The 218,805-nt window shown below is 32.7% G+C and overlaps 4 protein-coding genes and 1 long non-coding RNA gene across 7 annotated transcripts; 1 reads left to right on the top strand and 4 right to left on the bottom strand.

The window, feature by feature from the left end:
- Positions 1-28,087: 28,087 nt before the first annotated feature.
- Positions 28,088-35,744, bottom strand: LOC127704453 (transmembrane protein 91-like). 3 transcript variants are annotated; one of them, XR_007983278.1, is made up of 4 exons: positions 35,618-35,744; positions 31,047-31,423; positions 28,994-29,129; positions 28,088-28,292 (listed from the first exon to the last, which is right to left on the bottom strand). XR_007983278.1 is itself a non-coding variant. In XM_052208540.1 (4 exons), exons 1-4 carry the CDS (start codon positions 35,619-35,621, stop codon positions 28,164-28,166), a joined length of 627 nt encoding a protein of 208 aa, XP_052064500.1. In that variant the 5' UTR covers positions 35,622-35,744; the 3' UTR covers positions 28,088-28,163. The 3 variants fall into 3 exon arrangements, 2 of the variants coding, with proteins under 2 accessions (XP_052064500.1, XP_052064501.1); XM_052208540.1 differs by having other exon boundaries at positions 28,994-29,110; XM_052208541.1 differs by lacking the exon at positions 28,994-29,129.
- Positions 35,745-43,203: 7,459 nt separating this feature from the next.
- LOC127705314 (uncharacterized) lies at positions 43,204-48,817 on the top strand. Its single transcript, XM_052209631.1, has 2 exons — positions 43,204-43,246; positions 46,611-48,817. The coding sequence occupies exons 1-2, from the start codon at positions 43,238-43,240 to the stop codon at positions 48,492-48,494; spliced, it is 1,893 nt and encodes a 630-aa protein (XP_052065591.1). The 5' UTR covers positions 43,204-43,237; the 3' UTR covers positions 48,495-48,817.
- A 2,718-nt stretch (positions 48,818-51,535) lies between these two features.
- On the bottom strand, positions 51,536-164,215 carry LOC127704195 (uncharacterized). The gene is made up of 55 exons (XM_052208131.1): positions 164,051-164,215; positions 148,054-148,143; positions 145,888-145,949; positions 144,393-144,475; positions 124,424-124,508; positions 122,859-123,002; positions 121,551-121,673; positions 118,257-118,511; positions 117,467-117,590; positions 116,619-116,853; positions 114,945-115,103; positions 112,556-112,919; positions 110,508-110,802; positions 109,647-109,770; positions 108,620-108,844; positions 106,757-106,966; positions 105,648-105,925; positions 105,024-105,174; positions 103,427-103,645; positions 102,805-102,958; positions 101,662-101,921; positions 99,857-99,889; positions 95,498-95,695; positions 94,786-94,921; positions 93,601-93,626; positions 93,225-93,366; positions 92,605-92,834; positions 91,584-91,742; positions 90,027-90,216; positions 88,818-89,057; positions 87,371-87,588; positions 86,597-86,702; positions 86,316-86,432; positions 85,799-85,934; positions 85,065-85,242; positions 84,140-84,416; positions 76,369-76,555; positions 74,912-75,123; positions 74,220-74,446; positions 71,910-72,063; positions 70,859-71,037; positions 68,282-68,419; positions 67,242-67,413; positions 66,534-66,666; positions 65,749-65,870; positions 64,874-65,013; positions 64,292-64,439; positions 63,751-63,954; positions 63,133-63,336; positions 61,710-62,492; positions 60,530-60,742; positions 57,932-58,027; positions 56,846-57,171; positions 56,022-56,223; positions 51,536-54,128 (listed from the first exon to the last, which is right to left on the bottom strand). The coding sequence occupies exons 1-55, from the start codon at positions 164,113-164,115 to the stop codon at positions 53,845-53,847; spliced, it is 10,215 nt and encodes a 3,404-aa protein (XP_052064091.1). The 5' UTR covers positions 164,116-164,215; the 3' UTR covers positions 51,536-53,844.
- LOC127704213 (uncharacterized) lies at positions 136,809-138,732 on the bottom strand. The gene is made up of 2 exons (XR_007983185.1): positions 138,468-138,732; positions 136,809-137,898 (listed from the first exon to the last, which is right to left on the bottom strand). It is a non-coding gene; the product is annotated as an uncharacterized LOC127704213 (long non-coding RNA).
- A 10,810-nt stretch (positions 164,216-175,025) lies between the features above and the next one.
- LOC127704202 (SH3 domain-containing YSC84-like protein 1) lies at positions 175,026-186,219 on the bottom strand. Its single transcript, XM_052208145.1, has 9 exons — positions 186,072-186,219; positions 181,356-181,496; positions 180,377-180,502; positions 180,065-180,129; positions 179,112-179,353; positions 178,650-178,842; positions 177,811-177,973; positions 177,346-177,456; positions 175,026-176,992 (listed from the first exon to the last, which is right to left on the bottom strand). The coding sequence occupies exons 2-9, from the start codon at positions 181,468-181,470 to the stop codon at positions 176,883-176,885; spliced, it is 1,125 nt and encodes a 374-aa protein (XP_052064105.1). The 5' UTR covers positions 181,471-181,496; positions 186,072-186,219; the 3' UTR covers positions 175,026-176,882.
- Between the last annotated feature and the right edge of the window lie 32,586 nt (positions 186,220-218,805).

Genomic DNA, 218,805 nt, shown 5'->3' with positions numbered 1-218,805 from the left:
CATTTTATTTAAAATATTAAAAATTCAATGATCACAATACGACAAATAACGAAGACCGACTGTTATAAATCAGTAGTTTCGGGTATATTTTGACAAGATCGTTGTTCATTTATTGGGAATTTTGATCAAATTTTGCAAACTGTATTTTGAAACAAATGTCTTTTTTAATGATGACCTCTTTCGAGTTGTTGTAAATTGTTCATGTTAAAATGCTTTTTTTTCAAATAGATTCATTAGTTAATTCGACTTTTTTTGTTCACTTGGTCCAGTGTAAGCTCTTGTCATTACTTGGCGTCCATCGTCTGTCGTCGTCTGTCGTCGTCGTTGTCCGTCGTCTGTAACTTTTACAAAGAACATCTCCTCTGAAACTACTCGGCCAAATTTCACCAAACTTAGGCACAGTCATCAATGAAGTATCTAGTTTAAATAATTTGATTGATTATCTCGCTTGCTAAAAAAATGGCCGACATGCTAAAAAAAGAACATATGGGTAAAATGAAATATTCAAAATTGAGAATGGAAATGGGGAATGTGTCAAAGAGACAACAACCCGACCAAAAAACAGAAAACAGCCAAAGGCCACCAATTGGTCTTCAACACAGCGAAAAAGATATTTGCCTATTATCTTGAAAACCGCTATAGATAGAGAAAATCTGACATGGACAAAAATGTTAAGAATGATGAGATCTACCATATGCATAAATATATATCAATACTGTTACACGACTTTAATAAGAGTTATAGCCCTAAACGACGAATTTTACCATTATTTGTTTTTTTCATTTTTGCCTTTCATCTTGTAACTCGAATAATTTCAGCGCCCTCTATCACCGAAAGTTTCTCGAGAATGGAATGGTCGTAGTAAACGCATTTTATCGAATGGACTATTCGGTTCAATTATCTTGGAAATTATAATAGACAGAGACACACTTTTAATACTAAAATTAAATTAGGAAGACAAGATCTACAAATAAATCAACATTGTTAAAATCGTAAGTCAACACCTTATTGAAGTTATTACCTTTTAATGGCGAGCTTGACCTATTTTTTTTTTTTTTAAATTTGCCTATTATCTTGAAAACTACAAAATGTATAATAGACAGATATAAACTTGAAGTAGCAAAAATCATCAGCAAGACTAGAATTACATGCACAAATAAGTCAGTATGGCCTTAATCGTTAATCGACTCCTTATTGAAGTCATTGCTCCTTAATGACGATTTTTTCCCAATTTTGCTTTTTTTGGTATTTTCTTGAAAATATGATAGATAGATAGAAACTTTAAATTGCAAAAAAATATAAGGAAGACACGATCTACACATTAGGCATCATTGCTGAAATCTTCAGTCGACCCTTTATTAGTGTTATTGACCTTTGATAATAATTTTTAACATTTTTTTGCGTTGGTTCCCTTTTATCTGGATCACTTTAAAAAGGAAAAGTGATAAGCAGGATAAGATCTACAAATACGCCAAAATGACTGAAATGATCAGTTAATTCTTAATATATTCATTCTACATAGGAAAATGCTTGTACATGTACCAAGTCAGGAATGTGACAGTTGTTTTCCATTCGTTTGATGTGTTTAAGCTTTTGGTTTTGCCAATTGTTAATGGACTTTCCGTTTTGAATTTTCCTTGGAGTTCGGTATTTTTGTTGTTTTACTGTTTTCTCCTTTAATGATGATTTCTACCAAAAAGTGACCATTGTTTAAGATGCAGGTGCGCGATACAGGCTCTTTAAAACCTATACCATTCATTCATTTTGGTTTTTAAGTACTTTTAAAAGTGTTTATCCTACATTTGCAAAGTTATTTTTAAAATTAAATTGACACTTATTCCATAGCTAAGCATGTAGCATTCTTGAGATTGGTCGCGATCACACACCTGCTGATAAGACACCTGTTGATAAGGCACCTGTTTTTACAGCATTGTTAACCTGCCAATATTGCCCCTATGTAGATGAACTTAAGTTGCTTCCCTTTGGACATCAACAGATATGTTGTTGAAAAATGAATAAAAGCTCGAAACTATAAGACTAATTATTTAAGACCACAAGAAATTAAAGGTATTATTTTAAGGCTTAATTAAATCTTGAATTCACTGTTAAAAGTTTTGTCTTTTTTATAGTTCGAAATAAGAATACATAAATTAATTGGGAAAATAATGATGTATTAGTCATGAAATGTGAAATAAAACATTTAGAACTTATAGAAAAAAATTAACTTATATTTTGTGTTGAAATACAATTGCTAGATTATTTTGTTGAAAGATTTTTATTTGAAGACCAATCATGCTGGATAGTTGTCTCATTAGCAATCATATCACATCTTATTATTATAATTCAGTACCGTGCATATCATGAATATAAAAAAAAACACTTATTCTTTATGGCCAATTGAAAACGATGAAAAAGCAGATTCTGGACACATTTCAACAATTACAATTTTCGAAAATCTCAGGTTTATCACGACAACGACAAAAAAGTGCAATATAATTGAGCCATTCCATTAATGTTTTGAGAATAAAAAGTCTCTCCCACTGTCACTTTCGTTTAAGTTCCACCTGCAGATTATGACAAATGCCTTTTTTTTTATTGTTTTGAACTGTTTGTTCTGTTGATTGTATATATAGAAAGGTAACACTAGGCCACCTAAAGATGAATTTTTAGTTCAGTCTAGGTGGCCGAGATGTCTAGAGCGATGGACACAGTGCAGGCGGTGTTGTCTCGATATTCCAATAGCATGAGTTCGAATCCCGGCAAGGGAAGAACAAAAGTTTGCTTCCGCAAATTTGCAGATTAAACATTGTTGTGCTGATATTTAGAGTAGTTATGAATATAAAATGTGTTTTTAGCCGTGTATTACATTCACTGGTGATCCAACGGAGTTCTCACTTGTTTAGACGTACTTATCAAAATAATTATTTTTGTGACTGTATCATACGATTCTATACGATAGATATTTTACTAATCTGCAATCAATTCCATCTTCATGTTACAACTCTAGATTCTACTGACGAGGAAGGTAACACTGGGCCACCGAAAGCTGAATTTTTAGTTCAGTCTACGTGGCCGAGTGGTCTAGAGCAATGGACACAGTGTAATCGGTGTTGTCTCGATATCCCAATAGCATGAGTTCGAATCCCAGCGAGGGAAGAACAAAAATTTGCTTCCGCAAATTTATATTTAACATTGTTGTGCTGATATTTAGAGTAGTTATGAATATAAAATGTGTTTTCAGCCGTGTATCACCTTGAATGGTGATCAAATGGATGGATCTGTCGTAGAGTTGTCACTTGTTTAGACGTACTTTACAAAATATTTATTTTTGTGACTGTATCATACGATCCTTTACGATAGATATTTAGCTAATCTGTAATCAATTCCATCTTCATGCCTAATATATCATGTACTGTGTTACAACTCTAGATTCTACTGACGAGGAAAGGTAACACTAGGCCACCGAAAGCTGAATTTGTAGTTCAGTCTAGGTGGCCGAGTGGTCTAGAGTGATGGACACAGTGCAGGCGGTGTTGTCTCTATATCCCAATAGCATGAGTTCGAATCCCGGCGAGGGAAGAACAAAAATTTGCTTCCGCAAACTTGCAGATTTAACATTGTTGTGCTGATTTTTATAGTAGTTATATATATATATATAGGGTTTAAGAACATCCGTTGTTCGAACTGCTTGTCAAATGCGTTTTGTTAAAATATACTTTTTCTCTTTTTTGGTCGTTTGGAAAATATTGTTTTTGCTGTTTTTAGACCCCTCTACCAAGAAATTTGTTTTGCATGCAGACGTATAAAAATCGCGGTTTTTATCCAACGCAATCATAGTTTTGAACGTTGTTTTCAATCTAGACTTGTTTATATTTTTTCGTTTGGGCTTGTTTTATATTTGCCTTCGGGTTTATATAATCCGTTCATCCTATTTCGACTCTTCAAAAAACAAGAGTCAATCCTAAATTGAGGTAAATTGTATTGCCTTTCAAATATCGTTTCGATTCCTAGCATCACTGAAGAGACATTAATTGTCGAAATCCGGATATGGTGTACACATTTTTGCACCTCATGTTTGCGGTATACCATCTTTTCCGCAAGTTTATTGTTTTCTGTTTGGTATTAAATTAATAATTAAGATCCCATTTGTTACAACTAGTGATTCGTTTATTTGTCAATCGCCATGGCAGTCGGCAGGGTCTAAGAACACCCGTTATTCGACCTGCTAGTCAAATCCGTTTTGTTAAAATATACTTTTTCACATTTTTGGTCTTATGGAAAATGTTATTTGTACTGTATTTACACCCCTCTACCAAGAAATTTGTTTTGCATGCACACGTAAAAAAATTGCGGTTTTTATCCAAGGCAATCATAGGTTTGAACGTTGTTTTCAATTTAGACTTGTTTATATTTTTTTGTTAGGGCTTGTATTATATTTGCCTTCGTGTTTATATGATCCGTTCATCCTATTTTGACTCTTCAAAATTCAAGAGTCAATCCCAAATTGAGGTAAATTATATGGCCTTCCAAATACCGTTTCGATTTCTAACATCACTGAAGAGACATTTATTGTCGAAATCTGGATATGGTGTACAAATTTTTGCACCTTATGTTTGCGGTATACCATCTTTTCCGCAAGTTTATTGTTTTCTGTTTGGTATATTATTAATAAATTAAGATCCATTTTTACATCTGTTGATCTGTTTATTTGGCAATCGCCATGGCAGTCAGCAGGGTTTAAAACATCCGTTGTTCGACCTGCTAGTCAAATGCTTTTTCACTTTTTTGGTCTTTTGGAAAATGTTGTTTGTGCTGTATTTAGACCACTCTACCAAGAAATTTGTTTTGCATGCACACGTATAAAAATTGCGGTTTTTATCCAACGCAATCATAGGTTTGAACGTTGTTTTCAATTTAGACTTGTATATATATATGTATATATATATATATATACAACTCTGATGTTTAGACGAGTTGTATATACAGAATGTACACAGCCATGTATCACCATCACTGCTGGTGATCCGATGGATAAATCTGTTGTAGAGTTGTCACTGGTTCAGACGTACTTATCAATATAATCATTTCTGTGACTGTATCTTGCATTAATTTGTAGGATCCTTTACAATAGATATTTCAGCTGATCTGTAACAATTCCATCTTCATGCCTTATATATCATGTACTGTATTACGACGCTAGATTAAAACTGACGAGGAAAGGTAACACCCGGCCACTAAAAGCTTCATTATTGTGAAGCCTAGGTGGTCGTGTGGTCTAGCGCGTCGGATACAGTGCAGGCGATTTGGTGTCACGATATCTCAGTAACATAAGTTCGAATCCCGGCGAGGGAAGAACAAAAAATTTGCGAAAGCAAATTTTACAGATCTAACATTGTTGGGCTGATGTTTAGACGGGTTTTATATACAGAATGTACACAGCCATGTATCACCATCACTGCTGTCGATCCGATGGATAAATCTGTTGTAGAGTTGTCACTTGTTCAGACGTACTTATAAATATAATTATTTCTGTGACTGTATCTTGCATTAATTTGTAGGATCCTTTACAATAGATATTTCAGCTGATCTGTAACAATTCCATCTTCATGCCTTATATATCATGTACTGTATTACGACGCTAGATTAAAACTGACGAGGAAAGGTAACACCCGGCCACCGAAAGCTTTATTGTTGTGAAGCCTAGGTGGTCGTGTGGTCTAGCGCGTCGGATACACAGGCGATTTGGTGTCACGATATCTCAGTAGCATGAGTTCGAATCCCGGCGAGAAAAGAACAAAAAATTTGCGATAGCAAATTTACAGATCTAACATTGTTCGGCTGATGTTTAGACGAGTTGTATATATATATATATATATATATATATAAGTGCCTATAAATAGCAGCACATGACATACAAATCTATGGGAGTGTGGATTAATCAGTACAGAGATTAATTCAATTACACAAATAAAATTATAGATTGCCTAACAATGTAATTTTAACACACTATTTAGTATGTAAATATAAGAATGTTTAAAATATTTACAAAATGATGAAAATAAACGCAATATTTCGCTAGACTAACTAGCTTTATCAAGCGTGCATCTATCCAGGTGAAATCGGATGTAGATGATAAGAAACTTTTGCAGCTCAATGTATATGTTGCACTTGAATTTAGCTGCCTTGAAAATAATACATAATTTGGATGAAGTTCAAGATTTTTACAAAATTGGTAGTTGAAGTTAGCAACGTCCATTGGCCAATATTACAGGATAAAAAGGACGATGCTGTGTACTAAATTATTCTTTATCTTTCCTGTATCTTTTCTCATCTTTTTCGTTAAGACCATCAGGTTCTAAAGTGTGGAGTTGGTGGATCCAAAAATTTTCTCTTCTCCTTCTCGAGTGGGACACCACGGCGAGAAGGAGAAGAGAAAATTTTTGGATCCACCAACTCCACACTTTAGAACCTGATGGTCTTAACGAAAAAGATGAGAAAAGATACAGGAAAGATAAAGAAAAATTTAGTACACAGCATCGTCCTTTTTATCCTGTAATATTGGCCAATGGACGTTGCTAACTTCAACTACCAATTTTGTAAAAATCTTGAACTTCATCCAAATTATGTATTATTTTCAAGGCAGCTAAATTCAAGTGCAACATATACATTGAGCTGCAAAAGTTTCTTATCATCTACATCCGATTTCACCTGGATAGATGCACGCTTGATAAAGCTAGTTAGTCTAGCGAAATATTACGTTTATTTTCATCATTTTGTAAATATTTTAAACATTCTTATATTTACATACTAAATAGTGTGTTAAAATTACATTGTTAGGCAATCTATGTATATATATATATATATATAATTTTAACAAAACCAAAATTGTTAAAATTATTGACACTGACGAAGGCTATTTGTTAAGCCGAAATATTTGTCAACACGATTTTATAACATCATCTTCGTATATTACCATCTTATATTAGTATCAGTGTGCAAATCTTTAGACTTATATAATTTTTTCCTTGGCTGCACAGTTATTCTAGACGATCCGGTACATATTAAATTTGCTGGTTAGTCCTTTTATAGACTTCTATATATATATATATATATATATTTATATATATATATATATATATATATATATAAGTACGTCTGAACCAGTGACAACTCTACAACTGATTTATCCATCGGATAACCAGTAGTGATGGTGATACATGGCTGTGTACATTCTGTATATACAACTCGTCTAAACATCAGCCCAACAATGTTAGATCTGTAAATTTGCTTTCGCAAATTTTTTGTTCTTCCCTCGCCGGGATTCGAACTCATGCTACTGAGATATCGTGACACCAAATCTCCTGCACTGTATCCGACGCGCTAGACCACACGACCACCTAGGCTTCACAATAATAAAGCTTTCGGTGGCCGGGTGTTACCTTTCCTCGTCAGTTTTAATCTAGCGTCGTAATACAGTACATGATATATAAGGCATGGAGATGGAATTGTTACAGATCAGCTGAAATATCTATTGTAAAGTATCCTACAAATTAATGCAAGATACAGTCACAGAAATAATTATATTTATAAGTACGTCTGAACCAGTGACAACTCTTCAACAGATTTATCCATCGGACCACCAGCAGTGATGGTGATACATGGCTGTGTACATTCTGTATATATACAACTCGTCTAAACATCAGCCCAACAATGTTAGATCTGTAAATGTGGTTTCGCAAATATTTTGTTCTTCCCTCGCCGGGATTCGAACTCATGCTACTGAGATATCGTGATCTGTAAATTTGCTTACAGATCTAACCTTGTTGGGCTGATGTTTAGACGAATTATATATATATATATATATATATAAAAACAACTTTAAATTGAAAACAACGTTAAACGTATGATTGCGTTGGATAAAAACCGCAATTTTTATACGTGCGCATGCAAAACAAATTTCTTTGTTAGAAGGGTCTAAATACAGCACAAACAACATTTTATATAAATAAGTCTAAATTGAAAACAACGTTCAAACCTATGATTGCGTTGGATAAAAACCGCAATTTTTATACGTGTGCATGCAAAACAAATATCTTGGTAGAGGGGTCTAAATACAGCACACACATCATTTTCCAAAAGACCAAAAAAGTGAAAAAGTATATTTTAACAAAACACATTTGACTAGCAGGTCGAACAACGGATGTTCTTAAACCCTGCTGACTGCCATGGCGATTGACAAATAAACGGATCACCAGATGTAACAAAATGGATCTTTGTTATTGATTGAATACCAAACAAAAAACAATAAACTTGTGGAAAAGATGGTAAACCGCAAACATGAGGTGCAAAAATTTGTACACCATATCCGGATTTCGTCAATTAATGTCTCTTCAGTGATGTTAGGAATCGAAACGGTATTTGGAAGGCCATATAATTTACCTCAATTTAGGATATACTCTTGAGTTTTGAAGAGACGAAATAGAATGAACGGATCATATATATATATACATAACTACTACTCTAAATATCAGCACAACAATGTTAAATATGCAAATTTGCGGAAGCAAATTTTTGTTCTTCCCTCGCCGGGATTCGAACTCATGCTATTGGGATATCGAGACAACACCGCCTGCACTGTGTCCATCGCTCTTGACCTCTCGGTCACCTAGACTAAACTAAACATTCAGCTTTCGGTTGCCTAGTGTTACCTTTCCTCGTCAGTAGAATCTAGAGTTGTAACACAGTACATGATATATTAGGCATGAAGATGGAATTAATTGCAGATTAGCTAAATTATCTATCGTAAAGGATCGTAAGATGCAGTCACAAAAATAATTATTTGATACGTCTAAACAAGCGACAACTCTACGACAGATCCGTCCATTGGATCACCATTCAAGGTGATACACGGCTGAAAACACAAATTATACTCATAATTACTCTATATCAGCACACCATGTTAAATCTGCAAATTTGCAAAAGCAAATTTTTGTTCTTCCCTCGCCGGGATTCGAAAAATCTGCAGATTTAACATTGTTGTGCTGATATTTAGTAACTCATGTTACCCTTTTAATTTTTATATTTGAAATTGTTAAATATACCTTCCTTTTAAATGGCTTTTGTGATTTGTGAGCTTATTAGTGTTTCAAAAATGTGAAAGGAGTAATAATATATATGCGTCCACATGATTTATGTTGGTATTTTATCAAAATGTAGGAAAACAGTTTTATTTAACAATAGACGGCTTCATTTTTATTAACCTTGTTGACCCTTTATAAAAATAAGGAGATGAGGTATGATTGCCAATGAGACAACTATCCACAAAGTTTAAATAAAGTGGATGCAAGCAAGTATAGGCAACCGTATGGCCTTCAACAATGAGCAAACCCATACAGTATAGTCGCCTATAAAAGGCCCCGACATAAAAAGTATGAAACAATTAAATTGAGAAAACTAACGGCCTAATTTAAAACAAAACAACACACAATAAATAGTTAATGTCAATAAGTTTGAAAACAAATCACCAACTAGATATTTCAACTTTTTTTCTCAAAACATTAAGTTTTGTAAAATATTAGAGTTACCGCCCGTATGTCACATATTGATCATCATTTTATAAAGAAAGTCCAGTTTTTCTCTCCTATTCTCTTCCTTCTAAAACGAAAGTAATAGGCAGATTCCAATGTATTGACTATTGGCAAATGCAATTGATAATAAAATAACCACACGATACAAAATTGAATACATTGTTAAATCATTGTACACATCATGGACAGCTATGTTAGTTTTAAATCTGACAAACTAAATTGACTATACCAGGATGTTTATATGATACCCATACATGATCAAGACCTTTTTTACTTCACGTGTTTAAAAGACTTTGTCCGAGATTGATCTGATAGTTCGTTTATTGCTTTTTTTTTTTTTTTTTTTTTTTTTTTGTATGACGAACCCGAATCTGATTTGTAATGGTTTAAAATTAGCCGGTTATATAAATAAATGTAAATGATTATGTAGAAAGTACAAATATATGCAGTTATTTAGATAGTCAACGGTTCAATGTTTCACTTTCTGAATAGTCCCTCAATTTTTATTGTGCCTTATAGGATGTCCTATTATCTATTTTAATGCCTGATGTCATGACGTCAGACAATACAAGACGTCAGACAATTCATATGTATCAAATGAGTAAAATCGATATACATTTCGTGTAAAAGTTTTGGAATGTATAGTTGCAATTCAAATTGCCGGCTGTGAAGACAAAACGTAAATGCAGAATATAATGTTACATTTTAATTTTAAACGGGTACATACATAATAAAGTTAACATAATAATATTCTTTAGTGACAACAATGCATGTTACCGATTTAAATATTATAAAAGTGCTAATGTGATAGTAACACCTATTACAAACACAACTGAGACAAATATCAGACTAATGCCAAACGATTTTTATGTCGAATTTCTTCGTAATTTCCCCGAGCTCTCCCTTCATCTGACTGTAAGTTACAATTCAGTATAGCAATACCGTTCAAAATACTTTTTTCTTGTAGAATATAATGTAATACTTATCTTTACTATGTAAATAGAACATTTTAAAGTTAACATATGCATGATTTATTGACACCAATCAATATTATCGCATGGCTGTAAATATAAAATAAATATTACTACAACTATGGTGACAGCTATTCCGAATACAGCTGAGGCAATCATGATGACTAGGACCAGACTATACTTCTTTCTAGCTTTTTCGAAATGTCCCTGTGCTCTATCAACATTTGCCTATAAGATAAAATGTAGCATAATAATTCTGATGAAGGGCTTAATTGTATATATGCATTATGCGAAGAAAGCGTGGATTGCACAAATCTAAAAAAAAATGATGCATGAAAAGAGAAAAAAAGAAGAATGTTTTCTCTGTTTTATTAAATTCAAATTCTAAATCATGATTTTTTTAAATATACTACATATAATTAATTTATCCACACTGCCTGGTCTGACGCATTAGAACTATTTTGATGTCATAATGACGCCATAGTTGTGCACTCTAAGGCAGAAAATAATAATTTTGACTTGTTGTTGCCTAAATTCTAATACTGTTTGCTTCCAACAAAACTGGCCACATATTAGGTCCACATTGTGTTAGGGGGTGTATCTGAACCATATACATCTTTTGAAAACAATTTTATTTTGGTCGAACGACGGGGCCAATGTTTTTCAGAATGAACTATACCTTACAAATGCATAAAAACAGGCAATTTGGCTAAAATCATGGAACATATCATCCTTTTGAAACTGTCAATTTCGTTAAATCGTACAGCAGGCAACAACAGTGTTTAGGTTATCTAAATTTGCATATTTAAGATCGTGTCTATAGGTTTTTACATTATGGTATAACAGAGTATGATTTTTATGACAAATTTGAGGCTTTCGTGGCCATACTCCTTTCATTACTCACTGAAGGTCCAAACTTTTTGTTTATGACAAGATGAGACAATTTAAAGTATTGATATAGGTTATGACACAGGTTCTGTTGTTGGCATACTGTTCCATGGCTAAGTGAAGTATATGATTTTGAACAACAAATCAAAGTTCTTCGTCAAAATTGTCCACCTTTTAGCTAGATACGCCCTAAAAGTGAAGGTTTTGACATTCCTTTAAGATCATTTTTGGAAACTATCACCAGCGAAAATGTCTTTCAAAGCTAACTTGTAGTCACTGTTCGTCAAACTTACTACAATGATCTCTTAGTAGTAAGGAAAAGTAAAAATGTATCCTTAAGCCTATATTTTTTGGATGAACACTCTGCTCAAAACTTTTCATCCTACATGTAGAAAATTAAGTCAGTTCTGGTAGGAACCAGAATTTTCCATTTTATGAATTCCAGCTTATAATATTTCTTTAGGTAGTTAAGAAATGAATTTAACGCCTAATAATTGACATTTTAAAGGGTTATTGTATTGTCCTAAAATGAAATTTACAATACGAAATAAAAAGAAATAATACTAGCAGTCCGATATTAACTGTCATACGTACACGTCAGTGTGGCTTATCGAAAGAGGCGAAAGATGCTAAAGAGATAATTAAATGCATACAAAAGTCGGAATACACACTGCCATTGCCATTGTAAAATAGAAATTATTGAAAAAATGAATACAATTTTGTGTTAATCCCCTATTTTAGATGTTGATATTCTTGCATACATATAATGGTAAATCAAAATTTTTAAACATTTATAGGAAATCATTAAATGCTTCATAAAAAGAGCATGAGCATATACAAATATATTTAAACAACGATATAGTATCTCATAATAAAACTGTTGAGTGAATGTTTAATATTTGTAAAACATGATCAAATATAATCTGTCTACGAATAAAATGAGAAGTGGCTCGAATACACCAGGAACCAAGTAATCGGATATGATTCATTTATTATTAATACGTCCATTTTATGATTGATTGATTGCTGTTTTGTATACCGAATCTCAGTGGGCAATGGTTGTTTTATTTTTGAGAAAACGAAAATAACCTATACTAATAACAGAAAATTCAGAAAAATAGGCTCGCAAATAATAAGGTAATTATTTTTTTGTAATTTGTCAAGTTTCGAAAATAGCTTTTCTGCAATGATATAACTATGGAAACCTAGCCTCTAATTTTAAATCATAAAAAAAAAGTAAGTAGGTAAATTAAATACTAATAAACAAACTATTAAGGAAAATGACAGTGAGCGGTTGATTTTGTCAGGTTATGTACTTCCCCCTCTATCTGAATAATACATTTTTCATGATGTTGTGTATACGTAAGTGAGACTGCAACCAAACAGCATATTATCACGAAAAATAGACATTGGTTTGAGACTACATCTTTTTGTACTTTTTACAAGGAAAACAGACATTACACTGTCTAAGTTTTGCAATATTTTATACGATACAATACGTGGTCTATATTTGAAGATTTATGAAAAAAACAACACATACCATGTTTGTGGCAATGATAGCACATAATCCTAACGGCAAGCAACAAAGGCAGATCAGCATTGAAAGACACATATATTCGTCAGGTTCTTATTCATATTCACCTTCAATCTGAAAAAAAATGAGTGTTTCGATTTGAAGTGAGTTATATTGAATTGTATTTTTCATTTTAATTTATGTAACTGTTATTTTTTTTTCAAGTTCTAAACTGGTCATTTTTTCAAATGTAAATTAAAAAGAATGTTAATAAAATTACCTTCCTTTTTACTTGAATTTGGGTTCTATTATACTGACTCTCTGGTGAAATATAATGGTTCGTATGCTGCAGTTCATTTCCATCTACTATAATCTGCTTGTCTGTGGACATTTGAGATGTGAAAAGATAAATGTAGTGTATATTACAACATGATAATGCACAAGGTCTTCATAAAGTTATTAAACTTTGCGCAATCAAGCAAACAAACAAAAATTAAATCTAAATTTAGTCTTATTGGAGAAATTGGAGACAAAATGATTTAGGGTAAAAAAAGAATTATGCGCGTAAGAAGTGTAAGTAAATCACAATTCCTCATTCTTTCAAACAACGTAAGTATTTTGACGGTTCATCTTATGATCAAAAGTAACCGGCCAGTAGAAGATACGTCACTAGCCATATCCTGACAAATATTCTACATCCGCCCCTTTTATTTTGTTTCGTGTAACCATGTTAAAATTTGGTAAACATAACGTCTTAACTAACCCCCTCGTTATAAATGTAATCTTTGCTTCAGAAAGTTATAAACAAATAAAAAAACAATTATAGCTTTGTTATAATTTCAAAGTAAACAGAATGATACCATATAAAAGTAGTGATTCATTTATTGATTTACTGAAATTTCAAAGGAAAACTTATTTGGCATTTAAGGTAAAATAAAATGATTTAAACGGCCATGAATCTTTCATCCTTATAACTGCAAAATAATTTGATTGTATGCATAAAATGTGGGATAAACAAAATAACTATCTTACAATTTAGGTTTATACAGATAATGAATGTAAAGTCAGAATAACTTAAAGAAAATAACATTTAAAAAATTTAGTTTCGGATAAACAAAACGAGTGTGTTTTCCCAAAATATGTAATTATGAAAGGAGTTTCCTTCTGTTATCCAGGACATGACTACCAAGATAAGTAAAAATAGCATATCGGATAGTTGAAAGGACGCCTGCAACCCTTCGTGCCCATTTTTATTTGAGGAATATATTTTACTAAATTCCATGTTAATAATCTGTCGTTATTTAATGTCATCATAATACGTGTAATGTCATAATGTTTTATTTAAAACCAACTCTGCATTTCTCACTGATAAAGGATTTTCACTGAAATACATTTAATAACAAATAAAGTAGAATTATGCTAAAGGACAAGTTTTTAAAATTTGCACTTCATTGCGCTTTTAATTATATGATAACATGATGTTCACAGAAGTTTAGAGTGGTTTCTAAGGTTGAAAATACCATATTTTCAGAGGTAACAATTTTAAAGTATTTTTTAGGGTTTCTGAAAAAAATCTACATTTTTGCATTATTTCTCAGTTAAAATGCACTTTAAGACATCAGATTTTTTTTTTAATGCTTTACCAGGGTCTGTATATTGTAAATTGAAGGTTATCATCAGATGTTTCATCCATATTGTGACCTATGAAGGTATACTGTAAGAAATCAATTATACTTACACATTGTATTAAGTAAAGGGATATTATGTTCAATGTCTTATTTTCTTCCAGAAATGGATTAAAACACAGATTTCATTAGAAAGTCATACCGAAGAAGATCACACAAGAATATTTTAAAAAATCAAAACTATGGATTTCAATATAGGTAAATATCCCTAATACGCCTCAAAATGTTTCAATTTAAACAAGTGACGGAGCGGAACAATTTGTAAGAGTCTCACTCATTAAGAGGATTATAAAGGGTACAACAAAAACCAAGTAAGATTAAGCTACAAAGTAGAAAAGTGATTTTGAATGACACAGAAATATTTTAGAAGCACAATAAAGATATTTTACATACATTTTAGTTTGGATTATGACCACTCAGTGTATATTGATTGATTGAGTGATTATTTCTGATTAGCTTTTTTTTTCAGCAAAATTTGACTATTTTATGGTGGTTAGTTTGTATTGGTGGAGTATACGTACCTGGAGAGAACCACCGACTTTTGGTTATAAAACTTGCAATCCTATACAATTAATATCTGAGTCGAACAAACAATCCAAGAGTGGGGTTGATATCATCACCTCAGTGTTGACATGCTAGTGTTTACTGTAGATGAACTACTTAGACCACTTGACCGCCAAGCTTCTCCCCATATTCAGGCTTTTTGATTTAATCATGGTACATTGTCCAGATATGTATGATAAAGGCACATAATGTGGTGGGGTTAAATAGGCTTAAATGGCGCCCAAACCTCACCAATTGCCTATCTTGACTGTCAACTTTGGCCTATGACGACTACTGAAGTAACCTGTTTAAAGTGCCCAAGTATTTTGTTTTTTTCTATTTTCAATTTCGAGAAATTGGTCGCAAGTCTGTTTTTGGAACTTTTCCAATGTATACTACATATTTTATAGGTTCAAGCAGATGGCGTTACGATAAATATCCAACTGATCTAAAGGATTGTATTCCTGGATACACTAGCGTTATATATGAAAAAAATCTCTAACAATTAAAAACCAATTGTTCAGAGAACAATTGAAGGTCTTTTCACCAAAAAAACATGTATTTATATATAAAAATATCAAAATCGAGTTTAAAATGATATTTCCAGTGTCAGCTGATAGCTAACTATGCGCTGATTCCAAAAATATATGGTTTTTATACACTAATGTTTGAAATAAGGGAGATAATTTGTTATTTCCGGTTTGTTAAATGTCACTTCTGATATTATATGATAGTTTACTTGACACTGATTCCAAAAATATATGGTTCTATATACTTTTAAGTTAAATAAGTACAAAAAAATAGCTAATTCCGGTTCACACTTTTCCAAGGTCATATGGCTTGCAAACAACGCAAGAAGTCCCATGGCTCTATCATATATAGATATAAAGTTAAAGCAAAGGTCAAAATCTAGAACGTCAAATTTACCTATGACTTCGACTTAAATTTCAAGGTCATAAAGTAAGGACCTCAAATCGAAAGACCCTAGGTCTCTACTATATATGGTTAATGGATTACATCACCATATAGCTAGTTTTTGCCGAGCCTGCGAGCTTTATATTTTAGATGCTAGAAGACCTGGATGCTTCATACTTTGTATATAGATGCCTTATGTTACGAAGTTTCCGTCTGTTATATGTCCATTGTCCTTGACCTCATTTTCATGGTTCAGTGACTACTTGAAAGAAAAGTCAACATTTTTTGTAATGTTAATTTCTTTCTTATTAGGAGTAATAGGATAACTATATTTAGAATGTGCGTACCTTGCAAGATCATCATGCCCGTCAGACAATTTTCGTTTGACCTCAACATCATTTCATGGATCAGAGAACAAGGTTAAGTTTTCATGGTCAAGTCCATTTATCAGATACTATAAGCCGTAGGTCTACTATATTTGGTATATGGAATGATTGTAAGGTGTACATGTCCAACTGGTAGGTGTCATCTGACCTTGGCCTCATTTTCATGGTTCAGTGGTCAAAGTTAAGCTTTTGAGTTCTGGTCTTTTTTTCTAATACTATATGCAATAGGTCAACTATATTTGGTGTATGGAAATATTTTATGATGTACATGTCAGTCTCGCAGGTTTTATTTGACCTTGACCTCAGTTTCACGGTTCATTTCTCAGTGTTAAGTTTTTGTGTTTTGGTCTGTTTTTTCTTCAACTATAAACAAAAGATCAACTATATTTGTTGTTTGGAAGGATTGTAAGGTGTATATATCTGTCTGGCAGGTATCATCTGACCTTGACCTCATTTTCATTGTTCATTGGTCAATGGTAAGTTTTCATGGTTAAGTTTGTTTCTTAGATACTATAAGCAATAGGTCAACTATATTTAATGCATACATTGATTGTACGGTGTACATGTCTGTCTGGCATGGTTCATCTGACCTTGACCTCACTTTCATGGTTCATTTGTCAATGTTAAGTTTTCTTGGTTTAGACTGTTTCTTAGAAACTATAAGCAATAGGTCAACTATGTTTGATTTATTGAATGATTGTAAGGTGTACATGTATTTTTTGTTTGGTTTATATGACCTTGACCTCATTTTCTTGGATCATGTTAAGTTTATTATGTATTACTTGTAGTAAAGCTTTATATTTAGGACTATCAACATAAAATCAATGGTTAGTAAAGAAGGCGAGACATTTCAGTGTGTGCACTCTTTTTAATATGAGAGGGGAGAAATCTCCCATTTAATGTCAACGTACCCATACAACCAAAATGTATGTGTTACGACATGTTGTATATAGCAATTTAGTAAAAATATTTTGTCGATATCTTATACGGCTTCTGATAATTAGTAATAACAAGCCAAAATCTAAATTTAGAACATGGCCTTGACCTTTGACCTTGACCTCATTTTTCTTTTAGTGGACCAAGGACCTCAAATCAAAACACCTTAGGTCTCTATCACTTATGGTTTACCAGTTATAAATAAATATCACTTATTTCAAATACATAAGGGGGAATAACTCTCATACGGGGTCTTCGTAACGCTTCGGTCAAAATTAAACATAACATTCTGAGGATATAATGAGCAATTTGGAAAACAAATTTGTCGTTATTTTTTTATTGTTGCGAAGGAGTAGTCATAACAAGAAAAACAGTGTTCGGGGAGATAACTCTTACAAAAAAAGGAGTTCGGTTGAACAGGGTCAGTTTCAAAAGCGTATAAACTGTACGATATGATATACAAAAATTTCTAATCGACATCTTTTGAAACAATAATACAGCGCAGAAAAAAATTAGACGGAAGAAACTAAATCAAAAACCAATTTTTCAGAGAACAATTGAAGGTCTTTCCACCACAAATAGACATATCTAGACAAGAAAATATACAAATTGGTGTAAAAATGTGTCAGATAATAGCTTAATTTATGTTGATTCCGGAAATATATGTTTTTTTTTATACTTATGCTTAAAATAAATTGGAGATAAGTAGGTACTTTCGGTTTACAAAATGCTACTTCCGGTTATATTTTAACCTTACTTCACAATCATTCCAAAAATATAAAGTTTTAGTAAATTGTACATGAAAATAATGCAAAAATTGCTACTTCCGGTTAACAAAAGGTCACTTCCGATTGACCTTCTTCAAGGTCATATTCCAGTAACCCAATATAAAAGACCCTTTGACTTTTTCTTGAAACAATCGGGAGTAAGAGGAAAGGTCAAAATCTAGAACGTCAAATCAAACTTTAACCTTGACACCAATTTCAAGGTCATAAAACAAGAACCTTAAATCAAAAGACCCTAGGTCTGTACTATATATGGTTAATGATTTATATCACCATACGGCTAATTTAAAATATAAGAGGGGAGAAAACTCCCATTATATGTTAACGTACCATTTGAACCAAAATGTATGTGTTACGACATGTCGCAACCAATAATTCTGTAAAAATATTTTGTCAATATCTTATACGAATTCTAAAAATTAGTGATAACAAGCAAAAATTAAAAATTTAGAACACAACCTTGACCTTTGACCTTGACCTCATCTTCTTTTTTATGGACAAAAGACCTCAAATCAAAAGACCCTAAGTGTCTATCACTCATGGTTTGCCAGTTAAAAATACATTTCACTTATTTCAAATACATAATGGGAAATACCTCTCATATGGAATCTCTATACCGCTTTAGTCAAAATTTATCAAAACATCCTGAGGATATAACGAGTAATTTGGAAAAATATTTGTCGGTTTCTTATACGGTTGCAAAGTATTAGAAATAACAAGAAAAACGGTGTTCGGGGAGATAACTCTTACACGGAAAAATAATCGGTTAAGCGATGTCAGTTTCAAAAGCGTATAAACTGTTCGATAACATATACCAAATATCAAAGCGACATCTTGCGAAACAACCAAACAGCGAAGGAAAAATATTAGGCGGAAGAAAAAAATCATATACATATGGTCAGTTGATTGAAAATATATCATTACAATTTTTAAGTGATTTTTTGTTTGGAGTTTACACTAATGGTCCGAGTACACAGTTATTTCGTATAACATTTCTTTTAGACAATAAATGAAAATTAAAAAAATCCCACCTGCGCTTTCTCAATAATATTTTTACAGTGTGTTGTACTACTTTTGGGACAAATTATATCAACATTATATAAAACTTCATCGGCTCTAACTCAAATATGGACAATTTTATGTTAAGGGGGTCTTGAAATCTTTTGACAGCTTCCGAAGTTCTTATTTCTAACCTTTTTCAGCTGGACCAAATCACTACTTTACTTTAAAATTCATGACCTAAATTTTTTTACAGTGTAATTTCATCCCCCTACTTGCTATTTGAGGCATAAAACATGGAGAAATAAATTTGGAAGGGGTATAAAAAAAATGGCAAGTAACACACTGTCCACACTAGGGACTATATTTGTGGACAACGAAAATCAAAGGACGATAACTGTGTACTCGGACCTAATGTAAGTGTTTGAATCAGGTAAATGTATGTACATTAAAAGAGCTATAAATAGGTCTTTCCACATTTTCACATTCACTTGTAGATTATTACATATGCCATTTTTATTGTTTTGAACTGTTTGTTTGGTTGATTATATCGATTCCTAACATCACTGAAGAGACATTAATTGCCGAAATTCGGATATGGTGTACCAATTTTTGCACCTCATGTTTGCTGTATACCATCTTTCCCGCAAGTTTATTGTTTTCGGTTTGGTATTAAATTAATGATTAAGATCCATTTTGTTACATCTGGCGATCCGTTTATTTGGCAATCGCCATGGCAGTCAGCAGGGTCTAAGAACATCCGTTGTTCGACCTGCTAGTCAAATGCATTTTGTTAAAATATGCTTTTTCACTTTTTTGGTCTTTTGGAAAATGTTGTTTGTGCTGTATTTAGACCCCTCTACCAAGAAATTTGTTTTGCATGCACACGTATAAAAATTGCGGTTTTTATCCAACGCAATCATGGGTTTGAACGTTGGTTTCAATTTAGACTTGTTTATATTTTTTCGTTTGGGCTTGTATCATATCTGCCTTCGGGTTTATATAATCCGTTCATCCTATTTCGACTCTTCAAAATTCAAGAGCCTATCCTAAATTGAGGTAAATTATATGGCCTTCCAAAAGCGGTTTTTATCCAACGCAAACATAGGTTTGAATGTTGTTTTCCATTTAGACTTGTTTCTATAAGTCTAAAGATTTGCACAACGGTACTAATATATGATGGTAATATACGAAAATGATGTTATACAATCGTGTTGACAAATATTTCGGCTTAACAAATAGCCTTCGTCAGTGTCAATAATTTTAACAATACTGATAGTATGTGTAAAACAGCTCAGTAATACAGGTAAGTTTTGGTCTATTGATTTAATCCAAAATCACGAATATCATAATATAAAACAAAACTCGATACTCAAATATACGTGACTGTGTATATTTACATCCCAAAATGAGTGAAAAAATAAATCTGCTAGTATTTCTTATTCATGCCGTTTGGATGATGTACATTTAGTTCCTTTATCCAAAAGCTTTCCCGAACCTGTCGCTAGGCATCACTCCAGTGAATATTCTGTTCAATCAGTAGGATTTTCATGCGGTTAAAGTCATAAAGTTTGTGACCCAATTGTCTGAAATGCTGAGAAACTGGGGGAAGTGGCTTCTTAGTGATATCAATCATATGGCCATTGAGGCGTTTGTAGAAAGGCTGCTTTGACTCACCAACATATTGGAGGCCACAAACCGAACATTCTAGAATGCAAATAACATTCATACTTTTGCAGGTAACATTGCAAAATATCCTATAGTTATTTTCGGTTGCCTTACTGTGAAAAGTTGATGAGTGATTCATCTGTAGGCAGCATTTGCAGCGTTTTTCATCATACGAACGATATTCTCCAGAAGTTCTTCTATTATCAGACACTTCAGCCCGCACCAGCAGGTTCCGCAGACGATTGGGTTGCCTAAAAGCTATCAAAGGAGGCTCGGGAAAAATCTTGGATAGTTAGGTATTCTTTTCAACTGTTTTCCAATGCTCACGAATGACACCGAAACTGTTTTTGAGAGATAGGTGGTAAGTAAGAACACATGGAGTCCTTTTATTTTATTTTTTTTATCTTTGTATTCTAACAGTTCACTCCTTGGAATAGTTTCCGTTTTCTGAAAAAATTTTTGGATAGTTCTGTGTTTGTAGCCCTTCTCTTTAAGCGGGTTTCTAGTTGACTTAGTCGTTTTTTAGTTGTTTCTGTGTTGGAACAAATTCGCTGGACTCTGAGTGCCTGACTGTACGGGATGCTCTTAATACAATGAGCAGGATGGCAACTTTTAGGGGACCGATATTGGTGAGTGTCAGTAGGCTTAGAATATAGATCTGTGGATATGATGCCATCTGTGAGCGAGCTGGAAGTATCGAGGAAGGTGATTTTGGATCTAGATTTCTCATGAGTAAATTTGATGTATGTTGTTGGCATGAGTGATGAATGTATCTAAATCCTCGTCACTTTTATTCCATTTCATATCCTAATCATCTATAAGTCTAAACCAGGAAAGCGGTTTGGAAGATTCAAGGAGTTGTTTTTCTAATTTGCCCATAAATATGTTGGCATATGATGGAGCCATTTTGGTGCCCATAGCAGTTCTATTACCTTGCAGATAATGATCGCCATCAAAGGTGAAGTTGTTGATCTTTAGTACCAGCGTGAATATTTTGACCAGGCATTCAGTAGGTGGATATTTTACTGGTCGGGAATTCCAAACTTCTTTACATGCATCAATGCCATATGCATGTGGAATATTTGTGTAGAGGGATGTGTCGGGGGAAGTGGATTTAACGCCTGCATTTTTCTAAGATAATCGGTTGTATATATATATATATGATCATTCCTGTACACTTCAAAATACTTTGTGTATTGCGTTCAGATGTCCTTGTTTAATTCCTACAAGAAGGTAACACCCTCCGAAACGAAAGCTGATTTTTATCAGCTATAGTTAGACGAAGGGATAAGGCGTCTGCGCAATGCAAGGCGGTGTTGTCGTAGAAGTATGAAGTGAAATGTTCTGGTTCCAGTCCCGGTCGGGGAGGAAGTGAAGAATCAGAACATCTCTATCATAGTAAGGTTAATTTTCTAGGCATTTTATGTATATATATATATATCTATAGAGAGAGAGAGAGAGAGAGAGAGAGAGAGAGAGAGAGAGAGAGAGAGAGAGAGAGAGAGGTGTCATGGTATATGAATTCAAATATCCAGATCCCATTCACCATCAAAAACGATTAATTTAGAAAAAAAATGGCCAAAATTAACCAAGGGCTAAACTGTTGAAACGCAAACAAACTATGATTGGCGAAAAAACAGCTTCTCTTTTACAAAATCAGTTTGAAAGTATAATGGATTGAGGGCTTAGCATTATTTTCAAGGGAAAAAAATGTTTTTCAAAATAAATTTAGAAATATGATGGGAGAAGGGCCTAGAAATACGGATTATTCCTCAAGCGTCATTTTGTGGTTGATGTAAACATTAGTCTTATTTTTAAGAGAAAAAAATATCAAAGACTCAAATGATCTGGTTGCGATATCATTTTTTTTTTAATTTGAACGGTCTAGTATTTGATATGTGTTGGAAATCAATAGTGAGAAAGGTGATTTTTTATTTTTTATTTTTTTTTTCATGAATTTACAGGTATCAACATATCTTGGTGGCCCTAGTAGAGCAGAAACTAATTTGAGCTACTGATCATAAGAGTAGAGCCAGGAATCCCAATAAACGGCCCTATAAAGGTTCATTTTTCAAAACTTCAATTGTTCTAGTAAATTAACTGTGAATGTATTACTTAATGTATTTTTTTTTAAAGTATAATAATAAAAAATGTATATCTGCTTCAAATTTTATAAATATATTAACTTGAAATAGTTATAGATTTCATTTTAGTCCATTTTTCTAGAAATTCGTCATCTTTTTCGACCTTATTTCATGATTTTATATTTGGCGCCACCCCTCGCCCATTGAAATTTTGATTATATATAGAATATGGTATATATAAAATATTTCAGCAAACATATTTGTGGACGAGGGGTGGCGCCACTGTTAATTTTTTCAGAAAACTGACTTAATTATCCAAATTATTCCAAAATCCAGGCGTTCTCAAATTCCCCTACATGTATGACGTCACAAATACATCACTTATGACGTAATATGTGAAAAATGTTTTATAATTGAATTTATTGGACATTTTAACATATGCTTTCGTATAATTTTCACACATCATCGTAGTCGAAAAATTTCAGGTTTTTAGGGCCTAAATTATGAGTTAGTGAACCAACTCCTTGTAGAAATTTTTTTATATCTCCTTCTAAAAGCATAGAACAAAGCATAGAACAAACGAGATAGTATAGTAATATTTATTTTCTGATTCAATTTATAGCATTCTTTTCAAAATCGTGCCATTTCCATACAAATCTTCCGTTTAATTTATATTACAAAAAGAATTACTTTTTTAAAAAGCTAAACATTTGGGTTAATTTGAATAAAACGATAAGATAAAACATGAATGAACAGTAATTTGCAGCTGAAAGAAATAATATCAAATAAACATTCACTTTTTTCAGATTGATAGAGGATATCAATCGGAACCTATAGAATATATATTTCCTGTTTTTTTGGCTTGCCTTTGTTGTTACTGGCAATTAGGATTATTTGCTATGTTTGCGGAAAGTTCAAACAGTGCTTTGTTATCAGAAAATATCTTAACAAATTAGACCACGGGTTATATACTATAATACATGTATCATACAAATCTTTCACAGTCCAATTTCTATTTCAATGAAAAAGCACAAAAATGTAAATGTATTAAGCTATGAGAAAATGAATGAAGACATGAGTCCATTTATAGAACGAAGGGTCAAAACATGAGGAATTTGTCTAGTGTCAGGGCAATATATGGTTTGCCATGTGGTACGTCTATAAATAATTGTGTGTATCCATTAATGACAGTAAGTCGACCCATAGAATGTCTATTTGTTTGATGACTGGTTGCCGTCTAATTTAGGTGTACGCAACATCATGAGAGATTTATCCATCTGAAAAAATTTAGTTTGTCACATCGTGACAAGTTATCGTAACAATATATGAATAAATGCACAAACGTTATTACCGTTTGCGAGTATCTTTTATTATGATATGGACTATTTTGTATAGTATTTTATGTTTGACATATTTACGCGTTTTGCAATGATTAAGTCATTATATGCTAAGGTATGTATAAATCAATCATTGCAAAAAAAAATCTCACAACGGACGAATTGCATGCATCAAACATGTATGTTTCACTGTATTTTTAAAGTAATGGCGTATTTATTCTTGAGATAACTTCTCTTATGTGTGCCACATCATACTCTCAGTTGTAGGCCAGTTTGTCCATCTATTCTTGGCCCCCATTCCTATACATCCACGTTTAATTTTTCATTTTCCAAACATATATGGGGAGCGGGATCAATATACCGTTATTTACATATCAGACCGTACTGGTTACCGGAACTTTCGATACACCAAACCAGGTACTTCATATCTGAGAATCAGGCAATATATGCCCTAAATTTTCGAATTCATTTATACACTTTTGTATTATTTAAAATTATCAGGCAATATGTGTTCTACAAGGATCACCAGTCCTTCACCTATCATCTGATACCTTAATTACTAAAATATATTCTACATAGTTTGATATTTACACATATACGTAAGAACTATTTTGTTTTAAAAAATTTCCTACTTTCCGGTATGTTCTTTTTTGACTGGGCCCGATTTGGAGGTGTAACATCTTACATAGTCTATCCGAATCATTTTGCAAAGAAATCTGCTCAAACCGTTGCTAGAGGCCGAAGTGACTAGGAGATGAAGAACAGCAACAAAGACACTGTTCCTTTGCTTTTTGAGTGTTTTGTGATTTTGTGTCATGGATGAATAAACCATAACCTTATGTTTTTCCAAATGGCATCCAAGTGAATGTTATGCTGCAGATGATTTGCTGCAAATAAATGTGAAAAGGGTTTGAAAGGAATAGTTAAAACTTTTCCTTTTAATGCTTATCTAGCTTAATGGTGAAACGAGTCATTTCTATCATGTATCTCACTATAGAAAGGATATCATGTGGCAGGTGCATTCGACTCCAATCAAAATTGACTAGGAGTATCAGTTTTCCTATCGAAGGTTGGTTGTTCTCTCCGGGAACTCAGGTTTCCTCCACCAATAAAAACTGACTGCCATGAAATAACACAATAATGCTGAAAGTGGTGTTATGAATCATCTCTCTTCCTATTCTGTTTAATAATGATTAGTGCAATCCCCTTTTTGTTCACATAATCCATACCTACCATCATAATAACTATGCTACGTTTTATCTCGCAGGCAAATGACAAAAGAGTACAGGGACATTTCGAAGAAGCCAGAAAGAAAAATCGTCTAGATTTATGCATGATTATTTCCACAGTTGTTTTCGTAATAGATGGTGCTATCGACGTAACACTTTTATATTCACGGCAATAACTTATATCGTTGTAACTAAATCATCCGTATGTTAACTTTGACATGTTTCTTTAGATACTAGAAAAAGTATAAAAAGATATTCTACAAGACAATGTTTTATTAGAATTGCTATACTGAATTTAATCTAACAGTCAGACGAAGGAAATAGATACATTTGGATCTTTTTGTTACTTCGTTTTGCAGTAAAACCATTGAGAAAAGGAGAGCAAAATATACTTGCGTCAAAAGATGATAAAAAATATGTGACGTACGGATGAAAACTCAAAACATTTACAAAAAATTACGTTCTCAGAACAGAAAAGAAATATATGAATATTTTAAGTGGTGATTTTCAAACTTCTTTAGTTCCATAGTCATTTTATTAATATTCTGGTTAAAACAGTAAATAAAAGATCGATAATTTACACCACATACATTTCCAATTCACACAAAATTTCATGGGAATAAGACTTTGATTACAGCACTTTGAAAATATTACGGATGAGAGCACTTATATATTTTTCAACTACGTACAATATCACGTAGATGATAGATTTATAAAGGAACGTAATTCGTTGATACTGAGGTGATCCTGACTACTGTGCTCCTATCAGAGTTTAAAAAAAGAATATTTTATGTCCCTTTTGTAATAAACATCATAATGTTGTTACATCCATTACTCTCATAATGTTCGCTGTGAGCGTTCTTGATGGTAATTCCAGAAAAAAACTTCGGACACACGAATTTTTTTTTTTTATTTTTTCATCTTTGAGTATTTATTTGTAATACTTACATCAACATTCAATTTTGCTTGAACCAGTTGATTTGAAATAATAAATTAAACATGTTAAAGACGGGTCAGCTGGTATTTTCAAATACTTCGGCCTTCGGTAGTGCTGAAGAGACATTAATTATCAAAATGTCATCTGAACCCGTAAATTTGGTACTGTTAAATAGTAACATTTCTGTTTCAGAAATAATATGGTGGTGTAGTACATGGAATGGAAAAATCATAATTGTGGTTAAAGACAATGTATATCAAAGGCACATGGGTTATCTATGTCTTCTAGAAAGCTTTACAGTAATTTGCTTATCAGTGTTTCTCTTCTTCTATTGAAGTTCATTCACATTTCTGACAGAATTGCAATTAGTTTCATTAAATCAAACTATTTTGGAAAGAATTCCGCTCAAATCGGTGCTAAGGGCCTTCTTAAACTTGCAGTAAGGTGACAGGTTTTTTTTTGCTCCGTGTTTAATGCCTCAATGTGACTTTAAGATGAATAACAGCAATAAAAGCGCTGTTCCTTTGATTTTTGTGTTTTGTTTTATTTCCATTTTTTTCTATTATTCAATTCTTCAGATATTTTATCAATCAGCTGTAAAAGAAATAGTCAAGTCATTAAGTAATTATCGGAAAGTGGAAAGGAAAGCATACTTACAATCATATTTGATCAGTACGTTCCAGATATAATAAATTGCGTTATAAACATATTTAATATTAAGATTTGTATAAAAATTATAGAACGTGTTTTGTAGTTTTTCATTGATGAAGACCGTACGGTAACCTATAATTGTTTACATCCAAGTCATTTGGACTCTGATGGATAGTTTTTCATTGACAAACACACTACATAGTCTTTTTTGCCTGCGTCGCCGAAGGCAGAAGCAGGTCTAGTAACCGCTTGACTCCGTCCTTATGAATAAAAATATGGTCTGCAGCTTGATATTGTTGAGATCAAGCGAATAAGCATGTTTTACATCTGCCGTGTGTTCACTTCCTGTTTGACAATAGTTTGAGATTTTACGACACTCATTGTACAAGGAAACTTTACGTCAAAGTTTTCTCGGATCCTATTCAGTGAAGGGAATGGTTTAATATTTTGTTTCCAGCTTAATAATATTGAGTTGTAGCTAGTAAGCAATTTTTAACATCTGTGCCAAGTAAGCACTTCCTTTTTGTCGATAATGTGAAATTGAACAACACTCATCGTACAAGGAACATTTTTGTGAAGTTTTTTTCGTGAAAGGGAAAAAATATGCTATGCTCCAGTTTACATATTACCTCAATCAACTGCATGCAGCGACGCATGTCCGGATCCGGTATTGGTCTTGTTTGACAGATAGGTGAAAAACAATATGTGTTGTTGAACATATATACGATGCAGACATAAAAGGAAATATAAAAGGTTTCATAAATTTTACAATTCATCAATTTAAGAACCAAATACATACTGAATGTTGTCAACTACGAGCTTTACCTCGGTGCAAAAAGTAGAAAAATTAATATGAAGTAAAACAGACGTAGAGTATACGACAATGAGACAGCAACTCTATAAAAAAGCATACAAAAGACATCTAGATGGCAACATACAACGTATACGTAAGGTAGTGATACTGACAAAAATCTAATTGAGCTTGGTTTTATTACAGAAAGAGGTATCTGCATTATAAGAGCAGCTATCTCAGGATATTTTATGTGTTTTTACTTTTTGGATAGATAAAAGATGACTGAAATTATTCCACAAATACACGATGAAACTATCCAAGTCAAGGTCCAACGATTATATGTTCTTGCTGTATCATAATCACCTCGTGCTCTTGCTTTGGATGCCTACAAAAACAAAAAAGATTAATGCAGTTTGTAGTTAGTGAGAAAACGTGTAAAAGCAACAATGACGAGCAAGACAAGATCTATCAATAATTGAATTACCATAAATAATCAATTGACTCCTGACAGGAGTTAGTGCTCTTATATGACATTCTTTTTAACCATTTATCTATTGTCTAGAACACAACAAAATATAGAGAGAAACCTTAAGATAAAGAAAATCAGATAGAAAGGAGGAACAAACATGTCAATAGACGGAAATCTTTGGTGATCTTCTAAGTGTAGTTAGTGCCCTGCAATAATAATATTTACCCCTTTTTTGTGTTTTGGTTGATAATATAGTCAATATAGAGAAATTGAAAACAGCTAAAACGATTACAAGGTTCTTTTTCGTTTTAATCGTAACATGTTACCTTGTCTGCACTCTAAATTTCAAATTTTAAATATTTAGTTTATGAATAGAACGCAATCAGGAGGAAATCGTAAGAAAGGAACTGATTAAAATAACTTTTGGTCATCTTTTCTCAGTTTTCATTGAATTTACATTATTCAATGAACACAAATCATAAAACGAATTAATGGTTGAAAGCTATATGTGAGTAAAATGGATAATCTATTGTTTAACAACCATACAATAAAATACTTTTTTTTCATCCTAGATTCTTTAATTCTAAATGATCATACGTCAATCATTCAACACTTACTTTTCTGGCATAAGAGATGGCAAGCAAACCTGATGGCAAGAAGCAACAAAGACATACAAAAATGGCTAGACAAAGATAATTGAAATCTTCTGGTGGAGATTCATCCTTCCTCTGTGTCTAAAAAAATCAAAATCTGCTGTAGAAGATATAAGATAAACAAAATAAAACTTAAGAAATCGCATAAATTCCAAAAAGGACTTTGTATCTACGATTGCAATATTTGTCAAACATGCTCTGTTTAATAAGACAATGTAATATACTTTTCAATTGAAAGGGGAATAGTAGTAAAACGCGTAGAAAAATCGAAAGTTTTTATATTACTGCAAAATCGTAAAGATTGTGAATAGGATTTTGTATTAGATCTTTAGAATTTTGAAGAATCCATATCGTATTGACAATACTGGCTGAATATACCTCATTACAACATTTCTAAAGGCCATGTTTTAATTCAAAAAGAATGTTGGTAAAAACGATGTTAAGTCGAAAATCCTGACCGTCCAGCTATATATCGTTCTTTTGATTTATGTGATGTTTAGGTATATTTATAAAGAAGGCAGATTTTCATCGTCCTCTTTATGTTATTACAAAGCAGATAAAAGACATCAAAAGTGCCGAATTTAAGAAGACAGACAAGTTAAAGTCATTGTTTCAAACGTTTCCAGACACCAAAATAAGGGGAATATCTGTGTCACAGATGTCCACGGTTATATTCCAAAAGTCGTACCCACATTGCAGTCCTTTTTTCCTGGATTTTGACATCACCGAATGAGACTTATCACGAATTTTGTGCTACTACTGAGCAACACGACGGGTGTTACATGTGGAACAGGGCCAACACCGGCAATCAGTCTAAGATTTGTAGGTGTTTGTGTTTTTAGTATAAAATAAGGATATGTGGTATGATTGCAAACGAGACTATTATCTACAAAAAGTAAAATTACAAAAATACTGAACTCCGAGGAAAATTTAAAAAGGAAAGTCCAAAAAACATGACAGACGGCGACCAACCACAACCACTAAATAACAGGCTCCTGACTTAGGACAGACACATGTAGAATGTGGTGGGATTACAAATTCTTGTAAGCTCTCAACCCTGCTCCTAACCTGGGACATTTGTGTAGCAGCCCAAAATACGAAAAAACTGTCTTTAGTTTTTCTATGTCATGTTTTGTAGGTTTTTAGTGATCCTTCCGTCGTATTCCGTTTTTTGCCATGGTGTTGTCTGATTTTTTTCCGACGTAAATTTTGATTGTACGATTGGTATCATCCGCCTCTTTTAAGTCCTCCTTTTTTAGTTTTATTGAAAAAGACAAGTGCGAGTTCTTACATGATAAGCGGCACAGAAACCAACGTGTACATGTGTATGGATATCAATTGACTATGCAAATTGAAATTAAACTCATTAAGCAGACAGAACAGAAACAAGGACGGACAATATCATAATTAATTATCAGTGCTGAACATGATTAAGTAAACTTATAAATTATTAACTTAGGATTTGAAACCATTTCAGATGTGCATAAATTTTTCTAGTTCTTTAAAATTACACTTCTTTTGAGATGTAGTTTGAAAACCCTTTATGCTTTACCATGAATTTATAAGTAAAAAATCATACAATACCATTGAAGATATATTAAAAAATAACTTACCAGTAAACACCAGAAAAAAACTTTATATCGAACAAAACAAACGTCGTTTAAAACCTGAGATGACTTTTTATACTATACAATATTTGCTTTAGTGGATTCGTGACATTATACTCATCTATATCTATTTTATATGAGGGGGACAGGGGTCACTGATTTTCACCCTAAGTCACGCTTTCTTCCTCCTACTACCATTTCCTTCCCTCTACTTCCACTTCCCTCACCCTTATTCCCAGACAAAAATCGGTCAAAAAGATTTTCCAGCATATCCCTTTTTCACTCAACCCCCCTCTTCTTCGGCCGGTTCCTATCGTCTGAATCGCACTTCCCCCCTGACTCCCGCTTCAAGTCCCCTGATTCCAATGTACACTTACCCCTATCAACCCTCTTATGTACAATTCACTAACCTTGGTAGCAGAAATCCTTTGATACTCAGGTTCATATGGAACGAAAGAAGCTGATGACGTTGGTTTATCTACCAAAACTGGAACGCTTTTGTTTGTTGGCAAAACATCTGTTGCAACACATATATGCTCAACTGAAGTATATGGAGGTGGTGTATCTACTTCAGGATTTACCATTGATGTAACTATGTTGTTGGCAGAAGAAGATTCAGGTCTGGCAAACTGTTGATTTTCCAGTAAAGTATGTGACGGTTGTTTATCGCCATCTTCTTCGTGATATATTGATGATTTATCAGGTTCATCTGGCTGGACTTCGGCTGGTGGATATGGCTGGGACCGATGTTCTTTCAGTGGAATTTGACTGTAGGTTGAACACTCCGCTGCAAAAATTAAAACTATAATTACATACAAGGATCTTACTCATCAAAAGGATTATAAAGGGTATAAAAAGGGACAAGTAAAATTAAGCTACAAAATCGTAAAGTAATTTTACAGAAATATTTTAGAATCATAATAAACATATTTTACATACATTTTAGTTTTCATTAACACCACTCATGATTGACTGGTTGATTGATTATTGGTAATTACTTCCCCTTTCAGCAACCTTGACTTTATTATGGCGGCCAGTTTGTATTAGTGGAGAGAACTACCAGCTAATGCTAATAAAACTTGCAATCCTAGTCAATTAATATCGGAGTCGAACAAACCTTCCACGAGCGGAGTTCGACCTCATTACCTCAGTGTTGACATGCTAGTGTTAATTGTAGATGAACTACTTAGATCACTTGGCCACCGAGTTTCTCCCCACTCTTTTAAGTCTTTTTGAATTATTCATGGCACTTGGTTACAGATATATACGAGAAAGGCACATAATGTGGTGGTGTTAGTTAGGTTAAACGTGCGCACAAATCTCACCATTCCCTTATCTAGGCTATAAACTTTGGCCTTCGAATTCTGAAATGACCTATTAAAAGAGTCCTGAGTATTTTATCATGCAAACAATATTTTGGCTAAAAGCATTTTTTATCTGTTATCTTATATATATTAAATCCTTAGAAGATATCTTAACAGCAAAAACTTTCAGGAACAAGATTTGCAAGAATGCTTAATGGAACAATATATTGACTTCTTATAGGAGTTACGGTCATCAAATGAGGATTTTACGGGTTTTTGTGTTTTGTTTTTTTTGTATTGTATCATAAAACTATTATTGATAGCTGTAAAGTGTAAAAATTATCAGAAAAAATAGATTTTAATCAATTGTAATGATTCAAAACTATAAATTGTCCCATTTTAGTAGTTATTTGCCGTAAATGAAAATTTTTACCAATATAAGCACTATTTATTAAACCACAATAGATGGCCAAAAATACAAAGATATGCAAATAGATTATATGACTGAGATCATCAAATGTCTCCTAATAAGGTTGCTGACCTGAAATAAAGATATCTGACCTATTTCCGCGTTTTATAATATTACCTTCACAACGTTATTTGTTAGATAAAACAATAACAGCAAAATTATCCACAATACAGATCTCCAAAAAGGCCAAAATATGACTGAAAAATATCAGCTGTTTCCTTAAAGCAGTTATTTCCCATAAATGACGATTGTTTGACAATTTCATCATCATCATGAAGGTAAAGATAGCCAAACAAATAACAGTTTTCGGTAGACGTCAAACTGACACTAACCTAGCAACAAAGAGTCAACTTTTGTCACGTTCTATAAATGTAGCACATCCGATTCCAAAAAAATTAAGGCAAGCAAAAAAAGTGAAAAGTGGTCCCACATAGGGTTAACCGTATAAATTAAAAGCCATCCAAGATGTACACAAATGTCTTTTTGATTTAATGATTGACTGGTTCCTTATAAAAGTTCTTTCCTTAGACTACTTTTTTGTATCAACCGTTTGATGCATGCATAGCATTAATGACTTACGCTTTCGACGTACCAGGTCTCGCCCCTGATGGAGTTTAAGCGATTTCCTCCGTTTTACCTTGATTTAAAATAAAATTGAGAATGAAAATGGGGAATGTGTCAAAGAGACAACAACCCGACCATAGAACAGACAACAGCAGAAGGTCACCAACAGGTCTTCAATGCAGCGAGAAATTCCCGCACCCGGAGGCGTCCTTCAGCTGGCCCCTAAACAAATATATATACTAGTTCAGTGATAATGAACGCCATACTAAACTCCAAATTGTACACAAGAAACTAAAATTAAAAATAATACAAGACTACCAAAGGCTAGAGGCTCCTGACTTGGAACAGGCGCAAAAATGCGGCGGGGTTAAACATGTTTATGAGATCTCAACCCTCCCCCTATACCTCTAGCCAATGTAGAAAAGTAAACGCATAACAATACGCACATTAAAATTGTCTTCTTTGTCGCTTTGTGAGATTAGAACATAGATAAACTACTTCTTTTACTTGTCAATTATAGTGTAACGTATTTCCGATAGAGAAAAACTGTAAACAGAACAAATAATAAACTGACAAGATATACAATGAAGATACAAAAACAAAATTAATAGTTGACTGGTTTGGCCATTATTCGTTTAAAAGATCTTAGATAATGACTAACACAAGACATATCTATAGAGACTTGGTGGAAATTTTTTGTATGATTGAAAAAAAAATCTTGTCAATTTGTAAACGTTCGATTTACTTTAAAAAGAAAAATCTGGTATAAAATCACCAGTCACCAATAAATGTTAGATTTTTCATAGTCCTTCATTGAATAGATTTATGCAAATATGTCGTAGTCCGTCCGTCCGTCAGTATGTCAACAGATCGAACGATAACTCAAATGTACCATACCCAATTGAAATTCAATTACTACACATCATTTCAATTGGCGAAGGAAAGCTTCTTTTCAATTCTGGAATTGTTTTTGTTAACCGCTTTATGGTTACGAGACTTTAATCGTGAATTAAATGATTTTATTCACATATCACACTCTAATTCGAGTTTGATTTGATTTATTTACCTAAAACTGTATGTTGTTGTTTGGATTGATCAAAGAAAGCTCGATTTTCATATATTTTTGGTTCAGAGTTAGAAGACATTAACCGTCAGGTTAAATGCGATTTTCCACGTATTGTACACTTACAAGAGTATGCTTAAAATCATTTGCTCAAAACTTTATGCTGTAATTCGCATTGATTAGAATTGGTTTAGATTTACTTAAAACTTTAAACAGTCATTGGTATTAGTACAATTAAGGTACATTTTTATGTTGAATTTTTTTTTGCTTGTTTTTACAGAGTTATTGGACTCTAACCTCCATATTTATACTCTAGTATGCTTGGATCAAAAACAACAAACTTTACACTGGTGCTTGTATTGGTGAATGTGGACTCGCTTTCGATATCGAAAATTTTATGATCCGATATTCCAGAGTTGTTGGACTTTTTACAGTGATATTTTATGCAATATTTATATGCCAGGGATATCGTCTTGCAACTTTTTTTGCGAGGGTTAGTTTACTGATTATAAGATAAAACACATTCTACAATCTATTAGTATGCAAGCTGGAGCGATTACTTCACAAACTGAATAAAAGTCATTCGGACTTTTATGTGAAGTTTGTGTGTCATCGACCCAGTGAACACATCAACTGCACAATTGACATTTAACTACAGATTGAGCCACTATATTGACTGGCTGGAATTCATAAATGTTCGAATAATGCAATGAAATCGATAATGAAACAACATCTACCTCAGAAACTCAATTTTAATGAGTTATTATTCGAATTTCATTCGTACCAATAACGGAATAACCTCCAGCTTGAAAGTTTAACTTGTATGTCGACATGACATAAAAGCACCATGATCATTCATGGGGAATTTCTCGGAATTTTATTTTATTATAAATTTATACATTTTTCTAAGCTTTAATGTGTTATTTCTTTTTGCGGGCATTTAAACAGGAATAACAGTTATGTAGTGTTTTTTTTATCAATATTTCAATTTTCTTAGAACCCTAGTATCCTATGCATGTGTATCGGGCATGAATAAGTTCCAAAAGAAGTTTCGGCAACATCGACCGAAGTGTAAAGCTATGGGGAAAGTTCTAACGGACCAGTCCCATTTAAGTATTTGAAGATATGCAAATCACTTAAAGTAAAAATTTTATCGGATTTAAAGCTTTCTAAATGTAAACGGTATATGCTTTAGTTTAGAAATTTTGGTTTAGAATTGCTGGATCAATTCACCTTTTAATATTATTTCAACAACGAACTCAGATTTAAACAATTAGGGAAAGGTGATTAGCTTACTCGTTTTAGACATCTACATATTGTAGAATATCCCAACAATTTGGGTTTGTTCATAGACGAATTAGACAAGATTAGTAATTTTGAAGAAAAAAATTATCTATTCGGCAATATGAATAAATAAAATGGTGAAATCTCATATAAACATGCTTAAGTCGGCCTATTACCTGTTTTCTCTCGTTTGCATCAAGATCTATCGTAAAAAGAAAGAGAGCAGCTGATGAAGTATAAAAATTGTCACACTTACCACATATATCACTGTTGACAAATCATTAGAAAAATACTTACCCATTATACCAACATTTGTACGTCAAGCCAGTCAAAAAGTTGAGGGGGTAAACAGATATATCCTTCTCTGGCGGTAAAATATAAAATTACATATTATTCTTTTTTTCACCCTCCTGACCCGAATTTGTGATATTTTCTGTTAATGGTTTGTTTTCAATAGGCTTTAATACTAACCTATCCCTCTAAATTCTAAGGCTTTTTTCGTAACTTCCGTGTTTTAACTTCAGAGAATGAAATTATATAACACACCTAAGATATTTTACCTTGAGCACTTGATAATTTTATTAGAAAATTAAAACATCAATGATTACAATACGGGAACAAAGAAGACCGATTGTCCTGTAATAAATCGGTATATTCTGACAAGATCGTTGTGAACATATTCCTTTTTGTGAATTTTGATCAAATTTGACAAACTGTATTTTGAACCAAATATTTATTTTTATGATGCACCCTTTCGAATTGTTGTAAATTGTTCATGTTAAAATGATATTTTTTCAAAATAGATCCAATAGTTAATTCGAAATTTTTAACTCACCTGGCTTAAAGACTAAACGTCCGTCGTCTGTCTTCTGTTACCTTTTACAAAGATCATCTCCTCTGAAACTACCGGGCCAAATTTAACCAAACTTGGCCACAGTCATTACTTGGGTATCTAGTTTAAACAAATTGATCTGATTACCTCGCTGGCCGTAAAACATGGCCGTCATACGGGTAAAATGCAATATTGACTATTATCTTGAAAACTGCTATAGGTAGAGAAAATCTGACATGGTCAGAAATGTTCAAAATGGTGAGATCTACCTCATGATATTTCTATATGTATATACCACAACTATCTGACGACTTTTTATAGGAGTTATTTCCCTTAAATTATCTTGAAAATTATAAAAGATAGACAGAAACTTTTAATATTAAAACTGATCAACAAGACCAGATTTACAAATAAATCAACATGATCGGAATCGTCAGTCAGCACCTTATTGAAGTTAATTTCCTTGAATGACAAGTTTTACCATTTTTTTTAAATTTTGCCTATTATTTTGAAAACTATAATAGATAGATAGAAACTTTAAATAGCAAAAACATTATCAGCAATATAATATCTATAAATAATGCATCAAAGCCGACATCTTCAGTTGACCAGTTATAATGTGAACTGATTGACAGTTTGGTCTTAGATACATGTTTTTTTTTATTAGTTGTTATTGGCTTTGAACTAGCTGTCAGTAACTATGAGTACTCTCAGATCTATACTCAATGTCCTTTTTGTTGTTAGGGATGAGGGATGGATAAATACTCTGCATAAATATATAAAATATATAAAGAATAGAGATAAATCATTGCTTAAAAAGTTAACGAATGTAGAATTGAGGGTCCCCCATCCAGACCCTCTTATATCAAAGGATGCAAAAACATCATAGGTAGACCATAACATCATACTTATGACTACAGTTCTAACTTTTTAATTGTAATTCGATCTTCATCAAAACACATTTGAATCTATCAAAGTAAGCCGTATACATTTATAATCAATTAATACAGTTTTGAAAATAAAAGCAGATTTTGTTTCAAAGCTTATGTATTACACGTATGACAGTGATCTACAAATATCTTGATTTTTATGATGAAAGGTGTTATTATTTCTTTTAATATTAACATCCATCAGACTTCTATACACGAATACAACCACGAACGCATTCGAATCAACAAGCAACATACGGGTTCTTTTTCAAAGCTTATATGATATGACAGTGATCAACAAATGTCTTGATTGTTATGGTGACAGATATTATTTCGTTTAATACTAGCGATCATTAGACTTCTATACACGAATACAACCATGAACGCATCCGAATCAACAAGTACTTAACGTCAAATTGAATTCCATATATCACTATTTAATGTGGCTTTATCTATTTCGGTATTAAACATTTGTTGTCTGGTTATACTGTACAAGGATAAGAAAATTAAAGAGAAGCGAATCAATATGCTGACAATATGTTTGAGTGTTAGCGATTCAGCAACAGGATTGGTGTGTGCAGCATTGAGTATTAAAATTATTTATATGAGATTGACATTAAAAAATTCGCCACCATTCTGTTACATCGGAATATCAATGGTTGATTCGACATTTCTCTTTTCAATAATTCAAAATCTTTGGATTTGCATTGAACGTTTAATAGCCACATTTCCAACTGTACAAAATCCTTTTCGTAAGATATCAGTCGTTGCTATGACAATTGGAATTTACGTTGTCTCCTTTGTCGTTTGTTTTATTTTCTGTTCATGCTGTTATGTTTTTGGAAATGTTTGGTCAGAGTCGGCATGTTTTCTGCATTCATTCTTAGGACAGGACAGAACAGATTACTCGCGCTAAGTCTATTTCAGTCAACATATTTAACATTGGTTTCTGCAATCATTATTATATATATATATAGGAGTTGTAGTTCGCATATACAGATCTTGGCTGCGTACAAGTCCAACCATCGAGACTAATAGAGTACGAATGGAACAAGTCAATCGAAGAGGTAACCATTCCACACATGTTACACCTATACAATCGGACAGTCCTCCAGTCGAACCTCAATTTAACTTCGTTGGTTTGTCGGTGCAAACAGTATCTAGCAGGCAACAAGCCATTCGAAGAACTAACCATGCTTCCGGGATAACACCTATTCAATTGGACACACATTCGGTCAGTACTGAACCAAACACCACTGGTCAGTCTTCTTCAATGCCGAAATCATTCTCAAATATTGGACTTTTAAAAACAGTGATTACAGTAGGGATACTCATATTAAATTTGCGTATGTCAATGATGCCTAAATTATACTTGGTTTTGCAATTATCTGAAATCTCTTGAATGAAAAACTTATCGGAGCTTTGGCAATTTCTGATTTGTGACTTTTCCTGAATTCACTGTTAGATCCAGTGGTATATGTTCTGAGAATTTGATCATTTCGTCAACGTATAAAATGTTCTAGTCACTAAAATTATATATGTATTACCCTCTCACAGGAGATGGTATTAAGAGTTGAGCGATACACAGTTTTCGAAGTGAATGCTGTCTGCTATCTAATTCGAAGATATTACGGAATCAAGTACGTATTCAAATAATTTGTATAACGCACTGTCTGTGTTTTTTTTTATGTTTTTGTTTGTATCGATCTGATGAGTCAAGCCTTTTTCAACTGGTTTTTATAGTGTGTTCTTATGTTGTGCTGTAACCCCAATGTCCCAGATTAGGGAGGGTTGAGTGCTCATAAAAATGTTAACCATGTCACATTCTTTATGTGCCTGCCCCAAGGCAGGAGCCTGTAGTTCAGTGGTTGTCAGTGGTTCACGTCTGTCATATTTGATTTTCATAATTTTTTTGGTTATAAAATAGGCCGTTAATTGAACTGACTGAAAATACAGGAAAATAGTTTGTGGCTATCTCAGTATTGACAGTTTAGTGATAAGTGTAGATAAATTTGACCACACTGCAACCATTCAACTCCGGGGAAAGGACATATTGACAAACCATCAGAAAGTTTACTACGTAAAGTATAACTAGATTAATAGCAAGACATCGATACTTATCTTATTTAAATCGGACGGCTCAACTTAAACTGCAGAAAAAAAATAACCATTTGTCACATCAGTAATATTTTATTCTTGATAGCCAGGGATAAAATATAAGATTTGAACGATTAATTCTATTTACAGATAATGAAAATATTCATGCTATTTCATTGAACGGTCACCTTAAATTAAGTATTTTTATGATTTCATCATCAAAGCAGCATGGACATGCAAATTATTCTCAATTTGCAATCGATGATGAGAACAGCAAATATATGCTAAGAATATCAGGATATGGTGGTTCACCTGGTAGGTTTATGCTTTATAATTATATTTTCATAAACGCTTTCTGTTTTGTATTCTAGTGCTTTTATAAAACTGTCAAAATTCCACTGCAATAATAGAATAATGACCCCTTTTAACTTATTTAACAAAATTTCAAGATTGAATGTATTTTGCTCAATTTGATCAGTTTCTATATATATAAATGTTTTGCTTGTAGGCCATGATTTAGCTAGCTATAAAACCTGATTAAACCCATCATTTTCTGTACTAAGGAATACAGTTTTTTTCCATTCGTTCCGTTGGTTGGTGTAGTAGAGTGTATGATTTTTTTTTAGGTCTTATGGACTTCCCCCTTTTTGAATTTACCTTGCAGTTCGGTATTTTGTTTAAACGTTTTCCATTAAAACATTTAAAAAAAACGAAATCATATTTTCTGTCAGATACAAATTTAAGTTTTGTATTGCAGATGATCTTCGATGCAAAACTTTATAACAACGTTAAAGTAGCAATATTGTAGAACAATACTTTATAGTATTGAATATCAGTTCGGACAAATCGTACACAAGAAAATGACCACACAGAAACTAAAAACTTATAAGAATAAAGACCTAGCACATGTTCGGTAAACTAAGGCAACTTGATACAAAAATATTTCGATTTTTAATGAAACAACAAGTAAGTAACAATTAATAAATAACTTAAAGGTAAACACATTATCCTGAAATATATACATGTATATCGTTTAATAATATGCATGCATTTAAAGTTCAATTTGACAACGGTGCCGATGTACACATAGTCCGTGGACTCATTTTCCACACCTCAAGCAAACAGTTTTGGATCGTTTACGGCCTTTAACAGTCGAACAGACGACACAGTTTTTTTTCGCGTTTACCAGGTAACCTAGATGTAAGGTAACATTGGGCATTGCATTTTCAATTCTCTCTAAGCCACCACGATCACGGTGTTGTCTATGTTCATTTGCAAGCGATTCAATGATACACAATGAATTCATATATCGTGATATTTGCTGGTTTTCGTCAGTATAATATTTATACACTATATAGGCATTGAGAAGCATCCTGTGAAACATATTAATAGCGACTCTTTTTCACATGGTTTTTGTTTTCCTTTTATCTTCATATATACCACACATCATATATCGTTAAAATCAATTTCCCCCATTTTTTGATTATAGCTAATAGCAAGGCTTGGTTTTTCATTTTGGTTGTGTATACCGTTATGAAGTGTAGACACAAAACGTACAACTTTTCTATTTGGTCTCTCTCGAAATGCACAACATAATAGCGGACTTCGTCTGGCGAACACAGTCAGACTGATTAGCTTTAGGGTTTGCCTCTTTGATTAATCTGGGTAAATGTCTATTTTTACGGATGGTACCAGTTAGATAGGTGTTTGTAGTATACAAACGACTAGCAAGTGATATCGAAGTAAAAAAATTATCACAAAAGACATGATACCATTTACCTAAGAGACCGGCGGATCTCAATAATTTGAACTTGCGTCTCATTATTTGGGATAGGATCATACCGTTTTTCCCTATACGGTAGAAAATGGATAATATATCCTGTGGCAGCCTCTACCAACATCCAAAGCTTAATACCAAACTTGCTACTCTTCGATGGTATGTATTGAGTCATGACAGTTCTTGCTTTAGTACCTATTAAAGATTCATCAATTGAAAGTTCTCGTTTTGGGGTAAGATGCCGCTTAAAAACCATATTAGCATGTTCGACTATCGGCTTGAACCATGCGGACGGGTCGGAAAACTCGCTGTTTCTTTGCGGGGTGGTTTTATTGTTAACTAAATGAAGACGGTTATGAGTATGGCATGTGTTAAACACATAAAATAAAAGAGCTGACGTTCTATGTTCAGCAGTGTTCAAAACGTTCACCTGGGGTTTTGCTATTGGTTTGTAAATAACTGTTTGTACAGCGATTTTTTACGCGAAGCTTTGAAAATAAATATAAAAAGACATTAAGTTATGAAATATTTACAGAGAAACAAAATATGTAGTCCAAACTGTTGCAAGTTACCTGTTTGTTTCTCTTGTTATTCTTTTTAGAACGTTTATGGAGAACATTAGATAAAAATAGGCAATAGGTAGTGAATTTCTTGGTGGCATATTTTTTACTCCTGGAACATCACCATGAACATTGTGTGGTTGTACTGGTTCTGGACAACTTCCAAGCGAGGACCGAAGCTCATAAACTCGGCAATCAGAAGGAATCGTTAAAAGCCGATAGATCGGCTTTCGGCTTTTGGCATATATTGAAGGGTTAATAATATGGAATTTTGCGCGATATGTTAATCTGCCCTGAATATACCACGCTCGTTCTAGACCAACACGATGAGAAGGATTCTAAAGGTAAAAGGTCCATGATATATAAAGTCACAGTACCCAAATTGCAACTATTTAGCAAATATAGCAGCGGAAACCTTACGAGTTTTTTTTAGAGACTAAACAATTTTTTTTTATGATTTTACATTATGCACCTCTTTCAACATAGGTAAATATATTTAAATATACACAAAACGTTGACAGTATTTATCAACAGATGACGTATTGTTAACTGGAAAAAGTAAAATCTACGGAAACGTCGCCATGCGACGTCAACAAAAAGTCATCTTTTAAAAATGAGCAAAAAAATTATGTTAAAAGCTTCCATTTCTTAAAAAATGAATAATAAGCATGGACTAATGTCAACATGTTCTAAATATTTGAAGAAATAAAACAAAACATCTGTTATTCGATTTTTAAGGATGTGAATTTAATCATGGATGCAATTTGGGTACTCCTCATTACAGAATCATGGATCGTTTGGAGCTAAATATTACTCAATGAAACAAAATTAAAGAGTAAGTTTTCCATAATAATAACGTTTTACCCAAAGAAAATGAAAAAAGAAAATTTGCTCTCTCCAATCATGTAAAACCTAGAATCAAGTACAACTAGTATGTGTTTTCCCATGTAGACATGTTACCCATACATTACGGTTACAAAATTGTGCGAATTTCAAAGCATTTTATCTACCTTGTCTTATGAAATTTTCTCATTTCATGGTCGATTCACCAGCTCCCGAAAGAGCTACAGTAAATAAAATACAAACTACTTTTCAGTCAATTTTCCTTGACCCTAAAATTTTATACGAAACTGTTCATTGCACACAAAGGCTTTGAGAAATGAAATAATTTATAAGGGTGTCAGTATATCAAATTTGATAAAACTTTTGACTCAATATTCACAAAAAAGTTCGACTTGCTCAAAAGCAGATATTAAATCATTTCTAGGACTTATTTTTGAGCCTGGATTTAAAGTTTTAAAAGCATGACAGTTCTTATAGCATATAATAGATCATAATAGCTCTACACAATAGAAAGTTAGATCTAACATAACGATAAATGACTGACCCGTGTTAAGAGAGATCCATATATCTCTTGCACGTAAAAGACACCCTTGTAGATTTCGAAAAAGAGTAGGCTAATGCCGCTACAAGGCAGCACTTGCACCCGCAAAGTGGAAAGGGATTAAAATTTAATTTAATATAAGTTGCAAAAACTTGTTTCCCAATCCACTATAAATAAATATGTTTAAAATAAAAAAAATAAAAAATAAACATAAGGTACGAAATGTAACTCTGTAAAAGGTACGAAACTGCTCAAAAATGAATGAAGGTACGAAACTACCTGCAGTAATAATTTGAAAGTGAATTAGATCTATATAGCTTCTTTTCAAACCTCGAGAAATGCACCAGGTAAATACTGCATGCGTACAGTAAGCATAGCATGCCTTGCAAACTCAGGTCAATTGTAATTATTTCGTCCTGTCAAAGTATATGTGCTGTTAACTGTAATCTGGGAACAGTATATCTAATATATATGTTCCTGCTGTAATTGACTTATTAACTTATCTGTTATCTTTTTTCTTAAAATTGACCTGTTATTGTGAAAAAAATTGGTATCGGGTCCGTTCTCTCCCATTAAACGTTCGCACCCTACACGTTCGCCCCCTGGGTCCGTTCGCACCATATTTTTATGGAAATAATACCGTTTGAATTATTAGATGTTTTTTTTTGTATGTATATAATTTAATTTTGGATGTAACGCGTCTTCTGATTGGCTGACGTTGTTTTATTTATCAGCTCATAGACATAATTGTGTCATGTGACCATGACGTCATCAACGTTTTTTCATGGTTTACTCCAGTTTAAAATGGAATTTAGAATTAAATTATAAGAGATGACTGTAATATTTTTTTTCTGTCTATTCGAAATAACATAAAAAATGTGGTGCACACTTTAAAATAACCCGCTACGCTGGTTATTCAGTGTGCACCACATTTTTGATGTTATTTCTTCATAGACAGTCATTCCTTAAATAAAATATTCATGTTTTCATGAATAAAAATTCCGGAATTTTTAAATGTATAATAAAAATTGTTTTTTTAATGATTATTGATGATTAAATATTTAGTTATTTTGAATAATTGTTGGAATGTATGATATCATAATGAATGAAAATAAAAATCAAATATATGATTTACAGCCGATTTCAATGAGTGTGTAGCTAAAGGTAATATCTTTGGTTAGTTTGCTTGCTAGCTGAACTGTGAAGTCATTGTTAGGTAAGGTATATTACCCTCCGTTCGAAGTAGCCTAGTCCTACAGACAGATAGATTGGTCATCTGTCGGACTAGTCTACTATTAAAGGAGGATAGTTTACCTAACCTAACAATGACTTCACGGTTCAGCTAGCAAGCAAGCTAACCAAAGATATTACCTTTGCCTATACACTCATTGAAATCGGCTGTAAGTTGATCATTTTTTCAACTGAAATGCAATACACAGAGAAACCTATTTTAGAAAAATGAAGCATTAACATTGGCAAAGTTAAAATCAATTTTTTTTTATAAATATAAATATAAGATGTGGTATGATTGCCAATGAGACAACTCTCCACATTAGAGACCAAATGACACAGAAATTAACAACTACAGGTCACAGTATGGCCTTCAACAATGAGCAAAACTCATACAGTATAGTCAGCTATAAAAGACCCATAAATGACAAATGTAAAACAATTCAAACAAGAAAACTAATGTATGTACAAAATAATGGACAAAAAACAAAAAGATACAAAGCAACAAATGACATCCACTGAATTACAGGCTCCTGATTTGGGACAGGCACATACAGAATGTGGCCTTAAAACATGACCATTATTTTAGAGTTTCAGAAAAAGTTTGGAACACATGTTAATTTTGTAAATGTAAATGTATTTTGAAATATGTTATAAGAATCTCTACCTATAAAAATGGATTTTGCTGTAAACCTTTTTTAAGTTACAAGTAACAAGCCAAATTTCAAGTCTGTCAGGAGATTCACATTGCTTTGATTGCTATTATTCGATCTTTACCATCCAGATGTATTAATGCCTTGATATTTAAAACAAATGTGAACTTTTAGGTTTAAAGATAATAAAAAAAAATACCATTACAATACAAAAAAATCATCAATAATACCAGGCTTATAATTTTGTATGCCAGATGCTCGTTTAGTCTACAAAAGACTCAGTGACACTTGAATTTAAAAAGTTCAAAGGCCAAATAAAGTACGAAGTTGAAGAGCATTCAGGACTCAAAATTCTAAAAGGTATTGCCAAATACAGGTAATCTATTCCTGGGGGTAGAAAATCCTTAGTATTTCAAATTCAAAATTTTGTAAACTGTAAATTTATAGATATGAATAGACTTCTAAAAGTTGAAAAGAAATTAGATTTTTTGAGAAATTGACTTTTGATGCTCTGAAGTTATGGACTTTGATCTTCAAAAAAACATTAAAATAAGGGATTTTGATTTACATGAAATGTATGACCAGATAGTTATTTTGATATTTTAATGCCATAAATTAAGTTTGTTTTTGGTCTATTTGCATGGATATTTACTATTTTTACCAACCCAACACTTCAGATCACCAAAGTGACTTTTTGTCGAGCCTGCAAAATTTATTTCGTGAAAGCAAGGCATAGCGATCCTAGATTCCGTCGTCATCAGTGGCGGTGGCATCAACATTTAGGTTCAGTCTGTGGTTAAAGATTTTTGAGACATCAATAACTTTGTCAAACCTTCTTGGAATTTTATGAAATTTGGACAGAAGCTTGTTTATGACCAAAATACAGTTTTAAGAGCAAAATTTTGAAAATATTTATTTTCATTTTTCCATATTTTACTGATAAATGGACTTAGTTTTACAGTTAACATTCAGATTCAGTCTGAGGTCAAAGTTTTTCAGTCATCAATAACTTTGTCAAACCTTTGTGGAATTTTATGAAATTTGGACAGAAGCTTGTTTATGACCAAAATACAGCACCCAGAGCAAAATTTTGAAAATATTAATTTTCATTTTTCCGTATTTTACTGATAAATGGACTAAGTTTTTTTTACAGTTATCATTCAGATTCAGTCTGAGGTTAAAGTTTTTCCGTCATCAATAACTTTGTCAAACCTTCATTGAATTTTATGAATTTTGGACAGAAGCTTGAAGATGTCCAAAATACAGTATCCTGAGCAAAATTTTGAAAAAAAATTTATTTTCATTTTTCCATATTTTAATGATAAAGGAACTTAGTTTATTTCACAGTTAACAAGTAGATACAGTCTGAGGTTAAAGTTTGTTACACATCAGATACTTTGGCAAACCTTCATAGAATGTTATGAAACTTTAGCAGAAGCTTTTATATGATTAAGAGATAATGTCTGATGAAAAGTATTGAAAATATATTTTCATTTTCAGAATTTTTCAGATAGATTGACTAAATATTTTTTTTTGGACAGAAGTTAATCTCCAGGACCAAGAAATAGCATCTAAAGAAAAAGTTTTATTTTTTTTTTAAATTCTGTATTTTATTGATAAATGGACTCACTTTTTAAGTCAACATTACACTTTTACACTGATAGCAGCAATCGTAGGCGAGACACAGGGTTCCGCGGAACCACTTATGAATTTTTAAGTCTATTATATGTTGTCACCAACTCAGCTAAAATGGCCATAATACTAAGTTTAAGGGAGATATACTTTTCTATGTGAGAATATATATAAAATGTCTTCATTTTTATTGTAGACAATGGACTTAAATGATGTATTTGAAGAGGAAATTCTGCAGATAACAGATAAAGACGAAGACCTCCTTTGTGGCAAAGTATTTGCCAAGAATTTTAGAAATAAATGTTTTATCAAAACTAAATTTCATGATCGCTTTGTAGAAAAAATGACAATAGCAAGGATGACAAGCAGTCAGAAGCAGACATTAGTTGGCATTGAAGGACTTGGAAAGTCTTCATCTGCAATATATTATGTCCTTAGTTGTAGAAAAAAGGGGGACAATGGCATTCACTATATTGACTTAAACGTAATTGAAGCAATCGATAAAAACCTGGAAAAATTTAAGCTATTTGCAGACAGTGTGACTTGTAGTGATTGTTTAGTTGTAGATCATGTAACATTATTTAATATGCCATTAGTGAAGAAAATTGAAGAAGTAACTCAGTATACGCAAATCATTTTGATTGAGTCTGGTTTTACAGCTTGTGCACATACATCAACTGGTGTTGACTTCGGTAAAAATCTTCAGATAGATTTGAATGAGTTTAAGAAGATATGGACTGGATCCCTTTCAGTACAAACTAAGGGTTTATCACTGTTTCTTGAAGGTCATAAAGGTTCATCATTGTTTCTTGAAGGTCACAAGGTTTATCATGAATTGAAAAACCAATTAATTGTAACACCAAAACTATTGCACAGTACTTTAGATGATATGATGTTGCACAATTTAAAAACTGAAGCAGTCCTTTACTCAGCAAAATGTAGATTACGGGAAGAGATAGCTATTTTTAACCTTGATGTTAAAAATACTCAGGAAGAAAGATTCATATTAGATACAAAAACCCTCCTGGAGTTAATTAAGAATTGTGATGAAGGGTTTACCACCACAATTTTTACTTTACAAGAATTTAAGATACCAATAAATATTTTTGATGTCCAAATTAATGTGGTAACCAAGCAAGCTCTGAAGGAAAATTATAGATTATTTGAGCTTGAGCTTGAAGAAGGTGATGTTTATGTAGTTATAAGTGAATTACAACCCTCTCTTCATTCATTTTGGATTGAAAAGGTCCCTTTGAATTATAAAGAAGTGATGAGTCATACTGATAACTTTTCAAAAGATGTATTTCGTAGGATAATTTTTTATGGAGGTATGCAAATAGAGTTTGAGACAGCGCTTGTTAAATTTCAAACAGAAAATAACATTGTTTTTGTCCCTGATAGAAATGTCTTCATGGATACAAACAGTTTTGAAACATCTGGTGAATGTGCGATTAAGCAGTGTATTGGGATTATAAAGCAGAGACATGGTTTACAATGTTTGAAACCTGATCAAGATAAACTGATAGAATATTCTGATGAAAGTACCGATAGGTATGATAAACCTCTAAGGAATGTGCACAGAACAGCTCTTTTCCTGAAAGAAGAAATAAAAAAAAATAGAGATCAAACATTGCTTGTTTATCCATCTGTTCAGAATCTGGTTGGCTTCAGTTATTTCCTGTATACTGCATATACTCATTCACAATGTGGCATTAACAAAGAAACATGTAGCAGTGTTCCAGTTAAAAGAAAAAGGAATGAGGGAACTTTGTTTCTAGTACGAGTTGCAACAGGATTCTCTCACACAGGACTTACAATGCACAAAGCTTTAGAAGTGTTCCAAAATACATTAAAAGAAGTATCTCTTCATGCAGTTGTCTTGATTGCTACACACAGAAGTACCCTTTATACTTTAACGGGGAACTGTGGTTTTAAGCATCTATCAGTTGTCAACATAGGTCACCAACATTATTTGAAATATTTAAATTATTGTCTTGAGGAAGAGCATTATTTAGTTATAGATGCAATATTATCAAGCTCCGATGAAGTGAGGAATGAAAGAATCTTTTCACTTATTTAAAAGACTACCAGGAACAGTTATTGGGTCTGGCTTACTATGTTGTGCTGCAGACATAGTCACTGAGCTTTCAACAGTATCCCAAAGTACAGTATTCGTACTTGGCTTATTCAACAGAACTCTTAAGGACTTTAACTGAACACCATATCTGAAAATTTTGCATATATCATTAAAAGTGAAGAGCAGAGAAGATTTATTTATTAGATATGAGAAAGTGAATAAAATATCTATACTACTAATTAGTGTATGTATTTTGTACATAAAACTAAGGGTTTCTGAAAGATTTAGAACAAAAGAAATAGAAGAAAAAAGAAATAAAAAGTAACACATGCTATTTTTACGTTTGTACATGTTGTAAGGTGTACATGTCTGTCTGGCAGGGTTCATATGAAATAATTGTAAGTGTACATATCTAGCTGGCATGTTTCCTCTGACATTTACCTCAATTTTCATGGTTCATTGGTCAATGTTAAGTTTTTATGGTTACATGTAGGTGTTTTTCTCAGATACTATAAGCAATAAGTCAACTATGGTCATTGTGTATGGAATGATTGCATGGTGTACATGTTGTCTTGCAGGGATCATCTGACCTTGACCTACTGTTATGGTTCATTGGTCAGTGTTCAATTTTTGGTAATTAGTTCTTGTATCACAGATACTATAAGCAATAGGCTCTGTGAATTAGTCCCAGCTATGTTCATTGTATAGTATGATTGTTAGGTGTACATGTCTAACTGGCAGAGTTCATCTGTCCTTGGCCTCAATTACATTGGTCATTGATAATGTTAAGATTATGTGATACTTGTAGTAAAACCTTCATATAACAGACCTTCACATCAATCATGAAGCAGGCAAGACATTGCATCTGACCATGACCTTTTGCACATTTATTGATCAATGTAAAATTTTGTGATAAGTTAGTTTCTCAATTACAATAATAGGTCAACCCTAGAGAGGCAAAAGATACCAAAGGGACATTCAAACTCATAAGTCCAAAAAATAAACTGACAACGCCATGGCTAAAAAAGGAAAAGACCAACAAACAAACAAAAGTACACAAAACACAACATAGAAAACTAAAGACTGAGCAACATGAACCCCACCAAAAACTGGGGGTGATCTCAGGTGCCCTGGAAGGGTAAGCAGATCCTGCTCCACATGTGGCACCCGTCTTCTTGTTCATGTTTGTACAAACCTGGTAATAAGTCTATTCGGTAGGTCATGGTTCATTGATCAATGATGGTTACAGGAATAATAAAATAAGGAGATGTGGTATAACTGCCAATGTGACAACTATCTACCAAAGATCAAATGACAAGGATGTAAACTACTACAGATCACAGCAGGCATTCAACAATGAGCAAAACCCATACCTTCTAGTAAGCTTTAAAAGCCCCTTAGATTAAAAAAAAATGTTTAAAAAATCAAGAGAAACAAACGTTTACATTATAAGAAGAATCTTAATGACAGACAGCAACCAACAACCACCATTGAATTACAGGTTCCTTGCTTCGAATAGGCACTTAAAGAATATGGCATGGATTTAACCGGTTTGCAAATGCTCATCCCTCTCCCTAACCTGGGACAGTGGTAAAACAGCACAACAGTAGAACAAACTGTTCAGTTGAAAAGGGGCTTATCATCAGATTGGTACTTTTAATATAATAATAGCACAAAAACAACAAACACAATGACTAACAGTCAGGGGACCTATTGAAATAAGTGATTCTTAAATCACTTATTTAAGTAGCAAATTCGAAGTTTTGTCACAAATTGTGATTTTGTAGTTTTACCAAAATTTTAAACACATAGCTTTAGATAATATCTTTTCATTAGTAAAATTGAAAAAAATGAACTTTTTGCCTCTTTTAAGCATCAAGGTTTATGCCTTTGATGCAGTCATTTAGCTGCAAATTCTATTTTACTTGAAAAAATGCTATAAAAATGGCTTTACATAATGAACTGATACTTTCTCAACAGATTTTTCCCAGCAGTGGGAGTATTTTTCCTGTAAAATTCAAGGTTTCATCTTATAGATTATGTAATAAATTTCTACTGTTCGCAATCAAAATTTCACTGTTTGGGGGTGTTGAAATTAGTGGGGGTTATTAAAATAATGATACTTAAAGAAGTGATTTTTTGGAAGGAAATTGAGGTATGATACTTGAACAAGTGATTTTTATGTCATTATCCTAGATTTAGTACAAGGTCATCACCTGACATGACCCGGTCATCCTATCAACACAGATGTTGGTTCTGATAATTTTAGCAACATAATTAGTTCCTGGATCATTAGTATTCTGTATTTAAAGCTACAATAAAATTAAATCACTTAGTCTAGTGATTAATTTGTACTACTTCAATAGGTGATTATTAAAGAAAGACAACTCTTACTTCCAACCTTTATGTACATAATGTTACTTGAATCAGTGATTTAGAAAATCACTCATTTAAGTAAGTCCCCTGACTAATGACACAAGATACAATGTAACAATCTATGTCAGTTACCATTTTCTCCCAATTTTTTTAAGGGATTCATATTTTTTTTCAAAATTTTCAAAATTTCGAATTTTTGAAAAGTTTCAAGAAGAAATCTTCAATTGCACAGTATTGCGCAATGGATTTATAAGATCTTTGACCACATTTATTTTGTGTCAGAAACCTATATTATGTCAAAAATTTGATCACAATCCAAATTCAGACAATATCAAGCTTGAATATTGTGTCCAAATTTGCCCCAACTGTTCAGGGTTCGACCTCTGCAGTCATACCAGGCTGCGCTCAGCGAAGCATTTTATTCCATATGTAAAGGGGCATAACTCTTAAAGCCTTCAAAGGTAAAAGTGACGCCACCCAAATTCAAACTTGATCTGTGCTTTGTGGTATTATGCATTGTGTATAAGATTCATAACATTTGCTAGATGCAAACTAAAGTTAGAGAAGGGAAACCAATTTTGGGATGTATGGACGGACGTACAGACATACAAGGGTAAAACTTAATGCCCCCTCTGCTACGGCAGGAGCATAAAAACTAAGCAAAGTAAAACTGTTGATCATTTTTATTCACTAAAATGAAATGTTAAACAAATGTTTTTCTAAGTAACCAAAGTATACATGTTTAGCAAAGTAGTTAACAACTGAAGGGTATTTGCACCCTTCCTGGTATCATTATTTTCAATGAAAAAAAAGCAAAATATAGGATTCCAATAATATCCCATTGTTTTGTCAGTGGCATATTTTTTTTGGACACTAAACATATATCATCACAGAAAATTGAAAGTATGACCCCCCCCCTTTTTTTTGTTTGACAACTAATGCTTTTGTATGGGGACATATGGTTGGAACCCTGTGTTTTCATGTATTATGGTATATTGTAATGATATGGTAATTAATGCTCTTCATGAAACATAAAACAGATCATTACAATATACCATAAATTTCCAGTGCATAATTTGACATTTATATATATACAAACAGTTCATGAATATATCGAACTTTTAAAACAAGTCCAGGGAAAAATGTTATATTATAAGTTATATAGTTTGCTACTGACCCCCTACAGATTCATAGAGGGTCAGTAGCGAACCATACAACGAATTTATCACACATGAGATTTTCCCGCTAAATTTTGTATAAAAATAAACAATGAAATACAATAACAATATTGGTAGACGTGACGTCATGATACCCCTGTGAAATCTACTGACCACCTATGGATTCATAGGCGGTCACCACATGAAGGTGTAAAATCAATCACATTGTCACTAATTTACCCGAGGTGCTAAAAATTAAATTATCAATCTTTCATGTTATTTAGCTTTGCCTTGTAAATAAAAGAACAGAGTTCCAATGTCCCCTGTGTTGCACATATTTATCTATCTAAGGGCAATAACTAAAAAAAGTATTTTTTTTGTTCTTTAAAACAATTTATAAATATCTTCAGAGAAATGAAGGCTTCAGAGCAAATGCAATGCGATTTCGTTATAACTCGTTAAAAATATTTGATCAGCATTTATTTTCAAACATGTCAAAGACATTGCTGATATAAACCTATGATATAAAGTTTCATAAAATTCTGGCAAGAATTGTACCTGTAAGAGCGCTAATGAGGCCTGATTATCTTGTTAAAGAAAATAAATTAAATATCAAACAGACCTTCAAGGACATTACTTATAGTATATTATAAGTTTTATTAAAAACTGGCAAGAATTGTACCTGTGAGAGCGCTAACAAGGCCATTTTTTTCATAAATTTAATATTTCCAAGGGGCATAACTCTTTAAAAAAAAGTCTATCGTCCACCATTATAGAACTTGTCCGAGATATTGCTAATATTAACCTATAGTATAAGTTTTATAAAAATCTGACAAGAATTGTACCCGTGAGAGTGCTAATGAGGCCATTTTCCATAAATTTAATATTTCCATGTGGGCATAACTCTTTTAAAAAGTCGATCAGCCACCACTATAGAACTTGTCCAAGATATTGCTGATATTAACCTATAGTATAAGTTTTATAAAAATCTGGCAAGAATTGTACCTATGACAGTGCTAACAAGACCAGACGGACAGATGGACACGCAGACGGACGGAACCCCGGTATTTCTCTGTCCCCAACAAAAGCATGCGCTGGGTACAATAAACTGATTTTTTAATACACTGAGATCTCTCTTGAATAAATTATCACGATTATATGAATGAATATGTCAACAACAAAAATATATAAATTAATATAAATTAAGATAAAATATTTACTGTACAATAAACTTCCTAAGTACAATGAGTAATGAACACAATCAAAACAACACATAAGGAATGATCGTAAAACTTTTAAGGACACGTAAAAAATGACAGTAAATAGTTGTAAACCTCATCTAAATTAAATATGAAAAATACACCTTAAAACCAAATTTTTTTTGTGTACCATAATATTGTTGTCTTTTGTCTAGTTTTAATCACAGTAATGAATCCACTCTATTGCATCGCAAAATGAGTTTGGTTATTTCTTATTCAATAAAATATTAAGAGTTTAAAATACTGCATGACTCTTTTTAATAACTATTAAAAATAAGCTTTTGGGATGAAATTTGTTTGATTACAATAAGCTTTTTTTAAAGTGACATGCTTGTGACATAATTTCTCTTATATGACATGTACAACCTTTTAAAGAAATTATCAAATTCAAAAAAAATTATTTAAATGTAAAATAGTTTTTTGACAGATGTTAATGTCGGAATTACCTATATCTGATCTTGATTAATGTCAACTTTGCATAGATACTATCAACTTAACTAGTAGTTTATGACTATGCTTTAATGAAAGACAAATGTATCTTTTATTTATCGGACAATATATTTATGTTGGTAATTGTATATTAGCATCAGCGTCTGAATATAAGCCACTAGCAGAAACTGCTCGTACCAGTACAAACACATAAATTCCAGCAGGCTCTGTAATGGATGAAGGCATTCCAAATTCTATATGCTGATTGGTTGTTTCCAGCCACTGTTTTATATTAGATCCTCCCCTGAATGTACCTGCTGATATTTCATACCATAAAGTTTCTGCTGATGAGAAAACATTCTCCCATGATACATCAAATTTGTTGTCAAGCCACTCTATGTTTACTTGTTTGGAATCTGAAATTTGATTTCAGATATTACTTTACATATTTTTTCATACTCGCTTAGTGGTATGTTTTATGTAAAAATATTCAATAAAACACAAGTTCCGTATTAAATTGAGTTTTGCACAAAAAAAATCATTATAATTTCATTTGCAATTCATATAAATTTTTTGGTATTTTTCTATAAGACATAGTTTTTTTTATTGTATTCCATGGTCCACTCATTAATGTTGCTGTGTTTTTATATATATAACTCTGGTATGTTCATAAATTTAACCCCTAGCTTTTTAGCTTTTTACATTCCACTCAGGGTAATTTTCAAATAATGTATACCCATGGTGAAGTCTCAAATTATAAACGAGGATGAGAATTAAATAATTATTTTATTTGATAGAGGAATGATAGGTATTTCCTTCCAATACAAATATCAAACTCAATATTTAGACAGCTGTATGTCAGAAATTTATCAATCTATTAGTTATGAAACTTTTTAAAGTTTTATTTCATGTTTGCACATTTCTGCATTTAACTTTATACTGATGAAAAAATAGTCTTTGGAATTATCTTCTGACAATATTTTAGTCAGATATAGATTATGGTCTGAATGGGGTTTACAGAAAAGAGAATAATGGACTAATACTGCTGAAAAATGGGTAAAAAAAATATAGAAAAGAGAATAATGGGGTCAAAATATAAAGAATAGAGAATAATGGACAACAAAAATAAACTTTTATCACAGAGATATGTCTTGCCTTTTAGTAATTTTGATTATGCAAATGTTGAAATTAAAATAGCAATACTTTAACATGTTACATAAGTTATGCAAATATTCAAAGTCAATGAACCATGACTGAGGTACATGGCTAAACAATCTTCATGTAAATGAGATGTGCCAATGCTAAAACAACTGCATACCAAATATCATTGACTTATTATAAGTCGTTCCCTTTAAACAAACCGAAAACACAAACATTAACTTGTAACCTATGTAAACATTTCATAGTCAATGAACCATGAAAAGGGGGTGGGGCTATATAATCTCCACGGAAATAATACTTGCAAATGCCAATAAATTTGCATCCCAAATATCATCGACTTAACATTAGCAGTTCATCTTAAACTGATCTAATGACAAACTAATACATGTAAACTAAGCAAAAGTTTCAAGGTCAATAGACTATGACTGAGGGGGGTGGGGCCAAATATTCTCCATGGAAATGAGATGTGCAGATGCTTAAACAACTGCATACCAAATATCATTGACCCACCACAAGTGGTTCCCCATAAACTGACCTAATCACAAACTAATATATGTAAAATAAGCAAAAGTTTCAAAGTCAATAGACCATGACTGAGGGGGCAGGGCCAAATAATCTCCATGGAAATAAGATGTGCCAATGCTAATACAACTGCATACCAAATATGATAGAGCTACCACTTGTGGTTCACCATAAATTAGACCTAATCACGAACTTATACATTGTTGACGCCACCGCCGCCGTCAGAAACGGCATACCTATGTCTTGCTTTTTGACTCCGTCAAGGCGAGACAATAAAAATAATACAGAAAATTGACCTAAAATATTAAAGAATACAGAAATGAAATACCCTCATAGATAAACTAACAAGAATGTGTCCATAGTACATGGATGCCCCACTCACACTATCATTTTCTATGTTCAGTGGACCGTGAAATTGGGGTCAAAACTCTAATTTGGCATTAAAATTAGAAAGATCATATCATAGGGAACATGTGTACTAAGTTTCAAGTTGATTGGACTTCAATTTCATCAAACACTTCCTTGACCAAAAAATTAACCTGAAGCAGGACAGACGGATGAACGAACGGACACACAGACTGAAAAATATAATGCCCCTCTATGTGGGGCATAAAAATAATACATACTATCCCTAACTGGTGGTGTTAATAACACAGTCATATTTCTGGAAACTTTATCACTCTTTTTATACAAGACATTAATGGCCTGTACATGTACATTCTGATGGGATTCTGTCAGTTGCAGATTATAGAAATAGGTGAAGAATATATCCTGATTTATAGGAAAACTGACTTTCTCCTTCTTTGTCTGACTTCCTTCGAAAGTAATCTACAAATATATATTCACATAATGATATTTTTTTATTTACAAGTTTCATAATTTATATTTAATATATAATCGATATCTTGTGAAAGCATTTAAGAATAATGTGTGTTTTTTTGGTTTTTTTTTTAAATACAGATTTTTCTTTTTTATATGAAATATATACTGTTAGTTTGGAAATTTCTGTGTGCATTTATTATTGGGATTGTTTGACAATGTACAAGATTAATTATTACGATATCAGAAAAATGCAGCATACTCATAACGCTTTTAAAAATGAAAATGCAAATTTTGATTTTTGCCAAAACATGTCCCATTATAAACCATAAAAACATTGCAAAATTTTTTGAATTTGCTTTAAAAAAGTGTCAAATACTTTATCATGTTGCAGTTTTAATTCATTTTTTCAAAAGATTATGCCTATTTCAGATAAATGTTGTTTTACATAGAAACAATCTTTTGGTTTAATTGAAGTAAGTATATCATCTATGCATGTATATGCTTTTTAGATGTGATCAACATATGGCTGGATAACTAATACTTGATATAGTTCCTACCATAACATTTGGGAGGACCAATAATAAGCCAATTTTATTTTCAATTTTTTTTTATTATTGTTAATACATACCAAGTAATTATCAATACCAATAGAATCAGTGAAACCTTGCCACTTTAATCTGACTACATCTGTTACACTCTGGAAGCCATCTTTAGAAATGTATTCACTGGATGACAAATAAAATGGTGACACAACTGCACTAGTGATGGAGGGAGATTTGTTTGATATTCTGACTCCATCTGAGGATGTAGTATTTGCTAGTCCCATCATATTTTGACATTTGACTGATGTATACACTGTTAACCCTTCAAGGTCACTGTAATCAAACTCCATGGAAACACTTTTAGCTGTTGTAGTTGTCCAAGGGTGAATGTCACTTCCACCTGGTTGATATCCTGCAAGTATAATAATGAATTATATACTGAGAATGATTCCACTCTCATTTTTATGCTGCATTCACACGTAATTCGAACTCGATTCGCATTAACTAATTCGAATTAGTTTAATTCGCATTCGAAACGTTTTACGTCCAAACGTAAATTCTAATTCGAATTGCAATGCGAGTCAAATTCGCTTTACTGTCCGAACGACGTTAACTTTTAATTCGTATTAACAAAAACGCATTTCTAATGCGATTTAGTTAATTCGAATTAAAAACGAAGAGTGTGTGAACGCGATTAGCGAATTCGATTCGCATTCGATTCGAATTCAATTCGAATTAAATGTACGTATGAACGAGGCATAAAATTTCATAACAAATTATCAGTTATAAATAGACTTCTAGTAAACAGGTTATTATTACATTTTATTTATTTTTTCTCCAATTTTTCAAACCCAGGGCTTGCCTGTTAAATCTTATTTTACATAATCAGTCTAGTGTGGGAAATCCAATGTCCCATTATATCAATGACTTATAAATATAAAGATGTTCTTATATCAATTGTTTTCCCAAGTCAAAATAGGTTCAGACAAGTCTATTCATAAGACTTAAGCTTCATTTTTATCAATAAAAATAATAATTTTCCACCAGATTATGAATCTGCAGGATCTTACAATTTTTTCGAAGAGAACAAGAAGGTTTGCAAACTCTACAGCAGTACTGAAAAACAATTTTGTTTCTCAAATTTCTGTACATTTTGCCATCTATTTCCTTACCAAAGGCATACTGACAGAAGTCAATACCCGACTCTGCATCTGCTACTTCCCAGTTAGCTGAAACAATATTGATTTCCCAGGCATCTTGATCAGGACCTGAAACAAAATGTATACAAGATACATATAATAGTGTCATGGGTTACCAATATGATGTATATGTAATCATACAATTTTGCTGAAAATGACAACTTGAAATTTCTTTGTATGTAGATTTCTAAACCTCTTAATCATAACTTATTTAAATATGAAATGCTACAGTCAATCTGAAAATAAGAAGGCACTTGATTCAGTCAATTTCATTGATACCAATTTGGAGTGTATGGGCAAAAGTTGATGTTTTTTTTTTTTGTTACCCATTACTTGGTTTGCTGACTGTTCCTTTAAGGTAGATGGGGTGTCTAAATTATAATCCATAGAATTTTTTAATAATTTGCCTAAATGTAGTTTATTTCATGCTTTTTTAAAAATAATAATAAAAAGAATGGGTCACAGGGCTTATTTTCACGCTACAGGTTGTGCAAAATTGACAGATTTTTGTATAGATTATGCATGCAAAACCCAATTTTCTGCCATAAAACGAAAACAACACCATAGAATTTTGAGATAAAAAATGAGAAGATAGCTCTAATATTATGTTTTCAGATAAGAAAAAGAAAAAATGGGGTCACAGGACCCGTTTTCTTGCTACATAATAAAATAGGTAAATTCCTAACACATTCTATTTTAAAAGTAACTTTATCTGAATTATCTGCCCTTACATTTGAGTTGCCTCCCCTTATGTGACAAAGTTGGAAAAAATTGAATCAAACAAAAGTATTCTGTATTTTGTAAATCACAACCATTAAATATGATAAAACATGTCATTTTCTATATTGAAATGAAAGTTCTTACACATGAATTACCGACTACTCTCAAAATTTGCACATTTTATTAAAGATCTAGACCGATTGTTTTCTGGTATTTCAAAATCCAAGATGGAGGAAGACACCCTATCTACCTTTAGGACAATGTAACATAATTATTTCATTGAGATAGCTTGATATTTTTTCACTAAGCAACCAACTGTCTTATTTGTATTGGGAAGCCATCTTTGTCATCACTTGCTTATTTAATATGCTAGCAAAAAGAAATCTAAAATCATTAACTGTAATTTGACCAAAGAGTTAGTCTGTGTTGAAATGGCTCAAATCCTGGTCAGGGTTAGATAATTCACTGGAAATTACTGCAAATCATGGCAAATTTTCATTGTTTTTTTTAAATATAATATAAAAAAAAAATAGTCAATATACACCAAAACAATTGCTTGCAAGAAGAAACTGATAAGCTAAAATCTTTATCTGGAATTTGACCAAAGTGTTAGCCTGTGTTGAAATGGCTCAAATCCTGGTCAGGGGGAGATAATTGGCTGGAAATTACTGCAAATCATGGCAAATTTTCATTGTTTTTTTTAAAATATAATATAAAAAATATAGTCAATATACACCAAAACTTTACCACATTCACAAATTGGCTTGAGGAATACTTACATGGTAATAAAAAACAATTTTGGAAGTAAAAAATGTAGATAACTTAATATTTGAGAAAAGAAGTTGGATATAACATTAATTTTTATGAAGGTGGTCTTAAATGTAAGTTAAGGGAACTGACTTTTCATATGGGTGCTGTTATAGTCTTTACTCTTATGTAAGTGTTTATTGTTCAATGTTAGTAACTTTAATCAGGCTTTTTGTGTTCTGTTTTGAATTCTTTCACATTTTGTTATTCAAGAGCCTTTTCTAGGTGTTTTGCTCTTGGTTGCAAGTCATACAGTGAACTGTTGTTCTATACATCCATGTCCAAGGATCCGGAAATTTTTCCACACGATTTCGGTCATTTTGAAATGATTGAAAAGTTGGTGCCCCTTTCCAAATTGTCGATGTCAACTTAACTAGATTCATAGCATCAACGAACTTGTATTGCTGTTTCATCGCATTAACTTAGTAAATGTCTTACCATTACCATGAAGAACAGTTAAGGGAAGGCAATAGTTTAAAATTGAAATGATTTTAATGACTCAAAATGGTAAATCTTTCAGACATTGCTTACGTTTCTTTCGATTTGACAAAAGTTAAAACCGGAAGTTTGCGATAAAGTTAAAGTAGGAATAATTCCGGATTCATTTCGGGGATTTGTTTTGTTTATCAAATTGACAGGAAATCAAAGGCTTTTTTATTTTATTACTGCCAGGAAAGGGATTATAAACAAAAACAAGTGATCACAACTTACACAAGACAGTGCAAAATGGCGATTAAGAAATCCGATTTCAAACATTGAGTCAATGAAATGACCGAAATTATTTCTTTAAAAAAATAAAATGTCCTAAATCCCAATTTCTCGTTTAGGACAAATAGTTTCATCTTAGGACATGACTGGCATATATGACCGTTTCCGGACCTTGTCCATGTCATTTGGTCATTGTTGGATAGCTGTCTCATTGGCAATCATACCATATCTATTATACTCCTCTAGATGCATCCTTACACCAAGTTATAAGAATAACGATCACTTGGTACAGTATTTGAAATTTCAACTCTTTCAAATTTCATACACAATTCTTACCTGTACCATCATAAACATAGTCGAATATAGGAGGAGTGAGATCAACTAAGACTGGGTCTGAGTAAGCTATGGTCTGCAGTCCTGCAGCATTGGTTGCTATGACAGTTATGTAAACAAATGTTTTGTCGACCAGGTTGACTTTGTTATTCAAACCAAATTGTCTCCGTCCTTCACATTTGAATGTCTGAATCTGTGTACCACCTCGAGTATAACCTGGAAAACAAAATGAATATGATACAACTTATTCAATCTGTTTTTATCTCTGAATCATTTATCATATTATAAATATTCCTACACATTTCTTCAATCTTCACCATGGATGCATATTGCTCCACGTTTAATAGGCTAAAAATCAATATTTGACCTCTGATTTCTTGTGATCTTTCTTCCAATACTGATCAGTCACCCGAGTAGCCCAAATGACAAAAAAAAATTGGAAAAAATACATTTTGAAAAAAAATTTCTATATTCATTTCCATAAACAGCAAGGAGTATTATAATGACATAACTGACTGTCACATATTCTTAACAAAAAGTATGTTTCAATACACTTATAAGTTTTCCTGTTTGATAATGGGGTAAAAGTATAGTGAAATAATTATTTTTTAAATTCACACGAGATTTTACACTACCTGTTTCTATCATCTCTCTTTCTTTGCCTCCCATTGCCTCAAAGACAAGTCTTGCAGTACAGCATCAATTTAAACAATTTGTTGTAGTTCTTTTGTCAAAAAAATTGTCAAGGTAAAAATGCACCAAAAAAACTCTTGTAGATACAGAATTACTATTAAAGTTACCCTTTTTGAGTTTTATTTGAATACAGGACAGCTTTTTCCAAACCATTTTGGAAGAATTTGCAACTGAACAGCTTTAATTTTTAATTCATCACACACAATTCTTTAACAAAAATAGGTTTACTAGAATGAAATACTGTGGATTCATTTATTTTCGTGGATACCAATTTTCGTGGACTGAGGAAAACTTGCATTTTCGTGGATATTTGATTTTGTGGTTTTCCAAAAGTGCATATAATCATACAGCAAATTTGTAATTCATTGAACATTTAAATTTGTGGTTTCCCTGTACCCACGAAAGCCACAAAAATTGGTATCCAACAAATAAAAATGAATTCACAATACTAACTTAGTGGCAAGTGTATATTAAAAATAAAAAAACGTACCTATAGCCCATTTATAATCCACAATGGGTGATTCTGGATCAATAAAACTCCACGACCCATGAATGGAACTCCATTGGTGGATGTAATCAATGTGACCATTCACATGACCAGACGAAGCAGAGTCTACCTGAACCTCGTGTACCTGTATATTATCATAGAACAAGCCTGTCTTCATGTCAAGGCTGCCTATTGTTAGTAATGCACTATTTGTTGAAGCTGTGAAATAAAATGTATGTCTGTGCCAAGATGTTAATTCTCTTGTACTTGCCCCATGATCATCTATTCTGTAACTTTTTGTGTATATAAGAAAGACATGATATTCATCACCTAACTTCACAAAACCTTCTTTATTAGCCACAAATGCCTCCCATATTGGTAAGTGACTGGTATAAAACATTACACGATACAATTTTCCTGCTTCAACACTCGTTAATGTTTGCTGCAGCTCCCCACGTAAATACAAGAAGAAATTGCCATCATGTGCTAAGTTACTGGTTGAAGAGACTGCTGTCAGACAAGTTCCAGTTCCCCCTGTCCAGCTAGCGGGGTGGTGAAATGTTTGTTTGTACGTACAGATGTCTGTTGTTGTACTAAGTGTTTCCCAGGATATTATACTTCCTTTAGTCACTTCAAAAGATGGATTCTCCACGATATTAGCATCCAAATGGATTAACGATTCAGGTACTGGTCCAGTTACATCAATTACTACACCATCAGAGACAACTTTATCAGATATCAATCCAACAGCATCAATGGCATAAACCTTATGGTACATCTTTGATCCTGAAATATAGTTTTTATTTTTTCTTCTTATTCATTTGTACATAGAGGCATAAGATTTAGTACTGTAAATTCAGAAATTATTGCGTGGATTTATTATTGCGATTTTGTTATTTTAAACTAAAATGCGATTTTAATTTTTGCGATATTGAGAAAAATCGTGTTTAATTCATATAAAAAATTTCAAAATGCGAGTTTAAATTATTGCGATTATTACCCTGTCGCATTTTTCGCAATAATAAAAACATCGCAATAATTTCTGAATTTACAGTATCTAGATATTAAATCAGTTTATTTTTTTCTACAATTTTTTAAAAGTTATTTACTAATTGCAGCCATGCTCTGTTTGAAAGTTGTCTCATTGGCAATCATACTACATCTTTTTACTTTTATATTGATCTTTTTTAAATTTTATTTTACTAAATGTTAAGTAATCATCAAATATCTGTCTAAGCCAATATTATGTCTGTGCTGAGAGGAAACTAGAACATTTAAACTGTGATAAATAAGTATATGTTGGAGAAACAAATCTAAATCATTCATTGATACTGTCATTTCAATAAGAATTTCGATAAAAAGAGCATCCACTAAATGGATATTAAACCTGTTTAGTATTTTCATCAGAAACATTCACAGCTTATACCTTGTGTTGCATTAGTATCCAGATATCTAGAGGCAGAGACATGGAGACCAACATTTTCCCATGGTTTGAGGTCACATTCTGTACTAGTAGTAGTTGTACCAACACACCAGTAGTACTCTTTTATACCAGCCTCAGTATCAGAAAATCCATGCCAGTGTGCTCCAGCAAATGATGAAGAATTCTGATACTCCATATCCTCTAAACCTGTCAACAATATTATAAGAATAAAGTTGACTCAGATATATAAAAATTAACTAACTTTGTCTCGTTTGCCCATTTTCAATCAAAATAGGTTTATTTTAAAATAAAAAATATGGAGAATAAGTGTTTTTCTCAACAATAACATGTCTGTATTCACCATTCCCTTATTTTTCGTTAAAAGTTAAATGAGCATCACTAACTGGACTATATAATTGAAATTTTATGAGACAAGACTATTCTATAATAGTTTTCTATCCTGCATGTATACTAAAAAGCTAGAAATATAATTGGCCAAAAATTGGATTCAATATTGATTCCAGACAAAAGGAAATTCCATTTTCAAAAAGCTCAGTATGTGCCCTTGGCATGTATTAAATCATGTATGAATACATAATTATTTGAAAACTTCAAATTTACCTATCCCATCATACACCATTCCTGCTGTTGGCTTGATGTGATCTATAGTAAACCCATCAGATGTTGCTGTCATGTGGACACCAGAGTAACTGTATGCCACAACATTGACATAATATGTCACTCCGACTTCATAATTCAATCTTGTCATGTTGTAATGGGTTGTCTTTCCTGATAATGTATCTGATAAAATCAGGAAATCATGTCCTGCAAAATATGAATCATATTTCAATTAATGAATCATATTCACTACTTAAGGTTATTTGGGGAATTCAGTTCTGCTACCAATTCATTTTTAAATGAAATTAATGTAATGCTTAACAAACAAGACATATGAAGAATAAAATACAAGCTTTACACTGATTTAAAATTAAAAATTAAAAGTTAAAATCATTAGCAATAACCTTCAAATGGACTTACCTGCTCAGAATATAGCTCTAATATTACTTTATGGACAAATGCATCCTACGATTAATAGCTGACATAATACCTGATGCCTTATCTTTAGAATTACCCTTGGGAATTTTCATTAATCAAATCTTACCTCCGGGAAATGTACTTATGTAGATTCTGAATTCTTTGATCAAAGTGGCAGCATTAACAAACTTTTCATCCCAGTCAAAGGTCATAGGTCGTCCTTGTCTGACAAAATCAGCATCTTTTATATTGGTACCTGTCACCTTCTCTGTAACCTATGATATATACAAAGGCACATGTCATGCATGACAAGGCAACAAGGTAACAACATTTACAACAAAACCTTACATATGTTGACCAATTTCTAGCAACTGGTTAATTAAGTTTAAGTTTTTAAAATTTTGTCAGTATTTAAACAATGATTATTAAGTTTTGAATTCAATATTGTTCTGGTGAAACTGCTTGCTTCAGGAGATATCACTTTTAAAAGATGAAATTAAGTTCCGTTTGAAATGTATTTGTATCAACACCCAATATTTTTTTCAAAACAGATTTTGATAAAATAAAATAGAACCAACCAACATTTGTAGTAAACATTCCTAAATGGTTCTGTAGAACCCTGTGATACTTATGATTCCTGCTATTTGAACCTTTTATTATTTTATCAGACCATCTAGAAGTTTTGCTCTAAAATGGCATTTCTACTCACAGCTTTGCCTCCAGCTGTAGCCAGAGCTAGATTTCCTGTAGATATCATTATACCATTGGTTTTAAAGTCAGCAAATGTTGTACCATCATACCATAAACGGACGAAGAAGGAATAATCCTGACCATTGGTTAGGTAAAACTCTGCCAAATATATATTATACACAACTTTATTTATGCACCTTTTACTTATTTATTCTATATCAAACCAGCAAGACCTCATGTTTTTGATCATCCTAAACATGCATGAAATATTTGCCACTGGATGTTCAGCATTCATCAATCAATCAATCATGTTTTTAAAAACTGCTGTCGTGCAAGGTTTCAGTTTGGTTTCATTTGAATTACTCATATTTGATGCAATTTTTCTTTTCTTCAGGTAGCTTGCTGTTGTAAAATAAGACTCGAAGCTTGCATTTTCTATGCAGCTTTATATATTACTATGAAATCACTGTTATCTAATGAAAAAGCAGCACTGTTGCATGACCAGCTACGTTGTTTCCGAAGTGAATATTTTCTTAAAGGGGAATAGTTTAGACTGTTAGATTCAAATACCTGTAACACGTGTCCCATATGTTGTGGAGGAAAAGTCTCTTTTACTGAAATTTTTTGTGCAGACATGAAATAGTACAAATTTACTGCACGAAATGCACATTTTGACTATTCATGCCTCTTCAGTGATGCTCGAGGTCAAAATATTTCAAAATCAAAACTTAATAGAAACATTGGGAGAGCAGAAATAACATAAAAGGATCCAAAGTATTGCCAAACTGAATCAGATCTATTGCATGATGGAGATACATTCCTTAATTTCAAACTTTGTCTTTGTTTTACATTTATTATTTTCATATGATTTTAAAACTCATAAAAAAGTTATACCATATTCAGAAGAGTATGTAGCTGATGTAAGTTGTGCTGCATCGTGCCATACTCTATCCTCTGCAGAAGTATATATTCCATCTGGTGAATTCCCACTAGAGTATCCTACACTCCATTCAAACCTTAAATACAAGTACAATACAACTTTAATGGATCAAAAAATAAAGCCGAAGAAAATGTCTGACTTATATAATAGCTTAATTTGCTAAATTGTATTGCTATGCCATCATTGTCTATATCAAATGTTTGTATGTAATTCTTCTCTTAACTCTAAATATCATAAAGTTCTATAATGACTTAGTCCTAATAAAAGAGCTTCTGTATCTGAGGATGAACTCACCATTGATGATCTATTCCCAGGTGTCTCATTATAAACAGCCAGTATCCCTGAGTACTGTATCTGATTATATACTCACCATTGAGGAGCTTTTCCCTGTCTCATTATAAACGTCAGTATCCCCTGAGTACTGTATCTGATTATATACCTACCACTGTGGAGCTATTCCTTGTCTCATTATAAACTGCTTGTATCCCCTTAGTACTGTATCTGATTATATACTCACCATTGAGGAGCTATTCCTTGTCTCATTATAAACTGCCAGTATCCCCTGAGTACTGTATCTGATTATATACTCACCATTGAGGAGCTATTCCTTGTCTCATTATAAACTGCCAGTATCCCCTGAGTACTGTATCTGATTATATACTCACCATTGTGGAGCTATTCCTTGTCTCATTATAAACTGCCAGTATCCCCTGAGTACTGTATCTGATTATATACTCACCATTGAGGAGCTATTCCTTGTCTCATTATAAACTGCCAGTATCCCCTGAGTACTGTATCTGAGGATGTGATTTCTTGGTCAACCAAACTATAACCATTAACATCATACACTACTATCAGATCATTAGGGTTTGCTGAAAATGAATACCTTTAAGCTATATTTAAAACCAATAAAATTGATCTTTTGACTAACAAATAACCTACAATGAATAATTTCTTTAATGTAGCATATTCAATAGTTAAGAAATTATTGTAAGCCACTATTTATACTACTGATACAACTTTAAAATAAAATCAAGATTGAATGACAATAGCCTGAATTAAATAAAAGAACATCTTTGTTCCTCTTCTAGCTTTTAGAATGTTGCTGAAAGTGGCTTCAAACACCAACAAACAAACAAACAAACATGCAGTCATTTCTAGTTTATTCTATAGATTACAGTTCAATGTCAAAATACCTTGGATTCATTTATATGTGGATACCAATTTTTGTAAATTGAGGAAAAGTTATTTCATGGATATATATGATTTTTGGTTTTGCTAACATACTGACTTTATCAATCAAGAACTCAAATACTACGAAAATATAAGTTTTCCTTAATTCACGAAAATTGGTATCTAAAGTAATGAATCAACAGTAGAAGGTTAGAAGAAATGATATACTACCACTGTCACATGACTAAAGCTTCTTCACCACATTAATACTTACAATATGTTACACTGTTACATGTTAGACTTGGATTATATGAACATTTCTGGTCCTGTGGAGCACACACACAATGTCCTATACAGGAGAATGTCACACAACGTCTGACTAGTTCCAGTGAACCACCAGGGATCTTGTTAAAGGCTGAGTGAATCATGGCACTTCTTAGTCCAACCTAGAATAAAGACATAAAGACTAAATATTTAAAACCTAGAATAGAATTTTAAAATGACAAGCAGATCATAGCATTTCCAAGTTCAACCAAAATTCAGATATGAATATAAATGGATCACAGCTGTTCTGAGTCCACCCAGATTAGAAGTTCAATACAGATGTGGTTCTCAGCACTTCTTAAACAAACATGAAGGCATAAAGGCAGCATTCATTGTAGCTTAGTATAACAGTATAACAAAAATTACCTATTTCACAATTCAAACTGTGATACACATTATATCAAACAAAAAACAGAGGCTAAATAAATGACCAAATTCAGACCAACTGACTATCTGTCCTCACAGAGGCAAGCTTGTCTCATGTTCAAGAAAGAGATTGTTGGGTCAAACAAGAAGATAAAACTAATATTTGCCACTTTTTTACTAAGCACACGGCATCTAATAGTAACAGCAAATACTAGTTGGCTCCTTTTATAGCGGACTATAGGATATGGGTTTTGCTCATTGTTGAACTCTGTACAGTGACCAATAGTTGCTTATATAAATGTCATTTGGACTCTGCTGGAGTTGTATTATTGGCAATAATGCCATACATCCTTATTTTTATATCAAAGTAAGGATGTCTCTTACCCCATTTACTGCCCATACAGTGACATACACTGTATCATATAATATAAGATTGAGTGTAGGTACAATATAACTTTTCTTACCCCATTTACTGCCCAGACAGTAACATACACTGTATCATATAATATAAGATTGAGTGTAGGTACAATATAACCTTTCTTACCCCATTTACTGCCCATACAGTGACATACACTGTATCATATAATATAAGATTGAGTGTAGGTACAATATAACTTTTCTTACCCCATTTACTGCCCATACAGTGACATACACTGTATCATACAATATTAGATTGAGTGTAGGTACAGTGTTTAGTTGTATATATCCTTCATCACTGTGATCCGTTCCTGAGGTTGTGTATCCATACTTTGTCAATGTGTCCTTCAAAAGAAACATCACAGGACTATAACATTAAATTAACAGTTTAAGCACTGAAGGTAGAGTAAAAAATAACAAGAGGCTGTCAGAGTGACAGCAAACCGGATTTTCCTGCAGAGGTCAAACCCTGAACAGTTGAGCAAGTATGGACACAACATTTAAGCTTAAAACAGCTCTGAATTTGGATTGTGATTGAATATTTAATACAGCATGGGTTTGTGACACAAAATAAATATGGTCAAAGAACTGAAAAATTTGAAATTGAACATTTACCTATTATGGTCCAATATCCAAATGCTAAGTACATTGCTAGAATCAGCATATCAGAGAACCCCAAGAATTCAATTTTTGATGAAATACTTCTTAGTTAAACCATTTCTGTTTAAATGGAAATAACTTAAACTTTATTTCCATGAACTAATCATGTTAATCTAAAATTAAATATGATTTAACCATAGACTCTAAAATTAGATATGATGTAAAGAGATATGATGTTATATTTATTTCTAAATTATAATCAAATATAAATAATAGTTTTCTAATAAATCTGTCACTCCAATTATAATTGGGTGATTGCATTGAAAATTACCAGATGTGTGATATCTTATCACTTAGTGTATAAATCAAAATCAAACTTTATATATATAGTTGATAGTTCCCAATATTTTTTCTTTCATCTGTAACATACTAATATATATAGATCTGCAACTTATCTTATCTTAATTTTAACTTTTTAACTTATAAATAATAGATTATTATCTAATGAATCATGCTTGCAAATTGAAAGGTTATTTCCCCTTGAACAGAACTATGGTTTAACCTTTTAACAAAGTACTCTAACATTAGGTATATAATTATTAGTAATGTAATTAACTTCAAAATGTCTATCTCTTAAAAACCTATAAAACTTATCTATAATTATCTTCAAAGTGTCTAATAATGAATAGTAAATTTCAACCTTCATTTATACAGTCCTACTAGTAAATTTCAAACTTTATATATACAGTCCTACAGATCTTATCAGGAAACAGAAAATTTTCAAATAAATCTGTCACTCCAATTATAATTGTGAGATAAGACTTTTACCATATGCTTTACCTTAGACATAATATTATAACAAGAGAGAAAAATATTTAAAAATACCAATTTTGGATATTAAAAATGGCGATAACTCAAAAAGGAGAAATACTAAAATCTTGAAAATTAAACTATACCTTCAAAAGGTCCCAGGAAACAACATATTTAAATTTGAAAAACAGTTGTTAAAGCGTTTTCATGTTATTGTGGAGACACTGTTTGGCAGCCGCCCGTCCGTCCGCCCGCCTGCCCGCCCGCCATACATCCCCAATTTAATAACCGATATTTCCTTCGAAAATCCAGTTAAAAATAAATAAAGGATGTTTGTTTATAATATTAGCTCTATCAAGGAATAACTCAGGAATACTTATTCAAAAAGATATTGAATTATTTGTTTCTTTTCTGATTCTTTTTCAGTCAATGTCTTCAAATGGTTTCATATTACTAAGAAACTTAAGGACCAACTTTTCAGGCAAAGCTGACTTAACATAAAGGAGTAGGTCTAGTAAGACCCCTTAATGGCCCCAAAATATAGCAGTTTTACAAAACTGTTAAAATGTAAACTGTTAGTTATTTATTGGAAAGTAGAATACTTCTGCTACATAAATATGGGCTGTTTTTCACAATGCAATGCACATATATCGGGTACAAGCATCACTGAGTCATGCTAAATTATTAAAATCTTCACAATTTTAGCTTTTGAGTTAAATTTTAGACGGTTTCCGTCTTAAATGGAAGTGGCCGCATTTGTGTTCATTCTTAATATTTAAATGTAAGTTGTATTAGATGATAATACATAACATATATAAAGGTTGAGGATGAACACGGATGCGGCCACTTTCATTTTTGGCAAAAACCATCTGAAAAGTGACATGTTATGGCATATTTGATAGATTTTTCATAATTAAGCTTGAATTTGAGCATCTTTAATGACTAAATCAGTTAAAATCTTTCACATAAACTAATTGAATCGACTGAAATAGACACTTAAATGTTTTAAAAGTGTCCAAAATCTTTCGTCAGATGAACCTGAAATTTGAGGCCAAAATCGGCCTTTACCGGACCTACTCCTTTGGCTATGCTTTTAGGACTCTTTTGGTCATTCAGCTCCTAATTTTTCTTCTTATTTATACATCCCTGCATTTAAAATATTTGGGTTTATATAATAAAGCATTCTTGATAGATGTATAGCCAGAGTAGCACTTCAAATGCACAGATTCATAAAGTATTATTTCCATTTGTTAATCAGGTCATCTACACTCTTCATTCAAACTGATTCTTGTTGTATAAAACAAAAACCAACAAAATCCAGTAATATATATTGAAAAACTGAATATATAACCGAACATAAAAATATTTACTTACATCTGTCAAATCATCTTTCAAATAACCGCTCCCTACAGTGACATGATAATAATCTATCCCTGAATGTATGTCTGAGAATCCTAGCCAAGCTAAATACAAGGCACGACTGGACCAAGTCATGTGACCATCTTCATGTCGTGTTAAATTAGCTGCATGTTCTGTTTTCACAGCAAACATTCCTATCAAATAAATAAGTATAATTGATTGTTGTTTGTTTAACAGCCAGTAATAGCAAATATGTAAGAACAAAAAAATAATATCTGTTAGTTTTGAAGGCTGTCAAAGTTGATTTTTACTGCTGCTTTTTTGAATGTCATTTGAAATGTACATTCACATCTTGTAAATAAATTGAATAAAATGTCAAAATTTTTGTATTATAAATCAAGAACTTCTGGCACTGCAATTGATGAACTACCATGGGCCTTGAAACTTTCCTAAACCTAGATGACACAAATTTCACATTTACAAATTTTGCTTAAAAATAGATTTGCACAATTCAATTTTACAAGAAAATTCTTGGAGACAAGTTCAGACCACCATGAAAATCTTCTGTCAGAGGGCTATTCCAGGAAAAAATGTTTAGGACGGGGTTGGACGATAATTTTTCAATACCACACAACCCATATTATTATTATTTTCATTTGTTACAGAATTGTATTTGCTTCCACCTCTATTACCCATAGAAAAAATACTATGGTGTCTAACCCTCAAATTCATGTTTTTCTTGAATAGCTCTCTGTCTGAAAGTAATAAAATATCAGTTCAACCTATTAACGGAAACATGCCTTAATAACCTTTCCTCACTACAGATAACTGATGAAAATATGTATACATAAAACTTGAAAGTGTCATATAATAGCCTTAAATTCTACTAGCTTGTGTTATTTTGAAATATGTTGTGTAAAACCCCCAACTTAATGACATTTTGAATGGCCTGAATTCTAAAATTAGCATTATTTACAAGTAAATAAATTGAACAAGAAACTTCTGTAAAAGTGAAAGAAAGATGAATTGCCATCTGTTTTACCACTAAGTCTTATTCCTAAGTTACCTCTAGATGGTGGAGTTGTATCTACAAACATTCCATTTGAGACACTTGTGCTACAAAGTTGTGCTCCATTACAGGCAATCAATGTCACATAGTATGTAACACCATCATGTAGTCTCAGATTAGTAAATATATAGTTCCTTACTATCCCATTCACCTGCAAATATATAATATACATAATACGTAACACCATCATGTAGTCTCAGATTAGTAAATATATAGTTCCTTACTATCCCATTCACCTGCAAATATATAATATACATAATACGTAACACCATCATGTAGTCTCAGATTAGTAAATATATAGTTCCTTACTATCCCATTCACCTGCAAATATATAATATACATAATACGTAACACCATCATGTAGTCTCAGATTAGTAAATATATAGTTCCTTACTATCCCATTCACCTGCAAATATATAATATACATAATACGTAACACCATCATGTAGTCTCAGATTAGTAAATATATAGTTCCTTACTGTCCCATTCACCTACAAACATATAATATACATAATATATAAAAGATGTTATTATGAATCAATATGATGAAAATGGCAAAAGCCTTACTATGCAGGGGCCATACTATTGTGGCCTCTAATCAAATCTGTATTTAAAGCTCAAATTACTGTCAATACATTTAGAGGTAAACCGTTTGATATGAAACTCATAAAATATGCTTTGAGGACGACTGCTTCAGGCACAGGTTTATTTAAAGCCAAAAATTGGGGAAAATCTGAAAAGTCTGTTTGAGTGAAATGGACTCATGTGGACTGCTATATCCAAAACAATTTCACTCTGACCTAAAAAAAATAAATAAACTGTTAACACAGAGATATGTCTCGCCTTTTTGTAATTTTGATAATGCAAATGTTGAAATTAAAATAGCAATACTTTTAACATGAAAGTTATGCAAATTTTCAAAGTCAATGAACCATGACTGAAGGTACAGGCCTAAACAATCTCCATAGAAATGAGATGTGCCAATGCTAATACATCTGCATACCAAATATCATTGACTTATCATAAGTCATTCCCTTTAAACAAACCTAAACACAAACATTTACTTGTAAACTATGTAAAAGTTTCAAAGTCAACGAACCATGATGAGGGGGTGGGGCTAAATAATCTCAATGGAAACAAGACTTGCAAATGCCAATAAATTTGCATATCAAATATCATTGACTTAACATTAGCAGTTCACCTGAAACTGATCTAATCACAAACTAATATATGTAAACTAAGCAAAAGTTTCAAAGTCAATAGACCATGACTGAGGGGGCGGGGCCAAATGTTCTCCATGGAAATGAGATGTGTTAATGCTTATACAACTGCATACCAATTAATATTGGCCTACCACTAATGGTTCTCCTTGAACTGACCTAATCACAAACTAATACATGTAAACTAAGCAAAAGTTTCAAAATCAATAGACCATGATTGAGGGGGCCTAGCCAAATAATCTCCAAGGAAATGAGATATGCCAATGCTTATACAACTGCATACCAAATATCATTGACCTACCACTAGTAGTTCCGTATAAACTGACCTAATCACAAACTGATACATGAAAACTATGCAAAAGTTTCAAAGTCAATAGACCATGACTGAGGGGACAGGGCCAAATAAACTCCATGGAAATGAGATATGCCAATGCCTATACAACTGCATACCAAATATCATTAACTCACCACTAATGGTTCCCCATAAACTGACCTAATCACAAACTAATAGATGGAAACTAAGCAAAGTTTCAAAGTCAATAGATCATCACTAAGGGGGCGGGGCCAAATAATCTCCATGTAATGAGATGTGGCAATGCTAATACAACAGCATACCAAATATCATTGACCTACCACTAGTGGTTCACTATAAACTAGACCTAATCACAAACTAATACATTAATGACGCCACCGCTGGAAACAGCATACCTAAGTTTCGCTTTTTGACTCCGTCAAGGCGAGACAAAAAGGTGGTTAATGTGTTCACTAGAATCTACTCTCTACGTAGACTATATCAATCAAAGTGTATTCTTGCTTCAAATTTCAGCTATGACCCCTGAAAATTGTGTTTGATCAGAGAAAAATTATTTCATTAACAGAGTAATCATCAATTTGTAATATAGCCACATAAAGACTTTGACATTCTACAATAAAGCACAGGTATATGATAAATAATTCATCACAAAATGACAGTAATCAATGTCCATAAAATAAATTTTAATTACATCAAGTTTGGTAAACATTATAAATATTATCCTCAAATTGCAACATAAACATAATGGGAAAGTCTTCACTCATATTAACTCACATGAACAGAGGACAATTGAAACTGTCCACCAATATGAGACTTGACTGACAGATACTGTCTTTCTATATGTGATACGGTATCTTCAGCAGTCCATTCCACTTTCATGGTCGTCCTATATATCTGGGTCAGTCCATTTACACCAAAGTTCTCAGGAAATGTAGGACCAGTAATTACAGGAGCTGTATCATCTACCTTGAAACCGTTGGAACTAGCTTCAGACCACAAACCTGGAAGTATTGGCAGATAGGTATACACATGATACAAATGAAGAGGGTTGCACTTCCAAAATCCCGACTTTTTTTTTTGTATTTCTGCACAATTCCCAATTCTATTACTTCTTTTTTCCAGATGCCAATTTTTACCCCAATTCATCCCACATACCCACTTTTTTTACCCCCTATATCTCACATCTTCACTTTTTCACCCCTATATCATACATCCCAAAAGCATGTCAGCCCCTTAATTAATATTTCGTATTGTGACATTTATATATATTACACACATCATACATACTGTGCAGATTCAACACTTTAAAATAATCATGTGTATGAATAATAAGAACAAAATTTTCATAAAAAAACAGCTTTTGTTGACAACTGTGTTGAATAATTCTAAAACTTTGTTGGGCTTAACAGTTATTTTAATGGAAATATCTTGTGTAAGAAGTGTCAAATTCTTCTTATAATTCTTACCTGCTCTGTTGTAAGCTCTAACTGTAATATAAATAGTCTTCCCAACTGGTAATAATGGGGACAAATTTGGAACAGCAGCAACCTGTGTTATATGGAGCTCCACTGGTGCCATTACATCATCTCCACTGTTTGTTGTACCTGCCCTCCATACATACTTTTCTATACCAGATTGTGGGTCTTGGAATCCATACCATTTGGCTGATATGTAAGACCTGAATCATAAGATAAATATTTCATAATTTCGTAAAGAAACACTAAATGCAATGAAAATAGGTACTTTCCAGTTAGTGGAGACTTTAGTTTCAAAAAGTACTGCTGAGTGATGTGGTCATTTTGTTTGACACCTCTGGGAGGGGTAAGACAATAATGATTCTGATTTACTTAACAGTCTAATATCAAAGCTGATAAACTTATGTCTTCATGCAAAGTCAATTGATTAAAAAAGGATCTAAAGATCCTCAAATAAGTCAAGTAAATTAACTACTACACCATAACACTCTTACGGATTAGGGAGAGGACGTCACTAATGGAATTAATTACTACACCATAACACTCTTAAGGATTAGGGAGAGGACTTCACTAATGGAATTAACTACTACACCATAACACTCTTACGGATTAGGGAGAGGACGTCACTAATGTTGTTTTAACTTGTGTCCAATCCCTTTTGCTCATTTTTGCAAATATAATATGTTTAAACAAACAGTCTTACACGAAGATGTTTATTTTGTATAGCATGATGTACTATTCTTTTCTGTCTTAAAAGATAAGTTCTATAATATATATTGTAAGCCTTGGAACAACAACAGGTACAAAATTTAACGCAGCAAATCAGTTGATACAGGTGTGTTTATGTCATGATATCTGGTATGAATTTTACAGCCTGAAAAAAAAAATGATTCTGACTTTCAAGTCCTAAGCAAATGACCAAAATCATGTGAAAAAGTTTCTGGACCCTGTGTACAAAACCAGCTTTAGATTGTATATCATGGTATCCTGTTCTGTCCAGTTCAGATCCAGTTGTATTTACTTTATAGAATGAGATTCTATAATTCATGGTATTCTTTTCCGTCCTGTACAGATCAAGCTTTAGGTTGACAGTTGTTACTCACCTTAAAGACTGATATTGTATATCATGGTATCCTGTTCCTTCCTGTACAGATCCAGTTGTTACTCACCTTAAAGACTGATATTGTATATCATGGTATCCTGTTCCTTCCTGTACAGATCCAGTTGTTACTCACCTTAAAGACTGATATTGTATATCATGGTATCCTGTTCCTTCCTGTACAGATCCAGTTGTTACTCACCTTAAAGACTGATATTGTATATCATGGTATCCTGTTTCCTTCCTGTACAGATCCAGTTGTTACTCACCTTAAAGACTGATATTGTATATCATGGTATCCTGTTCCGTCCTGTACAGATCAAGCTTTAGGTTGACAGTTGTTACTCACCTTAAAGACTGATATTGTATATCAAGGTATCCTGTTCCGTCCTGCACAGATCCAGCTTTTGGTGGACTATTATCTATAATCACACCATCAGATGACATAGACGTACACAGTTCTGCAGTATTACAGGCTGTAATACTGACATAGTATTTTATACCAATACCAAGGTGTACATTAGTAAGCTCAAAATCTGTAAAATAAATGTAATGCTGTTATAGATAAGATGCTGTTGTGGATGCCTGGAATAAACTATGGGTTGGAGACATGATGATTTTAAACCCTGAAATATAGCCTGTTTAGCTGAAGTTTTCTTTTTGTGTATGATGTCATTGTAATCATATAGAAATCTAACTTATGTCAAAAGAAACAGCAAATGAGAGGAGGAAGATACAAAAGGGATATACAAACTAATAAAACTATGACAAACTGATGCCATGACAAAATACAAAAAAGGACCAGAGGACAAACATACCAAAGGGATATACAAACTAATAAAACTATGACAAACTGATGCCATGGCAAAATACCAAAAAGGACCAGAGTATGACAAACTGATGCCATGACAAAATACAAAAAAGGACCAGAGGACAAACATACCAAAGGAATATACAAACTAATAAAACTATGACAAACTGATGCCATGGCAAAATACGAAAAAGGACCAGAGGACAAACATACCAAAGGGATATACAAACTAATAAAACTATGACAAACTGATGCCATGGCAAAATACGAAAAAGGACCAGAGGACAAACATACCAAAGGGATATACAAACTAATAAAACTATGACAAACTGATGCCATGGCAAAATACCAAAAAGGACCAGAGGACAAACACACCAAAGGGATATACAAACTAATAAAACTATAACAAACTGATGCCATAGCAAAATACCAAAAAGGACCAGAGGACAAACATACCAAAGGGATATACAAACTACTAAAACTATGACAAATTGATGCCATGGCAAAATACCAAAAAGGACCAGAGGACAAACATACCAAAGGGACATACAAACTAATAAAACTATGACAAACTGATGCCATGGCAAAATACCAAAAAGGACCAGAGGACAAACATACCAAAGGGATATACAAACCAATAAAACTTTGACAAACTGATGCCATGGCAAAATACCAAAAAGGACCAGAGGACAAACATACCAAAGGGATATACAAACTAATAAAACTATGACAAACTGATGCCATGGCAAAATACGAAAAAGGACCAGAGGACAAGCATACCAAAGGGATATACAAACTAATAAAACTATGACAAACTGATGCCATGGCAAAATACAAAAAAGGACCAGAGGACAAGCATACCAAAGGGATATACAAACTAATAAAACTATGACAAACTGATGCCATGGCAAAATACAAAAAAGGACCAGAGGACAAACATACCAAAGGGTTATACAAACTAATAAAACTATGACAAACTGATGCCATGGAAAAATACGAAAAAGGACCAGAGGACAAACATACCAAAGGGATATACAAACTAATAAAACTATGACAAACTGATGCCATGGAAAAATATGAAAAAGGACCAGAGGACAAGCATACCAAAGGGATATACAAACTAATGAAACAATGACAAACTGATGCCATGGCAAAATACGAAAAAGGACCAGAGGACAAGCATACCAAAGGGATATACAAACTAATAAAACTATGACAAACTGATGCCATGGCAAAATACGAAAAAGGACCAGAGGACAAGCATACCAAAGGGATATACAAACTAATAAAACAATGACAAACTGATGCCATGGCAAAATACGAAAAAGGACCAGAGGACAAGCATACCAAAGGGATATACAAACTAATAAAACAATGACAAACTGATGCCATGGCAAAATACGAAAAAGGACCAGAGGACAAGCATACCAAAGGGATATACAAACTAATAAAACTATGACAAACTGATGCCATGGCAAAATACAAAAAAGGACCAGAGGACAAGCATACCAAAGGGATATACAAACTAATATAACTATGACAAACTGATGCCATGGCAAAATACGAAAAAGGACCAGAGGACAAACATACCAAAGGGTTATACAAACTAATAAAACTATGACAAACTGATGCCATGGCAAAATACGAAAAAGGACCAGAGGACAAACATACCAAAGGGATATACAAACTAATAAAACTATGACAAACTGATGCCATGGCAAAATACGAAAAAGGACCAGAGGACAAACATACCAAAGGGATATACAAACTAATAAAACTATGACAAACTGATGCCATGGCAAAATGCCAAAAAGGACCAGAGGACAAACACACCAAAGGGATATACAAACTAATAAAACTATAACAAACTGATGCCATGGTAAAATACCAAAAAGGACCAGAGGACAAACATACCAAAGGGATATACAAACTACTAAAACTATGACAAATTGATGCCATGGCAAAATACCAAAAAGGACCAGAGGACAAACATACCAAAGGGATATACAAACTACTAAAACTATGACAAACTGATGCCATGGCAAAATACAAAAAAGGACCAGAGGACAAACATACCAAAGGGATATACAAACTAATAAAACTTTGACAAACTGATGCCATGGCAAAATACAAAAAAAGACCAGAGGACAAACATACCAAAGGGATATGCAAACCAATAAAACTATGACAAACTGATGCCATGGCAAAATACAAAAAAGGACCAGAGGACAAACATACCAAAGGGATATACAAACTAATAAAACAATGACAAACTGATGCCATGGCAAAATACGAAAAAGGACCAGAGGACAAGCATACCAAAGGGATATACAAACTAATAAAACTATGACAAACTGATGCCATGGCAAAATACGAAAAAGGACCAGAGGACAAGCATACCAAAGGGATATACAAACTAATAAAACAATGACAAACTGATGCCATGGCAAAATACGAAAAAGGACCAGAGGACAAGCATACCAAAGGGATATACAAACTAATAAAACAATGACAAACTGATGCCATGGCAAAATACAAAAAAGGACCAGAGGACAAGCATACCAAAGGGATATACAAACTTATAAAACTATGACAAACTGATGCCATGGCAAAATACGAAAAAGGACCAGAGGACAAGCTTACCAAAGGGATATACAAACTAATAAAACTATGACAAACTGATGCCATGGCAAAATACAAAAAAGGACCAGAGGACAAACATACCAAAGGGTTAAACAAACTAATAAAACTATGACAAACTGATGCCATGGCAAAATACGAAAAAGGACCAGAGGACAAACATACCAAAGGGATATACAAACTAATAAAACTATGACAAACTGATGCCATGGCAAAATACCAAAAAGGACCAGAGGACAAACATACCAAAGGGATATACAAACTAATAAAACTATGACAAACTGATGCCATGGCAAAATGCCAAAAAGGACCAGAGGACAAACACACCAAAGGGATATACAAACTAATAAAACTATAACAAACTGATGCCATGGTAAAATACCAAAAAGGACCAGAGGACAAACACACCAAAGGGATATACAAACTACTAAAACTATGACAAATTGATGCCATGGCAAAATACCAAAAAGGACCAGAGGACAAACATACCAAAGGAATATACAAACTACTAAAACTATGACAAACTGATGCCATGGCAAAATACGAAAAAGGACCAGAGGACAAACATACCAAAGGGATATACAAACTACTAAAACTTTGACAAACTGATACCATGGCAAAATACAAAAAAGGACCAGAGGACAAACATACCAAAGGGATATGCAAACTAATAAAACTATGACAAACTGATGCCATGGCAAAATACCAAAAAGGACCAGAGGACAAACATACCAAAGGGATATACAAACTAATAAAACAATGACAAACTGATGCCATGGCAAAATACGAAAAAGGACCAGAGGACAAGCATACCAAAGGGATATACAAACTAATAAAACTATGACAAACTGATGCCATGGCAAAATACGAAAAAGGACCAGAGGACAAGCATACCAAAGGGATATACAAACTAATAAAACAATGACAAACTGATGCCATGGCAAAATACGAAAAAGGACCAGAGGACAAGCATACCAAAGGGATATACAAACTAATAAAACTATGACAAACTGATGCCATGGCAAAATACGAAAAAGGACCAGAGGACAAGCTTACCAAAGGGATATACAAACTAATAAAACTATGACAAACTGATGCCATGGCAAAATACAAAAAAGGACCAGAGGACAAACATACCAAAGGGTTAAACAAACTAATAAAACTAAGACAAACTGATGCCATGGCAAAATACGAAAAAGGACCAGAGGACAAACATACCAAAGGGATATACAAACTAATAAAACTATGACAAACTGATGCCATGGCAAAATACCAAAAAGGACCAGAGGACAAACATACCAAAGGGATATACAAACTAATAAAACTATGACAAACTGATGCCATGGCAAAATATGAAAAAGGACCAGAGGACAAACATACCAAAGGGATATACAAACTAATAAAACTATGACAAACTGATGCCATGGCAAAATACGAAAAAGGACCAGAGGACAAACATACCAAAGGGATATACAAACTAATAAAACAATGACAAACTGATGCCATGGCAAAATACGAAAAAGGATCAGAGGACAAGCCAAAGGGATATACAAACTAATAAAACAATGACAAACTGATGCCATGGCAAAATACGAAAAAGGATCAGAGGACAAGCATACCAAAGGGATATACAAACTAATAAAACTATGACAAACTGATGCCATGGCAAAATACGAAAAAGGACCAGAGGACAAGCATACCAAAGGGATATACAAACTAATAAAACTATGACAAACTGATGCCATGGCAAAATACGAAAAAGGACCAGAGGACAAGCATACCAAAGGGTTATACAAACTAATAAAACTATGACAAACTGATGCCATGGCAAAATACCAAAAAGGACCAGAGGACAAACATACCAAAGGGATATACAAACTAATAAAACTATGACAAACTGATGCCATGGCAAAATACGAAAAAGGACCAGAGGACAAACATACCAAAGGGATATACAAACTAATAAAACTATGACAAACTGATGCCATGGCAAAATATGAAAAAGGACCAGAGGACAAACATACCAAAGGGATATACAAACTAATAAAACTATGACAAACTGATGCCATGGCAAAATATGAAAAAGGACCAGAGGACAAACATACCAAAGGGATATACAAACTAATAAAACTATGACAAACTGATGCCATGGCAAAATACCAAAAAGGACCAGAGGACAAACATACCAAAGGGATATACAAACTAATAAAACTATGACAAACTGATGCCATGGCAAAATACGAAAAAGGACCAGAGGACAAACATACCAAAGGGATATACAAACTAATAAGACTATGAAAAACTGATGCCATGGCAAAATACGAAAAAGGACCAGAGGACAAACATACCAAAGGGATATACAAACTAATAAAACTATGACAAACTGATGCCATGGCAAAATATGAAAAAGGACCAGAGGACAAACAATAGTTTACAAAACACACTTGGATAACCATCATCATAATGGGGATTACAACATCATTTTCTGCTGCAGCATATATTTAAACAAGAATATGTGTCCATAGGACACCATGACCATTACACTATCATTTTCCCTGTTCAGTGCATCATGAAATCGAAACAGTAATTTGGCATAAAATCTTTAAAGTTTACATCATAATGAACGTGCGCTGGGCATAAATACAAAGAATTTTAACAAAACTTACAATTGAAATGAAAAAAATATCTACTACATGTATTTACATTATACTCTACATCATAATATATTCAGGCTGTTGGTTTTTTGTTTGTATTGTTTTGCCTTTCATCATTTCATGGCCTTTTATAGCTTACTATACAGTATTCATTTTGCTTATTGTTGAAAGCTGAACGGTCACTTATAGTTGCTTTAATCTACGTCATTTGACCTTAGGTGGAGAGTTGTCTCATTGGCAACCATACCATCTTCTTACTGTTATATATCTATTCAGGACTGGGTTTCTCAAATTGTTCATATTTTAAATCTAGAAAATTTTAATTTTGGAAACTCAAATATGAAGCACCAGGATTATATAACTTAGCTATACAGTCGACTCTCATTATCTCGAAGTCAGCTGGACCAGAAAAATATTCTGAGATACCCGTATTTCAACTCAACCGAAAACCGAAAGTTTGACAAACCAAGGGACATAACTCTTGCTTAGCTTGGTAAGGCCAAGATAAATCTGGATGAATATGGGTAGGGGATAGATATTCTGGTCTTAGATCAATTTATTTGTATGTTATGGTCTTTTATTATTATAATAACATTTTACGTTTTCGTCTTATTTCTTTGTACAGTTACAATTTTTTACTGTGCTTTTTAGCCGAGAGAGTAATTTCCAATCAATCATTGCATTATTTAAGTTGAAAAAATTGTTTATTTTGTTTACAAGAGAAAATACAAAAAGATTAAAGACGCCGATTGAGTAGTTGTAGTTTCAGTATAATAAATTAAATAACACATATCTGAGAGGGTGATAGAGTAGATTGTCACCTCTCGAAAACACATTGTCAACCTTGGCTTCGCCTCAGCTGACAATGTTTTCTCAGGGTATATAAAAATGTATGTGAAATTACAATACATTGTTAATAAGTTTTCATGGGAGATAACCTAAAACATTATTCTTTTGAATATGGAAGACTTTTTGAAAGAATAGTTGATTATCTCCCATGGAAACTTCCTAACAACGTATTGTAATTTCACACATATTTTACTGATTATAAGATGTTGAAATTCAAATAATGTCTGATTCTTATGAATATAGAAGACATTTCAAAAGTAAAATTGTATGAAAGCTTAGTTTGGACATTTTTATAGCAATTCAAAACAAGTGAAACTGCGAGCTACTGCTAACTGATGATACCCCTGCCGCAACTGGATAATTTTAATAGTGTAAAATTATGTAAGTGTTCGGTAAACAGGAAGTTGTTGAGTGATGAATCTGAAAACGCATCACACGGTATAGCTGACTTTTATAAACCATGAAACCAAATTTCAGAAATCCTTATGATGTAGTTCCTCAGAAAAAATGCAATGAAAAATATTCATTGGACGGACAGACAGAGGTAAAACAGTATACCCCACTTTTTTAAAGCGGGGGTAAAATTACTACCTATCACCTTTCGCATGACAATAACAATAAAATTTCTATACAAACTGTTAGACTGATTTTTCATAATAACATGGAAGTGGAATTAAAGTCTTATAGTATTGTAAGTATGCTTTATTTTTTATCACCTTGCACTTTCATGACTTAGACTGTGGTTTTCTACAGCAGTTTGTTCAAATTTTTGACCAGTTGAACAGTTTAGTTTTATAAAACAAATTGCAATTTGGTCAGATTTTTGAATAAGTTGCAATAGATGGAGAGCAACACTTACAGTCAAGTCACAGTAAATTCTTTTACACATTTTGCAATACTTGTGAACATCTAGTATTACAAAGAAATTTCTTTGCATAAGTTATATACTATGAAGTTATTATTATTCGTTGGATATCAATTTTCGTGGATTTAGTAATTAAAGGTAAAAATCCAATTTAAATGTTCAACAAAGTAAAAATTTTCTATAGACTCATATGCAGACTTGGCAAAACCACCAAATCAAATATCCACAAAAATACTATTTTCCTTACCCCACGAAAATTGATAGCCATGAAATTAAATGAATCCACAATAAGCAACATTACCTTGTACAATACCCAGTGCTTGTCGACTGAGTACATCGTCACACAGTTCACAAGTCCCAACACTGACATAATATTCCTGTATATAGGAATGAGAATCATGGAAACCTTGCCAATAGGCATACAGCATTTTTGTCTCTGTTTGATAGTCTATATCCTTTAGATCACCAGTCATTTGACTTCTCTGTCCATCATAAACATGTCCACCGATAGGGGGTGTTGTGTCAACAACAAATGCCCAGGATGTAGCAACAGATGATAATCCAGCATTGTTGAAAGCCTGCAAATGATTAGAATTTTAAATAATACTATCTTAAGAACATACATCTGAGAAACTGCTAACACAGTTCACAAAATGATACCCCTGCCCCTTGTATTCATCATAAAATATGAAGAATGACCGTGACCATGCAGATATTCAGTCTAACATTATTCGCAACCCATAGTCAAAATTTATGGCTAGCCACAATAATATCAATCATCATTTATATCCTTCAAATTATTCAAAAGTACTGAGTCGGACTGTGATTATTTGAAAACAATGTTATTAACCTTGACCACGCAGACATTCTTCAAACCTCATTTGTGAATGAAGTTCCCAATGAGGCAACTTTTAAAATGCCATACCATTATTCTTAATCCAATGATGGGAAACTAAATAAGGTATAAAATCGAATTTAAATAAATTCAAGAAATCTTGCTCATGGTTTTGGTTCATAGCAAAACATGACCTTTTAAAAAAAATAAATACTTTCTCCATTTATCTTAATTTGCTTCATGTACTCTTCGACATTGAAAAATATGTCTTTTAAAAAAATAATTTTCAAGATACCATTGTTTTTATTTTTTTTCATTCTAACACTATAAAACATGCATTTAGAATTATTCATTACTATTGTTCTGAGAAACCAAATGATCATGTAAATACCTCTACAGTAATATAATATGAATGACCATCCAGTAATTCTAATGGTGTATTTGACTGTCCACATTCTTCTCCTGTGACAGTAGCTCTGGACATGATGTCATAATACCCAGGCTGAGATCCAATGTACCATTCATAGTGATTTATACCACTCTCTATATCTTCAAATACTGACGTCCAACTGTAATGTTAATAAATGTATAGATTATAAATAAACCTACAAGGAAATGAGAATAAATCTATTGTCAAGAATGACACTTACGTTTTTGATCCCTATCCATTTTAGGAAAACAAAATTAAAAGGAAAAATGGGAGAAAAAAACATATTTTGAATTTTCATTTTTTTTCTTTCTATTGATATGCTAACTGAAGATATTGTTTCAGAGATAACATAGCTTTTTGTACATGTTCAATACATAGAAGGCATTTGTCTACTTATAACTGTGCATATTTAAACAGAAGCTATTTGTATGTTGTAGACATGAACATGACTTATTTGTACCAGAGAAGTACTAATTTGTTTTAAAATTTCATATATTGTGGATTCAAGATTTTTCCTCGGAAACCATTTTTTGTGGATTTCATGGGTATAGGTTAACCCAAGGTTTACATGTTCAAAGGAGTGCAAATTTTCTAAAGGCTTGTATGCAGGCTTTGGCAAAATCATGAAATTAAATAACCATGGAAATACAAATTTTTTTTTTGGAAAATTAAGAATCCACAGTACTTAAGCTTACCATGGGTGCACTTCTTGTGTTGATGTTATGTGACGACCAGCTAAATATATAGGTTCATCAGACTTAGTGGGTTGGGTATAGTCTACTATAACTGGATTAGATGTCTTAGTTGTGCTTCTTCCAGCAAAATCAGTGGCTGAAAAGAAATATAATATGTAATATTTGAAGCAGGTATCCTCTCGGGTAACTTTTAAAATAAATAATAGTCTTCTTGATATTTAGCAAAGAAATGTGGATTTCAGAAAAAAAAACAAAATCTTTGAAACATTTTTTTCCTACAAAATTACAAGTTTTGACACATTTTCTACCAAAAAACTTATATGCAATTTTTTCTGTATATCACCATCTCTGTCCTTTTCATTTCGAATAAAATAAAGCATATTTTGATGTCAAAAGTGGCATTTATAAATTTATAAACAAATCAGACAAAATTTTTTACATCAGAACATCTGTGCGAAGCCTTTACAGTGCAAAATTAATTCTTTAAACTATTTCCGAGTATCATCATATACAATACCTGTTACAGTGGCATAATAGACAAATCCATTCTGTAAACGAAGACCGTGGAAGGCTTTGTGATTGACTACTCCTACACTCTGCCATGCTACAACATCATTGGCTCCCTCAGATGTACCTAAAATACATACAAATTTATTACTCAACATTATCAATCTGCAGACCAAATATCAAATCATTTCCTTTCATTCAACCGAAGAAAACTTTGAAGAATATTTTCCTTTAACAATGAGTGTTGATAAATTTAAAACTATGAGCAGGCAGTAAGTGGTATTAACTTACCAATCCCTACAGTGTAGTCCATTATACCAGTAGGATTTGGTCCAGTCCCAAATTCATCAACATCTATAAAGGACTCCCAGTTAACATACATCTCTGTGATCGAACTCTGGAAGATAATTTTTGATATGATAAATGTCTCAGTGTGTAAGGGGCATAACACATAATAATAAAAACCATCAGGAAATGTTTAAGAACATAACATTATTGCAGCAACTCATTTAAAACAAAATCTTACAAGAAGAAATACTTGTCAGTCATGAACATTTCATTTTTAATGCAATTAAGAAACAAATTTTTTTGCTTTTGTAAGTTTCTAATCCCCTTTAAGTTGTTTTAAATAAAAATTGCCTGCATCAATCGCAAGCTGGAACCGTATTCATAACATTCAGAATCAAATCAATGAAATGATATGATATGTACCAATCATCAGGTTGTCTGCATATTGATATGGTAAAATATCAGCTGCAAGTCACAATATGAAGGTTTTTGTTGAGGAAGCCCAGTGAATGAGTTCAAATAAATGGAGAGTGTGTCCATGAGACACAGATGGTGCCCCCGCTTGCATATAACGTTATAAAGGGCATAACTCCAGTTCAACAGTAAAAGTGTAGCCACCCAAATTCGAACTTGATCTGAGTTTTGTGGTAATAAGCATTGTATATAAGTTTCATAACATTTGGATGAGGCAAACTAAAGTTAGAGAACGGAAACCAATTTTGCAATTTTATGAAGAGCTGAGCAGAGTAATACAGACGGTAGGAACACCGATAATACCTGGTATCTAACACTAGGACTATGAGAGATCCAAACTGCCCCTGCTGATGGTGATGTCAAATCCACCACAACTCCATCACTACATGTACTGACCGCTGCTAACACTTCTGTCCATGTATCACGGTCAATCTCTTTATAACCAGCATGGACACATACAATGTAACGAGTACCATGTACTAAATCTCCAGCAGAAAACACTTCATTCATAAATTCATTTTCTACAATACCAGAAAAGAAGAGTAGGATGAAATTCATGGGAATTACAGAACTATTTCTAAATGATTTTTTTTTCATCTGATAAATTCCTTCAAATAAGTGTAATTAAAAAAAATTCTATTTTACTTGTTTTTCAGCCAGATAAATGATTAAGAAGATGTGAGTATATGTCTATGAGGTAGCTACCAGACAAGAAAATAAACTTAGACATCCAGGGGTAATTATGTATATTGTATATGTGCATGCAGTGGTTATAATTTTACAATAGACTTATCAAATCTCTGTAATGTTTTGGCAAACCTCTTCCATAAGCACTAGCATGACTTATTGAAAGAACAATTTTCAACTTTCTGTTAAAGGAGATTTTTTTTATTTTCATACATACTTTATTACATGCAGAACGAACCCATCTCATTTTCAGATAAAATGTTTATCTTGAAATATATCAATTAACAATTACTTATAGCATTAGAGTGGGTGGCGCATATTCGCCTTGGACACATTTTTCGCCGTTTTGCTATTTTTTCTGTAAAATTTGTGTATCTTTACCCAATACTTGCCTAAATAGATGGCAAAGGCTTTTGTAATGTAACAACTGTTGATATTCCTCTTTACCCCATTTCCAAGGTTATTTGCACATATTGAGAAATACGCAGGTGTTTTTGGCAATTATGTAAGATTTATATGGCAATCATGCGCAGTCTTAAAGTAAATATTTGTGAGAAAAATCGTATAGGAATGATCCCTCAAGCTAATTCATGTAATAGCAAACATTCGTTTTTATAATATACCAGGATAATGAGGATGGTCATATCATACACTGCAACGAAAATGTGTCCCCCATGGTACACGAACAACTTGATTTCCTCTTGAGTTTGCGTTTGTTTTTAGAACAATTAACCAATGTTTTGAAGATAGTTTCTTTATCAAACATTTTTTTCATATAGTTAAATTTCTGAAACCTTCATAAAAAGTTCCAAATATTCGAATGTAGGTCGGATGTAAGTGGAAATGAACGAATTATGCGGCGAATATGGGTCTCTCACTCTATGTATTTTATAAAAAAAAATGTCTTTACTTTTATGGAGATCATTGAACACACACAAAACAGTGAATAACCCCTGTATGTTTTTTAAAGGATCACTAGAATTCACTAAATAAGTATTTTTCCAATGCAGATATGAAGCTGCTTATCTTTTTATTTATTGTTATATAAGTTAATTACACAAACCTGTTGTACCACATCTTATCTTATGAGCATGTGAACAGGGTTCATCTAATGAAAGGGTATCAGTTTGCTTATAATATGTTGCCACATCAACACTTTGACCATCCAATATGGCATATTTATAATCTCTGTGACGAAGAGTTGGCCAGACTGCTGATATAATGTTCTTATATGGGGTATAATCAACATCAGGTATGGTCCACAGTGCATTCTTCACAAGGACTATTTCATTACCAACACCATCTAAAACAAATTATAATTGTTACTTAAGTATTGTAAAAGCAGTAATTTTTTATGTTTTCATCGAACCATAGTATAACAAGAATGTGTCCATAGTACACGGATGCCCCATTCGCACTATCATTTTCTATGTTCAGTGGACCGTGAAATTGGGGTCAAAACTCTAATTTGGAATTAAAATTAGAAAGATCATATCATAGGGAACATATGTACTAAGTTTCAAGTTGATTGGACTCTTCAACTTCATCAAAAACTTCCTTGACCAAAAACTTAAACCTGAAGCGGGACAGACGGACGAACAAATGGACGGACGAACGAACGGACGGACGCTCAGACCGAAAAACATAATGCCCCTCTACTATCCTAGGTGGGGCATAAAAATATGAAAAATAGCTACCTTAAAAAAAACCTTAATTAAGAAAAGATATCAAAATATTTCAAAATGATAACATTCTACAGAAGCAGATAATTTAATTTCATTTTGTATCCCTAAAATTTAACCAGATATGTGAAAACCTCTCAGCTTCACAGTAGACATCCTACATATCCAAGTTCGTCATATGGGTGGAGAAATTGAAAAAAAAATATGCTACCATTACCGCCTACCTGAAATGAATTGTGAATATTGACCAATCAAACGCTTGCCGAGTTTGTACAAAACAACCATATTATGGTTAAGAGTGTACTCATTGTTCAATGAGCAAATTTATCTCACTATGAAAAGTTCATGCATTGAAATCTGGAAAATAAATACCTGAGAAAATATCCATTTTAAAAGCATTAAATCTCAGGGTCAATTATGTTTTGATTGATTGATTGTTGGTTGCTTAATGTCCAGTTGCACATTATGTTTTGAATACCTTCATGTAAACTAACAAAGTTATATATTCAATGGCTGTAAAAACTTATATTGTCAATGACAGCAAATTGTAATGAGTTATAAAGTTAATATTACTCAAATAGTAAACCTACCTTCTGAATCAGGTGCACCTTTAGCATCAATAACAATATTAGGAATAATTAACTTTGGATTGAAGGCATCACATTGTTTTATTTCTGTTGATACTAAAGAGTACATCTGTACTCTGTTAAATCCCCTAACAGAAAATCTTTTGCATTTCGAAAAGTCCATTTCTCCAGTCAAGGTCACATCAAAGGTTACCTGAAAGAAGACAAGTAAACTTAAACTTCATATTCAGTTTGCTTTCAAGTGTTTGTTACTGTACTTTCATTCAGTTTTTAACAGATGAATATTGGAAATGGTTAGGATGATTTAGTTATAAGGAGTTGAAATCAAATACATTTTGGTCTGATTTTCATTAATAATAGATATCTTTTTAATCAATGTTTAACTTTTTCTTGAAGAGAAGCCACCTATATAATTCCTTTTAATAATATGAATTTTATATCCTGACTTATTAGTATTCAATACTACAAAAAAATTAAAGAACAAAGTTCCAATGTCCCCCACGTTGCACATATCTTATCTATCCAAGGGCAATAACTAGAAAAAAATTTTGGTTAGTTCTTTATAACTTTTTATAAATATCTTAGAGAAATTAAGGCTTGAGAGCAAATACAATGCAATTTCCAATATAAGTAATATTTCCAAGGGGCATAACTCTATGGTATAAGTTTCATAAAAATCTGGCAAGAATTGTACACATGAGAGCGCTTACAATGCAATTTTTCAAAGGGGCATAACTCTTTAAAAGTTATTGATCAGCACTATTTTTCTAACTTGTCCGAGATATTGCTGATATAAACCTACAATATGAGTTTCAGAAAATCTGGCAAGAACTGTACATGAGATAGCTAACAAGGCAATTTTCCATATAATTAATATTCCAAAGGGGCATAACTCTTTTAAAAATAATAAACTGGCACTGATTTTTGAATTCGTCTGACATACTGCTGATATAAACCTATATGAGTTTCATAAATATCTGGCAAGAATTGTACACATGAGAGTGCTAACTAGGCAATTTTCCATATAATTAACATTCTAAAGGCACATAACTCTTTTAAAAATAATTGATCGGCACTTGTTTTCAAATTTGTTAGAGATATTGCTGATATAAACCTATGATATGAGTTTCATAAAAATCTCTGGCAAGAATTGTACACATGAGAGCGCTAACAAGGCAATTTTCCATATAATTAATATTTCAAAGGGCATAACTCTTTTCACTGCTTTTCAAACTTGTCAAAGATATTGCTGTTATAAACCAATGATATAAGTTTTATAAAAATCTGGCAGGAATTGTACACTTGAGAGCGCTAACAAGACCGGAAGGATGGAGAGACGCCTGGAATCCTATGTCCCCTGCAATGTGTTGTGTGAGGGACAATAATATTTACATATTGAGTCAATTTTTACATGAAAACATTGAATACAATACCTCTATTAGGAATTCTAATTTAAGTAGCTATATTTTTTTTTCTCTCCAATATCTCTAACTGAAAAATATATCTGATGACATGCAAGATTTTCTGTTAAAAATAATGAAATATTGATATCTGACTTACGGTATCTCCTGTAGGAACAGTTAATGCTGTCCAGTTAGTGTAAATATTTCCCATCCAAGAATTATCAGTTATAGCATATTCATATTTGTTCACAGCATCATACTTTTCTGTAGTATCTGGGATGTCAGGATCATAAAAATTATCCAAGGTAACACTCAACTATGGAAAAAAATAGACAACAAAAGTAATATTTTTTTTTAATTGTAGAGAATATGAATTTGGTGGCAGGTCAATTTTTCTAGATTCAGATTGCTTTAGAGCATATCTATTGCTTAAAAACATATGCAGACTTCAACTTCTAAACGTCTTATGATTTTATGTATTTTGAGTTCTTTCGCTGCAAACTATATCCAATAACTTTTATTCATGCATATTACCGCACAGGAAATCATCAATATGTCTGTAAAGGTTTGTTAACCAAAAAACTTAGGATTACTTTGGATATGTATTGAAATGAAATTGTTGTGCATAAAAACATGGGAAATATATTCCTAGAAACTGTGAAGAACAGCAATAAGATGCTTTTCCTTTCATATATTTGATTATTTCCTATCAGTATAGTAGATTTTTGTCTAATTAATAGCAAACCTATAAATATAAAAAATTAAAAGTTTAACATTTCTGTTTTTTGCATATGATAATTAATGTTGGTAAGTGTGTATCAGTTTAAAATATTAATTTTACATAGAACATATTGCAAAATATTATACTAGTGTAAGTATATACTGTGGATTCATTAATATTCGTTGGATACCAATTTTCGTGGATTTCGTGGGTACAGTGGAACCACGAATTTAAATGTTCAACGAATTACAAGTTTTCTAAAGGAATGTATGCAGACTTTGCCAAAACAACGAAATTAAATGTCCACAAAAATGCTAGTTTTCCTCAATCCACGAAAATTGGTACCCACGAAATTAAATAAATCCACAGTATATTAAATATATTAAGCATCAAAATTCACAAACTTAAACCAATACAAATTGAGGTAGATTATTTGACCTATTGGTCTTGTTCTAACCTTTTCAGGACTTCCATCTTGGTGTTCTACACTAAAATTTCCTGTTATTGGTGGGTTGGATATAATCATAACACCATCTGTTGATATAGGTCGGAAACATGTCTGTTGAGCACACAACTTAAGAGTGGTACGGTACTTGAACCCTGGGTTCATAGTGAGTTCATTGGTACTGACACTAAAACTTGTAGAATTTATGTACTCATAGTTTCTGAACACAGTCCAGGTGGTAGCTGGAAATAAATGTAACTTGTCAGTATAACAAAATTACCTTAAAAAGCAAAAATTAATACAACCCTTAATCTAAAAATATATCATTCAAACTGTGAAAAGTCAAATTATCTTGTGAAAAAGCATTTCATCTTTACATTAAGGTCAAATTAAGCTGTAACTGAATAAAAAAAATATTTGCTTTTATCCAAACCTTAAAGAGTGCAAAAAATAGTCTAACTACACAGAGAGGTAATGAAAACACAAAGGGACAGTATTAAACATTTTTTGCTATTAAGAAATAACTCAAAACAAAAATTATTCATTTCACAATAATGTCAATCAAAGCTTAAAATCCCCCCATTGCATTCTTAATTTTCAGAATAATTATCATATTTCAAAACCTATCTCACCAGAAACTTGTGACCTCTGTTCAACCTTGAAATAAGCATCAGGTGTATACAATTGTGCTGATGAAGGAATAGTCCAGTAAGCACTCAGGGTATTAGTAGAGGATTGTACATCTATGTCATCTTCACATGGTACCCTATGATCCTACAAAACATAAGCAAGGCCTTGTTACATGGCATTAGCAACTACATATATATCAAACACTTATTTACAATTGTATTACATTTTTTGTACCAAGGTGTATTCATATCAATATTCAGGTCTTGTCTGACAGTAAATCATTGCAATACAAAGACAGAGAAAATTTAGTCAGAAAGATCAAAGGCAAACTAGTTACTAGTTAAATACAGGTAATAAAATGATAATTATAATACTTACATGTTCATGATGTGAGAATGTTTCACCTGAAAAATAAAAAACTTATAATGCAGAATCTTAAATAAATTTCAGTGAAAAAAAGTAAAAACTTACTGATCTAACATTATTTTCAGTCATAAAAATATCTTTAAATAAATAAATCATTACCATAGAAAATACTTTTAAAAAAACATACTGTTGATTGATTGATTGGTTTATTTTTTTAAATTGTTATTTTTCATTGTGGTCTGAGGAAAAATGTATTATCATAAATATTTGATTTTGTGGTTTCCCAAAAATTTGCAATAGACCATAGAGAAAATGTGTACTTTGTTGAATATGCAACTTCTTTGTACACCTTCACCCATGAAATCCATAATAAACTGTTATCACAGAAATATGTCTTGCCTTTTTGTAATTTTGATAATGCAAATGTTGAAATTAAAATAGCAATACTTTAACATGTAGTTTATGCAAATATTCAAAGTCAATGAACCATGACTGAAGGTACAGTTTGGCTAAACAATCTCCATGGAAATTTGATGTGCCAATGCAAATACAACTACATACCAAATATCATTGACTTTAATATCATAAGTCGTTCTCTTTAAACAAACCTAAACACAAACATTAACTTGTAAACTATGACAAGTTTCAAAGTTAATGAACCATGATGAGGGGGTGGGGCTATATAATCTCCATGGAAACGAGACTTGCAAATGGCAATAAATTTGCATACCAAATATCATTGACTTAACATTAGCGGTTCATCTTAAACTGATCTAATCACAAGCTAATACATGTAAACTAAGCAAAAGTTTCAAAGTCAATAGACCATGACTAAGGGGGCTGGGCCAAATAATCTCCATGGAAATGAGATATGCCAATGCTAATACAACTGCATACCAAATATCATTGACATAACACTAGTGGTTTACCATCAACTAGACCTAATCACAAACTAATACATTGTTGACGCCGCCGGCAATGCCGGAAACAGCATACCTATGTCTCGACTCTGTCATGGCGAGACAAAAATGTGTGCCCATGAATAATCATGAATCAACAGGTAGATTTGACAATAAAATGTCACAATTCTCTTGTTTTTTTCTCTAAAAGTCTTCAGCTGACTGGAAATATATCTTCTAAATATATACCAATTAAGTTTTGATATAAAACATGTAGTATTTTTTCATTTAGACTTACTAGATAGATTACAAGGAATACCATCATAGATTGCAATACCAAGTAATGTCTCATATTCTTGTACTATGGTAACACCATCAGATGATACTGAAGTACTGCCAACTGATGTTGCAGCTGTCACCGTAAAATAATATTTCTGAGAGAGAAAAACAAACACTATAAATATTCTTTATATATTAAACTACTGTTCAGTGACATAGGAAGTTTTCAAAATCATAAAAATTGGAATTTCATTAAAAAAAATTTGATCACTGCATTGGGCAGTATAATTATATTTACAGGTACATAAGATCAAGCTATTTTCATTTGTTCTTCAACATGATCAAATCAGGTCTGAAACCATTGGGAGTTTGGCAGATGACCTTGTGAATGGACATCTCATTTAAAAGGACCTGTGAACTTTAAAAATGTATAAAAACTGTTTATTTAAATGTTTTATTAGCTAAAAAGTGATCTGATGATTCTATTTTTAAACATGATCTTGTGACCTAAGGAGGTACCCTAATGGCATCCCTTATTTAAAGGATAGCAGAAAATTACAAACATGTTGTAGCTTTATTGGCCATGAGCTTTTAAATTATTTGCAAGAAATCTTTGCACTTAAAATAAATTTTCTTCATCCAATAAACCCCTAAATCAAGCAACACTTAATATATCAGATTCAACATACATTAATGAGAATAAAACCATTGAAGTATTTCAAAATACAAACCTGAAATGTACTAAGCGAAAGTCCAGATTGTTTATGATATGTACTGGTTCCCACATTTTCACTATTTATCACATCATTCCCTCCTTTTGTAGTTCCTATACTTATTGTATAGGTAACAGTTAGATGTGGATGATCAAATCCTGACCAGCGGGCCACAAGTGTTGAGAGATCAGTGTGGAAATCAACATCCTGTATATCCTATAAATGTAATTTTAGACCATGGTAAAAAAAATATATTGTACAATACATGTACTTGCATGGAATAAACAAAAAGAACACATCAATTTAGTAATCAGGTAATTTCATATATTTTACCTACTATGGCTGTGCTTGTAATTATCAATGAATGAAATTTAACTTTAGACCTGTTAAAAATACCTTCCATTTAAAAAAAGAGCTAAGGTATAATATTTCTGTGGAATAACATTTAGTTTGTGTTTTTAAGCTAGATTTTATCTAACATCAATCAATGCCAATATATTGTACAGTCAACTCCAATTAATCACATATCGCTTTATTCAATAATTCGGTTAATTGCATAACTTTTTCCTGCACAAAACCATTTCCCATTCATCTAATGTTAAATTATACGGTTATATGCATAGCCTAACAAGTGGCCTTTCGGTTAATTGCATAGAAAAAAATCGGCAGCTAAATTATTAAAACTGACGAGATTTTTGACAGGAAACGGCAATTTGGTAAGTATATTTTTCTTGAATGCATTCTTATTTTTGTTACTATTTCATATTCACTATTGTGATATTTAAATTAAAGAACCTTAGTGAGCGCGCTCACATACCCCACGTCCCCACATTGTCACTGGAGAAATAAAATAATTGTAAGAAAAAAAAATTGTATAAGAAAAAAAAATTGAATCATAATTTCCTGTCGATATGCACATCTACATAGTATGTCCTTATTATCTACAAAGTTTCATGAAATTCTGTTGTGTGGTTTCAGAGGAGTTGCGATGAAAAACTGTTGCAGAGGTATATTGAAGCAAATAAGTTCAAAGGGGCATAACTCCTAGAAAAAAAATTGAATCATAATTTCCTGTCGTTATGCACATCTACCTAGTATGTCCCTATTATCTACAAAGTTTCATGAAATTCTGTTGTGTGGTTTCAGAGGAGTTGCGATGACAAACTGTTGCAGAGGTATATTGAAGCAAATAAGTTCAAAGGGACGTAACTCCTAGAAAAAATATTGAATCATAATTTCCTGTCGATATGCACATCTACCTAGTATGTCCTTATTATCTGAAAAGATTTCATGAGATTCTGTTGTGTGGTTTGAGAGGAGTTGCGATGACAAAAGGTTGCAGTAGTATATTGGGCAAATAAGTTCAAAGGGGCGTAACTCCTGGAAAAAAAATTGAATCGTAATTTCCTGTCGATAAGCACATCTACGTAGTATGTCCTTATTATCTACAAAGTTTCATGAAATTTTGTTGTGTGGTTTCAGAGGAGTTGAGATGACAAACTGTTGCATAGTACATTAAAGTAAATAAGTTCAAAGGGCATAACTACTAGAAAAAAAATTGAATCGTAATTTCCTGTCGATATGCACAACTACATAGTATGTCCTTATTATTTAAAAAGGTTTCATGAAATTGTGTTGTGTGGTTTGAGAGGAGTTGCGATGACAAGAAACAGGACTGACGGACTGACGGACGGACAGACAGACGGACGGGTCAAAAACATTATACCCTCCGCAACTTGTGCGTGGGGTATAATAAAGTTTTATAACAGTTTCTTTCGTGTTTATTTGATGGGATATTGATTAATAACCCTGGATGTGTACACAGATGAAGTTTCCCTTGTTCTATTTTAACCCTCGAGGACATAAAATGTTAAACAGGTAATTGTTGTAAAAACACGACCATTTTCTACCAAAAAGTGTTAATTATTGATTAGATTTGAAACATGTCCATAGATTACATTTGGGTGAATTTTAAAAACAATGACTCCTGCAATTCACTTTGAAAGACCATCCGATGAGTACACTCGTAATTCATCTTGGGCTGAATTGCATTCAGGTTAAACATTACAGGGCATTTATATATGGTTTATGATTTTCATACATCAAACATTTTTCTTTTAATTGTTGAAAAGTGCATTTACTTCTAATTATCATATTTTCTCATGTTCAACACGCGTCAAGCAAATAACTCGTTAAGGGCCCCTTTACTGCTTTGCATATACGAAAACTATCTAGTGTTACATCACTGTGCCAGCGATACATATTTTTTTTGCACACCAAAGGCACTACATTACACATTTATTATTAACAAAGACAATAAACTGTGTAGAATTGTTGAACAGTTTTTTAATCAAAACATGATAATGTTTCATTGAACATACGGGTCATACAAACAAATCTATTCTTAGAACAATTGGTTTTATTTTTATATCTAAGGTAAAGGAAACATCAGTACACAAAAAAACTAAAACAAAATGTGTTTATAAACTTTATTGAAAGAATTGAAAAACAATAACACATATGACATCAGTTACATAACTTTTATTAGAATAAATCATCATTCAACACATTCCAAGTGGATCACGGCTCTTTTTCAGGGATTTCCTTGACTGATCTTTACTTTCAATGATAATTAACTCCGTAATTTTGCATTTCGGATATAAGCATACACCGCTTAATTGCATAATTTTGTCTGACAAATAGGCTATGCAAATACACCGGAATCAACTGTATTATTTTATGAAAGGTAGAATGTCTGAAACTGCTGATTAACAGCAATAATTTGCAGTCATACTCATAAAGCAAGCTATTAATTGAGTTTGATATCTAATACACAGGCATCTAAAGGAAAGATTTATCAAATCTTTAAGAGAAACAATTTGCACACATAACCAAGAATCAAGTCATCAGCTGGATTCAATATTTAATACAATAAATATCCATATAATTTGCAATTGTTAAGTTACAAGTCTTACCAATGAGATATTAGCCTCACATACCTTTTTCAATGAATACAAACTTAGTCATAACAGTATAGGAATGCTTTATCAACAGTACAGATACACTAACATAGATAGAACATTATCTAGAAAAAAAGACCTGTGAGGCAAAAAGAATCTATAAAAATGTTTCTATCTTTAAATGTTTTTATCATTATTCTTATAGGAGTATTTGTAACAGCACTAACTTTTTATACAAAAAGTTATGTGAATGATTTGTAACCATTATTCTTTTAGTTCATTTATTTAAACATATGTTCCCAGTTGTGAAATCTGTCAGTCAGACATGTACCACTTACAATCATTCCATATACCAAATTTAGTTGACTCATTGCTTATAGTATCTGAGAAATAGACCAAACTACAAAAAACTTAACATTGTTCAATGAACCATGAAATCGAAGACAAGGTCAGATGAAATCTGTCAGTCTGACATGCACATACTTGCCAACCTTGTAAAAACTAATCACAAACTACTTACCTTAAGGGCTTTTGCTGTTCGTCCATATAGAAAAATAAACAATGGCGACAATACAATCACTTCGAAATTTTCGGTATTTTTTGTCTAATAATGAAAAAACCCGAGAATCTCGATATCACTAACGACCAAAAAATCAAAACAACGAAAAAGCGTGTAATTGCGTGTAAAGTGGCGAAATGCGTGTACACGCCATGTGACAAAATCCTTGCGTGTAAACCGTTGAAAAAGCGTGTAATACACGTAAATATCATGTCAGTTGGCAACAATGGACATGCACCCCTTACAATCATTCCATACACCAAATATAGTTGACTTATTGCTTATAGTATCTGAGAAATAGACCAAACCACAAAAAACTAAATATTGTTCAATGAACCATGAAATTGAGGTCAAGGTCAGATCAAATCTGTCAGTCGAACATGTACCCATTACAATCATTCCATACACCAAATATAGTTGACTTATTGCTTATAGTATCTGAGAAATAGACCAAACCACAAAAACTAAACATTGTTCAATGAACTATGAAATTGAGGTCACGGTCAGAAGAAACCTGTCAGTCAGACATGTACTTCTTACACCAAATATAGTTGACCTAATGCTTATAGTATCTGAGAAATAGACAAAACCACAAAAACTTAACATTGTTCAATGAACCATTAAAATTGAGGACAAGGTCAGATGAAATCTGTCAGTCGGACGTGTACTCCATACATTATCATTCAATACACCAAATATAGTTGACCTATTGTATACAGTATCCGAGATACGGACTTGACCATGTAACTTTAACCTTGGTCACTGATCCATTGAATAAGGTTGCCACTGGATTGTAATACCTATGTTTCGCATACCGAAAGTCGCAGGCAACACAAAAATGAAAGACAATATATTCACCTGTAAAGGCAATGGATCACTCACAACATAATCCTGCAAAGATAAAAGCATTTATTCATATTTAGTATATAAATTACAGGTACACATATTTATGATTTTATAAATACAAAATATTAGCATACCTAAACTCAGGTAGAAAAGTTTTTCTGAAGCTAAAAGCAAAACACTTCATCACTGTCTCAGACTATTTCTTTTTAATGTTTAAAATTTAAATCTGTTGTGTGTTAGAGACTTGAAATTTTATCTGAAATGCATTATAACTTTAATCAAATGCTCTGCTGGGCGCAGCTTCATACGACCGCAGAGGTTGAACCCTGAACAGTTAGGGCAAGTATGGACACAACATTCAAGCTTGATATAACTCTGAATTTGGATTACGATTAAATATTTGACACAGCATAGGTTTCTGACACAGAATGGATGTGGTCTAAGAACTTAAAATTTTTTAATTTACCTATTCAAACCATATCATTATTATTTGCTTTTATATATAAATCAGAAATAACCAATTTAAGGAAAAAAAGGAAAAAAAATCCCCCCCCCCCAATTTTTTCAATCCCCTTATGATTCATCACCCCCAAACTCAATCCCAGCCTTCCCTTTGTGGTATGGTACCTTGCAGTACAATTTCAGAGAGATCCATATACTTGAACACAAGTTATTGTCTGGAAACTAGAAAAATGCTTGCTTTTTTGCCCCTTTTTGGCCCCAAATTCCTAAACGTTTAGGGCAATTACCCCCAAACTCAAACCCAGCTTTTCCTTTGTGATATGGAACCTTGTAGTACAATTTCATAAAGATCCATACACTTACACACAAGTTATTGTCCTGAAACTAGAAAAATGCTTGTTTTTTGCCCCTTTTTGGCCCCTAATTCCTAAAATTTTGAGGCAATTACCCCCAAAATCAATCCCAGCCTTCCCTTTGTGATATGGAACCTTGTGGTACAATGTCAGAGAGATCCATACACTTGAACACAAGTTATTGTCTGGAAACTAGAAAAATGCTTATTTTTGGCCCATTTTTGGCCCCTTATTCCTAAAAATTTTGAGCAATTACCCCCAAACTCAATTCCAGCTTTCCCTTTGTGATATGGAACCTTGTGGTACAATGTCAGAGAGATCTAACACTTGAACACAAGTTTTTGTTTGGAAACTAGAAAAATGCTTATTTTTGGCCCATTATTCCTAAACATTTTGGGCAATTACCCCCAAACTCAATTCCAGCTTTCCCTTTGTGATATGGAACCTTGTAGTACAATTTTGGAAAGATCCATACACTTACACACAAATTATTGTCATGAAACTAGAAATGCTTGTTTTTTGCCCCTTTTTTGGCCCTTAACTCCTACAATTTTGAGGCAATTACCCCCAAAATCAATCCCAGCATTCCCTTTGTGATATGGAACCTTGTGGTACAATGTCAGAGAGATCCATACACTTACACAAGCTATTGTCCAGAAACTACAAACATGCTTGTTTTTGGCCCCTAATTCCTAAACTGTTGGTACCATAACCCCCAAAATCAATCCCAACCTTCCTTTTGTGGTATTGAACCTTATGGTAAAATTTCATAGAGATCCATTCACTTAAACTAAAGTTAGAGTGCGAAAACCAATGTGTCTTCGGACGACGACAACGAAGACGCCAACGTCATACCAATATACGACTGCAAAATTTTTTTGCTGTCGTATAAAAATCATACTAAATTGCACTTAGATTATTTCTAAAATCTTTGTCCCTACTGAGTTTCCTTGAAATATTGGTCACTGTCCATTTTATCAGATAAATAAGAAAACAACTTACACGATCAGGCTCTATATCAAACACTACACCTTCAGCAGGAAGTTGTACATTATGGATGTAAGGTCCAGATGACATAATCTTAACCAGGCCTGCAGTGTTGGTCACTTTGATGGACACATAATACTTATGATTACCATGGAGAGACCAGTCCAAGGTTGTTACCATTACAGCAGTACAGGTTGGTGTTACAATGTCTGTACATGTACCTCCTCCTGATAGAGGCATGTATTGTTGTATCTGTGTACCTAATGTTGCGTCACCTGAAAATATTATATATATATAAAGATATGAAAAAATGTGAGAAAATACATATCTAATCGCACAATAAACTTCAATAAAATCTTCAATTTATTTTTTAAATTCCTTTGAGACAGGACAACTATTTATTACTTAAGCACTTAGCAGTTTTGAGAAAAATGAAACTAAAATGAGAACGAACTTTGTTTAGTCTTAGATGCATGATTTTTTTTTATTAGTTGTTATTGGCTTTGAACTAGCTGTCAGTAACTGCAAGTACTCTCAGATCTGTGCTAAGTGTCTTTTTGTTGTTGGGATGTACAAGTACATGTCCACGTCCACTTTGTGTTTTTGTTAGATGTATTTCTATTTGTATCCATCTGATGAGTTAAGCCTTTTTCAACTGAATTTTATACTTTGTTCTTATGTTGTACTGTTACACCACTGTCCCAGATTAAGGGGAGGGTTGGTACCTTCAAACTAGTTTAACCCGCTACATTCTATATGTGCCTGTCCCAAGTCAGGAGCCTGTATTTCAGTGGTTGTCATTTGTTGCTGTGTTACATATTTGTTTTTTTAGTTCATTATTTTGAACATAAATTAGGCCGTTAGTTTTCTAATTTGAATTGTTTTACATTTGTCATTTCGGGGCATTTTATAGCTGACTATGCGGTATGGGCTTTGTTCATTGTTGAAGGCCGTCTGGTGACCTATAGTTGTTAATTTCTGTGTCATTTGGTCTATTGTGGAGAGTTGTCTCATTGGCATTCATACCACATATTCTTTTTATATTTGAGACACATGTCCAAATACTCTGACCTATAATTTGTGAGCTCTTTATTTGGGACTTCCAAGTGCTACAGTAAAACACTAGAAAGTTGAAATATAAAACCTTGCCACTTTTACCTATAGCAAATTCATAATTGATGTCAAATGGTTCTTCACTGTCTGAGAATGCTCCACTGGTCCACTCTGCAACAAGATACTGATCAGAAAGGGACAGTGTTATAGTCCCTGAGAAATCTGGTGGTGTGGTGTCCATAAAGCAAGGTCCAATAGACTGCAAGTACAGATATACTTCTTATTCTTAAATTTTTAAATTAGATTACAGACTATATTATTGTATGTTTGGGTAAACAGTTCAAATAATGAAATGAATGTTATTTGTTTGCAGGTGTACATTTTGCTCTATGAGGGTCTGGATGGGGTTTACAGCATAGAAAATAATGAGCGAAATTTTTTAAGAATAAGGAAAAATGAGCAAAAAAATCAAATAGAGAATAATGGGGTGCTAAAACATAAAGAGGGGAGAATAATGGGCAAAAAAAAACTTATACAGAAAAATGGTCTAAAAAATTACAGAATAAAGAAATGAAGAACACCCCGTCTAGATCCTCCTATATATGGTTTTTCTGCTTTTCTTGAACTAATTTTGGTATTGATAACATTTATCAAACATTCAAATGACTAGAAACAAATATATATTGAACATTTCCTACATAAAATTCGTTAAATAAAAAATACCTACCACAAGACCTTCGACGTTGGATCCACTTATTCCTTTAATGATGATATAAAATTCTGTTCCATCAGGAATATCTGCATGTTGTATTCTAATATGTGGATTCTGGTTGGTAGTGATAAAGTGCATTAAATCTGGAGCAGTACTACCTGCAGTAGATGACAGTCCTACTTCATAATCATAGATTTTAGCTGGTAAATCATCTACAATCCATGATACTGAAAACTGAAACAAACAAAAAAATGTTAAAGAATATATATTAAAAAATCACATACTGCAAACGAATATAATAGGTAATATATGATTTACCATGAGTAAAATCAATGTGATAAGATAAAACAAATACTTTAAAAATACAAAAAAAGATTACATATATATATGCTTGATGATTTTCATTGTGACTTTTATGTTGTTTCAGAAATAATTCTTTCATGACATGCTGTATGCTTATTTTAACATCATTGGACATTATATTTGTTAATATCTTTACATAAAGAGTAAGCAAGGTGTAAAATGATGACACATATAATGCCTACCTATTTTAAAATGAGCAAAGAGTATGTCATGAAAGAATTATTGTGATTCCAAATGGAAAATTCCTAACTTCTTTCATCGGAAGTAGACCTATAAGACACCTTCCAAAGTCAATAATTTTGATTTGATAAAGCAAAAATGTTTAAAAAAACAAACTTTTTTATGACTACAAAGTGAACAATAAACATAGGAACTATTTTGTTTTAAATATGTACTACTTTCCAGTATGTTCTTTTAGACCAGGCCCGATTTGGTGGTGTTACATCTTACCAAGTCTACCCGAATTATTTTGGCAAAGAATTCTGCTCAAACAAGTGCTAGGGGCCATCTTAAACTTGCAGTGAGGTGAGAGTTTTCTTGCTCCGTGTTGGAGGCCACACTGTGACTTTGAGATGAAGAACAGCAATAAAAGCACTGTTCCTTTGCTTTTTGCTTGTATTTTGCTGTCTATGTACTGATTTTGTGTCAAGGATGAATACACCAAATGCTATTGTTTTTCCATTAAATTCTTACACATTTACTTTTTTAAAAGATTTTTTGTATTTCCTTCCAAGCAATGCCATAAAATTAGTAGATTTTGATCTTTGGCATCATTAAAATAACAAAATGTATGAACAATTCTCCAATTTTTTGTAACACTTCTACTAGGAGGAATGTTTAACAACCTTGACTACCCATGAGGTCTTGCACGGTTGGTGTTGTGACACTGAGCACATGTACCTCATGTTTTCATGGAATTAGAACACACAGCTTTGTTTCCAAAGCCAAAAAAGAGTGTCATAAAAGATTTATAGTGTTTACACTCAGATTTTCAATCCACTTTTTTCATTTATTTCCAAACTCATCCTATAATGAACTGTAGATATCAATTTTGATTAATGTTTATTGCTAGGTTCATGCCTCACTGACCTCTCTGATATTTATCCCGTCTCCATATGCATTTTATTGTTGTAACAGAGATGCATAGGCTGAAAGTAATTTTGGAGAAAAAAAAATATTATCTTATTATTGAACATATCCAATGCATGTTTTCATATGTTTTACACTTCAAATACTAAAATCATCCTACCATATTAGAAGTAGACATAGATAGACCAGAACTTGTTGGAGCTCCTGTAGAGTTCTCACAAAACACATTTCCATCAACTTCTACAGCTGATTCATTTTCATATCTCTGTACAGGATAAAGATCAAGATCAGTCTTCTCTGTAGCCTTGGTACTGCAAATATATAACATTTGGTCAAATATATTTTATAGACAAAGATCAAGACTTATATTTTTTTGCAACTATTGACAGCAACTATATAACATTTTGTCAAATATGAAATTGAATATCAATAAAATTCATACTGCAAAATTATAGTTATCTTGATAATTTTAACGGATAAAAATGAAGATTACTGTTTGCCTTTTCTGTAGCCTTTAAACTATACATGTGAAACTATGTTCTTATCTCGTGAAAATTACATATTAACATTTAAATGAGGAATTCTTGGATATGGCAGCTTACAAAAGAACAGTGAACCCTGTCTAAAGTGAATTCTTATTAAGTTCCATCTACAATAAATATTCTTAAAATTTTAGCATCCCCAAATACATTTAACCTGTCTAATGTGAACAAAATATTTAGTGCGGAGGTGGTCCTGTTTCAAACTTTCACTATACATCACTGTATTTGTGTTTATATATCACCTGCATTCTGGTGTATGATTGGCTATCAATCTGAGAGTTCTGTCTGACGACAAAATCCAATAGTTCGTCTTGGCAACATCTGTAACAAGCCCTCCCTTTACAACAGTATTATTCACAGTAACTTCTTTAATTGTTGGTACTGTTGTATCTATGGTAACACCGTCAGAACACACAGGATCAGAGTGATCTAATGCTCTGTTGTATGCCACGACAGTAAAGTAGTATGTTCCTATTCCGGGAGCTGTGTAGGTTCCAAAGGTTTCATAGGTTTCTACAACCTGTAATGATTAATATAACAGTAAAACTCCTAAAAACATTAAAACATGATTATTTATTACCTGAAAACCATATATTTATGTTTGTAGTCAGTTACCATAGTTACTATGATATGTTTTTCAAAGAGTGTTGACTGTAAATTCATAAATTGTTGTGAGCATTTATTACTTCCATGGTTAAACGATGCACAAAAATGCAAAATTGATTATTGCAATATCAGAAAATGCTCCATATAAATAAAGATATCTAAATTTTTAATACAAGTTGTTATTTTAAAGAAACAATTATTCAATCACAATTTTCTGTAATTATGAAAACATGGCAAAAAATTGTGAATTTACAGTAGTTGATACTTTCGAAAATCACAAGAAGACAGTGTGGTTAAAATAAAACTATTGATTGAAAATGAAAATAAAGAAACAGTGGATGTACATGTAAACTGTCCTGATTTTACATGCCACATCCTTGAATTTGTCCACTGAACCAACATTTTTCGATCAAATTATATTTTTAAACAAATGTAATAGACTCTGTTAATGTAAATGGTTGACATTTTTTCCAATAAGAAATGATAATATATATTCTGTGCTAATCTTAAAACAAACTAACAAGGCCCAAGACAGAGAACATTTCAAGTCTTTTGTTTTAAATTTATTGATTTAAATCAAATTAACTTTTCTCAATTCTAAAATATTTCTTGACCAACATTTATCAATCAAGGTCATAAAATTTGTTATCAAACATCCATTTTTTTCATGTTTTTTCACAAAAAACAAAAGTGGAAACAAAATAGGTTTGCACTTGATCTGCCATAGTATTGACAATATACATACATCAGCATGTGTACGATTTAGATCAAAATCTGCCTTGACAGCACAACTGGTTCCTGGTATGTATTGGTAAAACAATACACCACTTTCTTTGTCAAAGAACTGGTCCCAGTATGCTGTTAGAGTGGTTCCTTGTTGATAATCACCTTCTGGACTACCTCTCATGCCATCATGAACCATACCAGTATGTGGAGGTGTAATATCTATGGTGATCTGCAATTTTTTATCATAGATGGAATGACCAAAATATTGCAAAATAAAGCATACTCATGTAAATATTACATCATATTAGTGCAACCTATAACCAGTTACTCAGATAATCTTTCGACTGAGTAACCTTTAAACAGGTATGACAAATAATGTTCCAAGAGAATGTACCCTCGGGGTGAAGAAATATGCTCATTTCTTGGTCTTCTTCCGACCTGCAGTAAAACACTTGCCAAAGTGAGCATCCTTTTGGCTGTGTGTGACATGTGAATTACCAGCCAGGTCTAGTCAGAATGGGGACATTAAATATGATGCCTTGTTTATAGACAAAGTAAAGCTCTTTGCATGTTTATAACCCACCATGCCGGTCGACCCCTATTACAGGACCTCCTTATTGTATTAGTTGTCAATTTGTTCTCATTATGAACATGCATGAAATATTTTCCACTAGGCATTATGCAAACATCAGAACAACAAGTATACACTAAGTTTGCCAAAGTGAGCATCCTTTTGGCTGTGTGTGACATGTGAATTACCAGCCAGGTCTAGTCAGAATGGGGACATTAAATATGATGCCTTGTTAATAGACAATGAATTTCACAATTTTTGAATCAGCATCTTGTTTGAAATATAATAGAGCTTAGAATGTGGATAATTTTAATTTTACATTTACTCATTTTAAGTTAAAATGAAATGAACAAGTAAATCATAATTTGATCAGCTTTACACACTTATACATATTATGTTTACTTAAAATTTTGATTTATTGATTGGTGTTTAATGCCACTTTCAGCACTATTATGCTATTTCGTGGCGGTCAGTTTTTATTGGTGGAGGAAACCAGAGTGCCAGGAGAAAACCACAGACCTTTGGTAGGAAAACTGACAATCCTAGTCAATTAAGATTGGAGTCGAGCACACCTGCCACGTGCGGCATTCGAACTCACAACTTAAGTGCTGACAGGCTAATGATACAGTAGTTCGACTACTTAGACAATTCAGTCACCTTAAAATTTTGTTCCAAGCTGATATACAAATTAAAGTGTCTTCGTGCTAATTAACTTAGGTATAAATGGAGTTATTCATTGTTAATTAAGTCACAAATGTACTGGATAATTGATCTCATTAAGTACCATGATAATCATGTTAAAACATTAGCAATGTGTTTTTTTTTTGTTTTTTTTTAATGATTTCAATATACATTTATACCAAAACTATCAAAATTGAAAAAGTTCCAAATAACCTGTTAATGATTTTGGTATTCGTTATTTGGTCATTACGACAGTTGACCGGTTAACCAATTTACCGTTGACAACACTACATTATATCATAAAACTTGACGAACAAGGAAGTAAATTGTAAAATAGTCTAAATGACAGAAATTCCTTTATTTTGTTTTTATCTACACTTAAAACAAACAATGACCAGTTTTAAAAGTGTTCAGCTTCTTGAAAGAAGGTTTTATCAACTAAACATAAAGAATTGTTCAAATCTATTACAAGTCTTTATCTAAATGCACCTCAAAAGAATTGTCAAAACTTATACAAGTCTTTACCTAAATGCACCTCAAAAGAGCATACATGAAATTTTCAAGATTTGCAGGATACAATATGCAAGAACTTAACATGTAGAAGTTTTCATTATATATCTTTATACATACCTTTTTCCTGAGAACTGTAACCAGTTGTGCATGGTTTGTGACAGATATTTCAATGTAATAGTCAATATCATGTTCTCCTACATCTTTTCCTGTATAAAGCCCTTCACTAGTTTTAACAGCTGGTACAACCTGAAAATGTCTGTGATAACACCCTTCAAAATTTGTACAGTAACAGTTAGCTCCCCTTGGGTAAGTTCCATAAGTTGTCTGACATGCAGTTTCATCCTGAAAAGTCAGTCAATAGAAATTAATTGTCCGAAAATAAAAACATATTATTTAATTCAATCTAAGAATGATGTGTATTCAAACTGAGGTAAAGATTTACATCAATAGGCTGTTGACCGTTACCATTGCAAAGCATTGATTTATAGGTTTCATAACGAATAAGAATTTGATACCCTTCATATCAACTTGAGTTATTTACCCTTCAGAATATATGGAATCATGTTTGAAAAAAAGAAAATTTTTGAGTGAAACGTGTGAGTGTTTTGATTATGACTGAAGAAATCACAAATCTCCATTGCCAAGGGGAAAATGTTACCTTTGAAATCATTGACCCAACAAATAGCCAATGGAAATGTCCCAATTTCGTAACAAATGAATTTGCCGTATATGCCAATCAAATTAACACATTTTTAGTATCACTTATTGGTATCACAATCAATTCAGTGTGATATGAGAAAAATCTCTTTGTGTGGTAAATACAAAAAAGGCCATAACCATAAGAGAAATTACTGTAAAATACCAGAATTTTTTTTCAAAATCTCAATAGGGATTTTCCACAGAAGTGGACCTAATGCATATCTGTATTTTTTGGTCTTATAAACTATGATTTTGAATGAGTATGGATATTCTTAAATTCCACTTTCACTCCTTTTAATGTTTTGTTCAGGTGTTCAGTTCATAAAATGGATTTCAAGAGTTGTGGTAAACAGTTCTCATATGGGGAATTCCTCATAAGTTAGCAAATTTGGCAGGTGTATACTATTGATCATATCTATTACTTTTACATACTATTAATACTTACAGCAGCATGTTGTGTTCCTAGATTTTCATGCCCATGTAGTATATCTGTCCCTGTATAATTATCAAAGATCCTCCAGTACAGAGAGTCTACACCGCTGTGGTAATCATAGGCTATCCATTCAATCCTAAAATGTGTATAAATCATTGAAAAAAGTTATCACTTTAAAAGTGGCTTTTCTAAATTGGTTTCACTTAATTTAATTTAGGCAGGTTTTGTAATTGAACAGTTTAGTATGAATTGGACCATAGATGTTTTTGACAGCATTTTGTTATCTTGCCCAAACTCAACATAACATCACATCAAAAAATCCTATTTTTATTGTTTCCATGTTTATCTGTTCATTGAACAAGAATATGGATAGAGAAGCAGCAAGTGAAATTTGTCTACGTCTTTTTCGTCTTATTTATCAACTTTTAAGTTTGAAATGCGTTTCGTTTTGTTTTTTTATAAACATATATATTTTTTTTTATAGATGTCATAGTCAAAGCAATTTAAACACTAATGGACTAAAATGTCAATTCCAATGTGACTTTGCTTTAGTTGTCAAAAGATTTAGTAATATTTGAACTTTACTTAATGATATAGTTTAATTCTTCACATCTCTAGTTGAGAATATAAGTAAAATTTAGAATCAAAATTATTGAAAATATTTCATCAAGTTTACAGTTGTAGATTTAATACAACAAGTATAAGCAACAAGAATATATTCAATTCAAAATTTAAAGCTTCGCTTACATACTTTGTATTGCACAACTTACAACATTTGCAGACAACAATATAAGCAAATGATCAAATTGGTAGGAAAATTACACCCATAATGATTTTTTCTACTTGTTTGGTTTTTATACCTTACACACTTACGTCATTTCAGTTAGTTCTTTTAAATAATGTACAGAAACATTTAACCGATCTCCTCTTGTCAACCATAGATCATCTATAAAAGGGGGTGTGGTATCTCTATACATAATGATAGTGTCATTGTTAGAGCTACCAATCAAATCTGTTGCTTTTACTGTCATTATCAGTTTGTCTCCGTCATTCCAAACTACATTCAGGACCTCAGATTGTACATGTATATCAGGCATAATAGTCAAATTCTGAGAATCACTAAGGTTTGGAGAAAAAACATCATATCCAACTTCAAATTGCACAATCCCTGAAAATGTAACAAAAATTGAACATTTATATTTTCTGCTCTATCATTTTTTTGCTTTATTACGTCCTTCCAATTATGAAAACTTTATTATTTACCATTAAGCTTGGTACGGGTTAAAACAAATAAAATGTAGGAATGTTTAGATATAAAGATTTCAACAATAAATCAGAGCAAGACTGAGAAATCTCAGACATCTAATAGAAAGACTATAAGTTTCTGTCTGAGAGATACCTGGATATCTTAATCTTAGGAATCTAATATTTCCTAGTCTTGTTGGGGTTTGATTATTTTTCTCAACCAAATGCAACACTGAAATGGATAAAAAAAAATGCATTAGTAAATAGCATGAAAAGAGTTGTTTAAGTGAGAAAGTAAGGATCTTACACCCTCAATCTTACTAGACAAATAAAATCTCAGCCTCCCAATGGTTCAGTTTTTAACCTGTCTAGTCTTATTTGAGTCAGACGTTGATGATAAACTAACCTAGGTGTTTTTTACATTTCTCTCTCTCTTTTTTGTTTTAATTATGACCAGTAATTGATTCTCTTATTCACCCCTTCAACATTCAAATGGATTCAAGTGCTCAAAAATCCAGGTTAAAAGGGGCTGGTATGCTGTTTCATCGTGACAGTTTGGCGACACAGGAGTATATTTAGTCCAAAACAATCACACGACAAATCAATAGATATACAATATATGAAAAATTATTTGCACCTGCTTAAAAGAAAGGAAAAAAAGTGACTTAAACATTAATCTTAAAATAATTATTTGCTCAACATAAAAGTAGGGTAACAGGAAATTTTATTTGTATACTATTATACATAGCAAAAATTTGTTGGTATTCATATTGTTTGTACAATAGTTTACTAATTACAGGATTCAAAACATAAAATGGTCTTTAGTCTACATATTAAAATCCCACCTTACTATCAGCATAAAAAATTATTCAGGAGTTTGGCCATACAACTTGAGCTTAAGGATGTTTGCTACTCTGTTTCAAAATAACAAGCTTTTTAAAAGACTGTTATAAATTGAAAGCATAAGAATAAAGGAACTAAAAAAGCAGAAAATATTGAAGGGTCCGTGTCCTTCTTTTAGAGATATAAGCCATTGAAAATTAGGCTGGAAAAGATTCTCTCTAGATTTTTCATCCATTTATCATTGGTACCTTTTTTCTTTCAAAAACTACAAAAAAAAATATTTTCAAAGATTTTCAAATATGGCTTTTTAAACTATATGTAATAAAATTATGAAAAGAAATGTAGAGGATTGCAGGCAAAATTTATAATGGCACTACATGGATAAAACCAGACGATTTCGAATATCTGGCAAAAATTCAAAAACAAGAGGAGCGAACATCCTAAATCAAATGATTGATTAACATTGCATAAAAAGACTTCATTGGACGAGCTAACCCAATGAATGCTATAAAAAACAGGTCAAACAGTGAAGTTCTAAAAGCAATATTGTACTGTGTATCTATAATTATTGGTTGGATACCAGTTTTCATGGATTTTGTGAGTACAGGTGAACCATGAATTTAAATGTTCAACAAATGACACATTCTCTATAAGGTTGTAAGCAGACTTTGGCAAAACCACGAAATTAAATATCCACGAAACTGCAAGTTTTCCTCAACCCATGAAAACTGGAACCCATGAAAATAAATAAATCCATAGTATTATAAAACATATCATTATTTTTATTTACTTTTAAGCAAGTTGAAATGACTATAACCTAAATGACTATATACCTTGTGTATTATCTATAGCTGCTGTAGTTCTATCTCCATCAAATTCCTCATACACAGTTGAAGCTGTATATGGTTCTATTATCGCTAACCATTTATTTGTCTCATGACGAGTATTAATGAAATGATCTGTCCATGTAATTGTTACTGTACTGGTATCCTGTACAACCCATTTAAAGGAACTATTTTTAGAAGCTTGGGAACATTCCATGGGATTAGCATCTTGAATGTCAACAGCTGATTCATCATCAAAAAATAACAAGGTCCTTGCTGTTCTGGAGTTTCCAACATTTTCAGCATTGTTTGTGTTGTCAAAAGCAGAAAGATGAATAGAGTATACACCTGGTTTTGTAAGTTTAAATCTACCCTATATATATAAAAAAAAATACCACTATTAAATAAATCATATAATTCTATTCAGAACTTGTCACTTGAAAAACAAATTCTGTAAGGTAATAGTGTAGCAAAATAAATGAATACACATTTTCTGAACTTACAGCTTCAAAATTTCAAAACTACAGTAAAAAATTGAATATAAAGGTCAACCTCCAGGACCTGAGAAAATTGACCTTAGAGTAGAGGTGACCATTGATTATCAAAATGTTATTACAGAAGGACAAAAATGTGGATAGTGTCCACATGTGGACACAGATGATGCCCCCGCTTGCATATCATATAGTTATAAAGGGACATAACTAAAGAACGGTAAAAGTGACGCTACCCAAATTTGAACTTGATCTGAGTTTTGTGGTAATAAGCATTGTGTGTCAGTCTCATAACATTTGGTTGAGACTAACTTAAGTAGAGAACAGAAACTAAAAATTCAGCAATTTTTCTATTTGTAAACACGCATAACTCTGGAACGGTAAGTTTTATAACATTTGGTTGAGACAAACTAAAGTTAGAGAACGAAAACGTAAAATTCAGCAATTTCTATGTTTATAAAGGGAGATAGCTCAAGAATGGTAAAAGTGTCGCCACCAAATTTCGTACTTAATCTGTATTATGTAGTAATAAACATTGTGTATAAGTTTCATAACATTTGGTTGAGGCAAACTAAAGATAGAAAACGGACACAAAAAATTTGTACTTGATCTTAGTTTTGTGGTAATGAATATTGCGTATAGGTTTCATAATATTTGGTTGGGGCAAACTTAAGTTACAGAATGGAAACTAAAAGTTTTGCAATCTTTCGATTTATAAAGGGGCATAACTCAATAATGGTTAAAGTTGATTCAACTATAATCATGGACAAAGGAAGATAACTCCAATTTTAAAAATTACTTGATATTTAGAAGAAAATAAAAATTTTGCAATTTTTCCATTTATAAAGGGGCATAACACTAGAACGGTTACAGTGACGCTACCCAAATTCAAACTTGATCTGTGTTTTGTGGTAATAAGCATTGTGTATAAGTTTCATAACATTTGGTTGAGGCAAACTTAAGTTAGAGAACGGAAACTAAAAATTTTGCAATTTTTCCATTTATAAAGGGACATAACTCTAGAACGGTTAAAGTGACGCCACCAAAATTCAAACTTGATCTGTGTTTTGTGGTAATAAGCATTGTGTATAAGTTTCATACCATTTGGTTGAGGCAAACTCAAGTTAGAGAACAGAAACCAATTTTGGGACATACTGATGTAGGGACGGACGTACGTACAGACGGACAAGGGTAAAACTTAATGCCCCCTCCGCTACGGCAGGGGCATAAAAAGAGGATAACCTGCCTAAACAGGTTTTCGTTTAATATAAGAGATCTGACTATATATCAATTGTATATTGGCTGTAATGTGAAAAGCATGCATTCAAGTTTGAATGTGTTTTGGTCTTGGTTGTATTATTTTCTTTCCATTTTTTACTGACAAAAATATATCAACTCCTAGATTTCAATGGCACCTTGTAATTGTTTGTAAAAGACAAGATCAAGTATTAATATTCCCTTACAGTACATCACATAAATTGATGACACTGAAAACTAGTATACTCTATTAAGAAATTGAGAACTACACTTCCTTTCAAGAATGCCCAATTAATTTCATCCTATACTCACAACTTGAAGTTTATTGTTGATTTTTCATTATTTTGTACAAAGAAAGAGATGTAGAGTAAATGTCAATGAGTCAGCAACCTTACAACTCAAATTGAAAAATTCAACTAGGGGTAAGAGAATCTTATAGTGTTTTAAAAGATTTGTTATTTCATGAACAGTAAAGTAAAAGACAATGACTGCATTAATAATACTGTATGTCAGCACAGCAAGGAACATTTTAAACCAATAATAATAACATATGAACATTAACACATATTTGGCCTCTATGACAAAGTAACAAATGTTGCTAGTGAGTTGAGAAGCCAAGACACTATATATTTTCTGTATTTATGACTTACAGTTGTATTGTTGATCACTTCATCCTCTATAGAAGCAGCTGTCTCTCCATCTGTCAGTTTGATATTGTCTTTTGTTTTTACTTCAAATACTTGGAACGTGAAGTCATTAATCCCAGACAAATCATCTAACCATCCTCCAAAGACAAAAACAACTTCAGGCTGGAATCAAAATGAATAAATAAGTCAAACTAATCAAAATTTTAAAACTTGACTAAAAATTCTGAAATTATTGCATCCATTTATTATCGCCATGTTAAACAATGGACACATAATGCGAGATTATTTATTGCGATTTCAGGATATGCTGCTTACAAATATGCAAGTTTTTATTTTTGAGAAACATATCCTGCCTTAATGTTTGCAATCATAAAAAAATTGCAACAATTTCTGAATTTACTGTATGCAATATATCAATTCAGCTGTAATTCATTATAAGTTAATTTCATCTGAATTTATAACTTGCATTAAAGTATAACCAACTAGTGTGCACCCCTCCCCAAAAAAAAATTTATTGCACAAATAGTTGATCCAAGAAAACTTTGAAAATTTTCCTTGTACAATGAGTGTTGTAAATTTCAAACTATTGACAAACAGGAAGTGGATACATGGCAGATGTAAAAATTGCTTTCTCAGTACAACTCAACATTACAAAGCTACAGACCAAATATTAAATCATTACTTTCGTAGAAGACATGTAACAAAGTTTTCTTTCTTTCAGACGGACAGATGGAAGGATGGAGTCAAGTGGTTATTAGAACTGCTTATGCCTTTTGCAATGCAGGTAAAAATAAGATGTGGTATGATTGCTAATGAAACAACCCTTCAACAGAGACCAAATGATGTAGAAGATAGCAACAATAGGTCATCGTACAATAATGAGCAAAACTCATACTCCATAACAGGCTATAAAAGGCCCTGCAATAAGAATTGTGACTATCATAAATATATTTTGTTGAATCAACAAAATATACATTTCAGAACAATTTCACATTCTTTAAATTCAATTTTGTAAGATCTGGAATTCATTCAATCTCAACTGCAGTCTGGTTCTTTTCATCAACATCTTCCTTTCCATGATGCCAAAGTTCCATTTTTACTGGCCATTTTTTTGTCTGACAAAAGCAATTAATTACATTCGGATAAAATTCAGTTTTAAACTATCAGTTATGAAGACAACATATTGTTATGTCAAATATTTTCAGCTCATTAGTCATGTTTCCCAAGGTAACTGAAAATAAGAGAGGAAGAAGTTGGCTGAATACCAAATATATATACATTTATCAAATCTGTTAAATAGCCAAACAGATAAAGGACAGTGGACTAGTCTATTCAAAATACAATGCTTTCTGGTAGGACTATACAAATGTCAGATAATTCATGTTAAGTAACTAATGTAAGTTGTGAATTCAGTTTTATTGGTTGGGTACTAATTTTTCGTGAATATAACGTGTAAAGGATGACCACAAATTCACTTTCTATCAGCTTACATCTATAAAAAAAGATCATTTTTCCTAAATGCATGATCATTGTTACATACGAAAAGTAAATAAATCCATAGGATCATAAAATAAAACAATGAAATGGAATAATGAAACATATTTCTAATAAACTTTAACAGACAGAAGTAAAAAAACAACTATTCACAAAAAACTAAGGCTGTGTGCAATTACATACATTAGAAGTGATGTCATCTGTAGCTAGCTCTACAGGATATGGACATGTAGAGGTACCAGTAGCCTCTATATCACTGCAATGGTATGGTGATTCTAGATCCCAATGGAATGTGAAGGACCTAGTTATTTCTTTGCCATTGTAGTACTTTTTGTCTGTTGTCACAACTGTTGGGAAGCTGCCTCTATTCTCAACATCCACATATCCACCATTGGTAGCACTTACTGTGTATACAATTCTGGGAAAAAAATCGTATAAGAATATCATAATTTCCATTTGTTAACAATGAATTTTCAAAACATGTGACTTACATATGAAGAAGTGTATATTCATTAAGTCATCATTAAATCTATTCTACATGATGGTTTTAATGATTTTAAGAACCTAAACATAATTTTCATAATAACATTAGTTATTTATATTTCTTAAAAATTCTGGTGACAAAATTAATGCACTTTATCACTATTTCAAATTGAATTGTTGCTGATGTCAAAGCATACAATACATGTATAAATAATAACAACACATTATTTTTAAATATTCTTTTTTTTCCATGTTATAGAAACAGGTATAAAAGAGAGGATCATTTGGGAAAAAGCTAAATCATTTTCAAGAATTTCATAATCTGAGGCCAGAATAGCCTGTTATTGTCTTCAATGATGCTTTGTATTGAAAGAACAAATTTGAATATAAAATAATGCCAAACTTTTGGCTGAATACGGTAATAATGTGGTATAATTTCACAGGACACTATTCAACTTAACTCATGTTCATCTCCTCTCTTGTGATATTCTACAGGCAATGTAGAAGCAGCATAAGTTTTTCCTTAACATTTTGGTAAGAAACTATACCTGACATTATGTTCTAAAGGCAACCAGTCTATCAGGGATACAGTTTCACTGCATTCAACATTATTTGGCGCTGTATCTCGATTAGCATCTGGACATTCTGTGACTTTTTCTGTGAAACTTCCTCCTAAATTATACGTAATTACAAAATTTTAGAAAGATAACTAACACATCCTATGCCCATGATAACTGTTCAAACTGTGATTTGAACATTTCAAAAAGTATTATTTTTAAGTGTTGTTTTTTGCCAGTCCCATAAAAAAATCTTTCTTGAAATACAATAAAGAAACATATTAAAGGTATTTTGGGCTGGACAACACATGTCTCGATGGTTTTTTCCTATTAAAACAGTTACTATAAGAAATTCTACCTTATCTGCACTTATTATTTATACATTTTATTAAATTCCAAATCTCAATAAAGCTTGGATGGATAGAGGAATTGATGTTTAATGTCCAGTGGCAAATTTACCTATCAGGATCAGAAAATGTTAATGTGATATGAATATGAATTTTGGTTTGTATCGTAATGACAAACTGAGTAGGATTTTCAATATGGCAGTCGACAATGTAGCAGTTCAGATGAAAGTATGTCACCCTTCTCTGACATTTTTTTCTGATACCAAGCCAACCAATCTTTGTGATTAGCAGAGAAGCTGAAAATATCAACTTACAAGGCATTGGTTTGACCTAGCCATTGATCTACCAAAGACCTCTAATACTTGAGGCAACAACCCTACTAGACAACTGAGGCGGTTGCATATAGGTTGATGAAGGAAAATCAAATTCTTTACCTTTAAATAAACCTAGAGTATATCTCATATCAGCTAATCCTACTTTAAAATCAGTAACATAATGGTCAGCATCCCTTGTATCAGTAGGTGGCGTATATGTTGCTGTCAAGGCTAAATCTACTCTCGTGAAGTCAGCCTCGTTTGTCCAGATTGTCTGATTACTGCCTGCCTCATTTGGATCATTCTTTGCAGTTTTTGTTTCATCATCATTAAAAAATACTGCACTGTTTAAAGTTATATTTGGTGCATTTAAAACTGAAAAAAAATAATAGAAGTTAAAATTTAATAAATATCATAAAAAGAGAGGCAAAAGATAGCAAAGGGACATTCAAACTCATTAGTTGAAAATAAACTGACAAGGCACTGGCAAAAAACGAAAAAGACCAAAAGACAAACAACAGTATACAATCAAAGAGCTGATTGCTCTGAGGTGGAAGAAGATGCATAAAAGGTAACTTGAATTACCATAAAAGCAGCCTACACCATCCCAGCCTGCTTTGTCCCATTATTGCTTTCGACGTATTTTTTTCTTCCAAAAATAATAATACTCATAACTCAACCAAAACTCACTATACTTAGGATAAAAATCTGCAAATACTGTTTATTCAAAGTAAATTTTCTATAACTAAATTCCATACATTCGTCTCAGCATGGTCAACTTGATGCAATGCAATTTCGCCAAGCAATTATAACAGTAATTGATTTGGTTTCACTTGAAAGTTTTCTGTCAAAGGCAGATAGTTAACGTAAAAAAAAAAAAAGATTTTAGTCAAGTTTGCTTAAATTAAATAAACATATATTGAAAAATTCTAAATATATCCAATGCAGATATGTGTCTGGCCAAGGATTGACCGATCATGTCAGGTGTTGACCTAGCTATGTTATTGCGATAATTTAGAGTCAAACGATCACGTGAATCTGCTGATGTTTCACACATCAAACGATGCACCGTCAGTTGACAGAAGCACGTGTGCGCTTGACTCTTTTAGCATTTCATACCCGTTCATTTAAAGTGCTTGACCCATATATCATATTTGTTTTTCATCTAATATTTTTACACAAAAGTATGAGGGTAGGTAGGAAAGGCATTTTCCGTCAGGAGTCACACAGTCCTTTTCTGAAATTTTTCATGAAAATAAAACGAATTACTGGTTCCATACTCAAGCCTCGATAATGTGTCATTTTTGTGTGTACCTTAATGACGAATAACGGTAAAGAGCTGGACTAATCAGTTGTTAAATCCCATTTTTTATCACTTCTAAAACTTTGAAACGTATTAAGGCAATAAAGGCAATCATTGGGGACATTCCAACAATGACCAACATGAAAACTACGTACTTTCGAAATGGAATCTGTCAACAGACATTAGTTTGTAAATTGATATTTCTGTCAACAGACGGTGCATCGTTTGATGTGTAAAACACTAGCAGATTCACGTGTGCGCTTGACTCTTTATTATCACAATAACATACTTAAGATATTATAACTTTAGTTTTAAAAAACACATGTTGTCTAAAACTGGAATATGACTTAATTGATTGCATTAAAGATCTGAACGCAGACAGAACAACTATATCCGTGTATTTTTTCAAGCATCATTGATTTGAAGTCGTACTGTCCACGTATATACTTGACTTTAACTCAAGATGGATTGTATGAATATATGACAATTCTGTTTATCATTATTTTGAAACTCTCTGATGCACAATTAAATTTCCCATTTGTGCACATGCGCAGATACGTAACCAACGTGGTTTAAATTGACCCGAATAATCCAGTTGTTTTATTCCGATAATTCCAATTATTAATCTACCAAAGACAATTATTACAACAATCAGTGAGAATTATTATCATGACCCACGATAAAAGTAAGGAGAAGTAACCCAGGGTGAACGTACTCTATGGGGACGAACTCAGGGCGAATGGACCAAGGGTTAACATGTAATCAGGGCGAACCGACCCGATACCAAATTCACGCATGCGTACTACAAACTCTACTTTAAAGACATCCGGTTACAAGTTAACAAATAACGTTCATGTAAGATGAGATGAAATCTAATAATTTACATAAATAAAAGGGTTGATATTAATACATAAAAACATGAGAAATTATAACACTAACGATAGTGATCGTTTTTCAAGCCTAACTAATAAATTAAATGATGCAGATGCTTAGATCATGTGTAAACATTGGTGTCAAGATATGGCACGGAAGTTGTTATGAAATTGTAAAGCACAGAAAGGGATACGGCATACGTCCTGGTGACGGTTCAATGATTTTACAGCCGGCAGTAAAGGCTTTCAGAAGACTTGAAGTCTTCTTCCACCAAAAAAAAACAACATAGAAAACTAAAGACAAGAGCAATACAAACCACACCAAAAACTGGGGGTGATCTCAGGTACTCCAGAGGTAAGCAGATACTGCTTCACATGAAACACAAAGACTATAACAATCCTACAATTTCTTTGAATTGAACAAAATAGTTTAAATGAATGCCACACCCCTTCCTTCAAAATAATGAAAGGACTCTCTACTATCAACAAAAGTAGGTCATCCATAAAACAAACTCATGATTTTACTCATGAACCTAAAAACAACAAAATATGTGCAAGCAAATATTTTTTTTGACCAAGTACAATTATCTTGAATTATAACAATTGAATTTGTTTTTATAAAATCACTTGATTATCTTCGAGGTAAAAAATTTAGCTGAGCATCTATATAAGATTAATCACTTAGTTTTGTAACACATAATGTGTATCGGGTCCAATAATTATAATATGTATCAATACAAAAGGCAAAATATGTGTCTCCTCAAAAACAAAAATATGTGTCTACTCAAACACCAAAACATGTGTCTACTCAAGAACCAAATTTGTGTCTACTCAAACACCAAAACATGTGTCTACTCAAACACCAAAATTGTGTCTACTCAGGAACCAAAATATGTGTCTATTCAAACACCAAAATGTGTGTCTACTCAAACACCAAAATTGTGTCTACTCAAACACCAAAATTATGTCTACTCAAGAACCAAAATATGTGTCTATTCAAACACCAAAATTGCATCTACTCAAACACCAAATTTGTGTCTACTCAATCACCAAAATATGTGTCTACTCAAACACCAAAATATGTGTCTACTCAAACACCAAAAGATGTATCTACTCAAACACCAAAATTGTGTCTACTCAAACACTAAAATATGTGTCTACTCAAACACCAAATTTGTGTTTACTCAAACTACAAAAATGTGTTTACTTAAATACTGAATGTATTCTACTAAAACTTACTGTTTTCACAATTATCACCACCAAAGTTATCAGCACATACACATTCTGTAGCTAGATCATTGGTTCCTGTACCACACACACCAGGATAACAATAGGTACTATCGACTGCCCAGGAACACACCTCTGAAAAGTTGATATAAAAATTATTAAAATAAAAAATTGAGATGATATGTTATTTGTACCACACACAACTGGTTATAATTACTGTAAATTCAGTAATTTTTGTGATGTTTTGATAACTATGAAAATTGAGATGGGATAGGATAACACAAAAATGAAAAAAATTTTTTTTATTTTGATAGCAATTTTTTCATCTTTTATAAAAAAAATAAGTAAAAACACGCTATATGCAACAATTTAGGTCCTGTACGTGTCACAGTAAAAACAAAAACAAATTTATACAGCAAATAAATAAATTGATTGTTTGTTGGTTGCTACACTTCCAGCGGCAAATAGTTTATGCATCAAACAAATAATATATAAACATGAGAAAATATACATCTGAATCAATTTCATTTAAACAAATGTCATAAAATTTTGATCAGACTTAAAACTCTTTACCCTACTGTTACAAAACTTGCATTGGGTGTCTTTGTCATCATAAATGTTTTTTATTCATTCTATTATTTTCCATTCAAATGATAGTATAATGGTTTTAATGTTATATGATTGGTAACACAACTTTTCTTTGGTTAGTTCTGCTGTCAATTCCACAGTTCATGGTCAGAGCCATTGGCAACAATTAACAATTGCAAGCAAAGTTTCGGTATAAATGTAGTAAATTGTTATTAGAATAGGAAAAACAGTACTGTGTTTCAAGAGTTGCTACTGTCATGATTGGGGATTTTATTATCTGTTATACCATCTCAGCTCCACGTTACCAATAAAACGACATTTGCAACTGTTGACAATGGCAACTCTTCATGCACAGTATTGCTAAATACAGCTGCAAGTAAGGATTTAACTGTATTTTGATTTGATGTTATCAAACTATGAATTTCTTAAGGACATACTGTGACTTATAATTGCTTACATCTATGTCCTTTTGTCTCTAGTGGATAGTGTACATTCAGATATTATTGCAAATAATGAGAAGTGGTGAGTCAGCAAGAAAAAGAACTGAAATCTGACACATATATCTGTATGCAGCTTTTCCTGTAATCACAATTATTATTTTCACATTTTTGGCCTGTCATGTTGAAATTGCAATAATAAATGCACATATCATTTCTGAATTTACAGTGATATACCACATCTTTTCAATTTTTGTATGACTTTCTTACAGTAATAAACTATATAATTCCTTACTGTCACATTGAGTGCCATTACTGATTTCATGTGTGTATGTCCTGTAGTACTGTCTTCTATCAATATCTCCATCACACCACTTACATACTGTATCACTTAATGTTGTGCAAGTTCTGTGGTTACACTTAGTTATTTCACCACAAACTACAAAATATCATTTACTCTCTAATGTATATATTCAAATAGGAAAATAATTCTCATCTTTTTCTCCCCATTACTTCATACTACATTTTATGACCATCTTTAAAGTTATTATTTAACTATCAGCTGTTGACACAGTGACATCTTGCTTTTTGTAATTTTGATAGTAAAATGCAAATGTTGAAATTAAAATGGAAATATCTAAACATGTAAACTATGCAAAATATTCAGTCAATGAACCATGACTGAAGGGGTAGGACCAAATAACCTCTATGGAAATGAGAAATGCCAATGCTTATAAACCTGTATATCAAATACCATTGACTTTTCATAAGTGGTTCCTTTTAAACTAACCTAAACACAAACTTCAACTTGTAAAATACGCAAGTTTTAAAGTAAAAAAAATCGTGACGATAGGGCATGGCCATGCAATCTCCATCAAAATGAGACTTGCAAATGCTTATACAATGCATACCAAGGAGGAGCCAAATAATCTCCATGAAAATGAAATGTGTGTATGCTTATACTACTGCATACCAAATATCAAGGACCTCCCACATTTTTAAATTAGTAATAAGAAAGGACAAACAAATCTTTTTGAATATGCATTTTTCACTAAACTCTTCATTACTCAAATTCCCAGTCAAATGATTACCAATCAGATCAAATATGAATTTGTTGGTTCCATCCAACAAGTTACTAGATTACTTGTTTGCATTCATTATTTATTTTCTTCAGCTTCTCCAAAATTTCATCTTCCCTAGCCTAGGCTTACCATCCAGTCCCCTTCTCTCTAACTTTGGCAGATTAAGATGGAATTTCAGATCCACGAGGTAATGATTTCCATTGGTCGCAGTTATAACTGGCTATATCCAATCAAAAAGCCCCTATGATCACTTTTAAATGTAGAAAATGTAAATAAACAATTGCCAAGTGCTGATTGTGCAACAAGTCTATACCCCAAAAACATAGAACAATATTTAGTGACAATTTTAAAGTTCTTAATCAACTAAATGAAGTTCTTGAGTATGTTTCTAGTGGAAATGTTGGAATGTCAACGTATATTTTTCGGTTCCTGATTCACGAAATTTGTAAACACTAGACACAACCATTTTTACACCTCCACACTGAAGAGAGTTCAAGTGCTGCCATTGGTCAAGAATGATTTAGTCGGAATGGATGTGACTTTTATCTACCGTTAGATGGCGCAGCATTGTAATCACAAATGTTGGCTTAATCAGCCAAGGGTGGATAGGAGGGGACTGGATCGTAACCCTTGGCTAGCAAAGATGCCAAAATTTAGGATAATAATGAAAAATATATTCCTTCATATCAAAGAAAACTTCTACTATGTAGCATAATGGGAAAGTCATATCTAGTTATTTAAGTGTATTCAAACACCCAATAAAGAGCTTTCTACTCACTTTCACAATAAGGTCCATTTGAATAAAATCCCTCGTTACAACCGCTACAAGTATCTGGTGCATCACATGTTCCACCACTGTCATACTGTAATCATAATTAGTAATATTGATCACAAAATATTTACCCTATCAGCTATGTTTTTTCTATCTTTTTTTGAGTGCCGATAAATAAAATGCAATCATCATTATCAGTAAAAAGATAAATTATTTTCTACCTCTCATTAAACAACTCATTTCTTGGGTTGTCTTCCAAAGTGATCTGAAATGTACCTACTTACTGTTCAGCAAAAAAATCATGCAACTTCCATAACTAAAATCAAGTATAACAAGTGAAACTGCGAGCTACTGCTCACTGATGATACCCCCAGCCCAAATATGCATTTGTTGTTGAGTGATGAATCTGAAAATGCATCACAGGGTATAGCTGACTTCTATAAACCCTGAAACCAAATTTCCAGAATCCTTATGATGTAGTTCCTGAGAAAGATGCGACGAAAAATATTCATGGGATGGACGGAAGGACGGACAGACAGAGGTAAAACAGTATATCCCCACTTTTTTAAAGCGGGGATATAAAAATTTAATCCTCAGTTATATATATTTAAAATTGAGAATGGAAATGGGGAATGCGTCAAAAAGCAGAAAACAGCCCAAGGCCACCAATAGGTCTTCAACACAGCAAGAAAATCCTGCAACTGGAGGCGGGCTTCAGCTGGTCCCTAAACAATAGTATAGAAATATATATGCCTTATAAACTGTTAACACAGAGATATGTCTCGCCTTTTTGTAATTTTGATAATGCAAATGTTGAAATTAAAATAGCAATACTTTAACATGTAAGTTATGCAAATATTCAAGTCAGTGATCCATGACTGAAGGTACATGGCTAAACAATCTGCATGGAAATGAGATCTGCCAATGCTAATACAACTGCATACCAAATACTTATCATAAGTAGTTCCCTTTAAACAATCCCAAACACAAACATTAACTTGTAAATTATGTTAAAGTTTCAAAGTCAATAAACCATGATGAGGGGGTGGGGCTACATAATCTCCATGCTAACGAGACTTGCAAATGCCAATAAATTTGCATACGAAATATGATTGTACATAATACATGTAAACTAAGCAAAATATTAAAGTCAACAGACCATGACTGAGGGGGCAGGGCCAAATAATCTCCATGGAAATGAAATGTGCCAATGTTAATACAACTGCATCAAGGCTTCCAAAACGGTCATATATTCCGGACATTTGTATAATGTCCGGTAAAAGTCCGGCTGGGCAAAGCACGAAACGGTCATCTACTTTTTAGATTTCAAGGCTTTCTTAAGAGACTGTCATTTTAACATAATTCGTGATCTTTTTGACCCAACCTTTTGCCTTTAACAGCCACACATTTCCGGTCATAAAAGTGACATGATCATTAAGTACTATCAAAACAACCCCTATTTTAATACCTTCTCATTTTAATCAAGGCTAATTAGTTGTCGAACAGCTGAAATTTACCTGTTCAGGTGACAGGTAAACTTTTTTTAACCGGACATTGATCGGTCTATTCAAAGTTATTTTCTTACATTTCACCGGTTTGCATCTAATAGACGTATTTACACTTGTACGCAAATTTGTCCGCCATTACGTAAAATCAATCAGGTTCCCGTAAACTTTGACATCATAATTCAAAACATTTGACGTCACAATTAAAAAGTGATTGTTGCCTGACGTCAAAAGGTGATTCGGAGTAGATCTAAGGTCATTCGGAGGCAAAATGTAGCTAAATACCAAAAGTGTAAATACATTTATTATATAGTCAAAAAGATTTAAATTATCAGAAATACATTTACAAATAAGATTTGATGAAAAAATTAAAGAAGGTGAAAATGAAAAATCGTCATAACCACCTTGTTTGAACCAGAGACATGTCTCTGTTTGAACTAGTACACGTGTGCGCATGTGCATGTGCGCAAGTGTGAAATTTAATTATGCATCCTAATTTCTTTAAAAAAAAGCTTAAATTGTCATTGATACCTTTATCTCACGTTTATTTCGAATATTTTCTTGAAGAAATAACGTAGAATGAGCTACTTACACTCATTCATGCTTTGCAAAAGTACACGGAATTTACGTATCCGTCTCTGGTCCATGTTTTACCATTGTCAAGATAACATCCGGTTTCAGATTTAAAAACGAAAGTAAAGTTTTTGACAACGTTATTTTGCACAAATAAAGAGTTTAAGGCAGATATAAGTACGCTGATGTTGCACACTTCGGATGATGCACTGCCAATTTAACAGTTTAAGTCAGAACTTCGAATTTGAATCAAAGAAAGTTTAATATCGTTTTTTTTTAAATATCAATGATTGGGATGGCCAACTCCGCAACTGATTACCATAATTGCCTTTTGTTTATTTAGTCTTAAGGGATTAAAATCGGGATAATATAGAAAATGTGCGGCTGGCTAAAAATAATTTTGGAAGCCCTGAACTGCATACCAAATATCATTGACCTACCACTAGTGGTTTCCCATAAACTAGACCTAATCACAAACTAATACATTGATGACGCCGCCGCCGCCGCCGGAAACAGCATACCTATGTCTCGCTTTTTGACTCTGTCACGGCGAGACAAAAAGTGTACAAAACAACATATATATATATTACAGTACTAATTGGAACTCTGTAGGATCCAGAATCCAAATAGAACAAATTGGAATTCCAATATCTTCAAGGAGAAATTGGAATTCTGATTTATATTAATTAAAATCCAGTACAAATCAGAATTCCAATAGTTTTCTAGTAGAAATTGGGATATCCAGATTTGTACATTGTACTTGAAAAATTCTGGATTGTACTTAACATGATCAAGGAGTTGGTTCACTAACTCATAGTTTTGGCCCTAAAAGTCTGAAAACTTTTAACTGTGATAATGTTGTTAAATTTTGATGAAAGCATATGTTTAAATTAAATATCCAATTGTTTCAGTTAAGGAAAATTTTCACCAATTGCTTCATTAGTGATGTATTCAAGACATCATAAAAAAGGGGAATTTTGTTAGAACCTTATTTTTTAACACAATTAAGAAAAAATAATGATAGTATTCTGAAAAATTATCAGTGGTACCACCCCTAGCCAACAAATTTTTCAGCTGAAAAAGTCTTTATCCAATGTGAAATCATGGTCAAAGTCGAAAAGGAGAACAAATTTCTAGAAATCTTGACTAAAATGGATTCCATTTTTATTTCAGGCTAATATATTTATAATATATGAAGCAGATATACAATTTTATTTATTATACTTTAAACAATAATACATTTAGTAATACATTCACATTAGATTTACTAAAAAACAGTTGAAGTTTAAAAAAAATACACCTTCATGGGTCCATTTATTGGGGTTACTGGCTCTACTCCTTTCTATTAGGATCCAGGATATTACTAAAATCAAAATTTAAGTTAGTTTGATTCTGGATTCTATTGGATTTTTTAAAACTTATTTATAATTTTTAACTGATGCACTTGATAAGTAGAAAAACATAACAAATGATAATATAATGCCACTTTCAATACTTATTTACTAACAAAATATGGTAAAATACATAAACTTTCATGAAATTCATTTATTCATAATAACATTTACTTATATTTGGTTTATGGTTTTTTGATAAACAAACAATTTTGACTTTAAAACAAGAAATAGTTCAGGGAAACAGATTTTGCGTAAATAAAAAAAGTATCGTCTTACCTAGACAGAAGGTAATGAATGCTTTTGCAGCAGCCGGCCCTCAGTCATCAGCATTTTTCTGATGCATATACCTACTATTTTCTACTTTTAGACAGGTTTGGGGTTATTTTTATGTATACATATTATAAGCAGCAATATACAGGGAGGATTTGGGGGGGGGGGGGGGGGGGGGGGGGGAACATTGATGTGGATTAATGCTTAAATATCTGAATATTAATTTTAGACATTTTTGAAATTTCAACATGTTTTTGTTAATATTTGTATCAATAGATATATGAAGATGTGGTATGAGTGCCAATGAGACAACTCTCCATCCAAGTCACAATTTGTAAAAGCAAACCATTATAGGTCAAAGTACGGTCTTCAACACGGAGCCTTGGCTCACACCGAACAGCAAGCTATAAAGGGCCCCAAAAATGACTAGTGTAAAACCATTCAAACAGGAAAACCAACAGTCTAATCTATATAAAAAATGAGAAACGAGAAACACTTATGAACCACATCAACAAACGACAACCACTGAACATCAGGTTCTTAACCCATCAACCATCATTTACATAAATGAATGAATTATTATCTGATAGACAATATTTAAAATACTTATAATTACTCAAAATTTGCCATGAGTGTTAAACCATATGAAGGTATCTATAATTTGATCAAATGTTCTGAAATAATGTACACTTAAGTGTTGTTAAAACCTTCTGTAAAATATTGTTTGTTTGCCCTTTTCCTACCCTATTGTTTGAAACATGGTAGGTAGGTAGGTAAAATATTTTATTTTATTTGACAGATATGAAATCTGCATGATATCATTTTTGTCTGTACTGCTTTTGTTTATGTATGCTTTGTTTGGTATCTTCTTTAAAATAGCTTTAGATCCTTTCATATGCATCATCTGCATTCAACTTTTTAGTATAAAATTGAGAATGGAAATGGGGAATGTGTCAAAGAGACATCAACCCGACCATAGAGCAGACAACAGCCGAAGGCCACCAATGGGTCTTCAATGCAGCGAGAAACTCCCACACCCGGAGGCGTCCTTCAGCTGGCCCCTCAACAAATATGTATACTAGTTCAGTGATAATGGATGTCATACTTAACTCCAAATTATACACAGGAAACTAAAATTAATCAAAGTGCGAAAGCGCTGTAAAGGCAGTTAATTACAGGTTGTGTGTATTTTTAGTCCAGTTATATCATTATCTTGCATAGTACATTGTACTTTGATATCAGAGGTGGCTTTCAGTATTTAAGATTTAGAGTTCTCTAATGATATTGAACAAGTTTTATGAATGTCATATTCTGAGCACTATATGAAGGCGATTGTTCTCACTTGTTTATGAACTAGTGCATTATGTCCAGTTTGCAGGGCTCACGCTACCAGGCGAGTAGGGCGAAGAAGTCGCTTTCCCGTCCGTCACTTCGCTTTGCCCGACCCTCAAAAGCGAAAACAAGTCGCCCTGTTGTTTACGATACTCGCTTTTAGTCGCTTTCGTCATCGGACATTTTCAATTTTTACCAAGTTGATAAAACATCAATTTTTTATTGATTATTAAAGAAATTCAGACATAAACGAATCATTTTCTTAAGAAAAGAGGTTTAAGCATTGACTTTACAATGTGTAGCAGTTTATTTAATAAAAAGACAACTTTTTATCACTGCATGCACTTCCGGTACTTGTTATTCAGAGAGCGTATATCAATCTAACTTTCGGCGGCAAAATAAGTTTGTTACGTCATTTGAAAGTGATCAAAGTTGCCTCCAGTAAATGTTTAATCCATTTATTGCATTAAAAACATCATATTCCTTTCCAAATAGCTTGTCAAACATCGTTTATTTTTGTAAATTTTCTTCGTCCGCCATTAATCGTTTACGAACTACGGATCGGAACCGGACCAGCTATGACCGAAATCCGTATTTTTACAATAATAACTACGGACACATGAATGGAAAAGCTGACAGAAGAATATTGATCCCGAAAGGAAAAATTACGCATTCCACACGCATTAACAGACTTTTGGTTAGATCTAATTGATTAATGTATATAATTCCATATAATGTATATGGATTGTTTCTAAATATTGATTAACTACTAATATCAATATATTATGGCCCAGCTTAACTTTGTATATCTTTTGATGAGAAACACTGAATTTCATAACATGATAACCAAGATAGTTTTTAATTGAATTGTAATTCATATATTATAATTTCTTTACCTTTTTGACATAAAAAAAAAAATCTTTTTAGTGCTAGATATTTAGTTGGTAGTTTCTCACAAGAACCTAAACTTATACAACTTTGAATTTGAACTGTTAATTTAATTGTATACTCAGATATGAATTGAACAATATAAAAAGAACATTATTTACATATGACCCTTTATACTATAGTAAAATCATACTATAGTAAAATCAAAACATTGTAGCAGCGCGCGAAGGAGAACTTCTCTTTCACATCTCACCACTTCTCCCTATCAGGTTCAAAAAGAGAAGTCACTTCTCCCTATGATTCTGAAGTAGTGTGAGCCCTGAGTTTGTACCTTTTTTATCTATGTTTATAGTCAAATACTGTTTAAAATAGTTTGGCATTTTCTTTTTAGTAATAAGTAAATGTTATCAACTGTATTTTATTCAACTTTGCAAATGTGGTTTGTTACTGGTAAGTACAATGTATGGATGATAGTTGTTTCATTGGCAATCATAACACATCTCCTTATTTATATAATGATCTATATTCAACGACCTCAGGTACAAAAAAAAATGTATGTAACTAAACTATGATGGGAAACCTTTGACTTCTTTCTTTTATATAAACTTTTGATTTGGTACCATAGAACTATGTAGAATAAATGTACATTGCAACATGTCAACTCTTTCAATGACAATACTTTTTTTAGAAACTATAACTCCAAGCAAAATTATATTTCCAAGTATAAAGTAATTTATGAATGAAACAAGAGTGCACACGCTGAAATGTCTCGCCTTCTTTACTAATCATTGATATTATGTTGATAGTCCTAAATATAAAGCTTTATTACAACTGTCACATAAACTTAACATTAACCAAGTAAACTAAACATTGACCAATGAACCAAGAAAATGAGGTCAAGGTCAAATGAACCATGCTAGGCAAGCATGTACAGCTAACAATTCTTCCATACAACAAATATAGTTGACCTACTGCTTATAGTTTAAGAAAAACAGACCAAAACACAAAAAACTTAAAACTGAGCAATGAACCTTGAAAATGAGGTCAAGGTAAAAAAAAACCTGTGTGACTGACAAATAGATCAGAAAATATTTCCATACACCAAATATAGTTGAACTATTGCATATAGTATTAGAAAAAAAGACCAAAACTCAAAAACTTAACTTTGACCACTGAACCATGAAAATGAGGTCAAGGTCAGATGACACCTGCCAGCTAGACATGGACACCTTACAATCATTCCATACACCAAATGTAGTAGACCTATTGCATACAGTATAAGAAAAACAGACCAAAACACAAAAACTTAACTATAACCACTGAACCATGAAAATGAGGTCAAGGTCAGATGACACCTGCCAGTTGGACATGTACACCTTACAGTCCTTCCATACACCAAATATACTAGACCTATTGCTTATAGTATCTGAGATATGGACTTGACCACCAAAACTTAACCTTGTTCACTGATCCATGAAATGAGGTCGAGGTCAAGTGAAAACTGTCTGACGGGCATGAGGACCTTGCAAGGTACGCACATACCAAATATAGTTATCCTATTACTTATAATAAGAGGGAATTTAACATTACAAAAAATCTTAACATTTTTTTCAAGTAGTCACTGAACCATGAAAATGAGGTCAAGGACATTGGACATGTGACTGACGGAAACTTCGTAACATGAGGCATCCATATACAAAGTATGAAGCATCCAGACCTTCCACCTTTTAAAATATGAAGCTTTTAAGAAGTTAGCTAACGCCGCGCTGGATCACTATCCCTATGTCGAGCTTTCTGCGACAAAAGTCGCAGGCTCGACAAAAGTCGCAGGCTCGACAAAAGTCGCAGGCTCGACAAAAAGGAGTTCTTAATTAAGAAATAAACTGATTCGCTGAGCGCAGCTGGATACACCCGTAGAGGTCCAATCCTGAACAGTTGGGGCAAAAATGAACACAACATTCAAGCTTGATACAGGTCTGAATTTGGATTGTAATTAAATATTTGACATATTATAGTTTCTGAATAAATGTAGTCAAAGAACTTGAAATCGGTTATATGAATTGAATTTATATTCAATATAAGATTTCTTGCTGTTGTGCAATACACTGTGCTGTTGCGCAATACTTAATAAATCTGTTGCCAGACTATAAACAAATAAAGTTCAATTTCTTCTCAATGTAATATTTGAAATTTATGAAAATCAATAAAGAGATTACATCAATAGCTATAAATAATTCACCAAAGTTTCATGCGGACTGCTTAAAGCATTTTTGAGTTGTTGTCCAAAAACTGGAAAATCCCCCCTTTTTTAATGAATAAAACCCCATAACTCAGAAATGTAAAATCTAAAATTTATAAAATTCTAAAGGGAGCTTACGGATTGATAATTTAGTCTTAGATGCAAGATTTTTTTATCAGTTGTTAGTGGCTTTGAACTAGCTGTCAGTAAATGAGAGTATTCTCAGATCTGTACTTAGTGTCTTTTTGTTGTTCGGATGTACAACTACCCGGCCATCTCCACTTGTATTTGTATTTATCCATTTGATGAGTTAAGCCTCTTTCAACTGATTTTTATAGTTCGTTCTTATATTGTACTGTTACACCACTGTCCCAGGTTAGGGGGTGGGTTGGGATCCCGCTAACATGTTTAACCCCCCCACATTCTGTCTGTACATGTATGTGCCTGTCCCAAGTCAGGAGCCTGTAATTCAGTGGTTGTCGTTTGTTTATGTGTTGCATATTTGTTATTCGTTCATTTTTTGTACATAAATTAGGCCGTTAGTTTTCTTGTTTGAATTGTTTTACATTGTCATTTCGGGGCCTTTTATAGCTCACTGTGCGGTATGTGCTTTGCTCATTGTTGAAGGCCGTACTGTGACCTATAGCTGTTAATTTCTGTGTCATTTGGTCTCTTGTGGAGAGTTGTCTCATTGGCAATCATACCACATCTTCTTTTTTATATTTACATCAACAGATATAAACAATTCACCAAAGTCAAGGTGAGACAACAAAACTTAGTTGTAAGATCTCTGAAATTTTTTACACAGTACAAGTTTTTCTAATTGTTGGAGATTGTACGGTGACAGTAACACCTGTAACTGCTTAACCCATTTCTTATGCACTTTGGTTCGATAAACTCACTGAATATCATACATGTACCACATCTCCTTATTTTTATATGCATTACAATTTACATGTTCATGTAATTGTAAATAATATTTGTATATATATATCAGAAAAAACTTCATTGCGTCACTTTTATTTATGCATCCTTTGGCACAATACAAGTTCTAAAATTACACAACATAAAACAACTAAATGTTATTTGAGATGAAAGTTTTGTTTCAGTTCCATTCATAGGATTTATTACAATTTTGTAAGTTTTGCCAAGTCCAATAATTATCTCTATGTGCACGTGTTAATTGGAGACTTTTATATCCTGTATAAGAGTTTTCGAACTAATTCTGTTTCTTTTTTTGAAAAAAGTGAGCAAACAAATCTTGCACATTTAAACCTTTGTCTGCCATCACACTGTCACCTGGATCACATAATTGAACTATTCTACATCTTTCAACTATTTCACAGTCACTCAGGTACAACCAACATATGCATTAGAGACATAGTTGACTAAACCACCAGGTGTCAATATTTTGTTCACAAGTATTTTCAGTGTTTCTGTTTTTATATGATGAAAAGGTTGCCTGAGCTCTAGGAGCTTTAGGTTTTATCACGGGATATTCTGTGCTGTCAATAATAATCCAAGTTGTAGGAAACTTTAATTTGAAGTTGGATGGCGAAAAATACCTGACTAAACCACTAAATGGCCAAGTGTTAGCCTCACGCCACTGTTTAGACATAAATCAAAGCACCAAGGGCGCTATAGGCAGTTAATTAAAAAACCAAAGGCAAACTTGGGGCAGAAGTTCAGATGAATATTGTGGAAGAATTAGTGGAAATATTTATCTCAGGCATTATTCTCAGCTATTTCTGATGTATCAAATAATGTTTGTACAGAAATGTGTACGCTATCCAATCCTACCACTTTCAAAAGTAATTTCCAATTTACATTTTTAAAGATTCAGTCTGAGATTATGTACATACACTGTCCCATGTTAGGGGAGAGTTTTGTGCCAGCTTACATGTTTAAGCCGCCACATTCTGCATGTACCTGTCCATAGTGAGGACCCACTAATTTGGTGATTGTTGCTTAATATCATATTTATTTTTCATAATTGTTTTGTACATAAATCAGGATGCTTCAGTTTTATTGTTTTACATTTGTCAATTCATGGTCGTTTATAGCTTACTATCAGTCAGGGGTACTACTTGTACAAGTAATTTTTATTTACTTGAAGAAGTAATTATAATATACTTATATAAGTAAATTTGTAGGATACCTATACAAGTGTATTTTATTTACTTGTATAAGTAAATTATTTTTTGGCCTAGTTATGTCCCTTAGGCGTTCAGATTTTTTTACTTATACAAGTAAAAAAGTCATCCTATCTTCTTTTCTTGAATTCTTAGAACTTCTTTGCTCTAACAGAATTTTGAATTGTCTGTCCTTTGCAGATGTCTTTACTATTCATTTAAGTGTAATTTCATGGACAATGAAAATCTCATTTGTCTTTTATCTTTAGAACACTGCTCATTTACAAGCCCCCAAGGAGCAATTTTTGAAGGCCTTGCGCAAATACTTAAGATCTTTGCTCAATCAGTTTCTTTGTTGAATTAATGAGATAAAACATTGAACTCTTATCAAAAATTATGAGCTAACCTGAGAAAAATTGTTAAAGGCATGATTTTACATCTCAAAACTTGAGAATTTTTGTGGGATTGTAAAAAAAATTTACTTATACAAGTAAATTTTTTAGAAAATTAAGGTGAGATTATTCAAACAATATAATTAACTTGTATAAGTATATTTTATTTACTTCTTCAAGTAAATAAAAATTACTTGTACAAGTAGTACCCCTGACTGACTATGCAGTATAGGTTTTGCTAATTGTTGCAGGCTGCATGGAGGAATATTCTTATCAGAATAATAATTTCAATAATGGTGTCCAACAGTGGTGTATATATGGTTTAATTCCACTATGTACTAGAGTTTGAATATGCCATATTAGCAGTTTTAGTTGGATCAGCTGGTGCCACTAGTACTATGGACAATTATCAAATCATACCTGAAACTATCTGAAGTGGTGTAATTTTCTTGTATATTATATTACAATACATGCTTATGTTGTTAAAATGGCCTAGCAATGATGCAACATATGTTTTGGAAGGCTGTACGGTTGCCTATAATTGCTTACATCCACTTCATTTGAATTTTTGTGGATGGTTGTCTCATTGGCAATCATTCCACATCTTCTTATTTTTATAATAATTGTTCATGTCTAATCTATAATAAGCTGTTCACAGAGAGACATGTTTTGCCTATTTGTTATTTTGATTATGCAAATGTTACAATTAAAAAAGGAATACTTTAGAATACTTTAACATGTAAAATATATTCAAAGACAATGAACCATGACTGATGGTATAGGGCTGAACAATCTCCATGGAAATGAGATGTGCCAATGTTTATACAACTGCTTACCAAATACCATTGACTTTTCATAAGTCGTTCCCTTTAAACAAACCTTAACACAAATTCAATTTCTAAGTCAATGAACCATAATGAGGAGGTATGGATTAAATAATATCCATGGAAATGAACCTTTTAAATACCAATACGTTTGCATACAAAATAGCTTTGACTTAAGATTACTGGTAATATTAAACTGACATCATCATGATAATCACAAACTAATTCATGTAAACTAAGTAAAAGTTTCAAAGTCAATAGATCATGCATATGACTGAGGGGTAAGGACCAAATATCCGCTATGGAAATGAGACATACTAATGCTTCTACGCCTGCATGCCAATTAATTTTTATTATTGACCTACCACTATTGGTTTCCCTAATACTAACCTAATCAAAAGCTGATAAATGAATTTTCAAAGTAACATAAGGTTCCAAGTAAAAAGAGCATGATTGAGGGGGCGGGCCAAATAATCTCAATCGAAATTAGTAATGACAAAGTTTATACAACTGCACACCAAATGGCATTGACCTAATACTATTGGTTCCCCCTAAAATGACCTAATCACAAACTTATACATATGTAAACTATGCAAAGTTTCAAAGTCAATAGACCATGACTAAGAGGGTGGGGCCAAATATCCTCCATGGTAATGAAATGTGCCTATGCTTACACAACTGCTTACCAAATATCATTGACCTACCATAACCTAGACCTTATCACAGAATCACAAACTGATACATTGTTGATGGTGCCAAAACAGCATGCCTATATATATATAGATGTCTCTCTTTTCAACTCTGTCAAGGCAAGACAAAAATTGCAACAAAATTAATACAAATATTTGGCCATCTTTTTTTAATAATTTTATATTCCTCATTTCTTTGATATATTTATGCTGTGTTCAAACATAATTCGAATTCGATTCGCATTAACTGATTTGAATTTATAGTTTAATACCCATTCGAAAAGTTTAACATGTTTAATGTCCAAATGTACATGTAAATTCTACTTCAAATTGCAATACGCGTCAAAATCGATTTACTGTCCAAATGACGTCAACTTTTAATTCAAAATATCAATTAATCTATCATAGTTTAATTTGAATTACAATTTAGAAAGTGTTCACACCAAAGTTTAATCGAATTAACCCAAAAAGGTATTTCTAAAGAGATTTGGATAATGCAAATTAGCCAATTTGAATTAGATTCGAATTAAAAAAAGAAGAGTGTGTGAACGCGATTAGCAAACTCGATTCGCATTAGATTTGAATTCAATTCAAAATGAAAAAAAGAATATTGTGTGAATTTGGTTCGCATTCAATTCAAATTAAACTTACGTTTGAACAAGGCATTAAACAAGTGACAAATATGCATTCAGTAAATAATAAAATTGAAAAGAATCCACAATCAAAATACTGCTGCGTAATTATTGTAATAAGTAATTCTCCTTGGTACAATTTAACCTTACTCTTGGATTGTTAAGAATACAAACTAAAATATTTCATGTTTCTGCACAATGCATCAATATCATGAATTCCAACTATATTTATATAACTTCATGCAAAAAGTTTTGGATTACTAGGCATACTTCTTAGTGCACAATAATAAAAATTGCAAGACCGATAGGCGCACTTAATAATAACTAATATTCATGTGTTGTTACTGCTGGCAAGTTTATAATTATTCCTGTCAGAAAGCTGAACCAAAACTTGTCGGACTAGTCGACATGATGAGACCTGGCATAAACAATCTTCAACATTGATCATAAATGTAGATATACATGTACATAACATCATAGTAGTCTAGAGTTTCATTGCTGTTATGGAATTATTGTAAATAATCCAGGTGCTACAGAGAATCATGTATTGTACATGTACATGTATGCCTTGCCTCTTCTAGTATTAGCCATTGTCAAAGGTTGGAATCAAGCTGAAACAGAAACAAATACAAATAGGTATAATATTGCTTATTTTGACAAATACAATGTAGCAAAAAAACTTCATGTCTAAAATCTTATGTATTAGCTTTGTCCATTTTCATTGATGCTGTGATAATTAATGTTTAATTCTCTAGGGTCCCAAGTCAGGAGTCCCTGGCCTTTGTTAGTGTTGTATGATATTTAATTTTAATTTCTTGTGTATATTTCTGATTTTAGTATGAAGTCCATTATCACTGAACTAGTATACATGTTTGTTAAGGGGCCAGCTGAAGCAAGCCTCCGGGTGTGGGAGTTTCTCGCTGCATTGAAGATCCGTTGGTAACCTTCGACTGTTGTCTGCTCTTTGATTGGGTTGTTGTCTCTTTGACACATTCCCTATTTCCATTCTAAATTTTATTTGAAATTATAAGTGAATTAAAATATCTTGATAACGGTTTCACTGTCTTCCATTACTAATATCATAATAAAAAAACCCATTTATTTCAACTTTAAATAACTGTAATAGGAATTAAGAAAAAAACTGTTTGTAACTTCAACTTGTTGACAACGTTAACGTTACCTTCTTTTCGTATCATGCGATTTCTTTTTGCCGTATTTTCATGGAAAAGTCGTTTACCAGCATCAAGTTGCTGAAGGAAACGCATAGAAATGATTCTAGAACACTTCACGAGTGTTTAAATATGAAAAATTCATAAAAAGAAACATCGAAAAAGTTGTATTTTTCAATACGGAAATTGAAAAGTCCTTGTAAATCAAAAACAATTACGGTGTGAGACGCGTCACAAATTCGGACTTAATATTTTACAAAAATATGCGATTTTGGAAGTTAAATAAAGCCGTACTTTAGAAAATAATTTTTAAAGTTTTAATCTCAATATTATTTGAAGCACATTGAGCTAAATCAAAGCACATGTAGCAGTCTGTAACACCAAACAAAGCCTGAACTAAAAACACAAAGGAAACCATCTTGAAATGACCTTGACATCGACCAATCAGATCTCTAGTTTTATTTCATTCATTAACAGTAACAACAACTTGATTTGACAAGCATGAAGCTCATTTACGAGATAAACGGAATAGTGTTAACAAGAAAACAAATGAGCATACATTTAATTAAGATGATTTAAATAATCACAATCAAATAAAATGATTAATAATAATTACCTTTGTATTATCAGAATCCACCAAATTTAGAACGTCCTTGATTTACGTTTTGTCGACGAAGTTAAAATTACCGCCAACTGAGACTTAACACCGTGTCATATTAGTCACAGCCGTTATACAATATTCCTGCGCTTTTTTCCACTTAGCAAATGTAAACGACTTGTAATTAGAGATTTTCGGCGATTAAATATTTCATACAATTGCTCTTTGACATCTTAGCCAAAAGCACAGGGGATAATAATCTACATAAGGAATTCAAGCGAGCACTACTTTCTATGTGCAACTTCAAAACTTTTGGGTGGTTCGACGATCATTTAAGGTTTTTCTGGTCATATTTTTTGTATTCCAGAATAAAAAGTATGAAAAAAGTGTTCAATTAGTTATAAATAACATAATAGCCAGCCAGATAATAACAATGGCACATATTTCAGCATTTATTGGGTAGAACACAAATCTGGGGTGCTCGCATAAAGCAGCTTAACTGCTTAAAAACAATCCATGTTTACACAATATTCTTAACACTAGTTTCAATCTAGAATCTAGACAGTTCAAAGTTGGTTGTATAATGCCTCAATTTCATCAAAGTCATAAAAAAACTGATTTTCAAATGACACCCTATCAATTTGAAAATTTATGTATCTCAAACAATGTGCTGCTGGACCAAGTGTGGTCAAAACAAATAAAAATTTAGTATACAACTCTAAACCGGTATAAAAGTGTGTGGCTGTGTCACGTGTCTTCATTTCAAAATTCTCTGCTGAAAATATAGGCATTGATGGTGTTTGCGTAATTCCATCTGTGAAGCTCAACATTAGCTCGGCTGAGTTGGTGGTGGACAGTCATAAATCCTGTCTGCAGTATGAATGACTTCTTCAGGAAAACCAACTTTACAATCAAAACTTTCCTCTAGATTTCTACTACAATATTCATCAAGTTTAGTTCTTTTGTTTTCACAGGAAACTGCCCTGATTTTTCTTTTTGCGGACGATTCAGTCTCTTGCTTGGTCCAGGAAAATAGGCTGGGAATGGCAGTAGACTTAAGTCTCTGTATGGTGGGTTTGCGCCCTGAAAAAGGTTATAAAACATTAGTTTTTTTATAATTAAATGAACTTCCATTAGCAATGCATACTTTGTACTACCTGGCAAAATATTAACTAGATTTATATATTACAATCTGGATAAAACTATGTTAGCCTGATTCAATGTACATCAAAATGTATGTTATGTAAATCCAAAGGACAAACAATGAGAGACGTATGCAACAAACATACATTGTTTGTACCTAAATAACTATAATATAGATGAGAGCATGTCATTGTTTTGTTCCTGTTAACATTGTCATTGATATTTTTCAAGAAAGTCTATGAGGCATAGCTTATGCATTCCTGTCATTACTACATTAGCATAATTACTGCTAAAATAATTCTCAGTATGATATACCTCTTGTAAGAAATCATTATAATTGTAGCAAGCACCAAAAAATCTCAAACAGATCACATTGAATCGTAATCCAAAAAATTATGACGTCTTGAATTAACGGAAGCAAGTTAACTCGTACCATTGCAAACTCGTACCACGTCAACTCGTACCACTAAAAGTCAACTCGTACCACTGCAAAGTCATTCCCTTGCGAACTCGTACCACTGCATACTCGTACCATTAAAAATATACTAGAACACACCCACGGTTCCGTGACTGAATTAAAGTACCTACGCCTTATTTTAGTCTGGATTTTCATCGGATAAAAGTCATGCTAATTATAAGGTGCGCAGTTTTCTCTGCTTTCAAAATCCTGGGTTGGGGCAGGTTTATTTTAGTTTCAAAATGGCGTCAAGCACTCCAGCAAAGAAAAGTATGATACAAAATAACTGACATCTGACAGCCGAAGAAAGTGGCTGACAAAGGGAATTTATTTTTGCCTGTATTTTGGCATCAACTAATATTTTGTTCATGTGTATATTAACTGTCGGTGATGTTTATAAATAGAACAGAAATTAATTTCGGCATTTTGGCCAAATCTCACACATTTGCTTCATGAAAACTTGGCAGTACTGGAGTTGCATGTTTTTTATTACAAAAATATACATTCACTTTACCATATCAATGTTACTTATGCATGTTATGTAGGATTTCTGGGCGTACATTAACACGGGAGAGTTTGATACATCAGCACATCACACTGAATTTTCTCCATCTGACTGTCTGTCCGTCGCTCGGTAACCCATTAATACACCTAGACCGTTTATCAGAAAGCTTTAAGGGAACCAACAATTCATCGAGTCAACCCGAGTAGGACTAGGACGAATTGAAGTAGGCCACGTATCCTTGAGTTTTCTTAATCCAATTAGCCAAGGAAAAATCAGCTATAAATTGGTCATAATGACATTGTGATTTCAAATTGTATACTTTTTACAGACTTATGAGGTATTGAGTGAAATTTAAATATTTATTCATCATTAAACACCATTTGAATGCATTTAAATAAGTTGGTACGAGTTTGCAATGGTACGAGTTTGTTTTTAGTGGTACGAGTTGACATTGGTACGAGTTTGCAATGGTATGAGATAACTATAATTGGAATTAACCACCCCCTTTTATTCTAAAACAATAATTGCGGTTGTAAACAGACTTTGGTTTATTCGCATGGCGATTACATATATAACTATATATTTTAAAAAGAAAATAGAGTTTTACCATGAATAGTTTCCTGCACATAGTCTTTTTCAGTAAAATGTGCCTTGCAAACAACAGCTGATTGGGATGGACTCCACGATTTCATCGTGTTCTCGTCCAACCTGCGTATGGGCCAAGGCGTTGATCCAACTTTTCCTTCTTTTTAAGTCATTTGGAAATGCATGTCCTCCTCTTAAATGACATCTAGGTACACAACAAGAAGTACTTGGCATCGTTAATTCAAAATGCAACTGTAATAGTTGCACAGTGCAGAAACCGGAAGTTGAAGAACAGGATCGGCTACCATGGCGCCACCTATCCAGGAACGATAATTTGCTACTTTATATAACTGCGAAATAACAATAACGTTAGACGGGTTCACGTGCATAAACAGAAATGCGCTTTAAATTGTATAATATAATTCATGTTCAGTCGACCTTTAATTATTATATCAACGACTGAAATGATTTATAAACATCTAGATTGTAGATAACACTCGAAATTAACCCGACCTCTTTCCACACGGAATTCAAATAATTCTAGTTTGTCAATCGGTTGACTGCTTATAATGTAAAATACAAAAATATCAAAAGTTTTTAAAACTAACAAAACACTATTTCCCAATGTAAATGAAATGAAACCAAAAATATTTTATATCACAATAAGAAGAGGAGAGAATCAACATTTTCCGGATCTACTTGGAGCCTAATGACCCCCCACGTAGATAAGTTGGATATCGCGGAAAGAAAGATTAACACGGCAACCAGAAAGGCATTAAAGCACTGCCTTTAAAAACGATACAAGACTAACAAAGGCCAGAGGCTCCTGACTTGGGACAGGCGTAAAAATGCGGCGGGGTTAAACATGTATGCACATATTCCTGCACGGCTTAAATGCACACTGTAGTATATGCATGTTCCTTAATCAATCACTGTAGAACGCTAGTTAGTTTATAACATATCTGCATGTTGGGAGTCACAGTGCAAAATAGTACAATGGATCAATAAGCAGTCTCTCTAAGCACATAGAAACTGGGGGTTCTAGCTAGTGCTGCAGACCAAACAGGGGGTATGAAGAATCATTCTGCTCTTGATTGAAGTAAACAAAAAGAGAAAGGCATTGCAAGATTCACTAATTATAAATTCATATATACATTTTAGATTTCAATAACTTATTGTTTATCATAATCTTTCAATATTATTGGTAGACTGAAATAATATACAGAATGATTTTTCAATCCCTGTCAGAAATGAAAACATTATATATTCACATACTAACAATTACCTGAGGCATAACTGTGAAATCAAAAGAATCTCAATATTTGACTAGAATATAAAGCCACTGCCAAGCAGTGCATTCCCCATCAACGTCTTGCAACAAGTTGGAAGAGCTAATACTAAGCATTTGTCTTATTTTTCTTTCAACCCATTGAGAGCCGGTTAATTCTAGAGTGTTTAGAAGTATCCTGGGTCTGTTCCATATAAAAATTCTACAAGATTTGAAACTTGTATTTTACATGACATTTATAAATGGTCTGTATGGAAAAACTTGGCGATTTTACTGCCAATTAATCTCCACTTTATAGGCCTTTGTTTCATGAATTGGTATATAAATAATATGTCAAGTTACTGGAAGTTGTTCTTTTTTAATTTGATTTGGAAATATAGTTATTGTGAATCACCTTTCATGGGAAATATATCTCCAGAATTGACTAAAATTTGACAAGAACAGAACTGGCCTGAGAGGTGGAGGAGGACTGGCGAGGGGTAGGCCATTTATTGGGACTCTGGAATTGACCATTTTTAGGTCCAGGAATTCGTGAAATAGGGGTAAAACTATTAAACATGGATTCGGGATCTAGACATTTTGAGGTGGGGGAGATGGGAAAAATATAAGCTTGTGAAATGACAAATTTAAGTCCGGGATTTCGGGATCACCAAAAGCAGCCCCTACATTACCTTCCCAAATTTCCTTTGTACAAAAGTTGATAATTTTGTTTTGGACTTGAATGAACCCTGCTCTTCAAGTATTGAGACACACAGGGCAACGTTCGTCATGCGTTCTAACCTTTCAACGTTGATTTCAAACCAATGCTGCAAACACTCCCTTGATACTAGATAAAACCAGAGGATTTTGGTAAAAAAGTTTGGAGCGGTAAATACAAATATAAAATTTTCGGTAGGAACGAATAATCAATTTAAAAAGAAAAAAATTGCCTGAAAATACAAATAAAAGATTTTCAGTCGGAACAAATTTATTGGGTCGGTCAGTAAAGGGCAACCAAACAATATTTTAATTTAGGCCTTACTTTTTTGATTTCAATATGTTTGATTATATCAGTTTATTTCATTATAAAGGAAATCAAAATATTTCTTTTATTCTGTCTTTTTTTGTAATTATCTAGTACAATCCAGGATCCTCCAGGTAAAAATCTGGATATCCCAATTCCTATCAGTATATGTTGGAATTCTTATTTGTACTGAATTTTAATTAGATTAGATCAGAATTCCAATTTCTACTAGTAGATATTGGAATCCGATTTGCACTTAAAGGATTCTGAATCCTACTGAATTCCAATATGTACTGTGACAAATGCATACATGTTTCTTTGTTTTTTTAGTTGAAGTTTATATACTTATATACTTACAGTCTTTTCATTAGGCCATATAATGATGGGATCGGCATAAACTAGTGAACAAGCATCTGTGCCAGTTTTTTCATCACAGGTGACTGTGAAATAAAAGATAATCATTTATTGACCATTTACACTTCACAGTGTACATAAATCTGCTATTATGTCGTATATATGATTGAAATACTTCAGGGATAAATTTCTTCCATGATCGTCAGATTTCATAGTAAATGCATAATCTTTCAGGTTTTTTTTGACAAATAAATCTCCAGTTTTTATCAAATGCATTTGAGAAAAAAACATTTCCTGTCTAAAGCAACTTTAATACTGTGGATTAATTTTTATTTGTTAGATGTAATAACTCAATAAATAATAAAACATAAAAGAAACTTGAACAAATCATGAGCTGTATAACAAAGGTGTAAGGTGGTTAAATCTGTTTCACTAATGATTTTAGACAATACGTAGACAATCCTGATCTTTCTGTTCAATGCTCGGCAAAAAATTCTAGTCAATCTATGTGACTTCACAAATGCAAATTCAGCGGAGAGCAAGATAATTTGACATCATAATTGATGGATGGATGGCAATTTAATGCCCAGTGGCAAATTAAATGCATATTTAGGATGAAAACATAACAATGTGATATGAATATATACCCAGCTTTGTACTAGACAGACATGCTGAGATTGATTTTAATCTTACTAGATCAAAAGGTAACAGTCAGCTGTCTACTGGGACAGTATTCTGACTCAGGACCAACCAGTCTTTGCTCTGAAGCTTAAATGCTGCATGCTTAGGGGAGAAGCAAATACCAATTTTCATTCATTTGGTTTGACTCAGCTGAGGTATGAACCTACAACCTCCCAAGCTCAAGGTTGGAACGCTAACACGATCCACATTTGACATCATAATTGAATTTTGACCAATGAAGAACTGAGATCAAACAAACCACAGGTTGATTATAAAAAAATAATCAACAAGTCAAGGAAAGTTTAATTCAGCTAAGAATTAGCCAAAATAAATGGAGAATGTGTCCATGGGTCACAGATGATGACCCTGCTTGCATGCAACATTATAAAGGAACATAACTCCAGAACGATAAAAGTGACTCCACCCAAATTCAAACATGATCTGTGTTTTGTGCTAATAAGCATTGTGTATAAGTTTCATATCATTTGGTTGAGACAAACTAAGTTAGAGAACTGAAATTAATTTTGGGACATACGGAAGAAGGTACACTAAATGCCTCCTCCGCCACGGCGTGGGAATAAAAAATGTATATGTTGATGGATAAATTTATTTTCAGACTATTTTCAAATTTTCCATTTTCAAAGATTTCACATATCTCTTTTTTTTTTGTTTCTGACAATAGTAGAATTGTGTTGTTTCGTTTTGTTTGGTTGTTTTTATTTTAGTGACTTTGATGTATCCATAAGTATAGGTTAATTTAAACCTGGCCTGTGGGTTTATAGCATATACAGTTGTTCCTGTAACATAACATACATACATTCATCACAATCTGCTCCTGAATAACCATCACAGCAAAGAGTAACTGTGTTATGGACTACCCTAAAATCAAATAATTTAGTAAAAGTGAAAATGGTTCATACATCTGAGATAGTCCTTTTCTCCATTTATAATCTATTTCCTTGTCATCTGCATGAAATATCAACATATGGGTTAGTATAGTTTTCTCGTTTGAATTGATTTACATTTGTCATTTGGAGGCTTTTATAGCTAACTGTGTGGTATGGGTTTTGCTCATTGTTGAAGGTCATGTACAGTGACCTATAGTTGTATACTTCTATGTAATTTGGTCTCTGGTGGAGAGTTGTCTCATTGGCAATAATACCAGATCTTATTTTTATAGACACCTGACAATAGATTTACAGCTGGATGAGGGGGGGTATAATCCATGAATTGAAGTCAAGGTCGGGCGAATCCTATCCGACAGACATGCAGACCTTACAAGAATTCCATAAATTTACCAAATATAGTTATCCTATTATTCATTATAAGTGAAAATTTCATCATGAAAACAAACTATTTATCAAAGTAGTTACTCAACAATGAAATAAAGGTCAAGGATAATGGATATATGACAGAAGGGAACCTTGTGACATAAGGCATCTGTATACAAGGTATGAAGCATCCAGGATTTGTACCTTTTTCAAATATAATGCTTTAAACAAATAATTTATGCTGTGACCATCAGATTAGCATCTCTATGTCACACTTTTCACAACTTTTGTAGCAGGCGAGATAAAAATTATAAATATTTTACAGTCATTTCGATTATGGTCTAATACCTTAAACCTTCTAAGAAATGTTTATGACATCTTCATCCAATTGTTATGCCAAATTGATTGTTTTCTTTGACTGTAGGTTTCTTTTATGCTATCATTGCCATTTTTCATTTTTAATTCTACATGCTCAGAAAAATTCTTTAAAAAATATGCCTTGTGTTACAAAATTCAAATCCAAACATATACAAGACAACTATGACAGAAAATTGGTTTTTGAATGGGTTATCTAGCAAAATTTTGATAAAAAAAGAGTCTATTATTATTATAGATACAAAATTTTCAACAATTTTACAAATATCTTTAAAATCAAAATATTCTTCTGCGCTACTGTATACATTGCCATTGATTTTGACATGATATTGCAATTTGTATATGTTTTTGAAATTTTTTAAAAGAGACATCCATTACCAAAATAAATGCCATTTGTATAAGAAAAACAGTACATGTAGCAATCATTGCTCATAGAATTTTGGTTTTGGGTAAAAATGTCCTTTTCAATCTTTCTGAAATCTTCCAAAATTGCCATCTGTAAGTGTTTCTAATTAGTATTCAAATTTTCAAAATAGTCTTTACACAAATGAAACTGAGATACGATAAATTTATTCAAAATGAATGACTTTTTGGAAATGGTCATGGTTTAAAATAAATTCAGGGGAATTTGGCCCTACTAAAATACTTTTTTTTTATTACATGTTTTCTGTATTTAATTTCCCTAAATAAATCATAAATATGCATTATAATAGTAATTCAAAGCCACAAAGGATATATATCATATATATTGTAACAGAAATAGTGGAAAAATAGGTTAACTAAAAAAACAACATAACCTTGAATTTGATACAAGGATTCTACTGATAAAGTACTAATTGTTTGTTTGAACCTTTATATTCATTTATCATGTTTATACAGTGAATTTTAAGGTTGTTCTAGATAGTATAGATAAGCAATTTAGATGTAAAATCTAACATGGTTCAAGACATGTTAACCTAACTACAATGAAATAAACTAAAACTTTGGTTTTAGTTTTAAAACAAATAGGTTCTTTTTGTGCACACATCTTGTTGAATTATAAAAATCATTTCATAGTATTTTGTTTGCAAAACATTGATATCTTAAGGGGGATGTGGCCCAAAGATTCCCTGCCTAATTCAAACCTTAGGTCAAGCTTCACCTATATCAATATTCAAAACATACTGAAATAGATCAACCCATCATATCCATAAGTTCCAGTTTTTCCAATGGTTAAATTTTCAAACATTTCATCTGAGTATAGCAATTTTTTTTTTATCATTTTGAGGGCAGGAAGGCTGTTAGAGTCAATATAATATGTAGCTGTAGACGCTAACCTGAGATAAACGAACACTTACCTATATCTAGTACAAGTATCTGTTTTCCATGACCCACAATCTTCCTGATAGCTTACTGAACTAGAAGTTGTAATGTTACACCATCCAGGTCTGATAAATAAAATCAAAGCACTGTAAGCGCTGCAGGCAGTTAACCAAAAACCAAGGCAAACGTAATTATGAAAACTGTGGCAGTGTTGCTTCAAATTTTTTTTTTAGATTTGAAAGAACAAACATTAAACATTCGTATATTGTACATTTATGTTCATTTAATGAATTGATTATTAAGGCAAATTAATTGATATTTTATCAAGGTTTTCTAAAGCAACGCATATATCAATGTATATTTTTAATGGTGAGTCTGCAGTGGTACAGGTTCGCAATGATTGCAGGTGTTCTAGTTGGTAGTTAACGTTGGTACCAGTTGACTTTTAGTGGTACAAGTTGACGTAATTGTATGAATGGACTTGCTTCCCTGGAAGGAACACTGAGTTTGGGTTCTACAGTACAAAAGTTATGAGACACAAATCAGACAAATGTTTACTACTACAGGGATCAAAGGTGAGGTCTGACTGCCCTGACCATAGTAAATGTAAATGACCCCCACCTTCACCCCAAGTCCGTGATATCACTCCATACCAAGTTTGGAATAAAATGACAGGTGATTATAAAAGAGGGACGAAAGATACCCGAGGGACAGTCAAACTCATAGATCGAAAACAAACTGACAACGCCATGGCCAAAAATAAAAAGACAAACAGACAAATAATAGTAAAGATGACACAACATAGAAAACTGAAGACTAAGCAACACGAACCCCACCAAAAACTGGGGGTGATCTCAGGTTCTCCGGTCAAATAAAACAATTGGTCAAACATTCTTGGGCTTTACACTGCTTGAAAGATTTATATGTTTTCTTTAAAATGAGCCATAAATGAAAATTTTAGGCCCAGAAATAATTCAAAAAATAATCAAAGTAAATTCAATTTACCTAGACTCATTTTTTGCATCAATAAAATTTTATAATAAACAAGAAATAATTGTAACAGGATGCTGTTACGAAGTCTCCCAAACAAAGCTCCCATAATTCGTCATTCCCATGGTCGCCTGACATTGGGCAAAGTCCAGTACACATTGGTTTGGTCTAGTAAAGTGATATGCATATGTCACATAATGTGACCCCTAGGAGATTGACCCTGTATATCATTCAAATTATTTTGAAATGACAAACAGGAATAAATATGGTTTAGGAGTGGGGACCGTTTACAAGTTCTCAAACAGGAGGGGGTGGGTTGACCCCAGGGACTCCCCCTATATTTCATTTGATTTGTTATATTGTCCCATACATGAATATATATGGTTTAGGAGTGGAGATTTCAACCGTTTACAAGTTCTCGAACAATAGGGGGTGGGGTGACCCCAGGGACTCCCCCTATATTTCATTTGATTTGTTATATTGTCCCATACATTAATATATATGGTTTAGGGGTGGGGATCTCGACCGTTTCCAAGTTCTCAAACAGGAGGGGGTGGGGTGACCCCAGGGACTCCCCCTATATTTCATTTGATTTGTTATATTGTCCCATATATTAATATATATGGTTTAGGGGTGGGGATCTCGACCGTTTCCAAGTTTTCAAACAGGAGGAGGTGGGGTGACCCCAGGGACTCCCCCTATATTACATTTAATTTGTTATATTGTCCCATACATGAAAATATATGGTTTAGGGGTGGGGATATCGACCGTTTACAAGTTCTGAAACAGAAGGGGGTGGGGTGACGCCAGGGATTCCCCCAAATTTTCATTTGATTTGTTTTATTGTCCCATACAAGTATATATATGGTTTAGGGGTGGGGATCGCGACCGTTTACAAGATAAAAGAACATTTTCAAATTGAAGGGGGGTGGGATGACCCCCAGGGACTCACCCTATATTTTATTTGATTTGTTTCATTGTCCTGTTCTCATTACTGAAGACCACGCGTGTCTATCACTTACTGTTTTCGAGTATAAATAGTCATTTGAAAATAAAATCCCATAGGGTTCTATAGTAAACCCCTCCCTTCTTTAGGCCCCTCAAAATACCCCTAAATAGTTCCCAATGCACAAACGAAAGATTGATGGCTCCGCTAGACATGTTAGTCTTACATTTTATGAAACCCTAAGTTAATCTGACAAGGGGTCCGAGTTGTTTTCTTAGACGGTCTGAGTGGACTCGGTCCGACTTGTCTCTGGGACGAGTTATTCCGCATTTCTTAAAACATCGACCTGATTGGTCGACATTGATTACGTCGATTTCCGGTTTTTCATTCATAAAATAACAACAAGTTCAGTGATAAACGAAATAATTTAATAAAAGAAAGGAATTTAAATGTGCATACATTTAATTGAAATCAATTAAATAATCACAATCTTCATAAACTAAAAGAATATCATGATTAAGAGTACTTTCGCTTAATCGGACTTTATATCATCAGAATCAAACGAACTAACGCCGGTTTCGTGTAAGTTAAAATTACCGCCAACTTAGACTACATGTGTACTATATATAACTTTATTCCCTCTATCATAGAGATTTGGTGTACATGAACAATATTCCTGCGCATTTTGCCATTTGGGAAATATAAACGACTTGTAATTACAGATTTTCGGCGATGAAATATTTCATACAATTGTTCTTTGCCATCTTAGCCAAAAGCACAGGGGATGATAAACTACGTACGGATTTCTATTGAGCACTATTTCCTATGTGCAACTTCAAATATTATGCGTCGTTCGACGATCATTTAAGGTTATTCTGATCATATTTTTTGTATTCCAGAATTAAAAGAATGAAAAAAATGTCCAATTAGTTATAAATAACATATTAGCCTGCTAGATTACAACAATGGCACTTTTTTCAGCATTCGTTAGGAAGAACACAAATCTAGGGTGCTAGCATAAGGCAGCTTAACTGCCTAAAAATAAATTTGTATAAGTGTTAATAGAAGGGCTGAAGTTCCTACATGTGTGCTGACTGCTAATCCTTCGACAATAATTTCAGTTCTTCAATGGTTGATCCTAGAAGGAAGATAACTGACTAAAACTTATGTCCAAGATTGATCTTTCTCGCAGTCATATAATCAGAAATCAGTCAAAATGCTAGATCTGGTTTATCAAGGACAAATTGTGTACTCACTTTGGTACTTTGAGTACAGAGTACAATTTTATGACTGAAAGGGGCATAATATAATTATGTTATATTAATCCCAGTCCTGAATATAATCATGATAATTGCATGGAACATTTGGAATAGTAATTTATAGCATAAAAATTCATATATTATAAATATGACTTTTTTGTATGGTGTTTTTTATTTTTTTTTTATTCTAAATATATAGAGTGTAGGGTTTTTGAATGGTTTTCTTTCTTTTTTTTCCATATATATATATATACCGGTATATTTAAAACATTATTTTTTTCAATAAGTTATAGCATCTGTAGAGCTTTAAAAATCCATGGTTCTCGTTAGCTAGGGCCATGAATACACCCATGAACTTCTTCCATATACATTGTACTGCCCATATTCAATATGCTGAATATTCTGTCAAGTTGCGCATGTTTGAAAACTGGTTAAAAGTGTAATCCAAATAATGATTTATTTTCCCTTTTTTGACGCATTCCAAAGACGCTGTAACACTGAAGCCATTTTTTTGGCTGGACTTTTTGAGAGCACATTTTTCTAATACCTGCAGGTGCTGCTTGTACTGATTGTATGTGCTGTATACATTGTATGTATCTGTTCAATTATTGATACTGTTTTGGTTTTAAATATACCTGGCAGTCAGTTAAAGAGCTCTAAGGAGCTCATGTTCTATTTTAATTTGTAACAAGAGTGCACAGGCTTAACTGTCTTGACTGTTAAACTTTTCATTGAATTCATGTTGAAAGTCTGTAATATGAAGGTTTCACTACAAGTATCATATAAACTTAACATTATCATTGTTCTATGAGGATGAGGTCACGGTCAGATGTCAGAGCCATGCAGACAGACATGTTCACCTTACAATCATTTCATACACCAAATAGAGTGGTCCTATCACTAAAAATACCTCAGAAACACATCAAACCACAAACTCTTAGCATTGACCAATGAACCATGCAAATAAGGTTAAGGTCATATGAACCCTGCCCGACAGACATTTACATCTTACAATCATTCCATACACCAAATATACTTGACCTGTAACCTGGTAACATATAAAATCTTGAGAAATGGACCAAACCACAAAAACGAAACATTGTCCAATGAACCAAGAAAAACAGGTCAAGGTCAGATGAAACCTGCCAGACAGACATGTACACATTACAATCATTCCATACACCAAATATAGTGGCCATATTCCTTATAGAACCTGAGAAATAGACCAAACCACAAAAACTAAGCATTGTCCAATGAACCATAAAATTGAGGTCAAGGTTAGATGAACCCTACCAGTCGGACATGTACACCTTACAATCATTCCATACACCATATATACACCTTATCGCTATTCCCGCTTGACCCGAGAATCTGTCCCGCTTGAACTTTTGACGTCATACAACAATCACTTTTCCATTGTGGCGTCAGATATTTTCTATTATGACGTCAAAATTTTACGGGAACTTTTGTGATGTCCAGTAATGGCGGACAAATAGCGATAAGGTGTATTGTTGACCTAATGCTTCTAGTTATCTAGTATCTGAGATATGGACTTTGCCAGGTTCATGTAACTTAAACCTTATTCGCTGATCACTGAAATTAGGTAGATATCAGGTGAACCCTACCTGATGGACATGTAGACGTTGCAAGAAACCAATAAACCAAATATAGTCTATTACTCATAATATTAAGTGCAAGAGTATTTCACTTGCCAGAAACTGTATTCTTTTTTTCAAACAGTCACTGAAATACGAAAATGAGACCAAGGACAATGGACATATGACAGACAGTTACTTTGAAGCATAAGGAATCTGTATACATGGTATACAAGGTATGAAGCATCTCAGTGGGAAAGCCACACGTCAGTTCTGCGCCTCCTTCCATATGACGTAACGGACAAGAATTCAAGGGCGACAATCGCGATTTTTAAATAGACGGCGACAGTATCGCACCATCTAGGTAATTTGTTTACATCGTGTACGTTTGATTTTTCAAGAAATTTATTATTAAAGACAATTAAACTTGCATCATTTCATCATCAATTAGTTATATAGGTAAGTTTAACAGGTGACCATGCTTTTTTTTCCACTTAGGAGATTTTATTTTACAAGAAACAAACATCTGAAAATGGCAAGTGACGTTGTTGTTTTGGAAGATAAAAATATGGCGGGTGTTTTCCCCTTCTGAAAATAACTGACACATTTGCATCCTAATGGCTATTTAAATATAAAATGACCAAAAATAGTATCTATGATGATGGGAGTCCCTAAATATTTGCATAATTACCCATCACTCCGTGTCAAATTGCAACTGAGGCTGCGAAAGGGAAGCACATAAATCGACGCCATTTTTCAACAGATCCACATGAATAGTAGGTTTCTGTGCTCACAAAATCCTAGTAATATTATTTTAATGGTTAGTAGAAAGATATGAACAATAATCATAACAAAATTTTATTGATCAGATCGGTTTATGCCAAATTATGGCTATTTATTTGCCCCTTTTTCGATGCTGAAATTTCCACAGACCACATGTAAATAAACGCCCCTTTCCCAGCGTGAGACATCAATTTTAAATAAAACTTTAATTTTGGCCTGTCAATGATAGCATTTATATTTTAGTTTAATTATTACGGTTGTGTAAAGCATTTGTGATCATTTGTTTGATTCTCTCGAATAGTAAACAGGTTAGTTCAATGAGTGTGTGACAAAAAAAATAACAACAGAATAGAGTACTATGGCTAAAAGTTAAAGAATAGAGAAAAATTGACTAAAAATATAAGGAATAGAGAAAAATGTTGTGCTAATTTATTGAGAAGAGAAAAGAGAATGATGGGCAAAAAGTATAAAGAATAGAGACAAAGATTTAATAATATAGAAATGGAGGACACCCCATCCAGACCCTTGTTTATGTGAACAACAGTACCATTTTTTTGTTAAATAATGCATATATGGTCATGAAAAATATTTTGAACAGATTTCAGGTATATGAAATATTAATCAGGAGGGAAGTATCAGTTCTGCCCCTCCTTCCATGCTAAAAAAACACACAAATTATATGTGATTGATTGTTGATTTTTAACGCCACAGTATTAGCAAGGTATGTGTTGTGGCCAGGTTTTATTGGTGGTGGATGCCTGATTGCTCATATACTTTATAGTACAGCCCCGAAGAATTCCCTCAGATTTGAGGGAATCTCAAATTTCACAACTGATTAGCTTCACAGTTTGAAGTCCTTGTAATTTATATATCACTCTTCCCAATAAACCATATTTATTGACATGAATAAACTGACCACAGATGTTACACATACGTTATCTGATAAGAAAGTCAACATTTCGCCATTTTCTGTCTTTACTTGAAATATAAATATAAATATTCTTCATAAGATTTTGACAATCTAGTCAGTGTTTTTTTTCATTAATCATGTTCAGATACAGTTAAAGGAATGTAATATGAAGTTATGATTTTTTTTTTTATTAATTTTCCATTTTTTTTAAATTTAGAATAGACCCATAATCTGTTGTCATTTTGAAGATTAATTTTCATTAGAAATGAATATTTTTAGTAATTTTCACATTTATTTTGATAAAATGTCATTTAATGATAAAAGGAAATTTCCTAAATATTTAAAAGAAATTCTTAATAGAATATTCATTAGGCAAAGACAATTTGGAAAAAGAACCCTCCTTTTTATACGCCCGTTAATGAGAGGTACAAATGTATTATGGTATACCGTTGTCCATCCGTTTGTCTGTCCGTCCGTCATAGATAACCATAGACCTTTGATTACAGCAATCCTAGTTCAGATAACTTGCACAAGGAGAGTTTGAATTCTCAACCTGAATGCAGACTTACTTGTGCATTTACTTTATATTTTTGCTCTCATACTGATATTTTTTTGTTTGTAATTATGACGTTTACTTACATTTAATATCATAAAATATATATTAATATCTATTAAACAGATTGATATGTTATTATAGTGATGAATTTAACTTTAACATGTTAAGATACTGAAGTAAATGAATAAATAAATAGAAAAATTTCTTTGAACATATGTTGCTGTATATGATTATGACCTTTTCCTATCAGACATATCATATAAAGTCATTAAAATAAATTATTTATTTACATCAAAAGTCTAAATTTTTTTGTTTTTTTTTTATTGAAGCTTATATACATACTTTTGATTATTTAAGATTAAAATAAGAATAATTTCAATTTCAAAAAAATAATAACAAATATCTAAAAACAAACTTAAGTATACCGGTATACATTATGGGATTTTTTTTTTTTTTTTTTTTAACTTTCAAAGTATTTAAGTTGTATTAAATTTTGTTTATTTGATTGAAGCTTATTTACTTATAATTATTTAAGATATTATTTACATATGTTTCATTTTAACATTATTTTTATGCATTTGTATTTATTTATCTTTAAATAAACTTTTTTTTTCTTAACATTTTTATATTTTTATATATACAAAGTGAAACACCATAATCATTTTATATTGATGACATGGGGTAGATGTACATGAGACAATGCTGCTGCTGCAATACAATACAACATTCATAGATGCAAAGCAAGCACATTAGCCATATACATGTATGTACTGTAGTATTTGAGACATAAAAAAATATCAAAGATGTAAAAGGTCTACTTTAATGATTTATTAGGTGTGAAGGACTTAAACGGAGTGGTTTTAGAATCGTTCACTTCTCCCAGAAGTATCCTTGATGTCTCTCTAGTGGCCTCTCATGACATGACTTTTCACTGTTATATGCTTCCTTGGAGATTTTGAAGTGTGGTGACCCCTGCACCTAAATAAATCATTTTCAGCAGATACATATCTCTGTTTTCAGACTATTTGATGAAAAGTTTAAACTAATATTCAAATTAGAAAAAATGAAAACTGAGCAACTTGAACCCACAAAATACAGATGATCTCAGGTGCTCTGGAAGAGTAAGCAGATCCTGCTCCATGTGTAGTATTTAGAATGAGATGCCTAGGTGCCCTTTTCCTATATGTAATCACATGAATTTGCAAATTATTGTGTGCTTTTATTATTGCAAATTTGAAGAATGGAATAAAATGTGTAAAAAGTATTGCTTTTGCAGAAAAATCAGCACACATATATAGGAATGGTATATATGTATCTGATTTAAGTATAGATCCTGTGTCCAAGCTTTGTTTTCTTGTAATAAGCTTGGACATAGGATTTGCATTTTAATCAGATTAAAAGGTATCAGAATGCAATTTATTATTTAGATACTCACCCACTCACATTATTGCAGTAATAAAAACTTTGCTATCCTTTCTGAATTTACAGTACCTAAAATTTCCATCATGATAGACCTCGAAAAAGATTAGTGTGAAATAAAAGTTGTGGGTCGAAAAATGAATATCAACGCAACAAAACAGGATCACCAAAAATCAGAGTGAGACATTCATATGCCATCTTCAAAGCAGACCTCAGAAGCAATATAGCTTTTTTTAATGCTCTTAATGGTCATATAGCTCTCACTTGTATTAAGACTTGTATGTACTAGGCATTGAGCATACCTGTTGAAGGTTAATCCAGGAAAGCCCTTGGATACATTCAATTTAAAATATTTTTTTTTCATTTTCAATGAAGGAATAGTGTAATTAATGAATGCTATATTCAACTGACAACTGAAGTCATTTATATGGAAAAATTCATTCATAGAATAAACCAGTTTCAATGTACTACATCAATCTGTTATACACTGCAGCATAATTAAACAAATAATTAAATAGATGCAGAAAATTATTGAAACAAGGAGTCTGAGCAACATGAAAAAAATCAACAAATGACGGAGTAAAGCCTTTAAACCTATCAACATTTTTATGTAAAACATATTAAAAATCCAGGAAACATCATCACACTTCATTGTCTGAATCAATTTCGTGGTTAAAAACTGGTAAAATTGACATCATTTGCTCCATTTTGCAATGAAATAACGCCAAAAACGTTAAAAAAATGTTGAATTTTGACCTCCGGTTGAGGTATTTATTATGTAAACAAGACTCGAAGTGACGGGGAATTCTTTACATAGTCATGTGCCCATGTGTTTCTGGGTCACATTTATTTATATCTCAACCAATGAAAAGCTTTAGGATGCAATTGTGTCAGTTATTTTCAGACGGGGGTATTACCCACGGTTTTTTGGAAACGAACGGAGGTAGTCTTTTGATTTATCATATTTCAATAACGAAGCACTTATTTTAATACATTTTTGGCAGTCGTGTGACAAAATCTATTCTGATGAAGATTAAACCGCAAATACTGTTGGATGATAAGTCGTTTTGATAAATTTATTGTCTGAATCATATGCTACGTTTTTGTTTACACGCTGATTACAGCGCCGCCTCGAAATTTTTAAATTATGTCCCCTTTCCCGCGTGACCACCGGAAAGAACTCTTCAATGTCACTGGCTTTCCCACTGTCTATGTCTTCTAACTTCTGAAATATAAAGCTTTATACAAATAAAACCCTATGTCTCGCATTCTGCGGCAAGACAAAAATGAAAACAACTTTTGAGACCCTTTTATCATGTTGGAACGGAAGGTATCACAGCAAAAACATAGTCTAACAAGACATCATGATTATCAGGCCCAACAGCCAGGAATTTTCAAGGGGGTTACATCGACTCGGGACAAACAAAATCTGAACTTTGATAGTCACAGTTCTAACAGTTCTAACAGAATGTCGACTTTAGTCTTATATAGTGCTTATTTTTTTTCAAAGGAGGGTTCGTACGAACCCCTCCTCCCCCTTTTACTTGCTACGGGTCTATTATTTGGAATAGTTCAAAACGATGTTGCTGGTATGGGGCTACGCTAAAAATGTTAAATCGACTGTAACTATGAACCAACTTTCGTTTAAGAATTTGCGCCAAAAAAATAAAGTATGTTCCAGTTGAGGGAAGGAAACGAAAAATATGCGGTGTTAAAATTGATTTTAGCTACCTCAATTTTTATACACATCGATGTGCTACTGGATGTAACAGTGTAATGGAGGAAGATTTTGAAAATGAATATCCTGGTCTCATAAGGTCTCATAAGAGCTGTTAATAGATAACCTTCAGGTTTGTATAAGACAGGATGAAAATAATTGTGTAAAACAAAATGCATGAAACAACTGTGTGCAAAAGCGAAAATAAATTAAAAAAAATAACAATGCGTAGCAATAGATGAAAAAGAATAGACAATCCACAAAAAATCACCCCCAAAGAATATCAAATTGTCGTCCCGTAAACGGTATATGAATCAGGAACATATATTTGATTGTTCCCAGTATAAATAAATACTTACACAGATGCGGATTTAGCCTAGGGGCAGGGGGCCGTCCGGCCCCTTATGGAGCTACATATATGATGAGTGCATATACTTTTTTACAAGTAACACTGCAAAAATTTGCTTGCAAGGGCCCCCTTTTGTCAAAATCCTGGACCCGCACCTGTTACACTTGCAAAAACGAAGGGGGAAAAGATCACCTAAACTCATGTCAGTATTTTTTAGATATATCTATGTATTAGATGTGGTTATCTGAGGTGCGTCAGTCCCGACTATATTAATTAGACGACTATACAGCTGATTAGCATAGAAGCAATCAATGATCATTTTATCTTTTTTCTTTTTCTTATAAGAACACTAATTGGCATTGATAAAACTGGAAAAGTGTCATTTTTCTCAAATTTTCGAGATGCAGTAACACTTTCAGAAGATCTTTCATAGTTATGGAGTTGGAATGAAATCTTAATTGCGTCTTGTTTTCTGTCATCAAATTGATACCTTATCACTCTTGTGTATTGCAATATGAATCGCTGTACTATCTTGTCTTTTTCTGGTTTCATTGCCAAAACCTGAAATGTTTGCAGAAAAATGATAAAACTTCATTTTCAGTACAATTATATTCCACAGTGCTATGTATCATGGATCACTTTGATCAAAACAAGATACTCTGCGACATGCAACGTTGGTTCAGACTCGATAAAAGATCATTTGAGTCCCAGCTACTTATATTTATACATGAAATAGCAGGGAACTTGGAGGATGGCGACCGGACAGACATCATCTTGCTGGACTTGTCAAGGTCATTGATAAGGTACCACACACAAAAAAAAATCCGTTCACATTTGGTTACGCCATCGATACTTGGAGGGGTAATTTTAACCAAAAACAACTACTACACAGTACTCTCCCTAAGATAAAAAAAAAACAATTCTAATTTGTGTGTTTTGGGCATGCATCGTAAAACATGGTCTAACCCGCCACTTGCAATTGAAAAGTCCTTGTATCAAGTCAAAATACGAATAGGTCACTGAAAAAGAAATTACAAAAGTTGATAAACGGCTGTTTTGACATCTCTTTTTTTTTTTTGCAATGTTGATATATATGGACGTTCTGTGTCTGAAATAACTTGACTTAATAGGCTCTATTCTTTAAAAAAAATCTATGTCAATAGATGTTAATGTGAAGCATCAGCTTATGTGACGCGGCGCGGGTATATTTGATAACAAATGAATATTTGGCTTGGAATATTAAATTTGTCACTGGAAGAAATGTGTTTACCTGGTCTATATAAGAAAGAAATTTGAATTTAGTCTATTTCGGGCCGTTAAATTTTACTCCGATTGACAGATTCATTAACTTAAAAGTCAGTGTTTGAATGATTTACCCATGCATGTTATTGCAAACAGTTTTGTAAATGTAGCTTATCCAGAACACTAATTAATACGGCGAGTGCGTCAAACTAGCCTATTAACTGACTTTGCATTAAAGGGGTATTGGATTTTAGTATAGGTGCTTATTTCGAGTATGTTTCATTGGCGAATCCAGGGGGTGTTCCGGAACCCCCTTTTTTCGTATTTTTAAATTAAAAACTTTTTTTTTAATTATGTGAACGTTTCATTGTTTCGGGGGTTGGAACATCCCCCTTTCAAAATTGCTGGATCTGCGCCTGGTCTATTAACCTCCAGAACATGACATGAAGAGTAACAGAGGTAATGAAAGTCTCTTATTTTCTTGCTTCAGATGGTAACCCATTGTGAAATGGGTGTGCCAGTGGCTGGACTGCATGTAGCAGGTTATAACATAAAACCATTGTTTAAATAATGCATAGGTGACACGGGAAATGTTGCCATTGGCGGATCGGGGGGGGGGGGGGGGGGGGGGGGGGTCCGGAGGTTGGAACCCCCCTTTTTCGATTTTTTTTTTTTAACTATATGTGAACGTTTCATGGTGATCTACCTTTACAAAATGGGTGTACCCGCTCCTGTGCTTAACGGGTTTGTGGTTGCGGAAGATGCAAAAATCAAAGAAGTTCATTAACATATGAGCATATGAAAGTAGAGGATTTTTTTAACTAATCCATCATAATTCAGAATTCTGTATTATTAATGTATATATATAAACATGCCAAGAAAAGACCTATATATAAAACCTTAAATAATCGATTATAAAAGTGTTTCAGAAGTTAATAAAACATTTTTATATTTCTAAAACTAGTTTTACTCCCACAACATTTTGTGCTTGGGCGAACGCAGGCTATCTGGACCTTATGTTGTTCGTTATTGTTGGTCTCTGTATAAAATTGAGAATGGAAATGGGGAATATGTCAAAGAGACAACAACCCGTCCAAAGAGCAGGCAACAGCCGAAGGCCACCAATGGGTCCTCAATGCAGCGAGAAAATCCCGCACCCGGAGGTGGTCCTCAGCTGGCCCCTAAATAAAATTGTGTGCTAGTTCAGTGAAAATGAACGTCACAATAAACTCCAAAACATATAAATGAACTAAAATTAAAAAACATACATGACTAACAAAGGCCAGAGGCTCCTGACTTGGGACAGGCGCAAAAATGCGGCGGGGTTAAACATGTTTTGTGAGATCTCAACCTTCCCCCTATACCTCTAGTCAATGTAGAAAAAAGAAACTCATAACAATTCCGATGCAAAGACCCTATGAGTGAATCAATATTATTACCAAAATATGCAATCCTTAATGACTTGACAAAAGTATTGTAACTATATCCTTTCAGAATAAGTCTGTTTAAAGGTTTGGTTAGCTTTTGAGGTGAATGCCGACATGTTTGTGCTTTGTAAATAATATTACAATAAAATATTGGATGTGAAATACCTGAACGTATAAGATGTCTGCATGTTGATTTATATTTACGAATGATGTCCTTGTACCGATGATAAAATTTAGTAAATATTTTGACTAGTTTGTGATATCGAAAACCCTGGTGTAATAATTTTTCAGTAATACAGAGATTTCTTTCGTTGAAATCAAATACGTTGTTACATACACGAGCGAATCGAACAAGTTGAGATATATAAACACCATAAGATGGCGACAAGGGAAAGTCACCATCTAAAAATGGATAATTAACAATAGGAAATGAAAAATCATCTCTTTTATCATAAATTTTGGTATTAAGTTTCCCGTTAAAAATAAAGATATCAAGATCCAGGAAAGGGCAGTGTTCATTGTTAGTATTAGCTTTATTTAAAGTCAGTTCGGCAGGATAAATATCTTTAGTGTACATACTGAAGTCGTCATTATTGAGAGCCAATATATCATCTAAATATCTAAAAGTATTATTAAATTTTTGAATCAGATGTTGTTTCGATGAGTCTTAGCTGATTTTAGTCATAAATTGTAACTCATAACAAAACAGAAACAGGTCCGCAATAAGTGGTGCACAGTTAGTCCCCATGGGAATTCCGATAACCTGACGATATACGGAATCTCCATAGCGAACAAAAATGTTATCTAGTAAAAATTCAAGGGCAGTTATAGTATCAAAGCAGGTTCAATTGACATAGTTCTTTTGTTTGTTGTTACTAAAAAATGACCTAAAAGAGTTTGAACATTTATATTCGCATTCCGACTTTTTAAATGCCCATTTAATCAGGTATGTGAATTTTTTCTTAATAAGATTATGAGGCAACGTGGTATATAGGGTAGACAAATCAAAACTTTGAACAGATTCGAAATCACCAATATAAGCATGTAATTTATCAAGTACTTCCAATGAATTTTTGACACTCCAAAAGTAATTTTACCAATATTTTCAAAGGCCTTATTTGAACAATTCATTACCAGGTTTTTGATTGTACCAAGTGTACTTGTAAGTAGAATAGATAGTTTAGTAGTGGAACAATGGCTTGAAGACGAAATAAATCTATATTTGTAAGGAGTTTTATGCAGCTTCGGAAGCCAGTACATAGTTGGAACTTTCATTATATTTGGTTCTGCTTGTAAAGAGGTAGCTAAAAGTTTAAGTTTGTTACAGATGTCATTTTCCGAAATTGGAGTCAGTTGGAATGTTGGTGAATTCGTGATTTCCTTTTTGTAGAACATCAATGTAAAATTTACGTCAAACAATAATGATATTGTTAGCAGCCTTATCAGCCGGGACAAAAATATATTCCTTGGCTAGTTCTTTTAGCTTATGTTTGATACGGGAAATTGAGCTATTATGGTTGTTGTTAGGAGTAAAATGATCATTAAAATGTAGAATACGTATATCAACTATGTTCATTACCGAATTAAAAAAAGAATCTAATGATTTCTTGTCAGCTTTTTCTCGTTTTATCCATTTAGAGCAGTAAGTACGGAGTGAGTCGTGGATGATGTTACGACACTCATTCCAATTAATAATTGACGGGGGACGATATTAAGGTCCTTTACTGAGGAATGATTTCAACTCTCGGTCACGAACGATGTTAAGGTCTCCTGTTATAACATGGGAACTGGGTCCATTTCATGAGGTAGGTGTATTGTCACTGATATTAACATCTTTACACACTTCACTGTAATTAACGTATATACGTAAAACAATTCAAGCATGTACAAGGAAATAAACGAAAAACAAAAATAATATACAGCAACAAACGACAAACACTGAATCTAAATCATTTGCAGCTGACTTTTACAGTTTGTTCTTATGTTGTATTGTTACACTATTGTCGCAGGTTAGGGTAGCGTTTGAGTGCTCACAAACATGTTTAACCCCGTCAGATCCTTTACGTGTCTGTCTCAAGGCAGGAGCCTGTAATTCAGTGGTTGTCGTTGGTTCATGTCTGTTACATTTGTTTTTAGTAAATTTAATTGTTATTAATTAGGCCGTTAATTTTCTGTTTTGAATTGTTTAACATTTCTCTTTATGCCGTGGCCTTTTATAGCTGACAAATGGTATAGGTTTTTCTCATTGTAGAAGGCCGTACGGTGATCTATAGTTACTTACATCCACGTCATTTGAACTATGGCGGATAGTTGTCTCCTTTTTTTGACATTGTGTTGCATGAACTGAAGACAAACTCGATAAAGTTTCATTGATTTCACTGAATAAACTACTTCAACTTTAGCCGGGGTGAACAATATTTTTCAAGATAAAAGACAAACGTAAAACATTACTATATGTCATTAAAAGAAATTTCAATGACCAGCAGATCTAGAAAAACCTTTAGTAGAATACAAGCTGTTAAACAGAAAATGAGATTAGATAAAAGAACATTGCAGATTAAAAAAAGTGACTTTTATTTCATCTGATAAAGGTTGTACAGAACTATATATGGTATCTATATATACATCCTTGCTTTTATTAGTAGCTACGATCCCTCAGTAAGAGCTTTCGTAACACAGAAATTTTCAAAGAATTTAAGGACTTGGCATGGGTTTGAATGTCATATTCACCCGAATGTTTCTTCCTGATAAGTCATTAAGTGGTTTAACCGTCCTATAAATTAGAGATGTGTATCAGTATATGTCTTGAATATTTCTAACTAACTCTGATTGTACTTACCCTGTTTGTGACGAAGAAATTTGTAAACTAGATATGAAAATAAAAATTGTCCATAATTTGTACATTTTAACTTATTTCAGTTCATAAGTTCGTGGATCCTCCAATTCCTTAATCATAACAGAATATTACATCTAATTATTTATCTCCATATTATATACGTATTTATTGTTCTTGTTCGATCATTAATTAAATTCCCGTGACTGTACCCGTTTCAGTGACTAATAATTCACAATTATATTAAATACCGACAAATGAAGAGACGTTAAAGGAATATGGCAGAGGTTTAAAGTTTTATTTGTTTCATATTTTAATCTTTGTTGTGAGGAGTTCATAGGATCATCTACATAGTTCCTCAATATTTATAAAAAAAAAATGTGTCAGATAAAAAGGAAAACTCTACAAATTTTCAAAGAGGATATTGGGATATTAGGCTTTCAAGATTTAAATAATCGTAGTGTGAATAGCTGAGAGCAATGCAGTGAACTGTAATTTTGTTTTTTTCTGTCCTTGATCAAATTGACATTGCCGGGTTTTTTTTATATTTCAACACTATTTTATTTAGCTTTTTTGTTGTACTCAACGATAGACGAATCATTGCCAAATAGACTAAATAACCAATCAAATGACTATAGCTTATGAATAAGATATCAATCTGAAATAAAGTAGTGCAGTGTGATTCTACGAAAAACACAACCGTGATAACCCGGGTCTCACCACCAGAATATATCTGCTACATTTTATAGAGATAAACTCGTTATTAAGTGTTTATTCATTAACTCTTAAATAAAAAACTGTTTTCTATACATCGGAATATTTCCACAGCCTAGAACATATTGGTTTTTGAACAGTCTACTTAGTTATAATTACTTTCCGTATAAAAGTGGAACTCTTTGACTGGGGTGTAGGATTATGATCACCTGTACTTCTCTGGCAGTAAGACCAATGATACAGGGTAGGCCGGGTGCGTGTTTTGCTTCGGTGTGCTGTTTGCACAAATATGCAAGGGTCCTCGGCCAGTCAAGATGGAGGCGTTAATTAAAGATGTGAAACGATCTCGTTTTCAATCATTGGATGTCAGTAAGTGCTAAAACAGTGTATTCAACTACGTGTTTTTTTTCCAGCCTAGTGTCCCCTTATTATTTCTTGCAAATATCATTCTTAAAGGTTTTAATTATTTCGTTTAAAATTAAAACAAGAAAGTTTTAAGACATTTTTTTACACAAAAAACAACACTTGATACTTTTTAAAGGATGAGAGTAACATTGGTAATTGAAAATCAAAGTTGCATGATTTGTCTTGCAGAAGGAAAATTTCGTTGCGGGTTTTCGTCATCCTGATACACATGAAACATTTGTCACTGGACGTAAAGTTAATAACAATCATCATCAAAGGTTTTCTTTGTCCTGATGAACATGAAACATTTGTCACTGGACGTAAAGTAAATAACAATCATCATCAAAGGTTTTCTTTCTCCTGATACACATGAAACATTTGTCACTGGACGTAAAGTAAATAACAATCATCATAAAAGGTTTTCTTTGTCCTGATACACATGAAACATTTGTCACTGGACGTAAAGTAAATAACAATCATCATCAAAGGTTTTCTTTGTCCTAATACACATGAAACATTTGCCACTGGACGTAAAGTAAATAACAATCATCATCAAAGGTTTTCTTTGTCCTGATACACATGAAACATTTGTCACTGGACGTAAAGTAAATAACAATCATCATCAAAGGTTTTCTTTGTCCTAATACACATGAAACATTTGCCACTGGACGTAAAGTAAATAACAATCATCATCAAAGGTTTTCTTTGTCCTGATACACATGAAACATTTGTCACTGGACGTAAAGTAAATAACAATCATCATAAAAGGTTTTCTTTGTCCAGATGAACATGCTGCATTTGTTTGCACCTGTCCTAAGTCAGGAATCTGATGTTCAGTAGTTGTCGTTTGTTGATGTGGTTCATTAGTGTTTCTCGTTTCTCGTTTTTTATATAGATAAGACCGTTGGTTTTCCCGTTTGAATGGTTTTACACTAGTAATTTTTGGGGCCCTTTATAGCTTACTGTTCGGCGTGAGTCAAGGCTCCGTGTTGAAGACGGTACTTTGACCTATAATGGTTTACTTTTATAAATTTTGACTTGGATGGAGAGTTGTCTCATTGGCACTCATACCACATCTTCTTATATCTATGAAACATTTGTCACTGGACTTAAAGTTAATAACAATCATCATCAAAGGTTTTCTTTGTCCTGATGAACATGAAACATTTGTCACTGGATGTAAAGTAAATAACAATCATCATCAAAGGTTTTCTTTGTCCTGATACACATGAAACATTTGTCACTGGACGTAAAGTAAACAACAATCATCATAAAAGGTTTTCTTTGTCCTGATACACATGAAAAAATTGTCACTGGACGTAAAGTAAACAACAATCATCATAAAAGGTTTTCTTTGTCCTGATGAACATGAAACATTTGTCACTGGACGTAAAGTAAATAACAATCAGCATAAAAGGTTTTCTTTGTCCAGATGAACATGCTGCATTTGTTTGCACCTGTCCTAAGTCAGGAATCTGATGTTCAGTAGTTGTCGTTTGTTGATGTGGTTCATTAGTGTTTCTCGTTTCTCGTTTTTTATATAGATAAGACCGTTGGTTTTCCCGTTTGAATGGTTTTACACTAGTAATTTTTGGGGCCCTTTATAGCTTACTGTTCGGCTTGAGCCAAGGCTCCGTGTTGAAGATGGTACTTTGACCTATAATGGTTTACTTTTATAAATTTTGACTTGGATGGAGAGTTGTCTCATTGGCACTCATACCACATCTTCTTATATCTATGAAACATTTGTCACTGGACTTAAAGTTAATAACAATCATCATCAAAGGTTTTCTTTGTCCTGATGAACATGAAACATTTGTCACTGGATGTAAAGTAAGTAACATTCATCATCATGGGTTTTCTTTGTCCTGATGAACATGAAACATTTGTCACTGGACGTAAAGTAAATAACAATAATCATAAAGGTTTTCTTTTGTCCTGATACACATGAAACATTTGTCACTGGACGTAAAGTAAACAACAATCATCATCAAAGGTTTTCTTTGTCCTGATGAACATGTAACATTTGTCACTGGATGTAAAGTAAATAACAATCATCATAAAAGGTTTTCTTTGTCTTGATACACATGAAACATTTGTCACTGGACGTAAAGTAAACAACAATCATCATCAAATTTTTTGTTTGTCATGATACACATGAAACATTTGCCACTGGACGTAAAGTAAACAACAATCATCATCAAAGGTTTTCTTTGTCCTGATACACATGAAACATTTGTCACTGGACGTAAAGTAAACAACAATCATCATCAAATTTTTTGTTTGTCCTGATACACATGAAACATTTGGCTCCGTGTTGAAGACGGTACTTTGACCTATAATGGTTTACTTTTATAAATTTTGACTTAGATGGAGAGTTGTCTCATTGGCACTCATACCACATCTTCTTATATCTATGAAACATTTGTCACTGGACGTAAAGTTAATAACAATCATCATAAAAGGTTTTCTTTTGTCCTGATACACATGAAACATTTCTCACTGGACGTAAAGTAAACAACAATCATCATCAAAGGTTTTCTTTGTCCTGATGAACATGAAACATTTGTCACTGGACGTAAAGTAAATAACAATAATCATAAAAGGTTTTATGTCCTGATACACATAAAACATTTGTCACTGGACGTAAAGTAAACAACAATCATCATCAAAGGTTTTCTTTGTCCTGATTCACATGAAACATTTGTCACTGGATGTAAAGTAAACAACAATCATCATCAAAGGTTTTCTTTGTCCTGATGAACATGAAACATTTGTCACTGGACGTAAAGTAAACAACAATCATCATCAAAGGTTTACTTGTCAAATTTTAAGGCTTGACTTGTTGGTGGATTATTATAATAGTTTGTCTTATTTATGCTAATTTCTTCACTATATATAAATAACAAGATGTGGTATGAGTGCCAATGAGACAACTCTCCATCCAAGTCACAATGCATAAAAAGTAACTAAGTAAGGTATGTTTAATAGAACGTTGTGTTGATTTTATGATTTCTTCAACTCCACCGAAAGATAAGAACAACAATAATGACAACAATAATGATAACAATAATAGAAAATAGAAGGGAGATTATTTTTGTGTTGTCTAGCGTTCAGTCTGCAAAAATATTGCATTTGTAAAAAAAATCATTTAATAATATGCACTAATTTTCAGTACTAAAAATGATTGATTGATTGTGTGTGTTTTACGTTCCAACAATACAAAAAGGCCTGTATATGGTGGCGACCATGGAAGATGAGATACGGGATACATTAGACATGAAACGATGAGGGGATGGGACAGGCCCTGACAAAGAAGGAGAACTACTTTTTGTTGCCAAACTGCCTAAGGAAATGTATGAAGAGTCAAGAACTAAAGCCTTAGTATTGTCCTCCACTTAAACTATTCTTATTGTATGATGCTTGAAAGGACTTTTGTGTGTGCTAGGAGCATGGCACTCTTCCACCACTGTCTGCATGTGTAAGATACATTTGAAACGTTACAACAGGGGGATGCCACTTGCGGGGGTACTACCCTTCATTATAATACATAATGGTGTAGGGGTATGTGGGTCATAGATAAATGATAAAGGTCAATGGCAATTGTGGTACTATTATTTTTAGCAGTCATATAAAGCATATCTGCAATCTCTGTTTTCAGAGAGAAAGTTTACAATAGAAAACTGTAACAATAAATGAGAAATCCCCCACACACATTTACAGGGAGAACAAGATCCCAATCATCCCAGGCTAAAACTACCCAAAAGTTGGACAAAAGAGAAGGAACAGATACCAAAGGTAAAATCAAACTCATAGGTCGAAAACAAACTAGCTGACAATGCCATGGCTAAAACCACCAAAAGACAAACAAAAGTATACAAAACACAACACAGAATGAAGATGGACCTCAAAGGAAGGGTAAGCAGACCCTGCTCCACATATGGCACCCGTCGTGTTGCTCATGTAAGTACAATCCCAGTGATCAGTAGGTCGAGGAAAAGAGGACGGGATTGTGGGTACGACAATTGGAACATATCAAGAGCTTTAACTGTCCCTGACAACTATTATGTAGAAGAGCAAATATTTTTTACAGGGACTGGGAGATTATTGGAAACTGGTCTTGATGACTAGGATAATTTTACTTTCATGCTCAAGATAAATTAAAACATTTGCTGATTATTGTTACAAGGATATTCTTTGAACATTTTTATAAAGGTGATTACTCTGATTATTTTGATAGGGTATTGTAATAGTGTAACATGAATTTGCACTAAGGACTTAGTCTATTCCATTTCTCCCTATTGTAATCAGTGACTATTTTATGACAATCCATTACCGAGAGCTTTATAGCTTAAAGATCAACATGGGATTATGGGTACAGTTGTGCAGCTGGTATTTAAACCCCCCCCCCCCCCCCATTCATATATTGAATAATTGTGAAATCCCTACCTATACATATATTTCACAGCGAAATCATAAACCATTCATATATTTATCGTTGCACAACAAACTGAAAAATTATGACCCATTGATATATCACAATTGGTCAATTTCTACCTATTGATATATTTCCACGGTAAAATTGCACCCCATTGATATATTTGACATATCAAAAAAGGGACCCATTCCAGGGGCACATATGTATATACCTTCATATAGGAAGAGACCGCCCGTGGAATTAGCAAGAACATTGCAGAAGTGGTATTTTTAAGTTCATTAAAACATGTTTCTGGTTTATGTTGTTATTCCTTTATGACAAGAGAAATACCAGTAATCATAGATATCAACCCTTCCAAATTACTAGGACTATTAAATAGACTGTAGATTACTTTTCATAATTGAGAAAAGGAAGATAATTGATATACCAACCATTCTTAGGATAGTGGCAAAAAGGAAATGCAATGCAAAGCATTCATGATTATTATAAATATGGGAGGAGATTTTAGAAACCTTTCTTCAATATACTGTGACAAGTGAGATAATTGAAAAACTGTTTAATTATACATTATATATGGCCCGATAACACAGTTATTTTGTAGTGCATTTCTTTTAGACAATAAATTCAAATTAAAAAAATCGCACCTGCTCTATCTCAAAAAGATTTTTACAGTGTAGTGTACTACTATTGATACAAATAATATCAAAATTATAGAAACTTCTACCAGCTCTAACTCAAAATATTGACAATTCTGTGTTAAGGGGGGCTACAATTCAGTTTGACAGCTTCAGACATTCTAATTTTTGACCTTTTTTAACCGGACCAAATCACTACTTAACATAAAGATTCAGCACCCAAATTGTTTTAACATGTAATTTCATCCCCTTACTTAATATTTCATGTATAAAATATCAAGAAATAAATTGGGAAAGTGTATAAAAAAAAAGCAAGTTATACACTGTTCACACTAGGGACTATATTCGTAGACAACAAAAAGACGATAACTGTGTCCTTGGACCATATTGCTAACTATTGTTGATTATGTTGATCTGGATAAATATATCCTACCAAACTGTTTTATCAGTTCTTGCTACAGCTTTGGTTTCATAGATTCATTAACACTGACACTGTCTAAAGTATAGGTAACAGGGAATACAGATTTATGTCTACCTGGGCATATTCATCAAGCAGATAGATCTCACAGAAGTCTGGCAATAGTTTGGCTGTACAAGATGTATATATACATGAAGCCATGTCTGCTCTACTTGAAGATGTTCTACAAAGGCACAAGAATTCGTTTTGAACCCATCTTATTGACAGAACATAGACATAATGAAAAGGGGTTCAAAAGCAAGTCATGCCCTGCAATTAACCAACACACTTTAGTTAAAATTGCAGACAAAATAATCTGCTTTTTTTCCTATTATATTCACCTTTAGCTTGTTAAAACTCATTAATTCGTCTCATCAATATATGTATGCAATGATCACAATTGAATGTTTGGCCAACAACAATAAATTAAATGCAGTAAAAACTGAAAAGCAGTGATGCAAGTACAACAGCTTTCTTAATACCAATGATCTATATAAAAATAATATGTGGTATGATTGCCAATGAGACAACTCTCTACCAGAGACCAAATGACATAGAAGTAAGAGGTAGTATAAGTCACAACTGTCCCAGGTTAGAATTAGAGTTAAGCTAAGTCACAAACATGTTTAATGTTTAATCCCGCTACTTTCTTTATTTGCCTGTAATTCAGTGGTTGTTGTTGGTGGCTGTCTGCATTATTTGTTTATTTCTTTGTTGTTTTTGGCATAAATCAGGCCATTTGTTTTCTCTTTTGAATTGTTTCAAATTTTGTCATGCAGGGGTCTTACTATAAGGTATTGGGTTTGCTCATTGTTGAAGGATGTACAGTACCAAATAGTTGTTTACTTCCTCGTCCTTTGGTCTCACTGGATAGTTGTTTTATTGGCAATCACACAACACATCTCCTTTTTTTTTTTTTACAGAATTTGATCATTATGATGATACCTGGCAACAATGTTACCTCAGAAAAATATAATAAATATGATAGTATTTAGCAGTTTAAATGAAAAGAATTCAAACCTAGTTATACCAATTTTAGAGGTTATATTTTCACATCAGATCTTTAGTTTAGTTGTCTATTAACTAAATCCATTTGTTTATATTTAAGAATAAAATGCTCCACTGGGGCGCAGCTTGATACGACCGCAGAGGTCGCACCCTGAACAGTTGGGGCAAGTATGGACACAACATTCAAGCTTGATACAGCTCTGAATTTGGATTGTAATTAAATATTTGACACAGCATAGGTTTCTGACACAGAATGAAAGTGGTCTAAGAACTTAAAAATTTTTAATTTACCTATTCATACATGTGATGGACTGTGAAACTCAGATCAGGAGATTGGGAAATTTTGGTCAGGAGATTAGGATCTCAGATCAGGAGGTTTTTAATCGACATTAATTTTGTTGTAAATGTAACCGTGTGCTGTAAAAATGGTCTTTTAAAGTGTGTTTTCTTCAACTTTCCATCCAATTTATTATGTTTATAGTGCCCTTGTACTTTCTCCATCTTTATATTCTACATGTTCAATCTAACATTGTTTTTTTTCAGTATGTTCTTTAGATTTTTTACTTCATATTCTATAAAACAATCTTTGCAAACAGAACATTTGTTTAACTATCTGCAAATAGTTTTTATTTGCATACTCAGAAAATCATTCTAACTGTAATATAAGGGTCATAGTTATTATATAAATTTCAATTTAAGCCTTGAAAGGAAGTATAGAATCCTCAAATAATTTTCAAATTATTATTTATTGTCCTTAGACATTTAAAATCATTTAATTACCATCCTTTTATGATTATTTGTTCAATTTATATTTTATTTATATTCTTTTAAAAATTTTCATTATTAAAAGGGAAGTAACTTAAAACAGGATAAATCAAGGGAAGTAACCCAATAAATACACAGTTTTTGTTACACAATGGCAGTTAGCCTGAGGCCAAATCGTTGATTACCAGTATGTTTGACACCCAACAGGTCAGGAATAACCACCAATTGGTGGATTATACCTCAATTGACGTATAATCCACCAATTGACATATAATGGTATAGACCAATTGACGTATAATTCTTCGTTTTTCAAAGCAAATTATTCAACCAAAATGGAGCATTGTTTTCTTAAAACCATATTATTGTATAAAAACATGTCAAACATTCCTAGTTTAGTATAGTGACATAACCTATTGCATTTAATCAATAATTGTAATTGCAGCTTCTTCTATTGTTATCTTGTCAATTCTTGATTGGCAAATTTACCACTAATCACCTGTCAATGGACATCAATACTGTCTGCAGCCATGTGATTATGAGTACAACTCCACAGGTGAATGGAGCTCTTTGTTAATACTTGACTTTCATTATTAAAAGTCAATCATGGTCAATAGTACAGATGTTTCAACAAAAGAATTGTTGTACACATGCATTCTCAAGAGATGCAGCAGGCTTTGACAAAACTGAAACTTTGGGAGGACTCAATAATGGTATTAAAATAGGTTGTAAGTTGCAAAATGATGCTCCTATCTCACACTAGTATTTTATAACAAAAAACTTGCATTATACGTCAATTGGTCTATACCAATATATGTCAATTGGTGGATTATACGTCAATTGAGGTATAATCCACCAATTGGTGGTTATTCCTGACCTGCCCAAGCTGACAAGTGAAGCCATATAATTATGCATGTTAATTGATTTACAGGTAAAATATAACTTCAGGTAATGTCAGTTACACCAGATGCCTGAGATGATATGTTGGGCAGAAATTTTTCATTCATGAAAAATTTCATACACGGGATTTTTTCCTCTTCAACGGGAGGTCGGGAGGAGACCCCTGAAAACGGGATTATTGTACTCCCGTTGGGAGGTTCACATGAATGCCTATTCAAACCATATCATTATTATTTGCTTTTATATATAAATCAGAAATAACCAATTTAAAATGGAAAATTTTAAAGAAAAGAAAGGAAACCCCCCCCCCCCCCCCAATTTTTTGAACCCCCTTATGATTCATCACCCCCAAACTCAATCCCAGCTTTCCCTTTGTGGTATGGTACCTTGCAGTACAATTTCAGAGAGATCCATACACTTGAACACAAGTTATTGTCTGGAAACTAGAAAAAATGCTTGTTTTTTGGCCCCAAATTCCTAAACGTTTAGGGCAATTACCCCCAAACTCAAACCCAGCTTTCCCTTTGTGATATGGCACCTTGCAGTACACTTTCATAAAGATCCATACACTTACACACAAGTTATTGTCCTAAAACTATAAAAATGCTTGTTTTTTTTCCCCTTTTTATGGCCCCTAATTACTAAAATTTTGAGGGAATTACCCCCAAAATCAATCCCAGCCTTCCCTTTGTGGTATGGTACCTTGCAGTACAATTTCAAAGAGATCCATACACTTGAACACAAGTTATTGTACTGGAAAATAGAAAAATGCTTATTTTTTGCCCCTTTTTAGCCCCTTATTCCTAAACTTTTTGGGCAATTACCCCCAAACTCAATTCCAGCTTTCCCTTTGTGATATGGAACCTTGTAGTACAATTTCATAAAGATCCATACACTTACAAACAAGTTATTGTCATGAAACTAGAAAAATGATTGTTTTTGGCCCCTTTTTGGCCACTAATTCCTAAAATTGGGAGGCAATTACCCCCAATATCAATCCCAGCATTCCCTTTGTGATATGGAACCTTGTGGTACAATGTCAGAGAGATCCATACACTTACAAACAAGTTATTGTCATGAAACTAGAAAAATGCTTGTTTTTTGTCCCTTTTTGGCCCCTAATTCCTAAAATTTGGAGGCAATTACCCCCAATATCAATCCCAGCATTCCCTTTGTGATATGGAACCTTGTGGTACAATGTCAGAGAGATCCATACACTTGCACACAAGTTATGTCTGGAAGTTACAAAAATGCTTATTTTTGGCCCCTTTTGGCCCCTAATTCCTTAACTGTTAGTACCATAACCCCCAAAATCAATCCCCACCTTCCTTTTGTGGTATTGAACCTTATTGTAAAATTTCATTGAGATCCATTCACTTAAACTAAAGTTAGAGTGCGAAAACTAATGTGTCTTCGGACGACGACGATGACGTCATACCAATATACGACCACAAAATTTTTTTTGCGTTCGTATAAAAATGGTGACAAATTCAGATCCATCTAGTACCTTCTATTTCTACTACTTGCTTTGATAAAATTGATTGTGTTACACAGAAAGATCATTATAAAATGTTTTCAGCAGATTCATTCAGCAGATGTCTCTTTTTTATGTATATCTATTTGGTCTATCATAGAGATTCATTAAAACAAACCAACAAAATATATATTCAAACAATTTTTATTTAATCAATTGCACTGAGCTCATAATTTATAACTACAAGAGGATAAATATTGTGTAGCCATAGATATTATTGTGTAGATTAACTTATATAGAGAGGTAAAAAAAAATGATGGCATTATGAATAATGAAATACACTAAAATCATCAACATGGAATGGTCATGAGGAACGATTTGCAACAGCAAACTTAATATAAACAATACATGTATAATGTCATGGATAGATACTTCCTACTGTGTTCTTATGTTGACTCTTTGGTTAAATTAACAAAAAATAATCATTATTCAAAAGTAAAGTATTTCCTTCTGTTTTATATGTAATGTATTTGAATGTAAGACAATAAAGAGTTCCTTCTTTATACTGTTTGTAAAAATTCAAATGAAGGTGTACTTAAATTTTCAAACTACATGTTTAAACACATGAAAACATCTGGTTAAATTCTACAATTACTATATTTTGTCTGAACTGACTTAACCATGACATTTTGGAAAACATTTGTAAGGCATAAATTATATTGATTCCAGAGTATTGTAATTGTCTTTGTTTCATCATAAATTTATATTGTTTAATTATTTTAAAAAAACAAAAGTATTCACTCCAAAATATAAATATCTTTATTGAAGGCTTTCATAGGTGGATTATTTCAGATATAGATCAACATTGTTTGACTTTTTCAATCTTTCATATACACAATTGGATGATGACGATTGATGGCTGTTTAACGTGAAGCGGCAAATTAAAATGCATATTCAGGACGAGAACATATTAATGTAATATAAATATTACCCCTACTTTGTACTAGACCAACACGCTGAGCCGTCTTTTTAATGTGCTAGTTCACAAGGCAACAGTCAGCAAAGAGACATGTCACCTTACCTGGACACATTATTCTGACTCTGAGCCGACCAGTCTTTGCTCTTACTCCTTAATGCTGCTTGCTTAGCAGAGAAGCAGCAATCACCAATTTTAAAGTCTTTGGTTTGATCCAGCCAGAGTTCGAACCCACGATCTCCCACACTTGAGGCGAACATGCTACCACCGAGACAGTTACACAATTGGAATAAAGTAACATACATATCATGTAGATCTAATAATGAAATGACACACTAATGAGGTTCTATAAACTGAAGGTTATTTAGGCATAGGGTATAGATGCTTGTCAATTGCTGAAGACTGTATGGTGACCTCCAGAAGCCTTTCCTGGTTTTATTATGTTGTTGGGCTGCCCACTAATCAACAGTTTCCCCGTTATCTCTTCTATTCATTTTTTTCAAAAATACCAAAATGAATAAGCTTTTATATAGATCTTATCGCTACTTAGGATTTGTCCCGAGATTTCGTGACACTTGAACTATTGATGTCATAGAAGGTACAATAACTTTTACATTGCACCGTCAGACATTTTCTCTTTATGTCAAATTTTAAGGGATGGTCTATGTTACCCAAATTTGGAGGACAAAAAGCAATAATGAGTATTACAGATATTTTAAAATGTATTTTCAAAGAAACATGTCAAAAATTTCCTAAAGATCAAATATGACTGTGCATGTCATTTATTTGTCTGGCTTATTGATCATAAACATTCTCTCAGAACTAATTATTTAGGATTTGATATCATAAAAAAAATATAGTATAAAACAATTTCTAATATATAAAAGTACAAAATATTAAATCTTTGGAGACAGATTAATCAAATATATTCTGGGTGGTAAAGGCAAAGTCTTACAAGCATCTCAAAACATCTTATAAATGTTGTAAAAACTTAACCTGTTACCCAAGTTTTTTTTTTACTTTGTTCTTTCATTTTACAATTTTATATATAATATCACCAACATAACTTTTACATGACCTTGACATAATTAGAAGGAAATATTCCAATGTTGCCATGACATTCACCTTCCCACCAATCACAATCAGATGTTGTCTGTGTAAGTACTTGGACTACATCTCCTGAGAATAAAAATTATTTAATGATTATTCACATCTTTAGGAAATAGTTGAAGGGGATTAAAGAACAATATTTTACTCATATATATGATGCCCCTGTAAATTCAAAAATTCATATATCATATACATATAAAAATCTGTCTTAACTGTCTCTTAAATTGTGTTAAGATCATATCTGTTGAATTCATAGACAACTCTTCTAGAATTTAGGTGCTTGTAATCTTGCCATATGGTTGACTTTATCATTGAATTATTACATCATCAAATCTTGTTTTGTTTGTTTTTGTTTAAATAGCATATAATTTACCTATTTTAATTTTTGCCTTTTTTATTTAGAAAATATAATCTTATCTTACCTGCTTTGAATGACAAGTCACAAGGCAGTTGACCTTGAAAACTATAAAGGGCAGTAGCCGTGGTTGCCATTCCCTCCATTTTGATTCTTATTTTAGAAGTACCATGTTCAGCTGTAATAATTAAATACTTTAATATCAACATTAATAGCAACATAACAAACTGTTATTGTGTTGTTTCATTTTGAAATGGTTATTCACTTTTATTGAAAATGTGAACTATATTACAGAAAGTATTTGTAAAATGTTACTAGACTATCACAAAAAAAATCTAATCTGAGTCAACCTGTATACTGGAGAAACAAGTTTTTTTTCAGTTATACTTTCTTGTAAAAGAAATTACATGAAATTCTATTTAGATATCTAATTTTGAGAAGATAAAATTTCATTTCATCATGTTCATTGGTTAAAGAAAGGAATTGTGTTGAAAAAGTTTTTGAATGTATGTATTCTTCTTCAAATACTCACCTTTACTGCTTGCACTAAAACGTTTTGTGACTGTTTTGGTTGTCACCTTCTTTCCATCTTTTTTGTAACTTTTCTCAACAACAGTTTGACTTCTATGGACACTATGCTGTGGAGGGCTTTTGTCATGTTGTGACTTTTCTTCCTTTGATTTAAAACTAAAACTCTAAGAAAAAGAAACAAAAGAATAAAAATAATAATGTTTATTCAAAACTGTTTTAAAAATTTATATGCAGGTTAATTTGACCGTAAGTGGATATCTAGAGATCTTGTTTAGTTCTATCTTTTTTTGTGGTTTGATGTCTGATTAACAAATACCCCTTAACTTCATTGATCAATGTATACAAAGTTTAATAGATGGAAAAAGAATCCATTTCTGTTAGTCATGGGTTAGTCTTATGTATTGAGCTTAATTCAGCTTACATGTGAATTTTATCCTACAAAGGAGGAGGTAAAATAAAAGCCATTATCAAGCCCCAATAATTGAAAAAAAATGTGAAATTCCCATGTGAAACTGGCATATCTAAATCTAGAAAAGGACAGATTGAATTGAAAACATATTGGTTTGCAGTCTCAATACTAGTGAGGTATATCACATTTCTCAATTTATTCAGTTTTCTATTTTATCTACAAGATGATTCACTTTGAAAATTATGTCATCCTGTGAAATTTATCCACTTGCAAAAAATTGTTAAAAAATAGCATTTTCCCACTGAACGACAGGGAATGAAGTCCAACTTCCACTACACTTGATATAACAATTAATCACAACAAAAAGGTAACTTTTTTGCATTTTCATCTGCCTTGATGTAACCAATCAAACTAAAATTTAAATAACCTACACTAATTCTATCGTGAAATTTCTCTCCTACAGACTGTGTCACTTTGTTTGCCTTTCTCTTAGCAGCTAGTATCATTTCATGTTTGGCTTTCTCTCTGTGTTTCTCCAGAACTTGATATAAGGGGAGACATTCTGTAGGAGGATCAACTTCTCCTGACAGGATCTGAAATGCCCTAATATCCTGTCCATAAAATCTAAAAATTCAATTTCATTATTTATAATCAACGGAAGATAAGTTATTCCATGTGAAAAAGGTATTAAGCAGTGTTAACTATTTAAACAGAAGTTATTGTACAAAACTCATGCAAGTACAGTGTAAAAAGGTATCTAGTGAGTAATAAAACAAAATCTGTATAAGATTTTCAAGCCTCTGAAAATTTTAAATTGAAATTTAAAAGCTTTCAAGAACTTGTCAGTTTTTTATTTGAACTTACTTTACATATAATTTAAATGAATCACATACTTTTTATTTGCATCTTTCCTTTCTATGAGAGCACTACCTTCTATAGAAATACCAGCAAATAATCCTTTTGTTTTAGAGTATGTATATATAGCTGCAGGACTTCTGACAGCTACATCAGCTTCTATGTTTCTACCTAGTGGACCAGCAGCTATGGACAAATTACCACCAAGAGTCAAATTACCTCCCTTTGAAAAAGCATCCACAGAACTCCTACTCATCAACAATATAACAAAATCTGTAACCTGAAATTTAAATAGCATAAAGTATCAGATTAAGCTTTAAAGGTGCTAATGAATTGATTGCCAATTTATATATATAGATTTTTAAAATGAAAACATTCCTTCTTTCACTGAAACAACGATTACTTCCCTTTAAATTTTTTAGGAAGACATTTTTTTACAGGACAGTTCCAATGGGAAAAGTAACACATTTTAGTTTAATGAAAAAGAAACAATAAGATAAAATAGTTAGTGATTTAATACCATGAATTCTGAATATCATATTATTCGGGGGTTCAATAATATTTTGAAAAAAAAAAGAAAAGGGGAAAGACTCCACCTCAAATGGTTAATAACTGTGATCAAACAGTCTACACAAGCACAAACATCACTAACACTTATGCTCACAAGTCCATAGTTTAGTTGCAAATATTCTTCAATTTTTTTTCAAAAACTTGTTTGAAAACTGTAGAAGTTAATTAAATAATTTTAAAATATCTTTTTAAGCAAGGTATATTAATAATATACTCCTGTAAAATAGAAAAAAAAAAATTAAGTTAAAGCATAGTTGAGTTTTTCCATACAGTCACTGTTTAACATGAAAGGATATGTAGCAAAAATTATGATTACAAAATATCCTATCCACCATTAACTATTGGAAAATGAATGATGTTCATTGGATATGAACTTGAACATTAAAACTAAAAGGGACTAAGTACTATTATTTAACCTTACCTCTGCACCAATCTCAAATCCACCTCCAAGTCCAGCAATGCCTAATGCTGATGGTGCTGACCATTCTGTAAAACAAGTTTAGTTTAAAAATTAGTAGGTTACTAAGGTTCCGACTCCTTCGGACAAAGTTGATTTTAGGTGGATTTGTCTATTCTATTTAGTTTGATTTGGTAAAACTCCTAAAGTATTCAAATATTTATACGTCATCCTAGGCAGTCAAACCTTTGGATTTGAGCCATTCCGTAAAGGTAATCCAGAATAATGAGTTTGGAAAGATTTAAGTATACCATAAATTTAAGTGACTATTCCTACCTGCATCTACCAAGTCATCATTGAGTTTGGCTATGACTATACCACTTCCTGCTCTAGCTGTTACCAGGAAACCAGCTCTTACCACAGTCAGTATAGCAAGACCTTTGGCTTTTAATAACACACCACCTGAAATTATAGTGACACATGTTTTTTTATACCTACACAACAGCAATTTTCTTATTCTTATATTATCTAATTTTAATTGATGAAATATATCTTCAGATAGTAGATATGGAAAAGAAAGTATATCACACAAAGTTCCAACATGTACTTAACTAAGCACAAAGCAAAAGAACAGCACTTTTATTGCTGTCTTTCATCTAAAAGTCACATTAAGACCTTCAACATAGTGTGTGCAGGGGTGGATTCAGGCGGGGGCATGGCAGGCGTGCGTGCCCCCTAAAATTTGCATAGCATGGGTTGTCCTCTGCTTAATACAGAATATTTCGATAATTTTACCTCAAAAAAATTTAAGTTTGCACCCCCCCCCAAACCTAAAATCCTAGATCTGCCCCTGGTGTCTGTTAAATGGTAAATAGACAAGTCCTTTCTCTGATCAAATTTATATACTATAAAACGTTGGAAGTAGTGTTCTCAACTCTTTCATGTAGAAACTACCATTACCCATCTAGATGAACACAGTAATTAAAGTAAAATTGAAAGAGCTTGTGGCCATGATCATAGCCATAAACTTTAGTTGTACCTGCATTTCGTTTTTTAGATTCTGAGACATCTGTAATGAATTATCTCTGACTACTATATCAGATAAGTTCACTGTGAAATTACCAATATTTTAAATCGAATATAAGAAAATTGATTATTTTAAGTCATCATATTATCCATGCACCAGTCAGCGGCATCTGCCACAGTTTAACCAATTTAACGCACATGGAAATATACAAGTTTTGACTATAAGCTATTAGGGCATGGAATGCATCTGCAAAATGACATTAGCTTACACAATTACTCTACTACATACTTGGTATTAGTTTATCAGGACCTGCTTTAGCTGATGGTACAGAAAAATCATTGAGTATTTTTGCAGCTTTCTTTGCCTCAGATTTCAAGCTGTGGGGAATTGGTGTATTCACCATGATATCATATGTTCATGTCATATTTCCTGAAAAAGTTGCTACATGTACATTATAAAATATATTTGTTGTAACAATTGGTTATGAAGCTACCCAAGAATACTTGCAAGTTGTAAAAAGTATATTTATACTTGTCGTTAGCCATCAAGTTTTTAGTCTTGTTACAAGGTAATAAAGTCATATTAAAAAATCTATATGCATATATCACTGGTATCCTTCAAATTAAAATTGTCCATTAAAAACAAGAATGTAATTAGATCCTAGGCTTGTAAAAATCATCAGAGCTGTAGTTTAGTATGAACTAATAAGGTTCTCACTATTTACCATCAAGATACATCAAGAAGTGACAAGAAAACTAATTTCACAAGTGACCAAGAAACAAATTCAATAATAAAATTATGTATATTTATTCACATTTCAGCTACATTTTCGTCTTATTTGATTTCATTAATTTCAGTTCATTTTATATCACATAATACATGTAATATGTCTGTATATTCTGGACACTGACTCCCAAATAATGCATTTTGCATGCAGTTTTATATTTATTCCTGCAGTTTTATATTTATTCCTTAATAATTTAATTTTGGATGTAACACGTCTTCTTATTGGCTGAAAGTGATATGTCTATCAGCTCATAGACATAATTTTGTCATGTGACCATGACGTCATCAACGTTTTTTCTTGATTTACTGCTTAAAAATGGAATTTAAAATTAAATTATAAGGAATGACTGTAATATTTTTTCTGTCTTTTCGAAATAACCCCAAAAATGTGGTGCACACTTTTAACTGACGCGCTACGTGGGTTATTCAGTGTGCACCACATTTTTGATTTTGTTATTTCTTCATAGACAGAAAAAATATTTCAGTTATTCCTTAAATGTTTTAATTTCTGCGACAGTCACAATCTGTTGTTTAAGCTCTGTAATTATTATCCCAAGGACATCATGTCATGAAAGACATAGACAAAGAGAGTAAAAAAAAATTATAAGATAAACATAAATGTTCTAAAATGTTGGCAAAATCTAATATGAAATTTGAACTTGTAATTATGCAAATGAAATTTGAATATAAGTAAGTACATGCAGGAGGAATGTCGTAAATTAGTAATGTTCCATCGTTCCATTGAATGGGAAAACATGCTATTTGCTGTAATAATTATAACTTTAATGAGTAGCAGTCATATATCTATTGTTCAAATGTGTGATGCTTTATTATTTACTATAGTACATACATCAATAAATTACAGTTGTTTTTTGTCGTCCTATATAGTTTCTAAATTTTTGCTATTTAAAATTTGCATCCATTTTCTGTTTAATTGTAACAATAAAGTACTGGTTTTTGGAGTATTGGATAGAATAGTACAATACTACAGTAGTAGAAATAGTATACTAAAGTATTGTATTATTAAAAAGAGATACATTACAAAAGTAAAAATTTGCAGGTATCAAAACTAGAGGCTCTCAAGAGCCTGTGTCGCTCAACTGACTCTACTTTGGTTTAAGATATCATGTAAAGATAGATAAAAATCATAACAGATACCCAAATAATGATTAAGGCCATATTTGGTTTAATATTGGTCCCGTTATTTAATAAAATATCCTGGTGGCCATCTTGAACAGTAAATTAGCAACAACGAAGCAACACTTGGTCAGCACCTCATAAGGAACATTCATGCCATGTTTGGTTTCATTCCATTCAGTGGTACTCTAAAAGAAGACATTTGTATGTATTTCCCATAGGGTCCTATGTTAAACTAAGTCCCCTACAGGCGGCAATCTTGGATGATGGATCGCCTGCAAAGAAACAACACTTGGTCAGCACCTCATAAGGAACATTCATGCCATGTTTGGTTTCATTCCATTCAGTTGTTCTCTAAAAGAAGACATTTGTATGTATTTCCCATAGGGTCCTATGTTAAACTAAGTCACCCACTGGCGGCCATCTTGGATGATGGATCGGCTGCAAAGTAACAACACTTGGTCAGCACCTCATAAGGAGCATTCATGCCATATTTGGTTTCATTCCATTCAGTGGTTCTCTAAAAGAAGACATTTGTATGTATTTCCCATAGGTCCTATGTTAAACTAAGTCCCCCGCTGGCGGCCATCTTGGATGATAAATTGGCTTCAAAGTAACAACACTTGGTTAGCACCTCATAAGGAACATTTATGCCATGTTTTGTTTCATTCCATTCAGTGGTTCTCTAAAAGAAGACATTTGTATGTATTTCCCATAGGGTCCTATGTTAAACTAAGTCCCCTACTGGCGACCATCTTGTAATATGGATCGGCTCTAAAGTAACAACACTTGGTCAGCACCTCATAAGGAACATTCATGCCATATTTGGTTTCATTCCATTCAGTGGTTCAATTCTCTAAAAGAAGACATTTGTATGTATTTCCCATAGGGTCCTATGTTAAACTAAGTCCCCAGCTGCAGCCATCTTGGATGATGGATTGGCTTCAAAGTAACAACACTTGGTCAGCACCTCATAAGGAACATTCATGCCATATTTAGTTTCATTCCATTCAGTGGTTCTCTAGAAGAAGTTCAAAATGTTAACGACGTTGACAGAGGATGACAGACGACGGACGCCAAGTGATGAGAAAAGGTGAGCTAAAAATGATATTATTGTTACCTGCAATTTTTGTATGAAATCGGGTCCTTGTCCAAAAATATATTTCGACAATAGGTTATTTCTTGAATCATGTCTTTCACCGGAAAAGATCGTCAATTATGCACGCCTTTATGACGTCATTTACCAGTTTACCAGATAGATGGTGTACCTGTATCGCTGCACTATTAAAGGTTCAAGTTTTCAGGATTGTCATTCTGCAGGGTAGTCTAGAAATAATTTGTGTTCCCTAAGTATGTAATCTCAATTCCCGTATGACTGAAGGGAGGCTGACCAACTAATTAGATTTTAATTTCCCGATGATTTTGTACAGTATAGCATCATACTTTTTCACCTGTTCCCTCAACATGTGCAGGAAGTGACGATGCCTAAATTTTGGTCACATGGTGATGGAAGTCACATGATAGATTCAACTAACTACCGTATCCTGAAATGGCATATTAGTCTTGACAGTAATAATAATTATTTCTTATTGTCACTTTTTGCGGGTAATCATTGCCAGTGCCATTTTAAATAGCAACAAAATTTGAAACTAGATAGGGTATCAAAAAGGCAGCCCAATGATTTACAGAAAAGAGCGATGATTTACAGAAAAGAACCAAAAAGGACCAAAAAGAACAGAAAAGAACCGAAAAGTAGCCAAAAAGAATATACATATATTTATTTTATACATATATACACTAAATTTTGATATTGCTAACAACTCTTCGTGATAAATAAACCCATAATTCAAACTTAGATTGTACATTTTATACGAAATTGTGGACACAAAAATAGGAAACAGTATAACTTGGTTTTTAGAAATATTTCTTTTTTTATATATGTACGATTAAATTATCATTTATATTTTTTATCAAGGATTTTAATCTTGTTATTACAAGCATATTATATTTTTTAAATAGTAATATCTTGATTGATTTTGCTGTAAATAGACCTAATTTAATCAACAAAAATAAATGAAAAGCAAATGTCAAATTTTGTTACATGTCACAGTGACATGTGGTTTAATCATGATAATCGTCACCTTAGGATTAATAAAAAGGCTTGTTTTCTCACTGTTTTTTAAAATTACAATGGTGAAAGCAAGTAATTGTAAATCTTGTTATCAAAAACAGTTAACCCCTGCTGTATCTTTAGTAAGGATTGTGAATGAACAGACTCTGTCCTCTGCTTTGGTCATAAAAATGGGTGCACAGTGGCTGTGTCTGCAAATGAATGTCATCAAAATTGACAAAACATATGGGCAACGAGTCACTAAAATTTTACTGCAAATTATACTGTTTTGATCCTGTCCCAGTATAAGGTTTCAAAACTTATTATAAACTTTTGTGGAAACTATCTTTTAATTCATAGACTTTTTGAAATGAATTTGCAATTCGATACACCTTATCGCTATTCCCGCTTGACCCGAGAATCTGTCCCGCTCGACCTTTTGACGTCATACAACAATCACTTTTCCATTGTGGTGTCAAACATTTTCTATTATGACGTCAAAATTTTACGGGAACTTGTGTGATGTCCAGTAATGGCGGACAAATAGCGATAAGGTGTATTCTCTTTTGTTTACAAAAAAAAAATCGATTTCTTTTTCTGTACTTTTTAGACCTTTTCTGTAAGTCGTCGCTCTTTTCTGTTAGTCGTCGGACCCACAAAAAACAACTGTAATTTATTTTTTTAATAAAAATATAAACTTTCTTGTCGCTAAATTTATCTTCTTGTAGCCAAATTTTACTTCTGTTCGCATCTTGTTGCTAGTTAGTGAGACTGCTTGATGAAAAGATGAGCTGGTGTGTGCAGGTTTTTTATGTATTTTTATAAGGGGTGTTACCTAGCTCATCAAGGTTTATGGTAATGAAAGAAGTTGTTATCAATTTATGGTTAAAAAGTCTCTTACTCTTACTCTTACTAGTTTTAGTATCCGGGTTTGAACCAGGAAAATATTTCAACTACCAGTCAGTACTTACTCTTTTGATCAACGAGTTTCCAGGTATATTGTGGTCGAACTTTAAATAAGCACTCTACAAATCACACTTTGCCTTCAAGTGAAACTAAAGGTGACGAACGTCTGCTATAGAAATATTGAGGATTGAGCACAGGATTTATTTGGGATAGCATAACAAACGGGGAATATAACGGGTTGCACTAATGACAGGACGATTGCCCGGACAGTGACAGGACGATTGACCGGATGAGATATAAATAGTCATAACTTTTTTGTTATTCGGTAGATTTTTTAATATTTGTAGACCTTAGAGATATTAAACTATATTTTATGAAAATAAAACAAAATAAATGAAAAAAAATATTTTTGAGCAAATAAAGTTGACCGGACGGATTTCACACTCGCCGATATACGCTATACATATATTCAACTGGTCGACAATAGGTGTTAATATCTCTTTTGTTTTACAATATTTGTCGATGAAATTGAGGAATCTGTGAGAATAATAAATATTTAATACGAAAATATAAACTTTATAGTAAACAAAAATGTTTTTCTGCAAAAAAAGTTGACCGGACGGTATTGACATTCGCCGATGTACGCGTTGATTATATTGAACTGATCGACAAAAAGTGTTTATATTTTTTTGTTTTACAATATTTTTACATGAAACTAAGAAATATGTGAGATCAATTTATATGTGATATGAAAATATAAATTTTATAGTAAAATAAATTGTTTTTCTTCAAAATAATTTGACCGGACGGAATTAACATTCGCCGATATATGCTTTAAATATATTGAACTGATCGACAAAAAGTGTTAATATTTTTTTTGTTTTATAATATTTTTTCATGAAATTAAGGAATCTTGGAGATCAATAAATATATGATATGAAAATATAAACTTTATAGTAAAAAAAATATTTTTCTTCAAAAAAAGTTGGCTGGACGGATCCATGTGATATGCCAAGAGCAAAAGGTTATATATATCGTCTTTGCACCCGTCTTTGCTCAGTCTTTCTTCCTCATTGACTTTCCTTACTAGGTTCTCAACTTGTTTTACATTTCTAGCATTTAACACTCCTTGGTGTTCACCAGAAACTGAACCATTTGATATGTTTTCCCTGTAAACATCCATGGCAGTTTTGTTACCTGACTTTATGTCATGTTCTATTTTTCTTAATACAGAAGGAGCAGTGCGTGTATACTCAGGGGGATGTGACTTTTTGCTGTTCCCATGTCCAACGGGTACATACACCGTTTCATCTCCCTCATAATGCACAAGTATTAAGCTTTTGTTACTTTTGAAACTATATGCAGTTTTCTTAAACTGTAAAGAACCAACTGGTCTTTTTCTACCGTTTGTATTGTCTGTTGTTCCTGGTAATCGGATTTTGTAAAAATGTTTTTTAAGAACATCATTACCAATGGTGACTGATTTTGTATCATTATTTATCCACAGATATTGGTCACATTTCCAATCATCTGCCCCAGTTTGAAACAAGTAAACTTCGTTTGCCTTTGGCTTATAAGGGGGAACATTCGATGTACGACATGTTTCAGGTTTTATTAAAATATCTACTATTTCTGTTTGATGTAATACACTCTGTATACATATAGACAATTGACCCACTGTCCATTTTGATATTTTTATTCTTTGATTCGATTCTAATTGCCAACTGATTATATAAGGTAATTCAATTAAATGTATTTGATGTCTCAGGTGTGAAAACTTTAATGACATGTTATTTGGCTTGATTAGTGATTACGACAAGTGTCAAAATTAGATTAATCTAATTAAATATAAGTACTTCTAGTGTGCCGTGGTGAACTCACCGTCAAATCAACATTTTGGGCCCAAAGTTTTTATTTTCGTATAATATATTTATTTAGAATATAGCAAAGTGCTCTCGACCAATGAAATTGTAGGATTGGATGCCTCTTAATTGTGAAGAATGAATGTAAATCATGTTCTTAGTAAGGGATTATCCTATTATTTGGGTATATTTACAGTTCCAAACAAAGAGTTTCTATATATATGAGTTACAACTGCCCCGAAGCACATTTATCAGATTGAAAGGATTTATCACACAGTGATTAGAACTGACTAAAAGTTGAATTGTGAAATAAACAAAAATCTCAAAATAAGTTGAAGTTTACTGGTGCAGTAAAATTGGTACCGTGAATGTTATTATGAAATATTAATAACTTTAAATTACTAAAATATGAAACAATACCAAAGCAATGCAAAAAAAGAAAAAAAATTCTTTCAGATAAAAAAAAACCTAAATCTTTATCTTTCCAACTTTGATAACTTGATTAGCGGTTGGGAAGAATAGTTATTTCTAATATTCCGATAAATAAAAAAAAAAACAAAAAAAAACAGGAATTTAATTTTGAACATATTAAAAACCTTTAAAGGCATTATTTTTGAACTTTTCCCTGACATAATGAAATAGTATTTGATGTAAGAAGCCGTACCAAAATATTGGCTGTGAAATAAAATTTAGTTGTAACTCAAATGCATTAAATGATTTAAACTGTAAAATAAAAAAATAGGATAATTCCTCACTAAAATATTACATGATTTACATTCATACTCACAACCAGGAACCATATACAATTCCTACTTTTCTTTCTACTGTTGTGTCACCTAATATTTATAACGGATTTTTTTTTAAAAATATATCCCAAATGATAAGAAAGTCCTTACATCACTCAAACTAATCCATAAATGACATGCCGAAAAAGGAAGTCATGCATCAATTATAAACATTGCACTGACAATGAAACTAATTCTTGAATAGATCATTTGAGCCTTGAGCACTTTACAATATTCTAAGTTTGTAAGAGAATGATAATCCCTTACTTCATGATTAGTACTCGCTAACGCTCGTACTTAATCATGAAGAAAGGGATTATCATTCTCTTACATATACTAATCTCATAGATTCATTTATTTCATGGACAGATATTATAGAAAAAAGAAGAGATATTTACACGTGTGTCGATCAGTTCAATATATTTAAAGCATATATCGGCGAATGTTAATTCCGTCCAGCCAACTTTGTTTGAAGAAAACATTTTTTTTTACTATAAAGATTAAAATTTCGTATAATATATTTTTTAATCTCCAAGATTCCTTAATTTCATGGACAGATATTGTAAAAAAAAGAAGAGATATTAACACTTGTGTCGATCAGTTCAATATATTCATGGCATATATGGGCGAATGTTAGTTCCGTCCGGTCAACTTATTTTGAAGAAAAACAATGTTTTTTACTATAAATTTTATATTTTCATATCATATATTTATTGATCTCGTAGATTTCTTAGTTTCATGTAAAAATATTGTAAAACAAAAAAAATATAAACACTTTTTGTCGATCAGTTCAATATAATTAACGCGTACATCGGCGAATGTCAATACCGTCCGGTCAACTTTTTTTGCAGAAAAACATTTTTGTTTACTATAAAGTTTATATTTTCGTATTATATATTTATTATTCTCACAGATTCCTTAATTTCATCGACAAATATTGTAAAACAAAAAAGATATTAACACTTGTTTTCGACCAAATGAATATATGTATAGCGTGTATCGGCGAGTGTGAAACCCGTCCGGTCAACTTTATTTGCTCAAAAATATTTTTTTTCACTTATTTTGTTTTATTTTCATAAAGTATAGTTTAATATCTCTAAGGTCTACAAATATTAAAAAAATCTACCGAATAACAAAAAAGTTATGACTATTTATATCTCATCCGGTCAATCGTCCTGTCACTATCCGGGCAATCGTCCTGTCATTAGTGCTTCCCGAATATAACGAGAGCGATCAGGGTACGGCAGCGGTGCACTTCCCCAGAACCATTACTTGTGCAGAACCGGAGTACGTTCTCAGAACCAATATAAGTCTTGCGCAGATATGTCTTTGATTGACATCTCACTCCCGTAAAATTAAGACAGATAACAACGACCCTGAAATAAAACATTAAAGTTGTTTGCATTAACAGAGCCGGCGTAATAAAAATGTCTACGTGGTGATTACTTTACCATGTGAAGTTATATAAGCTATATATTAAAATTTTATATGAATTACAAATTAGTATTTAAGTGAAATAAGCAGCCGATAAACTATTGTAATTTTACAAATATAGATTTAAGTTATTTAGAAAAACAGGAGACATGTAAAAACATCAAAGATAGATAACCCCAACATTAAATAGCTCAATTTCAATATGATATAGCTCTCTTATTTTTATCAAAATACATAATATGTATTGATACCCCACACTAGCTGACACGGATGATACATGAAACACCCGTTCGATATCGTTGTCACTGCTCCCTAGGGAACCTTAATTGGAACAAACACACATTGTATTGTATTGTATAATGTATTGTGTAGTGTATAGTTTGTAATTTACTCAGTACAAGATTTAGAGTATTCTTCAACAGTTTGCGAATTTGCGAGCGATGCCCCCGGAAATGAAAGTAGTGATTTTTATTTCATTTTTTTCAAATTGCCATTGGGTCACTTCCAAATATTCATTCATGAATATGTTTCTTTTGAATTTCTTTCAGTATCTTCTCACCTTCTCTTCCAATTCCTTTCAGGGGCTTTTCCGTGTTGTCCCCTGAACTAACAGTAGAAAATATTTTGTTTTTAAATTTTAATGTCAATGGATACCACAGCTAGGTGACATTGAGTTTTACCCCAATCACAATAAAAGTGTGCATTATTCAATCAATGAAAATTATTCAAACAACATTTTGTGTAGCCGAGCTAACATATAATTCATTAATATATCAAACGGTAACAAAAGAAGCGATATAACGTATAAATATAATTTTAGTTATACTGATCATATGTGTAAAACAGTTGCTTGGATTAGAATACTTTTATCTATTTGTGAGAAAAAAATGTTGGTTCTGACAAGGCATACATGTTTTTACCGAATATAACGAAAAGTTGTAGCAGGTCACTACCTAAAGTCTGCATTAAAAGACAACTATTCAAAAAAAGTATTAAAATATTTACTTAAAATAACGGTTTGTTCCTAAGGAGGAAACGACCAAAAGTCTACATAGAAATTTTGGTTCTGACACGGTATTCTTGGTTATCAAAGTTATTCTGAAAAGGTATATGAGAAAGTCTGCACAGAAAGAAAATTATCCCAAAAAAGGTATTGTTATATTTACTGGAACAAACGGTCTGTTCCGAGAAGGTAACGATATTAAGTATAAATAAAAAAGATGGTTTTGATAAGGTATTGTTTTTAGTTTAAATAACAGTTGGTTTTGAGGAGGTTACACTTTAAACATTAGTTAATAACATTTGGTTCTGACAACTGACAAGGTACTGAGGAGGTAACGATATTAAGTCTACATAGAAATTTTGGTTTTTACTGTAAATAACGGTTGTTTCTGAGGAGGCACCGACATAAAGTTTACATAGAAAATTTGGTTCTGACAAGGTACTTATGTTTTTACTGTAAATTAAGGTTGGTTCTTAGGAGGTACCGACATAAAGCTTACTTATAAAAATTAGTTCTGACCTGGTATTGTTGTATTTACTGTAAATGAAGGTTGGTTCTGAGGAAGTACCAACATAAAGTTTACTTATAAAATTTGGTTCTGACAAGGTACTTATGTTTTTACTGTAAATTAAGGTTGGTTCTGAGGAGGTCCCGTCATTAAGTTTACTTATAAAAATTAGTTCTGACCAGGTATTGTTTTTTGTTACTGTAAATAAAGGTTGGTTCTGAGCAGGTACCGACATAAAGTTTATTGAGAAAATTAAGTTCTGACCAGGTATGGTTGTTTTTACTGTAAATAAAGGTTGGTTATGAGGAGGTACCAAGTTGAACCTAAAATTAACTTAGAAAATTTAGTTCTGACAAGGTATTGTTGTTTTTACTGTAAATTAAGGTTGGTTCTGAGGAGGTACCGACATAAAGTTTACTTAATACGAAATTTGGTTCTGACAAGGTTTTGTTTTTTTGTACTGTAAATAACTGTTGGTTCTGAGGAGGTACCAACATAAAGTTTACTTATAAAATTTGATTCTGACAAGGTACTTATGTTTTTACTGTAAATTAAGGTTGGTTCTGAGGAGGTACCGACATAAAGTTAACTTATAAAAATTAGTTCTTACCAGGTATTGTTTTTTTACTGTAAATAAAGGATGGTTCTGAGGAGGTACCGACATAAATTTTACTTAGAAATTTTAGTTCAGACCTGGTATGGTTGTTTTTACTGTAGATAACGGTTCGTTCTGAGGAGTTACCGACATAAAGTTAAGTTAGAAAATTTGGTTCTGACAAGGTACTTATGTTTTTACTGTAATTTAAGGTTGGTTCTGAGGAGGTAACGACATAAAGTTAACTTTTAAAAATTAATTCTGACCAGGTATTGTTGTTTTACTGTAAATAAAGGTTGGTTCTGAGGAGGTAACGACATAAAGTTTACTTATTAAAATTAATTCTGACCAGGTATTGTTGTTTTACTGTAAATAAAGGTTGGTTCTGAGGAGGAACCGACATAAAGTTTATTGAAAAAATTTAGTTCTGACCAGGTAATTTTTTTTTACTGTAAATAAAGGATGGTTCTGAGGAGGTACCGTCGTAAAGTTTACTTAGGAAATTTGATTCTGACAAGGTATTGGTTTTTTTTTAACTGTAAATGAAGGTTGGTTCTGAAGAGGTACCGTCGTAAAGTTTACTGAGGAAATTTGGTTCTGACAAGGTATGGTTGTTTTTACTATAAATAAAGATTGGTTCTGAGGAGGTACCAACATAAATTTTACTTAGAAATTTGATTCCGACAAGGTATTATTGTTTTACTGTAAATAACTGTTGGTTCTGAGGAAGTACCAACATAAAGTTAACTTATAAAATTTGATTCTGACAAGGTACTTATGTTTTTACTGTAAATTAAGGTTGGTTCTGAGGAGGTACCGACATAAAGTTTACTTATAAAAATTAGTTCTGACCAGGTATTGTTTTTTGTACTGTAAATAAAGGTTGGTTCTGAGGAGGTACCGACATATTAAGTTTACTTATAAAATTTGGTTCTGACAAGATTTTATTGTTTTTACTGTAAATAAAGGTTGGTTATGAGGAGGTACCGACATAAAGTTTATTGAGAAAATTTAGTTTTGACAAGGTATTGTTGTTTTTACTGTAAATAAAGGTTTGTTCTGAGGAGGTACCGACATAAAATTTATTGAGAAAATTTAGTTCTGACCAGGTATGATTGTTTTTACTGTAAATTAAGGTTGGTTCTGAGGAGGTACTGACATAAAGCTTAGTTATAAAATTTGGTTCTGACAAGGTTTTGTTGTTTTACTGTAAATAACGGTTGGTTCTGAGGAGGTACTGACATAAAGATTATTGAGAAAATTTAGTTCTGACCAGGTATGATTGTTTTTACTGTAAATAAAGATTGGTTCTGAGGAGGTACCGACATAAAGCTTAGTTATAAAAATTGGTTCTGACAAGGTTTTGTTGTTTTACTGTAAATAACGGTTGGTTCTGAGGAAGTACCGACATATAAAGTTTACTTATAAAATTTGGTTCTGACAAGATTTTATTGTTTTTACTGTAAATAAAGGTTGGTTATGAGGAGGTACCAACATAAAATTTACTTAATAAGAAATTTGATTCAGACAAAATTTTGTTTTTTGTACTGTAAATTAAGGTTGGTTCTGAGGAGGTACCGACATAAAGTTTATTGAGAAAATTTAGTTCTGACAAGGTATTGTTGTTTTTACTGTAAATAAAGGTATGTTCTGAGGAGGTACCGACATAAAATTTATTGAGAAAATTTAGTTCTGACCAGGTAATTTTTTTTACTATAAATAAAGGATGGTTCTGAGGAGGTACCGTCGTAAAGTTTACTTAGGAAATTTGATTCTGACAAGGTATTGTTTTTTTTTATTAAACTGTAAATGAAGGTTGGTTCTGAGGAGGTACCGTCGTAAAGTTTACTTAGAAATTTGATTCTGACAAGGTATTATTGTTTTACTGTAAATAACTGTTGGTTCTGAGGAAGTACCAACATAAAGTTTACTTATAAAATTTGATTCTGACAAGGTACTTATGTTTTTACTGTAAATTAAGGTTGTTCTGAAGAGGTACTGACATAAAGTTTACTCATAAAAATTAGTTTTGACCAGGTATTGTTGTTTGTACTGTAAATAAAAGTTGGTTCTGAGGAGATACTGACATAAAGATTATTGAGAAAATTTAGTTCTGACCAGGTATGATTGTTTTTACTGTAAATAAAGGTTGGTTCTGAGGAGGTACCGACATAAAGCTTAGTTATAAAATTTGGTTCTGACAAGGTATTGTTGTTTTACTGTAAATAACGGTTGATTCTGAGGAAGTACCGACATATAGAGTTTACTTATAAAATTTGGTTCTGACAAGATTTTATTATTTTTACTGTAAATAAAGGTTAGTTATGAGGAGGTACCAACATAAAATTTAATGAATAAGAAATTTGGTTCTGACAAAGTTTTGTTTTTTGTACTGTAAATAAAGGTTGGTTCTGAGGAGGTACCGACATAAAGTTTATTGAGAAGATTTAGTTCTGACAAGGTATGATTGTTTTTACTGTAAATAAAGGTATGTTTTGAGGAGGTACCGACATAAAACTTATTGAGAAAATTTAGTTCTGACCAGGTGAATTTTTTTTACTGTAAATAAAGGATGGTTCTGAGGAGGTACCGTCGTAAAGTTTACTTAAGAAATTTGATTGTGACAAGGTATTGTTGTTTTTACTATCAATAAAGATTGGTTCTGAGGAGGTACCAACATAAATTTTACTTAGAAATTTTAGTTCTGACCTGGTATGGTTGTTATTACTGTAGATAACGGTTGGTTCCTGAGGAGGAAACGACCAAAAGTCTACATAGAAATTTTGGTTCTGACACGGTATTCTTGGTTTTCAAAGTTATTCTGAAAAGGTATATGAGAAAGTCTGCACAGAAAGAAAATTATCCCAAAAAAGGTATTGTTATATTTACTGGAACAAACGGTCTGTTCCGAGAAGGTAACGATATTAAGTATAAATAAAAAAAATGGTTTTGATAAGGTATTGTTTTTAGTTTAAATAACAGTTGGTTTTGAGGAGGTTACACTTTAAACATTAGTTAATAACATTTGGTTCTGACAACTGACAAGGTACTGAGGAGGTAACGATATTAAGTCTACATAGAAATTTTGGTTTTTACTGTAAATAACGGTTGTTTCTGAGGAGGCACCGACATAAAGTTTACTTAAAAAATTTGGTTCTGACAAGGTACTTATGTTTTTACTGTAAATTAAGATTGGTTCTTAGGAGGTACCGACATAAAGTTTACTTATAAAAATTAGTTCTGACCTGGTATTGTTGTATTTACTGTAAATGAAGGTTGGTTCTGAGGAAGTACCAACATAAAGTTTTCTTATAAAATTTGGTTCTGACAAGGTACTTATGTTTTTACTGTAAATTAAGGTTGGTTCTGAGGAGGTCCCGTCATTGAGTTTACTTATAAAAATTAGTTGTGACCAGGTATTGTTTTTTGTTACTGTAAATAAAGGTTTGTTCTGAGGAGGTACCGACATAAAGTTTATTGAGAAAATTAAGTTCTGACCAGGTATGGTTGTTTTTACTGAAAATAAAGGTTGGTTATGAGGAGGTACTAAGTTGAACCTAAAATTTACTTAGAAAATTTAGTTCTGCCAAGGTATTGTTGTTTTTACTGTAAATTAAGGTTGGTTCTTAGGAGGTACCGACATAAAGTTTACTTATAAAAATTAGTTCTGACCTGGTATTGTTGTATTTACTGTAAATGAAGGTTGGTTCTGAGGAAGTACCAACATAAAGTTTTCTTATAAAATTTGGTTCTGACAAGGTACTTATGTTTTTACTGTAAATTAAGGTTGTTTCTGAGGAGGTAACGACATAAAGTTAACTTTTAAAAATTAATTCTGACCAGGTATTGTTGTTTTACTGTAAATAAAGGTTGGTTCTGAGGAGGTAACGACATAAAGTTTACTTATTAAAATTAATTCTGATCAGGTATTGTTGTTTTACTGTAAATAAAGGTTGGTTCTGAGGAGGAACCGACATAAAGTTTATTGAGAAAATATAGTTCTGACCAGGTAATTTTTTTTTTTACTGTAAATAAAGGATGGTTCTGAGGAGGTACCGTCGTAAAGTTTACTTAGGAAATTTGATTCTGACAAGGTATTGGGTTTTTTTTAACTGTAAATGAAGGTTGGGTCTGAAGAGGTACCGTCGTAAAGTTTACTGAGGAAATTTGGTTCTGACAAGGTATGGTTGTTTTTACTATAAATAAAGATTGGTTCTGAGGAGGTACCAACATAAATTTAGTTAGAAATTTGATTCTGACAAGGTATTATTGTTTTACTGTAAATAACTGTTGGTTCTGAGGAAGTACCAACATAAAGTTTACTTATAAAATTTGATTCTGACAAGGTACTTATGTTTTTACTGTAAATTAAGGTTGGTTCTGAGGAGGTACCGACATAAAGTTTACTTATAAAAATTAGTTCTGACCAGGTATTGTTTTTTGTACTATAAATAAAGGTTGGTTCTGAGGAGGTACCGACATAAATTTTATTGCGAAAATTTAGTTCTGACCAGGTATGATTGTTTTTACTGTAAATTAAGGTTGGTTCTGAGGAGGTACTGACATAAAGCTTAGTTATAAAATTTGGTTCTGACAAGGTTTTGTTGTTTTACTGTAAATAACGGTTGGTTCTGAGGAGGTACTGACATAAAGATTATTGAGAAAATTTAGTTCTGACCAGGTATGATTGTTTTTACTGTAAATAAAGATTGGTTCTGAGGAGGTACCGACATAAAGCTTAGTTATAAAAATTGGTTCTGACAAGGTTTTGTTGTTTTACTGTAAATAACGGTTGGTTCTGAGGAAGTACCAACATAAAATTTACTTAATAAGAAATTTGATTCAGACAAAATTTTGTTTTTTGTACTGTAAATTAAGGTTGGTTCTGAGGAGGTACCGACATAAAGTTTATTGAGAAAATTTAGTTCTGACAAGGTATTGTTGTTTTTACTGTAAATAAAGGTATGTTCTGAGGAGGTACCGACATAAAATTTATTGAGAAAATTTAGTTCTGACCAGGTAATTTTTTTTACTATAAATAAAGGATGGTTCTGAGGAGGTACCGTCGTAAAGTTTACTTAGGAAATTTGATTCTGACAAGGTATTGTTTTTTTTTTATTAAACTGTAAATGAAGGATGGTTCTGAGGAGGTACCGTCGTAAAGTTTACTTAGGAAATTTGATTCTGACAAGGTATTGTTTTTTTTTTATTAAACTGTAAATAAAGATTGGTTCTGAGGAGGTACCGACATAAAGCTTAGTTATAAAAATTGGTTCTGACAAGGTTTTGTTGTTTTACTGTAAATAACGGTTGGTTCTGAGGAAGTACCGACATATAAAGTTTACTTATAAAATTTGGTTCTGACAAGATTTTATTGTTTTTACTGTAAATAAAGGTTGGTTATGAGGAGGTACCAACATAAAATTTACTTAATAAGAAATTTGATTCAGACAAAATTTTGTTTTTTGTACTGTAAATTAAGGTTGGTTCTGAGGAGGTACCGACATAAAGTTTATTGAGAAAATTTAGTTCTGACAAGGTATTGTTGTTTTTACTGTAAATAAAGGTATGTTCTGAGGAGGTACCGACATAAAATTTATTGAGAAAATTTAGTTCTGACCAGGTAATTTTTTTTACTATAAATAAAGGATGGTTCTGAGGAGGTACCGTCGTAAAGTTTACTTAGGAAATTTGATTCTGACAAGGTATTGTTTTTTTTTTATTAAACTGTAAATGAAGGTTGGTTCTGAGGAGGTACCGTCGTAAAGTTTACTTAGAAATTTGATTCTGACAAGGTATTATTGTTTTACTGTAAATAACTGTTGGTTCTGAGGAAGTACCAACATAAAGTTTACTTATAATATTTGATTCTGACAAGGTACTTATGTTTTTACTGTAAATTAAGGTTGTTCTGAAGAGGTACTGACATAAAGTTTACTCATAAAAATTAGTTCTGACCAGGTATTGTTGTTTGTACTGTAAATAAAAGTTGGTTCTGAGGAGGTACTGACATAAAGATTATTGAGAAAATTTAGTTCTGACCAGGTATGATTGTTTTTACTGTAAATAAAGGTTGGTTCTGAGGAGGTACCGACATAAAGCTTAGTTATAAAATTTGGTTCTGACAAGGTATTGTTGTTTTACTGTAAATAACGGTTGGTTCTGAGGAAGTACCGACATATAGAGTTTACTTATAAAATTTGGTTCTGACAAGATTTTATTGTTTTTACTGTAAATAAAGGTTAGTTATGAGGAGGTACCAACATAAAATTTAATTAATAAGAAATTTGGTTCTGACAAAGTTTTGTTTTTTGTACTGTAAATAAAGGTTGGTTCTGAGGAGGTACCGACATAAAGTTTATTGGGAAGATTTAGTTCTGACAAGGTATGATTGTTTTTACTGTAAAGAAAGGTATGTTTTGAGGAGGTACCGACATAAAACTTATTGAGAAAATTTAGTTCTGACCAGGTGAATTTTTTTTACTGTAAATAAAGGATGGTTCTGATGAGGTACCGTCGTAAAGTTTACTTAAGAAATTTGATTGTGACAAGGTATTGTTGTTTTTACTATCAATAAAGATTGGTTCTGAGGAGGTACCAACATAAATTTTACTTAGAAATTTTAGTTCTGACCTGATATGGTTGTTTTTACTGTAGATAATGGTTGGTTCTGAGGAGGTACCGTCATAAAGTTAAGTTAGAAAATTTGGTTCTGACAAGGTACTTAAGTTTTTACTGTAAATTAAGGTTGGTTCTGAGGAGGTAACGACATAAAGTTTACTTATAAAAATTAATTCTGACCAAGTATTGTTGTTTTTGCTGTTAATAAAGGTTGGTTCTAAGGAGGTACCGACATTAAGCTTAGTTATAAAATTTGGTTCTGACAAGGTATTATTGTTTTACTGTAAATAACTGTTGGTTCTGAGGAAGTACCAACATAAAGTTTACTTATAAAATTTGGTTCTGACAAGGTACTTATGTTTTTACTGTAAATTAAGGTTGGTTCTGAGGAGGTACCGACATAAAGTTAACTTATAAAAATTAGTTCTTACCAGGTATTGTTTTTATTACTGTAAATAAAGGTTGGTTCTGAGGAGGTACCGACATACAGTTAATTGAGAAAATTGAGTTCAGACCAGGAATGGTTGTTTTTACTGTAAATAAAGGTTGGTTCTGAAGAGGTACCGACATAAAGCTTAGTTATAAAATTTGGTTCTGACAAGGTATTGTTGTTTTACTGTAAATAACGGTTGGTTCTGAGGAAGTACCGACATATAGAGTTTACTTATAAAATTTGGTTCTGACAAGATTTTATTGTTTTTACTGTAAATAAAGGTTGGTTATGAGGAGGTACCAACATAAAATTTACTTAATAAGAAATTTGGTTCTGACAAGGTTTTGTTTTTTGTACTGTAAATAAAGGTTGGTTCTGAGGAGGTACCGACATAAAGTTTATTGAGAAAATTTAGTTCTGACAAGGTATTGTTGTTTTTACTGTAAATAAAGGTATGTTCTGAGGAGGTACCGACATAAAGTTAAATTAGAAAATTTGGTTCTGACAAGATATTTAAGTTTTTACTGTGAATTAAGTTTGGTTCTGAGGAGGTAACGACATAAAGTTTACTTATAAAAATTAATTCTGACCAAGTATTGTTGTTTTTGCTTTTAATAAAGATTGGTTCTGAGGAGGTACCGACATTAAGCTTAGTTATAAAATTTGGTTCTTACAATGTATTATTGTTTTACTGTAAATAACTGTTGGTTCTGAGGAAGTACCAACATAAAGTTTACTTATAAAATTTGGTTCTGACAAGGTACTTATGTTTTTACTGTAAATTAAGGTTGGTTCTGAGGAGGTACCGACATAAAGTTAACTTATAAAAATTAGTTCTTACCAGGTATTGTTTTTTAACAGTAAATAAAGGTTGGTTCTGAGGAGGTACCGACATACAGTTTATTGAGAAAATTTAGTTCTGACCAGGAATGATTGTTTTTACTGTAAATAAAGGTTGGTTCTGAGGAGGTACCGATATAAAGCTTAGTTATAAAATTTGGTTCTGACAAGGTATTGTTGTTTTACTGTAAATAACGGTTGGTTCTGAGGAAGTACCGACATAAAGTTTACTTATAAAATTTGGTTCTGACAAGATTTTAATATTTTTACTGTAAATGAAGGTTGGTTATGAGAAGGTAACAACACAAAATTTACTTAATAAGAAATTTGGTTCTGACAAGGTTTTGTTTTTTGTACTGTAAAGAAAGGTTGGTTCTGAGGAGGTACCGACATAAAGTTTATTGAGAAATTTTAGTTCTGACCTGGTATGGTTGTTTTTACTGTAAACAACGGTTGGTTCTCAGGAGTACCAACATAAGGTTTTCTTAGAAAATTTGGTTCTGACAAGATTTTATTGTTTTTACTGTAAATAAAGGTTGGTTATGAAGAGATACCAACATAAAATTTACTTAAAAAATTTAATTCTGACAAGGTATTGTTGTTTTACTGAAAATAACGGTTGGATCTGAGGAAGTGCTGTCTATCATTTGTTGTTTAGTTCTATATGTATTTTCTATCATTTGTTGTTTCAAATGTATTGGCCTTTTGTTGGGCAATGTATGACAAATATATGTTGAAAAACCTCGCCCGTACTTTTTAGTGGCGATCGATGTCTTTCAAAATTACTGCACTTTTCTTGTATCCCTGGTGCTTTCGACTGGAGAACCGTCGTACATAAGCATCGCACAAGTTGGCACTCCGAGGCGGGTGGGGAGCAAGAAGGTGAACTGTGGTTTATTTTTATCAATAGGACCGCTTAAGCCGACGGTAGGGGCCGTCTTGACCTTGTTGTTGGGTATGAATGATTCGTTCATTGTTGAAGACCCTACATCAACTGTCAAGATGAAGAACGGGAATAAAAGCCCTGTTCATTGATATTTTTTTTTATTTTTTCTATGTACTGTGTGCGATTTTGTCCCATGTACATTTACTCCATATCCTTTTATTTTCTATTATCAACGTCATGGTCGTGAATGAATGCACTAGTGCAAATTACATCATTCATATACTCATAGTGTAACGTTTATGTTTGACGACAATTGGGTCGGGATTGTAAACTAGTTTTCAAGTTGTTTGTTCTTTCAATAAAGTTTGAGTTCTGCAGACATCTTTTTGTTGTAGCCTAGCTTTTGTTTATATCTGCGATTTAAGGTGCCAATTAGGACCAAAGAAGTGCTCTATTCATTCATCACAATATCGTATATTTTGATAACTTTTAACGTATATTCTTTTTTACGATAAAACAAGTCATATGATGATATAGTAAAAGAAAATAACTCTGTCAAAAAGTTCTTGGAAATTTATAAATCCAGCACGACATACCAGCTTCTCCGTGATCAATGGATATAGAATATGGAGAAAATTGTGAAAACATCTTTTTTTTTTGAGTCAACATTTCACTTATGACTGCAACAATCGCAGTCGAGATACGCGGAAGCCTTAGAGAATTTTGAAAAATATTCAATTCTGCAATGAACCTAAGATATTTATTGTATGATTTTACACCTATACTAAATTTGAGCTTAACGGAAATGCAACTTTTTATGTTAACTTCTAAAATCCATTGAAATATTTACTTTGCAGTATGATACTTCCGTGCTCAATCAAAGAAATAAAATAGATAAAATAATTAATTGTGATCTTCACAAACTTTGAATAACAGAAGCTTAATTAGAATGACACTTTTATTAGTCATTAATCCCCCATTTTCAGCTCGTAACGCACTGAGATGGGGCATAAGATAGCAGTAATAAAAATATATATCAATGCAATACTAAAACTACCAATTAAGCAAATTTAAATCGCCATAGATCCTTATCATTGTCATACTAAAATCTCATAAAAGTACTGAAACCGAAAAATAAACACCCCTTTTTCTTTTTTTGTTTTTTCTTCAATTTTTTAAATATATATTCTTTAATATTTGACTTATTTCTGATATTTAATGTGTTCTTACTCTTATCCATACGATTTTACAATAACAGTGGTTTATATAAGGTGCCCAACTGTTCTTATTGAAACAATAGAGCGGCATCATGTTATTCTTTTTTCTGCGTTAATGTTTGTTCTTTGTTTCCGTCTGGCCCGTATACACGGATGTCATTCAGTTTAAAAGAAAAATGATCGTAAAAGAATACCTAACGGTGGTCAAATACTGCGATTGGATCGTGAAAGTTCTGGTATAGGACCGTGAAGGAAATCTTATCGAGAAGACATATCCAAGGTCAATTACTAATCCAATTTAATGAATTATACGGACAAATTTGCAAAAAATAAAACTGTCTGTCAAAAAGGTTCAACATAATGATCAGTATGTGAGAAAAATCAAGCCTTAAAAGTACATCGTTTTAACATAACAGTTTTACAAAAGGCAGATTGCTCCTCGACATTTCAATGACATTAAATATGTAAACAAACAAGTTGTCTTTCATAATTCAAATGACTAAACAACTTTTCTTTGTAAAATATCATTCCAGTTTAATGATTCAAATGGTTTTTAATAGATATATAAGAAGATGCTGTATGAGTGCCAATGAGACAACTCTCCATCCAAGTCAAAATTTATAAAAGTAAACCATTATAGGTCACAGTAGTTTAAAGCTACTTTGTGTTAGCATAATAAGAAATTTAGCAAAAAATGAGATATTTACAAAATATTGATTTTTTGGATCGTGAAAGATGGCGTACTGCTTTTTGAAGATCGTGAAAAGGATCATGAAAGATCTAATTCTACGAAAACATTCAAATCATTATTTAATTATAGGATAACTTATATTTTTAATTGGTATAGCAAATATTGGATTTGCATGACTCATTCCGGTTCTCTTTTGTTGGTGAATAGGGCTATAATCATTCAATGCTTTTTGATCTGATAATCTTATAATACCACACCGACTTTAGGTGCCTTATAGCAATATCAGTATATTTGTCCGTTCTCTATAAGTTTTGATTTCATATACAAATTTATGATTGAGAATAGAACTTAATCGGCTGAATTACAGTTCAAGCGTGGCACCATGCACCATCGAGGTACGTGGATTGGTAATTTCCCCACCAAGTTGGGTACAATGCGTACACATGCATATAGTTCAAGGGCCGATACATTAAGCATTATAGATACATATATTCTTTTACTTTTGCTCCTGAAGGTTCTTTCATCTTGTAAATCTACTTATCTTCACACGTTTTTAGTTATTTTAATAACTTTTAAGGAAAAGTGTTGAAATAAAAAAAAAAACAAAAAATAGTTACACGCTTCAGGGACTTTCTATACTAACATAGAAAGTCCCTGCACGCTTCAACTAGTTGCAAGTTAATCAATTGGTAAGAGAAATATTTTTCTCTTATTATTAAGTCTGGTCCGTTGCGGGACGTTTGCGCTTTAATTTTTAGGGCGATTGCGCTTTTTAAAAAAAGGACATCTGCGCTTTTTCATTAGGACATTTGTGCTTTATCAACATAACATAAAAAAACAAAAAACAAAAAACACAAAATATTCATATATTTATATACAACTAAAAGCATCAACCTTTCACCATCATACTTGTGTCAGATGAAAACGACTACGCTCCGGGAGGATGGATGGGAGTAAATTCCTTTAAATAAACATGAATCTTTCTAAAAGTGAACATGTACAGCGGGTGATTTAAAAATACAATTTCGGTCTTCATAAAATTGAATTAAGCTTAGATAAACTATGTTGAAATTGAGAATGAAAATGGGGAATGTGCCAAAGAGACAACAAACCGCAAAAAACAGCCGAAGGTCACCCATGGGTCTTCAACACAGCAAGAAAATCTCGCACCCGGCGGGCTTTAGCTGACCCCTAAACAAAATGTGTACTAGTTCAATGAAAATGAACGTCACAACAAACTCCAAAACATATAAATGAACTAAAATTAAAAAAAAAACATACAAGACTAACAAAGACCAGAGGCTCCTGACTTGGGACAGACGCACAAATGCGGCAAGGTTAAACATGTTTTGTGAGATCTCAACCCTCCTCTATACCCCTAGTACAAGAGGAATATAGTTTCAAATTCTAAATCCACTACTAAAATAATTAGAAAGCTAATTGAAAAATTTCGCTCAAAATTCAAATGTTCCATCTATAAAAGTTTCGTTTTCTCTATCGTTTACCAAGAAATTATATTTTTTTTATATAATACTAGACCATAGTTTACCCGCGACATCGCGGATCCGTGACTGAAATAAAGAACCTACGCCTTATTTTTAGCCTGGATTTTTAGAATTCGTATTGTCATTTGGTAAAGTCACGCTGATTATAAGGTGCACAGTTGTTCCTTGTATAATGACGAAGTTCAGGTGTGATTATTACCCGTTTTTATAGCAAATCTTGAATCATTGACACCGTTTGGTTATGCGCCTGACAAAGGCGGAACGTACAGATAAGGTAACAGGGATCAGGTAATTTTGTGACATATACTATTGGATTCGACCCGGAACTTGTTAATTATTATGTGGAAAACAAAAGGGCCTGGAATGGTGTAATTTTTAATCTACACCATTGTCCTATATTTTTTATATATAAAGTAAATTCTGCGGGCATTACGTCGACTGAGCATGCGCGAAAGCGTATAAGACACGAATCAATAACGGTCTCCGAATTTGGATTTGTTCTCAAAAATTGGCGTTTTCTGTGGAAAAAAGATTGTTTCACTTGAAGACAAATTTAGGAAGTAAAAACACTATATTTATAGGTCATATCACAAATACTACCGACTTTGTATGGTTTAGAGGAGTTGCGCCTCAATGAAATCGGTCTCTTCCATTAGTAGTATAGATGTCTGGTTTACCCGAATAATTTTTTCTGATTTTGTCGTTTGTTCGGAAGAACTTTCAAAGAATTCGTGAACATCTTTCTATGACTTTGGTAAATTTCCTAAAGATTACAGGTAAACTATTATAGGTAAAAAAAAGCGCAAACGTCTTGTGTCCGTCTAGTCACGCCCTGTCTTTCACGATCAAGATAATGCGTTGCCCTGTCTTTCACGATCAATTTTGATGAAAAATCAACAAAATTCACTGTTTTCAAAAACAAAATGAACGGTTTCAAGGGGAAAAAACTTTTTATTTTACTGTACTATCTGACACACCAAAGATCCATTTTCAAATATATCATTATATATTGGAATGTGACCATTAGGCCACACCAATTTGATTTTTAGTTCTTCGGACAATAGCTCCAAAAAATTTGGGGTGAGCGAGCGAATTTTTTTTTATTGTATTTATTTCTTGAAAATGAGTTTTGTTGAGGCGGGTGCTCTACAAGTGGAGCGAGCGGTATAATTTTTTTTTAATTGTGCGATTTAGAATTTTATGTACATATTACGACTAAGTTACTTCAAAGAAAAGGAGGAGAAACATGCTCATATGCATATAATATGATGTATTTGTGCCTGTAGTACAGTCTGTACCATATCTTACTTTCTGGTTCGCTTTGGTTTAGTATAATTTTGATTATTTTCGTCAAATAACCTTTGACTGTGTGAATTTTCATTTAAATTCATACATGTGTATATATCAAGGAAGCATAGAAGATGCAGTTTAATAAGAGGAATTATGTTAGTTAGGTAAATGAAATGTGTTGAATACAATTAAAATATGTGTATGTATTCCAAAAAATGCCCTTGAAAAATATTAAACAGCTTTTGATATAGTTGTTTTCATCATAATGATAATGATTGTTTATTGGCTGCTTGACATCCAGTTGGAACTTTTTATCCATAATAGGATCAACATAATGAGTGAGCTGAATATTTCAACAACATCCTGAGTAAGATAGTTATATTGCTATGCATGTAGATCTCAATGTATTAAAACATTCCCTTAAAATACCTTTAACCACATTCACATGCATTATTCTGACTGAGCAAAATACTTTTTCCTTTTGCCCCTGAAACCTGCAATGTATTTCAAACTGAAAGTAGTTGCACCAATAACTCATCCCTAATTATTATTAGCATTGCAATCACAATACCACCACTTTGGTCTCGAACGTTGGAACTCTTAAAATTTCCCTTACAAAAGAGTTCTAATTGCATGTCAATAGACTAACAAGGGGATATGGGGTTTTCATCTGTCATTATACGACCGCAAAAATTAAAATTTTTTTGGACGTATATTGGTATCACGTCGTCGTCGTCGTCGTCGTCAGCGTCGTCCGAAGACAGATGGTTTCCGGATAATAACTGTAGTATGAGTAAATAGAAATCTATGAAATTTTAACACAAGGTTTATAACCACTAAAGGAAGGTTGGGATAAATTTTGGGGGTTATGGTCCCAACTGTTTAGGAATTAGGGGCCAAAAAAAGGGCCCAAATAAGCATTTTTGTAGTTTCCAGACAATAACTTGTGTTAAATTGTATGAATCTCTCTGAAATTATACCACAAGTTTCCATACTACAAAGGGATGGTAAGGATTGACTTTGGGGGGGGGGGGTTATGGATCAAACCATTTAGGAATTAGGGGCAAAAAAAGGGGAAAACAAGGGTTTTCCTGCTTAAAGGACAATTGAGACAATTTAAAAGCAGTGTAAGGGAGGTAATCCAAATCAAAATCCAAATCAATTTGAATAACAATGTTTGATTACCTCCCTTACACTGCTTGTAAATTATGTATTAAGAAATGATGATTGTCTGAGATACTGACCATAACTTGAGGGAAAGAATTATTTTATTTGAATAAGGGAAAGGGGGGAGGTGAAAAAAATTGGAGGGGGACAATTTTTCTCATTTCAGATTTCAGAAATTAAAAGAAAATTTTTGGGGGGTTAATATTCAACAGCATAGTGTATTGCACAAACGCAAAAAAACGGGGTAATTTTTTTTTTGGGGGGGGGGGGGGTCAATTCGCATATTGTATTGCACAAGAGCAAAAAATATAAATTCAAATCATATAACCAATTTGAAGTTCTTTGACTACAGTTATTCTGTGTCAGAAACCTATTATGTGTCAAAAATTTAATTACAATCCAAATTCAGACCTGTATCAAGCGTGAATATTGTGTCCATTTTGGCCCCAACTTTTCAGGGTTGGACATCTGCGGTCGTATCCAGCTGCGCTCAGCGAAGCATTTTTTTTTTTTTAAATTCATGTGAATTTAATATTTATTTCATCCAAGACAGATAGCTCTATCTATGTCTGTTGTAGTCCGAGATTACTCTGACGTCCAACGGCTGTTTTGCCAGACAAGCTGGGGCCGTGGGACAACAGCGCCCCATCATGTCTGGCAAAACAACCGTTGGACGTCAGTGTAATCTCGGAATATGACATTCTATGTCTGTTGAAACAATGTCAATGATCGGGGATGACAATGGTTCTAACAAGTACTGATGTGATCGTGGTCATCTAACGAAATTGTTTTTATTTTTGTCTCCTAGAACAGGTCTTCATAGGTAAAACGAAATGCATTTCAAATAACTGTGTGTTTAATAACTACTTCAACTTGTCCTCGGCAATGATTTGACACAACTTCATGTTGGCATCCCGATTTTGACCTTTTATTTACAAATCGATTTATCACACGTGCGTTTGAATCAATCGGAGCAATATGTGCACAAGAAAAACGTCCTAGAGAAAAACAAATCAAGGATAAACTAATTTTGGAGCGGCATGCGGCCCAAAAAATGGCGGAAGCCATTTATTTTTATTGAAAAGTCAATTTCTCAAAAACAGGAACGAGAAAATCCAAAGAACTATTAACCAAATTGGTGTGGCCTTATATTACGGAGCCCTGTTGGTCTCACACAGATTATAAAGTGTCTTTTAAAGTCCTGCGCTGAAGATGTGTAAAGTCTAGCGCTGGAGATGTAAAGTCTAGCGCTAGAGATGTAAAGTCTAGCGCTGGAGATGTAAAGTCCAGCGCTGAAGATGTAAAGTCTAGCGCTGGAGATGTAAAGTCCAGCGCTGGAGATCTAAAGTCTAGCGCTGGAGATGTAAAGTCAAGCGCTGAAGATGTAAAGTCTAGCGCTGGAGATGTAAAGTCCAGCGCTGAAGATGTAAAGTCCAGCGCTGGAGATGTAAAGTCAAGCGCTGAAGATGTAAAGTCTAGCGCTGGAGATGTAAAATCAATCGAATTATACGAATTCCAAACAAAAAGAAATTAGAAAATTCAGCAAAGAGTCAGAAACTCACTAAAATAAGTAAGAAAATACCAAAACGAGAATAAAAAAATTTATAGACGGAAGAAGAAATTAAGCACACTATTACCAGCAAACAACCATTAGATAGCTAATAGTGGGGGCATAAAGAACCCTCAGATAGCTGATAGTGAGCATAAAGAACCCTCAGATAGCTGATAGTGGGCATAAAGAACCCTCAGATAGCTGATAGTGGGCATAAAGAACCCTCAGATAGCTGATAGTGGGCATAAAGAACCCTTAGATAGCTGATAGTGGACATAAAGAACCCTTAGATAACTGATAGTGGGCATAAAGAACCCTTAGATAGTTGATAGTGGGCATTACGCAGCAAAGAACAAAACACCCTCAGATAGCTGATAGTGGGCATAACGAACCCTCAGATAGCTGATAGTGGGCATAAAGAACCCTCAGATAACTGATAGTGGGAATAACGAACCCCTAGATAGCTGATAGTGGGCATAGCGAACCCCTAGATAGCAAATATTGGGCATAAGGAACCCTTAGCTAGCTGAAAATGGGCATAAAGAACCCTTAGATAGCTGATGGTGGACATAAAAATCCCATAGATAGCTGATAGTGGGCATAACGAACCCTTAGATAGTTGATAGTGGGCATTACGCAGCAAAGAACAAAACACCCTCAGATAGCTGATAGTGGGCATAACGAACCCTCAGATAGCTGATAGTGGGCATAAAGAACCCTCAGATAACTGATAGTGGGAATAACGAACCCCTAGATAGCTGATAGTGGGCATAGCGAACCCCTAGATAGCAAATATTGGGCATAAGGAACCCTTAGCTAGCTGAAAATGGGCATAAAGAACCCTTAGATAGCTGATAGTGGACATAAAAATCCCATAGATAGCTGATAGGGGGCATAACGAACCCTTAGATAGCTGATAATGTGCATAACGAACCCTTAGAAAGCTGATAGTGGGCATAACGAACCCTTAGATAGCTGATAGTGGGCATAACGAACCCTTAGGTAGCTGATAGTGGACATAAAGAATCCTTAGATAGCTGGTAGTGGGCAAAGCGAACCCTCAGATAGCTGATAGTGGGCATAACGAACCTTTAGAAAGCTGCATTCTGGTACAGGATTGTGTGAATGTTCGCCAACGTCGCCAACGTCGCCAACGTCGCCAACATTTACAAAATCAAAACTGTTCGCCAACGTCGCCAACGTCGCCAACATTTACGAAATCATTACTGTTCGCCAACGTCGCCAACGTCGCCAACCTTTATGAAATCAATACTGTTCGCCAACGTCGCCAACGTCGCCAACCTTTATTCTATTCTATTCACTATCAGCTATCTAATGGTTCGTTATGCCCACTATCAGCTATCTATGGGTTTTTTATGTCCACTATCAGCTATCTAAGGGTTCTTTAGGCCCATTTTCAGCTAGCTAAGGGTTCCTTATGCCCACTATCAGCTATCTAGGGGTTCGTTATGCCCACTATCAGCTATCTAAGGGTTCGTTATGCCCACTATCAGCTATCTTAGGGTTCGTTATTCCAACTATCAGCTATATAAGGGTTCTTTATGCCCACTATCAGCTATCTAAGGTTTCTTTATGCCCACTATCAGCCATCTGAGGGTTCGCTTTGCCCACAAACAGCTATCTGAGGGTCCGTTATGCCCACTATTAGCTATCTAGGGGTTTGCTATGCCCACTATAAGCTATCTGAGGGTTCGTTATGCCCACTATTAGCTATCTAGGGGTTCGTTATTCCCACTATCAGCTATCTGAGGGTTCTTTATGCCCACTATCAGCTATCTGAGGGTTCTTTATGCCCACTATCAGCTATCTGAGGGTTCTTTATGCTCACTATCAGCTATCTAAGGGTTCTTTATGCCCCCACTATCAGCTATCTTATGGTTGTTTGCTGGTCATAGTGTGCTTAATTTCTTCTTCCGTCTATAATTTTTTTTATTCTCGTTTTAGTATTTTCTTACTTATTTTAGTGAGTTTCTGACTCTTTGCTGAATTTTCTAATTTCTTTTTGTTTGGAATTCGTATAATTCGATTGATTTTACATCTCCAGCGCTAGACTTTACATCTCCAGCGCTTGACTTTACATCTCCAGCGCTGGACTTTACATTTCCAGCGCTTGACTTTACATCTCCAGCGCTAGACTTTACATCTTCAGCGCTTGACTTTACATCTTCAGCGCTTGACTTTACATCTCCAGCGCTTGATTTTACATCTTCAGAGCGAGACTTTACATCTCCAGCGCTTGATTTTACATCTCCAGCACTGGACTTTACATTTCCAGCGCTTGACTTTACATCTCCAGCGCTAGACTTTACATCTTCAGCGCTTGACTTTACATCTTCAGCGCTTGACTTTACATCTCCAGCGCTTGATTTTACATCTTCAGCGCTAGACTTTACATCTCCAGCGCTTGATTTTACATCTCCAGCGCTTGACTTTACATCTCCAGCGCTAGACTTTTCATATCTCCAGCGCTAGATTTTACACATCTCCAGCGCTAGACTTAACATCCCCAGCGCTAGACTTTACATCTTCAGCGCTTGACTTTACATCTCCAGCGCTAGACTTTAAAATCTCCAGCGCTGGACTTTACATCTCCAGCGCTAGACTTTACATCTTCAGCGCTGGACTTTACATCTCCAGCGCTAGACTTTACATCTCTAGCGCTAGACTTTACATCTCCAGCGCTAGACTTTACACATCTTCAGCGCAGGACTTTAAAAGACACTTTATAATATGTGTGAGACCAACAGGGCTCCGTATTATATAGGTACAAAACGTGTTTTGATCTTAATGAATCACATAGACTTGTGTTGCGCCTTTTCAGTGTTTTCTCATAAAATACTGCATATCTTCTTTATCTTATTGCACAGTATATGGGGGGGGGACCTTTTTCGGGACGTCTGGATCGGGTGTTTTTTAGCTCGTTATTTCGGGGTTGATCCTTTCGGGATCCAGGAATTCTTTGTTCGAATTTCGGGATGTCGGGATTTAAATTTCTTTAAATTCGGGACCTCGGGATTTCATGTTTTTAAGCCCGGGATTTCGGGATCAGGACCCCTCCGAACCCCCCTCAGTATTATTAAGAATCATTTTGACAGACACAATTTTTTTTCGGATTTGTTCCGCGTTTTGAAAGTACAGCAGATTTTTCATAGATTTTGAAGTAGAATTACAAATAATTTGATTCACGATCCGATCGCAATGCTTTCGACCACCGTTAGGTATTTTTCACGATCATTTTTCTCAAAATAATATATATATATTTATTCAAGATAAAAAGGCATGAATTTGACAGATACAAAATATTACAAAGACACAGATATAGCACTAGACATAGTTTATAGACACTAAAATGATATACATGTTTACTAAAAATTTTAAATTAAGAAATAAAAAATAAAATTATGAAAATTTTCATGATATTTTGATAATATGATAATAGACTAGATTAGAAATGAGTGAAATTTAACTTGACTAGATTTTACACTGTAGCCTAATATCTTAGGATGACCCACAAAAGTTAGTAAAACTTATTTCCAGTGGGGTCCTTTTATAACGAGACTTCCAGTTTACACCAAGGGTTGATACATAGAAAATACAAGCACAAATCATTTAGAATTTATCACAGATAAATGGTCAAAGCCCCAGTATAATTAATAAAAAACAAATTCACTATTAAAGATGGATTTAAATTTATCCATCAAAAATTTTTTCACCTGCACTTTAAAATTATATTTTTTAGAGCAACTTTTAATCATGTCTGGTAACGAATTCCAGTCTTTTATTCCATTATAAAAGAAAGTGGTTGATTCACACCCTTTAATTCCTGGTATATAAAAGTTTTTACTACTAGATCTTGTATTGAAAGATGTTTCATTTTTAACAAAATTAGTATGTAAATAATTTGGGCATATATTGTTAAAAATGTTAAAAACATGATTGAGTCTTAGTTGTTTGACTCTATTACTAATATTTAAAAAGCCCAATTTCTTGAATTCAATATATGTCACACTCTTTCTGGGATGTAATTGCAGAATAAATCTCACAATATTATTTTGTGCCACTTGAAGTTTATTCTTCATTTGTTTTGATATACCTTCATACCAGCTTGCACATGCATAGTCAAAATGACATTGAATTAGGGAAGAGCACAATGTTTTCCTAGATTGAAAATTTAGACACTCTTTGTTTCTATATAAAAATTTAAGCCTTTGATTGACTTTTTTCACTATAGAGTTGACAATAAAATCACCAGTTAGAAACTGATCAATTATTATTCCCAAATATTTTACAAAAGTTTTGGATTCAATATTAATACCATTACAGGAGATAGCAAAATTACCCGGTATTAAAGACCGAAGTTTTCGACCAGGACCAAAAATTATACTCTCCGTCTTTCCCAAATGTAAGGACAATTTATTGTCAGTTAACCAATCATGGCATGATTCCAGCATTCTGGATAATTTATGCGAGATGACCCCAGGGTCTATATGGGAAAATAAAATTGCAGTATCATCTGCATATATCAAAACTTTACAATCTGAGTCGATGCTAGTTTGAACATCATTGACATAGATCAAAAACAAAAGTGGACCCAGTAAGTTACCTTGAGGGACACCACATGTAATATTACACACTTCTGAAATCATCCCATTTACACTTACAACCTGTTTTCTGTTTGTTAAATATGACTCAAACCAAGGTATAGATCTAACCCCAATTACTTCTAATTTGTCACATAATATCTTGTGATCTACTGTGTCAAATGCCTTCTGTAGGTCTAATAGGACCATGCCTGTAAAAAGACCTTTGGCTGTTTGAGCTTTAATGTGATCTATCAAGTGAATGAGACAAGAATCAGTTGAATATGAACTTCAAAATCCTGATTGAAACTCAAATAATAAATTATTTGAAATCAAAAATTTTTCAAGTTGCTTATAGGCAGCTTTTTCTAGAATTTTAGAAACAATACTTAAAATGCTAACAGGCCTGTAATTTTCAGGCTTAAGTCTGTCATTTTTCTTAAATAGGGGCTTGACCTTAGCCATTTTCAGATCGTCAGGTACCGTACCCTCAGAGATAGATAAATTTATCAAGAAAGTAATGGGTATTTTCAGAATTGGGGCTGCATCCTTAAGAAACCTTGCTGGAATACCATCTAGGCCCATCTTCTTTCTTATATTTAAACTGCATAGTTCTTTATACACAAACTCCTCTGCTACATGCTTTAGGTTAAAAAAAATATCTGATTTCCTTCTCTGAACATAAAAGGATCTAACAAAATTTGTAGTGGCACTATATAAACCCTTTGCAGTTGGTAGTTTTTCTACCAGTTTTGCAGCTATAGTTGTAAAAAACATGTTAAAATTATTTGATATTTTTTTGTTATCGTGACAGTTTTGCCCATCAATATTTAATACTATATTAGGATTTGATTTAGGATCTTTTTGATATCCTAAATTTTTAAAACTTTTCCAAAGTTGTTTTGGGTTATTTCTATTTTCTTCAATTTCACTGCTGTAATAGTCAGATTTTGCAGTTTTGCATGATCGTTGAACATGATTTCTAAGTTTACTAAACTTTTTGAAATCTTCAGGATTTTTAGAAGTCTTAAAATCAGATAAAAATTTGTCTCTCTGCTGAATATCTATCAAAATTTCAGCTGACATCCATGTCCGAATGACAGTCGAGGTATAGGTGAAATAAGCAAATAAAGTTATTATTCATTCCCCAAGTTAATCTCGGAGCAAGTATTTTAAGTCAATTTTATTAAAAAGACACACACACACACAAACCTATATTATACACAAATGTCATTATAAAGGTGTGGGGAAAATTTCCTTCGTATATGTACGTATGTTACTAACAGTGTCAAAATCAGAAAGTTGTTAAACCCTATTGAAATATTCATATTAGGAGTCTATTTCATAAACTTAAATATACATAATTATTGAAATTATTTTTAGTGTTACAGGAATACTGCTAGTGAGACAATATTGCACATTTTTCATTTTTTTTTGTGAAATTTTGCATAAAAAAATATCGTTAACAAAAAATTATTAAATTTGCATCTGAAAGACCATATAGAATTACCGTCCAAATAATTTTGGGCTTGGTTAAATACGATATTCCAATCTTTTAATAACAACGCAAAACTATCAATATTGCTGTTTTGGTGCATCTTTAGGCATTTACAATTTGGTCACATTTTCGCAAAATACGCCAACAATTTGTTAAAATCTATAAATGTGAATCTATAATACAGCGAATTATAGTATATATTTGAGGACATTTAGAAAATAGTCCTTGTGTGAAAAAAATGAACTAACGGATAAACGAGCAACGGCATACATACATGTACCATTACGAATTATAGAGCGTATAGAAAGTTACCACATACCTATACAAGATTTGAAACAAACTGAAGATGAACATATAGGAAAAGTGCGGACGCATATTAGCGCCGAGTGATTTAACTTAAGATTCATGCTTGAATAAATACCAAAGAGATATAAATTAATTATTATTTTAATTGGCAAAATAAAGGCCACGGCTCACAAATTTATCAAACATTATCATCAATAAAGATGAAACATTATAGCATGATCATGAATCACAAATGATCAAAATTAACACATTAGCGTGGATCACTGTTGATCAGTTATAATATTAGAATGGATCACGATTGATCAATTAAAACCTTAGCATGGATCACGATTGATCAATTATAACATTAGCATGGATCAAGAATGATCAATTAGAACCATCTGTACAAAAAGAGCACTTTATCATTACTGTCCATTTATGAATACTGACATTGACTTTAAAAATACTGGCCCTGGGAACAGAAGCTCAGTAACGGATATTATAGTCCATTATGTGAACATGGTGCAAGATTGTTGGCGTTGTGTCGCTTTACCGCCAATCTTCTTCAGATAGTCCTTCAAAAAAATTAGTTGATTTTTAAGAGAATGAAAATGTTCATTGATCCAACGCTTCTGTGTCAAAATATTTCAACATTTGTCCATTAGTTAAGGTGTAGAAAGTTCAATTATAGAATAACGATCAAAATTTGAACGGAATATAGCTAATTAAATCTCTTCTTGGGTCATCTTGGAATTTCTACACTTGGTGAGCCATGACGAATCATCATACAACATTGGGTACACGGAAATAATATATGTCCATAAAAACCTGAAAAATAAATCAAAACAGCAGCAGTATATCGCCAAAATACACATTTTAAAATCAAGAGGTGGGAGGGTGGGTTTTTCCTTTAAATTTTTAACTTTTGCCTTATTTCGAAAAATTTTGCATGATTTCGCAAAGTTTTGTGTTATTTGGCAAACTTCACGAAATTTTACTCTTCGACACATAGTCATGGCATAATAATGAGTAAGAAATTACTACAACGACATTTGAATAAACTGAAGGAAACCAACGAGTTATAAAAAGCTATCTTGTCGTTAATGTAGCAAAATTTATAACTGATTTACAAGCTTCTGAAATAAGTGGAAGCATTTAAAATGCCTTGATCAAAGGTTTAACCGTTGATCAAGAAACTGTTCGATAAATTATGCTTATAAAAGAATCCTAAAGTGCTAGGGGAAAACGCATATGAAGGAGATTGAAATTGAATGGTAGAATGAACTTTAATACTGGACCAAATATAATAAGATAAGTGCTAGGTTTTGTTTTTACACCCGTCAAATACATATTATGGTATAACATAGTACGTCCGTCCGTTCGTCGACATTTAGTATCATCACTCAAATTTATGTGAACTTATCAAGAAACTGTTCGATAAATTATGCTTACAAAAGAATCTTAAAGTGCTAAAAACGCATAAGAAGGAGATTGAAATTGAATGGTAGAATGAACTTTAATACTGGACCTTATATTATATGATAAGTGTTTTTCTTCTGCTAGTTTTTTTTTACACCCGTCAATACATATTATAGTATAACATAGTACGTCTGTCCGTTAGTCATTATTTATTACATCCTAGCTCCTTGGTTCTGAGCCGGATCACCCCTGCCAGATCACCCTAGCTTGAGTTTCTTTGTTCTACATGCTTTCCTTTGTTCTGTAAACTGAATCACGGAACCTCCTCAGAACCAACCTTAATTTACGGTAAAAACAACAATACCTTGCCAGAACAAAATTTTCAAAGTAAATTGAATGTCGGTACCTACTCAGAACCAACCGTTATTTACAGTAAAAACAACAATACCTGGTCAAAACTAAGTTTTATAAGTAAACTTTATATTGGTACCGCCTCAGAACCAACCATTATTTACACTAAAAACAACAATACATTGTCAGATACAAATTTCTTAAGTTAATTTTATGTCGGTTACTCCTCAGAACTAATCGTTATTTACAGAAAAAACAAAAACAATACCTGGTCAGAACTAAATTTTCTAGGTAAATTTTATGTTGGTACCTCCCCAGAACCAATCTTATTTACAGTAAAAACAACCAAATTTTGTCAGAACTAAATTTTAAGTAAACTAAATGTCGGTACCTCCTCAGAACCAACCTTTATTTATAGTAAAAACAAACATACCTTGTCAGAACTAAATTTCCTAAGTAAACTTTATGTCGGTACCTCCTCAGAACCAACCTTCATTTACAGTAAAAAAAAACATGATACCTTGTCAGAATCAAATTTTCTAAGTAAACTTTATGTCAGTCCATCCTCAGAAACAGCCTTTATTTTCATTGAAAACAACCTTGTCAATACCAATATTTCTCGGTAAAGTTTATGTCGGTACCTCCTCAGAACCATCCTTAATTTACAGTGAAATCATTAATGCCTTGTCAAAACCAAATTTTAAATGTAACTTTTATGACTGTGCATTCTCAGAACCAGCCGATATATAGAGTTGAAACAACAATACCTTGTCAGAACTAAATTTTCTTAAGTAAATTTTATGTTGGTACCTCCTCAGAACCAACCTTTATTTACAGTAAAAACATTAATACCTTGTCAGAACCTTTGTTTAAGTAAACTTTATGTCGGTACCTCCTCAGAGCCAACCTTTTTTTACCATAAAAACAACAATACCTAATCAGATCTGATGTTCTAAGTAAACTAAGTGTCGGAACCTCCTCAGAACCAACCGTTATTTACAGTAAAAACAACAATAACTTGCCAGAACCATATTTTCAAAGTAAACTGAATGTCGGTGCATCCTCAGACCCAACCGTTATTTACAGTAAAAACAACAATTCCTTGTCAGAACAAATTTTTTTCAGTAAATTTTATGTCGCTACCTCCTCATAACCACCCTTTTTTTCAAGATAAAAAACCATACCTTGTCAGAACTAAATTTTTAAATGCAACTTTTATGACTGTACATTCTCAGAACCAGCCGTTATATACAGTTGAAACAACAATCCCTTCTCAGAAAAAATTATAAGTAAACCTTATGTCGATACTCCTCAGAACCAACCTTTATATACAGTAAACATCAATACCTTGCCAGAACTAAATTTTTCAAAGTAAACTGAATGTCGGTACCTCCTCAGAATCAACCTTTTTTTACAGTGAAAACAACAATACCTTTTCGTCAGAACAAAATTTTCTCAGTAAACTTTATGTCGGTACCTCCTCCAAACTAATCTTTATTTACAGTAAAAACAACAATACCTTGTCAGAACTAAATTTTCTAAGTAAACTTTATGTCAGTCCATCCTCAGAACCAGCCTTTATTTTCATTGAAAACAACCTTGTCAATACCAATATTTCTCGGTAAAGTTTATGTCGGTACCTCCTCAGAACCATCCTTAATTTACAGTGAAATCATTAATGCCTTGTCAAAACCAAATTTTAAATGTAACTTTTATGACTGTGCATTCTCAGAACCAGCCGATATATAGAGTTGAAACAACAATACCTTGTCAGAACTAAATTTTCTTAAGTAAATTTTATGTTGGTACCTCCTCAGAACCAACCTTTATTTACAGTAAAAACATTAATACCTTGTCAGAACCTTTGTTTAAGTAAACTTTATGTCGGTACCTCCTCAGAGCCAACCTTTTTTTTTACCATAAAAACAACAATATCTCATCAGATCTGATGTTCTAAGTAAACTAAGTGTCGGAACCTCCTCAGAACCAACCGTTATTTACAGTAAAAACAACAATAACTTGCCAGAACCATATTTTCAAAGTAAACTGAATGTCGGTGCATCCTCAGAACCAACCTTTATTTACAGTAAAAACAACCATACCTTGTCAGAACTAAATTTTGAATGTAACTTTTATAACTGTACATTCTCAGAACCAGCCGTTATATACAGTTGAAACAACAATCCCTTCTCAGAACAAATTTTACAAGTAAACTTTATCTCGGTACCTCCTCAGAACCAACCGTTATTTACAGTA

This window comes from Mytilus californianus, unplaced genomic scaffold (genome assembly GCF_021869535.1).
Source record: "Mytilus californianus isolate M0D057914Y unplaced genomic scaffold, xbMytCali1.0.p SCAF_6, whole genome shotgun sequence".
Taxonomy (NCBI): Eukaryota; Metazoa; Mollusca; class Bivalvia; order Mytilida; family Mytilidae; genus Mytilus; species Mytilus californianus.
The sequence above is the reverse complement of the archived record's forward strand: the minus strand, read 5'-3'. Positions and strand labels throughout refer to the sequence as shown.

What these genes read in the sequence shown, in the direction of transcription:
- LOC127704453 (XM_052208540.1), bottom strand. An exon ending in AAAGGATTTCTGCTACCAAG is followed by an intron (nt 29,111 to 31,046) that starts GTTAGTGAATTG and finishes TGATTTTTTTAG; the next exon opens with ACACAGAGGAAGGATGAATC. An exon ending in CCATCTCTTATGCCAGAAAA is followed by an intron (nt 28,293 to 28,993) that starts GTAAGTGTTGAA and finishes TTGTTTTTGTAG; the next exon opens with GCATCCAAAGCAAGAGCACG.
- LOC127704195 (XM_052208131.1), bottom strand. Translation starts at nt 164,115, where the DNA reads ATGTACAAATTATGGACAATTTTTATTTTCATATCTAGTTTACAAATT. An exon ending in CATTCTCACATCATGAACAT is followed by an intron (nt 93,367 to 93,600) that starts GTAAGTATTATA and finishes TATGTTTTGTAG; the next exon opens with GATCATAGGGTACCATGTGA. An exon ending in TTGGTATTGATAATTACTTG is followed by an intron (nt 56,224 to 56,845) that starts GTATGTATTAAC and finishes ATATATTTGTAG; the next exon opens with ATTACTTTCGAAGGAAGTCA.
- LOC127704202 (XM_052208145.1), bottom strand. Translation starts at nt 181,470, where the DNA reads ATGGTGAATACACCAATTCCCCACAGCTTGAAATCTGAGGCAAAGAAA. An exon ending in TTTTAGTGCAAGCAGTAAAG is followed by an intron (nt 177,457 to 177,810) that starts GTGAGTATTTGA and finishes TAATTATTACAG; the next exon opens with CTGAACATGGTACTTCTAAA. An exon ending in TGACTTGTCATTCAAAGCAG is followed by an intron (nt 176,993 to 177,345) that starts GTAAGATAAGAT and finishes TTTTATTCTCAG; the next exon opens with GAGATGTAGTCCAAGTACTT.